The sequence below is a fragment of the Capricornis sumatraensis genome, chromosome 23 (genome assembly GCF_032405125.1).
Source record: "Capricornis sumatraensis isolate serow.1 chromosome 23, serow.2, whole genome shotgun sequence".
In the NCBI taxonomy this organism is placed as follows: Eukaryota; Metazoa; Chordata; class Mammalia; order Artiodactyla; family Bovidae; genus Capricornis; species Capricornis sumatraensis.
In genome coordinates this window covers 18323691-18612048 of record NC_091091.1, presented here as the reverse complement: position 1 = coordinate 18612048, position 288358 = coordinate 18323691, and the positions used below count along the sequence as shown (strand labels likewise).

At 41.5% G+C, this 288358-nt stretch overlaps 2 protein-coding genes across 2 annotated transcripts; both read left to right on the top strand.

Annotated features, from left to right (window-relative positions):
- Positions 1-95506: 95506 nt before the first annotated feature.
- Positions 95507-216135, top strand: PIK3AP1 (phosphoinositide-3-kinase adaptor protein 1). Its single transcript, XM_068961454.1, has 17 exons — positions 95507-95529; positions 105699-106115; positions 153476-153615; positions 158848-158992; positions 160754-160896; positions 161419-161551; positions 164153-164349; positions 167221-167410; positions 180920-181015; positions 186844-187035; positions 190205-190270; positions 192608-192813; positions 195832-195904; positions 200634-200789; positions 205375-205445; positions 206648-206766; positions 214565-216135. The coding sequence occupies exons 1-17, from the start codon at positions 95517-95519 to the stop codon at positions 214620-214622; spliced, it is 2415 nt and encodes an 804-aa protein (XP_068817555.1). The 5' UTR covers positions 95507-95516; the 3' UTR covers positions 214623-216135.
- A 6330-nt stretch (positions 216136-222465) lies between these two features.
- On the top strand, positions 222466-285087 carry TM9SF3 (transmembrane 9 superfamily member 3). Its single transcript, XM_068961305.1, has 15 exons — positions 222466-222561; positions 231461-231656; positions 243788-243910; positions 246709-246869; positions 247863-247940; positions 250988-251119; positions 253322-253488; positions 259030-259124; positions 260639-260769; positions 270430-270569; positions 273388-273456; positions 276314-276460; positions 276910-276993; positions 277121-277197; positions 280865-285087. Exons 1-15 carry the CDS (start codon positions 222466-222468, stop codon positions 280930-280932), a joined length of 1764 nt encoding a protein of 587 aa, XP_068817406.1. The 3' UTR covers positions 280933-285087.
- The last annotated feature ends 3271 nt before the right edge of the window (positions 285088-288358 follow it).

Sequence of the window (288358 nt, the reverse complement as noted above, 5' to 3'; positions counted from 1 at the left end):
GGTCCATCTAGTCAAGGCTGTGGTTTTTCCAGTGGTCATGTATGGATGTGAGAGTTGGATTGTGAAGAAAGCTGAGTGCTGAAGAATTGATGCTTTTGAACTGTGGTGTTGGAGAAGACTCTTGAGAGTCCCTTGGACTGCAAGGAGATCCAACCAGTCCATTCTGAAGGAGATCAGCCCTGGGATTTCTTTGGAAGGAATGATGCTGAAGCTGAAACTCCAGTACTTTGGCCACCTCATGCGAAGAGTTGACTCATTGGAAAAGACTCTAATGCTGGGAGGGACTGGGGGCAGGAGGAGAAGGGGACGACAGAGGATGAGATGGCTGGATGGCATCACTGACTCGATGGACGTGAGTCTTAGTGAACTCCAGGAGTTGGTGATGGACAGGGAGGCCTGGCATGCTGCAATTCATGAGGTCACAAAGAGTCGGACACGACTGAGCGACTGAACTGAAGATGCAGATGCCAGAGTCTTTAGAAGTTTATTTAAATCAACTTCAAGGATGGAAGCAGAACAGATAGATAGAGCTGGGCATAGAATTTATATCTGCTCACTCCTTAAACAATGGTCTTTCAATGCTGGCCTGTAGGAGTGTGATATGATATGATGTATGATATAATATGTTATGATTGATGCATGTACACATGTCAGTCATGTCCCACTCTTTGCAACCCCACGGACTGTAATCCACCAGGCTCCTCTATCCATGGGTTTTTCCAGGCAAGAATACTGGAGTGGGTTGATGTTTCCTTCTCCAGGGATCTTCCCAACCCACGGACCAAACCCACACCTCCTGTGTTCCTCCATTGCAGGTGGATTCTTTACCACTAAGCCACCAGGGAAGCCCCATAATGTGACTGAAACTAGATTATCAAAAAGAGTAGTTTCAAGAGTTCCCTGGCAGTCTCATGGTTAAGACTTTGTGCTTCCACTGCAGGGGACTTCCCTGGCAGTCCAATGGTTAAGACTCTTTGCCTCCACTGCAGGGGACATGGGTTCTATCTCTGGTCGGGAAACTAAGATCCCAAATGCTGCATGGTGGGGCCAAAAAAAGAGTACTTTCATTGTGAATGACTCTTACTTATGTTCCTTGTAGGAATACAGTAATTATTACTGCAAAAAAGACAATACAGAGATCTTAAGTACCTATCAACTTAAGAGAAAAAAGTCAGAGTAACTTACATGAATCTGTGGAATAATGAAAGGAGCTACATTATTATAATAATGATAGAAGACTAATAGTCCTCAATATTTATTGAGTGAGGACTCTAAGCTAAGTCCTGAGCTAAGCACTTAACCTGCCTTATTTCATTCAATACTTAAAATAATTCTACAAGTTAAGTATTTTTAAAATATATATATTTTACTGAAGTATAGTTGACTTGCAATGATTCAGGTGTACAGCAAGGTGATTCAGTTATACATATACACTTGTATTATTTTAAAAATTATTTTCCATTGTAGGTTTTTACAAGATATTGACTATAGTTCCCTGTATTTTTTTTATCTTATTTAGAAACGGGAAACAAAACACTTATGAGAGAGCTGAACCATAAAGAAAGCTAAACACCGAAGAATTGATGCTTTCAAAATATGGTGCTGGAGAAGACTCTGGAGAGTCCTTGGACAGCAAGATCAAACCACTCAATCCTAAAGGAAATCAGCCCTGAATATTTATTGGAAGGACTGATGCTAAGCTGAAACTCCAATACTTTGGCCACTGATATGAAGAGCCGACTCATTGGAAAAGATTCTGATGCTGGGAAAGATTAAGGGCAAGAGGAGAAGGGGGTGACAGGATGAGATAGTTGGATGGCATCACAAACTCAACGGACATGAATTTGAGCAAACTCAGGGAGATAGTGAAGGACAGGGAAGCCTGGCATTCATGGGTCACAAAGAGTTGGACAAGAGTTAGTGACTTAACAACAACAACCTTACTCAAGATTCACACAAAACAGGTAGATGAAGCAATGTAAACTTGAGATTCAATAATTTCATTGTTATTTTTTCCACTGTGGCACATCACAGATCAAGAGAAATGCTAGCCTGGCTTTTTTATGTATTAAAAGAGAATTGTCAAACTTCCCTTTTACCTAGTTGCTATAAATTAAACATTGTGCTATTGACATTTATCAAATACTTATCCACTAACTATGGAATTTCTGTGTCATCAGAATGTTAAAGTTCTTGGGCTGACTAATAGCAGTTATTTTTTTAAAATGACAAAAGCATTAGAATATATCTAATAATTCGCTAACCAATTTCCACTCTTTTTCTTTTTTTAATTTTAATGACATTTTATTTTATTTTATTTATTTTTATTTTACTTTATTTTACTTCACAATACTGTACTGGTTTTGCCATACATCAACATGCATCCACCATGGGTGTACACGTGTTCCCAATCCTGAACCCCCCTCCCACCTCCCTCCCAGTACCATCTCTCTGGGTCATCCCAGTGCACCAGCCCCAAGCATCCTGTATCCTGCAATGAACCTAAACTGGCGATTCATTTTTTATATGATAGTATACATGTTTCAGTGCCATTCTCCCAAATCATCCCACCCTCGCCCTCTCCCACAGAGTCCAAAAGACTGTTCTATACATCTGCGTCTCTTGTGCTGTCTCACATACAGGGTCATCATTACCATCTTTCTAAATTCCATATATATGTGTTAGTATACTGTATTGGTGTTTTTCTTTCTGGCTTACTTCACTCTGTATAATAGGCTCCAGTTTCATCCACCTCATTAGAACTGATTCAAATGTATTCTTTTTAATGGCTGAGTAATACTCCATTGTGTATATGTACCACAGCTTTCTTCTTATCCATTCATCTGCTGATGGACATCTAGGTTGCTTCCATGTCCTGGCTATTATAAACAGTGCTGCAATGCACATTGGGGTACATGTCTCTCTTTCTATTCTGGTTTCCTCAGTGTGTATGCCCAGCAGTGGGATTACTGGGTCATAAGGCAGTTCTATTTGCAATTTTTGAAGGAATCTTCACACTGTTCTCCATAGTGGCTTGTACTAGTTTGCATTCCCACCAACAGTGTAAGATGGTTCCCTTTTCTTCACACCCTCTCCAGCATTTATTGCTTGTAGACTTTTGGATCGCAGCCATTCTGACTGGCATGAAATGGTACCTCACTGTGGTTTTGATTTGCATTTCTTTGATAATGAGTGATGTTGAGCATCTTTTCACTCTTTTTCAAAAATAAATTTCGGTCACTATGCTTTTATTTAGGATTCCTCCCTGAAATGCCTTTTCAAAAGTTCGAGCACTTACATTTATTATCACTAAAGCCTGCGTTATGCTGAATGACTTCTATGGTTGCATATGCTATGACTCTTATTATTTTGCCTGAAACACAGATCTATAATTTCTTCTCAAGCATTGTCTTATTGATCCAATAAGAGTTCTTCCTCAGATCAACTGAAAGAAGTAACAAATTCCAAGGCACACATTATGGAAGACTTGAAGTGGTGTAGGCACAGTGAAACATAAAACAAAGAACAGTTCATCTATTCTTGGGATGGATGATATTTCATATTCAGAAGAAAGAGAATAAGTACACTAAATTGATGAATGACATCTCAACCTTTTCTCACATTTATTTTTTAAAAAAGAAAACAATTTCCACAAGTTGCTTGCAGTTGATGTCACCTTAGCACAAAAAATTTCCCCCTTACAACTCTTCTCAGAAATTACTCTGTACATCTCTCTGAAGCTCTTATTCTCTCAGTCAGATTCTTCTTGACAGATATTCTCCTGGAAGCAGCATTAATGATGCCAATACATTCTAGGTGTTCCAAACAGAAAAAGATGTTGCTGCACAAATGCTCTTTCATATTGTCTGACACTATTAATTCTGGGAAACTCTACTGGTCAGTTCTTTGATCTATAATCCTTTCAGAAATTTGAGGATCAAAGACATGATTATATCTTTAAAATTTGTTGAATATCTTTTTTGGCAATTGATTTGCTTTATGACCTTCAACAGTCACTGAATTCTCTGGCCCTTGTTTTCTGCATTTACAAAAGAAAGTTGGTTAGGTATTCTAAAGTTTTTTTTAGAGCTTAAATTGTCTAACTTATTAGGATTCATCACTGTCAAATACCTGAAAGTTTCAAACAAATAATTTTGTATTTGTTGATTTTAACAAAATACCAAGGCATATAAAACAGAATTGCAAAATTGCAGTAATATGTACTATGATATATTAAGTAAAATAAACTCAGCTTTGTTTGAACCTATTCATTTCAATTTGATGTAATATTATAGTAATTAATATTTGGTTTTCATTTGACAGTATAACATATTCAAAGTTTAAGGCACTAGAAGTTTTCTAGGTATATATATAAGAAATGTATGACTACCTCTTGGCTAAAAACCATCTAAATCAGTAACACCAATAGGGAAACCCCAAATAATTAACAGCAACAAAACTTAACAAAATAAATTTCAAAACAAAAGAATTGTGAAACAAATCTATATCCAGTTAGCAGGTGTTGTACCACCAAATCCATGGGGTCGCAAAGAGTCAGACACAACTGAGCGACTGAACTGAACTGTATCACCAAAACACCGTATCCTCACAAGGTGCTCAAAAGCGCAGAAATGTGAGCCCATCTGAAGACTCGTAAGCAAGACAGTGGACAAAAAGAGCAAAATTGATATATTCAATATTAGCAGAAAAAAATAGAACCAAGTTAATATTCAACAAAAGGAACTGGTCGTGTATGTAATGAGACTGCCTGTAGCTAGTACCATATAGCTACTAGAAGTTATGTTCCAGAAGAATATTGGCTGACAACATGGCACAGTATGTGTACCACACTTTTCAGGTTCTCCTCTCTTCTGGACATGGTAGCACTGCATGTCTTGTCCCCTTGTGGTTGAGTGGGACCGTGTGACTCCTTCTAGTCAATGAACTAATTGTGAGCAGAAGTGTTACATATGATTGTAGGCTGGGTCATTTGAGTATTGATGCAACACTCTCCCGGCACTTTTCTTCTCTGTGGGATGACAACCGGAAACATTCTAGGTAGTAGCTCTTTGTCAGCTTGGGTCCCTGAGTAATTCTAATGAGCTGAACCACTCTCCTAACTTTCAATGAATACATACTGTGAACAAATGTTGTTCTCAAAATACTGAAATTCTGGGATTGTTTCTTCCATCAGTAGAAGTGCATAGCATGTTGATTTTCATTCTCATTGGTAAGTACTGTTCATTGTGTGAATGTATTAAATTTTATATGTTTACTATTTGGGGCATTTGGATAGTTTCCAGTATTTTGCTATTACAAATCACATTCCAGTGAATATTCTGGTACATATCTTTTGGTGTACATCTGTCTGCAATTCTATTGGGTATATACCTATATGAATGGAATTGCTGGTTTATAGAGTATGTTTAGTTTTAGTAGGTATTGCCAACTAGTGTCTCCTAGATAATTGCATTAATTCACATTCTCACCATTAGTATAGAAGTGTTTTGGATGCTCCAACATCTGGCATTTTTCCCTTTTTCACTGTAACCATTCTGGAGATAACTAACAACATTGAGCAGTTTTTCACATAGTATTTAGTGGCCATTTCTGCCCCCTTTGGGGTAATATACCTATTCATCTTTTGCTATTTTTCTGTTAGGTTGTCTGTATTTCTTTATATATCCTTTACTTATAAAGTTGTTTTTTACATATAGCTCTTTATATATTCTGACTATGAGTCTTTTGTAAAATATATGTATTTTGAATATTTTACCCCATTCTGTGCATTGTTTTTTCATTCTCATGCTGCTGCTGCTGCTGCTGCTAAGTCGCTTCAGTCATGTCCAACTCTGTGCAACCGCATAGACGGCAGCCCATCAGGCTCCCCTGTCCCTGGGATTCTCCAGGCAAGAACACTGGAGTGGGTTGCCATTTCCTTCTCCAATGCATGAAAGTGAAAAGTGAAAGTGAAGTCGCTCAGTCATGCCCGACTCTTTGCGACCCCATGGACTGCAGCCTACCAGGCTCCTCTGTCCATGGGATTTTCCAGGCAAAGTACTGGAGTGGGGTGCCATTGCCTTCTCCGTTTCATTCTCATAATGGTATTTTATTTTGAGCTCTTAATTTTAATATAGTCCAATATATCAATTTTTAAATTTTTGATTAGTGCTTTCATGTAGTGTTTTTTAAAGTTTTGCCTACTTCAAGGTAAAGAAGATGTCCTCTTCTAAGAATTTTATTGTTTCATCTTTCACATGCAGATCCGAAATCTGCTTGGAATTGATTTTTGTGTGTAGAATGAAGTAGTGATCAAGATATGTTTTTTTTTTCTGTGTTGTTACCCAATTGCCTAAACACTATTTACTGAAATATTACCTTTTCCCCATGGTAGTGTTATCTTTCAGAGAAGGCAATGGCATCCCTCTCCAGTACTCTTGCCTGGAAAATCCCATGGATGGAGGAGCCTGGTAGGCTGCAGTCCATGGGGTTACTAAGAGTCGGACACGACTGAGCAACCTCACTTTCACTTTTCACTTTCATGCATTGGAGAAGGAAATGGCAAACCACTCCAGTGTTCTTGCCTGGAGAATCCCAGGGATGGCGGAGCCTGGTGGGCTGTCATCTATGGGGTTGCACAGAGTTGGACACGACTGAAGCGATTTAGCAGCAGCAGCAGTGTTATCTTTGTCGTAAATCAGGTGACCATACACGTATGGATTGGTTTCTGGTCTTTCAGTTACATTCCACTGATCAATTTGTCTTTCTTTGTGCAATGTGTTAATTGCTGTACCTTTGTAATAGTCTTGGTGTCAGATAGTATAAGTTGCCTGGTACCATTTTTTGTTCTTCAGGATCACCTTGGGTATTCTTGGCCCTTTTGTGGTCTATCTGAATTTTAGAATCTGTTGCTGATTTACACACACACACACACACACACACACACAAGCTCTGCTGGGATTCTGATTAGGTTGCATTGAATCAGCAGATTAATTTCAGGATATTAATATTTTAACAATATTGAATCTTACAATCCATGAACATGATATATCCTATTTGTCTGAGTCTTTAAAAATTGCTATCTATAATATTGTGTAGTTTTCAGTGAAAGTTTCACATATCTTCCATTAGATTTATTCCTAAGTATTTGATTTTCAGTAATAACAATGAAATCTTATCTGTTAAATGTAGTTACATACATCTAAACTTTTTGTTTTAAAATAATTTTAGCTTCTTGCCGAACGCCGCCAACATGGTGTTCAGGCGCTTCGTAGAGGTTAAACTCAAAATGGATTAAAGATCTAAACCTAAGACTAGAAAATATAGAACTCCTAGAGGAGAACATAGGCAAAACACTCTCCGACATAAATCACAGCAGGATCCTCTATGATCCACCTCCCAGAATTCTGGAAATAAAAGCAAAAATAAACAAATGGGATCTAATTAAAATTAAAAGCTTCTGCACAACAAAGGAAAATATAAGCAAGGTGAAAAGACAGCCTTCTGAATGGAGAAAATAATAGCAAATGAAGCAACTGACAAACAACTAATCTCAAAAATATACAAGCAACTTATGCAGCTCAATTCCAGAAAAATAAACGACCCAATCAAAAAATGGGCCAAAGAACTAAATAGACATTTCTCCAAAGAAGACATACGGATGGCTAACAAACAATGAAAAGATGCTCAACATCACTCATTATCAGAGAAATGCAAATCAAGACCACAATGAGGTACCACTTCACACCAGTCAGAATGGCTACGATCCAAAAGTCTGCAAGCAATAAATGCTGGAGAGGGTGTGGAGAAAAGGGAGCCATCTTACACTGTTGGTGGGAATGCAAACTAGTACAGCCACTATGGAGAACAGTGTGGAGCTTCCTTCAAAAAATGCAAATAGAACTGCCTTATGACCCAGCAATCCCACTGCTGGGCATACACACTGAGGAAACCAGAATAGAAAGAGAGACATGTACCCCAATGTGCATTGCAGCACTGTTTATAATAGCCAGGACATGGAAGCAACCTAGATGTCCATCAGCAGATGAATGGATAAGAAGAAAGCTGTGGTACATATACACAATGGAGTATTACTCAGCCATTAAAAAGAATACATTTGAATCAGTTCTAATGAGGTGGATGAAACTGGAACCGATTATACAGAGTGAAGTAAGCCAGAAAGAAAAACACCAATACAGTACACTAACACATATATATGGAATTTAGAAAGATGGTAATGATGACCCTGTATGTGAGACAGCAAAAGAGACACAGATGTGTAGAGCAGACTTTTGGACTCTGAGGGAGAGGGAGAGGGTGGGATGATTTGGGAGAATGGCATTGAAACATGTATACTATCATGTAAGAAACGAATTGCCAGTCTATGTTTGATGCAGGATACAGGATGCTTGGGGCTGGTGCACTGGGATGATCCAGAGAGATGTTATGGGAAGGGAAGTGGGAGGGGGGTTCATGTTTGGGAACTCATGTACACCTGTGGTGGATTCATGTCAATGTATAGCAAAACCAATACAGTATTGTAAAGTAAAATAAAGTAAAAATAAAAATTAAAAAAAATAATAATTTTAGATTTACATAAAAGTTGCAAATATCCTTCACCCAGTTTACAAAGTTTAATATTAGCATGACCATGGTACATTTGTCAAAGCTAAGAAATGAACATTAAAGTAATAGTATTAACTAAACTACAGACTTTAGTTAGATTTCAGCAGTATTTCCACTAATGTCCTTTTTCTGTTCAGGGCCCAATCAAAGATGTCACAGTGCAATTAATCATTATGTCTCTAGTTTGTGACAGTTACTGAGTCTTTACTTGCTCTTCGTGACCTTGAAATTGAAGAGTTCTGGTCAGATATTTTGTAGAACACCCCTTGGTTTGGGTTCACCTGATGGGTTCTCATGAGGGACTATGGGACTGGGGACTATGGGACTTAGAGAGGACATCCACAGAGATGGAGTGTTCTTTTCAAGGCATCATGTCAGGCGCACATGAGACTGACATGATTTATCATGGGGTGATGCTAACCCTAATCACTTTATTAAGATGAAATTTGCCAAATTTGTTTAGTCATTTATCTGTTGATGAACCTTCAGGTTGGGGCTTCCCAAGTGGTGTAGTGGTAAAGAATCTGCCTTGCCAAGGCAGAAGATGCAAGACATATGGGTTTGATCCCTGGGTCAGAAGATCCCCTGGAGCAGGAATTGGCAACCCACTCCAGTATTCTTGCCTGGAAAATTCTGTGGACAGAGGAGCTTGGCAGGCTACAGTCCATGGGGTCATGCTGCCAAGCTGCTGCTAAGTCGATTCAGTCATGTCCAACTCTGTGTGACCCCATAGACGGCAGCCCACCAGGCTCCCCTGTCCCTGGGATTCTCCAGGCAAGAACACTGGAGTGGTTTGCCATTTCCTTCTCCAATGCATGAAAGTGAAAAGTCAAAGGGAAGTTGCTCAGTCGTGTCCGACTCTTCGCGACCCCATGGACTGCAGCCTACCAGGCTCCTCCGCCCATGGGATTTTCCAGGCAAGAGTACTGGAGTGGGTTGCCATTGCCTTCTCCAATGGGTTATTTACAAACGTGTTATTTGGTTTCCAAAAATTAGTTTGTCTGTAGACCTTTCTATTGTTGATTTCCAACTTAATTCTATAGTAGCCCGAGAACATGTTGTGTGATTTCATCCCTTTAAATTTATTGAGACTTGTTTTATGGCCCAGAATATGTTTAGTCTCAGTAAATGTTCAGTGTGCTCCTGAGAAGAAGGTATATTCTGAAGCTGGGATGGATGCAGTCAAATAGTTTCATAGTGTTGCTGAAGTCTGCTCTATTTTTGCTTATTTTCTGTTTACTTAATTATTGAATCTACTTAATGAAATTAGATAGTAGCAAGCTTCCCTGGTGGCTAAGACAGTAAAGAATCTGCCTGCAATGCAAGAGACCTGGGTTTGATCCCTGGGCTGGAAAGATCCCAAGAGGGGAATGGCAAGCCACTTCAGTAGTCTTGCCAGGAAAAGTCTATGGACAAAGGAGCCTGGCGGGCTACAGTCCATGGGGTCACAAAGAGTCAGACATGACTGAGTGACTTTCACTTTCCTTTCATATAGTAGCAAAGTGACACCATGGGGTCTTAAAGAGTTGAACAAGACTTAGCCACTGAACAGCAGCAGTTATTGAATTAAGAAGGAGATACCTTGAAAGAGTACTGAAGTCTTTAGTTATAATTATGATTTGTCCACTTGTCTTATGGTTTTGGTTTGCACATGACCAGAAATCGTTGCTAGATATTGTTTATAAAGGACCATGACCTTATTGTGCTCTAATGATCTTATCTTGCATCATAGAGAATTCATCCTTTCATTTGTTGGTCTCATAGAGGAGGTGGCTGATCATCTCATTTCAGTCTGGGACTGAGTGTTGAAAGTAGGGAGGGTACAGTGAAAATAGATTACAGTTTTACTTAGACTCAGCCTATCTCTGATTTATTCTTTCCTAGGGAAGACCTTCCAGAGCTTTAATGAGAAACAAGAGTTTGTTTTCTCTGAGGTTTTCTACAGATTAAGTTCTGACCTAAAAGATTTTGAGGAAGGCTTGGCAGCCCACTCCAGTACTCTTGCCTGGAAAATCCCCATGGACAGAGGAGCCTGGCAGACTACAGTCCATGGGGTTGCAAAGAGTCAGACATGATTGAGCTACTAAGCACTAGAAGATTTTCAGCTTCTGGTATTCAGTGTCCTACACCAAGCAACTTTAAAATTTGGCACATATCTTAAGGGGATGTGGAGACTAGATATCTCCATTTGACTCCTGAAATATCCAGTTTGTCTCCTTTGTTCTTGTTCACTCGCCCGGTCATGTCCGACTCTTTATGATCCTATGAACTGCAGCACACCAGTCCTCCCTGTCCCTCACCATCTCCTGGAGTTTGCCCAAGTTCATGTTCATTGCATCAGTAATGCCATCCAGCCATCTCATCCTCTGATGTCCTCTTCTCCTTCTGCCGTCAATCCTTCTCAACATCAGGGACTTCTCCAATCAGCTGTCTGTTGGCATCAAATGACGAAAATAGTGGAGTTTCAGCTTTAGCATTAGTCCTTCCCTCAAATATTCAGGGTAGATATCCCTTAAGATTGACTGGTTTGATTGATCTCCTTGCTGTCCAAGGGACTTTCAGGAGTCTTCTCCAGCACCACAGTTGAGGGCATCAATTCTTTGGTGTTCTGCCTTCTTTATGGTCCAACTCTCACAACCATCTGTGGCCACTGGGAAGACCTTCAGACCTGGAAGCCTCATCTTTTGGTGTCATATCTGTTTGGGCTTTCATACAGTTCATGAGGTTCTCACAGCAAGTGTACCGGGGTGGTTTGCCATTCCTTCCTCCAGTGGATCATGTTTTGTCAGAACTCTCTGCTATGACCCATCTGTCTTGAGTGACCCTGCACGGCATTGCTCATAGCTTCATTGACTTATGCAGGCCCTTTGCCATGAGAAGGCAGTGATCTGTGAAGGGTTGTCTCCTTAGGCCCCACATATATACCTACGTCTCTGCTGGTTTACTTGTTCCCTGCCCTAGGACCTTCTGCCCCAGGGCCAACCCTAGATGCTTCTGTTCAGTTCAGTCATTCAGTCCTGTCCAGCTCTTTACAACCCCGTGGACTGCAGCACCTCAGATTTCCATGTCCATCACCAACTCCCAGAGCTTGCTCAAACTCATGTCCATTGAATCGGTGATGCCATCCAATTATCTCATCGTCTGTCATCCCCTTCTCCTCCTGCCTTCAGTCTTTCCCAGAATCAGGGTCTTTTCCAATGAGTCAGGTCTTCGCATCAGGGGGCCAAAGTATTGGAGCTTCAGCTACAGCATCAGTCCATCCAATGAATATTCAGGACTGATTTTCTTTAGGATTGACTGGTTTGATCTTGCAGTCCAAGGGACTCTCAAGAGTCTTCTCCAACACCACAGTTCAAAAGCATCAATTCCTGGATGCTTAGCCTACAGCTATAATCAGTAAATATCTCCAGGGTTAAAATATCTATAGATCCTCAGGGTCATTCAGCACTCCCTCCAAGGCCCTCAACTCCTACCCATTGTAGTTTCACTCCCCTGTTACTGGTGGATACTGTGTTGTGCTTTCTTTTCAAATTTTTATATTAAAAAAAATTACTCAGATGCATACTTTACCTTGTTTATTGTGATTTTACTGTTGATTATATACCATCAATGTTCAGATGCATATTTTACATTATTTACTGTTACTATCCCCAAAGGCACATAATTTTTCCAAAAAAAATGAAGCAGTTTTCAGGACTTTGACTTCTGTCATTATGGAAAAGTGTTTGTCACTCAATTGTATCTGACTCTCTGCAACCTCATGAATTGTAGCCCACCGGGCTCCTCTGTCCATAGAGTTTTCCAGGCAAGAATACTGGAGTGGGCTGCCAATTCCATCTCCAGGGGATCTTCCCAATCCAGGGATCAAACCCAGTCTCCTGCATTGCAGGCGGATTTGTTATTCACCAAGCCACCAGGGAAGCCCTGTGAATATGGGAGGTAGATACAATAAAAAACCTGTTACTTCAAAGCAAGGAGGTTCTGGAAGAGGTTAATTTTTTTTAATGTATTACAGGACTTTCAATAAATAAAGAAAGTCTTCAAGCAACCCCTAGTAAAATGTAACCTGAAACAGTAACAGGAGGGAAGGGGGCAGAGCACAACTTTCAAAAGAATGATAAACCCCGAGGACATGACATAAATTGATTAGAACCAAACAGGTCTAAAATGGCAGACTAGTTGACTTCCAGTAGACCTCTTAATTTTTTTTTTAATCACTTGATTTTTTTTTTAAATCAAAAGTCTTTCCCAACCTCATAACTTTATCTGGAAAATAAATCAAGCAATTGTCAACATGGCTATAAACACTAACTTCAAATTTTCTATAACAAAGTTCTAGTGGATATAAACATTAGAATAAAACTTTTTTTTAATAATGTGCTTCTAAAAATTAAGCTTTTCATGGACTTCCTCTAGACCTTGAGTCTCAGTATATGCTCATGGTAACACATCAGCAAGCTAAATGGCACACCCACTGCACCATGACAGTTTCAAGGCTGACAATAAAGGTGATTATCACTTTGTCTCTCACTAAATTCTTTTGCAATGAGACATCAAGAACCTGAACTTCATTCAGTCCTGAGACCAGGTGTGTGATCTCAGTTAAAAGACCATGGGTTCAAGTCCCAATCTGTTCCAGGGTTTCAAAACCAGAACGGGAATGTGAGTAGCAAGTTGCCAGGAGATTGGTGTTGATATATATGTACATTTATCCTTGGTAAAGTGTATATATATGTGTGTGTGTGTTCTGTTCTGTGTTAAGTTGCTTCAGTCATGTCCAACTTTTTGCAACTGTATGGACTGTAGCCTGCCAGGCTCCTCTGCTCATGGGATTCCCCAAGCAAGAATACTGGAGTGGGTTGCCATACACAAATATATGACTTCCCTGAGCCTCAGATGATAAAGAATCTGCCTGTAATGCAGGAGACCCGGGCATGATCCCTGAGTCTGAAAGATCCCCTGGAGAAGGGAATGGCAACCCAATCCAGTATTCTTGCCTGGAGAATGCCATGGACATAGGAGCCTGGCAGAGTTGGACACGACTGAAGTGACTTAGCAGCAGCAGCAGTCTATACTCTATGTGGTTGCAAGGAGTCAAACACGGCTGAGCGAACAACGCTTTCACACACACACATATATATGATGTATCACTATGTCAACTGATCAGAGACCAAACCTGGACTAGTTCCAAATACGCTTCTTGAAACTGAGATTCTTAAATAAGAAAAAAAAGCTTAAGTACTATCCTAGGATGGTAGTGTAACAGGAGGGAAAGGGGAAGGGCACGGCTTTTGAAAGAATGACCTAGCCCAAGGACACAACATGAGCCAGTTAGAATCAGCTGGGTCCAAGGTGGCAGACGAGTCAGCTTCAACTGGACCTTGATCGTCAGCCAGCAAGCTGAGTGGCACACCAGAGGCACCATGCCAATTCCAAGGCACTGTCGAAAGACCAAGGGGTGGGTGGCCCAGTTCCTGGAAATCTCCATCCCTTTCTCAAAAGAGTTGAAATAATCCTCTCGCTCATTAGTTTATAACCATGCCACATTTCAGGGTCACCAGATTCACCCTCTGCAATGGCCGACACTCTGAATTTGAATAAACCCATTTCTTACCTATCACTTTGTCTCTCATTGAATTATTTATACAATGAGACATTAAGAACCCAAATTTCATTAGGTCCTGAAACCAGGTAGCAAGGGTTTTGGCTGGGTTCAATTCAGTGTATGGGTTCAAGTCTCAGTCTGAGGTAAATTGTTTCAGTAGGTCCTGTTTGCTTGTAGTAGAAGCATTAGAAAATTCCTAGTTTAGGCCTGTAGGATCCCCAAAGATAAATACATATGATCAGACAATCAGAGATTAATAAACATAAGAGAAAAAAAGCTACTATGATCATGACCCAGAAAAAAAAACACACAAAAGATTTGGACCTCCATGGTCTTCAAATATTGGAATTATAAAAGCAAAGTATAAAATAACTTTGTATTTTGGAAGAAAGTTTAAAATGAAATCACAAAACTGATCAAGAAACAAAAGACTGGGAATTTATGAAATAAAAATAAATAATATATTTGAAAATAAAAAATATGATTGTTGACATTTTAAAACTTCAGAAAGCCATGGATTAAATAGCAGCTTAGACATGGATGAAAAAAATATAGTGAAAGTTGGATCTAAATAAATTACCCAGAAGGTAATACAGGAAAACAAGGAGATGGAAATTATTAAAGTGTGATTGGGAGACAAAGAAAATAAAATAATAATTTACGGATTTTTAAGAGATAAATTAATGAGAATAGAAATAAATATTTGATGAGTTAATGGATAATTTTTCAATTCTGATGAAGGCTGTAAATCCATAAATATCCAAAACATGATTTATAGCAGGCTTGATATAAAGAAATCTGGACCTAGACACTTTATGTAAAACTCTGGAACACAAAGGTTAAAATATTTAAAAATAGCTTAAGAGAAAAAAATTATCTATAAATGATAATTTGACTGACTGCAGATTTCACAACTCCAGTTAGAAAACATTTTTTGATAATATCTTCAGTGTGCTGAAAGAACATAATTGTCAACCTAGAATTAACTCTCCATTCAAAATTATGCTCAACAAAAGAAACTACAAGCCCAAAATAGAGTCACTTGTGCTAAACCTCAAGACTTAATGTTGTTCAGTTTCCCAGTCATATCTGACTCTTTGTGACCCTGTGAACTGCAGCATGCCAGGCCTCTCTGTCTCTCACCATCTCTTGAAGTTTGCCCAAGGTCATGTCCATTGCCTCAATGATGCCATCCAGCCATCTCATCCTCTGACACCCTCTTCTCCTTCTGCCTTCAATCCTTCCCAGCATCAGGGGCTTTTCCAATAAGTCAGCTGTTCGCATTAGATAATCAAAATACTGGAGTTTCAGCTTCAGCATCAGTCCTTCTAATGAGTGTTCAGGATTGATTTCCCTTAAGATTGACTAGTTGATCTCCTTGCTGTCCAAGGGCCTCTCAGGAGTCGTGTCCAGCACCACAGTTCAAAGGCATCAATTCTTCTGCACTCCGCCTTCTTTACAGTCCAGCTCTCACAACCCTATGTGACCACTAGGAAGACCATTGCCTTGACTTACGGACTTTTGTTGGTAGAGTAATGTCTCTGCTTTTAAAAACACTGTCTAGGTTTATCATAGCTTTCCTGCCAAGAAGCCAACGTCTTCTGATTTCATGGCTGCAGTCACCATCTGCAGTGATTTTAGAGCCCAAGAAGAGGAAACCTATCACTACTTCCACCTTTTTCCCTCTATTTGCCATGAAGTAATGGGGCTGGAGGCCATGATCTTAGTTTTTGGGTTTTTTTTTTTAATATTTAGTTTTAAGCTGGCTCTTTTCACTCTCCTTCACCCTCATCAAGAGGCTCTTTAGTTCCTCTTTGCTTTCTGCCACGAGGGTGGTATCATTAGAATATCTAAGGTTGTTGATGTTTCTCCTGCCTATCTTGATTCCAGCTTGTAACTCAATTCAGCCTCGAATTTCTCATGATGTGCTCAGTGTATAGATTAAGACTTATGACCTATTCTAATTGTAGTTTCACCCTCTCCCAGAGCAGCCTTTTAAACCAAAGCAGTATGGAATTTCCTGGTCAGCACTAAGGAGGCAATCTGCCTAAGACCTCCTGCCTCCCCCTAACCTTGTCTGAAATAATCCACTCTTTTAAATCCTTGTCCCACCTCTTTCTGTCTCTGAAAACCTTCCATTTTGTATATCTCCTAACAATGCTTTTCTACATGCTGAATGGGATGCTGCTTAATTCATGAATCATCTAATGAAACTGATTATGCCTTCAAACTGACTCAGTCAAATTTCTTTAACAGTATGAGGGCAGAGTACACTATCTTGAGACTGGTATCTGAGGGAATCTGCCCCAGTGGGCCTTCACCAAAAGAACTTCTAAAAAATGACTTCAGGAAGAAGAAAGATTGTCTCAGTACAAAGACCTGAGATCGAAAGGGTAACAGTGAGCAAGTGAAAAGTGAAAGTGTTAGTTGCTCAGCCGTGTCTGACTCCTTGCGACCCCATGGACTGTAGCCCACCAGGTTGTGGGATTTCCGGGCAAGGATACCTGAGTGGGCTGCCATTCCCTTTTCCAGGGGATGTTCCCGACTCAAGGATCAAACCCAGGTCTCCGGCATTGCAGGCAGATTCCTTACCGTCTGAGCCACCAGGGAAACCTAAATAAACATTATTTATATGAAGTTAAGCTGTTACACAATCTATGTGGTTTTTAAAGGACTCGGTGAAAATAGTGGAAAACAATTATGAAATAAGAGTGGAGCATTTAGAGGTCTTCTAAAGACTTTGTACTGTTCAGCAGAGGAGCAGATATGAATTATAGAATTATTATGTAAGAAGGTAGAAATGTTAGACTTTTCGAGAATAACTAGTAAAAGAATGGAAATAAAATGTGGACCTTAAAAACTTGAAAATTTAAAAATACAAACAAAACTACTTTCATGATTTTTAAAGGAAAAAACTGAGGAAAGAAAATAATTGAAAAAATAAAACATATTCAACCAAAAGGTAGACAATAGAAAAAAAAATATCTATCAATAAGTGAAATAAATGTAATCAGACTAAAATTCCAGTTAAAATTCAGAGATAGTCAGATTGAAAAAAAAAAAGAAATGTTCAAGTTTTCCAGGTCGGATTATAATGGAGCAACAGATATCAGACTTACTCTCCCACCATATACAACTATAAAATTGTCAAAATACCTGAAACAACTGTTTTTAGGTACTGAACAACAAGCAGTGCTTATGTGTGACTTTCAAGAAAATAGAAATACATGAGGTGAGAGCCATATTCAACCCAACTTTCAGTCTGGGCACACTTTCCAAACTGTGGTGCAGGGAAGCAGAGCCAAAGCAGAGCACAGAGATTTTGCAGAGCTGAGGAGGCAGGGATCAGAATTCCAGACCATTGTAGCGACTATAATTTGTGAGGCAAGTGGAAGGCAGGAGAGATCTGCATTTAAAAGGTAGTTCAAAAATATGCAAAAGGATTCCCTTATTGGAAATCGAGTCTTCATTTGAATGCTAAACTGCATGTACACAGGAAAGCATCCACAAGGCCTGCAAAAAAACAGCTACCAGTGGGTGGTAAGGACAAAGATCCCTGGAGTCGCAGCATGCTGGGAGAGTAATTAGAGTTCTGATCAGAGAAAGTAGAGAGACTTTAATGTAAACTCTGGCCTTAAGATTGGATTTCTAAACACATGCCTTATGCACAGGGCTTTTTCACCTGTAGGATAAAGGAATTCTAGACTGTCTCTAAAAGGGTAAAAAACAAAGTTGTGATCAAATCAAGCTAATCCCAAGTAAATTAACTTACTTTCAGGAAAAAAAAAATAGTGTACATTTTTTTAAAGGGAGACAACAATATTCAGCTGCTCTACAATGTAACATCCCTAATGTACAACATTCAATAAACTCTGCATGTTATGAGAAAGAGGAAAATATGATAAACCTTTAAGAGAGACAGACAAAAAATAGAAACATTTCCAGAGATGGCAGGGATTTTTAAAAGACTTCAAAATAGCTATCATAAATATGTGAACTCCTTGAGAGTAAAAACCATCCCTTCTCCCAAGGCATGAGAGGGTAAGGGCTAAGAGTATATGCTCTGCTGTTAAGTATATGCCTGGGTTCAAATCTCATATCTGACATGTGTTAACTACAGAAAATTTGGAAAGGTATTTAAGTTGTCTAAGCCCTAGTTTATTTAACCTTAAAATGGGAAAAAGAATATCTTCCTTACAGAATTATCCTAGGATTAAGTGGAATAATGTACTTGCATGCTAAGTTGCTTCAGTTATGTCTCACTCTTTGGACTGTAGCCCACCAGGCTCCTCTGACCATGGGATTCTCCAGTCCAGAATACTGGAATGGGTTGCCATATCCTTTTCCAGGGGATCTTCCCAACCCAGGGATTAAACCCACATCACTTATGTTTCCTACACTGGCAAGGGTTCTTCACTACTAGCACCAGCTGGGAAAGTGGGATAATGTACCAGGAGTAGCTAACACAGAAACAAGAGCTCTGTAAGGGTGAGGGCTAAGAGCAACACTTACCTATTATTATTCATTATGCAGCACAGACTGGATTAGTTTAGGTGCCTAATATTATGAATGAGAAAAGGCTATCAAGTCCAATGGCACTCATGTCTGGTCTGAATGTTGGAAACCAGCTGGGGTAGGATTAGTGAGCATTAATTGTTAGATCCACTCATAGCATTGAGCAACTAGCCAAGTGGAAAAGGAGAGAGGAGCACCTGTGGTCTAGCCCCTTGGGATGAGAAGACAGCCGAGAACACGGACTTGAACTCACATTTCAGGGGCCAGTTTAGGAAGAACTGAGGACCTAACAGTGCCTGGCCCAGCCGAAAGCACCTTGTTTATCTGCCACTCTCTGTTACTGATTAACAGTAGCTTCCCCTCTTGCCACACCCTTTTGCTCAAACACAATTAAATTTTAAAATAACATGACTTTAGGAAGAACTGTTCAAAGTGCAGGTACCTGGTCTATGAATGAGAGTTGGTTGGGTGTAGTCGGGAATCAGAAAACACTTTGTACCTGCTTACTTTGACAAAGAACCAGATCCAAGTTCTCTCCCTGTAGGAAATTTGGAGGAAAACAGGGAGCCTTTAGACCTGGGTTTGGGAATCTGCTTAAAACCCCAAATGTGTGATCACAACCTGATCACATAGAACCAGAATTTCTTGTGTTACATTGACCCCCAAGGAACCTCTTTTGGCCATGCCCAGGAAATACCTGAAACTCAGAAGTTGAGTAGGGTTGTGAGTGGACCACTCGAGGGATGTAGGGGCCTTCGGTTTTAATTTGGGCTTTACCACTAGCTTCCTGTGCGTGTTTTCTGATCTTCTGGGTCTTGGAGATAGAACAACTAGATCATAATTTCCCAAAGTATCTCCCTAGGATGTTAACAGGGGATAGGGGAAAAGCAGTTCTGTTAACCAGTACTTTCCAAACTGTCCTGTGAACCACTGGAGTTAGATGAGTTGACTTCAGGAGGCTTCCCTGGTGGCTCAGATGGTAAAGAACCTGCCTGCAATGCAATAGACCTTGGTTCCATCCCTGGGTCAGAAAGATTCCCTGGAGAAGGGAATGGCAACCTACTCCAGTATTCTTGCCTGGAGAACTCCAAGGACAGAAGGGCTCCTCTGGAACTCTATGAGGTCACAAAGAGTTGGACACAACGGAGCTACTTTCACTTTCACTTGGTTGGAATTAACATTCTTTTTTCTAATTAATTTTGGCAAATGATCCTAATTTTCCACTTGTAATAATGATATAGAAGTGCTTTAGAATGTTCCTTTTAAAATGTGAGTGGATTTAAAGAAAAAGATTAAATTAATAATAGTATAAATTGTAGGTATGGCAAAGACTGTGAAGGTGGTACACAAATGACTGAAATTTGAGAAAAGTTCTGTCAAATCAGATAAAATTGGTTTACTTGTGGCAGGACTTTGCAGAGATTTTAGCATGTTGATAGAAATTTTGCCTCTTCAAGAAGGGAACTGGCATTTAGCATTTCTTTAACTCATTTGACTATAGAAACCTTCTTTTCTTTAAAATAACCTCTTGTTACACTTATGTTCTGGAAATTTCACTTCAAGAAATGTTTATGAGAAATTCTGAGACAGTTCTATTAAACTTGACCATTTTAGCATTTTGGGTCCTCTATGTTTGATACAAAGTCTTGGGAGAATGTACAGGAATGGAGCTAGAAATGGTCATTTAAGAACGTTTATACAGTAGTCAAAAATACGTTAGCCCTAAATGCAATGTGCTATCCTGGATTGGATGCTGAACATAAAAAGGACATTAGTTGGAAAAGACTAGTGAAGTCTAATTGGGATTTTTGTTAATACTAGTGACATAGTTTTACCAGCAAGTCTGGTAACATTCCCTACTCACTCCGTTGCCTGGTCTCACAGTGCTCAGCATCAGAGTACAAAGGCTAAGCTAAGAAAGAGGACTCATGTTCCTCACTAAACCCTCAATGAGATCCATGAAACTTTCCTGGTACCAAACTCAGCCCAGGAAGAAGACCCAGGTGGCAGGGAAGAAATGGGCATTTTTCACCCTCTTCTACATTCTGTTATAGCTACTCAGCCCTCAAGTCACAGCCTAGCCCCTTCAACATTCTTCAACTTTGAACTAAAATCAGGGCCAAAGTCCCCTTGGGGCCAGAGAGGGTAAACTTCTTCAGACCAAGTACTTGAGCGTGCTCACCCATCTAACTGCAGAGTGCTGCAGGCAGTCAGATTGTGGCCATAAAATTCTCAGCAGGTGTTGGTGGACAAGGCAGATAGATTGGGAGAGGAATGTTCTGGCTGAGGGAAGCTGTGAGTATATAACTCTGCTAACCCTCCCCACAGCCTTTGTCTAGATGATAAATGGGTGGAGACAAGAGAGGAATAACCACTCTCTTCCATGTTCAGACAGACACTGGCGTTTATTGCCAGCTTATCACAAAAGTCTACAAGTTATTATATTTCACAGCAAACAGTTATTGGAGGGACGAAAGGAAAGCAAGACCTAAGAGAAACTGAAAGGGAGATAAACCTTAATAAAAACAACAAAAGCATTACATGAAGGGCCTCTCTTAAACACTTGTCTTATTAGAGAATCCTGACCCACCCACATCGTTAACACAAAATCTTCAGGATAAATTTTTAATTTCATTGATCCTAATTAACGTGAATATATGTAATGCATGAGATTGTCCTCAGGATAGTGGCGATGGGGTGGGAAGAAAGGACAGGACAATGAAAAGAACTGGCTTGGAAAATAATTTCACTAATCTTTTCCAGCTGGTTAGAGAAGTGCTACTACCTTCTTTTTTTTGGCCCCAGGATACAGGATCTTAGTTCCTGGATTAGGCACTGAAACTGTGCCCTACCGGCACCCTTGGAAGTGAAAGTACAGAGTGGACTGCGCTGCCAGGGGATTCCCTATTGCTTCTTTACATATTAATTTCTTTCTAGTTATTTTAGCTAATACATTTATTGATTTCAAAACTCTTGATCAATTCTTTTTAGTTTTCTAGCACTGAAACTTCCTCATTTACAAATAATGATTTTTTTTTAAAAATACTACATTCTTTTCTAATATATATTTATTTTAACTTACTTATTTGGCTGTACCAGTTCTTTGTTTTGGCATGAGAACTCTTAGCTGTGACTCATGGGATCTAGTTCCCTGACCAGGGATTGAACCTGGCCCCCCCTTGCATTGGGAGCATGGAGTCTTAGCCACTGGACGACTAGGGAAGTTCCTACAAATAATAATTTTTGTTTCCTCCTTTTGTTGTTCATCCCTCTCATTTCTATTTCATATCTTACTGCATTAGGAAGGATTTTTGAAGCAGTAGGTAACGATAATATTAATATTAGGTATCCTTATTTTGGAAAGAGTGCCTCTCATATTACTCTTTTAATTGTATTTCCTTTGGGTTAATTGCTCTTTATCATAGCATTACCATTTTCCCCCACATACTGACTCATCTTTTCTCTGGCAATTTAACTCCTACCCATTCTACAAAGATCATCTGAAATCCCATTACTCTCATGAAATATGTACATACAAAAGCACATACAAATAAACACCCAGCTAATCTTAAAGTAGTTTTTTGCACTTTACGAAGAACTTTCATATACAGATTCTTATTTGACGCTCTTGACAGACCATTGAGTAGGTGTTGTTAAGACTTTCATTTTAGATATAAAAAAGTTCAATCTGTGAGTGGCTGAGCAACTGGCTCTAGGACATTAGCTGACTACAATTTTGTGTTTTCTCTCTTCAGGACCACCTTGCCCTGCTGCTGAAGAACTTTCTCCAGCATCCACCTCGGTCTCTGTACTTACTACTGTGCTCCTTTTCCACCCCTCCCAGCTGCCATATAGGTTCTGTAACTGGATTTATTCTCTCTCTGAGAGGGACGCTCTAGGGTTCATGACGTGCAGAAGGGACACTCCCCTTCCATCTGAAGCACTGGTGATACCAAGGTGAAAGAGTCAATAAAGACTGAGTTGGAAAAGATATATATTTATATATTTTACATCCCAAGGAATTGCAAGAGCTGATGCAGTCCAAACAATCACAACTTGTTAAACAAGTTATTGAAAAGCGTCTTTCAGACTCAGTAAAAGTCAACAGGCTTGGCTCAAAGTTCTGTTGTTGTTGTTCAGCCACTCAGTCATGTCCCACTCTTTGCAACCACGTGGACTGCAGCATGCCAGGCTTCCCTGTCCTTCAGCATCTCCCAGACCTTGCGCAATTGAGTCAGTGATGCCATCCAGCCATCTCATCCTCTGTTGTCCCCTTCTCCTCCTGCCTTCAATCTTTCCCAGCATCAGGGTCTTTTCAATAAGGAAATTTGGGGTAGCAGTAGGAAATCTCAGGTTATTGCTGCTCATCCATTCACTTTTGCTCAGAAATGTAAATATCTGAAAAAAAATTTTCACCAGTCATTTATAAAGTTGAATTTAGTTGGCTATCCTATCAGTTATTGATCTTGGACTAGAAGAAGGGTAAAATGTGGTGAGGGAGGGCTGGTGATAGTCCTGCCCTTGCCAATCTCAGAGACCTGAAATAAGCAAGTGTCAGGGACAGTTCTTCCAATCTGTAGTGAGCAGCAAAGCATTATTTCAATCTTCTGATATATGGATTATCTTCCAGTTAGACTATGAGCTCTTTGAGCTTGCATGTCTTATCTTGTTCCCCTATTTGCCTCTTTAATCAAACACCTATCACACTAACAGAGGACTGTTTTAGTAAATGTGCACCATTTTTATTTATTATGGTAAAATATACATAACATAAAATTTACCATTTGAACCACTTTTAAGTATACTGTTCAATGGCATTAAGTACATTCACATTATTGAGTATTCATCGGTTCAGTTCAGTTCAGTTGCTCAGTCGTGTCCGACTCTTTGTGACCCCATGAATTGCAACACGCCAGGCCTCCCTGTCCATCACCAACTCCCAGAGTTCACTCAGACTCACGTCCATCGAGTCAGTGATGCCATCCAGCCATCTCATCCTCTGTTGTCCCCTTCTCCTCCTGCCCCTAATCCCTCCCAGCATCAAAGTCTTTTCCAATGAGTCAACTCTTCACATGAGGTGGCCAAAGTACTGGAGTTTCAGCTTTAAAGTCATTCCTTCCAAAGAAATCCCAGGGTTGATCTCCTTCAGAATAGACTGGTTGAATCTCCTTGCAGTCCAAGGGACTCTCAAGAGTCTTCTCCAACACCACAGTTCAAAAGCATCAATTCTTTGGCACTCAGCCTTCTTCACAGTCCAACTCTCACATCCATACATGACCACAGGAAAAACCATAGCCTTGAGTAGATGGACCTTAGTTGGCAAAGTAATGTCTCTGCTTTTGAATATGCTATCTAGGTTGGTCATAACTTTTCTTCATGGCTGCAGTCACCATCTGCAGTGATTTTGGAGCCCCCCAAAATAAAGTCTGACCCTGTTTCCACTGTTTCCCCATCTATTTCCCATGAAGTGATGGAACCGGATGCCATGATCTTCGTTTTCTGAATGTTGAACTTTAAGCCAACTTTTTCACTCTCCACTTTCACTTTCATCAAGGGGCTTTTTAGTTCCTCTTCACTTTCTGCCATAAGGGTGGTGTCATCTGCATATCTGAGGTTATTGCTATTTCTCCCGGCAATCTTGATTCCAGCTTGTGTTTCTTCCAGTCCAGCATTTCTCATGATGTACTCTGCATAGAAGTTAAATAAGCAGGGTGACAATATACAGCCTTGACATACTCCTTTTCCTATTTGGAACCAGTCTGTTGTTCCATGTCCAGTTCTAACTGTTGCTTCCTGACCTGCATCCAGGTTTCTCAAGAGGCAGGTCAGGTGGTCTGGTATTCCCATCTCTTGAAGAGTTTTCCACAATTTATTGTAATCCACACAGTCAAAGGCTTTGGCATAGTCAATAAAGTAGAAATAGATGTTTTTCTGGAACTCTCTTGCTTTTTCCATGATCCAGCCAATGTTGGCAATTTGATCTCTGGTTCCTCTGCCTTTTCTAAAACCAGCTTGAACATCATCATCTCTATTCATCTCCACAAATTTCGCATCATCCCAAGATGAAACTCTAAACACATTTTAATATAACTTCCTATTCTTCCCTTCCCCAGTCCTGAATAACTACCATTCTATTTTCTGCCGCTATGAATTAGACTATTCTAGGTACCCCATACAAGTGAAACCATACAACATTTGTCCTTTTGCTTCTGGCTTATTTCACTTGATGTCTTCAAGGTTCATCCATGTTGTATATTTTTTAAATAAATGAACTCTTTTTATTCCATACCTCCCAATCTTGGCCATAAGTGCAGACTAGAATGGAAGTCTAAAGGAGAAAGACAGAAAGCTTCAGAGGTTTTAGGGGAGGGGAATAGAAAGGTAAATGAGGCCCGGTGCTCTCTAGACCGGGAAACAATGGACCAAGGGTGAGGAGAGAGTACGTAGTGGGACTGGGTAATGGGAAGGAAGGGGATAATCCAGAAGCTGGGTCACTCCTGCTTCTCACCGGGAAATCCCTTTGGATCAACTTCCAAAGCTGTCATTAGATCAGGAGTTCTTAGCCCTGGGGTCTATGAACCCCTAGGAGATTCATGAATGGACTTTAGGGGTATGCTTGCCCAAGAGTATATGTAATTATTCTGAGCATATATATATTTGGGGGGACAAGGTTTATAAATGCAGTAGATCCTGAAAGTCATAGACGTTGAGAACCATATTGTGCCAGAGGAACACATTGTCCTTCTTTACATTCAAAAATGTTGAAGGATGGGCCAGTCAGAGAAACCTGTTTCCTTTGATTGTCCCTGAGACAAAGTGAGAGTGTTTTGAAGAAGAATCTTCACTATGTAAATAATGCAAACAACAGCATAATCTCACAAATCCAAGAAAAGGAACTACTTTACAGTGCTGTTGTCTGATGGTAGATCAATTAAAGTCTGCTGCTGCTGCTGCTAAGTCGCTTCAGTCGTGTCCGACTCTGTGCGACCCCATAGACGGCAGCCCACCAGCCTCCCCTGTCCCTGGGATTCTCCAGGCAAGAACCCTGGAGTGGGTTGCCATTTCCTTCTCTAATGCATGAAAGTGAAAAGTGAAAGGGAAGTCACTCAGTCGTGTCCGACTCTTAGCATGGACTGCAGCCTACCAGGCTCCTCCATCCACAGGATTTTCCTAGTCATAGATGAAAATGACCACCAACCAAGATTTAAGAACTTTATGTCTGCCAATGATTCTCTAACTCTCATCTTTTATCGCTACTTTGTTTTTCTTTCCTGGTTAATTTGCCCAAGACATATCTTTGGGTTCTGATAGGAATTGCTGTCTCTTGAAGTCTTGGCTACCTGATAGGAACCCTGAGGCCAATAAATGAGAAAGCAATTCTCTCAGACGGGACCACCTATATCTCCACGTGTTTTCTGAACACTGTTTTTGTTCAGTTGCTAAGTTGTGTCCAACTCTTTGCAACGTCCATGGACTGCAGCACGCCAGGCTTCCCTGTCCATCACCGACTCCCAGAGCTTTCTCAAACTCATGTTCATTGAGTCGATGATTCCATCCAACCATCTCATCCTCTGTTGCCCCACTTCTCCTCCTGCCCTCAACCTTTCCCAGCATCAGGGTCTTTTCCAGTGAGTCCACTCTTCACATCAGGTGGCCAAAGTATTGGAGCTTCTGCTTCAGCATCAATCCTTCCAGTGAATATCGAGGGTTGATTTCCTCCAGGATTTATTAGTTTGATCTCCTTGCTGTCCAAGAGACTCCCAAGAGTCTTTTCCAGCACCACAGTTCAAAAACATCAGTTCTTCAGTGCTCAGCCTTCTTTATAGTCCAACTCTCACATCCACACATGACTGCTGGAAAAAACCACAGCTTTGACTATTCAGACCTTTGTGAGCAAAGTGATGTCTGTTTTTTAACACACTGTCTAGGTTGGTCATATCTTTTCTTCCAAAGAGCAAGCATCTTTTAATTTCATGGCTGCAGTCACCATCTGCACGGATTTTGAAGCCAAGATAATGAAATCTTCCACTGTTTTCATTTTCCCTCATCTATTTACTATTAAGTCATGGGACCAGATGCCATGATCTTAGTTTTTTGAATGTTGAGTTTGAAGCCAGCTTTTCATTCTCCTCTTTCACTTTCATCAAGAGGCTCTTTAGTTCTTTTTCCTTTTCTGCCATCAAGGTAGTATCATCTGCATATCTGAGGTTGTTGATATTTCTCCTGGCAGTCTTGATTCCAGCTTTTGATTCCTTCAGCCTGACATTTCACATGAGGTATTCTGCATATAAGTTAAATAAGCAGGGTGACAATACACAGCCTTGACATATTCCTTTCCCAATTTTGAACCAGTCCATTGTTCCGTGTCCAGTTCTAACTATTGTTTCTTGACTTACATACAGGTTTCTCAGGAGGCAGGTAAGGTGGTCTGGTATTCCAATCTCTTTAAGAATTTTCCACAGTTTGTTGTGATCCACACAGTCAAAGGCTTTAGTGTAGTCAATGAAACAGAAGTAAATGTTTTTCTGGAACTCTCTTGCTTTTTCTATGATCGAACGGATGTTGGCAATTTGATTTCTGATTCCTCTGCCTTTTCTAAATCCAGCTTGTACATTTAGAAGTTCTAAGTTCACGTACTGTTGAAGCCTAGCCTGAAGGATTTTGAGTATTACCTTGCTATCATGTGAAATTAGCACAATTGAGCACTGACTTTTCAGAATCTCACTGTTATAGGTGCTGCCAAGGATATTGAACTTCTTTGTAAAGACACTGCAAGTTCAGGATGAATTTCTAAGGTGGACTCTACCAACCAACATACCTGGGGTCCATCGTTGCTTTTTATAATAGGAGATTACATGTGTATAAGTCTTATCATTCTAGTGGATATGATTACATGAGATCAAATCGTAGAGGTAAAGATAGATTAAGAACTGTCAAAAACCCAGAAATAGTAAAATTAAAACCACCAGATCAGTAAGATAGTATTTGATAAACTTACTGTGCATATAACAACAGTTTGGAAACCAGGAGCTTTCAAATACAAAACTGATATGAAGCTCAGAAGCTGTAAAATAATTAGCCTCCAATTAAAATAAATGAATTAAAATAAAATAATAAAATAAATGAAAGCTGATACAAAAAAAGAAAGAAGCTCAGAAGCATGACCTTACAGGATGCTTTATAAAGTGAAAATGAGGAAGTACCTTAAGCTTTGCCCTGATTGGTTACTGCAATCAGGGAGTTTCCAGATGGTAGGGGATTGGTTAAAAGTAATTATTTTATACCACTTTGAGGAAGATGACTTAAGTTTCTATTATGATTATCAAAGTCATTTACAAGAAATAACCTACATTTCACTTATGTTCATGATTTAGTTTTTCTTACATGGCTCAGGAAATTTTCAAGTTTGGCTTCCATGTTGTATTGTACTTTAACAGAAGAAAAGGAATGTTCTTTTGTAAGTATTTCTAGTATTTAGAAGTATTTCTAGTATGTTGTTTTAGAAGTATTTCTCTTAAACTTAACAATAAATTGTCCTTCTTGACTAAAAAAAGATTTTTAATTGAAATATTTGGGACTAGCCATTTCAAGTCAGTATATTCTTTCCTCTGAGGACTACTGAGGAAACAATGGCAAATCATTTATGTCTAGATCTTTTCTTCATTATTTGTGCAGACCAAAATCTAACTTTACTAAATCTTATCCTTAGTATTAATTCATGTTACAATTAACAAAAAATACTCACCTTGATTATTTTAATTTTAGATCTAGACTGTGATTTCCCTAGGGAATTTGAAAACATTTTGATTCCTCAAAAAGATTCACAAGAGGAGGATTGCTTTTGGGACTATTTCCATAGATAGCTAATCCCAGACGTTTTATATTGGCTCTCTTAACTTTAGATTTCTAGATATAAATTTTCCTGCTTATAATTGAATTTTAGGGGTACACTTATTTGTGTTTTTTTGCCTCCTGTAAACTGTCTTTACCTAAGATTACAGTTTTAAAATATTATTAATTTTTAATTATATTGAAATCATTAAATTAATTATAATAAAATAATTAAATGCTAATAATTAATTAAAATATTGTTTTTTAAAAAATTAGTTTTTATTCTAAAAGGACTATGTTCTGAGTGTAGACAGTTTAGAAAAAGATAGAAAAGTTGAAGAAAGAAAAGTGAAAAAAAGTGAAAGTTGCTCAGTCTTTTCTGACTTTCTGAGACCCAATGGACTATACAGTCCATGGAATTCTCCAGGCCAGAATACTGGAGTGGGTAGCTGTTCCCTTCTCCAGGGGATCTTCCCAAACCAGGGATTAAATCCAGGTCTACTGCATTATGGAGAAGGCAATGGCACCCCACTCCAGCACTCTTGCCTGGAAAATCCCATGGACGGAGAAGCCTGCAGTAGAGCATGCATGGAGCCTGCATGGAGGAAAACCTCCATGGACGGCAAGGCTGCAGTCCACGGGGTCGCTAAGAGTCAGGCACGACTGAGCGACTTCACTTTCACTTTTGACTTTCATGCATTGGAGGAGGAAATGGCAACCCACTCCAGTATTCTTGCCTGGAGAGTCCCAGGGACAGGGAGCCTGGTGGGCTGTAGACTATGGGGTCGCACAGAGTTGGACACGACTGAAGTGACTTAGCAGCAGCAGCAGCAGCTCCTGCATTACAGGTGGATTCTTTACCAGCTGAGCCACCAGGGGAGCCAAGTAAACCACTAAATCTACCATTAAGAACAAAGGAACATTTAATATATATTTGGGGGTATATTTTCTCTTTTTTTTTTCTCCTTGAGACAATGCTAAATATTTAATTTTATATTCTGATTGGTTCAACTGTCAGGAAAAGTCGTAAGACTTTGAAATGGGGGGAGAAAGAGAAAAGAAAAAAATGATGACTTAATGTCCTGTTTGTCCCAAGTCTCTGCTAACCAGTAACAAGACAAAGGACTCTGGTCCATAGATATGCAAATGATTTCTGTTGGGTGGAGGGACAAAGGACTCCAAAATTCCCCAAGTAGATACAGTCAGCTTTGTTATTTATTTGTAAATTCTTTACAGTATTCCTGATTGACCTATTCCTGTGGGATTCTTTGAATTCTCTTTGGAACTGATTATAACTTACTGTTTTCTCATTAATTAATAAGTTGAGTTAAACTCTTGATGGGTGTTAAAGTCTCTTGAAAGATGCTGCCAAACTGCTTTCTGGTGAGACATGCTTCTATCAGCAATGGTGGTAAGATTACTCTTCATTAAACTCTCACCAACATTTAACATTAGTGAAACTGTATAATTCAGACTGGGATTTAAACTCATGTGCCATGACTCGAACCCAGCCAAAACCAAGACTGAGACTTGAATACTTGGTGTTTTAACTGAGAAGGACACACTTGGCTTCAGGACTTAATGAAGTTCAGGTTCTTAATATCTCATCACAGAAAAAATTCACTGAGAGACAAAGAGATAGGTAAGGAGTGGATTTTTTTGTTGTTGTTGTTAATCTAGTTGATTCTATCCCTGTTTTTCTAGACTCTATTTTAGGTTTGCTTGAATCTTCTTCTTCTTTTTTTTTTTTTTTTAATTTTAAAATCTTTAATTCTTACATGTGTTCCCAAACATGAACCCCCCTCCCACCTCCCTCCCCATAACATCTCTGTGGGTCATCCCCATGCACCAGCCCCAAGCATGCTGTATCCTGCGTCAGACATAGACTGGCAATTCAATTCTTACATGATAGTATACATGATAGAATGCCATTCTCCCAAATCATCCCACCCTCTCCCTCTCCCTCTGAGTCCAAAAGTCTGTTATACACAGCTGTGTCTTCTTTCCTATCTTGCATACAGGGTCGTCATTGCCATCTTTCTAAATTCCATATATATGTGTTAGTATACTGTATTGGTGTTTTTCTTTCTGGCTTACTTCACTCTGTATAATCGGCTCCAGTTTCATCCATCTCATCAGAACTGATTCAAATGAGTTCTTTTGAACGGCTGAGTAATACTCCATTGTGTATATGTACCACAGCTTTCTTATCCATTCATCTGCTGATGGACATCTAGGTTGTTTCCATGTCCTGGCTATTATAAACAGTGCTGCGATGAACATTGGGGTACATGTGTCTCTTTCAATTCTGGTTTCCTCGGTGTGTATGCCCAGCAGTGGGATTGCTGGGTCATAAGGTAGTTCTATTTGCAATTTTTTAAGGAATCTCCACACTGTTCTCCATAGTGGCTGTACTAGTTTGCATTCCCACCAACAGTGTAGGAGGGTTCCCTTTTCTCCACACCCTCTCCACCATTTATTACTTGCAGATTTTTGGATCGCAGCCATTCTGACTGGTGTGAAGTGGTACCTCATTGTGGTTTTGATTTGCATTTCTCTGATAATGAGTGATGTTGAGCATCTTTTCATGTGTTTGTTAGCCATCCGTATGTCTTCTTTGGAGAAATGTCTATTTAGTTCTTTGGCCCATTTTTTGATTGGGTCGTTTACAGGAGTAGATTTATTTAGAGAGAAACACACTCCACAGACAAGGACTGTTCAGTTCAGTTCAGTTCAGTCGCTCAGTCGTGTCCGACTCTTTGCAACCCCATGAATCGCAGCACGCCAGGCCTCCCTGTCCATCACCAACTCCCGGAGTTCACTCAGACTCACGTCCATCGAGTCCGTGATGTCATCCAGCCATCTCATCCTCAGTCGTCCCCTTCTCCTCCTGCCCCTAATCCCTCCCAGCATCAGAGTCTTCTCCAATGAGTCAACTCTTTGCATGAGGTGGCCAAAGTACTTCAGCTACGGCATAATTCCTTCCAAAGAACAGCCTGGGCTGATCTCCTTCAGAATGGACTGGTTGGATCTCCTTGCAATTCAAGGGACTCTCAAGAGTCTTCTCCAACACCACAGTTCAAAAGCATCAATTCTTCGGCACTCAGCCTTCTTCACAGTCCAACTCTCACATCCATACATGACCACAGGAAAAACCATAGCCTTGACTAGACAGACGTTTGTTGGCAAAGTAATGTCTCTGCTTTTCAATATGCGATCTAGGTTGGTCATAACTTTTCTTCTAAGAAGTAGGCGTCTTTTAATTTCATGGCTGCAGTCACCATCTGCAGTGATTTTGGAGCCCGAAAAAATAAAGTCTGACCCTGTTTCCACTGTTTCCCCATCTATTTCCCAGGAAGTGATGGGACCAGATGCCATGATCTTCGTTTTCTGAATGTTGAGCTTTAAGCCAACTTTTTCACTCTCCACTTTCACTTTCATCAAGAGGCTTTTTAGTTCTTCTTCACTTTCTGCCCTAAGGGTGGTGTCATCTGCATATCTGAGGTTATTGATATTTCTCCCGGTAATCTTGATTCCAGCTTGTGTTTCTTCCAGCCCAGCGTTTCTCATGATGTACTCTGCATTTAAGTTAAATAAGCAGGGTGACAATATTCAGCCTTGGCATGGGCCATCTCAAAAAGTGAGAGTGGCCCCAAGACAGGGATTGTGAGTTTTTGGATGTGGGAGAAGACTCTTGGGAGTCCCTTGGACAGCAAAGGGATCAAATCAGTCAATCCTAAAGGAAATCAACCCTGACTATTCATTGGAAGGATTGATGCTGAAGCTGAAACTCCAATATTTTGGCCAACTGATGTGAAGAGCCTATTCACTGGAAAAGACCCTGAGAGATAGTGAAGACCAGGGAGGCCTGGCGTTCTGCAGTCCTTGGGGTCGCAAAGAGTTGGACGTGACAGTGACTGAACAACAACAAAAAATCTTATAGGCTAATGAGTGGGCTTGAATCAGATGTTCAAGCTGATTTTAGAAAAGGCAGAGGAACCAGAGATCAAATTGCCAACATCTGCTGGATCATGGAAAAAGCAAGAGAGTTCCAGAAAAATATCTATTTCTACTTTACTGACTATGCCAAAGCCTTTGACTGTGTGGATCATAATAAACTGTGGAAAATTCTGAAAGAGATGGGAATACCAGACCACCTAACCTGCCTCTTGAGAAATCTGTATGCAGGCCAGGAAGCAACAGTTAGAACTGGACATGGAACAACAGACTGGTTCCAAATAGGAAAAGGAGTATGTCAAGGCTGTATATTGTCACCCTGCTTATTTAACTCATATGCAGAGTACATCATGAGAAACACTGGACTGGAAGAAACACAAGCTGGAATCAAGATTGCCTGGAGAAATATCAATCACCTCAGATATGCAGATGACACCACCCTTGTGTCAGAAAGTGAAGAGGAACTAAAAAGCCTCTTGATGAAAGTGAAAGTGGAGAGTGAAAAAGTTGGCTTAAAGCTCAACATTCAGAAAACGAAGATCATGGCATCCGGTTCCATCATTTCATAGGAAATAGATGGGCAAACAGTAGAAACAGTGTCAGACTTTATTTTGGGGGGCTCCAAAATCACTGCAGATGGTGACTGCAGCCAAGAAATTAAAAGATGCTTACTTCTTGGAAGAAAAGTTATGACCAACCTAGATCGCATATTCAAAAGCAGAGACATTACTTTGCCAACAAAGGTCTGACTAGTCAAGGCTATGGTTTTTCCTGTGGTCATGTATGGATGTGAGAGTTGGACTGTGAAGAAAGCTGAGTGCCGAATTGATGCTTTTCAACTGTGGTGTTGGAGAAGACTCTTGAGAGTCCCTTGGACTGCAAGGAGATCCAACCAGTCCATTCTGAAGGAGATCAGCCCTGAGATTTCTTTGGAAGGAATGATGCTAAAGCTGAAACTCCAGTACTTTGGCCACCTCATGCAAAGAGTTGACTCATTGGAGAAGACTCTGATGCTGGGAGGGATTAGGGGCAGGAGGAGAAGGGGACGACAGAGGATGAGATGGCTGGATGGCATCACTGACTCGATGGACGTGAGTCTGAGTGAACTCCGGGAGTTGGTGATGGACAGGGAGGCCTGGCGTGTTGCAATTCATGGGGTCGAAAGAGTTGGACATGATTGAGCGACTGAACTGAACTGAACTGAATGAGTGGGAAGAGTTTCCCACTATTTCAGGGAAGGGGTGGGGATTTCTAGTAATTGTGGTACTGCCCACTTTTTGAATTTATGGTCAGCCTTGAAACTGCCATGGTGCCTGTGGGTATGTCATTTAGCTTGCTGATGTGTTACAATGAGCACTTTACTAAGGCTCAAGGTCTAGTGGAAGTTGATTTGTCTGCCATCTTGGACCTACTCTGTTCTAATCAGTTTATATCATGTCCTTAGGCTATGTCATTCTTTTAAAGGTTGTGCCTTGCCCACTTTCCTCTTGTTTCATTATCATTTAATAGTTTTGAGAAGTTAATAACACAAGTTACACAAAGTACAACAGTTTCTTCACATCCCTGCCAATGCTTGTTAATTTGTTTTTTTTTTTTGGTGGCGGGAATGATTTTGAGTTGCATTTCTCTAATGATTAATGATGTTGAGTGTTTTTTATATGCTTGTTGACAATTTGTATATCATCTTTGGAGAAATGTCTATTCAAGTCCTTTTCCCATTTTTAATATTGAGTTTTTAGTTTTTGGTGTTGCTGAGGTTGAGTTATAGGAGTTCTGTTTATATTCTGGATACTAAGAGTTTATCAGAAGTATGATTTACAAATATTTTCTCCCCATCTGTAGGTAACTCTGCTGAATGTATCCTTTTGTCACCCGAGTGTATGTTCCTCGGTTCTTTGTCTCATCACAACAAAGATTTGGAGCGACGGACATTAAAGCCCTTGGAGAGTCACAGCTCTCGGGTCTTGGACAAACCGTGTTATAGCTCTTAGGTAAATCAGTGTTACAGCTGTATTTTATTTAGAAGATAGCAGGAGAATCCATCCTTGAAGGGTGAGGGCATGACAACCCAAAGACTTGAAGAGCAGAGAGTGGAGAAGTGCATGGGGGAGGGAGAGAGAAAGAGAGATAAGTGCTTTGGCTCCTCCTTTTATATGTTTTTTCCTCCCCCTGGGCCTGCCCTGTGCAAATTGGGCTTAGCCAGGAGTGCTCTTTGTTCTACCTGAAGTCTTCACTCTGGTCCTTGGACCTTCTTTTGCTCTATTTTCGTGGGCTTTTCCCTTCCTTGTCTTTTAGCCACCGCCATTTGGGACTCCTTTTCCCTATTCTACCTACCTAACATTCCCCCCTCAAGAGATGGGAGGGCCAATTCTTTGGGAATAGGGACGTCGAGGTCTTTCTGGCTACTTCCTGCTGAACTGTGGTGGCGAGGGGTATTTTTGGGCCTCCCCCTCTTGTTAGTCTCAAGCCTCAGAGTCCTTATAGTGGTGTCCATCTAAGGGTGTGTGATATTTTTCGTGGTCGGCTGGAGTTTTATATCTTTGTTGAACTGGCACTGCATGTTGTAGCTTGTTGACCTGGGCAGAGACAAAACGGGTTAGACAATTGACGGTACATGGAATAATCATAAGCATCATCAATGTAGCATAACAAGGACTAATAGGGGTATTAGTCAATTTTAAATTCACATCGCCAGGATGGCTCAAGTCCCTCCTTGTTCAGGGATCAGAAGATCTATCTCTTGTCTATTTTGGAGTACAATCTCTGTCAAGCTGTGTTGGCTCTTTAGAGCTATCCTGAGAAATCTTATCCCCAGAAACCAGATTTTGGGGGTGTTCATTAGAATGGCACTCATTGGTAGTCCTGAATAGGTATCTGAGATCTCCCAGGGGCTCACAGGTGTATTGACTGTCCTCTTCTGTCTTCTTCCATGGCTTGACTCGTGAGTAGTGAATCCAGGAGTCATGTCCTGGTATCTTGACTGCTGTGGGGGTAGAAAGTATTACAGTGTAGGGGCCCTTCCATGTGGGCTGGAGTTGAGCTTTTGGGGACCCATCTTTCCAGACTTTAATTAGGACTTGAGTCCCTGGAGCATATAGTGGTGACTTCTTAGAATCTTTTGGGTGCTGGTTTATACCCCACAAGCGTATATCCTGTTGGACTTGCCCAATGGTCATGGTATAAGACTGGAGGGTCTGAACCTCTGGATCTAGGAAGAGGTCATTGACAGAAATGAAAGGTCTCCCATATAGCATCTCATAAGGACCAAGACCAGCCTGTTCCTTAGGGGCAATGCGGGTGCAGAGGAGAGCTATCGGTAAAGCCTCTTTCCACCCCAGGGATGTCTCCTGGGTTATCTTTTTTTATAGCTGATTTTAAGAATTGATTGTCTGTTTCTACTTTTCCCGAAGATTGAGGCCTCCAGGCACAATGGAGATAATAAGTAATGCCCAATGCTTTTGAGACCCCTTGGGTGACCTTGGAAGTAAATGAGGTCCCATTGTCACTTTGTAATGACCTGGGCAGACCAAATCTTGGAATGATTTCATGGACCAGTTTTTATATCACCTCCTCAGCCTTCTCAGTCTGGGTGGGAAAGCTTCAATCCATCCTGTGAATGTATCTATCATGACTAATAGGTATTTATACCCTTGAGAAACTGGCATCTGGGTGAAGTCCATCTGCCAATCCTCTCCTGGGTAGGCCCCATGTTGTTGGATGGGCTGGGCCAGCTGGGGTCTTCGAGCTCCTTGGGGGTTGTTTAATTGGCAAGTGGGACAACAGACCACCTGTCTTATAGTTGTTTGGAAGCCTGTTCCTCTGAAGGACCTTTCTAGTAATCTTTGGAGGGCCTTTTCTCCTAAATGAGTAGTGGCATATAAGGAGTTAACCAACTTCCATTGGAGGTTCCCAGGCAGAAAAAGGAGTCTCTCCTTTTGGAGCCACCTCATATGATCTTCTTGAAAGCCCTCGCTCTTAGCTTTAAGAGTTTCACCTTCAGTATAGGAAGGAGTTTCTGGCAAATTAGTCTGTGGAACTAGGGTGGCAACCCCTGTTAGGTCATGGTTCTGTAACGCTGCTCTCCTAGCTGCCTGATCAGCTGCTTGGTTCCCTTGTGCCACTTCTGTGCTCCCTTTTTGGTGTCCTTTACAGTGGGAGACTGAAACCTCGGTGGGCAGATGGACTGCCTCCAGGAGTCGAAGAATCTGATCACCGTATTTGATTGGGGACCCTCGGGTGGTCAAGTGGCCCCTTTCTTTCCAAATAGCATATTGTGCATGTAGCACCAGGAAGGCATATTTGGAATCAGTGTAAATGGCTATTCTTTTTCCTTTTCCCAGCTCTAAAGCTCGAGTCAGGGCTATGAGCTCAGCTAATTGGGCTGAAGTACCTGGTGGCAGAGGCTTAGCCTCTATGGTCTCAAAATTGGAGACTACTGCATACCCGACTCTTCTTTTTCCATCCGAGACAAAGCTGCTTCCATCAATGTACCAGATTTCCTCAAGATTGGTCAGAGGATCTTCTGACAATCCCTCTCAGGGTTTTGTCCAGTGGTCCAAGGTTTCTAGACAAGAGTGAAAGGGGAGAGAGCCCTCGGGGGTAGGCAGGAGGGTGGCTGGGTTAAGAACCTCACAAGGGGATATAGTGAGGCCTGGATTTTCCATCAGCATTACTTGATATCTGAGGATTCTTTGATCTGCTGCTGCTGCTGCTAAGTTGCTTCAGTCATGTCCGACTCTGTGCGACCCCATAGACGGCAGCCCACTAGGCTCCTCTGTCCCTGGGATTCTCCAGGCAAGAATACTGGAGTGGGTTGCCATTTCCTTCTCCAATGCATGAAAGTGAAAAGTGAAAAGTGAAAGTAAAGTCGCTCAGTCATGCCCAACTCTTGGCGACCCAGACATCCATAAATGGCCTCTCCCATTTAGGAGTTGTTTTACTTGGTGGCTGGTAAAAATAGTTAGTTTGCCCCCAAGGAGAGTTTTAAAGCATCTTCTATCATGATTGCAATAGCTGCAAGATTTCGAAGGCAGAGGGGCCAGCCTCGGGTAGTTGGATCAAGCTTTTTGGATAAGTAAGCTATAGGCTGGGGCTCAGATCCCAACCTTTGAGTTAACACTCCCAAAGCTATTCCCTCTCTTTCATGGACATAAGGTTGGAATGCTTTTTCTGGGTCTGGCAACCTCAAGGCAGGTGCTAAAGTTAAGGCCTGTTTTAGTGTAGCCTCTGCCTTCTTTTGAGGAGTTCCCCACATCAGTGGGATTGAATCGTCTCATCCCTTTAAGCTTTCATATAAGGGCTGGGCAATTAGACCATAGTTGGGTATCCAGATTCTATAATATCCAGTTAGTTCCAGGAAAGCTCACAATTGTTTTCGAGTCGTGGGGGAGAGCAACTGGAGGATTCCTTGTATCCGATCAGAGGACAGCCTCCTGGACCCGTGTGTAATCTGAACTCCCAGGTAAGTGACCTTTGTCACGACCATCTGTGCCTTAGCACGGGAGACTTTATATCCCCTTTCTGCCAAGAAGTTTAGAACCTGAATTGCATGTTGTTGGGCACTTTTCTCATCTGGAGAGCAGATTAGTAGGTCATCTACATATTGTAATATTTTCCCATTAGGTCCCAGGTCCAGATCTAGGAGATCCTGGCTAAGGGCCTGTCCAAACAGGTGGGCGCTATCTCTGAACCCCTGAGGTAATACTGTCCAAGTCATCTGTTGGCGTTTTTCTCCTGGGGCCTCCCACTCAAAGGCAAAAAGATATTGGGATTCTTTAGCCAGTGGTATGCAAAAAAATGCATCTTTGAGATCCAAGACTGTAAACCACTTGGCACTGGGTGGGATTTCTCCCAAGAATACATAGGGATTCGGTGCTGTGGGATGGAGGGGGACCACAGCTTCATTTATGATCCAGAGATCTTGAACCATTCGCCAGGTTCCGTCTTTTTTCTTTACTGAGAGGATTGGAGTGTTACATGGCGAGCTGGTGGGGACCAATAGCCCACAAGCAAGGAATTTATTTATTAAAGGCTGTTGTCCCTTCCGAGCCTCTCTTTTGAGAGGGTATTGTTTCCGGTTAGGAAACCAAGTGGGATCTCGGAGGACAATGATGACCGGTTCGGCTTGGTAAGCTCGTCCGGGAATCCCCTGGTCCCACACCTGGGGGTTAATTTTGTCTTCCCATGGTTTTTGATCCCTCTCTATTGAAAGTGTAATGGGTTCCTCAGTAGTAACCAGGAGCTGTAGAGGCCTAGGGGCTGAAAAGCTTCCCATCACAAGGGTGGTCCCCAGTTTAGTGAGTATATCTCTTCCCAATAAGGGAATAGGACACTCAGGGACCACCAGAAACTGGTGGGAAAATATTTGTCCATCCCAGCAACAAAGAAGTGCTCTGGTGAATCTTTAAGTAGTTGCTTTTCCTGTAGCACCCAAAATGGTACGGGTTTGGGAGGAGAAGGCTCCGGAGTAGGAGATCAAGACAGAGTAGGTAGCCCCTGTGTCAACCAAGAAATTCTCGGACCTACCTTCCACATCCAGTTGCACTCTTTGCTCCAGCCCCGTGATGGTTATCTGTGACAGGCGGGCTGGCTGGAGCAGGCCGCTTCAGTCCTGTTGAACCATCATGAGGGTAGGCTTGGCACTTGACCTTGAGGCTCTTGGGTCCCGAGGGCAGAGTGCCGCCCAATGTCCCAGTTGATGCCATTTGTGGCAAGCCGTTCTAGGAGACTTGTCATGGTTTGGACACTCTTTGGCCCAATGCCCCGCCTGTCTACAGATCAGGCATTTGTCTCGTGCCTTGTCCTTCAAGGACTCGGGGTTTGCCATAGGGCTTCTCTGGAGGGCAGCCAGCATCTGGGCATGCCTTGTCTCTTTCTTTCCCTCCTTCTCCTGGGCCTTGGCCTCCTTATCCTGTTCTCTGTTATAAAAGGTATTGGTGGCTGTTTGGACCATCTCATCTAAAGAGGCAGCGGGGTCCTGCTGTTGTAGCTGTTGTAACTTAATTCTGATATCTGATGCACATTGGAACGGGAATTTGTCCTTTAAAATCACCTGTCCCTCGTAAGAGTCTAAGTCCAGATTGGCAAACTTTCGGAGTGCCTCTTTTAGCCTTTCCAGAAAGGCAATGGGGTTCTCATTGGGCTCCTGAGTTATTGCTGAGACTGGGCACAGTCCCACAAGTAATACGCTTCCTTCTGTTTCCATGGGTGGACTTCCTTAGGGGTGAGTTTTTCTGAAGCTTATCCTACCCAGAACTGTTGCAACCTGAGAGCCAGGAGTCCCCAGGTCAGGGTGCAGATCCCCAGGCAGGCTGAGGCGTGACAGCCTCCTAGAGATAGAATCCCTGGGCAGGTCAAGGTGTGACGGCCTCCTGAGAACTGGGTCCCTGGGCAGGTTGAGGCGTGACGACCTCCTGGGACCCCTGGGACTAGCGGATCCCCGAGCAGGTTGAGGCGTGAAAACATTTCGAGGACCAGATCCTAGGCAGGTCAAGGCGTGATGACCTCCTGGGACCCCTGGACTGGAGTTGGGCGTCCCCAAGATCTCCAGTGTGACCAGTACTGGGTAGGATTAGGAGGTTGGATATTATACAGTATTTTGCTCCCAAGGCCAGCTATTTTCTGGTTGTCTCTCCAGAAGATTGTAGAGGCAACCTTGTGGGTCTGGATGGGGCTCAGGCAAAGAGCATGAAACAGGAGGGAAGGGGGCAGAGCACAACCTTTGAAAGAATGACATAGCACAAGGGGATAATGTAAACAATCAAAACCAACTGGGTCCAAGATGAAAAGTAAAATTAAGCCAACAGACACACCCAGAGGTGGCAGGACAGCTCCAAGGCAAAAGAGGGAGGAGTGGGTGGTTCCCCAATGGTAGGGATGATCCTCCCACTCATTAGCATATGAATTCCACCCATTCACAAAACCTAGCCAGGCCTAATTCCATGGCCCCAGCCCTTGCCCTTGGCAATGGTTCACACCCTGAAGAGTGGCTTCTCTCTGGATCCTAAAATCCACCTCTTATCTCATTGTCTCTCAATGAATTTTTGCAATGAGACATCAGGGCCTGAATTTCATTAGTTTTGGCCGAGCTTGAGTCCCAGGAGAGAGCTGAAGGACAGGAGGAAAGAACAGTGGGAAAAACGTGCCAAGGAATCCCCTTCATAGCCCACTGGAAAATTTGCTAAATATCTGACCGGTGCTCACAATTTCATTGGTCTGATCCTTGGCACAGAGAAGAGAAAGGACAGAAGAACACCCACTGGCTTGTGTAACAGCTACTGGGGCTCAGCAGATAGCGCCTTTGGGACATGCTGAGGAGTAGCCTCTCCAGAGTCCCTCAATTGTGCCCCCTGCCGCCCGCCTGTTGGCAGGAGGTTTGAGGGAACAAGAAAGGAGAGACTGTAAAGAAATTAAGATTTCGTTAGGCATGTCCCTCCAGCGAGGACCTCTTACCTTAACCAGAGGTCTTCTGGGATCTGAGACTGGGCCACGTGAGCTTTCTGCTGAGTTTGTTTTCCGCTGTTCCGGTTTCCAGCACGATGGGCCTTCTTCCCCTGCGCTGGATTTTCTTCACGTTCTGCCTCTACTGCGGGAGCTTTGCTGAGTTGGGCTCCTGCTGTGCCTGGCCTCTCCCGCGTGGAGGTTGTTTCAGCCAGGTTATATCCGAGTCACAGCACCATAGATGTCATGCAAGTGTATGTTCCTCGGTTCTTTGTCTCATCACAACAAAGATTTGGAGCGACAGACATTAAAGCCCTCAGTGCATCACAGCTCTTGGGTCTTGGACAAACCGTGTTATAGCTCTCAGGTAAATCAGTGTTACAGCTCTATTTTATTTAGAAGATAGCAGGAGAATCCATCCTCGAAGGGTGAGGGCATGCCAACCCAAAGACTTGAAGAGAAGAGAGTGGAGAAGTGCCTGGGGGAGGGAGAGAGGGAGAGACAGAGAGGGAGAGAGAGCACACGCATGCAGGAGAGAAAGCGCTTTGGCTCCTCCTTTTATATGTTTTCTCCCCCCTAGGCCTGCCCTGTGCAAATTGGGCTTAGCCAGGAGTGCTCTTTGTTCTACCTGAAGTCTTCACTCTGGTCCTCGGACCTTCTTTTGCTCTATTTTCGCGGGCTTTTCCCTTCCTTGTCTTTTAGCCACCGCCATTTTGGACTCCTTTTCCCTATTCTACCTACCTAGCACTTTGATGCACAGAAGTTTTCAATTTGATGTCGTAGCATTTAGACAAACAGTATCTTGAATTATCTCTATTTACTTCTACTGTGAGGTTGGATTATTTTAATGCTTACACTGAAGTCACATTTTACCCAAAATTTGGGTTCTAAAGTAAACTGCTAATGCAAAAAAAACCATTTCTTTCTCTACCATTAATTTCTTTTTAAAAATGCTGATTACCCTGTAAATTGATCTTACAACCTACTAATGGATCATAACCCATAGTTTGAAAACACCATCTTAACTCATCCATAAACTATTAATAGTATCTTCTGTAGCTGATGCTATCAGTTTCTCTAACTCTTTATCAGTGTTTCTCTGTGGGTCATAATTTATTCTGCTCTTTGTTTCTCGAAGACAAAGTCATCCTAACCCACTTTATAAGACCATCTGAATAAAGGTCTGCATTCCCTATGACATACACTCATAATAGGGAAGAATAGAATTGAATCATCTTCCTCCTTTTTCTTGAGCATTGACAATCAATCAGAGTTCAAACTTAACCATGATTTGAACCTACGGAATTTGTTAATTCTAATTCCGAATTTAGATTAAATTGTGTTTTTGTGTATTTTGACCGTTTAATCTTTGAGGACTTCTAAATTTTTCTTGTTCCTGTTTTATAAGCTTCTCCCATTACACACCATAACTCCTGAGAGACTGAGTACACAGACTATGAAACAAACAAACAAAAAGAGACAGTGGCCAGACCAGGGATGACAACAGAATTCTGTTCCACATCCTCTGTGGTGGCCAGTCCAGGCCACCAAACCAGAACCTCTGTAGAAATTGACCCAGGACCATCAAGAGTTGAACAAGGACTATTAGTTTTCCTTTGTGTTTCTTCTCCCCAGTTTCCAACTCAGGACCAACCAGAGAAAGCCAAACATACTCCCCACACTAATCTCGTAAGGTACCCTGCTTCTACTTAGTCCGCCTCCAGCTTCTCTGTCCGAAAGGCTCATCAAAGCACACCTTAAGCTTTTTATTTTTTCACCATAAGGCTTTCCCCACTCCCGAGACAGAATCTGTGCCAAAAGCATGTGGTGGTGATGACTTCTTTGCTCAGTAAAGCTCGGAGCCCTCATCTGAATAGGTTTTTATTTCCACATTGCATTTATTTCTACATGGCAAATGCTTTTCACATTTGGTTATCTTTATTTTTAAAATAATGTTATGGTTTTAAGATCCTTCTAACATATATGATTTAAATTTTTTTATATAATCAGATCTATTCACTGCTTCAGTGGTGAGACTTTCCATTGCTCTTTTGCTTGGCAAATCCATCCCAAGGAAGGTAGGATATATAAGGGTGACCTTAGGGTGATTTTCAGAGTTTAAATGTGTTCGTGTGTTTTTGATAATTTTTACGAGTTATGATTGTTTTATAGGAAGTTCCTCAGAGGTCTTCATGTCACCATGATAAAAGTGTTTCTCAGGAAATGTTCCTTTGCATTTTGCTTATTTCATTTAGTGAAATATCCTGGAAATCATTTTATATCAGTTCTTCCTCATTCTTTTTACAGTAGCAAAGTACTTCACTGTGTGAATATGCCATAATTTATTCAAACACTCGCTTATGTAGGGGAATTTAGGTTGTTTCCAATCTCTTGCAATTGCAAACAATACTGCAGTGAACAACCTTTTCATATTGACGGAGGCATAAATTCAGGGTAGATTCCTAGAGTGGCATTGCTAGGACAAAAGGTAAGTACATATGTATTTTGTCAGATATTGGCAAATTCCCCTATAAAAGGATTGTACCAATTTTGATTTCTATCAGTGATGTATGAGAGTACCAGTTTCCCCACAGCCTTATCGACAGAATGTGGTGTCATTTTCCATTTTTCCCCCAAATTTTCCCAATCTAATAGGTGACAAATGATATATCATTGTAGCTTCAATTTGCACTTCCCTAATTATAAGTGAGTTTGAACAACTTTGCATACTTTAAAGACCATTTGTAGATCTTTTTGTGAACTATCAGTTCATATCATTTTCCCTCTTTTTTTTTAATTGAGTTTTTGGTCCTTTATTCCTCAATTTAAGAGTTTAGTCCTTTATCTGTAACGCATGTTGCAAATATTTTCTCCCAGTTAATCAGTTATCTTTTTATTTTGTTTATGGTATTCTTTTATTTTTTCCATTCAAAAGTTTATGTAGTTGAATTTATTAATCTTTTCTTTTATTGTTCTTGGATCGTGAATCAGTTTGATAGCTTTCTTCCATACTCAGGTTAAAAAGAAATTTAACCATTTTTTTTTTAGTAGGTAAAGTGTTTCTTTTTCTCATTTAGATATTTGATCGGGTTGAAGTTTTTTCTTATCCATCAGTGAGGTACGGAATTTTATTTTTCCAAAAGGTTCCTGGATTTCCTCATATCATTTATTTATCCCAGTGATTTCAGATACCACTTTTGTTGTATACAAAAAAGTTTTCATGTCTACTAGAATTTCTTTCTGGAATTTCTGTTCAATTCTGCTGTCAATCTATTTGTACCAATTGCTTTAATTATAGTGGCTTTATTGCATGCTTTAAGGTCTGGTAGGTTTAGGTCCCCATTGTATTTCTTTTTCAGATTTTTTTAAATCTTTATTTATTTTTGGCTGTGCTGGGTCTTCACTACTGTGCATGGACTTTCTCTAGTTGCAAAGATGGGGGCTCCTCTCGCTGCAGTGTGTGGGCTTTTCCGCTGCAGTGGCCTCTCTTGCTGCAGAGTACAGGCTCTAGGGTGCACAGGCCTCAGTAGTCATGGCACGTGGGCTCAGTAGTTGAGGCTCTTGGGATCCAGAGTGCAGGCTCATTAGTTACATTAACTAAATAGGGAAGAACTTACTCCAAAAAGTATTTAGAGTGGAAGTCCCTTTCATGCCACAAATCAAAATTCTTTCTTGTTTGATAAAAATGATATGGTTCTTAAAGTTAACTGAGTTTATGGGTTTTGAAGGAGAGTTGTAATTTGGTAGGCCTGAGAAGATCTTATCTGTAGAAATGGGAGCCCTGTCTCAGCTGGGAAGGGGATGGTTCACCCACCAGTGCACAGTGCCACCTAGTGGTCAGCCTCCACCAGACGGATCTTTCTTCTGCGAGATCTGTGACCTCGGAAAAGGGGCTGGACAAAAGGACAAAACCTCTTAGGAATGATCTGTAACAAAGTCCAGTGGCAACTGACACACATGTACATCCTTTCTGGTTTTTGAGGTCTTGCCTCCCTTAGCTGACACTGTACTGGTCTGCACCGTAGGACAACCCGGTGGATCTGTATTCCCTTTCTGGACTGTGTTGCCTTCTTTCTTTATGTGGATCAAAATCTCCTCCTAAATTTCCTGTGAGACTTCCTCTTCTCTTACTTGCAAATAAAGAAGGAAATAAAATGAAAGGCTTTATTTTGAAACTAGAGTTCAGGCTGTTGTGGAGTGCTTAGTTATAAGATTCATTTGGCAGGAGTGAACGGCAATACAGGTTGCATAATTAGGTTCCAGAACAAGCAGCAGAATCAGCAAAGAATATGAGAACATTAATTTTTTTCTTGCTAATTTTTTTTCCTTGAATTGTGAAAACCGCATTAAAATTTTGCAAAGTGGAAGAAGGAGCTTCACTTCTGTCACTTAGTACTATGAGCAAGCTTCAGTGCTCGGCGTCTGATTCATGTTGTTTCACACCTTCATTCAGCAGCTGGTGATATGATTAATACCATTTGCTTGGAAATACAGTCAATGAACAAAAAAAAAGTAAGGTGTGAAAGTACAATTGCCTAATTGATTACTTAAAATGAATTCTTTGTCAGAGTGACCAAGAGCGTCTATTACTCAACAGCATTAGACATTAGCAATATTTTCCATTTGGCCCATCTTACAGGCTATAGTGATGACTAGGTATATCAGTGAGTCTTTCTTTCTTTTTTTTTTTAGTTAAGAAGTGCGTTTATTCAGAGAGAAGCACACTCCACAGACAGTGTGCTCCATCTCAGAGGGCAAGTGTGGTGGCTGAGTGTGTCTTTTCTTGTTCTATCTCTGAGGACGAACATTTCATAAATTGACTATTATTAGTCCTCTTTTTAAAAATTTTTGTTCCTATTTTTGTCCATTTTTCAGTTAGCTTATTTACATATTTGGTTCTTATTAATTGGAAAGAATTATTCATAGTAATGTTTACACTTTTTTGTATGTTACCAATTTCTTTCCCAGTCTCTTCATTTATCTTTGGGCTTTGTTTATGGTGTTTTAAATGTTCATGTGGTTGAATCCATAAATTTTCTTTTCATGGTGTGTAAGTTTTCAGTCTTTCTTAAAAGGACCAACTCCATTCTAAGGTTAAACGAATGTTATCTTTTATTTTCTCCTATTTTAATTGTTCTTTTTAAATTTGCATATTTAATTTCTATGGAATTTATTGTTATAGTGCAAAGCAAGTTTCTAACTTAAATTTCTTCCAGATAGAGAACCATATCACCCCCCACCTTTTCCAGACAGAGTACAAATTGCCCCAATCCTCTTGGAAAACAAGCTCACCAAAACTACTTAAGTTTAAAATAAACATACCACTTTAGAAAAAAAAAAAATCAGTGAAACCAAGAGTTTTTTTTTTAAAAAAGGAAGTCAAAATTGTCAAACCCTTACCTAGGCTGACTAGGAGAGGCGGAAGATTCAAATGAATAAAATAAGAAATAAAAGGGGAGAAGTTACAGATGATGCCATAGAAATGAAAAGATCATAAGAGACTACTATGACCAGTTACAACAAAGTGCATAACCTAGAAGCAGTGGATACACTCCTAGAAACATACAAAACTGAATCATGAAGAACCAGGAAATCTGAGTAGGTCTGTAATAAGCATAGAGATTGCATTAGTAGCTAAAACCCTCCCAACAGAGAAAAGTCCAATATCAGATGATTTCACTGATGAATCCTACCAAGTGCTTAAAGAAGAATTAACACCAGTTGTTCTCAATCCCTTCCACATACTAGAAGAGGACAGAACACTTCTAAACTCATTTTATGAAGTCAGTTTTACTTTGATACCAAAGCCACACAAAGATACCACTAGAAAACTATAGGCCAATAGCTCTGATAAATATAGATGTAAAAGTCCTCAACAAAATATTAGCACACTGAATCTAACAGCTCATACACCATGACCAAGTGGGAAGCAAGGATAAGATGCAAGAATGGTTCAACATATGAAAATAAATTAATATATGATACACCATGTTAAATATAATAAAGGATAAAAATCACATGGTCATCACAATAGACACAGAAAAGGCATTTGATAAAATTCAATACCGTTTCATAGTTAAAAAAAAAATTTCAACAAACTAGGAGTGTGGGAATGGAAGGAAAGTACTTCAACATAATAAAGTCAAAATATGGAAAATTCACAGCTAACATCATACTCAGCCATGAAAGGACAGGAAATGTGAACAGTACAATGGTTGTTCTAAGCCATTACTTTTGGGGGTGTTCTGTGATAGGTACAGCAATAGATAAATGGCACAGTTAAACAGATAAATGGAGCTGCTTGGGCAACTTTCGGGACTACAGTTAAGTTTATTTGGCAGATAATGGATATTACCTGTGGAAGAGGATCATTCTTGATTAGACCACAGTTGTCTGGGCTGTGATCTGTGATATAGACAGGGAAACATCTTTGGTGGTACTGATAAGCCCATTGGGAGAGGTCTTCCAACTTGGGAAGGGTGAATTTCGACCAATCATGAGAGGGTTTGAGGGATTAAGTTAGTTTCTTGCACCCAAGTGTTACAGAGAAAATGCAAACAGGATTACATAAACCTGTTTATATATGCAATATTTATTATATTAGACAGTCTCTTTAATTTCTTCTTTTTGCTTCAAAACTTGGTATAGAGTATAATTGTAAGTAGCACTAACTCACAAGGCAAAGAAGCCTATTCAGTCTTCACTTTTGTGGCAGAAATGTCACAGTTTCTTCATCGCTTTCTTTGATAAATAAAAGGGTGTTTATTTATTTATTTTACATCCAATGAGGTTACTGAATTTTAAATTATATTGAATTTTAAACTTGTTAACAACAAAACAAGTCAGGGAAGAAGAAGAGACATTGGAGGGAATTGTGTTGTTTTCCTTTCTCTGCCCCTATTCGTTGTGCTTCTGAACTCCGAACACAGAGGCCTGGAGAGTGAGCTAGTTCCAGTTCCAGTTCAGTCGCTCAGTCTTGTCCGACTCTTTGCGACCCCATGAACCACAGCACACCAGGCCTCCCTGTCCATCATCAGCTCCCGGAGTCTACCCAAACCCATGTCCATTGAGTCCGTGATGCCATCCAACCATCTCATCTTCTGACGTCCCCTTCTCCTGCCCTCAATCTTTCCCAGCATCAGAGTCTTTTCCAATGAGTCAGCTCTCTGCATCAGGTGGCCAAAGTATTGGAGTTTCAGCTTCAACATCAGTCCTTCCAGTGAACACCCAGGACTGATCTCCTTTAGGATGGACTGGTTGGATCTCCTTGCAGTCCAAGGGACTCTCAAGAGTCTTCTCCAACACCATAGTTCAAAAGAATCAATTCTTCGGCGCTCAGCTTTCTTCACAGTCCAACTCTCACATCCATACCTGACTACTGGAGAAACCATAGCCTTGACTAGACGGATCTTTGTTGACAAAGTAATGTCTCCGCTTTTGAATATGCTATCTAGGTTGGTCATAACTTTCCTTCCAAGGAGTAAGCATCTTTTAATTTTGTGGCTGCAGTCACCATCTGCAGTGATTTTGGAGCCCCCCAAAATAAAGTCTGACACTGTTTCTACTGTTTCCCCATCTATTTGCCATGAAGTGATGGGACCAAATGCTATGATCTTCATTTTCTGAATGTTGAGCTTTAAGCCAACTTTTTCGCTCTCCTCTTTCACTTTCATCAAGAGGCTTTTTAGTTCCTCTGCACTTTCTGCCAAAAGGGTGGTGTCATCTGCATATCTGAGGTTATTGATATTTCTCCAGACAATCTTGATTCCAGCTTGTGATTCTTCCAGCCCAGCGTTTCTCATGATGTACTCTGCATAGAAGTTAAATGAGCAGGGTAACAATATACAGCCTTGACGTACTCCTTTTCCTATTGGGAACCAGTGTGTTGTTCCATGTCCAGTTCTAACTGTTGCTTCCTGACCTGCATACAGGTTTCTCAAGAGACAGGTCAGGTGGTCTGGTATTCCCATCTCTTTCAGAATTTTCCACAGTTTATTGTGATCCACACAGTCAAAGGCTTTGGCATAGTCAATAAAGCAGAAATAGATGTTTTTCTGGAACTCTCTTGCTTTTTCCATGATCCAGTGGATGTTGGCAATTTGATCTCTGGTTCCTCTGCCTTTTCTAAAACCAGCTTGAACATCTGGAAGTTCACAGTTCACATATTGCTGAAGCCTGGCTGGCAGAATTTTGAGCATCACTTTTCTAGCTTGTGAGATGAGTGCAATTATGTGGTACTTAGAGCATTCTTTGGCATTACCTTTCTTTGGGATTGGAATGAAAACTGACCTTTTCCAGTCCTGTGGTCACTGCTGAGCTTTCCAAATTTGCTGGCATATTGAGTGCAGCACTTTCACAGCATCATCTTTTAGGATTTGAAATAGCTCAACTGGAATTCCATCACCTCCACCAGCTTTGCTCGTAGTGATGCTTCCTAAGGCCCACTTGATTTCACTTTCCAAGATGTCTGGCTCTTGGTGAGTGTGAGTGATCACATCCTTGTGATTATCTGGTTTGTGAAGATCTTTTTTTGGGGGCCAATTAAGTGGCTTCATAATTTTTTACTTTCTTACTAAGCTTCTTGTTACTTTTAACATTGTACCCAGGTTTTTCTGTTCATCCTTAGTGGACATGTAGTCCAAATTACCTAGTATTCTAACCTAGCTTTTATGAACAGTCCCCACTTCTCTGAACATAGGGACTTGATTGCCATTCATCTATACCGATATCTCACTGGCAGGGTGATTCTAAAATATTTAACACTGATTTGATAGATCAGTACAACCATCAGAATAGATGCTGTTTCAGTGTTGGAGTGGGTTGCTGGCAGCCCCTGGCCCCGCCAGACATCAGTTCTGTAGGTGGAACATCACAGAAAGGTCCAGGGGTTCCTGAGGAAGGGATGGCAAAGGCCCTTGGAAGGACTGGGTGGTGATTATTGATGAACTTAAGTAAAGATGTTTTCACTTCCATGTACTGCCTTAGTTCCCCTAGAAAGAAAATTCTGAGACTAAGGACATGTGTGCAGGTGGTTACTGTGGAAGGTGATTCCAGAGAGCAGGAGTGAGGGACCAGGGAGACTGGCTGGGCGAGGAGGGAAAGCCAAGCCAGTTGCATTGGTCACTGCTGTGGGCAACTGTGTCCTGATTTCAGCAGGAACTTCTGAATGTGCCTGCAACTGACCAGCCAATGGAGAAGTGTTTTTAAGTCTTCATCCATTGACTCTCATTCAGCATTGGCAGAGGGTTGGTTGCCCCAAAGGGTCATAATGCCCTTTGTACCTCTGGGTTGTACACAGCAAGTATCAAGTATGCTCATGCAGGCATCCCATACCACCACCTCGGAGAAGCACATCAGGAGTCAGGGGAGATGGGCGGTGCATACTTGGGCCGAGGCACGGCCAAGGAGGCAGGCTGAAGCCAAGGTGGAATCGTGTCCGTGAACAATAGCTGGGGTTGAAGGCAAGACCAAGAGGATAAGAGGACACTCATGTACACAGGGGCCCAACGCTTATTCATTCCTCTGAAAAATCTTGTTTTCTGCAAAACTGAGCTGTACGAATAATAGGGCTTATAGGCAAAATGAGGTTAGAGGCAGATCACTTCAAATGTTTAAATGGAATGCTAGTAAAAATACTAGTTTGCATATAAGGAGATAACCTGGATACCCAGACATGCATCTTGGTGTGGCTGGAGGCTGTCACAATGGATAATTTCTAATGCACAATATGTTAGAGTGGAAAAATGCTGGCAATACTGTACTTAGAGCTGGCCCAGCAGCTGCTGAAACAGTGCAGATGGCAGTGGGCTCTGAGTGCTGTTCACCTGGATCCAGGAGGCAGCACAACCTGGCCCAGAGCTGGGGAAAGGGGCTCAGTTTTAATTTTCCTAAAGTACAGCTGAGAGGCTCATGGAGTTCATTGTAGCAATTGAGCCAGGGGCTTCCTGCTTGCCTGATGATGGTTGTAATTTTCCTCTGTTAGTGAGCTGGTGCCCTTCCAGAAGTATGCATTCTAGCAGAACGAACGTATATCAGCGTGTCACCGTACACCACTGTGATGCATACTGGCTAAATATTGGCCTATTTCACTGTGCCTGTGGGTGTCAGCTCGCTCTGTGTTGGTGCTACACTTCTTCATTTTGTCAGATGCTGAGCCGTTATCCATTTGGGTTTATAAGTACATTACCGTCTGTGGCTCCTTGCCTGCCATTCTGGCTCCTGTTCACTGGCAGGTGTCACTCTGGACAACCTATTTACTAACTAACCTCTTTGACTTTATGTGTAAGCCCCTCTTTCCCACGGGAATGCCCCCATTACCCTCGTGACTGCCCCGTTAGAATCCCTGATGGATGTGGCCAAGTGCTTGGATTATACTTCCTTCTCCTGCTTCTTATTCACCCATCATATACACATCAACATAGGCTATATATAAACTGTTGAGATTAACACGAAAACTAATAAAAAAGAGTTGGTCTTTTATCACAACTAGGGGAAAACAACCAGTTTTTGAACTATTGAAGGAATAAAAAGATGATGATAGTAACAGTGATGAACTACTTTAATTAATTGCTATGCAGTAAACTTTTTTTTTTTTTTTTTTTGCATTATCTTCTCTAATGTTCATAAGACTCTGTGAGCTCAGTGCCATTGCCAGTGGTATCTGGTCCTTGCAGACGGGAAGAGGTATTTGAGAGACTAAGTAATCTGTCCAGTCACTCAGAGTGGCAGAGCAAGAACAGGAATGGTGGAATTTGAATTCATACACTTTTAACTATCCTTTTCTACCTTCTAACATAGATAAATGGGCAAATAATAAGGAAAAAGTCGAACTATTAGGACATAGTAAAAGTGAAGAATATCTACGCACAAAATAGAAAAAATTGGAGGAAACAGTTCCAGCAGATATGAAGTATTAACAACTGTGTGTGAATGAGAGTATCAGGAAGTCAGTTACAACTGGACAAGGACATAGACAATATACAGAAGAGAAAGCAAAAGTTTTAAATAAGTGGTACACTTTTCAACAGTGCTGGTAATCATGAACATGAAAATAGAAATGATCACTAAGTGTAATTTGCATCAGTAAACTTGACTTTTTTTAAAAACACAATCTGACATAAATGAAGCTATGGAGGAATTTTCATAACTCATGGCATTGTAAATTGGTAGGCGTGTATGGTGTAAAATTTAACAGTATACACTGAGGGTAATAAACATGTCAACTTCCCATTCCACATTTCGCATATTCCCAGGGGTTTGCTTTGAGAAAATAATTTGATAGGAAGTGTTTTATGACAAATTTTACCAAGCAAAAGAGAGGAAATGTCTTCGATGTCAACACTGAGAAATGGGTGTCGATTATGTCATTTCTACATGATGGAATTATACAGATTTTAAAGATAAGACTCATGATGAGAAGACTACTTTTGAAAAATCAGATGAAAAAATAAACACCAATTTGTATGCATATACAAATGATGTTATTTCATCAAATGAAAGTAGAACACAAACTCTTATGCACAAAAATTGTGATTACAGCTCTGTGAGAACCATTCATATGGAGCAGGAAGAAAAGTTGTCCGTCTAAAGAGCTGGAGACTGGGGCTTCCTTGATGGTCCAGTGGTTAAGAATCTAGGGGACATGGGTTCCATCCTAGTCAGGGAACTAGGATCCCAGGAGATGAAGGGCAAGTAAGACAGAGTGCCACAACTAGAGAAAGCCGAAGCACTGAAATGAAGAACCTGCTTGCTACAGTGAAGACCCAGCACAGCCAAAAATTAAGAAAAATAAATCAGAATGACAAAATTTTTTAAGAAATCTTTAGAATGTGAGATATCTGGCTTTGCCAAATACTTTAGTAGAGCCTCATGGTTGTAGTCATCTAGAACTTCAAGGGGGCCTGGATTAGAGTGAGATAAGTAATATAGTGTTGTGTTTAACAATAAATAAATATGAATTTTTCATTTTCTGGGACGAGTGAAGGGGGAACGGGAGGAGTGGGTAGACGCTGGTAGAGATGAAGACTAAGATCAGAGAAAGAAAACAGACTAAAGGATGGGAGCGTGGAGACTTCAGGAGAAAAAGTGGCCCATGAAACTGTTCTAGGAACAATCATGACACAGGAGTGCAAGAGGCAGCTAGGGAGAGGCGAACAAACAGAACAAGAAAAGTGCCTGCAGAAAGCAGATAAATTTGAGCTAGTCAGGAGGTTGACCTTTGGGTTACACTGATGAAATGGGAAAGATAAGATAAAGTACTAGAATATAGCTACTCTTTTAACTGTTTTTATGCACTCTTTGGGGAATATAACATACTCTGATGAAAAGAACAGCATTACAGAAAATTTTAACTTTCAATATGTCAAGTCTACTAAAAATATTTTTTTCATGAATCTCTTAGCCATTCTCCACTTTGCAGACCTTGATTCTTTCTTACATGTTCTTATTTGCTTTTATTCCTTACTACCCCAGCACACCACTGACTCAAACCAGTAATGGAATGGTACAGGAAGCTCAGAAATGAATTTAAAGTATATATTCCAAGCTAATATAGCGAAGTTGTTATTTTATATCAGTGGAGAAAGTATAATTATGGCTAGCATAATTGATCCTTCATCTGGAGAAAACAAAGAGACTTTCTACATCATGCTCTATACTAAAGTAAATTCAAAGCAAGTAAAGATGCAAAAGTCAAAAAAAAAGAAAACTTTTGAAAATAGCGAAGACAATTTATCAAACCTTGTGGATGATGGTAGAGATTGTGTTAAGCAAAATAGAATCCAAACCTATAAAAATGGTTTCTATGAAAAAATAAACTATAGGCAAGAGTCAATAGATGGTGATGGATGGGGGAAATCATTTGCACACGTATTATAGACAAAGGATTAATATCCCTAGTGTTTGACAAGTTCCTGGGTGGCTCAATGGTAAAGAATCTGCCTGCCACTTTACCATTCTTGGTAAAGAACTGAGATGTGAGTTCGATCCCTGGGTTGGGAAGATCCTCTGAAAAAGGAAATGGCAACCCCCTCCAGTATTCTTGCCTGGGAAATCCCATGGACAGAGGAGCCTGGCAAGCTACAGTCCCTGGGGTCGCAAAGAGTCAAACACACCTTAGCAACTAAGCAACATCAATTGATAGAGAGTGAATACACACCCAGTAGAAGGGTTACAGGATGCTATGCTGGCCTTTCGGTCTGGTCCTCGGATCTGTTCTCCACCCTTAGAGGATGCTCTGTGGCTCTGCCTCACTGGGGGTCCTTGCTGGCTGTCTTGTTCATTAGGTTTGACCAATGGGCAAAACCAGTAAGAGATTTAAGGGCTGAAAGAGGAAAAAGTCAGGATGTTTCTCCTTTCTGGTGATATGTTTCTGGCACGAGTGAAATGCTTCCACCCCAGGAGCTCCTACAGGACAGCTTTTCCTTCGTGGTGACTACTCACCGGGCTTAGTGGGTAACACTAGTTCCTTGTCTTGTCCTTACAGCTTTGGGAGGAAGCCACAGATTCCCTCTGTTTCATTTCTGGGTGTCTCACCAGCTCTCCATCTTTCATTTACCCTCTTAGTTCTACCCTCAGCTCTGTTAGTAGGGCCTTCATTACAATTCCTGTATTTGAACCATCCTGGATGAATTCGATTTTCTGCTGGGATCCTGACAGATACATAGGTATATCAGGAATACACAGAATTGGAAATTAAAATCATCAATAAAGATATGACAATAGCCTCAACCTCACTTGTACTCAGAGAAATTCAAATTTAAGTGACATGGGCAAAAAATAAGATCATTAATGATAACATGACAGAATGAGGACTCTCATTTATTGCTGATGAATGTACAACTTAGCATTACATTATTTGGGGGGGGAGTAATTTGGCAATATACATTAAGATTAAAGGGCTTTGCTAGTGGCTCAAGACAGTAAAGAATCCGCCTGCAATGCAAGAGACCTGGGTTTGATCCCTGGGTCAGGAAAATCCCTGGAGAAGGGAATGGCTACCCATAAAATCTCACATATCCTTGGACTCATTTCAGGCAATTCGTCCTCAGAAACAAAAGCTGTAGGAAGCCAGGAATCTATCAACAAGCATGTTCACTGAAGAAACTTTCTGAGTATAAAAAGGTGGACTTGACTCACCAATATAGGAGTATTGAACATAGTACATTATAACTGTACAATCAGATGTTAAATTGGCTCCTATTAAAGCAAACTGGATATAAATTTATTGACTTGAAAGGACATCATGAAATAAACAAGTTGCAGTGCCTGCATGCTAAGTTGCTTCAGTCGAACACTGTCTATAGTCTGTGTGGGGAAGTGAAAGTGTTATTCTGTCAGTGATATCTGACTCTTTGTGACCTCATGGACTATAGCCCACCAGGCTCTTCTGTCCACAGATTTCTCTAGGAAAGAATATTGAGTAGATAGCCATTCCCTTCTCCAGGGGAATCTTCTTGACCCAGGGATAGAACTTGGGTCTCCTGAGTTGCAGGTGGATTCTTTACCATTTGAGCCACCAGTCTGTGTGGTAGAGATTATTAAATGTCTCCTCCCCACCAACGCCCAAGATCTGTTCTTCCCCATTCTTTTCCTTTGGTAACAGAATCTCTAAATTTTAACCAGGCATGCTTAATCAGCTAAATATTGTCTTTCTAAGCCTCCTTTGCAGTTAGTTGATTTTAAATTATGCCCAAGGGAGAATGATTAGAAGTGATCTTTCCTTCTTTGAGAACCTGCTCTTAAAAGGAAAGGAAGACCCTCCCTGCCACCACCCTTTCCCCTTCCTGTTGCCTGGAATACAGACATGGTATGAACCACCCTGGAAAATGTGGTTGAAACAACCCCCAAGGATGGTGGAGCTGCAAGATGGAAGAAGCTTGGATTCCAAGATGACTTCCCAGAACAGAACCGCCTCACCAGTTTTGGACCACCCACCTTGGGCCTGATACTCAAAAGAGAAGCAAATTCCCATCTTGTTTAAGCTGCAGATAAGTTGATCTATATTATAGGAGCAGAATTGGAATCCTAGCCCAAAATAGTTTAACTTCTGTAGAAAAAATAGTAAAACCCTTGCATATATGTAAATGTGGAACTTAGAGAAAGATATGAAAAGATGCATAGCAACCTTTTACCTTGTTAACAGAGAAAATGGTTTGGAATCGAGTTGGGGATAATGCACTTCGTCTCTATGGGAGGACACAAAATTCTTTCTACTGTGTTCTAGAGAAGGTTTCAGGTTGCAAGGAGACTCCAGTGAAATGAAAGGAACTTTAATATAAGGATTACAGAAAGGTCCAATAGAATCTAAAATCAGGAACTCAAGTACAGCCGGACTCATGGGAATTGGAAAGTAGTCAGGAACCACGTCTGGTCTCTGCTTCTCTCTGTGGTCTTCTCCATCCTCCTCCCTTCGCACACATACTTGTCCATTGTCCAAAAATAGTTGCACTTTGGCAATGTCTTCATCAGTGGTTCTCAAAAGTGTGGTCCTTGGTCCACCAGCATCAGAATTTCTTGAAGCTTGTTAGAAATACCAATTCTTGTGCCCCAATCCAGACCTAGCCAATGGTAAGCTCTGCAGTCTGAATTTTAACAAGCCCTTTGGGTGATTGTCAGGCACATTAAAATTAGAGAACCACTGGTCTAGGTGATGTTTCACCTCTAAGCCCTAAACTCAGTGGGCAATAGATGTTGCTTAATGTAAAAAAGAGAGACTCTTAATAGGCTCAGTTTATCTTTCTTTTTTTTTTAAACCATGTCACACAAATTATAGGTCACTGGCTGGTTGATGGATTGTGTCAGGCATCTGACCTTACTCCAATCAATCTTTGAGAGGGGTCAGGCTTACAATGTAATGCTTACTCTGTTACTGTACATTTGAAAAGTACAATTTTTTTTGCCATTATAGATGTTACTAATAATGAATATCTTCAGACATACACACATGTGTATCTTCACACAGACATGCAGGTTCAAAGGACAAAAAATAATGCATAATTTTATGGCTGTGTATCATTTTCTACTCCCATTAGAAATATGACATTATACCAGAGAGCTAGCATCAAATATTATAATTAAATTATTTTTGCTTCTTAGTTAACTGTGTCATTTAAAAAATGAAACAAGAATATGTTGTTTTATTAATAAAAGGGGGGGGATTCACAGTGAGTCAGATGAGAAGTTCATTTCAGAGAGGCACTGCCTGTGTTGTGAGAAGCAAATTTGTGAAAAGCACATAGTTGAAGGAAGGAGAAAGGGTTCATGGAGTGATGTTGAACAGGGGTCTTGGAAAGAATGCAAGACAGGAGATAAGATGGGTGGGTGGCATTACTGTCTCAATGGACATAAGTTTGAGCAATCTCTGGAAGATGGTGAAGGACAGGGAAGCCTGGTGTGCTACAGTACATGGGGTCACAAACAGTCCGACACAACTGAGCAACTGAACAACAAAAAAGCATATAAATAAATCTAGTGGCTTTTTAATCTTAATTTTGTTTATTGTCAAGATTTTAAAATGAAAAAATTATGTATTTGAATATCTGGCTTTCAGTTCAGTTCTGTCGCTCAGTTGTGTCTGACTCTTTGCAACCCCATGAATTGCAGCATGCCAGGCCTCCCTGTCCATCACCAACTCCCGGAGTTCACTCAGACTCACGTCCATTGAGTCAGTGATGCCATCCAGCCATCTCATCCTCTGTCGTCCCCTTCTCCTCCTGCCCCCAACCCCTCCCAGCATCAGTGTCTTTTCCAATGAGTCGAGTCTTTTCCAATGAGTCAACTCTTTGCATGAGGTGGCCAAAGTACTGGAGTTTCAGCTTTAGCATCATTCCTTCCAAAGAAATCCCAGGGTTGATCTCCTTTAGAATGGACTGGTTGGATCTCCTTGCAGTCCAAGGGACTCTCAAGAGTCTTCTCCAACACCACAGTTCAAAAGCATCAATTCTTCAGCACTCAGCTTTCTTCACAGTCCAACTCTCACATCCATACATGACCACTGGAAAAACCATAGCCTTGGCTAGATGGACCTTTGTTAGCAAAGTGATGTCTCTGCTTTTGAATATGCTATCTAGGTTGGTCATAACTTTTCTTCCAAGGAGTAAGCGTCTTTTAATTTCATGGCTGCAGTCACCATCAGCAGTGATTTTGAAACCATAATCACAGAAAACTAGTCAATCTAATCACACTAGGACCACAGTCTTGTCTAACTCAATGAAACTAAGCCATGCCCATGGGGCCACCCAAGATGGGTGGGTAATGCTGGAGAGGTCTGACAGAATGTGGTCCACTGGAGAAGGGAAAGGCAAACCACTTCAGTATTCTTGCCTTGAGAACCCCATGAACAGTATGAAAAGGTAAAATGATAGGATACTGAAAGAGGAACTCCCCAGGTCAGTAGGTGCCCAATATGCTACTGGAGATCCGTGAAGAAATAACTCCAGAAGGAATGAAGGAATGGAGCCAAAGCAAAACAATACCCAGTTGTGGATGGGACTGGTGATAGAAGCAAGGTCTGATGCTGTAAAGAGCAATATTTCATAGGAACCTGGAATGTCAGGTCCATGAATCAAGGCAAATTGGAAGTGGTCAAACAGATGGCAAGAGTGAACACTGACATTCTAGGAATCAGCAAACTAAAATGGACTGGAATGGGTGAATTTAACGCAGATGACCATTATATCTACTATTGCGGGCAGGAATCCCTCAGAAGAAATGGAGTAGCCATCACGGTCAACAAAAGAGTCTGAAATGCAGTACTTGGATGCAATCTCAAAAATGACAGAATGATCTCTGTTCGATTCCAAGGCAAACCATTCAATATTACAGTAATCCAAGCCTATGCCCCAACCAGTAATGCTGAAGAAGCTGAAGTTGAACGGTTCTATGAAGACCTACAAGACCTTTTAGAACTAACACCCAAAAAAGATGTCCTTTTTATTATAAGGGACTGGAATGCAAAAGTAGGAAGTCAAGAAACACCTGGAGTAACAGGCAAATTTGGCCTTGGAATACAGAATGAAGCAGGGCAAAGACTAATAGAGTTTTGCCAAGAAAATGCACTGGTCATATCAAACACCCTCTTCCAACAACACAAGAGAAGATTCTACACATGGACATCACCAGATGGTTGACACTGAAATCAGATTGATTATACTCTTTGCAGCCAAAGATGGAGAAGCTCTATACTGTCAACAAAAACAAGACCAGGAGCTGACTGTGGCTCAGATCATGAACTCCTTATTGCCAAATTCAGACTGAAATTGAAGAAAGTAGGGAAAACCACTAGACCATTCAGGTATGACCTAAATCAAATCCCTTATGATTATACAGTGGAAGTGAGAAATAGATTTGAAGGACTAGATCTGATAGATAGAGTGCCTGATGAACTATGGAATGAGGTTCGTGACATTGTACAGGAGACAGGGATCAAGACCATCCCTATGGAAAAGAAATGCAAAAAAGCAAAATGGCTGTCTGAGGAGGTCTTACAAATAGATGTGAAAAGAAGAGAAGCGAAAAGTAAAGGACAAAAGGAAAGATATAAGCATCTGAATGCAGAGTTCCAAAGAATAGCAAGAAGAGATAAGAAAGACTTCCTCAGTGATCAATGCAAAGAAATAGAGGAAAAGAAAAGAATGAGAAAGACTAGAGATCTCTTCAAGAAAATTAGAGATACCAAGGGAACATTTCATACAAAGACGGGCTCGATAAAGGACAGACATGGTATGGACCTAACAGAAGCAGAAGATATTAAGAAGAGGTGGCAAGAATACACAGAAGAACTGTACAAAAGAGATCTTCACGACCCAGATAATCACGATGGTGTGATCACTCACCTAGAGCCAGACATCCTGGAATGTGAAGTCAAGTGGGCCTTAGAAAGCATCACTACAAACAAAGCTAGTGGAGGTGATAGAATCCCAGTTGAGCTATTTCAAATCCTGGAAGATGATGGTGAAAGTGCTGCACTCAATATGCCAGCAAATTTGGAAAACTCAGCAGTGGCCACAGAACTGGAAAAGGTCAGTTTTCATTCCAATCCCAAAGAAAGGCAACGCCAAAGAATGCTCAAACTACCGCACAATTGCACTCATCTCACACGCTAGTAAAGTAATGCTCAAAATTCTCCAAGCCAGGCTTCAGCCATACGTGAACCATGAACTTCCAGATGTTTAAGCGGGTTTTAGAAAAGGCAGAGGAACCAGAGATCAAATTGCCAACATCTGCTGGATCATAGAAAAAGCAAGAGAGTTCCAGAAAAACATCTACTTCTGCTTTATTGACTATGCCAAAGCCTTTGACTGTGTGGATCACAAGAAATTGTGGAAAATTCTGAAAGAGATGGGAATACCAGACCACCTGACCTGCCTCTTGAGAAACCTGTATGCAGGTCAGGAAGCAACAGTTAGAACTGGACATGGAACAACAGACTGGTTCCAAATAGGAAAAGGAGTACATCAAGGCTGTATATTGTCACCCTGCTCATTTAACTTCTATGCAGAGTACATCATGAGAAACGCTGGGCTGGAAGAAGCACAATCTGGAATCAAGATTGCCGGGAGAAATATCAATAACTTCAGATATGCAGATGACACCACTCTTATGGCAGAAAGTGAAGAGGAACTAAAAAGCCTTTTGATGAAAGTGAAAGAGGAGAGTGAAAAAGTTGGCTTAAAGCTCAACATTCAGAAAACAAAGATCATGGCATCTGGTCCCATCACTTCATGGGAGATAGATGGGGAAACAGTGGAAACAGTGGCAGACTTTATATTTTGGGGGCTCCAAAATCACTGCAGATGGTGATTGCAGGCATGAAATTAAAAGACGCTTACTCCTTGGAAGAAAAGTTATGACCAACCTTGACAGCATATTAAAAAGCAGAGATGTTACTTTGCCAGAAAAGGTCTGTTTAGTCAAGGCTATGGTTTTTCCACTAGTCATGTATGGATGTGAGAGTTGGACTATAAAGAAAGCTGAGCACCAAAGAATTGATTCTTTTGAACTATGGTGTTGGAAAAGACTCTTGAGAGTCCCTTGGACTGCAAGAAGATCCAACCAGTCAGTCCTAAAGGAAATCAGTTCTGAATATTCACTGGAAGGACTGATGTTGAAGCTGAACCTCCAATACTTTGGCCACCTGATACAAAGAGCTGACTCATTTGGAAAAACCCTGATGCTGGGAAAGATTGAAGGTGGGAGGAGAAGGGGACGACAGAAGATGAGGTGGTTGGATGGCATCACTGACTCAATGGACATTTAGCTTGAGTAAACTCTGAGAGCTGGTGATGGACAGGGAGGCCTGGTGTGCTGCAGTCCATGGGGTCGTAAAGAGTCGAACATGACTGAGCGACTGTACTGAACTGAACTGATTCATTAAAGAAGAGTCCTCACCCTGGAGTTTTAAAAAGCTTACAGTATCATATAATGTCTTTATGTTTAGCTGAGTCGATTTCCAGACTCTCATTTTTGTTCACTGCTGTATGTTGATTTTCTTTTTCTTTTCTTTTTGCCAGTAATGTATTATATTCCTTCTTGCTTTTGTTAGATAACCTACCTACTTATAAAAGTAATTATCCAGGGGACTCAAGACTGAATCCTATTATAAAAGTTTGGATATTTGGGGGGTGAATATTTAATATATAACATATCTATATAATATTAATAATATGTACATTTAGCAGATAAAATCACTGATTTTTATTAGTATAAAATAGTACATATCCTTTGTAAAGTTTTTATTAAAATTTTATTGAGATATAATTCGGATGTCATACAGTCGACCTGTTTAATGACTTCTAGTATATTCACAGATATGTGCATCCACCTCCGCAATCAGTTCTAGAACATTTTTATTATCCCCCAAAGAAACCTCATATCCGTTAGCTGTTGCTTCCCATCCTGCCCTCCATTTCCCCCAACCTGGGCATTACCAATCTATTTTCTGTCATCTGAACTTTCCATATAAATGGAATCATATGATATGTGACTGGCTTTCAGAGATCATTTGTATTGAAACACATGTCAATATTTCATTTATTTTTATTGACTAATAGTAATCTACTATACGGGATATAATACATTTTATTTATTTACTCATCAGTTGGTGAACATTTGGTTTATTTCTACTTTTTGGCTATTATATTTTTAAAATTAATTATTATTGAAGTCCTGCTGATTTATAAAGTTGTGCTAAATTCTGCTGTGCAGCAAAGTGAATCGGTTGCATATATACGTATGTGTGTGCTGTGTTAAGTTGCTTCAGTCGTGTCTGACTCTGTGTGACACTATGGACTATAGCCCACCACGCTACTCAATCCATGGGATTCTCCAGGCAAGAATGCTGGAGTGGTGTGCCATGCGCTTCTCCAGGGGATCTTCCGCAGCCAGGAATCGAAGTTGAACCTCTTACATCCTTACATCCCGCGCATTGACAGGTGGGTTTTCACCACTATGCCGTCTGGGAAGCCCTCTATATATCCACTCTTTGTTAGATTCTATTCCCATGTAGGTCACCAGGGAGTATTGAGTAGCGCAGTTCACTGTGCTATACAGTAGGATCTCATTAGTTATTTATTTTATATTAGGAGTGTGTGTGTGTCAGTCCCAATCTCCCAATTTATCCCTTTCCTACTTCCCTCATTGGTAACTATAAACTTGTTTCCTATATCCGTGACAATTGTTTTCATTGTCATTGAAATGAAATAAGGTTCATTGTTTTGTAAATAGGTTAATTGCAATCTGTTTTGTAAATAGGTCCATTTGCACCTTTTTTTTTTTTTTTTAAGTTTCCACATATTAACACTATCACATGGTATTTGTGTTTCTCCATCTGACTTCCTTCTGGGGTATTATAAACAATGCTGCCTGAACATGTGTGGATTTTTTGTGTGTGGACATTTGCCTTCATTTGTCTTGAGAAGATACCTAAGAGTAGAGTTGCTGGTTCATATTGTAGTTTTTATAATGGAAAATTGTATGAAGTGAAAGTCATCTGATATCCTCCCAACCACCTCCACCCTCCGAATGAACCAAGTGCTTTAACATTTGGTGTCATATATCTTTTTCTAAGTGTATGTACCCCCTTTTCTTCCTTGTTTTAATATACTTCATTTACTTTCTTTTCTTTTTTAAAATTTTCTTTCTCCTTTCCTCTTCCTCCCCGCTCCCTCTCTTTAACAAGAATTGAGAAAGGACTTAATAGAGGAATAACCAGTGCAAAGCCCTCCATGCAGGCTGTCCATTATTGAGAACGTGAGCCTCACTCTCCCCCTACTCAACAGCCCCTCTCTGTACCTCCATAGGAAATAACCATTGCTCAGACTGAAATCATTGCATATAGCAGAAGACGTACTCATGGGCAGTTCTTAATCTTCATCACCATCCCCCCTGTCCCTGCTAGTGTCAGGTTAAGGTGGGGAGTGAGGCTTGCGAAGCACAGTTGATAATTATCAAGAAAAACAAAACCATTGCATATTTATTATATTGCAGTAATAAGACCCTTTACAGTTATCTGTAATCTCTCTCACCAATCCTAATAGATTTTAGTTGACTCTTGGATTTTCTAAGAATACAATTATATCTCTGACAAACAGCTTCTATTTTTCTTTTCCTACGTTTTCCCTCACTTTGCTGTTACACCAGAATGATGGTTCTCTATTCCATCATTCTTGTAACAAAAATTATACACCAACATCTTTACAAATCTGAAATTAGTAAACATCTGAATTCATGGGTTATAAACTACTTAATCTCATGATTTCTAAACATCAATATATGTCATAATGTAAAGGAGAAAGAAAGCATAATTAGTTTATAATAAGATAGTAGTATTTCAATATGTAAAAGTTTGGTACACAAATACACCAACAGTCCTAACAAAGTTGCAGATGCCTCTATGAGCATTGTTACGGGGAATGTGACAACCACACATTTATAGAAACACAGACGTGGCATATTCAGATGACTATAGTGGTGACAAGGTTTTTCTAAATAGTCAACAACTCAGAAAAACTTGAAAAAACACAAAGTATAATACTCCATCAAATGATGTTATAGCTTTATTCCTGGGAAATTTTCATTACATGTTGTTGTTGTTTAGTCACTAAGTCATGTCCTACTCTTTGCAACGCCGTGGACTGTAGCCTACCAGGCTCCTCTGTCTGTGGGATTTCCCAGGCAAGAATACTGCAGTAGGTTGCCATTTCCTTCTCCAAGGGATCTTCCCAACTCAAGGATAGAACCTGCATCTCCTGCATTGGCAGGCGGATTCTTTACCAATGAGCCACCAGAGAAGCTCCTCATTATATATTAAGTCCTTGAAAAAAAAATGCCTTGTGTTTATATATACATATGTATGAAACAAAGTAGTAGGACATGAGAAAGTTGTCTGGATGTGGGGCAGTTTTTTGATCTGTAGAACTGTTCTTGTATTGCAAATATCTAGTATCTTGGGTTCCTACCCAATGTTTACCGTTATCATACCCCCCCTCCACCCCCATCATTATGTTAACCAAATATGCTTCCTCATTCTTCCCTCACATTTCCTAGGATGTATATGGCTCTCCTAGGACGAGTCCCAGTGATGACTTTAGAAAGATCCTCCAATGCAATGGCACTTGTAATTGAAATACTTTCTTCGTCAGATGAATAATCTTTATCCCGTCAAGGAAGTTTTCTGTTACTAGTTTCTACTTGCTTTTTGTTTCTGGAATGTGAGTTTTAACTTGTATTAAATACTTATTTAGTGCTTATTGAGGTGGTCTTGTGGAGAAGGCAATGCCACCCCACTCCAGTACTCTTGCCTGGAAAATCCCATGGACGGAGGAGCCTGGTAGGCTGCAGTCCATGGGGTCACTAGGAGTCGTACACGACTGAACGACTACACTTTCACTTTTCACTTTCATGCATTGGCGTAGGCAATGGCACCCCACTCCAGTGTTCTTGCCTGGAGAATCCCAGGGATGGGGGAGCCTGGTAGGCTACCATCTGTAGGGTTGCACAGAGTCAGACACGACTGAAGCGACTTAGCAGCAGCAGCAGCAGAGGTGGTCTTGTGGTCATACTCCCTTATGAATAGAATGATTTATATTAACAGCTTTTCTATTATCTGTCTCATAGTTTTAACATAAATTACAATATGTTAAAATAGCTGGAAAGTTAAAACTCCTGGGTTTCATTTGCTTTTATATTGTTCTTTAAAATACTTGCCTACACACTTTGTTTTTCAATCAACTTTCGGAAAAATAATTTGCATACAATGAAATCCATTTATTTAAAGTATACAGTTGAATGGATTTTGACAAATTTATATACCTATGAAATCACCACCATAGTTTAGATATAAAATATTTTCATCATTTTTCTTATGTCCTTCTATAGTCAGTTCCCTTCTACCTTTAACCCCAGGCATCTACGGATTGCTTTCTGTCAATATAGATTAAATTGATTTCTTAGAGTTTCACATAAATGGAATCATACAACATGTACCGCTATGTCTGACTTCTTTCATTCATCAGGTTTCTGAGGTTCATTCATGATTTGTGTATATCCTTTTATAGTTTTGTGTATCTCCTTTTAAACAGGAATAGTTTATTCCTTTTTACTGATTAATATTCTATCATTTTATCTGATTAACATTTGGATTGTCTCCAGCTTTAGCTGTTATAAATAAAGCTGCTATAAACATTCATGTGAAGGTTTCCCCAGTGGCTCAGCAGTAAAAAATCTGCCTGCAATGCAGGAGACTTAGGTTTGATCCCTGGGTCAGGAAGATCCCCTGGACTAGGAAATGGCAATCCACTCTGATATTCTTGTCTGGGAAATCCCATGGACAGAGGAGCCTGGAGGGCTACAGTCCATGAGGTCACAAAGAGGCAGACACAACTGAGTACACACACAAACATTCGTGTACAAATCACCATGTGAATGTGGGTTTTCCTTTATCTATGGCTGGAATGACTGGCTCCTATGGTGTTTAACTCTATAAGAAACTGCCAAACTGCTTTTCAAAATGGTTTGTAATGCTATATTCGCATCAGTAATATTGATTAATGGAGAAGGAAATGGAAATCCGCTCCAGTATATTTGCCTGAAAATTTTCATGGACAGAGGAGCCTGGTGGGTTATAGTCCAAGGAGTAGCAAAGAGTTGGCTGCTACTAAGCACACAGCACACGCACGCACAGTATTGATTAGAGCCTAATTCTTGCTTTCAAGCAGGTCTACCCTCTCCCAATCTTTGTCATTCTGTGGATAAGTGGATGCCTAAATTTGAGGGAGGAAAGAAGAAGGAAGGGTGGGGAAGGTGTGGGGTCACAGCGTGGGTATGTTGAGTTGCACAGTAGCCCCCTTGGTGGGCATTGCCTGGGCATCTATCTTCTCAGACAATGTGGCAATGGCTCCAGATTCTCACCTTGGGGCTTGATTCATCAAGTGCTGGACAAAGATAAATACTACAAGGGAAGAGGAAGTCGATAGAAAGGGCCCACTGTCATGTAAGTGAATGACCCTTTGTGCTTGTTTTTTATAGAATGGGAATCCTCAGCCTTTTTCTTTTTTGCCTTCAGAGAAATGTGCTTGCTTAATTGCATCCCCTCCCCCAGCCCTTCACCATATTCCCAGCCAAAGAGGAACCAAAAGTTCTGCTGTCGAAAGGGGAAGACAAGATAAAGTGACTGTCCCCAGACAGTAAAAACTCACATAAAACTAATTTTAAGTTTACACAGCCCCAAGCAGCTTCAGTCGCTAGGTCTGCAGGACATAGGTCTTCCAGTCATTAGACAAATAGGCCATGGTGGTTGTGTACCATTATTTCATCCGAGTTTTCTGGTGGCATTGTGGGCAGCTGCAGGCTGTGTCTTGCTAAGTCATCCCAATGTTATTGAGATGTTAAGTGGGCACAGAATGCACTGGTGGATACCCAATCAGAAGGACTTGTCCAACTGCAGCAGCAGCTTAGCTGTCACTCTGGCACAGATGGCCTCACCTGCAGAGAGTTGCCTTGTCCCAGGGCATGCCTTCCCAGGCTGGCCCACTGATAGTGGGGGTGCGGAGGTTGCTGAAGCCCAGGTCTTTGGGACCAACAAGGCATGGGGCAATTCTGATGGTCTGGTTAACTCTGGATCTCCAGTGGGGTTGGCTGAGGCTATCCAAAATTTTTTTCTTTTCTTTAATACTTTATTTATTCATTGACTGGCCTGGGCCTTCGTTGCTACATGTGGGCTTTCTCTAGTTGTGGTGCATGGGCTTCTTATTGTGATGGCTTCTCTTGTTGCAGAGCAGGGACTTCAAGGTGCTTGGGCTTCAGTAGTTGCAGCACGTGGGCTCAGTAGCTGCAGATCTTGGGCTCAGTAGCTGTGGGACATTGGCTTAGATACCTTGCAGCAGGTGGAATCTTCTCAGAGAAGGGATCAAGTCTCTGTCCCCTGCACTGGGAGGTGGATTCTTAACCACTGGACCAAGAGGGAAGTCCAAGGCTGTCCAAGATCTTGACTTCTTCTGTCCACTCTTGCTCCTGCCTTCCTTCCTTTCCACAGATGTTACTTCCAAGAGCACTTCCTAGTAAGCATTTGGCACCCTAAAGTCTGTCTCAGAGTCTGCTTCCTGAGAACACACCTGGAGCAATGATTTAGTAAAAAGTAAGCTGTGAATTTGTATGAACCTATTTGTCCAATGAATGAATATATACTTCAGTTCAGTTCATTTCAGTTCAATCGCTCAGTCGTGTCTGACTCTTTGCTACCCCATGAACTGCAGCATGCCAGGCCTCCCTGTACATCACCAACTGCCAGAGTCTACCCAAACCCATGTCCATTGAGTCAGTGAATACATACTTACAAATGCGCAAAAAATTTGTGGAATCATATTGAAAATACTGTTAACAATACCTACCTCCACGGACAAGGGCTAAGATCTTTGGGGAGCGGAGAGGTTTTACTTTTACTCTTTACTATAAGCATGAATTTCTTTTTCTTATATAATTCAAAAAATCTTTAATTTTAAGGAGCCATTGGATTGCAATATACAGAGTTGTCACAGCTACCATTTGGGGAACACCTTCACTCCCTATACATTAGCATGCATTCTTTAATCCTCTCAGTGATGTGAGGAGGTGAGTTTCATTATCATGCCATTTTACAGAGGAGGAAGCTGGACTTCAAAGGTGCCAAATGAGTGGTCCATGAGCATCTGTCACCCAGCAGTGGAGACAGAATAGACTCAGGCTCACCTATCAAATTTCAGGTACTTTCTGAGCTCAGTCAGGGTGCGTGTCCTTCTGTCAGTTCAAATGGTAACCTCTCTTCTATGTGGACAGTGTGGTGTGATGGAAGGAACAACGAACTGGCAGTTGAGTCAAGCTTCGGTCCTGTCACTATCATTAGTGACATCTGAGTCATTTACTGTCTCTATGCTGCACTTATTTATAAAAACTCAAAAGGCAGTTTGGTGTAGAGAAGAAATCTAAGGGCCATGGGGTTTGACAGAGCTGAGTCCTGCTAGTTACTGTGTGATTTTTAACAAGTTATTTAACCTTTCTGAGCCTCAGTTTTCGATTCTCTAAAGCAGAGAAAATGGTCTGTAAGTCTCAGGGTTGTTATGAGAGTTAAACAAGGTAATGTAACAGCACTTAATACATTGCAGACACTCAAGAAAGAATTTCCTCCTCCTTGGAATGTAACCTTTAGTCCTTACAGTAAAGAAAAAAAATCATCCGTAGATTTAGCATAAGTACCAACACTTAGTTTGGTAAAGAAAATATATTTAATGTATGTGAGAGAACTGGTTTGGGATTCTTTTGTAGATTAGCTGAACAAAGGAATCATTTTTCTCATGACCATTGTTTAACCTCATAAGCTCCACGGGAGTGAAACATCTCTGAGGGGGATGGGCTACCTTGGATGGGAACCAGGAGGGCAAGAGATTCCACTTGGAAACTGTGAAGGGAGGAAAATCTATCCCTAGATTTGGGGAGAGTGGTGCTGTCGTGGATTCAATGGTGCCCCTGAAAGGTATGCCCATGTCATGACCCCTGAAGCCTGTGAATGTGACCTACTTTGGCAAAAAGGTGTATGCAGATGTGATGTCAAGGTGAGATCATCCTGAATTACCCAGTGGACCCTAAATCCAATCTCAACTGTCCTCATGAGAGATGTGGAAGGGAGACAAAGGGACAAAAAGTCCATGTGAAGATGGAGATGAGATTTGGGTTATGCAGCCTACATGCAACTCCTTGAACCACCAGGAGATGGAAGAGGCAGGACTGTTCCCCAGCCCTTCAAGGGGTCTTGCCTCTGAGAACACCTAGACTCCAGACCCTGCTCAAACCTTGATTTTGGACTTTTGGGCTCCTGAACTGAAAGGATGAATTTCTGTTGTTTTAAGCTCCTCCGATTGGGGTAATTTACCACAGCAGCCACAGGAAACAAATTCAAATGCAAAAGAAGCTTTTAGTGCCAAATCTGGGAAAAGAATCAAGGTTAAAAGACATCCCCAGAAGGACCTATTTGACTAAATATTTAGGGTTAAGGAGTAAGAATCAGATATCATCTAGATGACATGTTGACCCTCTGAAACTAAGTCAGATGAAGAAGGAAGTAGACTGGAGGAACCGCCAGGAGTTAAGGGCAGGAAACAGAAGAGGCTGTGTTTCATGAAGTGAGAGTCACATCATTTCAGATCCTGACCCAATAATAGCAGAATGGATTCTCCAAACACTGGGAAATCCGATAAGGGCGTATAGAGATGTGACCAAGTTCCTGTTAGGATAAACAATATATATGTATAATAGGAGATGTTCAAGAAGCAGGAAGGGTTTCCTTTCAAGGAGCCAATGAGTAGTGTCATGTGCTTTCCTCAGAGTCAAAGGTGTGAGAGGAGCAACCGACTGATCTCTAGAGAAAGATCTTGTGGAGAAATGCATCAGAGAGAAAGGGTGTGAAAACAATCTAAATGTCCAATGCCAGAGGGCTAGCTAAGTGACAGCATGGCCACACAATGGGACACAATGCAGTCACTAAAGATAAGGCTTCTGACTAATAGTCATTCAAACGAAAGATGTTCAAGACATATGAAGTGCAGAAAGCAAGCGATAAAACAATAGGTACAATATATCCTCTTCTCATGTGAAGATAACAGTCCCTGCCTTGTGGGGGTGCTATAAGAATTTAATTACTGTATGTAATGGGCTGAGTAGCACCTGGAACTTGTAGATGTCATACATCATGACAATTATTATTACTGCATCACTTCTTTCTAGTATTCAGGTCCATAATTCTGACCTCTGGGGGTGTTTTGGAATTTAGAGTTTTTCAGATTTTACAAAGGTGCCCAATTATGGAACACATTCAGTCTGTTTGAGGCAGCAACCAAGCCCATTAATCTTTCTGCAGTGAAGCATGGCTATTCATACTAATTGGGATAACTAAAGACTGTAAACAGCACTACTTCAGTTTGGATTAGGCTGCACAGCCAAACAGATTTGCTGCAAACTTAAAAAGCAAAAGCAAAAATGTTTTACTTTCTGAATCATAGCTGAGGGGTTGTAAGCCTGTGTTCCACATGGGCATCAAGAAACCAAATGCTGTTGCTGGTTGATGGAATTACAGACTGTTTTTATTTTCACTTTTCACTTAGTCATGTTTTAAATTTTTCTGCAATTAGAATTTATTATTATTACATTGCTATAGTTTCCTGATTTTCAATCTATTTTGATAAACATAACACAGGAGGAATCATGCATGGACCTCAAAAGGATCTTAGTCAATACCAGGCTCACTATTCTCATTTTTGCCCTTAAGAAAATATTTTTTCTGGTGAAAGTGGAACACTTAAGTAGATGGAATGGAGTTTTCAAATCCTTTTCTTGGGCCTTTAAGCCAATCCCAGCCAACAGTCAATATCCTGGAAGATCAAGCCCCCAGGAATCTTAATTTAACCAGGGCTTACCAAATGTCTGCTGTTAAGTATGTACTTGTTTTATATTAAAAGGTAAAAGCAACAACAGACTGGAAGAGAGTCGTGAGAATGTGGGAGGGAAGAGGGAAGTCTGTGTGGACAGTGTCAAAGGAATAAGGGAAAAAGGAGCAGGTGAGGCAGAGTTCTCTTCCCTGCCTTCTGAGGAAGGGATAGGAGGGGTTTCAGCGGAGCAAGGAAGCAGGGAGAGGGACAGTGAGTGAGAAGCAGAGGAGAGTGAACTGTGTCAAGAGCCAGGAAGGAGGTGTAGGTAGTTGAGCAAAGCTGTGGTCCAGCGAAGCGGGGTGAGGTTGCTGCTGGAGGCTGACTTTGCAGCTGAGGAGACGGCAGGGCCCCAAGGGGAAGTGTTCATGTTAGAAGGTCTGCAGAGGCCCTGCTGGGTCCTACAGGCAGTGGAACTGGGGCCCTTTCCTGCCCAGCTACTTGGGCGCTTGAACAATTTGAGGACGGAAATTACAAAATCAAGAGGAAATTTCAATGAGCGTATGTAGAATTTTCTAGTGGCTGAGAATTTCTTAGAGTGAAAAACTAGGAATGTGAAAAATATATGTATAAGATTTTAAATAATATGTTGTGTTTCTATATAATATATATAAGATTGGATTGCTGATTGTAGAGGGACTTTTGCCAGAAGGATGGGCAGCCTTGAAAAAGGAAATGACCCTATGCCAATGGAAATCACAGAAGAGGGATGCAAAACACCTGCAGAAAGTCTAAATAGAAATGGAGCTTTTGATTAGGCAAGTCGTGGCACAAACTTCAAAGACATTGAAAGTTATCAATCAAGAAAGTCAAATATGACTAAACTGTGAAGTGGCAGAGAGAGGGAGGGAGACAAACATGTTTAAATAACAATGGGAAAGAGCTGAAATTCCCTGGCAATTCAGTACACTTTTACTACCAAGGGTTAGGGTTCAATCCCTGGTCAGAACACTAAGATCCTGAAAGTCACGCAGCATGGTCAAAGAAAAAGAAGGACTGCGTGTCTGAGAGGAAGAATTTGAAGATGGAGGAGACACAAAGACCCACAACCATCTTGTTTGATGATGATGATGATGGCTTATCCCAATGTTCTATCCCTGACTATGTGTCAGAAAATTTGTTATGTTTTTAAAGTAATTTTAGAAATCTTTCCATGATGGAGATTTTCACAATCACAGGCCTAACAAATGTTAACATTTTGCCAATCTGGTTTCCTCTAATAAATAAATAAACAGGGCCAAAGGATTGGAAAGTTTATACAAAAATATATTTCTGGGCCATAAAATACATTTTAACAAATTAAAAAAAATAGAAATCATATAGAAGTATGCCCTCAGATCACAGTGGATTTAAGCTAGAAATCAATACAGAAAGATAGTTGGATAATTCCAATATATTTGGAGACTAAATAATGTACTTCTAAATGATGCCTGGGTTAAAAAAGAAATGTCAAGAGAAATTTAAAAAACATGCTGAACTAAATGAAAACAAAAATACGGCTTACCAAAATTTGTGTGTTGTAGCAAAAAGAGGACTTAAAGGCAAATTATAGCATTATGTGCATATATTAGAAAAGAAGCAAGATATTCCACCTTATAAAATTAGAGGAAGTAAAGAAATATTAGCCTAAAGCAACAAGAAAAAAAGAAAATATGTAAAAGCAAACATTAATGCTCTTGAAGACAGAAAAGCAATAGTGAAAAATTAATGAAAAAAAACCCTGTCTTTTGAAAAAAATCAATAAAAATGATAAACCGCTTGCCAGGTCAAGTTAAAAAAAAAATCTAGAGAGGACACAAAAAATGAATATCAGAAATGGAAAAGGAGTCATCTCTACTAGACATTGAAAGAATAAAAGGATATTATTAAAAAAGAACAAACTCAGTACCCACAAATTTGCTACCTTAGATGAAACAGACAAATTCACTGAAAGACAGAAACTACTAAAACTCATACAAGGAGAAATAGATAATATAAATAGACCTATAGCTATTAAAGAAATTGGATCGATAACTAGTAACCTTCTAAAACAGAAAGCTTCAGACCCATGTGGGTTCACTAGCAAACTCTACCAAACATTTAATAAATAAATGATACCCATTCTATATAATCTCCTCCAGAAAATAGAAGTAGAGGGGACACATCTTAACTCACTGTAAGATTCCAGCATAACCCTAATGCCAAAGCCAGATAAATATAAGAAAGGAAAACTATGAACCAGTATCTCTTATGAATGTAGATGTAAAAGTCCTCAACAAGATATTAGCAAATCAAACTCAACAATGTATACAAAAGTATACATCACAACACAGTGGGATTTATTCCAAGTGTACCAGGTTGGCTCAACATTAAATAAATCAATTAATGTAACACATCACATCAACAGGCTAAAAAGAAAAAAATGTATGAGTATGTCAGTAGGTAAAGGAACAGCATTTGACAAAATCTAATTCTCATTCATTGTAAAAACTCCTCAGAAGACTAAGAACAGAAGAGAACTTTCTCAAGCTAATAAAGAACATCTACAAAAATTTACAGCATTTTCTTTTCTTTTCTTTTTTTTTGGCCCCGCTATGTGGCTTGCAGGATCTTAGTACCCAGACCAGGGATTGAACCTGGGACCACAGCAGTTAGAGTGCAGAGTTCTAACCACTGAATTGCCAGGGAATTCTCAAGCTAGCCTCCCTCTAATGATGAGAAAATAGATGTTTTCCCCCTATGACTAGGAACAAAGCAAAGATGTTCCCTCTTACCACTTATTAAATATTTTACTGAAACTCCTAGATAATACAAACAAAATAACAAAGATAACAAGATAACAAAAGGAAGTAAAAGGTATACAGATTGGTAAGGAAGAAATAAAACTGTTTTTGCTCACAGATGACATGCTTGACTATGTAGAAAGTTCCAAAGAACTGACACAAAAACCCCTAGAACTAATAAGCTATAATAATAGCAAAATTCCAAGATAAAAGGTCCATTGCTTTACTATATATCAGCAATGAACAATTGGAATTTGAAATTAAAAACACAGTATCATTTACCTTAGCACTGAAAGAAAGAGAAATTTTTAGATGTAAACCTAACAAAAATATACATAATCTATATGAGGAAAACTACAAAACTTGATGAAAGAAATCAAGTGAACATGTCTCTCAGTCGTATCCGACTCTTTGTGACTCCATGGACTGTAGCCCACCAGATGCCTCTGTCCATAGAGTTCTTCAGGCAAGAATACTGGAGTGGGTTGCCATGCCCTCCTCCAGGAGATCTTCCCAACCCAGAGATTGAACCCAGGTCTCCCACATTGCAGGTGGATTCTTTACTGTCTGAGCCACCCGGGAAGCCCAAGAATACTGGAGTGGGTAGCCTATCCCTTCTCCAGGGGATCTTCCTGACCCAGGGATAGAACTGGAGTATCCTACATTGTAGGCAGATTCTTTACCAGTTGAGCTACCAGGAAAGAAATCAAAGAAGAGCTTAAAAAATGGAGAAATATTTCATGTTCATTAATAGGAAGACTCAATACTGTTAAGATATAAATTATTCCTAAACTGATTCAATTTAATCCCAGTAAAAATCCCAGCAAGTTGTGTGTGTGTGTGTGTGTGTATCAACAGATTTATTTTAAAGTTTATATAGAAAGGTAAAAGCCTGAGAATAGGCAGTTCAGTGCTGAAAAAAGACCAAAGTTGGAGAACTGACAAGACTTACTTTAATGTTACAAGAATCAAGATGAGGTGGTATTGACAAAAGAGCAGACAAATAGATCAATAGAATGGAATAGATAGTCCAAACATAGACTAGTACAAATACAGTCAATTGGTCTTTGACAAAGGGGAACAGGCAATTCAACAGAGAAAGGACAGTCTTTTCAACAAATTGTAATGGAAAATTGGACATTCATATGCAAGAATATGAATTTAGACACAGATCTTACACATTTCACAGAAATTAACTCAAAATGAATCACAGATATAACTGTAAACCAAAAAAACTAAAATTTCTAGACAATAATATAGGGGAGAATCTAGGTCCCCACAGGATTAGCTATTACTTTTTCGATACAACACTAAAAGCATAATATATAAAAGAAAAAATTGATTAAACAGTCTTTATTAAAATAAAAAAAATTTACAAAAGACATTTCAGAGAATAGAAAGACAAGGCACAGTTTGAGAGGAAATGTTTTAAAACATGTATCTGATAAGACTTGTATACAAAATATAAAATACAAAAACAACTCTTAAAACTCAACAATAAGAAAACAACCTGAGTGAAAAAATGGGCAAAAGATCTGAATAGACATTTCACATGGATGACAAACATATGAAGTGATACTGAACATCATACCTATATCATTAGGGAACTGTAAATTAAAACAACAATGAAATACATTACAAAACTGTGAGAATAGCTAGAATTCAAAACACTGACAACACTAAATGTTGGAGAGGATGCTGGGCAACAGGAACTCTCATTCACTGCTGATAGGAATGCAAACTGGTACAGCCCTTTAGGAGACAGTTGGGCAGTTTCTCACAAAGCTGAACATAATCTTGCCCTACAGTTGTGCTCCTAGGAATTAATATTGTCCCAAAATGAATTTAGCTTATGTCCAGATAAAAACCTACACACAAACATTTATAGTAGTTTAAATCATAATTGCTAAAGACTGGAAGCAAACAAGACATCCTTTAATATGTGAATGGATAAACTGTGATATATCCATATAATGCAATATAATATTACTTAGTGATAGAAAGACATGAGTTCTCAACCACAAAATGATATGATGGAAAGTTAAATGTATATTTCTGTTAAAGAAGCTGAAAGGGCCATATACTGCATGACATTTAGAAAAAGGCAACTATAGAGATTGTAAAAAGGCAAGTGATTAGCATGAGTTCAGAGGCATTGGGAGTGGGATGAATAAATGGAGCACGGTAAATTTTCAGTATGGTAAAATGATTCTATGTGATATTGTAATGGTGGACACAGGGCACTATGCATTTACCAAAATGCACAGATGTACAACACAGAGAACCTTAATGCAAACTATGTACTTCAGTTAATAGCAACACTATCAATAATGGTTCACCAACTGTTAACAAATGTACCATATTAATGCAAGATGTTAATAACAGAAATTCTGTGTGTGTGTGTGAGTGTGTGTGGTGGGAGGGTGGGAGAGTATATGGGAAAAGTCTCTGCACCATATCCCTAATTTTTCTGTAAATCTAAAACTGTTCTAAAAAATAAAGTATTAACTAAGAGACATAAATGTCTGAGAACAATTTTTTAAAAATTAAAAAGGATATGGGAGGGGAGAAGGCTGAGACTAGCTAGGTTCACAGTCAATATCCAGCTATTAAAAGACTAAAATTCTTCACTTTCAGAGAGGGATGTCAGACAGCCGCATGTACTTTTTCTTGCCCTTCCCTGCTCTGCTTGCTTCATAACTGGGATAAGGGATACATGGTTGGAGTTTCAATAGCCATCTTGGAGCATGAGGCAATCCTGAGAGTGAAAGCCACTGCTAAAGGATGGCTGAGCAGAGCAATAGAAGGAGACTGGATTCTTAATGAACAGGGTGCTACCACGCCAACTCTAGCCTACTGTACCAGACTTCTTTTACATGAAAGAAATAAACTTATTTCTTGGTTAAGCTTCTGTTATTTGTATCTATGCTACTAGCTAAACACAATTCCTACGTTACATCCAAGATAATAAAATTTATTGTAATACTATTATAATAAAACCATGCATAGCATAAGAATAAATAAGACAAGTGGAACATAATAAAGAGTCCAGAAACAAATTCAAGTGGGGACTTAATATAAACAAAGATGACATTTTGTTTAGAGGGGAAAGATGGTTTACTTAATATATGGTGCTGGCAGAACTGACGATCCATCTGGAAGAAAATGTGGTTACACTTCTACCCCACATCACATGCAAAAATAAACTCCAGATGGATTAAAAACCTAAATGTGAAATATAAAAATATTAGATACAAATGTGAGGAATTATTTATAAGATTGTAAAGTAAAAAAGAGCTTCTGAAGGAAAAGATAAAATGCAGAAACTAAGAGTTGCCACCTGAAAATAATGGGCTTCCCTGGTGGCTCGGTGGTAAAGAATCTGCTTGCCAGTGCAGGGGATGTGGGTTCAATCTCTGGCTCCAAATGATCCCTGGAGGAGGAAATGGCAACTCACTCCAGTATTCTTGCCTGGGAAATCCCGTGGACGAAGGAGCCTGGAGGACTTCAGCCCATGTGGTCACAAAGAGTCAGACACAACTGAGTGATTGAGTACCTGAAAATAATAGTCACACATTATCTCTTAAAAGTAAATGCATTTTTACATAACAAAAGAAACTATAAACAAAATCAAAAGATAAAAGATAAAAGTTGAAGAAAAATAACTTACTTTGAATTTCATCAGTAGAAAAGAACTGATATATTATGGTGACCATAATACAACTTTTAAAAGAATGACTTAGATATGTATTGACCTACAGTCATGTCTGAATCAATGAACTTTTAAAGTTCTCCAATGTCTATCTGAGAACTGTGTTTACTTAAGCACAGAAGAAACAATTTGTATTTCATCTATTATGGAAGGAGTAACCAGAAGAAAATTGAGCAAAATGTCACATTTCTTTTTTTTCCAGTTTTTTTTTACATTGAACTGACTCTTTGTGACCCCATGAACTGCAGCACGCCAGGCCTCCCTGTCCATCACCAACTCCCGGAGTTCACTCAGACTCACGTCCATTGAGTCAGTGATGCCATCCAGCCATCTCATCCTCGGTCGTCCCCTTCTCCTCCTGCCCCCAATCCCTCCTAGCATCAGGGTCTTTTCCAATGAGTCAACTCTTTGCATGAGGTGGCCAAAGTACTGGAGTTTCAGCTTTCCTTCCAAAGAAATCCCAGGGTTGATCTCCTTTAGAATGAACTGGTTGATCTCCTTGAGATCCAAAGGACTCTCAAGATCTTCACTAACACCACAGTTCAAAAGCATCAATTCTTCGGCGCTCAGCTTTCTTCACAGTCCAACTCTCACATCCATACATGACCACTGGAAAAACCATAGCCTTGACTAGATGGACCTTTGTTGGCAAAGTAATGTCTCTGCTTTTCAATATGCTATCTAGGTTGGTCATAACTTTCCTTCCAAGGAATAAGCGTCTTTTAATTTCATGGCTGCAATCACCATCTGCAGTGATTTTGGAGCCCCAAAAAATAAAGTCTGACACTGTTTCCACTGTTTCCCCATCTATTTGCCATGAAGTGATGGGACCACATGCCATGATCTTCGTTTTCTGAATGTTGAGCTTTAAGCCAACTTTTTCACTCTCCTCTTTCACTTTCATCAAGAGGCTTTTTAGTTCTTCTTCCCTTTCTGCCATAAGGGTGGTGTCATCTGCATATCTGAGGTTATTGATATTTCTCCTGGAGATCTTGATTCCAGCTTGTGCTTCTTCCAGTCCAGCGTTTCTCATGATGTACTCTGCATAGAAGTTAAATAAGCAGGGTGACAATCTACAGCCTTGATGTACTCCTTTTCCTATTTGGAACCAGTCTGTTGTTCCATGTCCAGTTCTAACTGTTGCTTCCTGACCTGCATACAGATTTCTCAAGAGGCAGGTCAGGTGGTCTGGTATTCCCATCTCTTTCAGAATTTTCCACAGTTTCTTGTGATCCACACAGTCAAAGGCTTTGGCATAGTCAATAAAACAGATGTTTTCCTGGAACTCTCTTGGTTTTTCAATGATCCAGTGGATGTTGGCAATTTGACCTCTGGTTCCTCTGCCTTTTCTAAAACCAGCTTAAACATCAGGAAGTTCATGGTTCACGTATGGCTGAAGCCTGGCTTGGAGAATTTTGAGCATTACTTTACTAGCGTGTGAGATGAGTGCAATTGTGCGGTAGTTTGAGCATTCTTTGGCGTTGCTTTTCATTGGGATAGGAATGAAAACTGACCTTTTCCAGTCCTGTGGCCACTGCTGAGTTTTCCAAATTTGCTGGCATATTGAGTGCAGCACTTTCACAGCATCATCTTTCAGGATTTGAAATAGCTCCACTGGAATTCCATCACCTCCACCAGCTTTGTTTGTAGTGATGCTTTCTAAGGCCCACTTGACTTCACATTCCAGGATGTCTGGCTCTAGGTGAGTGATCACACCATCGTGATTATCTGGGTCGTGAAGATCTCTTTTGTACAGTTCTTCTGTGTATTCTTGCCACCTCTTCTTAATATCTTCTGCTTGTGTTAGGTCCATACCATGTCTGTCCTTTATCGAGCCCATCTTTGCATGACATGTTCCCTTGATATCTCTAATTTTCTTGAAGAGATCTCTAGTCTTTCCCATTCTGTTGTTTTCCTCTATTTCTTTGCATTGATCACTGGGGAAGGCTTTCTTATCTCTTCTTGCTATTCTTTGGAACTCTGCATTCAGATGCTTTTATCTTTCCTTTTCTCCTTTGCTTTCACCTCTCTTCTTTTCACAGCTATTTGTAAGGCCTCCCCAGACAGCCATTGTGCTTTTTTGCATTTCTTTTCCATGGGGATGGTCTTGATCCCTGTCTCCTGTACAATGTCACAAACCTCATTCCATAGTTCATCAGGCACTCTATCTATCAGATCTAGGCCCTTAAATCTATTTCTCACTTCCAGTGTATAATCATAAGGGATTTGATTTAGGTCATACCTGAATGGTCTAGTGGTTTTCCCTACTTTCTTCAATTTCAGTCTGAATTTGGCAATAAGGAGTTCATGATCTGAGCCACAGTCAGCTCCCAGTCTTGTTTTTGTTGACTGTATAGAGCTTCTCCATCTTTGGCTGCAAAGAATACAATCAGTCTGATTTCGGTGAAGAGATACCCACGTCCAAATTGAAGTATAGTTAATTTATAACATTGCGCTAATTTCAAGTGTACAGAAAAATGATTTAGTTATACATATATATATATATATATATATATTAGATTCTTTTCCATTATTGGTTATTACAAAATATTAAGTATAGCTCCCTGTGCTATACAGTAGGTCCATGTTTACCTATTTTACATATTGTTGTTTAGTTGCTAAGTCTATCCAACTCTTTCATGACCCCATGGTCTACAGCCCACCAGGCTCCTTTGTCCGTGGGATTTCCTAGGCTAGAATACTGGAGTGGGTTCCAGTACTTTCTCTACGGGATCTTCCTGACCCAGGGATCAAATCACGTTTTCTGTATTGGCAGGCAGATTCTTTACCGCTGAACCACCTGGGAAGTCCTATTTTATATATAGTTGTATACGTATGTTAATCCCAAACTCCTAATTTATCTCTCCCCCTCCGACCCCCACTGTTCTCTTTGGTAACCGTAGTTGGTTTTCTATGTCTGTGAGCCTATTTCTGTTTTGTGAATAAGTTCATCTGTATCATTTTTTAAGATTCCACACATAAGTGATATGTGATATTGGTCTTTCTCTGCCTGGCTTACTTCACTTAATATGATAATCTCCAGGCCCATTCATATTGCTGCATATGGCGTTATTTCATTCTTCTACCATATTTCTGATTTATTCCTGTGATGCTTCAGCATTCCTTAGAGAGCAGCACCTCAGGAGACTGTCCAGCTGATCTGTCTCTTTATTGGGCCCCAAATGCTAGTGATTTTAGATCTGACAATAGGGGGGTAACTCGATTAGACCAATTATCCCATGATAAACTGGACAAAAAACCAGAAACAACCAGTACCTAAGTGCTATAGAGAGTAATAAGAAGCAGGCAGACACTGAGTCGAGTCAATATTTAGAAGGGAATAGCATGGGGTTTCGCAGTGTGACGGCTTTTTGCCACAGGTCTGGCTTCAATCTGCATCCTGTGAGGAAGTTAACTTCAGGTGGATCATATACCATCATAAACAAACAACTGCTGCATAACAGGTGCTTCCCTGACTGGGAAGTTCCCCTGAAGTGCTTCCCTGATAGCTCAGTTGGTAAAGAATCCGTCTGCAATGCAGGATCTGCCTCCAATGCAGGAGACCCCGGTTCGATTCCTGGGTCAGGAAGATCCCCTGGAGAAGGGAGAGGCTACCCACTCCAGTATTCTTGGGCTTCCCTTGTGGCTCAGCTGGTAAAGAATCCACCTGTAATGTGGGAGACCTGGGTTTGATCCCTGGGTTGGGAAGATCCCCTGGAGAGGGAAAAGTTACCCACTCCAGGTCACAAAGAGTTGGACACAACTGAGCGACTTTCACTTCTTTTTTCTTTCTATACACCGTCAAGCTGGTTTTCTTAAAAAGTGAAATAAAGTTGGAAAAATTATAATAAATAGGATTACAAGGAAGCTTAATTTAATAGACATAAATGACTTTAATTTTCTCCCAAATCAACAAGCTCAGCTACTAAATTTGCAGCTTTTCACTCTTGCTCTGTACCCACAGTTTTATTTCATCTATCAGCTTCTTTCTGGTGGATGCAAGCATACATTGATTTACCTGTTATGCAGCAGTTGTTTGTTTATGAGAAGCAACTGTTTATAAAGGAGTCATGAATAGTTCTGGACTTTGTTATTAGAAGAATCAAAGAGATAGCAAATATTTTGCTATCTGCCACTGATCAAGAATAAAAAATATCAGGAAACAGAAATGTCATGACATAATTTTATATAGAATATTAAATATTTAGAAAAGTGTATTAAAATAGAGCTTTCATATTTAAGGATAGAGTCACAAATTATGCATGTATGTGAAATGGATTAAACTGCAGGCAGATTGCTGTTAAATAAAAGCCCAAGTTTTTCTACAAGTAACTACAATATATACCAACAATTTCAATTGCTTATTAATAAACAACATCCATGTAGTAGGGCTCATTGATATTTGGTAGTAGAAGTACAATCGAACTGTTTTGAAGACTCAGAGGATACAGCAGCTGTAAAGGAGAGAAAACAAAGTGAAAGGGAAGTTGCTCATTCGTGTCCGACTCTTTGCGACCCCGTGGACTGTAGCCTATAAGGCTCTTCCATCCATGGGATTCTCCAGGCAAGAATACTGGAGTGGGTTGCCACTTCCTTCTCCAGGGGATCTTCCTGACCCAGGGGTTGAACCCGGGTCTCCTGCACTGCAGGCAGATGCTTTATCCTCTGAGCCACCAGGAAAGCCAAGAAGAGGGGTTATCTCAAAAGGAGAGAGCAGGAGAAGGGAGCTCCAAACTGCCCAAACCTCTGATGAATTTTTTTTTAAATTTAGCCAGTGCTTTTAATTACAGTGTGATAGTGCCTCTGATTCAATAGATTATCTACCAAGATACTATTATTTGTCATAAGAGATTCTTTTATTTTATTTTTCAATACTGGGGGAAGGAGTTTCTTGTACTATTGCAACTTCCTATATGTATTTTAAATTTTTTATGAAATAACTCTCATCTCATTATAATATCTCTTTCAAAGAAGGCTTTGATATGATATATAATTTTTAATATATTTTTATATATAATATATAATTATAATATATATAATGTGAAAGTGAAAAGTGAAAGTCACTCAGTCATGTCCGATTCTTTGTGACCCTATGGACTGTAGTCCATGGAATTCTCCAGGCCAGAATACTGGAATGGGTAGCCTTTCCCTTCTCCAGGGGATCTCCCCAACCCAGAGATTGAACCCAGGACTCCAGCATTGCAGGCAGATTCTTTACCAGCTGAGCCACAAGGAAAAGGCAAGAATACTGGAGTGGATGGCCTATCCCTTCTCCAGCAGATTCTTGACCCAGGAATCGAACCAGGGTCTCCTGGCATTGCAGGCGGATTCTTTACCAATTGAGCTATGAGGGAAGCCCAATATATGTAATACAATTATAATATTTAATATAATAAATAATTGAAGTTCCATTCCCCTTTATATACTTCCTTGTTTTTTAACTTTTTATTTTATATTGGAATATAGCCAATTAACAATGTTGTGATAGTTTCAGGTGGACAGCAAAGGGACTTAGCCATACATATACATGTATCCATTCTCTGGCAAACCCCTCTCCCATCCAGGCTGCCATATAACATTGAACAGGGTTTCCTGTGCTATATAGAAGAATCTTCTTGGTTATCCATTTTATTATTTTATTATTTTTTTAAATTTTTATTTTTACTTTACAACACTGTATTGGTTTTGCCATACATTGACATGAATCCGCCACGGGTGTACATGAGTTCCCAATCCTGAACCCCCCTCCCAACTCCCACCCCATATCATCTCTCTGGATCATCCCCGTGCACCAGCCCCAAGCATCCTGTATCCTGCATCAAACATAGACTGGTGATTCATTTCCTACATGATAGTATACATGTTTCAATGCCATTCTCCCAAATCATCCCACCCTCTCCCTCTCCCTCAGAGTCAAAAAGTCAGTTCTATACATCTATACGTCTCTTTTCCTGTCTCACATACAGGGTTATCATTATCATCTTTCTAAATTTCATATATATGTGTTAGTATACTGAAAGAGATGGGAATACTAGACCACCTGACCTGCCTCTTGAGAAACCTGTATGCAGGTCAGGAAGCAACAGTTAGAACTGGACATGGAACAACAGACTGGTTCCAAATAGGAAAAGGAGTACATCAAGGCTGTAGATTGTCACCCTGCTTATTTAACTTCTATGCAGAGTACATCATGAGAAACGCTGGACTGGAAGAAGCACAAGCTGGAATCAAGATTGCCGGGAGAAATATCAACAACCTCAGATATGCAGATGACACCACCCTTATGGCAGAAAGTGAAGAGGAGCTAAAAAACCTCTTGATGAAAGTGAAAGATGAGAGTGAAAAAGTTGATGAAAGTGAAAGAGGCTGCGAAAAAGTTGGCTTAAAGCTCAACATTCAGAAAACGAAGATCATGGAATCTGGTCCCATCACTTCATGGGAAATAGATGGGGAAACAGTGTAAACAGTGTCAGACTTTATTTTTGGGGGCTCCAAAATCACTGCAGATGGTGATTGCAGCCATGAAATTAAAAGACGCTTACTCCTTGGAAGGAAAGTTATGACCAACCTAGATAGCATATTCAAAAGCAGAGACATTACTTTGCCGACTAAGGTCCATCTAGTCAAGGCTATGGTCTTTTCTGTGGTCATGTATGGATGTGAGAGTTGGACTGTGAAGAAGGCTGAGTGCCAAAGAATTGATGCTTTTGAACTGTGGTGTTGGAGAAGACTCTTGAGAGTCCCTTGGACTGCAAGGAGATTCAACCAGTCTATTCTGAAGGAGATCAACCCTGGGATTTCTTTGGAAGGAATGATGCTGAAGCTGAAACTCCAGTACTTTGGCCACCTCATGCAAAGAGTTGACTCATTGGAAAAGATTCTGATGCTAGGAGGGATTGGGGTCAGGAGGAGAAGGGGACGACCGAGGATGAGATGGCTGGATGGCATCACTGACTCGATGGACATGAGTCTGAGTGAACTTTGGGAGATGGTGATGGACAGGGAGGCCTGGCGTGCTGTGATTCATAGGGTCGCAAAGAGTTGGACACGACTGAGCGACTGAACTGAACTGAACTGAACTGATACTGTATTGATGTGTTTCTTTCTGGCTTACTTCACTCTGTATAATCGGCTCCAGTTTCATCCATCTCATTAGTATTGATTCAAATGTATTCTTTTTAATGGCTGAGTAATACTCTATTGGGTATATGTACCACAGCTTTCTTATCCATTCATCTGCTGATGGACATCTAGGTTGTTTCCATGTCCTGGTTATTATAAACAGTGCTGCAATGCACATTGGGATACATGTGTCTCTATTCTGGTTTCCTCGGTGTGTATGCCCAGCAGTGGGATTGCTGGGTCATAAGGTAGTTCTATTTGCAATTTTTTAGGGAATCTCCACACTGTTCTCCATAGTGACTGTACTAGTTTGCATTCCCACCAACAGTGTAAGAGCATTCCCTTTTCTCCACACCCTCTCCAGCATTTATTGCTTGCAGACTTTTGGATCATGGCCATTCTGACTGGTGTGAAATGGTACCTCATTGTGGTTTTGATTTGCATTTCTCTGATAATGAGTGATGTTGAGCATCTTTTCATGTGTTTGTTAGCCATCTGTATGTCTTCTTTGGAGAACTGTCTGTTTAGTTCTTTGGCCCATTTTTTGATTTGGTCGTTTATTTTTCTGGAATTGAGCTGCATAAGTTGCTTGTATACTTTTGAGATTAGTTGTTTGTCAGTTGCTTCATTTGCTATTATTTTCTCCCATTCTGAAGGCTGTCTTTTCACCTTGCGTATATTTTCCTTTGTTGTGCAGAAGCTTTTAATTTTAATTAGATCCCATGTGTTTATTTTTGCTTTTATTTCCAGTATTCTGGGAGGTGGATCATAGAGGATCCTGCTGTGATTTATGTCGGAGAGTGTTTTGCCTATGTTCTGTTCTAGGAGATTTATAGTTTCTGGTCTTATGTTTAGATCTTTAATCCATTTTGAGTTTATTTTTGTGTGTGGTGTTAGAAAGTGATCTAGTTTCATTCTTTTACAAGTGGTTGACCAGTTTTCCCAGCACCACTTGTTAAAGAAATTGTCTTTACTCCATTGTATATTCTTGCCTCCTTTGTCAAAGATAAGGTGTCCATAGGTGTGTGGATTTATCTCTGGGCTTTCTATTTTGTTCCATTGATCTATATTTCTGTGTTTGTGCCAGTACCACACTGTCTTGATGACTGTCGCTTTGTAATAGAGCCTGAAGTCAGGCAAGTTGATTCCTCCAGTTCCATTCTTCTTTCTCAAGATTGCTTTGGCTATTTGAGGTTTTTTGTATTTCCATACAAATCTTGAAGTTATTTGTTCTAGTTCTGTAAAAAAATACCACTGGTAGCTTGATAGGGATTGCATTGAATTTGTAGATTGCTTTGGGTAGTATACTCATTTTCACTATATTGATTGGTTATCCATTTTAAATATAGCAGTGTGCACATGCTGATCCCAAACTCCCTAACTATCCCTTCCCCTATCCATAAGTTCACTAGGAGGTGATTTTAGATGGTACATGAACATGGCATTGAATGACATTTAATTACACAATGAGAAAATTGTTCTTTTCAATTCTTTTGTCCTTATATTTAAATCAAACAGAAAGTTGCATTCTGGTGCAGGTATGACTTGAACCCCTAATCTCTGCTAATCTTCCTTTTCAACAGAGGTGGCTGCAGGCTGAGGGCCTTCCAGCATTGTGTGTTTTCTTGATTTTATGGCAAGGGATATGGCTTTCCATTTATGGTATTCATGTAAGACTTTCATTTTAAAATAAACTTAAGTATGTAAAAATAAAATAAAATAAAATAAACTTAAGTAAACAAATGACTGAAATAAAACATTGAAAGTAAATAAAGCAGGTGAAATGCAGCCATGACAATATCTGTGATAGTATTTTCACATGATTGAAGTTTGGGAAACACTGTCCTGATTTTTCTGTTTTAAAACTTCCTTTAAAGCAATGGTTTTGGCAAACATTGAGATCTTTAGTACTTTCATCACAAAAATTCTCAGCTTCCCTTCCTAGGTTGGGAACCCAGCTGGGATAGAATTTTCATCAAGTCATCAAGGGAGAAAAGCAATGCAATGTGGTGAATTTTTACTAACACAGAATACATTCAGTTTAAAATATTTCCTTTTTTTCTGAAATCATACTGTTTCTACTTTTTTTGGTGTTAAAATCCCTTTCCTTTCTTGTGAAATGATAGTGATAATACGGATAGATTTTGTTTTTTAATGTCTTTGCTTAGCAAAATTAAAAAGTTAGAAATTAAGAAATTGTACTTATCCAGAAAACACAAAATTTGGATGCATTGCTCAGTCACTTTCTATTCATGGTATGAGTCTTCTCAGTCACCTAGTGGCCTTGAGTATTTCAGGAAGGATGATATGGTCTGCTAACCCTTGAACTATACTATGCTATATATGGCAGACTCTGTGCACCCCAGTTAAGGGTGAAAGAACTGGACAGATCTGCTGTTGCTCACACAGTGGAGAAGACAGACTTGGAAGTTTGAGTGCAGCCAGAATCACTACCTCCTCTAGAAGAACACTTTTCAAAGGCAAAGTAGAAATCAGTCTCACCAAATATCACTTACAATATCCAGGCCACCATCCAGTATTAGTAGGTACATGAAGAAATAAGAAAATGGAATTCACCTCAAGGGAAAAGGCAATCAGTGAAGATTGACCCTAAGATGTACTACATGTTGCAATGGGCAGATAAGAGTTTTCAAAGAACTATTATAACTATATTCAAGGATGAAAAGAAAGATGTATTCAGAGTGATTGAACAAAGAGAAACTATCAGCAGAGAAATAGAAATTTTAATAAAGAACCAAATAGAAATTGTAGAACTGAAAAATCCATTGGTAGGGCTTAAAAGCATTTTAGAGACAACAGCAGAAAGAATCAGTGAACTGACTACAGATGTATAGGAATTGTTCAATCTGAAGAACAGAGAAGAAAAAAAAGACTGAAAAAAAATGAACAGAAACATAATATAACCGGTCTAACACATGTGTTAATGAAATCTGAGAAGAGATGAATAAAAAGAATTATGCAGAAAAAATATTTAAAGAAAAAATGTCTGAAGCTTCCCCATATATGGTAAGAGACATAAAATTACAGACTCAGGAAACTTAGTTGACCTCATACAGAATAATACAGAGAAAAATCACATCTGAGCTTATTATACTCAAACTGCTGAAAATCAAAGACAAAAAAAAATCAGACTGGCCAAAAAGTTCATTCTATATTTTTCCATACCATCTTATGGAAGAACTTGAACAAACTTTTTGGCCAACCCAATATGTAATTTAATGTAATTATTTAATGTAATTATTATATGTAATATTAATATACATTTAAAATAATTAATATTAACATAGTGATTAATATGTCATTCTACCATTTTACTATTTATTTACTATTGGTCCCTTCTGAAATTTGCTCTTCTGATCCTCTTTTCCTGACTACTTACATTTATTGGCTATATGTAAGAATTCCATTTTAATTTATTGACTATTTAGCCATACATTTTAAAATTAACTTTCAGTGGCTGTCCTAGGGATGAAAATATACTGTGCATTCTTAATTTTTTACAGTCCACTTAGAATTAATATTTTAATGCTTCTCATAAAATTTAAGAAATTAGACACTCTAGTCAAGGCTATGGTATTTCCAGTGGTCATGTATGGATGTGAGAGTTGGACTATAAAGAAAGCTGAGCACCGAAGAATTGATGCTTTTGAACTGTGACATTGGAGAAGACTCTTGAGAGTCCCTTGGACTGCAAGGAGATCCAACCAGTCCATCCTAAAGGAGATCAGTCCTGGGTGTTCATTGGTAGGACTGATGTTAAAGCGGAAACTCCAATACTTTGGCCACCTGATGCAAAGAGCTGACTCATTTGAAAAGACCCTGATGCTGGGAAAGATTGAGGGCAGGAGGAGAAGGGGATGACAGAGGATGAGATGGTTGGATGGCATCACCGACTCAATGGACATGGGTTTGTGTGAACTTCAGGAGTTGGTGATGGACCGGGAGGCCTGGTGTGCTGTGGTTCATGGGGTCGCAAAGAGTTGGACACGACTGAGCAACTGAACTGAACTGAAAACAGTTTAGTCTCTCCTCAGCCCCTTACTTTATGCTGGTGTTGCTCAGTCACTAAGTCATGTCCGACTCTTCTGCAACCCCATGGACTGTAGCCTGCCAGGCTCCTCTGTCCATGGGATTTTCCAGGCAAGAGTACTGGAGTGGGTTCCCATTTCCTTCTCCAGGGGAGTCTCTCAGACCCAGGGGTTGAACCCATGTCTCCTGCATTGGCAGGTAGATTCTTTACCACAGAGCCACAAGGGAAGCCCTACTTTATGCTACTGTTGTCATATAGATAACATCTCCATGTTCATAATATGCATATCTGCAAGCAGAATCTGCATTCAGACCATAATGAATCTAAACAAGAAATCAACATTAAGCTATCTTAAAAAAAAAAAAGTATTTGGAGATCTCACTTTTAAATTACTCATCACTCAAAGAAATTACAGGGGACGTTAGAAAAAATTTTTTACTAAATCATAATAAAAATAGAACATATAAAATCCGGGGGATGCAGCCAAAGCATTGAATGGGGGTAGACGTATAGCTTTCAGTTCAGTTCAGTTCAGTCGCTCAGTCGTGTCCAACTCTGTGACCCCATGAACCGCAGCACGCCAGGCCTCCCTGTCTATCACCAACTCCCGGAGTTCACACAGACTCACATCCATTGAGTCAGTGATGCCATCTAGCCATCTCATCCTCCGCTGTCCCCTCTTCCTCCCGCCCCCAATCCCTCCCAGCATCAGACTCTTTTCCAATGAGTCAACTCTTTGCATGAGGTGGCCAAAGTATTGGAGTTTCAGCTTCAGCATCATTCCCTCCAAAGAAATCCCAGGGTTGATCTCCTTCAGAATAGACTGGTTGGATCTCCTTGCAGTCCAAGGGACTCTCAAGAGTCTTCTCCAACACCACGGTTCAAAAGCATCAATTCTTCGGCGCTCAGCTTTCTTCACAGTCCAACTCTCACATCCATACATGACCACAGGAAAAACCATAGCCTCAACTAGACGGACCTTTGTTGGCAAAGTAATGTCTCTGCTTTTCAACGTGCTATCTAGGTTGGTCATAACTTTCCTTCCAAGGAGTAAGCGTCTTTTAATTTCATGGCTGCAATCACCATCTGCAGTGATTTTGGAGCCCCCAAACATAAAGTCTCTTCCCACTGTTTCACATCTATTTCCCATGAAGTGATAGGACCAGATGCCATGATCTTCGTTTTCTGAATGTTGAGCTTTAAGCCAACTTTTTCACTCTCCACTTTCACTTTCATCAAGAGGCTTTTTAGTTCCTCTTCACTTTTGCCATAACGGTCATGTCATCTGCATATCTGAGGTGATTGATATTTCTCCCGGCAATCTTGATTCCAGATTGTGCTTCTTCCAGCCCAGCGTTTCCCATGATGTACTCTGCATAGAAGTTAAATAAGCAGGGTGACAAAACACAGCCTTGACGTACTCCTTTTCCTATTTGGAACCAGTCTGTTGTTCCATGTCCAGTTCTAACTGTTGCTTCCTGACCTGCATAAAAGTTTCTCAAGAGGCAGGTCAGGTGGTCTGGTATTCCCATCTCTTGAAGAATTTTCCACGGTTTCTTGTGATCCACACAGTCAAAGGCTTTGGCATAGTCAATAAAGCAGAAATAGATGTTTTTCTGGAACTCTCTTGGTTTTTCGATGATCCAGCGGATGTTGGCAATTTGATCTCTGGTTCCTCTGCCTTTTCTAAAACCAGCTTGAACATCTGGAATTTCACAGTTCACGCACTGCTGAAGCCTGGCTGAAGAAACTGAAGCTGAACGGTTCTATGAAGACCTACAAGACCTTTTAAACTAACACCCAAAAAAGATGTCCTTTTCATTATAGAGGACTGGAATGCAAAAATAGGAAGTCAAGAAACACCTGGAGTAACAGGCAAATTTGGCCTTGGAATATGGAATGAAGCAGGGCAAAGACTAATAGTTTTGCCAAGAAAATGCACTGGTCATAGCAAACACCCTCTTCCAACAACACAAGAGAAGACTCTACACATTGACATCACCAGATGGTCAAAACCAAAATCAGATTGATTACATTCTTTGCAGCCAAAGATGGAGAAGCTCTATACAGTCAACAAAAACAAGACCAGAAGCGGACTGTGGCTCAGATCATGAACTCCTTATTGCCAAATTCAGACTGAAATTGAAGAAAGTAGGGAAAACCACTAGACCATTCAGGTATGACTTATAGCTTTAAATGTTTATATTATAAAAAACTAATGGAATAAAAACAGTAGCCACATATTCAACCTTAGGAAGCTAGATAAGTGAAAAGTGAACTCAAAGTGAATAGGCAGAAGGAAATAACAAAGAGCCCAAATCAAAGAAGTAGGAAACAAAAATAGAAAAATTAGCAAAACCAAAAGTTGATTCTTTGGAAAGATTAATAAAATTGATAAACAGCTATTTAGAATGATAGAGATAGAGAGAGTAAGATTGAGAGAGAAAGACCGAAGCCACAAATGACCAATAACAGAAAAAATACAGGGGCTATCATTATGAATCCTGCAGACATTAAAAGGATAATGAAATGTTAAGATTGATTTCATAGCAACAAATTTTTGAAATGATTAAATAGACAAATTCCTTGAAGAATACAACTTATCAATATCGGCACACCCCAAGAATCCTGTCTTTTGAGGGGGCTATAGAACTGGCTAGCGAAACCTCACAAGAGAAATTTTAGACATGGCTAGTTTTAGCGGTTAAGTCTATTAAACATTTATAATGTCAAGTGTTCTCTGTTAGAAAATAGAGGAGAAAAGAATACTTCAAAAAATTTTTTATGAGGCCAGATTAACCTGGATACAAAAACTAACAAAAGGTGTTACCAAAAAGAAAATTATAGACCAACATCCCCTGTGAACATAGATAGAAAAATCCTTAACAAAATATTACTAAGTTGACAACATAAAAAGGATGATATATCATGACCAAGTGGGGTTTATTCCAAACATTCAAGATTGGTTTAACCCTCTAGGAACTTGCGGCAGACAAAGATGAAACATCAGATTAAGGAAAACATTTTTCTGTAATTTCTCTTTTTTACTAATAGGGCGGGAAAGTGGTCAGATATAGCTAAAAACACCAGACTAAGAATCAAGAGTAGGGTTTTAATCCTGGTTGTGCTTCCAACTCAGAGTATGTTAGAAAGGTCACTTTGCCTCTCTTGGTCTTAGTTTCCACACGTGTCCAATAATGACCTCTTAGGGCCTGTCCCACTTTAATATTCTAAGAGCATATGAGGCCAAGTCCTAAACATTTTCTCACAGCTGCTTAAACTTCCTGCTTCAGCACCTCAGAAGGAAGAAGTAGAAAACGTGCAAGACTTGCTTTCATGCACAAATGAAGACGCCATCTGTGTGAGACTTGAAGTGCCGAGGACTCAAGGGGGACCCCTCACTTGAGAGCACCCGTGTGTCCTCAGGAAGTAGTATTAATTTACTCTCTAAAGTCATCCAGTGTGTCTTTATGCCATGGAAAAGACCATGGACTTTGGGTTTAGAATCAGTTGGATTTGAATCACAGTTATGCTAACTACTGAGCGACCCTGGAAAAACCAGCATCTCTGAATCTTAGTTTCTTTATCTCTGAAGTGGAGATAATACTTGTGATTCAGAATTATTTTGAGGGATAATTATAAGATAGTATAAGAAAATTCATGAATTATAGTTGATGCTCAATAAATGTTAGCTTCCATTCCCATTTCAATAAAGAATTAAGTTTGGTTACGTATAGCAGAAAACAACATAATCATGGCTCTAGCAAGACAGAGATGTGTTTATTTCTCTTTCATGTAAAAGAACTCAAAGGTGGGAAGGCTGGAGTTTGTATGAGAGCTCCATGATCATTAAGGAACCAGATTCTGTCCACCTTTGTTCTCTGCTCTCCTTAGTGTGTGACTTCCATTCACATGGTCACCTTGAAATCTAACAGGGCTGTCAGCTCTCCAGCCATTCATTCACATTCCAAGTAGGCACTAAAAGAGAGAAAAAGGCAAAAGGAGTATCTGGCAGCAGGGTTAAGCACACAATAGAGAACTTTTTGGATCCCCCCAGCTAATGATTTCCACTTACTTCTTAGCCTCCTCCAAGTTGGGGAATGAAGTCTTTTAGTGGGGCACATTACTGTCTCCAAATAAAGGGGTGATTGTGTTACTAAGGACAATAAATATTGGGTATGCAGTCAGCAATCTCCACAGCACTCCTTTTTTCTGTTATTACAGTCACTTTGGGTTTGGAGATCGCGGAACTGGCATGGAATAGCTGGTGTGGCTTCTGAGTCACAATTCATGACGAGTCAGCTCTTGCATAGCACATGGATTTGAATTCAAAATCTAGTTTTGATCCTTCTAAATACTGACCATGGATCGGGCAGATTACCTTTTTGGAGCCTTAGTTTCTTCCCCTGTGAAATAGGATGATAATAACATGCCTACCTCACAGGTTTCAGGTAAAGATTCATACAAGCTGAATAAGTGATAGCACTCTGAGCAGAGCTGGCCACATAGCAGATGCCCAACAATTTGTTTCTCTGAACTGGAGGTCCAACCTGGAAATGGCCTCTGCCATTGCTCAAAATGCCCCAAGGAGACAAGTGGCAGAAACTTCATGGGGAGTGGCCATTTTGGTAGGTAAGGAAGGAAGCTCAAAAGAGGGCTAGGTTCTTAGGCTTTGTCTGAAAAGCTGCTTGTAATTGCAGGAAACGATCTATGTAAGTTCTCCAAATGAACTGTACAGAGTTGTGACAGTGCATTGATAGGGGGCTGGGGGTGGGTAGGAGGCTGACAGGCTGTGGAGGCCAGAGAAATCCTGAACATGAGGAATAGCTATCACGTATAGTAGGTAGTAAGCTTATCTCCTCTTTCAGAATTCCAGGTCTGTGGTAGGCAGAATAATGCCCCTGTTCCCCAAAGATGTCCACATCCTAACCTCTAGAACCTGTGAATATACTGTTACACGGCAAAGAAAAATTAAGGTAGATGATAGATGTAGATGATAATGAGGTTGCTAGTCAGAGGAAACACAGAAATATGTGATGAGGGAAGCAGGGTCAGAAAGGTGTTATGTTACTGGATTTGAAGATTGAGGGGGGCATGAATCAAGAAATGTGTGTAATTTCCTCTAGAAGCTGAAAAAGACAAAGAAATGCATTCTCTTCTAGAGACTCCAGAAAGGAACCAAAACCTGTCAACACCTTGATTTTAGCCTGGTGTGGCTCATGTTGGACTTCTGAAATATAGAAGAGCAAGATAATCAGTCAGCTCAGTCACTCAGTCATGTCTAACTCTGTGATCCCATGGACGGCAGGATGTCAGGCTTCTCTGTCCATCACCAACTCCTGAAGCTTGCTCAAACTCATGTCCATGAGTTGGATGGCATGAGTTGGTCATGCCATCCAACCATCTCATCCTCTGTTGTTCCTTTCTCCTGCCTTCAATCTTTCCCAGCATCAGGGTCTTCTCCAATGATTCAGTTCTTCAAATCAGGTGGCCAAAGTATTGGAGCTTCAGCTTCAGCATCAGTCCTTCCAATGAATATTCAGGATTGATTTCCTTTAGTTGGATCTCCTAGCAATCCAAGAGACTCTCAAGAGTCTTCTCCAACACCACAGTTCAAAAGCATCAATTCTTTGGCGCTCAGCTTTCCTTATAGCCCAACTCTCACATCTGTACATGGCTACTGGAAAAACCATAGCTTTGACTAGACCGACATTTGTTGGCAAAGTAATGTCTCTGCTTTTTAATACACTGTCTAGGTTTGTCATAGCTTTTCTTCCAAGGAGCAAGCATCTTCTGATTTCACGACTGCATCTTTTAATTTCATATCTTATTCGTGTGAGATAATAAATTTTATTTTAGGCCATTGAATTTGTAGTAATCTGTTATGGCAACAGTAGGAAACTAGTTCTTGGACTGAACCCTGATATTTCCATTTTAAAATGTCTTTCATATCTTTCCACTTGCACAGAAAACCTATCTCTCTGTCATCTCTGCTCTCTGGACATCGCTGAGGACTGCAAGGGCACAGCTCCGTTCAAATCCACTACAGGAGCGGCAAAGGGGAGGATAAGACGTGGCAGGCGAGTGAGAGGGTTAAGGGAGAGCTCTAGCTCTGGTCTCAAACAGGCGTGGTACAGAACCTCGGGGAGCATCTGCTCTCTGTGGGAGTCTGAGCAAGAGATTTGGCTTCTTTCTTCAGCGCTAACCTGAAGGCCACGGTAGGTGCTACCTCAAAGGCACAAAAGGCAATGACGACGATACCGAGCATCTGACGTATGAGGTTATCATAACGCTCTTGTGCCTTCTGGAGATCAGGAATTACAGGAAGGTCACTGGAGGGTAGTCAAGGGCAACACCAAGCACCAGGGCCAGGTGCCAGAGAAGATGCCTCTTCCCCTTCTTGCCCCCTCCCCTTCCTGCCCGGGCAGCGCTCAGGGAGAAAGCCCCAGGGAATGGGGAGATGGCTGGGCCACCTGTGCACATTGACAGCCCCCGCCCCAGATGGCCAGAGGCCGTGAAGCTAACACTTCTGCCTCTCTCCTCTCTCAACGCTCCCCCAACTCGGGCTGCCCTTTGGGTGGCCGACTTGACTGATTTCACGGGGAGCGGGGCGCGCGAAGCCCCTCTGCCTGCCCCCTACGCTGAGTGAGCGATGAGGGGAACGAGGGGAGCTGGCCGGCTGCGGGCCGGTGGGGGGCAGTTCTCACTTCCCCTCCCCAACCGCCTGGGGAGCAGGTGCCGGGGGCCGAGCCCCGCCGGCGAGGCGGGCCTTGTGGACACGCCCTCGCGGCGAGTCCTCGCTGCCCGCGAGGAGGAAGCGCCAGAGCCGCGGCTGGTGCTGCGCGGAGCCGGGCGCCGCTCCCGTCCTGCGCCAGGGCCGCCGCCGAGCCCGCTCCGGCCCCGGGCCCCGCGCGCAGCGAGCCGGGCACGGAGCACCGCGGCCGGCGGCATGGCAGCCTCAGGTGCGTAGGCCGGACGCCGGTCCCTCCCCGCCGCCTCCCTTCCGCGCACCCTCTCGCCGCCGCCGCCCGCCGCCCGCTGTCCCCTCTCGCTGTCCCCGGCTGCTCCCTCGGCTCGGCGCGGGATCTGTGTTCTTTCTCTTCTTTCCTCTCTTCTTGTCGCAGACTGCCCTCCCCAACTTTCTCACGTTCCCTTTCCCAGGCTGTTGCGCGATTCCCGGCCTTCCCCTGTCCCTCATCTTCTGAGTCTCCTTTTCTCCCCCCAGCACTGGCCCTTGAGCTTCTGAGGGTCGATCTCTCTGTGCAACTAACTCTGTGAGCCGAGAGTCAAGTTTAAAGAATGTAGAGAGCCCACTGGTCTCTCCGCCGAAGAAATGCTTCTCTTCGGATCCCATCGGGCCAATAGGGGGCGCTCAGACAGTCCGAGTTTGGAGATGGGCTTTGGGCCGCCTTCCTTAACCCGCTTCCTCTTCCCTCCTGGACTTTTTTTTTTTTTTGGTCTAGAATTTCAGTAGGACTCTAGGAACACCACTCCTTTAGCTTTACTTTTCTTATGTCCTTGTCAGAACTTTGGGGACTGGGGAGAGGTGAGGGTAACTGGGTAATCTACCCATCAAAAGGTGCCAGGAGTCTCTTCTAATTAGCCCTGGGCTCCCTTCTGGTCCGTGGCGTGTACACTTGGCAAGCCTCTCACTCACTGAGATCCAGAACAAGCGCAGTAATGATGAGAACAGAGACAACCAATGAGCACTAACTATGCAATGTAGTGGATATTGTGCGCCTAAATATGTCCTCACTGGTGACCAGGACACCCTAATCTCTGCTCTCAAGGAGTTTATAGTCTGAAGGCAAGCCATAAGTAAAACAGGGAATTATTAAATGAGAAGATTAGAGTTACCATGTTTGCAAGTGCGTTTACTAGTATTTTTCCATCCCATCTTATGATGTTTTAGTAGAGATAACATGTGAAAACAGAATGTAAAATCTTCTTGAAAAATAATATCTAGTTGGCTGGGAGGATGTGCTGTTTTTGGAGAAATTGTGGGCAGATGCTAGAATGAAGAACCAGCTCTCCCCAAGTCCCCTGAGATACAGTCTTCTAATTGTGACTTGAAAGAAAAGGCAAATCAATGGTGACAGTTCCCTTAGATTTGGTAATGCAGATTTCGTATTTAAGGGAATTGGGAAGGTAGCTAACCTTAGCCTCCTGGCTCTCCAGCTGGGCACTAGATAGAGGTTAGAAGAACTTGTACTATGAATAAGGTAATAATAGGTTCATAGTCCATACATTCCATTTGAAAGCCCATGCAGAGTTAACTAGAGGGAATCAATTTATTCAACGTATATTTATTGCAGGCACAGTTCTAGGTGTCAGGTGTATATTTAATAAAACAGACATAAGCCATGACTCCTTGAAGCTTATGGAACAGCAAGGGAAGGCAGGCAAAACCCTGAGTAAGGAAAGTATGATGTGCCTGCGAGCTTAGTCGTGTCCGACTCTTTGTGACCCCATGGACCATAGCCCTCCAGGCCCCTCCATCCACGGGATTTTCCAGGCAAGAATACTGGAGTGGGGTGCCATTTCCTCCTCCAGGGGATCCTCCCAACCCAGGGATCCCACCTGTACCTCCGGTGTCTCCTGCACTGGCAGGCAGCTTCTTTACCACTGAACCCCCTGGGAAGCCCAAGGAAAGTACATTATGTGATAAGTGTGGCGGCGAAACAGTAGAGGGATAAAGGTGGGTGGAGATACATTTTTAAACGAGGCTGCCAGGTTAGGTCTCATGGAGAAAGGGGCATCTGAGCAAAGACCTGAAGGAGCGCAGGAGAGGAGGCATGTGGGGGAAGAGGGCTTTAGGCAGGGGAACAATAAATGGGTGGATATGATATATTTCTGGAACAGGGAGCAGGCCAGAGTGGCCACAGTAGGTGGGTGATTGGGGAGAAGTAGGAGATAAGATCAGTGATGCCCCCACCTCTGTCTATTGCTAGAAACAGGTCCTGGGCTGCTTAGTCCAGGAAACAGCATACTTTGGGTGGAGAAAACCACCCCTGACCAGTGTCCAATAGGCATGGCCAAAGGGGCTAGAATTGTGTGCTTCTATTCATACGGGGACTCAAACCCAGTGGCCAAACCTGGACCCATTTATGGGCTCTGTAGTGTCTGTAATCTCTGTATGTCTGTAATGGTTAAAGCTGTCAAATCTTCTTGCCATAAGCATCCTCTGCGGTGAGTCACCACTCCAGTTTCTGCAATCGGAAGACTTTCTGAGGTCTGGAAGTACCAGGTCCCATGTGGATGGCACACTGGTGAGAGTGATGAGACTGTCTCTTTGCCAGAATGCTGTAGTCTCTGGAGTCATCCAGGCCACTCTTTTACGTGTCTTCCTCTTTTTCTCCTCTTCCTTTGCCTCTTCGTAGGGTTAAAGAATTGTGGGTTCGATCCCTGGGTTGGGAGGATACTCTGGAGTAGGAAATGGCAACCCACTCCAGGATTCTTGCCTGAAAAAAATCCATGGACAGAGGAGGCTGGTGGGCTACACTCCATGGGACTACAAAGAATCAGACACAATTGGACAAACATCATCACAGTCAATTTTAGAACATTTTCGTCACCTCAAAAAGAAATTCTATACACTTCGGCCATCACTCCATTGTTCCCTCTTCCTCTCTAGCCCTAAGTTTTACTATCTGTCTCTGTAGATTAGATTTCCCTACTCTGGACTTTCATATAAATGGGATCATATATTATGTGGCCTTTTGTGACTAACTTCTTTCACGTTGTATAGTGTTTTCAAGGTTCATCCAAGTTGTAGCATGCATCAGTACTTCGTTTCTTCTTATGATCCAATCATGTGGTCTTCTTCAATTCCCTTCCACTGAAGGGTGAGCATTAGTTTCTTTCTTTCTTTTTTTTTTTTTGGAAATGCATATTTGCTTATTGAAATTGAGGAGAATCTTGACTCTCTATCTGAAAAAAACTTGGAAAATGAGGTGAAATGAAATGGAGTCAGCCTACCCTGGAATATTCTGTAGGCTCCTGGTGATGTCTGTTGTATTTACTCCTGAGAGAGAGGAGACAGAAGCCATGATGTCTGTTGTATTTACTCCTGAGAGAGAGGAGACAGAAGCCATAAGTGATTTTCCCAAGTGGCCAAGCCTGGTTGAGTGAAAACTAGAATCCGTTCCTCTGTGTATCAGCCTCCAGGTATTTGAAGAAAGCTCTCATACCTTTTTCTACCCCCAGTAGGCTTCTCTTACCTCTAGATCCTTCTTCCATTCCTGGACTTATAGGACAAAAGAGCTTGAAGGGACCTAAACTTTTTTTTGTCACATTACCTTCTGTTTGATCCTTGAAGTCCCTCAGTACTCCTGCGAAGTCTCTAAACTTGACACTTTCAGAGTCTGGAAGCTCCTCATGTTGTTTCCAGATCTCCCCCTATTCCAGTCACCTTCCTGTGTCACACCCCACTTCAATATGGTGCCCAGAGTCAGACTTGGACTCCAGGTTGGATGAATGGAGTGGTCTGGGCTGGGTAGTTTGCGAAGCTGCCAAGCTCTTCTTGGGTCTTTTCTGGGGTGGATTCTGGGTCTTTCAAACTGTCACTCCCTGTCGCCACCAGCCAGCCCTGCCTCTGCTGTTATCCACTCCTTTCTTCTTTGATAGCCAGTCCTGGTCTCTAAGCTCCTCAAGGATAAAGACCTTTCCTTATTTCTGTCTGAAATTCATGGACTCCTTATTGGATCATGTATTTCATTTTTCTAAATAAACAAACAAACAAAAATGAAGGAAGGATTTGGCACGTGTGAAGAAGTGACTTATGATTAAAGGAAGGGACTCATTGAAGAAAAGGGTGTCCCTACATATGAGAGAGAGTCTCCGACAAAATGTTTAGTCCCAGCAGGTTGTGGAAGGACTTTGACTTCCACCTTGGACTTTTCTAGAATTTCCTCAAGTTTCAGTTTCAGCAGCAGAGTAAAGTTCAGGAAGGTGATAGATCTCGTTGTCTTCATTTACATTGAGGCAAAATTGCTTAGACAGAGTATATTGGTCTGAAGTCACACCAGGAGTTGGTGACCAAGTAGGTTGTGATATTAACTAGCCTGAGGTACTAACCACTTCCTTCTCAAGTACTGGCATACCTCATTTTATTGCACGTGGCTTTATTGCGCTTTGCAGATATTGAGTTTTATTTTTTACAAATTGAAGGTTTGTGGCAACCCTGCATCAACCAATAGTATTGGCGTTATTTTTTTTCCAACAGCATTTGCTCACTTCCTGTCTTTCTGTCACATTTTGGCAATTCTTACAATATTTCAAGCTTTTCCATTATTAATATATTTGTTATGATGATTTGTGATCAGTGACCTTTGATTTTACTATTGCAAAACATGGTTAAGGCTCAGATGGTAGCATTTTTTAGCAATAAAGCATTTTTTAATTAAGGTATGTACATTGTTTTTTTTTTTAGACTTAATGCTTTCACACAGTTAACAGAATACACATTATACTATAAGTTTTATATGCACTGGGAAACCCTCAAATTTGGGAGACTTGATTTTGCAGTATTCACCTTATTATGGTGGTCTAGAACCAAACCTTCCATGGGGTCACGAAGAGTCGGACACGACTGAGTGACTTCACTTTCACTTTTCACTTTCATGCACTGGAGAAGGAAATGGCAACCCACTCCAGTGTTCTTGCCTGGAGAATCCCAGGGATGGAGGAGCCTGGTGGCTGCCGTCTATGGGGTCGCACAGAGTCAGACATGACTGAGGCGAGTTAGGAGCAGCAGCCAAAGAACCAAACCTGCCATAACTCTGAAGGATGCCTATACTTTCACTCTAAGGGGGTGAGTGAAATTTAGCACCAAACCTCAGGAATGAGACATTTTAAGTAGATTTCCATTTAGAAGAGTCTAACTCTGGGCAAGACTAATTTTCTTCAAGAAAATTAGAGATACCAAGGGAACATTGCATGCAAAGATGGGCTTGATAAAGGACAGAAATGGTATGGACCTAACACAAGCAGAAGATATTAAGAAGGGGTGGCAAGAATACACAGAAGAACTGTACAAAAAAGATCTTCATGACCCAGATAATCACGGTGGTGTGATCACTCACATAGAGCCAGACATCCTGGAATGTGAAGTCAAGTGGGCCTTAGAAAGCATCACTACAAGCAAAGCTAGTGGAGGTGATGGAATTCCAGTGGAGCTGTTTCAAATCCTGAAAGACGATGCTGTGAACGTGCTGCACTCAATATGCCAGCACATTTGGAAAACTCAGCAGTGGCCACAGGACTGGAAAAGGTCAGTTTTCATTCCAATCCCAAAGAAAGGCAATGCCAAAGAATGCTCAGATTACCACACAATTGCACTCATCTCACACGCTAGAAAAGTGATGCTCAAAATTCTCCAAGCCAGGCTTCAGCCATACGTGAACCATGAACTTCCAGATGTTCAAGCTGGTTTTAGAAAAGGCAGAGGAGCCAGAGATCAAATTGCCAACATCTGCTGGATAATGAAAAAAGCAAGAGAGTTCCAGAAAAACATCTATTTCTGTTTTATTGACTATGCCAAAGCCTTTGACTGTGTGGATCACAAGAAACCGTGGAAAATTCTTCAAGAGATGGGAATACCAAACCACCTGACCTGCCTCTTAAGAAACCTATATGCAGGTCAGGAAGCAGCAGTTAGAGCTGGACATGGAACAACAGACTGATTCCAAATAGGCAAAGGAGTACGTCAAGGCTGTATTTTGTGGCCCTGCTTATTTAACTTCTATGCAGAGTACATCATGAGAAACGCTGGGCTGGAAGAAGCACAAGCTGGAATCAAGATTGCCAGAAGAGATATCAATAACCTCAGATATGCAGATGACACCACCCTTATGGCAGAAAGTGAAGAGGAACTAAAGAGCCTCTAGATGAAAGTGAAAGAGGAGGGTGAAAAAGTTGGCTTACAGCTCAGCATTCAGAAAATGAAGATCATGGCATCTGGTCCCATCACTTCATGGCAAATAGATGGGGAAACAGTGGAAACAGTGTTTTATTTTTTTGGGCTCCAAAATCACTGCAGATGGTGATTGCAGCCATGAAATTAAAAGACGCTTACTCCTTGGAAGGAAAGTTATGACCAACCTAGATAGCACATTGAAAAGCAGAGACATTACTTTGCCAACTAAGGTCCGTCTAGTCAAGGCTATGGTTTTTCCAGTGGTCATGTATGGATGTGAGAGTTGGACTGTGAAGAAGGCTGAGCACCGAAGAATTGATGCTTTTGAACTGTGGTGTTGGAGAAGACTCTTGAGAGAGTCCCTTGGACTGCAAGGAGATCCAACCAGTCCATTCTAAAGGAGATCAGTCCTGGGTGTTCTTTGGAAGGACTGATGCTAAAGCTGAAACTCCAATACTTTGGCCACATCATGTGAAGAGTTGACTCATTGGAAAGACTGATGCTGAGAGGGATTAGGGGCAGGAGAAGGGGACGACAGAGGATGAGATGGCTGAATGGCATCACCGACTTGATGGACATGAGTTTGGGTGAACTCTGAGAGTTGGTGATGGACAGGGAGGCCTGGCCATGCTGTGATTCATGGGGTCGCCAAGAGTCAGACATGACTGAGCAACTGAACTGAACTGAACTCCTTAAGTGCTTTTTATTTAAATTCTATTTTTAAACTTTTATTTTTGAAGTTTTAGATTTAAAGAAAAATTGGGATGATAGTACAGAGAATTCTCATATGTTGCACACCTGGTTTCCCCTATTATTAACATTTAAAGTTTTCTTGATGGCTAGAAGTCTTTAATAAGTAGGAGGTATTGTGATGTGCTGTTAACAGAGGAGCAGGAAGTGGTGAGGCAGGATCCAGGGTGAACCGAGTACTCCCTCCTCCATGGCCCCAGAACTTGTCTTGAAAATGTTGTTTTGCTTTTGAGTCACTGAATTGATGCTTCTGAACTGTGGTGCTGGAAAAGACTCTTGAGAGTCCCTTGGACAGCAAGGAAATCAAACCAGTCAATCTTAAAGGAAATCAACCCTGAATATTCGTTGGAAGGACTGATGCTGAAGCTGAAGCTCCAATGCTTTGGCCACCTGACGCAAAGAGCCGACTCATTGGAAAAGACCCAGATGCTGGGAAAGATTGAGGCCAGGAAGAGACGGGGACAACAGAGGATGAGATGGTTGGATGTCATCACCGACTCAATGGACATGAGTTTGAGCAAGCTCCAGGAGATAGTGAAGGCAGGGAAGCCTGGCATGCTGTAATCCACATGGTCACAAAGAGTCAGACATGACTTAGCAACTGAGCAGACTCCTTAGAAAAGTGGTATAAATCACTCATATCTACATAGTCAGGCAATGTACCGTTGCTGCTTTCCTGCTAAGACAATCAATGATCTGAGACCCAAGTTTCCTTCTTAAGGGTATTTCCTTCGTACCCTTTAAGGGTGCTCTCAGAAACCACTTTCTTCCTTCTTCCTCACTCTTTAGCCATCACTTGTCAACCCTGTTGAAAACATTACCCATGGTTTCTCCATCACTAATGTATGGGACCACAGCCAGCCTCTTCTGAGACCTTACCCTCCTTTTAGTTCTTTTGTATAAACTATTGACACGATATTTGCTAGTATATTTGTCTCTGTGTGTATGTGGAGGCAGGGTATGTGACTACAGCTTCTTACTTTTGTACTTTTAAATAAATCTTGAGCCCAGCATCACTGACTTTGCATCCTTAATATTGTAATGAAATGTAGTCTTGCATGCTGCCTACTGGATGGGCCATATTCATGCCCATTCATATGCAATTATCCTTTACATTTAGAAGAACATTTGCTTCTTAGTATAAAACAGCCACGTAGGGAGGAGGAGCATAAAGAAGACAGATATATTTGGGTGTTAACTCTGCTTTTTCTCGGTATGAGCTCCATAGTTATGTAGCTTTGCCAATTTTACTCCTTTTGTAGTGCAGAAATTATTTTTCCATCGAGGTTCCAAAGAAATATGCTACACAGAAGAAAAAAGATTCAATTGGCAAAGATTTCATTTTATGGAAGGCTGCACCATTGATACATTTAAATTTTGTCCTTGATCTGCTTAACTCTGGGACCAGAGTAAGCATTCCTAAAAGGGACTGTTTTATTCAAAACTGAGGACACAGACCATGTTCAGAATTGAGTTTGCTACAGAGCTACAGATGTCCATGGTGTCTTCAGAACTGCTGACTTTTATTCCAGTCTCAAATTGCCTTCTTTTAAAATTTGCGCACCTTCCCTTCAAAAGGACTCACAGGCTGATGCATTTGTTCCTACTGGAAGCCTACTGGGTTTTATATTAGTGCTGAATGAGGGGCTCCAAAAAGAAACATCCCATTTTTGTTTTACTTACTGTTTTAAGACATTTGGTACTATCATCCTGGGGGGATATCAGAACTGTGTTGGGTTTACATTTTATATGTCATTATTTTTATTTTGAATATGGGTATGGATGGGACCAGGAACGGGACTTCCTTCCATGATGTTTTCAGAACTGAGGAGCTTAGGTCTTGCCCCAGTCCTGCCTCTGACATTCAGATAAATGTGGCCCAAGGATGGCATTTAACTGTGCTAATCCACAACTTAGATGAATCCTGTTTTACAAAATTCCCAGCTTCCATCTCTGAGTGGAAGGAAGGCTCCCTATTGCCTTGTAGATTCATAGATACTTCTCTGCTCACCCCTTCCAAATCCCTTAGAATAGTTCATCAAATTAATGGGAGATGAGGACTCACAAGTGTTATGTTAAGAACCAAGCTTCTTTGAACTTCCATAATGGAGAACAAGATTTATTGCTCATAAGATTCTTGACAGAATTCCTGATGGGAGGTGGCAGGTGAAGTTGGCAAGAGGACGGGATAGGAAACCAGGGGGCAACCTGAGTTTCAGTCCAGACTCTGAATGAATTTGCTGAATGTAAATTTAAATAAATTCCTTTATCTTCTCAGATGAAGTATATCTTTTATCTGTAAATGAGGAGTTTGGGGTCACTTTGTGATCCCCCAAAGATTCAACACTTTTCTGAGGCTTTAGACTCTGTTTCTGGCATTTGCGCTTTATTACAAGAAGAAGAAAGCCTGTGTGACCGACCATGTATGGTGAAGGGCACCTTATAAAAGGCACTGTATAGGTCAATGTGTTAGTGCAACTATGGTCACCTTTACATTAATGCATTGTTTATATTACTGTGAGGATAATGACACTGGCTACCAATCACTGAGGGTTTACTCCATGCCAACCACTATGCTCAGCAATTTACATAACATATGTAATTTAATTCTCACAAAACACTGATAAATATTGCCTTTATATTTCCGTTTACAGATAAGTAAATGAGGTTTAGAAAATGTAAGCAACTTGCCCAGGGTTTCACGGCTACTACTTCAGAGAGCCAAGATGCTAAGTCTGGCTGCCTGATTCCTGATCTGTGCTTGTAACCACTGTGTTCTGGGGTCAAACTGAAAGTGAAAGTGTTAGGCGCTCAGTCGTATCTGACTCTTAGTGACCCCATGGACTGTAGCCCACCAGGCTCCTCTGTCTATGGAATTCTCCAGGCAAGAATACTGGAATGGATAGCCATTCCTTTCTCCAGGGGATCTTCCCAACCCAGGAATCAAACCTTTACCATCTGAGCCACCAGGGATCAAACTGCCTCGGTTCAAATTCTAACTCTGCCACTGGGGCTCTTGGGTAAATTACTCATTCTGCCATACCTCAATTTTCTTATCTTTAGAACCTGGCTAGTAGTGGTACCTTGGAAGGTTGCTGTGATGATCTAATGAATTTTCTAGGCAACAAGCTTGGACAAGCTGGAATGTAGTAAGCTCTAAGTAAGTGCTTGCAGTTTCTTTCATCATTGTCATCCTATACTACATCAGCCATTGGCAGGAGAGGATACCAGCAGAAGCAATAGCAAGATCTGAAACAGCATGGGGTGTTTGGACAATGGCAGGGAGTATGGAATGGTAGGAACACAGGCTGTGAGTGGGAAAGAAGTTGGGCAGGTATGCTAGGGGTGGAGCGTGAGAGATTATGGGTGCCAGGCCTCTCGTCTGGATGGTGACTCTCGCAGGTCATGGGAAGCCCTAGTGGGAGCAGGCATGTTAATGTGCTTCCGTGTCTCCTTCTTGCTCAGGGATGCTGGGAGGATGCGACATCCTCATCGTTTACAGCCGAGATGCTGAGGAGTGGTGCCAGTACCTCCAGGACCTTTTCCTTTCCAGTCGGCAGGTCCGCAGCCAGAAGACACTGACTTACAGGCTGAGCCCCAAGACGTCCTTCTCCGCCGAGGACCTGAGCGTCTTTCTCCACGTGCGCTGCATTGTGGTGCTGCTCTCTGCCGAGCTGGTGCAGTGCTTCTGCCAGCCGAGCTTGCTGCCCCTGCTGCAGAGAGCCTTTCATCCTCCACACCGCGTAGTGCGGCTGCTCTGCGGGGTACAGGACAGCGAGGAGTTCCTGGACTTCTTTCCAGACTGGGCCCACTGGCAGGAGCTCACCTGTGACGATGAGCCTGAGACTTACGTAGCAGCTGTGAAGAAGGCCATTTCTGAAGGTAAGGGTCTCTTCTGGAGTACAGATATGCACACCCTGGATAAAACGACCCATCCAGGCCGCAGGCATTTCAGGCGAGACATTGTGGTGTTAATGGTCATCATTCCTATTACAGACTGAATCTAGACCTCACTATGCAAAGAGCCCCAGTCATATTTACTGGTTTAGAGCAGCCTATATCTGGGATGGGATTGTCCCATCCCAGAATAGGGTAGATTAGGTCTCCTGGATAGGGTAGGATAGGGTAGGTATCTTGGACCGCAGGAAAGAAAGATGGCACTTTTCCTTGGGTTCTGTGCTATGATAAGCCCTCTTTTTAGAATTGTCTACACCTCAGAAGACATTGGACAGAGACTCCAGCCTAGAGGGAAATGGGGGTGGGAGTTTGTGAGTTAGTTTGGTGGGTATATGAGGACTATGACTTCCAACCTTCCTGTTGCAAGCCACTTCCATTTTTTATCATCAGGTGACCTTAAGATTTTGGTTGAAAAGGTGACACTTTTGGGTAACATGATTATAGAGAAACACCTCCCTTCTCTATTTTCCACCAGTCTAGTTTCTGTCCTTTGCCTGTTTCTGCTTTTAAAATGGGAGAATTCCGAGCCTCTCTGCCGGGACTAATGACTTCAGTGGCCCCAGGAAGGGTGACAAATGCTCCGATTAGCAGTACCGGAAGATGTGCTCTGGGATGGATGCATGTCACAGCTTTTCTTCCTCTTTTTGATTTCTATTTTTGCTTCACTGTGGGCTATGAGCAAGCTATGTGTTTATCTTCTATTCTCTTGCCATTTGAGCTCTTATACACCTGATGCCAGCAAAGAAACCTGGAAAATAATGGAGCGATGTAACTATGCTCAATTATCCCTGGTGTGCCTTGGGCATTAAAATTTTACTCATCCACCCCATGTCGTTTGATTTGTGAATCAAGAATTCACAAATTCTTAGTGACCTTAAAAAGCTAGGAGAGTTCCTAGATGCTTTTATCCCAGGAATGGCCTGCTCCAAACCAATAAATATGACCAGGTGACCTAACAGTAGGATCCCAGGCCATTCTGTAATATAAATGACAAATGTGAGTGTAGAAGATGTCTCACTTGAAACTCCTGGGACTGGGATTTTTCCAGAGTTTGCTTATCTTTACTTCAGAAGGACACAAGGATAGGAAAAAATGCACAATTCATACTTGCACGAGTGTACTTCATTGGTTTGAGGGGTCTGCTGAAACTTATAGAGAAGTGAGATGCAACTGGTTGTTGCAGAGGATGAGCTTCTGTCACTGCTTAGCGTGAGCTTATGATCTGGGGGGCAGGCTGCTGTGACCCACCTGTCCATCATTCTGCACACCATGGCTGTGATGTCACTGTACTGGCCTCATGGTGTGTGCACTAACAGACTCTTCTTTCAAATACTATTGTTTTTAAAAATAGATGGTAAAAGGGGTTCTCTGACTATTTTTTGGCTGTGTCTGATGTTCAGATGCCTAGATAAATTGATCGCTTATAATATTTTACTTTTCACTAATGACTCTCGCTCAGTGTGCTATCAGCCCTTAGCTTCAAGTGTTTCAGGAGGAATGACATGTTTCACAGTGGTACTTCTGTTCTGAAAGCAAATAACCTCTCATCAGAAAGAGATATTTTAAATGCGAGATTGAAACCAGCTGCTTAGTGGAAAATCTGGGTGGTTCAGAATCAATGGAAATGTAGGGACAAATGGACTCATAGAAAACGGTATGAAGGAGGATGGCTTGTGCCTCCAATGTCACTTTCTTATCTGATATTAGATTTGTGAATGTGGGGATTTGAGGTCTCTGTGTGGGGAGGCTAGAATGGCTTAGGTTTGCTTTGGGAATTGGCCCAGTAATGGGGGGGGGGCTATATCTCTGATTTTTGTGCTGAATAAGATTCCTTAACAAATCGAAGACTTAAAGTCTAACGTTGTAGCAGAAATGAGTGATGACACTCTATTGCCTGGCTCTGATGCTAACTAGATGCCCAATATTGGGCAATTTATGTAGCCTCTTTGGGTTTCAGTTTCCTTTTTTGTGGGACTTCCCTGGTGGCTGAGACAGTAAAGAATCTCTGCAATGCAGGAGACCTGAGTTTGATCCCTGGGTTAGGAAGATCCCCTGGAGAAGGGAATTAGCTATCCACTCCAGTATTCTTGCCTGGAGAATTTCATGGACAGAGGAGCCTGGCAGACTACAGTCCATGGGGTCACAAAGAGTCAGACACGACCGAGCGTCTAACACTAACACTTCCTTCTCTTTAAGAGGCGGGCTTACACTTGATCTAAGACACTTTCCAGGGCTGAAACCTATGAGTTCCTTAGGCCAGAGAGTCTCAAATACTTCTGAAGCAACACCGTCTTGTCCTATTTCGTACCTGCTTTGAGTCCCCAGAAGCTTAGAGCTAAAACAGTGTTTAAGGATCATATTATCCCTATACTATGTTTCTGGTATGAGTATGTCCTTAGTTATAATCTCTATAACTTGTGATAATTTATTTTAATATCCCTCTTGTACACAGGAGGTTTTCCTAAGGTACTTCAAAATAAAAGTCAAAAATAAAATTTTCATACACCCCACCAGTACAAGCTGCCCCAGTCCTATGAGAAGTAAATACATGAAACCTGTTTCTTTGACTTTCTCTGTTAAAACAATTCCAGTGGGAAACATGATGGAAAATTGATAATGGGGATACACTAACGGTAGAGACAATAATTGTGGGGTTACTGATTGTAGAGCTATTGAAAGCTACAGGGAAACACATTTCAGGCATCTTTCTAACAACTGAAGTGTGCAAAGATGGGATGGGTGGCTTTTGGAGGTGGTGAGTTCCACATCACCAGGAGTGTCCAAGCAGAGACTGCATGTATGGTGTAAAAGGAATTCATCTTTGGAACCATGGTTAGACCATGTGACCTTCACAATGTTTTGATCATAAAATTCTCTTACCTCAAGTTTCTGGGTTGTTTTTTTTTTTGCCAGGGAAACATGTCTATACTGAATCCAGTCTTCCTCCTTCACCAGATCTCCCTGGGGCTTCTAATTCCCAACTGAAGAAATATTGGTCATATATTCCTACTGTAACCCTAACAGAAAATAGCAGGGAAAAAGATTTCCATTCATAATCTATGTAACCTTGGGAAACAGTAAAACTCCAAGAATATTTATATACATTTTTTAAAAAGAATTTTAAGGTCTTTTGTGAGAAAAGGTGATGAAATAAAATTTTTATTTTAAGGCAGGGCAAGAAAAAATTAACCATCAAAATCTCTCTGGGTGTTTGGACCTCTCCTCCCCTCCCCCATGTGCAGTACGCATCCAGATTGCACATTGACCCACGGTAGCCTGAGCTTCTCAGGAATGGGAGTGCCTGCTCGACCGTAAAGATCAATTTTTTCTCTCTTCTGACACTAACAATGTAACTTAAAATAATAGTGTTGTTTCCCAGCTTTGTACAGGGTCATGATGACTAGTTGCTCGCTTTGTCTGTGCCTACCTGGACCATGTATCCTTGATGAACTTTATGTAAAACATCAGTATGTCATTTTGATGTACAGTCCTTTGTCTCAAAAATGTTTGTGACTGTGCCTTTGACTTCTAGCAGGCAGGAGAGTTCTTAGAGCTTTCTGAGAATCTACTTGCTAGGTTATAATCCTCAGTATGGCTCAAATAAAATTCTTTTTGTCTTCTTAACTTGATAATTAGTTGAATTTTTGTCAACAAATATTACTATTTAGTAAGATATTCATTGAGACCATTTAAAATTTAGGCTAAATTTTAGACCACTTAAAATTTAAAATAAGGCTTAAAGATCAAAAGCTTTAGAGAATAGAGCTGGTAATAGAGGTAATAATTCCAGAAACTTGGATCGATTGTGGTGGTTGTAGTTCGTGTCTAATTCTTTTGGCACCCCATTTACTGTAACCCACTAGATTCTGTCCATGGGATTTCCCAGGCAAGAACACCGGAATGGGTTTCCATGCCCTCCTCCAGGGGATCTTCCCAGCCCAGGGAATGAACCCTCATCTTCTGCATTAGTAGGCAGGTTCTTTACCACTGAGCCGCCAGGGAAGCCCTGAGTGAGGTTACAAGTAGTTAATTATACTTTCTCTTGCTGCTGTGTTATCTAAATAAGTACTTCTCAAATTTTAATGAGGGTGGGAGGACCTGGGATTCTTGTCAATATACAGATTCTTGAGTCTGGATGGGACCCAAGATTCTGCATTTTTAACAAGCAACCAGGTGATGCTGATGCTGCTGGTTAGGGGTCTGCTGAAAACTGAGCTAAGGTCTAAGTCACCCTTCCTCTGTCTAGTGAGTTGTCTTGTACTTCTGTTATGCCTGGATCATTTTCTCAGCTCTCTACTTTTCTGGAAATGAAGGTACTGTCTCATAAGGTTGACTCCTGGAGCAGTGTTTACGTATAAAATAAGCCCAGTGTTTGGTGCTTAGGCCTGTAGACTTCGGATAGAGCTCTTGAGTTCTCTTCCTGGTCCTTGACTCACAGATTCAATATGTTAGCTCTGACAGCTTTCAACCTCTCAGTTTTCCAGATATAAATGGTCCTGACATCGGAGTGGGGGTATACCTCCATCACAGTCCTTACTGCTTCTTCATTTAACAGGCGTGTTGATCATAATTACTATGCCACTAAAAATGTTTGGGAGGCTTTATTTCCTACCCCCTCTCTCCAGATTTGTCAGTCACCTTGAAACTGAGCAAATGTTTAAATTATAGAGTCTTCAGTGTGTTGTAACAGCCAGTTTATTTCCCAAGGCCTTCATCTGTAAAATGATGGGGTTGGACCAGGTGATTTGGAAGGTTTCTTCCAGTACCCCAGCACTGTAAGATATCTTCGTGAGTTTTCTAAACAGATGGCAAATTACCCAGAACCTTTTAACCAGTTCAGTCCAGTTCCAAAATGTTTGCAGGGTTATATACCCAGGGCATAAAAGACTGTACTATTGTTCTGAATTGTTTGGATTTGTTAGGTGATTATTTTAAAATAAGGAAGTGAGAAAAACCCAGGTACAGTGCAGAAATTATTTCCTCTTTTTATAGGCGCTCTTTTTTTTTTTTTTTCAGGCGCTCTATTCTTTACTGCAAATCTCATTGGAATGTAAAAATAGATTCTGTTAGTCTGTGTGGGAGAGGTCTTGATGGGTAACACTGAGTTTTATTTCAAAAGTTCTCATAATTTAGTGTGTCCATATTTGTGTGTGTGTGTGTTGAGGGGGATGGGAAGCGCCGAACCAATTCTTCCAGTATTTTTCAGTATTACATTGGAGATCTTGTCTGCTTTCTGATATGTATTTTCTTTTTACCTCCCCTATCTTTTCTCATGCCCTTTGTGCTTCTCATGCCCAGAATCATAATGAATTTTGCCTTTTTCACATAGGGAAAATTTAGAGGGATATGTCCACATCTGGCCTTCCTTTGTTGATATTAGTATTCTAATCTGATTGTTAAACTGGAGTTTAAAAGAAAAACAATTGAGATACAAATACTTTTAGCTAATCAGATGGATTCCAAAGTCTTCTCCCAGATTTAAAAAGGAACATTTTCTTTTCTGAAATAAGATACAATTGACCCTGGAACAACATGTGGGTTAGGGGCACTGACTCCCCTGTCCCCACCCATGTAGGCAAAAATCTTTGAGTCATCCTTTGGTATTGGTGGGGGATTGTTGCCAGGACCCATGTAGGACACCAAAATCCACGGATGCTCAAGTCCCACACAGGCCCTTGGTGTCTGTGGTTCTGCATTTATGGATTGAACCGACAGGGGATCATGTAGTTGATCATTGTTATTGAAAATGAAATCTGCGCATAACTTGTCAGTGCAGTTAAACCCATGTTGTTCAGAGGTCAACTGTAATGTATGTTTATCATAATGTTGAAAAAAAGAAAATGAAAAATACATCTGTAGGCTATTTCCAGTTAAAAAAATAATAATGTTGCAATAAATCTCCACACAGCTTTATGCCTAAATCTTTGTCAATCTCTGTGGATTTCCTCCTAGCCAGTCTCCATAGAGCTCCTAGAGATGGTGCTCACCTGCTCTGTGCATCTTCCCACTCTCCCATGTGACCTGAATTCATGGCCCCTTACTGTGGTTTTTTGTTGTTGCAATTTATCTACTTATTTTTCTTTCCCTTTATGCCTAAATCAGTGATTTATGTTTGCAGTTTCTCTTGCAAAGATACTCAGATGGAGAACTGCCCTGAACCACCCCTCCTCCTCATGGAAAGAGCTAACACTAAGGTGATGCTGTGACAGTTGCTGTGTGTAATACACTGGTCACTTCATGGGTGTTTATTTCCCGCCCCCCACAACCCTGAGTGGGTAGATGGTTTTACCACCAGTTCACTGAGAAAACTGAGGTTCAGCAAGGTTCAATAACTTGCATGAGGACTGGGAGCAGCTCATATGGAAACACAGGGCCTTCAGACTCATGCTCTGCTCTGTCTTGCTTACTTCTAAGCCTCTCCCCCCGACCCTCCTCTTCCTCATGGAGACAAGAAGCAGGAAGAAAGCCTGGGAAAGAGAAAGGATTAAGGACAGTGAGGCTTCCCTGAGTTCTCTAGACCACAGGATCCCAAGTCAGACTTGATATTGGCATTGCCCCCCACTTTGTTTAACATGCTGGTGTCCCCGCCTTACCCTAGACCGACTGAACAAGAATCTCAGAGGTTGGTTCAGACAAAATGAATTTCAAAAAGACTCTGCAGTGGGTTATGCTCTGCAGCCATGCTCTGGAGACTCTGCTCCATGCCTGCAGCCCTGTCCATTGGTTTTCTGGTTGGAGGAGCTGGCAGCAACTCAGGCCTTGTGGGCTGTCACAGGGCAGGTCACGGGGCAGTGTTCCCAGGGGCTTAGAGCCTGGCCAGGTCACAGCTCACTTCCACGTCACAGGCAGCAGCTTTTAGACTGGGGAAGAGAGACAGACCCTCCCAGCAAAGGGGAAGTGACTGCACCCTCCTTGCTCTCCTTGGTGTGGCAGCCTCGCTGATGGTAAGTCCATGCTGGCTTCTGGGGCTCCTGTGCTGCCTTGCAGAGACTGAGGGGAGAATCTGATCTGGGGCCTCTTGAAATAGTCAATTTTTGCTCTGCTGTCCTCCCGCCTTGTGGCCTTGGGTTGTTCAGTCTGCTCTCTCTCTGCTGTGGTTTAGTCCACACTTAAGGTTCCCCCTTAAATGACCCTTGCAGAAATATGTTTCCTTCACACAGTCTTCCCTTTTGAAATAATCTTTGATTTGGAGAGAAGATGCCCAGCTGGGATGGTAAAATCTGTCCCAATGTCACGAAAAAGCTGCAACATGTCCAAAGGTCCTTTGGATTTCCCTTGCCAGGTGCCCTGACCACCCCATAGAATGAGATGCTTCCTCCTAGCTACACCTAAAAACAATCAATGAGGACTAATGCCCAAGACAGATTTTTGTACCCATGGATCTGTACGAATTTCCCACAGAGCTGTGGGCCCAGGTGGCGTTGTGGGATTGGCCACCCTGTTGCTTCGAAAGCCACCCAGAGACAGCCTTCTGCTCCCAGTTAGACTTTCTGTGGTCCCTCAAGGAAAATATCTGCAAGTCACTTTGTCGACTGTGGTTGGTGAGGTGCAGTGAAAAGGGAGTGATGAATGCTGAAGTTTCCACTAGTGTGAGAATCTCAAGCTTGCACCTGTTTTTGCGTAAATTGTCTAATGCAGGCCAGAATGGAAATATCAGATGTAGGAATTTTTTCGGTTGGTTTCTTACCCTGTTCTTTCTGTAGTTTTTGCAACTCAATTCTCCTGCGATTATTGCTAAAGGAGAATACTAGAACGGAGGAGCGATCTGACATCTGTTTTACCCCTTCAAAGCCCTTTTGTAAACAGTATCTCATTTGGTCCATGCTATTTTCTTGTGGTGTTAGTAGCTCAGTCGTGTCCAACTCATTTCGACTGCATGGACTGTAGCCTGCCAGGCTCCCCTGTCCATGGGATTCTCCAGACAAGAATACTGGAAGGGGTTGTTATTTCCTTCTCCATTCCCAACCCAGGGATTGAACCTGGGTCTCCTGCATTGCATTTTTTTATAAGGCACACATTATTATCATCTCCATTTTAAAGATGAGGAAAACAAGGCCTGGCAGGTTCACACAGCTATTGTTCCATTAGAACAGGATCAGGTTAAGCCCTCCTGCCTTGTAGTCCCAGGCCTAAGTGTTTTCTTATCCAGACATTACAGGGAGCCTTCCATTCTCAAGGCCCTGTGCTAGGTGCTGAAATAGAGCAGGGAATCCAGATATAGTCATTGCTTTAATAGTCTCTGTGTTCTAGACCAGCATTATTCAAAAAATGTATAACACAAGCTACATGTGAAATTTCAAGTTTTCTAGTTGTCATAGTTAAAAAAAAGTAAATACTAGAATAAAAAGAAACAAGTGAGTAAATTTCAATAATGTGGTTTACTTAGCCCAATATATCTAAAATTTCAACCTATGACCAATGTAAAATTATTAATGAAATGTTTTCTATCTATTCTTTTCCTCATACTAAATCTTTGAAATCTGGTGTGTGTTTTACACATAGAGCACACATTTTAACTGTTCAATAGCCACATGTGGCCAGTAGCTATCATATTGGACAGTGTAGATCAAAAATGATGCTTCTTAGAGAACTGGGGGCCATATCTGCTAATATTTTAATAATGAAATGTCATATATGCTTTTAGAAATGTTTGTCCTGTTTTTTTTATTAATTTATTAAATCAGTCATTCAGCAAGTATTGAATGAGTATCTGTCATGTGCTAGTCTGTAAGGAACATCTATTCATTGCTTTCTTTCCTTTCTCATCTCCTCTTTCTGGCTTTTCTTCCTCATTCCTCCCCTTTCTTTGTCTCTTTCTATATTTTGTCAGCTATTTGGCTATGCTCCCAGGCTCTGCAAGTATACAATGGGTAAGACAAAATTAACTTTGATTAACAACAGCGTTTCTGTCCTTGGAATGACCAGTTTATCATATATGCTAGTGAGACTGGACTTCTGGCAACCCATGTGAAGGCAGAAACTAAACAGGGTGCTTCTATCTGTTTACCTACCTAGCTACCTACTCATCTATCTAAATTTTGCAAGTATGTATAGAGCAGCATTTATATATATTTATGCCAGTGTATATGTATCTATGTATTTTATACTGGTTTATTAACTTTTTCGTTGCAAGGATACACAAGGAATTGTTGATAATGGTTGCCTTTTGGTGGATGGAGGACATTTTGAACTTTTTATTCTAGACATTTCTCCAGTGTTTTAATTCTTCTATGATGCTAATTTTTACCCTTTGAGATTTTAAAAGAGAAAACTGATGGGGTCATGGGGATTTTATGAACCTAGAGGAACGAGTTGGACTAATACCCAACTACTCCAAGCAGGTTGAGTTTCAGGTTCAATTCCTTTGTGCAGACTCCTGGGCATGTTTCTTAGCTTCTTAGGTTGATCTTCTGGGTAAGGGGAAGTGACACTGGCTTGCTTATTGCTGTGATGACTGTCCCATCAGTCACTCCATGTGGGCTCTGCTTGAAAAGAGGGAACAGCCACTTACCACTGAGTCATAGTTTTACTCTTCTCAAATGGAATTTGACTCTTGTGGAATTCAGATTGATGTCTCCTTAGATTACTTCAGTCTTTGTGACAAGAAGTAAAAGAATGTGGGTGTATATTTCACAGACTTTGACACCAACTGGCTGTGCCACCTTGAGCAAATCACCTGGCCACCCTGGACCTGTTTTTGTCCTCGTCAAAATGCCAGGAGGTGCACAGATTGACATCTCAGACCTTTAAAGTCATGAAATCCCATGGTTCCAACCACATGTAATTTTAAATATCTTACATTTCATTGTTCTCAACCTAATATTTTTCAAAATCCCATCAAGGTATTATATATTATTTCAGCTAACAAGTTATCCTTTCCAACAGAATTTAAATAGAACTTTAAATGACATGAAAATAGCTTCCTGTTTATGGACATTAGCCTAAATTCAGCCTTAGAAGAACAGAGCAGTATGCCATTATCTGTGTGGGAATGGAAGAATGCGTGTATTTCACACTTTGTATATATTGTTTATTGTGGGTGTGTAGCTACATGGCTGTGGCTCACAGGAAGATAATGGGGGCACGGGAAATGGGGGCAGATGTGCATGACAGAATGGCTCTGTTAACTTCCCTATTTTTGCAGGATGTTTTCTCAGTTTTTCAATTTAATTTCCATTGCCATTCACATGACTGAGAGTGTGTCTGAGATGGCTGAGGAAATAGGATGATTCATGCTGTAAATGACTCTTTATCTGCCCATTGGAGAAATTATTGAAACCATGGCAGCCTTGTCATATAGACTTCTGGGCAGAAAACTTGCTAATTTAGCCAGTTTGGTAAAAATTTAGATGTGAACAGTGATCAGTTGATTTTCTAAGACACAGAAAAATGAACAAAATTAATAATCGATAAAGTTGCCTTTTCTGTAGGGGAAAAAGCCATTTGGAGACTGTTTTACTTTCAGTGTATTTATGTTTTTAAAGAAAATACTTGTCTCCACTGACAGATGTTGTGTGCTCAGTAAATGGTAGTGGATGGATGAGTGGCCCAGTGGGTGCATCCACGGATTGTTGCCATTTTTGTTACTCTTGAGCCCATATTGAAGGTCCTAGTTGGAGAAAAATATATCCTTCCTGTGAGCTTCCTTTTTAAGGAGGCTGTGCTGCTGGTGCCATGCGGATCATCAGCTGTTTCCATGGAGCAGATTTATCTTGTGGTCACATAGTCAGGGTGTGTCTGAACAGAAACTCATCAAACTGATTCAGAGCAAGACAGCATCTACTGAGTGCATCTTTTTTTTTGCTGTGTCCATACTTAAACATATATCAGATATGACAGCCTATCCCAGAAAAGAACCAGGTATGCTGTTATCGAGGCCAGCTAGTAAGTTGAATTGTTAACTCCATGGGGGTGTGCATGGGTCATTAGTAGCAGAAATTAAATTGAGTGCGTCCTTTTGAAGGAGAGCATTGAAGTGAAGAAATCTGAAGTGTTCAGCAGAAACCTCTAGAACTGGCTTAGTGGTTTTGGGAATTCCTTGATTTCTTTATTCCCCTGGGTTTGTACTTTCTACATTTGTGTATCTTCCTTATCACTCTTTCAAGATTAGACCCATACTAGCCTTTCATTTAAAAGAATGCTGGTTGAACGTGCATATTTTGTCTGCCATGTTGCCAGTATCATAAACAGATTGCTGGCTTGCTCTCTAACATCTGATAACACAGGAAATAGAGGGGAAGCTGATGATGAAATGAAAATGCTCTACTTTTAAACTGGACTAAAACAAGTTTCCTTTTATATATATCGGCTAATGTTTGAGGCTGTAGCTAAAGTTAAAGCTTGCAGTGGAATTGACATTCATCAAAACTAGCAGATAGAATATCAGTGTTTTTTTCTGAGTGTATAAAATGCGGGGAAACATTTTTTGCTGCAGGATATGGCATTCAGCATCACAAGTGGAGTTGTAACCGGAAAAGAAAACTGGATTCTTTTGTTGGTGCTGAGCCAAAAGACACAACCTAGGCAATGGCAACCCACTCCAGTACTCTTGCCTGGAAAATCCCACGGATGGAGGAGCCTGGCAGGATACAGTTCATGGGGTCGCTACGAGTCGGACATGACTGAGCGACTTCACTTTCACTTTCATGCATCGGAGAAGGAAATGGCAACCCACTCCAGGGTTCTTGCCTGGAGAATCCCAGGGACGGGGAAGCCTGGTGGGCTGCCGTCTATGGAGTCACACAGAGTTGGACACGACTGAAGCGATTTAGCAGCAGCAGCAGCCAAAGAGCAAGAGAACGATTTATTATTACTTGTAGCAAGTAAAGAGAACTCTGGGGAAAACTTTCCGGAAGCGGTGTCTCCCTGAACAGCAAAACTGGGGAAGCTTAGAATACATGCATATTCATGAAAGGGCTGGAGCAGAGGAGAATTCAGCATAGAATTGGGGCAAAGGTGGAGTCCAGGCTTTAGTTGATTGAATTCAGGAGGGTCAGCTTCATCATTCCATCCTCCACCTGGGTTGGGGCCTTAGTTCCTGTAGAACTCGGAGATATATTATCATGTATAGCCCTTGAGGAGGAACTAGGACTCTGCTTTATCACGCACTATTGTTTGAGTGCCTTCTCTTTGTTTCTCTAAGATCATAGATTACTGGAAATTGCCTGCCGTTCCAGTGGTCCTGCTTTCATTGCTGGGGCCTGGAGTTCAATCTCTGGTTGGGAAACGAAGATCCCATACGCCACATGGCACAGCCAAAAAAGAAAAAGGGAAACAAAAAGATCATAGATTACTGTTCAAGGGCAAGCACTGCGGCCAGGCTGAGATCGCAAAATGACTTCAGCCGAAAGGGCTTCTCTAAAGTCAAGAAAGTCATTCCTGGTTTTCTTTCCAGGAACCCTCTGACCCATTTGCTTACAGAGTCAGCCTGTTACTTTTTCTAAAACAGAGCTCCCCTTTTTCATTTTCTAAAACTGTCTGAATATCATCTCTTAAAGCCTTGGTTGCTTTAGAAGGTCTTGTTGCTAGAGAAGGTCTCCAGCTCTGATTATAAAGCATTTTTATAGGAGAAGTTTTCGGGCAAAATGTAATGTTGAAATAATCATACAGTAGTTGGGCAGCCTAAATGTTTATTTTCATTTTGAATTCAAAGCCCTATAGACTATAGAAATCCTTTGATATTGTTTCACTCCAATCTCTTCCATGGTTCAGGGTGTTCATTTGATTAAAACTTGCCCATGCTCTGGAAACAGTCTAGCTTTAGAGTCTCTACTGGCAAAAGAGGGACAGGGAGCCATGCAGTCAACAAGATGGAAAAACAGAATATTAACATGAGAAAAGGCAACTTTGGGATCATCTGGCTCAGTCTCTCTAGTTTGAAAGGAACAAAGTAGGACTCAGAGAGGTAGAAGAATTGCCCAGTGTTACACAGTTAATGGCAGAGATGAGCATGTTAATTTATGTTTCTAGTCAACAAACATTTATTGAGCTAATGGGGTGCCTGCCATAGCGGTGGCACTCTGCAAGGTACTGGGAAGACCTGATGGAAAAGTCATACTCAAGTCCTGCTCTTCAAGAGATTATGTGTCCTGGAGGTAGAGGGCGACTAAACAGCCAGTTGTTCTTTTAATTACTTAATGCCAAGAGGGTACAGCATTATGAAGCAGAAGTCAGGGAGCTCCCTATGAATAATAAAGGGGATCTGTGGTTTTCTAAGAGCCCTGTTGATAGTTCCTTACTCTCATCCATTAAGGAAAGAATGAGTTTCCTGAGCATCCATCTTGGAAAGAAGAAGAAAAGGCAAGGCTGTAGATACGGCAAATATTATACACCTGCTTATCTAATGGTAATGAATTGCCCAAGTTAACCATGGCTTTCAGGCAGGGCTTTCATGTTCTGCAAGAAGTGATTAGTGAGTTAGTTCAGTTGCTCAGTTGTGTCAGACTCTTTGCGACCCCATGAATCGCAGCACGCCAGGCCTCCCTGTCCATCACCAACTCCCGGAGTTCACTCAGACTCACGTCCATCAAGTCAGTGATGCCATCCAGCCATCTCATCCTCTGTCGTCCCCTTCTCCTCCTGCCCCCAATCCCTCCCAGCATCAGAGTCTTTTCCAATGAGTCAACTCTTCACATGAGGTGGCCAAAGTACTGGAGTTTCAGCTTTAGCATCATTCCTTCCAAAGAAATCCCAGGGCTGATCTCCTTTAGAATGGACTGGTTGGATTAGGACTGTCTAAAATTTTACATAGTTTTACTTAATTTTAAAATGAGCATTTTGATCATTTCTTTAAGTTTATAGACAGCAGCGACGTTGAGAGGTATTTATTACTATGCTCCCACAGTTTGGAACTTTTACATTCTTATTTACCTAAATGTGAGTTGGTTGGAAGGACAGGCTAAAGATAAGTTGAAAATGAATAAGAATCAAGATAAAATCCTATTCAGCCTTCAAGAAAATAATTAAACAGTTGTACAAGAGCAGGATGAAGGAATATATATGTAAGAGTTGTGCATGTAAGTCTGGTGGTTTTAGTTGAAGGCAAGCTAAGCATGTTCAACAGAGCACTGTTGCCTCCAACTGGGAGTGACCAGTTGGGAAGCTTTGCCACTGATGATGGAACCTTGAGTCAAAACAATCTTGACAGGCTGAACCTGGCTCCAATCCAAAATACAACATTTTACAAGGCTAGGTGTTTATTTACAATTAGATCTCAAACCTCGTCCCCCACCCCAAACAAAACTAAACTATAGAATTAAAGCATGGTGGAGGAAAAATCCTGGCTTCCATGGTTTACATGAAGGAGAGGTGGGGATTTGAGGTAACCACATGCTCGTTATGAATCAGCAAGGTGGCACACCTGCTCTAAGATGCAGTCTTGAGCTTCCCTTCTGAACAACAGCCAGACTGGAAGAAATGATGGCCTTTCTTGTATGACACCCAGACTGTAGCTACCAATCTGCAGTAGCTGTTGGCAGAAGGTGAGGGAGTGGAAAGTTAGGTTAGGGGGATGAGGAGACCTATAAGCCAAAGCTGTCTCTTTGGGGGGCCTACTTAGAAAGCTGAGTGTATTACTCTGGACTTTTTTGCTTGTAAAGAGAGAGCCCTGACCTGGGCCCAAGAGGAATTAGTTAAGCTGTGGGAAGGGTAGGAGTGTTAGTCCTCAGAGATAACGTGGAACTAAAGACTTGAACTCCAGAGTTATCTCTCCACCTCTCTTCCTGTGTCTCTCTGCAAACTAGAATTATTCTCTGATGAGGCATCTCCAAGAAGGAGAATTAAAGCTCCCAGGAGCTGCCACTCCTCAGTCCTCCCAATTCCAGCTCCAGAGAGGGATTGACACTTATTCTCTCAGGTCCACAATTTAAAAATTCCAGGGTAGGATCAAGCTAGTTGAACTTGGGTCAGGTGCCTAACTCTAGGCCAGGGAGATTGGAGGACTATGAATGGCCCATTTGATAGCCCAGGGAGTGGGATTTCTAAAAAACTTGGCAGCTTCCACTCAAACCACTTGGTGAGAGTGGAGGGATAGGGAATTTTCCCAGAAAGGATCTGATATTCTGTCCTTATCAATCGATGCAAAAGACAATTGCCACATAGCCTGGATGGAAGTGGAGTCTGGGGGAGAATGGATACATGTATATGTATGGCTGAGTCTTTTTGCTGTCTGCCTGACTATCACAACATTGTTAATTGGCTATTGTTGTTTAGTTGCTAAGTTGTGTCTGACTCTTTGTGACCCCATGGACTGTAACCCTCCAGGCTTCTCTGTCTATGGGATTTCCCAGGCGAAATACTGGAGTGGGTTGCCATGCCCTCCTCCAGGGGTTCTTCCCGACCCAGGGATCGAACCTGCATCTTCCGAACTGACAGGCAGATTCTTTACCACTGAGCTACCAGGGAAGCCACTAATTGGCTATACTCCAATACAAAATGAAAAGTTTGTTTTTTGTTTTTTCTTTAAAGACAGTTGTCTCAATGAGGGATCTGGAAACTTGCCTGTGCCTAAGGAAACAGAGGAACTAACTGAGGGTGTTATAGAATTATAGAATTTGGGGCTAGAGTAAAAGGGAGGCTCACTTTTGTCAAAGGACTTGCCCAAGGATGCTTAGCTGGGTGGAGACAAAAGCCCAGGCCTCTAACTCTGAACTTGGAGTTTCATCCAGTATACTTGATTGTCTTCCTAAGAAGAAATCAAGGGAAGACAAGAAAATTACCTTCAAACATTTGAAGGACTGATGTGTGGAAATAAGAACGGTGTTGTCTGATGATGCTTCAAAGGTCAGGTGAGAATTCATGGGCAGTGGTAACCAAAAAGCAGAATTCTGCTAGATTTAAGGAAGAATGTCAACACCTGAAGTGGCTAAGCAATGGAGCCCGCTTCCTCAGAAGGTGGTGGCCAGAAGTCCTGTTGTCAGAAGCCTTCAGGCTAAAGACTACATCTTAGAGCAGTCATGCTACCTTGCTGAGCCATAGTGAGCACATGGTCACCTCAAGCCCCCAGACAAAGATGTTTATCCAAACATCTGCCAGCGGTGCTAAAGAAGGAGTCCCTCAAATCCCTTCCAACCCAGAGACACTGTCAATTACAAACCTGGGTGGTGTTGCTTTTTACTTTTTTCCTACAGCTTCCTCCAGTTGCATCGTGTTTACAGTGTGAGATGCTGAGCTGACCATTTTATAATGATTATCTCACTGAATCTTCACCTTATCATCTCCATTTCACATCTGAGGCACAGAAACATAAAGTCGCTTTCCCAATGGCACGTGAAAACTTTGTTCTTGCTCCAGTGGCCCTAGACTTAACCACTGCATTCAATGACATCTCAAAACTACTTGCTTCCAGTTCCATTTTTACAGTGTCTCTATCAGGTGTCCTCAAAGTGTGATCCTGAAAACACCCGCCTGAGAACCGTATATTTTGGGGTCTGTTGGAGAACCAAATATTTTTGAAACTCATATTTTTATAAATATTCACATTCCCCATGTATTTGAACCCTACATTTTTGGTAAATGTTTATGTTCCTGAGCCCTACCTGTTACCCAAGGAACCAGAATATTTGTGTGGAATGGATTGGAAATATGTATTTCAATTTGGAAATACATATGTATTTCCAATACATCCAAGTACTCAGTATGATTCCGATGGACAGTAAAATTTGAGAACCACTGGTCTAGATCTTTCTAGGGAAAGCTGGAGGGTAGACCAGATCCTGAAAAGCCCCATAATTCTCTAAACAGCTTAGACTATCTTCTGAAGGCCATGGGGAGACCTTGAAGAGCTAAAAGTCGAATCTGACATGCTCTAGATTGATTTTCAGTAAGTTCAGTCTGGTGGCTGTGTGGGCACGGCTGGAGGCCAGAGACTTCAGAAGGCTCTTGTATCCTTCACGGGAGAGGTTGGGTGTAGAGCTAATTGTAAACAGATCCTGCTGAAATGAGAAATGGAACCCAGGTTATAGGCAGATTTTCCGATGAAATATTACAGTCAATTTCCAAAGGCTTGTGTGAGTATTTTCTTGAGATACCATCAAATGCTAAGTTCCTCTGAGGTCATATTCTTGCCCTTTGATTCTTATCACCAGCCCCCCTTTACTATCAGTGGTAATACCCTCGAGAGCGCAGGCGGTGTGTTTGTGCAAGGCCTCATCTCCGGTGGGTGGGGAGTGATGGTTGGCTCGAAGGAGCAGAGACCTAGTATAGCCTATTGAATAAACAAGGGAAACACCAAGGTGTGTTGGGGTGGGGTAGGGTTGTTTGTCCCTAAATCTGTACATAACCAAGGGTTAGTAGCGTTAGTCACTCAATCGTGTCCTACTCTTTGCAACCCCATAGACAGCACCCCGCCAGACTCCTCTGTCCATGGAATTCTCCAGGCAAGAATACTGGATTGGGTTGCCATTCTCTTCCCCAGGGATCTTCCTGACCCAGGGGTTCAACCCAGGGCTCCCACATGGCAGGCAGATTCTTTACCATCTGAGCTATCAGGGAAACCAAGGGTGGTGAGAGCATTAAATAGTTGTGACCAAGCAGCCATACCATACAGAGGGTGAATTACCTGAGAGCTGTGGGTGTTTTAATGGATACTGTGAAATGCCATTATGCTTCTAAGAGGCTAAGGAAAGCCCTGGTTTTTCTCTCTATCCTGTACTTCACTGGCTTCCCTGGTGGCTCAGACAGTAAAGAATCCACCTGCAAGGCAGGAGACTGGGTTCTATCCCCGAGTCGGGTAGATCCCCTGGAGGAGAACATGGCAACCCATTCCAGTATTCTTGCCTGGAAAGTCTCATGGACAGAGGAGCCTGGTGGGCTACAGTCCATGGGATCGTAGAGGCGGACACAACTGAGCAACTGAGCACCGCTGTCCATCTTCTTTAGGCTCTGATATCCATGGTTTCTCCTCTCTCTGGACTTTAGGACTCATTTGCAGGACATCCACAGGTAATACTCATTTATCTAGTCATTTCCCAAATTTCGAATGGGTTCTCCAGGTAAGAGTTTAAATTCTGTAGGAGTGGGGCCTGTGTATTATTCCATGGGATTCTCCACTGTGCCTAGCACAGTGTGGGAACACGGAGATCTTAGTAAATGCTACTGAGTTGGTTGGCTGCTTGGTTGAAGTCTTGGAGGACAGATATTCTAGTTACTTTGCAGCTGAAGCCGCTTGGACAGAGCGATTAAGTCACTCTCTTAGTAGGGTCACAGTCATTATCCACCACAAATGTGCGTTGACTGCCTACATCTGAATTGTTCAGGAAAAAAATGCTTTCAGAACACTCATGATCTAAATAAGGAATCAAATGCAGTTTCATATTTGCTTCAGGCGATCTTGCTGCCCTTCCATTAATATGTATTTATTAAACACCCACTCAGCGAATGCAGTGAGGACTTGGTGCTCTATTAGATGCTCCGGAGGCATTACAGATTCTGTAGGAAACACAGGCTGTGCTCCCAAGAATCCTCATGAACGAAGCTGGTATGTGGGCATTTCTCTGTCAAAGAACAGTTTCAGTGTCGACTACTCGCTCTCCAACGTGGGGGATGGGAACAGGTTTCGGCCTTGCCGTTCTCCGCTTGTCCCACCTGTGTTGTCAGAACTAGTTCAGAGCTTGAGCACAGAAGAGGACCCTGGAGAGGATGAAATCAATTGGCCAAGGTTAAGTCTAAGACCTGGAGGCAGGAGGGCCAGGGTTCTAGTCCTGGCTTTGGTATCCAGTTCTGGGGTTGGGGGCAAGATTCTCCGAGACTCCATTTCATTATCTGTAAAATGCGGTGAAAATGCCCACCTCACAAGAGCAGATGATGGAAACACACGGCCCCCCACTCCCCCACAGCCTCCTCCTTCCCCCAGGTTCATATCTGCTCTTTGATCAGCATTTGTCTGATGAGTTTGTTCCCCTCTTTCTGTCTTCATGACGACTGGTTTGGTTTTAAGCCCTGATCATTTCTTGTCACAGAAACTGTTTCTTTTATTTTATGGTAATTTTAAATTTTTTAAAAAAGTTTTAGAAACCTCAAAAATTATAAAGGTAATACATGCTTGTCATAAAAAAATATTTAACCATTAGAAATCTGTAGAGGAAAAAGTGAAAATATTTGTTTGCGTCCCCAAATCCTCATTCTCTCAGAGGTAACGACCATAAACAGTTTGGTGTGCCTTTCCATATCATCCTTATAAATTTATAAAATCCACACAGACTTTTTTCTCTATAAATAGAATCATTGTATACATATGATTCTTAATGTTCTTTCAATTAATTGATCCTTTCTTGTGAATTTATAACATATATACACATAAACTCTATTTTTAACAAAGTAGATTATTATATACATTGTTTTGCAGTTTGCTTTTTATCTGACCTCATGGAGAAGGCAATGGCACCCCACTCCAGTACTCTTGCCTGGAAAATCCCATGGGCAGAGGAACCTGGTAGGCTGCAATCCATGGGGTCGCTGAGGGTCGGACACGACTGAACGACTTCACTTTCACTTTTCACTTTCATGCACTGGAGAAGGAAATGGCACCCCACTCCAGTGTTCTTGCCTGGAGAATCCCAGGGACGGGGGAGCCTGGTGGGCTGCCGTCTCTGGGGTCACACAGAGTCGGACACGACTGAAGTGACTTAGCAGCAGCAGCATGGACAACTGTCTTTTAATTGGTCTTCGTGTTTCCATTTCATACCTCTCCAGCCCATCCTCCACTAAGCTGCCAGAAGACTTTGCTAAATTCAGATGGGGAACCACTGACTACAGGATAAAGTCTAGACGTCTTAATACGAAGAGTTCAAAGCTCCGTACCATCTGTCCCCCTGCTGACTTCTTTAATTTTATTGCAGTATTAGATTTGTTGTTGTTAGCCGCAGAAACTTTTAGTTCTCTGAACAAAACCTGTGTATACCCACAGTGCTTAAAACAGGTAAACACAGAGCTCTTGGGGTTAATGTGTCCATTGGTGGGGCCTACAGACCCCAGCTGCTCAGGGACCCTTCCCTGTACCCTAAGCACAGTTCTCTGTCTTGCTTTATATTCTCTTACAGCTTGTTGGTCCTTCTGAAATCAGCCTAAAAAGATCAGAGATGTATACAGACTTTCCCAATTTCTCTTTATTCATCACAGGACTGCAGCTCAATAAAGAAGAAAATTTGGGGGAGTTCCCTGGTGGTTTGGAGGTTAGGATTCATTGCTTTCACTGCTATGGCCCTGGGTTCAACCCCTGGTCAGGGAACTAAGATTCGGCAAGTCACGCAGTTCATGGCCAAAAAACCCGCAATAAATTTGGAAGCTTTTTGTTAACCTTGTTACTGGGAAAAAATGAATTGCATATGTGTTAACTTTTTGTGACATGTCCTGAATGATTCCTTGAAGATTCTAAGATGTCCAAACTTAGACATGGAGATTTAGAAAGCCATTTTTGGGGACTCATTCTTGTTGCATTAGGCATTCTCCTATTATTGACCTTTCTGTTTGTTCTGGAGTAGCTATTGCATTATGTTTCGATCTTTATGATCCAAAGACTGTGAGATCCTTTACGATTGAAACAAGAAGATCTATTAGAGAACAGCTGTCCATGAACTAAGAAAGAGAGCTGCAAAACAAAATGAATCCAGCTGAGTAGTCCCAGTATCTGACTCAGTGCCTGGCACATAAATGTTCAATAATCTTTTCAACCCCAGAAAGCACGTTGGGTATGACAGTTCCCTTGGCAACACGGAGGAAGAGATATAGTCGTTCCTATCGCCAGGTGTGTGAGGCCCATAGTTTGCTGTTGATATAGCTTTGGAAATGGCCCCCAGGACTGTAGCAGGTGAGGCTGGTCAGCATCTCTTCTTGCCAAACCACAGCCAGGCATCCTCTGTATCTCCCAGCTGCATGGACTGTAACAGAAAGGAGAAACTCGAGGTGCTCTCTCTTTGCTTAATTCACACCAGTGATAGGCTGGCTTGTGCACCTTGAGTTTGATGACCACTGAATGACCACCCAAAAACCATGCTGGGATTATTTTAGATTCAACACCAGTCATAAGAAAGTCTGAAAAAAAAATCAAGACATAACTAACTCAAGCTGAATTTTGTGGCTTTTGTGGATCTATTTATTTATATTTTTCAAAAGCAGTAAACCTACAGCCTTAAGATACTCAAAATGACATTCTTTGCTTCTTTTGACCTCAAAAGCCACACGTCTGTTTTATTACTAGGAGGCTATGTTGGGGGAGATTGAAATCTTCATGCTTATCTTTAAAAAAGCAAAAACAAATGAAAAGCCAAGAACCCCTCTGTTGGTTGCAATGCATGTATTGGATGGGCTCTTCAACTGTTAGAAAAGGATTGAACTTTATCCTCACCCTATCTTATTAATTGGCAACTGGCATACCCATCAGAGGGTGTCATCTCAAATGTTCTGACCTCTGAATTCTGTGATCATATTTATGTTTTACATTTCATACCCTTCTTGGTCCATTTTTTTTCTAATATGGAATGTGTTCAGTTGGTCCATCTTTTCTGGTCAGTTGGAAGGTACCCATTCTGTCTTAAATTCTGCTGATTCTGCCTCAGCCTTTTTTCTTAAGATCGTTGACACCAGTTCATGGTCTTTGAGTGCATTGGGGGGTCTTCTTTTTGAGTATTCCTCTATACTGCCCTAGGTAACTCAGAGGCATGTATCTCCTCACTCCTCCTCCAGCACTGCCCAGGCTCCCCCACCATGGTCTTGTAGAGCAGCGTATATTGTACAGTACTGCCTGCCTGCTCTCAGATCATACATCAAGCCATCTTTTCTCAGTGATCTGGGATGGGCTTCAGCATTGGTCTCACTCAGGGGTCTGGACATCCAACCCCATCCACTGGAGTTGGCACTTGATGTGAAACCAGCATCCCATTCCTGGTCTTGCACTCTCTGCATTTATTAAGTGAGATAACACTCTCTTAATATGTAAGATTTCTCACTTCTGGGCATCTAAGTTATTTTGGCCATTATCTGTAAATACCCCTACCGTTTGCTTCTGTTGCCTATCTAGCTATGTCAACACTTAAGTGGAAAACGATGACTGAATTCCTTCAAGAGCTGCCTTGATTCCCACAGCACCTGACTGTTAGAAGTGTTTGGGGAGGCTTCTTTATCATTTATCATTTAGGGTAGAATCCATCCATATTTCCTGAGTAGCAGAGTTACGCTGGGAACAAGTCAGGACATTTTCAGAAACTTCAAAATCAAAGTCCTCTGGTGAGCTCTGCTAGGTCTTAGTAGTAAAACTGAGCCATTGGTCTAGTCTCTGGTGTCCATACTGAGGTCATGGGTACAGCCAAGCGATGGGCATCACCTCCTGTGTACAGATCGAACCTTGAGAGAATTCACTGAGAGAAAAGGTGTTAAGATTTCACTGACATTTTGGTGTAAAACATCTGCCATCTGATAGAATTATAAAAGTAAAGCTCTCAAGGTCTTGGATGAAGTCTCACTCATCTTTGTGAGATGTAGTTCTCAGCATATGGTAGCATCTAGTGCTCAATAAATATTTGATGAATGAATAAATGAACAGTTGGAGTATCGCATTATAGTTTGGTTTTCAGGAAATAAGCAAGATCAAATTATTTGGCTTATGAAAAATGACAATTTTGTTGTCTAAATTTTCAGTACATCTGAATTGCCAATTTCTGGGACTTTAAGTAGCAAGGGAATGAGAGGAAGTGATGAGATGGGTGTGTATTAATTTGTTATTGAGGTTAGTGTCATAAGTAGATTTTTTTGGTCTCAGTAAAATTTAGAAAGATATCTTTTCTTACCTTTGTCTAAATCTGAAATATATTTCCAACAGCTGCAAATACTCAGGGCTCTTACGGCATTGTACTCTAAACTAAGAAAAAAGTAGATCTCTTGGGTGGGGATGTTTTATCCTTTTTTAATTTCTAGTTTACTCTCCATTACCTTTGCATATTTCCACATGGCTGTGAGCCACACCCTCAATTAAATATCTCCTCTTCAGTCAACAGGTGAATCCTGAAAATTTCAGATTTGCCGACTGCACATTGAATATTCAAACCAAAACCTTGTTTTATTAAAAAAAAATTTTTTTTTAACATGATGCAAATCCATTTTGAAATTAGCAGAATCTTCTGCCTTAGCTCAGGGTCATCATCTTTGGGCACTTTTTATGAGATGGTTGTCACAGTTATAAATGAAGCCTTGTGTTGATTTTAGCAGTTCTCAGTGCAGAGGCAAACCCTTGAGACTTCAGCAATGTACAGCCACCAGTTGAGGGAGAAAGTGTATGGTGCTAAGTGTTTAAAATCCACTTCAAATGCCTGTTTTTAGAACCTTGTTACAATCTTTTTAAATGTAGTTTTCAAAATAGATTTTTAATGGTTATCTTCTGAATAGCTTGGATTTGCTACTGAAAAGAAAAACAGCTCTTAAAAAAAGTAGTTGATATCAGAGCGGGAAAAGTTGTATTTAATCCTCTGTGGTGGTTGCTATGGTGATGGTTGAATGTAAATTTCAGTTTATATAAAACCCTGCTAAGGTTTTGATTAGAGACCAGAGGCAAGACTTGGTGTCAGTTGGTGAAGTGGCTAAAAAGCATTTATTAATGAGGCAAAAGGGAAAAAAGAAAAATGGGGTCACACAGCTCTCTCCCCACCCAGGTATCATGTCAGCACATACTAACCATGTATGGTGACTAAGGCAGTACAAGTTAGAGCAGGGAATGAAAAATGGTGCTTTTCTACCTTGACAATTTCTTCCTTGAGGAGACTGAAGACAAGAGTGCTTCCTCAGAGAAGAGGCAGCTCTTGCAGAGATGAGCTCCCATGTGCCAGGTTCATTAGTTTGAAATAGGCATTTGGTTGTAGGAAAGCAATTCAAGCATTGGATGTAGGAGCTGGGCTGAATGTCCTCTGCAGACCCTCTAGTCTCTACTCTCCATCTTTTGAGTGCTTGCTCAAATCAACAGGAAGGAAAAACAAGCAAACACCTGGCCAGAGGGGTTAATAACATTATGTTACCCTACAGCTTCAGGCACTAGAGCTGTAAATCTACCTGGAGAGTAGGCTTTTGCCTCTTAAATTAATGATTTAATCTAAGAAGGAATAGTTAAGGATGAGTAAGTAACAGCTAATTATTATACAAACAGGTAATTGTTTACTCTTACTCTGTATTGCTACCTACTTGATTCTTTTGTATTTACGTGTACTTGCTCTAATAGTACACACAATAATAAGTATACTTATTAAGTATAATAAACATACTTATTTATTATTCCTATTTGTGTGTATGTTTTTTTAAAGAAGGTTACAGTGAAAGCCTAGCAATTGCTTTCTATTCATCATGTGTACAGAGACTGGGGTCTTCAAGTCCCTGGGCAGAATACCCCCACCTGACCAATTACAGACCAGAGTAGTGAAGACAGGCATGGCCAATCTATGCTATGGACAAAAAGCTCAAAAAAAGCTCAAACTCAGTTGCTAAGTCGTGTCCAACTCTTTGTGACCCCACGGACTATAGCCCGGCAGGCTCCTCTCTCCACGGGATTGTCCCAGCAAGAATACTGGAGTGGGTTGTCATTTCCTTCTCCAAGGGAACTTCCTGGACCAGTTACTGAATCCTCACCTCCTGCCCAGGCAGATTCTTTACCACTGAGCCGTCAGGGAAGCCCATGCTATGCACACTCAGGGTAATTGTCAGTGTCTCAATTTCATTTGCCACCACTCATGTCCTAAGTAAAACTGGGAAGTAACTGAACTTGCCTTTTGATAACCTTGTAGCTTTTTTCCTCCAATCGCCATACAACTCACTGCTCAGCAGGCCCTTGATTCAGCACCTTCATGTCCAAAGTCATGCACTCCGACGATGGAAACACTCTAGTAGAAATGCCCCAGGTTCCAGAACAATCTTTCTCTCTAAAATTCTCCTCGATATAGTCCAGATGTCCTCTCCAAAGTGACTGATGTCAGCTGAACCAGAGAAGGTAATTAGATTAGGCTGTCCATTAATGGCCCTCTTTAAAGGATTATCTAGTGGAGAACCAGACTCTGGTCTTAGATTTCCTTTCCAGAAAGCAGACCTGCTGATATATTCATTTTGGACTTAGCCTCCAGAACTGTGAGGAAATAGATTTCTCTTGTTTAAGCCACCTAGTCTGTATTATTTTGTTATGGCAACGCTAGCAAACTAATACGGATTTCTATTAATAGATGGATAACATTTATAGGTGGCTGGATAGTTATTACATTGAGTGCATACATGCTAAGTTACTTCAGTTGTGCCCAACTCTTTGCAACCCTAGGGACTGTAGCCCTCCAGGCTCCCCTGTCCATGAGATTTTCTAGGCAACAATACTGGAGTGGGTTGCCATGTCCTCCTCCAGGGAGCTTCCTGACCCAGGGATCAAACCCACATATCTATGTCTACACTGGCAGGTGGGTTCTTTACCACTAGTGCCACTTGAGTGGCAGAAGCATCATTCAAAATTATCTTGATCTAGTTCAGTGGGGATGATCCTATGTTCTATTCTGATGTCGTAAAAGCAACTCAGTTTGTGCAACAAATTAGAAATCCCGTGTGGCATTCAACTTGTAAAGCTGAAGTGTAGGTTAAGGTTGACTACTTGATTGATAAGGAAACTAAGCTACATTAATAAAAAGATAGCTCCCAGTTGTGAAATATTGTAATTTCACTCTATTCTACCTAGAATGGTGTTTCATTCTGGATGACACCTGTTTAGGAGGAAACTGACCAACTAGATTATGTCCAGAGAAGGACAACCGGGAGTTTGGAAATGTGTATGAACCATGGTTTTGTGGAAAGGGCTGAGGCTGTGTTCTGAATTGTAGGGGAAAGGAAAACTCTATTTGAGGTGGAGGTTCCTAGGAGGTAGGGATGGTGGAGTTACAGTGGAAGTTCTAACATTCTTTCCATGCTGGATGGTGAGTGGAGCCAGTGAGTACATGGCATCCCTTAGTGACAGTTATTGTGCATATAATAGAAGCTAAAACAGAGTGACAAGAAGAGTTTATATTCCATGCTTGCTGCTGCTACTGCTGCTAAGTCGCTTCACTCATGTCCAACTCTGTGCGACCCCATAGATGGCAGCCCACCAGGCTCCCCGGCCCCTGGGATTCTCCAGGCAAGAACACTGGAGTGGGTTGCCATTTCCTCCTCCAATGCATGAAAGTGAAAAGTGAAAGTGAAGGCGCTCAGTCGTGTCCAACTTTTCGCGACCCCATGGACTGCAGCCTACCAGGCTCCTCCACTCATGGGGTTTTCCAGGCAAGAGGACTGGAGTGGGGCGCCATCTCCATATTCCATGCTTGGGGGAATACTTTTCTCTTTTTCTTCTGGTGCAAGTGAATCTGCAGCTGCCACAGCCCTCTTGCTACCAACCTGAGAATGAAGCTCAAGCTGAAGATGATAGACTAGAGAAATGGAAGGACCTGGGGCCTTGAGGATGTTGCTGTTGTTCAGTTGCTCAGTTGTGTCTGACTCTTTACAACCCTTGGACTGCAGCACACCAGGCTTCCCTGTCCATCACCATCTGCTGGAGCTTGCTCAAACTCATGTCCATTGAGTCGATGATGCCATCCAACCATCTCATTCTTTGTCGTCCCCTTCTCCTCCTGCCTTCAATCTTTCCCAGCATCAGGGTCTTTTCCAATGAGTCCGTTCTTTGCATCAGGTGGCCAAAGTATTAGAGCTTCAGCTTTAGCATCCGTCCTTCCAATGATTATTCAGGACTAATTTCCTTTAGGATTGACTGGGTTGATCTCCTTGCAATCCAAGGGACTCTCAAGAGTCTTCTCCAATACCACAGTTCAAAAGCATCACTTCTTCAGCACTCAGCCTTCTTTATGGTCCAATTTTCACACCCATACATGACTACACCTCTTCTTAAAATCTTTTGCTTCTATTAGGTCCATACTGTTTCTCTCCTTTATTGTTCCCATCTTTTGAAATTTTGAGGATGTGACTGAATCCCTATGTCTGTCACCCCCAAACTCCCCAACTGTTGGACTTGCTATTCTGAGAGCTAAATGTCCTTATTGTTTAAGGCATCTTGAGTTGGAACTCCCTTTACTTGCAGCAGAACCATCTTAATAGATTCTACAGAGTTGGGCTGAAGATAAGGATGAGTTTTCACACAAAATTCCAAATGCCCATCAGTGGAGTTAGACCCTTTCAAGAAGGGAACTTTTGTTACTGTTAACTATTCAAATAGAGATTGACTATGATTTTCTTTAAAAAGCCTTTATTGAGTGGAATTTTGCTCTAAATGATTCTCAAGTGTTGTTCAAACTCTGATGATCTAAGATTCAAAAATAATTCTTACTAAGGTGTGAGTGGCCACGAAGCTGAACTTTTCCCCAGGGCATTTGCATTATCTCCAGGGTAGCTCAGATGAAACTTTTATTAGTCGAATGTGGAGGTGGGGGAGGTTTTGTGCATGAGAGCCTTCCAGGTGCTTCTTGGCTGCGTCATGTGAGTGAGTCACGGTCCTCTTTGCCTATAGGAGTCTGTGTCTGGGCTCTCCACTTTTGGAAGGTTGCTGAACCCTAACCAAAAGGGAAATAAACCATATTGTGACTGCTGGGTTTGCAAAATACAGCATGCAAAGGGCTGCAGTATGGAGAGGAAAAGTGAGCAAGACAAGGTTCTGTGAACTGTGGGCTCTTAGTGGGAGGGGCCCAGAGGCTGGGGGAGGGGAAGAAGTAGACAAAACATTGCCAGGTTTACAGGGATGCAGTTTTCCTCCCATTTTATAATAACTCATGGTCTCTTTCGATAAACATCCCCCTTCCATAGTTCATATTATAAAATTATAGTTTAAAAATTTTGAACATGATAGAATATTGACTGTGCTTTACAAGCTACACAGCTTCTCCACCCTAATCCATCACGTTTGCAAACACTCCTCTCTCCCCTCTGAGAAGATGTGAATCACTGAAATAGATTTTTCTTAATACTGGTCCCAATGTTGATTAGGTTTCTAGTGGTTTCTGTAATTAAACATAAAATAGTAGTGAAAACTATATTTGCCCTCACGCTCATGACTCTGACAGAAAGTGTGATCGCACGCTGTGTATCTTGTATGACACATAACCAGGCTGGGCTTGTTGGGGAGAAGTTTTACAGAAGCTGAGAATGTAGTTGGTGAGGCTGGTGTGGCGTCACTCACAGAGGTCAGGGCTCGACAGAGAACCTGAAATACCACTGTGTTGTCCACTCTACCTTAGCACAGAGGAGGCACTCTGTGAACAGGGATGTGACTCCCTGGGGGCCTGGTGGTTAATGAATCGCTAATCTGAAGGTGGGAGTGTGAGAATGTCCAGGTTTTACTTCAGGGGATCATTTGTAAGAATTTGGATTTGCAGGGAAACCAAATCTGATTGATTTTCCAGTTAGTGAGAGGGATCAATGCAAACAAGAGGCCAAGGTGGTATGAATTACTAAGCTTGTGGATATTTTCATGTGTAATGGGGCCAGAAGACTGTCCAACCAGTGTTGCCTCCCTGGTGGTGGCAGTTCTCTGTCTTGGGCACTGGGCATGTCTGGTGTCAGGTGGCCAGTGCTTTCCTAGCTCTGATTGAATAACCAGAGGAGAAAAAGAAGCCAAGTTCAGGGATGGGCTTGGTGCTTTTGTTGGTTGTATGTACAAGTGGCCAGCATGGTTACTGCTCTGAGGCTTTACCTCCGCTTCTGAGAAACCTCATATTTTCCCAGATGGGAAAGCCTGCTCAGCCTGGTTGGGGGCACTCAACCAATTTCTTAACTTCCTGCCCTCAACTCTGACCTCAGGCTGACACATAGCAGCTCAAGCATTGGATTCCAGCTCCAACACGGAAGCTTAAAATTCCCTGAAAAAGTCCCTGTAAAATGGAGAATATCATTCTGGAAGAAACAGTTTGATCAGCTCTGTTAAGAGGTTAATTATTAAACAAAATCAATAATCTTTAGTTTGATTTTGACTCTTTTCAGTTTAAAAAAACAACTGAAGGTCATTCCTTCAAAGATTGAAAAAAGAAAAACAAGCGAAACCCAGAAAGCCCAGCATGTTTTTGGTGACCCTCTGGGAAGTGGAGGTTAGAGAAAAAGCCTGTGAGGTGGCAGTGGAAGGGATCAGAGTGTGGTTTCCAGTTTGGGGGCTCCTTTTTGTGGGTTCTTATTTGTTACTGCCACATGTCACAGAGTCTGCCAGGCCGGGGAGAGGTCCAAGCCCGCTGAACTGAGGCCATGAACACTGTGACTGCTTCGGGTCAGAGCCAGTCCAGCAAGGGGACACTGTGGACTCCAGTCAGATGGAGTGGCCAAAAGCCAGCAGCGGCCAGCAGTGACCACTGCCAGAGAGTCAGCCAAGGTTTTAAAGAAAGAATTAAGGTCACAAAGGCAAGCAAGGAGTCCCACACGGGTGCTCAGAACATACAGCATAGCAGGACCATGCCTCTCAGAGCCTGGTCTTGGGGGGAAGGTGTGTGAATGACAGTTTCCTTCAAAGGTGGACAGCTGGCAGGGGATGGGCCAAGGACACTGCAGGCGAAGTGCAGCCAGTGGAAGAAAGCGGAGGGATTTGTGGCTCTAGGTGGATTCCGGCACAAGACCTACCCTTCCCTTTCAGGAAATAGCCAGACTAGAAAGGTCCCTATGACCTTTCATCTGTAGACAAACTGGTTTGCTTGTTTGAATTGTGATCACGGCAAACCATAGTTTTGAGGCTTACGTAGACTCATGAAACTCAAATTCAAGCATGCTGTTCTCATATTCTAATTGCTAATAGAAGTACTTCATGATTAGTAACAATAATGGTCAAGGATAGGACAGCTGCCTTTTTATTGAGCACTTAATATGTGTAGGCACAGTGCTCAATAATAACAATCCTAAGAGGTTGAAATTGTAATTTTCATTTTACAAATAAGGAAAATGAGGCATGGAAGGGTTGAGTTACTCGTTTAAGGTAGCCGGCCAGTGAGAGCAAGGATTCACCTTAGATTGGTAAGATCACCAAATCCCCATGCTCTTAAGGACTACCACATCATGGCCATGAGAATCCACCTGGCAGACCTCCAGCTCTAGGAGTGCGGCTGACCAGGGGCCTCAGGCCTGTGCTCTGAATCCATCATGGCGTTTGACCAAGGCCCTGCTTCCCACTGGCTGTTCCCAGCCAATGACCACATGATGGGGATGCCGCAGCAGACTGGCTCCCAGACAGCACAGGATTCCTCCAATAGCCAGCCTCAGCTTGTGGAACGTTCTAGAATGCTTTCACCCATCCTTCCTTCCTACTGTTCTTCATTCGGGCTCAGGCCATCTGGTGTTTCTCCCAGCCTCCCTCCTCATTTTCTGCTGCAGGCACTTTCTCTAGTAAAATCCTTGCATATTTAATCCCATTTAAGTGTTTGTTTCTCAGAAGACCGGTACTGAGACAGCGTATCACACCCAACGTTGAGGACAGCTTGGTTCAGCCTGCCAACATAAACTGGGGATTAGACAGTTTCCTGTTTGAGTTAAATTCCACACTAAAAGGCTTGAGGCCTTGCAGTGGTCCTCCCTGTTTGTATTTTCCCCACTCTGGCCACTAAGGTGGTTGGTCTCATGTCTCTCATGAATTCATCCATTCACACAAGAAGCATTTATTGATCTCTCACTGTGATTTCTAGACCCTGGGCATCCAGAGATGAATGTCAAGGAATTTGCCCTCAAAGAAATCACAGTCTAGTGGAAGAACAATTTGGTTGGCAAACAAATGGCTCTGATTGCTGATCACTCTTCAGTACTTACCTTCCTCAGGTACTCCTGTAAGCGTTGCATATGAATCAGCTCACTGCACACTACTGAGTGAGGCTGGTGATATTATCGTCTCCATTTGCACATGGGGGAACCTGAGGCACAGGGAATTAAGTGACAGAGTTAGAGTTTGAATGCATAGAGTCCTCTCACTCACTGCTGTGCCACGCTACCCCTCGCCATGCCACCTCTTAGAGAGTGTGACTGTGCCCGGGGAAGGCAGACTTCTATTGTGACAGAACCCTAAGCCCACGACAGCTCAGTTTCCCCTTTAAAAATCCATGTCAGCTGCCACAGTGATCTGTTGAGCAGTCTGGTGGGGGCAGATGCCTGCTCATGGTGGATAATCAAGCCTTGCTGTTCCTGCCTGCCTGGAGGTAGGAGGATCTCTGCTGGTGTCTGTCTCCATGGTTACCCAGAGCATCCTTGGGTTGCCTGACAGTCACTTCCTGGGTCACATATGACTGGCTAGCCCTGCACTACTGTATGCTCACTTCCACACAGAGAATCATTTCATAGGAACCGCCACTTGTTAAATGACTAATAACAAAAATAACAAATACTTAACTTTGTCTAGTACTTTTCAGTTTTCAAAGGGCTTCATTTATCACTTCATCCCAGTAAGCCTGTACAGCAGACCAGGCAGGTGTGAATATTCCCAATTTAAAGGAAATGATATTTAAGCTTTGAAAAGTTATGGTACCCTGTGACTTGGGAGAGGGGACTTGAATCTAGGCCTCCCTCTTTGACTCTTTTCTCTTCCAGAGCTCCTTAGTAATTGCATTTATGTTGCTAGAAGATATTACACCATATCTTTAGAACTTTGCCCCTCATAGCCCAGATTTTAATTATTGGGAGCAGTCAGCAGCTCCTGTATTAAAGAAATTTTTATTTTGGCCCACAGTTATTTAAGCTGATTTGGATACCATCTTGTTCTGTATTTTTTAAGCCAATCACCAAAGAGAGAATGCTCCCATCCCAGCTTGACCATACTTGAAACCCAGATACAACATCTCAGGGTGAAGAGTGACAGAAAGTTACCCATTCCAGAAGTGGAAAGTGAAACTGACCAGTCCATTTTCATAGTTTCAGCTGGTCAGAATGCTAAAGATCTGCAAGAGTGGGGGAAGGTAAATGCCCACTTGGCCTTTCCTGGAAGTGTGATGACTGAGTGGCAGACAGACGAAAGAGGAATTTTCTTTACAATTTCTTAAGCTCGGTTCTGCTATCAAGAGCTGCCTTCAGCCTCAGTTCTTGGCTGGGGGAAAATGAATTGCATTGTCATAGTCTGCCCCAAACAAAGCCCATTTGTCTGTCCTCATACCAGCAAATCCAGATATCAGTGTCTGCTTAGATTAGAATTGATTCCTGAACCAGGAAACCAAGAAGAAGCTGTTTAAAAGCTGGTTATTAATGGCCTCATTACAAACCTGTGTCATGCCATTTGAACGAAATTTACATAGAGAAAGGAAGCACATTTATAAGTGTTGAAAAGAGATGAAGAAAGAGGAAGCTTTCGTGGGGGGCTGTGGTAGCCCCTGCTTTGTTAGCAACACGGGTTTCCTGAACGATGAAACAGGGGCCTGCTGGCCTCCAGCCCTGAGAGCCCTGGTGGAGAACTTTCTCCCCAGTGGTGGCCTTTGAAATGTAGTTACGGACAGTGCATCTTAAGGCTCTTGATAAACTTGGCCAGTGAGCAGCCCCACTCACTGAAGCAGCCCCAAAGATCATGGGTTCAGGATAGAATGGGTTTCTATGGAACCTGGTTCCGATGATGGGGCAGCAGATTTTTTTCCCCCAACCCTTTCCAGATTTATCCCAGAGACTGGTTGAGGGCACTTCAACCTGTGGCCAAGAAGCAGCTCATACAAGGAAGTGATTTCCCCACTGGCACTGTGTTTCCCAAGAGCAGCTGTTCTTTGATCTCGGAACTGGAGAGGAGATGGGAGCCTTGAGTTCTTAATGGGGTTCTGCCATTAATCCAGAAGCTAATGACCGAGGCCATTGACCAGTTCATGTCCTTGTGCCCCCAGTTATCCATCTGCAAAAGGGAGGTGGTCATATCTGTCATATGTGCCTGGGGATACTGAAAGAAACAAATGAAAACACATTAAAAAGTTCTGAGGCACTGGGTGGTGCAAGAGCTCCAAATATCCCTCGGCTTCTCAGTTGAGTATGAAGCGACTTGGCTCTGGTACTCACAGAAGTTTTTCCTGAAGGTTGAACTCGGGAGAGGGCTGGAGGGCCCCAACCCCAGCTGGGTGGGTGGGAAGGCTGCAGGCAGGTTTTTATCATCAGTGGACAAGGGTGAGCCCACACTTTCATCGGTTGTCATGGCAGCCTCAGCTGTGGGGCTATTTTTGTTCAAGCTGAAGAGCAAGTGGGGTGAGTTGGGGAGGGGACGGGAAGAACCATCATCCTTTGCTTTAAAGCTCAACTAAACTGACACTTTGAATAGCTCATTTAGAGCGGCTAGGTGGGGCTGCATAAAGGTCTTAGCCCTGTCCTCTTATCCTGAACTTCGAGGACCTTGAGGAGGGCCCGGGGAATTGCCTGGTGAATGAAAGAAAAACAGTTGCTTGTCTGTGTGAGCTGGAAAAGACTGGGGTTGATGTACAGTAGATTGCTGATCCAGAACCCTCTGCCAAGTGCTGGGAAGCCGTCGATGTGTGGTGAAACCTGGCAGCCTAGGGACTCTGCAGCTAGCACGGACCACTGGATGGCGGAGCAGGTCGGATGTGATAGGTGAGCCAGCCTGTGCGGGGAAGATCAGCAGCATCGACTGCCTCCGGAAGTCAGTGTGGACTTACAGGAGGAGCAGATCCATCCTTCCTTCTCCTTTCTACTTCTTTCTCCTTATCTCCAGGGAGGTAGAGAGGCCGCCATGAGTTCGTTTAAAGCCTGGGTCAGGGCTCTGTCCGTAGGGCTCTCTCTGCCTTACCTTTTTGGCATCATGAGGATGATGATGATGAAGGTGACAAGGACAACGACGGATGTCACTGTGATGAATTCACACTAGCACCACTAAATAATCATCACCTCCTCCCCACACCCCGACCAGAGCCAGTAAGACCTGTGGTGGGTGGGAGCCTGGCATTCCACTAAGTCCTCTTAACATCGTTCTGATTCATGAGCTGTATATGACTTCAGGGGGTAGCTGGTGACTTGCTGGCTGGGTATACTTACTATGTTTGGGGCTTTTTAAGTGAAAACGGTTAGTTGGACGGGAAATTCGATACCTATTAACCGAGGTGGGTGAAAAGCGGGGAAGAAAGACCCATGGGTGATGACTAAAATGAAAAAGCGGTCTTGATGTTTGTCAGGAAGCTGCGAAGAGGTGGGGTTGTTGAAACTCAAGATCTGAGTCCCTCTCACCTCCCCCCGAGAACCCACATGCTTTTGCAGTGGAACAGAAGCTCCTTCATTGGGATTCACACATTTGGAATCTGGGGACAAGGCCAGGATTGAGGTCCCCCTTTGTACTAAGGACATAGCACTAGCAAGGACACTGGTTTTTTAAGCTTATAGCTAGTGTAAACAAGATAAACAGTAGGAGAAGTGTTTTCTCTACTTAAGAACCATTTTTCTAAGCATTTTGTGAACTGTGCTTGTGGTATGCTTTCAGACACTGGGTTAATTATAGCATCTTATTTGCTCATGAAAGCAGGTAGAGCAGGATGTTGGCTTGGTAACACTTTGTTAGCCACTGGTTCATGTTAGTTCACAGATTTAAAGGCACTGCTTGCTCAAGGTGTGATGGGTGGTCAGCTGCTCCACTTCTCCATTCTGAATAAGATTTAGAAAAGAGCTGACATGCTCTTCTTGTGTGTCTGGAATTTTTTCAAAAACAAGCAAAGAAAATTCTTAAAACTTTGGGTTTGGGAATTCCCTAACAGTGCAATGGTTAGAGCTCTGCACTTCCGCTGCAGTGGGCCTGGGTTCATTCCTGGTTTGGGAACTAAAATCCTAAAACAAACAAACAAAAAACAAAAAAAAAACCTATGGTGTTAATCTATATTTTACAGAATTTCCTTCTCTCATGAATACTGTGTGCTGACAGGTCTTCACTGTGCAGACCAAACTCCTAGCACGGCATTTGGGATTCCTTTCCTGTCCCCCTCTCTCCCATCACCCTCCCTCCCCACGTCATGCAGAAGGTGCCTCTCCCCCTTGCTTCCTGTGGTCCACACACATCATTTGCTCTCATGCCTTTGTGTCCTTACGCTTGCCTTTGCCTCTGCCAGGATAGTCTTCCCAGCCCCATGTCCGCATTCCCTGTGCCTTTCAAGGCCCTACTTGTCACAAATTTGGGGAGACCCTTCTTTGATCCTCTAGTGGCCATAAACTGTGTTTCATGAATCCCTGCTTGTCCATTTGAAGTGATTCCTGTTCTCTTCTGTCTCTGGAAGGTGGAGAGAACCTGTTTCTCTCCTCTGTGGTCTCTCCACTTTCAGTGAAGCTGAAATGTTCTCACTGTGACATTTCCTGGGAGGCCTAGGCTAGGGTTTGCATATTTGTTATTCATTGAAAGGCACTGGATGTTTGTTGAAGGAATAAAGGAATGAATTACTAGTTATTTTTATTAATTTAAATGGAAAATATGCTTTTTTCATCAAGAGGGTAATCCCAGCACCCACACCCAAATGCTATTTGCTTTGGTTAAAGTAAATTAACTTCTTCATTCTTCAGGAGGTTTTTCGCAACTTCTCTAAACTTTCTGTTATGTTTTTTCATGTGCCAGCACTTTTATAAACAGCTGGAAACACAGCTCACTTTATTTAGTTGTATTTATAGTAATAATACGTAATGCTTCCTGGTGTCCTATAGTCATCTCACTTCTTCCGTGTGGAGCCTTATCTTCCCAGTTCAGCTGCCATCTCCTTAAGGCTGATGCTCTCCAGGTGTACTCTTGGGAACCCCTGTGGCATCCTTGTCATGCATATTCAGTGGATACTTGCTTGGTGATTAGGAAGTTCAGGCTTCAGAACATTGTATATTGGAGTTTGAGAAATAGTTGTTTTGTGATTTCATCATGGTGGTTTAGATAGGATGGATGCATGTCAGAACAGCTGAGAAATTTCATCCTGAGTGGAGAAGTCTCTGGAAGTTTGTCCAGACCTCAGATAACTCTCTAGACCTCTGCCCCATCTGTGTGGTGGTTAAATTTGGGCCCTGACCCGGGATACAAATGCAAAGGGAACATGGCTCCTTTTCTTCATGGGCCACGCTGCCTAGGTTGTTTGACTATTCATTTTTGCTTTCTTCCAAGAACCTTTGTCTTGTCTAGTAAAGGCTATGGTTTTTCCAGTGGTCATGTACGGATGTGAGAGTTGGCTATAAGGAAAGCTGAGCGCCGAAGATGTGATGCTTTTGAACTGTGGTGTTGGAGAAGACTCTTAAGAGTCCCTTGGACTGCAAGGAGATCCAACCAGTCCATCCTAAAGGAGGTCAGTCCTGGGTGTTCATTGGTAGGACTGATTTTGAAGCAGAAACTCCAATACTTTGGCCACCTGATGCAAAGAGCTGACTCATTTGAAAAGACCCTGATGCTGGGAAAGATTGAGGGCAGGAGGAGAAGGGGACGACAGAGGATAAGATGGTTGGATGGCATCACTGACTCAGTGGACATGGGTTTGGGTGGACTCCAGGAGTTGGTGATGGACAGGGCAGCCTGGTGTGCTGCCGTTCATGGGGTCACAAAGAATCGGACACGACTGAGCGACTGAACTGAACTGAACTGAAGAAACTTTGAATCTTCTTCACTCTTTCTTTCATCAGACACAGTGGAATCCTGAGCGCAAAGCTATGGTGTCCTACTTCAAATCAGCCTAGAGACACCCATGACCCTCTGATTGGCCCCGATGACTACTTCTATTTCATCCCATTTTCAGCTTGATTGGTAGAAAGCTCTTAATTCTCAGTTGAAATTTATCTCCTTAGTTTCCTTCTTTGTTCACTTTCTTTTTCCTTGTCATCTAAAACTTGGAGAAAATAATTTGGCATGTTAATACTACAGGCCTTTTTCCTGCTTTCCCAGTGTTGCTTTACCTTGTTCTAAAAAAATCACTAATAAATTTAATTTGACAAAATGAAAGCAGTATAGCATAATTCAGCTTTTCCCAAACTTTGGTCATTTGAGAATCCTCAGCTTGGTTTTGGGTTTTTTTTTTTTAACACTTTTTTGAGATATAATTTATATGCCATATAATTTATCCATATGCTGCTGCTGCTGCTAAGTCACTTTAGTTGTGTCCAACTCTGTGCGACCCCATAGACGGCAGCCCACCAGGCTCCACCATCCCTGGGATTCTCCAGGCAAGAATCCTGGAGTGGGTTGCCATTTCCTTCTCCAGTGCATAAAAGTGAAAAGTGAAAGTTGTGTCCGATTCTTCTCAACCCCATGGACTGTAGCCTACCAGGCTCCCCCATCCATGGGATTTTCCAGGCAAGAGTACTGGAGTGGGGTGCCATTGTCTTCTCCGAGTTTATCCATATAGAGTATGCAATTCAGTGATTTGGGGGTATATTGCATTATCAATTTTTTTTAATTGTGACAATATATGTAACATAATATTTGCCATTTTAACCAATTTTAAATTGCAATTTGGCAGCATTAACTACATTCTCAATGTGCAACCATTACTAGTATCCATTTCCAGATTTTTCCATGGTACTTTCAACAATACTCTAAGTCAATTCCTGTTTTTTCATGTAAATAAATTTATTTTAAAAGGAAAGTTTGCGGCTGTAAATTAAAAACCAGTATCTCTGGATAGAAACAAGGTAACTATAAAAATAAAGGCAATAAAAACAGAACAGTGATATTAAATTCTACTAGATACTAATGTCTGCAGAAGCCTGAGGGCTTGGTGCCTTGTTCTCTCTGTGTTTCAGAGGGAGGTAAGCATGTTAAGGAGAAGTTAAAGGCACCCTCTTACCAAACTGAGCCTTTCTTCCTGATATAAGTGAGACTGAAAGGGTTGAAAGGGGACTGCTTTCTTACACGTGGCTCACTGTCAGCGCATGTTTGCTGTACACTTTGAAATCATCTCCTGTGTACTGGTGACATGGTCCCCAGTGTGGGAAACACGATCAGAGTGTATGAGAGCATGGATCTGGGGGTTAACTTTCTATACAGCATGCACTGTGTGACTTGGACAGTTTATTTCAATTTTGGTGCCCTAGTTTTTTCATCTGTGAAATGGGCAGAATTATTCTAATCTATTAGTTGTGATCAAATAGAATCATCTATGTCAAGGGTTTTGCCTGGTTCCTGGCCTATAGCAAATGCCCAACAATGGCATTTGTGGTCGTTTTGAAGAATGATACTTGTTTATGGTGGGGTTTCTCTGGTGGCTCAGTGGTAAATGAAACTGCCTGCCAATGCAGGAGACATAGGTTTGATCCCTGGGTCGGGAAGACCCCCTGGAGAAGGAAATGGCAACCTACTCCAATATTCTTGCCTCGGAAATCCCATGGACAGAGGAATCTGGCAGCAACAGGCCATGGGGTCGCAAAGAGTCAGACACACTTATTGACCAAACAACAACCACCTGTCTATGGTACTTTCCCCAAAGCCTAGCTTTACCGTACAAGAGAAGTGAGTTTGTATATTCCGGGAGGGGGGTAGGGAGAAAATGTGTCAAGATCAGCAAACATCATTCTCTGGCCGTCCTTACCCTTCCTGTCCCTCAGACTATTAAAAAATTGTCCCTATGGGGTGCTAGACAATGTACAAGAAAGAGGCATTCAGCCCTGTGGTCTGAAAACTTGTTTGGAAACTGAGACCGTGCAGCTTCGGGCAGAGGCCCCTGGAGCACACGGAACTCTGACTGGTCCAGCTGGAATTCAGTGTCTTCTGACTTACACTCTATCCTTGGGATGTGCCTGTTGGCCCTAGGGGTGGGTCATGACACACCTAACCAAGGCAGCATCATTCAGAACAAGGCAGGACCACCAGCTGTTGGTGGACAAAAGCCCATATCATGTCTCTTGAGCTACAGTCAGAACCTCAGACCTGGAATAACGAGTAATGCTGCTTCCTGCCTTGTCCACATCCACAGAGAAGGCAGGGCGCAGCCCCCTCGGGGCAAATTCCCACGCTGCCCCTTGCTTGCCTGTGGCACAGCCTGCGCTGGGTTACTTCAGTCCTTCAGGCACAGTGTTTCCATCTATAAAATAGGAATAGGTTGTTGATTTCTATCTCACGGGGTGGATGTAAGAATTAAATGAGATTGTCTAGTAAGGCAGTCACCACAATATTCAATGAATGATAACTTTCATTGTTATCATTGTTAGTAATATTGAGTCTGTCACCCAGCCCTCTTATTAAAATATTGAATAAATGGTAACTTTTATTGTTATCAATATTAGTAATAGTCACCAGCCTTCTTACCTAGTATGAGCTTGTCCAGGTGGCTTGGTGTGACTCCAAGTACATAAAGTGAAAGTGAAAGCATTAGTCGCTCAGTCATGCCCAACTCTTCGCGATCCTTTGAACTGCAGCCTGCCAGGCTCCTCTGTCTATGGAATTCTCCAGGCAAGAATACTGGAGTGGGGAGCTATTCCCTTCTCTAGAGGATCTTCCCGACCCAGGGTTTGAAACCCAGTCTCCTGCATTGCAGGCAGATTCTTTACCATCTGAGCCACCAGGAAAGCCCCAGATCCAAATACATACACATACTCAATTCATTTCAAATTAATAGTTTTTTTAGACTCAAATAATGTTAAATAACTATTTAGACTCCCTTATAAAGGACAAAAACAATTATGAACCTTTAGTGTGATAAGTTATTTTGATGTTGTTCAAATATGTATAAACATACTCAACTCCTAATGCTTATTATTCTTTCCCAACTCCAAAAGCAAAACAAATGAACCAGATTTACACAGTACATGTGTGAAATAAATACAGGGCAAACTGATTACATTTTTTTTGTCATATATCATGATCATTTTCTGAAACAGCATCATGAACGTGACACGGGGCTCTGGTGCTTGCTGATTCTGCCAAAGGGCCTTGTACAGCTCCCCTGTGTTACTGGGGGACTTAGCTCCCACTGCATTACTCCATGTGAAGTGGTGTGTGGGGAAACCTTCTTGTGTTCACTTGGCACAAATGCCTCATGTACATGTCATTCTGCCCCCTGTCTTCTTTCCTCATTAGCCCCTGACAGTCACCTTAGCATGACCTAGCTGCAAAATGATTACACACACACGCATGCATGCACACATGGGCACCACAGTCCTGTGGCTGGGTCCAATTATTATTACTATTTTAATGTTTGTTTATTGCTTGTACCAGATCCTAGTTACAGCATGTGGGATCTTTGACCTTCATTGTGGCATGCAGGATCTTTAGCTGTGGCTTGAGGTACCTAGTTCCCTGATGAGGGAGCCCCCTGCATTAGGCATGCAGAATCTTAGCCACTGGACCACCAGGGAACCATTTATAATATGGTCACCAGGATAATCTGGAATGTCTGCATCACAGTTTAAAGGCACTGTCATCTAAATGAAAAGTCCAAGCGCTAATTCTCGTAAGGACTGTATCTGAGGACTTTTGGCAGGTACCAGTTTTGAGAAGCATTGATTCACACCCTACCTAGATCCCCAAAATGTTTGAAGCAACCTCCAAAATTAAACACAATATAAAAAAGAAAAATGGCAAGAGCAAGACCTGGATGAAAGTGTTAACAGTGGTTAAGAACCAGAATGGAAACTGAGCTACCTGGCAGCAAGGGCGGAAAATGAAACACACCATGTTAGCTTGTGCTGATGAGAGAAAGCAGGCAAGTTCTTTGGAGAGACAGACTTTCTGCCACTGAATTCGAGGAGTGTTTTGCCACATGGGTCCTGTATGGATGAGCTAGATACACAAAGTCTTTTTCTATACTTTTTCCATGGTTTCTCCAGGCCTCAAAAAAGCTGAGAGGAATATTGTTAAATTTTAAAGCAATAAGGACACTATTGTTGGTGTTAGTTCTGGAAGGTCTTGTGGTCTTCATAGAACTGTTCAGCTTCAGCTTCTTTGGCATTAATGGTTGGGGCATAGACTTGGATTACTTTGTGTTGAATGATTTGCCTTGGAAATGAACCAAGATCAATTCTGTCATTTTTGAGACTGCATCAAAGAGCTGCATTTCAGACTCTTTTGTTGACTATAAAGGGTAGTCCATTTTCTTCTAAGGGATTCTTGCCCACAGTAGTAGATACAAAGGTCATCTGAATTAAATTCGCCTAGTCTCACCCATTTTACTTCACTGATTCCCAAAATGTTGATGTTCATAAACTCCAGGAGACAGTGAAGGATAGGGAAGCCTGGCAGGCTGCAGTCCATGCGGTCGCAGAGAGTCAGATATGACTTAGCGATTGAACAAGGATACTACTGGTGTCTTGATAATATTTTAACTGGGGAGGATCCCTGGGGTTTTCAGTGTTTTGTTTTCACTCAAACATTTATTTGAGTCTCAGGGCAGTAAGGATAGTATTATCGTCAATGTAGGGAGAGAGTAAGAGGAATTTACATGTGTAAGCGGGAAATTTTGGTGCCATCTCACTCTTTCAGGTGGGTTTCGATGGTGCTTTTGTCTGGGTTGGTATTTCCTTCAAAGGAAACTGAATCTGCTGAAGTGGTTGGACCCTGACCCAGTCCACAGTGGGCTGGGAAGAGGCCAATGTGGCTGAAGAAATGAAAGTTGGTGCCACCAGAACTGCCCTGCAGAGTGAATGGCATCCTGCCTGACTTCTTGAAATGAATTAGCCTCCAGTAGTTTGTTCATTTCAGGTGACTAAATGAATAGACCTACTAGAAGGAGTTGTTTCTAGGGCCGACCTGAACACTGGAGAATGTCTGCCATGTGCTGTACTATTAGGACCAATCTCATCATAAATGACGCCAAGCTGATGAAGTGATTAGTCAAAAGACTTAGCTGCTATTTTTCTCTTTGCCCATCTTCACCTCTCCCCATTATCAAAGTGCTTTCTCACTGTGGAGAATATGAAAATGTATGAAGGGCTGGAAAGTAGAAAAGATGGAGGGAAGGGTCATGCACAGTTTATCCACACATTTTCTTTTTAAAAAAAATTAATTTATTTTAAGTGGAGGCTGATTACAATATTGTGGTGGTTTTTGCCATACATTGGCACGAATCAGCCACGGTATCCACACCTTTTTTTTTCTTTTTCAATTTTTGGTTGCGCCGGGTCTTTGTTGCTGTGCGAGAGCTTTCTCTAGTCGCGGAGAGCAGAGGCTACTCTCTGGTCGCAGCGTGCGGGCTTATCCTTGCGGTGGCTTCTCCTGCTGCAGCGCATCGGCTCTGCAGCATGCAGGCTCCAGTCGTTGCAGCCAGACTCAGTGGCTGGGGCACACCGTCCCAGTTGGAGGGCTTACCTGGTATCTCAGACGGTAAAAAGCGTCTGCCTACAATGCAGGAACCCCGGGTTCCTTCCCTGGGTCGGGAAGATCCCCTGGGGAAGGAAATGGCAACCTACACCAGAACTCTTGCCTGGAAAATCCCATGGACAGAGGATCAATCTTCCTGGACCAGGGATTGAATCTGTATCCCCTGCAATGGCAGGCAGATTCCCACTCACTGTACCACGGCGGAAGTCCTCTTCTGACCTTTTAAAATGCAGTTTCCTTTATATAACTGGTATCTTATACTCTGAGATGTATGATTTTACATTCTGCTTTTTTTGCTTAACATGTCATAAACTTTTACTTAAAATAATATTTAAAGTGAAATATACTTTTAATATTCTTTCATCAGACAGGTTGTTCTTTGTTTCTCAGAGATGCAAAGAATGATTTAGCAGACATCTTGGTTCATTATCTTTGTCTACATTTTGAACATTTATTTTCCTACCTTAAGAGAGATTTCTAGAAGTAGAATTGTGTGGCCAAAGACATGAACATTGTGAAGACTTGCTCTCTCTCTCTCTGTATATGGTCACATGGCTTTTCAGAAAGTGTGCCAGTTTATACTTTCTTTAGCAACCAGTAAGAGTACCTGTCCTACCCATCCTTTGAATATTTCCTAATTGGAAAAAGGTGAAATAACAGTATATTATTTTTATTTGCATTTCCGTGATTAGTGATAATGAATGATTTAATTTTTCTGAATGGGGAGGTAAGTTTTGTTTCTTCCTTTGTGAATTATCTACTTATTTGACTTTGGGTATTTTTAAAGAGATTTCTATGATCTCTTCATATATTAAGGAGATTGTCCCCTTGGCCTATTTATTTCAAATTTTCAACCAGCTTATGGTTTGCCATTGAATTTTTGGTAACAGCTTTATTGATATATAATTCACATAGCAAACAATATACCCATTTATAGTGTACAATTCTGTGATCTTCTTTGTATCTTCACAGACCAGTTCAGCTGTCACTATGATCAATTCTAAAATATTTTCATCACATCAAAAAGAAACTTCACACCCTTTAGCTGTTATCTCCCAACCTCCCCACCCCTTCCCAAGAATCCCTAGCCCTAGGCAATTACTAGTCTCTTTTCTGTTTTTATGGATGTGATGATTCTGGACATATCGTATGTTTGAAATCATGTAATATGTGATCTTTTGTGGCTGGGTTCTTTCACTCAGAATAATGTTTTCAACATTCATCTATGTTGTAACATGTATTAGTATTTTATTATTCCTTCTTGTGGTGAATAATTTGTCCACCCATTCATCAAAGAATGGGTAATTTGGGTTGTTTCCACCTTTGACTATTATGACTAATGCTGCTAAAGCATTACAATTTTATTTTTTATTAAATTTTTTTACCTAAGTTTTAACTTAATGTCATCAATGCTATTCCTTGTTTCCATTGTATTTTACAGTTGTTTTTAAGATAGACAAATCTTTTCTCAAAACAACGATAAAATTTTTGCCCGTGTTTTGATATACTTTTATCTTTTTAAAATTTGTTTTACTGTTCATTTCCATCTATAAAGGAGTATATAAGAATTAAGATTCAAAACAGTCTCTCTGTCCCTCTATGTCCATCCCATATAGCTAAATTTTTTCAGTACCACCTGCTGAGTCATCCTTTTCACCAACCATTTTCTTTATTCTGTACTGATTTTTAGTGCTTTCTTTATCACATATTTAGGTGTTTTTGTTTTTTATTTTCATTTTTTGGCGGTTCAATAACTTTTGGACAATTAGCAGTTAATTTTCATCCACATTAACTGTAGATTTTTGAAAGCTGTAACAGGCACATAGGTAACCAAAGTATGGTTTGTCTGGTGAATGTTTTCTGACAAGTGCGCACAAATAGGGTATGGGGCATTCCTTATTCCGTTGGCCCAGACAGGGTTGTTGAGCCTTGTGTCAATGTGCACACATAGGGTTCCCATCTCCTTCGTGGCAAATTTCTAGATTTCTTTGAGTGCCCGAGGGGCACACTTCTTGAAACCCACTCCAAGGATGAGCTTGTGAATGTTGATAGTGTATTCTTTTGTCACTCCGTTGATGGCAGGTTGGCCCTTTTTCTTCTCGCCGCCCTTCTTTGTGGGAGCCATCCTGCAGGGGTGGGGTTGGAAAGAAAGTGCAAGGGATTGTCACTTATTAAGTTTTTGTGAGAATGAAACTTGGTTTGGGTGTTGTCTATTGTATTTAATTGCTCTGTTAAATTTTTTTAGACATTTAATATAAAAGAAGACTATCCTTTATTGTTTTTGTAAACTGTAGTAGGAGACAGAAAACTTATATAAATGGAATTTTTCTAGATAGGAAATACTGTGGCAACTACAATTTAAAATTCAGTGCAGGGAGGGCTTGTGGCCTGTACTTTACATTTTATTTGAAAGTCAGAAAAATTTGTGATTATTGTTTTAGTCAAATTTTCTACTTATTTTGAAACATTTTTGATAGTTTATATATTTTCTGTAAAAATTGTATTAAAATTAAAAAAAAAACTATTAGCAACAAGTTTTCACATCAGTATGTTTCTAAAATTTTCTCCATATTTGTTATCATCTCTTTCTTGTTTGGCTTATTTCTATTTCTCTATTCTTTTCTTGATTGTATTTATTAGAGCCTTAATTCTTTGGCTAGCCAACTAACTGGGTCAGTAATTTGGGAGAAATGAAGAGATTTTTAGACCGTACTGTGAGTCTATCCTAAGGCAATTATACTGTACAATAAATTAGAATAGGTGGTTGGCAAAAGTCGGTACCCACTCAGGGTGGTATCTAAACAATTCTAGATCCATAAGTAGATCCAGGGAGTTTCTTGCAGTTTTAAGTGACTGATGAATGTTGTAAGTCAATGAGGTTATTTTCTCATCCAGGAAGAACCATAGAAATGAAAACCTGACGTTTAGTCATCAAATGATACAAAACTACAGCTTGGTGTGGTGTTATATAGTTCTTAGCAGGAAGAATATTAATTGTCCCTGACTTTTTGGCTGTTTCTTTCATAAGTTCCGTGGTGGGTGGGAGTGTGTCTGAGTAGCATGTGTAGCTCTCTGTTCATGGGGATGGGCCCTGGCCATTTTAATAGTGACCAGTCAAGAAGGGCTTCCCTCATAGTTCAGTTGGTAAAGAATCTGCCTGCAATGCAGGAGACCTGGGTTCGATCCCTGGGTTGGGAAGATCTCATGGAGAAGGAAAAGGCTACCCACTCCAGTACTCTGGCCTTGAGAATTCCATGGATCATATAGTTCATGGGGTTGCAAAGAGTCAGACACAACTGAGCGACTTTCACTTTTCACTTTCAAGGAGAAAATGTTGTGGAGAAGGGCAGATCCGGCAGAGAAAATGTCAGCCTTCCATTAATTTGGCTCGGATGGCACAGAGGTGGAAAGACTACCGCACTTCGCCTTTGTGAAGGGGTCGAGGGGCATTGGTCATTAGCACTGAGTGAAAGGGGAGTCAGTAGGCCTGAAAGGAAAGGAGAGATAGAGGAGATTATGGCTCTGGCACAGGGTGAGAAACAGTACCTGTCTCCTTAGGACTCAGCACTAACTTCTGCCTGGATTCCCATTGTGCTACCAAGGTCAGAGACCAGGCTGCACTCAGCCCCGCCTTCTGGACTGGTGCGTCTTGGGTGGAACCACAGAGAGGGACCAGGCGGCGGGAGGACCTGCCTCACTGTCCGTCACACTCTGGACCTGTATGTAGACATCTGTCAGAGCCCATGTCAGGCTCCAGGACCAGACCCCTGCCCAAGGCTACGGGGCTTTTAAGTTGCATATCTCGGAGGTCTTGGGCCCTCCTCTGGCCTGGGCGGGTTCCGGAGACCCTTCCCTCACAGTTATAGCCCTAGGACAAGGTGGTGATGGGTTCCCCACACCTGCTCTGGCACCTCAGCCTTCATGGTGGTGGCGGCACAGCCCTCCCCGGGCATGACCTGGGATCTAGAGAGCAAGCCTGTGTTACAGATTTCTTTGGGGATATATCAGTGGCCTGATCTGCCATCCCAGCTTTCTCCCAGGATGGATGTCACTCCTGCCATGGGAGGCCAGCTTGCCGGAATCAGCCAAATTAACCCCTCTCCAGCCCTTCTGGAAGATGGGCTCTCTGAAGGCAGGATGGGTGTTTGGTTCACACTTGTGTTCTCACAGCTCCTAGCACAGTTGTCTGGCTCTGTCGGTGGTTTAGAAATGGAGAAGAACAAGCCTGAGGAAGGGACTAGATGGACCTTCTGGTTCCTCGCAGCCGTTCTTAACCATTTTGTCCCTCTTTGAGGATCTGATGAAGCCCTGGACTATCTCCAGAGAAGTTTAGGCAAATACACACACATGCACACACAGACACGCAGACTCTTCCACCCAGGCACCCTATCAGTTGTTGAGCCCTGGTTAAGAGTCCCTGCTTTAGAGCTCTGGTGGGTTGCATCTACCCTCATCTCAGCATTACCTCATTCCATGCCATGCTCTATCTGCATACCCCTGCTCACCTGCTCCAAACCCGAGCACGCTCCAGTCTTCCCATGGCAGAGGTGTTGGCTGTGATACTGATTTGGGACCCAGTGACACTCTAAGGTTTGTTAGAGTGATTGCCTTTTACCACTGCCCTGGAGGGAGTAGGCTGGGTGGCCATGACCTTGAGGAACAATGACTTCCTGGAAAGCACAGGTTTTACCTGATGTTCAAAAGATGGCCTTTAAGTGGACAGCCTATTCTTGACACCCCTCCCCTTGAGGAGAAGGGGCCTCTTTCCTCACAGTCACCAGAGCCGGCCCTGCAAGAAGTCCAGAGGTAAAGCCTGCAGAGGTCTGTTGTTTGCGACCAGACCTGCCAGCCTCAGACAGCAGCCCGCCCCAGACGTCTTGGCCTTTCTCTCCACCATCATCTTCCTGCTGTCACCCGATCCTCGTGGCCTCCATGGGGGTTGACTTTTCCCCAGGAGGTCCTCTTTCGTGATTTCCTGAGTCACTCCCTTCAGCTTGTATTTGTTCGACATTCGGAACCATTTCCTATTTGGTAACGTTTGGGGTTTTAATGAGGCTGGGACATGCCCGGCTCTGCTTCCTTTCCTTTCCATTCAGCTGTGTTCTCTGTGCCGTAGATTCTGGCTGCGACTCCGTCACTGACCCCGAGACTGAGGACGAGAAGGTCCTTCCCTACTCAAAGCAGCAGAGCCTGCCGCCGCTGGAGACTCCGCCTGGGACCCTGATGGTGGTGCAGCCGGGGCGCATCCGCTGTGGGGTAAGCACCTCTGGGGCTGGTGGATGGATGGCGGAGCATGGGCTTCAGGGCTTCTTAGTGGATGTAGTAAAGGGGGCGGTGTTCTCCTGGCACACCTTTGTGTAATCCCAGCTTTCTTGTAGGGCTTCCATATACATTAGCCCCCCTGGGGCCCCCAGTGCCTGGGCCCTGGACATTCCTCACTCCTTTAAGTCAAGGGAGAAGAGCCCAGGAATGTATGTGTCATCAACCCAAGACATTAAGTTCATGAGACAAAAACTTAGAATGTGTTGAAGACCAGCAGATATGAACATTACAACACACTGTATGCCAACCTTGGAGTTAGAGGCCTGGGTCTGGTCCTTCCAGGCCAGTGCTGGGCATTTTGACAGCTTGCTTCTCTGTCACCTGGCTCCTTGTATGGCCCAAAAGTGCCTCAAAGCTTGATGGCTGAAACTTGCTGGCCAGTATCACTTGAAAAGGAAATGATAAGTGATAAGCTCAGCTTAATGCCTGAGCTGCTGCTGCTGCTAAGTCACTTCAGTCGTGTCTGACTCTGTGCGACCCCATAGACAGCAGCTCCCCAGGCTCCCCCGTCCCTGGGATTCTCCAGGCAAGAACACTGGAGTGGGTTGCCATTTCCTTCTCCAATGCATGAAAGTGAAAAGTGAAAGTGAAGTCGCTCAGTCGTGTCGGACTCTTTGCGACCCCATGGACTGCAGCCTACCAGGCTCCTCCGCCCATGGGATTTTCCAGGCAAGAGTACTGGAGTGGGGTGCCATTGCCTTCTCCGTAATGCCGGAGCATAACATGACTAACATTTTCAGGGGTAGGACCCACGTTAAGAGATGATTTGAATGTGATAACCAACTGATGAGCCACTGTTATTTGAATACTACCACAGTATTGATAGTTTTTCATTATCTTTCCTTTTCTGATTAAAAAAATGTGTAATATTGCTTCAGAGCAGTGAAACGCTTTCTTGTGGGTAGGAGCCTGTGCTAGGTTTGCCACTGTGGGCTCCTGGAGGCAAGAGGGCGGAAGGGCCATGGAAATGGGAAGTCTTAGCTTCTCTACACTTGTGAGTGGTTTTCTGTGCAGTCTGAGACCACAAGGCGTTGGGCAAGGACGCCCTCCATGGGGGTTGCAAGCTGCTTCTTCGGACTGGATTGAACTCACAGATGTGTTTGGTTTGAGCTGCTCAGTGTTTTAAAAATTAGGCATGAAAATCAGTTTCCAGCTTCCTTTGGACCAGAATCTGGTAATAACCAGGTCTGAGATGAGCAGCTGGGCCATTAGATGCATCCCTGGTTCTCATCAGTCCCTTTTCTTTGTACCCACTTCACTCCTTTTCCTGACCAGCCAGGCTTTGTGGTGGGCATGCAGTTTCTAGTCTTCCTATACTCTTTCCTGCCTTCCCCACGCCCCTCTCATCCTGACATCAGACGGGAGACTGTGAGGAGGGTTTGGAACTGAAGGATAATGCCCCACCCACACCTCCCTGATTTTCCGGGCTTTGGCTCCATCTCTTGTGCTGGCTCCCACTGACCCAGGATTCTCTCTGCTGCCTGCTCCAGGTCTCTGGATCCTGGGGCAGCTGTGCTGGCGTTGGTTGGGTCATGACTGTCAAGGGGGAGACACATTCATTTTCAGTGGCTCCCCCCACTCCTTGGGAGAAGGAGCAGGTTGGACAGGGCTGGACCCACAGTGGGAGACAGGTCCACCACAAACACACTCACATTCACCCTCAGCAGCCTCTGTGAGCCAGGGTCACAGGCCTGCACCTCCCCCCCCCAACCTGCTCTGGAATCAAGAGTGGCCCTCGTCACAAAGGCCTCCGCTAAAGGCTTGAGAGCAGAATTTTACAATGAACATCTGGGGAATAGCTATGGCCAGAAATTTCTCCTTTTCGCTTGTTTTTTGAACAGCCTGTCCTTTCTAGTTCAATGTCTTAAGAACTTAACCAGCATAACCATCACAGTAAAATGGATAATTCCATTTGGCAGGTTTGACAAGAGATCTCAAAACAATATAAAACTGTACTCAGGGTGCTCAATGCCTTGGGAAAATTAATCCTCCAATCAGTTATTTTTGTTCATCTGTTCATTTCAGTCGCTCAGTCATGTCCAACTCTTTGCAACACCATGAATCACAGCACGCCAGGCCTCCCTGACGATCACCAACTCCCAGAGTTTACCCAAACTCATGTCTATTGAGTCGACGATGCCATCCAGCCATCTCATCCTCTGTCGTCCCCTTCTCCTGCCCCCAATCTCTCCCAGCATCAGAGTCTTTTCCAATGAGTCAACTCTTCACATGAGATGGCCACAGTACTGGAGTTTCAGCTTTAGCATCAGTCCCTCCAGTGAACACCCAGGACTGATATCCTTTAGAATGGACTGGTTGGACCTCCTTGCAGTCCAAGGGACTCTCAAGAGTCTTCCCAACACCACAGTTCAAAAGCACCAATTCTTTGGCGCTCAGCTTTCTTCACAGTCCAACTCTCACATCGATACATGACCACAGGAAAACCATAGCCTTGACCAGATGGACCTTTGTTGGAAAAGTAATGTCTCTGCTTTTCAGTATGGATCTAGGTTGGCCATAACTTTCCTTCCAAGGAGTAAGTGTCTTTTAATTTCATGGCTGCAATCACCATCTGCAGTGATTTTGGAGCAAAAAAAACAAAAAAAAAGTCTGACACTGTTTCCCCATCTATTTCCCATGAAGTGATGGGACCAGATGCCATGTCTTCGTTTTCTGAATGTTGAGCTTTAAGCCAACCTTTTCACTCTCCTCTTTCACTTTCCCAGCAATCTTGATTCTAGCTTGTGCTTCTTTGAGCCCAGCATTTCTCATGATGTACTCTGCATAGAAGTTAAATAAACAGGGTGACAATATACAGCCTTGACGTACTCCTTTTCCTATTGGGAACCAGTCTGTTGTTCCATGTCCAGTTCTAACTGTTGCTTCCTGACCTGCATACAGGTTTCTCAAGAGTCAGGTCAGGTGGTCTGGTATTCCCATCTCTTTCAGAATTTTCCACAGTTTATTGTGATCCACACAGTCAAAGGCTTTGGCATGGTCAATAAAGCAGAAATAGATGTTTTTCTGGAACTCTCTTGCTCTTTCTACGATCCAGCGGATGTTGGCAATTTGATCTCTGGTTCCTCTGCCTTTTCTAAAACCAGCTTGAACATCTGGAAGTTCATGGTTCACGTATTGCTGAAGCCTGGCTTGGAGGATTTTGAGCATCACTTTACTAGCGTGTGAGATGAGTGCAATTGTGTGGTAGTTTAGGCATTCTTTGGCATTGCCTTTCTTTGAGATTGGAACTGACCTTTTCCAGTCCTGTGGCCACTGCTGAGTTTTCCAAATTTGCTGGCATATTGAGTGCAGCACTTTCACAGCATCATCTTTCAGGATTTGAAACAGCTCCACTGGAATTCCATCACCTCCACTAGCTTTGTTTGTAGTGATGCTTTCTAAGGCCCACTTGACTTCACATTCCAGGATGTCTGGCTCTATGTGAGTGATCACACCATCGTGATTATCTTGGTCATGAAGATCTTTTTTGTACAGTTCTTCTGTGTATTCTTGCCACCTCCTCTTAATATCTTCTGCTTCTGTTAGGTCCATACCATTTCTGTCCTTTATCGAGCCCATCTTTGCATGAAATGTTCCCTTGATATCTCTAATTTTCTCGAAGAGATCTCTAGTCTTTCCCGTTCTGTTGTTTTCCTCTATTTCTTTGCATTGATCGCTGAGGAAGGCTTTTTATCTCTCCTTGTTATTCTTTGGAACTCTGCATTCAGATGCTTATATCTTCCCTTTTCTCCTTTGCTTTTTGCTTTTCTTCTTTCACAGCTATTTGTAAGGCCTCCTCAGACAGCCATTTTGCTTTTTTGCATTTCTTTTCCATGGGGATGGTCTTGATCCCTGTCTCCTGTACAATGTCACAAACCTCCGTCCACAGTTCATCAGGCACTCTATCTATCAAATCTAGTCCCTTAAATCTATTTCTCACTTCCACTGTATAATCATAAGGGATTTGATTTAAGTCATACCTGAATGGTCTAGTGGTTTTCCCTACTTTCTTCAATTTCAGTCTGAATTTGGCAATAAGGAGTTCATGATTTGAGCCACAGTCAGCTCCCAGTCTTGTTTTTGGTGACTGTATAGAGCTTCTCCATCTTTGTCCATCTGAGAAGAGCATAAATTCCAAAATTCAAGAAGTCTTCTGTGAATCAGTGCCTCTTGCTCTGTAAGGCTGAGTCACCGAAGGGTCTTGGTAAAATGCATACTCTGGTGTGGTGTCTGGTGGGTCCAGGCAGGGCTTGAGATTCTGCATATCTAACAAGCTTCCATCGATACCAATGCTGCTGATCCCTTGGCCTCACTTTGGATACTGAGGTTGATCTAGAATCAGTTCAGTTCAGTTGCTCAGTCGTGTCTGAGTCTTTGCCATCCCATGGACTGGAGCACGCCAGGCTTCCCTGTCCATCACCAATTCCCAGAGCTTGTTCAAATGCATGTCTATCACGTCGGGGATGCCATCAAACCATCTCATCCTTTGTCGTCCCCTTCTCCTCCCACCTTCAGTCTTTCCCAGCATCAGGGTCTTTTCCAGTAGTTGTGTATGGATGTGAGAGTTGGACTATAAAGAAAGCTGAGTGCCAAAAATTGACGCTTTTGAGCTGTGGTGTTGGAGAAGACTCTTGAGAGTCCCTTGGACTGCAGGGAGATCCAACCAGTCCATCCTAAAGGAAATCAGTCCTGAATATTCTTTGGAAGGACTGATGCTGAAGCTGAAACTCCAACACTTTGGCCACCTGATGCGAAGAACCGACTCATGAAAAAGGCCCTGATCTAGAATACTGCTTCTCAAACTATCTGTGGTGAAGAACTTTTTAAAAATGTTCTTTCAAGTTTCCAATTCTGCCATGGACCAATACTTTCATAATGTACAACAAAAAAGAAATGCTATGAAAAAGTAAATAAACAGACATATAAAATACCAGCCCCAGGTTTTAAAATTATTATCAGGTTTGACAGACATAAGATGATCAAATTGCTACTAAGGGTTATAAATGTTCAATCTTGGGCTTTGTAACTGGTCTTTTGGGACCTGTGGCAAGCAGTCACTGCCTGGCACTGGACTGCAGACCCCACCCTGTCTGGAGCAATTTCACTCGGGAGAGCTGGGGCTCCAAAAACCAGGGAGAAGGAACAATGACTGGTCTCCCATTCCAGGCAGAAACCACTGTCTACGTCATCGTGAGATGTAAGTTGGATGAGAAGGTGACAACAGAAGCCGAATTTTCTCGTGAGGATTCTCCCTCGATAAGGGTGGAAGCCAAGCTGGAGAATGAGTACACTGTTTCCGTGAAAGCTCCCAGTAAGTAGCCCCATTGACCTCCAGAAATTAGGCCTCATGTGAAGAGGCCCCTTTTTTCTTTACCTTATTGACAGCTGTCTTTATCAGTCATTGAGAAAAGTGACAAGCAAGATTTGGATTGGTTGTCATATTCTCTTGAAAGGAAAAAGAAGTTGTAGAAGCATACATGTGTGATGGGGAGGAAATGGATATAGTACAATGTTTACAAAGTTAACGTATTAACATTTTTTAAAATTAGAGAAAAATAGGAAAAGTAGGGATAAAGTCATCTGACACCCTACCACTAAGTCTTCTTTGCCTTTGTTCCTAATTTTTAAAAACATAGTTGTTCCAATAGAATCTATTCTCTTATATTCTTGTTTTCTTTATGTAACCTTAATTTATCCTGTCTCCATCCTTTTACCACTGTACTATTACATGGACTTTGAAACTCTCAATTTTATATATATATTTTTCTATTACAAAAGTAATGTGTGCTCAATATAGAAAACCTGGAGAATACAGTAACCATAAAAGGAAGTAGGTGGAAAATTACCCATATGCCCCCAAAGGAAATCACTGGTTTCTGTATTTTCCCACATCTCTGTACAAAACTTTGTCTTGTAACCAACTTTCGTTACCTGGAAATACACTGTGAATATTTTCCCATGTTAATAAATATTATTTTGACAAAATGATGCTTAATGGTTGCAAGGTAATCCAATGTGTAGATGTACCATAATTTATAAAACTAGTTCCTTGAATTGGACCTATATCTTAAAACCATAATTTTTAAAGCTGTATAATACTCAGCTGAATAGAAATATCTTTTAATTTTTCATTTCCTCATTATTGCCTATTTATGTCATTTTTGATTTCTTACTATCTTCTTATTATTTTAAATGATGACGTATTGAGCATCTTTATGCAGGTTTTGTTTCTATTGTGTTTAGCATAGTGTCCTAGGGATGGAATTCCTCAAACACAGGGTGTTTTTAAGGGTCCTGAAAGATGATGCTTAGTTGCCTTACAGAATATTACTACAGTCAAGTTTATCTGCTATCTCATCACCAACACTAGGCCTTGTCACTTTGAATATTTTTGCTAATTTAATATCTTTCTAAAAAGTAGTCCATTATTTTAATTTGCCTTTTTTTGATTACTAGTGAGGTTAAATATTTTTCCATGTTCTCTACTTGTCACATTTCCTCTTTTGTGAATCGAATCTTTGTGGTTGGTGTATTTTTAATTTTTTCTTTCCCCCTCAAAACCCCTTCCTGTGGTGTAGAAGAGAGAACACTCAGGGAGCACACACAGTAATGACTGCAGCACAGCAGGGGAATCAGTTCTGCTGGTGCGATGGGCGGAAGCGCGGGGTCCCACCGCCAGCATCGCCCCTGCCTCTGGTGACCACTGGCCAGCATCTCCCCCGCCTCTGGTGACCACTGGCCTTTATATAAAGTGCTTTCAATTCAGCTCTTCTTCCTGTCTGTTGTGACTCGGGGCCTGCAGTAGTGAGTAAAGCAGATGAAAATCTTCCAAAAGTTAAATTGCAGACCCAGTGCGGATAATCCCTCTGACATGGAGCTCTCCTATGTGTCAGTCTGCTCCCTGCTTCTTCTGCTCTGTCCCTCACTTCCCAACCCTGCAGTTCACCTCCAAACCCTTTCTTCCAATCCCCAGTTCATTTCTTCACCGTTTAAGTAATCCAGGAACACTTTCCCCTGTACTCTTCAAAAAAAAAAACCAACACAGTTTTATAGTATCTTTTCTTCCATCCAGACCTTTCATCTGGAAATGTTTCTCTGAAGATATATTCCGGGGACTTAGTGGTGTGTGACACCTTTATCAGCTATTATACTGACATGGAGGAGATTGGGAATTTATTGTCCAATGCTGCAAATCCTGTGGAGTTCATGTGTCAGGTAAGGATGATGAAAGGACCCCAGAGTTTTCTGTACCTGTGGTTTCTGCTCATGGTTCACAATCTGAAATCTGTTGGGTGGGAGATCGTTGTTGTTGTTCAGTTGCTCAGTTGGACTGTGGCATGCCAGACTTCCCTGTCCTTCACCATCTCCCAGAAGTTGCTCAAACTCATGTCCATTGAGTCGGTGATGCCATCCAACCATCTCATCCTCTGTTATCCCCTTCTCCTCCTGACCTCAATCTTTCCCAGCATCAGGGTCTTTTCCAATGAGTTGGCTTTTTGCATCAGGTGCCCAAAGTGTTGGAGTTCCAGCTTCAGCATCAGTCCTTTCAATGAATATTCAGGGTTGATTCCCTTTAGGATTGCACTGATTTGATCTCCTTGTTGTCCAAGGGACCCTCAAGAGTCTTCTCCAACACCACAGTTCGAAAGCATCAATTAAGGCAAAAAGATGTAACAGTATGAAAAGGGTGGGAGATAGCTAGATTTAAAATCTGACCGTCTTCACTTTTGTATTTAGGCCTTTAAAATTGTGCCCTACAACACGGAGACCCTTGATAAACTGCTAACGGAGTCCCTGAAGAACAACATTCCTGCAAGTGGGCTGCACCTCTTTGGAATCAACCAGCTGGAGGAAGAAGACATGATGACGAGTAAGTTGACAGTCAGAACTCAAGGAAAAGGCCACAGGTCAATTTCAGTTGGTCGGTTTCAGCATGCAGTCAGCCCGTGCTCATGCTTTCTACTGGGTCCTGCTCCTCCGTTCATCCTCTGAGAAACAGTCATGCTTCTCTGCAGCCTGGGATTCTAAATTATAAGCCCAGATATCTCACTCCCTTACTAAATACCCTCTGTGGCTCCCACTTGTCTCATCCTCTGAGAAACAGTCATGCTTCTCTGGTCAGCCTGGGATTCTAAATTATAAGCCCAGATATCTCACTCCCTTACTAAATACCCTCTGTGGCTCCCACTTGTCTTCTAAGGTCCAAACTGCTTAACCTTTCACAAGCCCTTCCCCAGGGGCTCCTGTAGTCTTTCTGCTCTCACCCCTTTCTGTTCTCTCCCTTGGCTTCTATGCTCTGCTCTACAGAAGGTATAAACTTCTTTTACCCAATGAAAGTTCCACCCTGCCTCTTGCTACCTCAACCTATGAGAGTACAGCTTCTTCCTCCCCTCCTCCTGCAGCAGCTTAGGAAGCACTTCCTCAGGTAGGTCCCACCGACATGCTGTAGGCTCCCCTAGCATGTGGGGTTCTTGTACTCTTCAGCTTTGTCTTTTTTGCTGGTCTGTCAGTTGGATGAACACAGGGCTGTGCCTGGTGGCTCACAGTAGGCACAAAACAATCATTTGTTTGACGAGGGAGGAGCAGTCTTGTGGGCATGTGTGCCTTGCTGGGAGCTGGGAGAACCACTTGCATGGGGGTGGTGCCCTGCACGGTGGACTGGATGCTTGTTATGGCACTTTTGCGGATGCTGTTTTTCCTTCACGCCACAGCTGCACTGCCCAGGAGGAACCCAAGCCTCTGGTTACTCACTGCCTGCATTTTATCCTTCCACAGCCTCTGAGAGCCATAAGGATGAGGTTATATTACCTTCAAGTCCATCTCCTGGGGGCATTTTCTTGTTGCCTCTCCCCATTTTCCTACTGTGGAATGTTCTTGCATCACTTTGAGCAGGTGTTAATATTCCCTATTCAGGCTCGGGAGAGAATATTTCATAGCTTGACAATCATGGGTGATCCTGGGGACGTTTTCAGACCTTCATTCCAAAGATTATATCCTGGTGAATAGGATGCTGGGCTTGTCTCTTCATTTTTTTTTTTTTTTAGATTTTTTTTCAACATGGACCATTTTTAAAGTTTTTATTGAATTTATTGCAGTATTGTTTTTGTTGTTTATGTTCTTTTTGGTTGCAAGGCATGTGGGATGTTAGCTCCCTGACCAGAGATGGAGCCCAAACCCCCGGCATTGTAAGGCAAAGTCTTAACCCCTGGACCACCAGGATGTCCCTGGGTTTGTCTTATTAAAAAGATACTTATACATATTTATGTATACACACACACATATATATATATAAGACATATGTATATATACATATATTTATCTGTTTATTTATCTACCACTTTGGGGCTTCCCTCATAGCTCCGTTGGTAAAGAATCTGCCTGCAATGCAGGAGACCCCGATTTGATTCCTGGGTTGGGAAGATCCCCTGGAGAAGGGAACGGCTACCCACTCTAGTATTCTGGACTGGAGAATTCCATGGACTATATAATCCATGGGGTCACAAAGAGTTGGATACGACTGAGTGCCCCTCATTTTCACTTTCACTTTGGGCTTCGAAATCAACTTTTATAAAAATTTAAAAAAGAGATTTGTCCCCAACTTCCCAACACAAACATGTCTGTTTCCTTGGTTGAGTTTGACTTGCTGTATCACGTATTAGTAGGTGGAGGGGCTTACGGGGACCAGTGACTCTCCGGAGCACTTTGTTTCTCAAAAATCAGAAGGTTAATGAACATCCTGGGGTTCGTGTATGTTAATAACATCACTCAAAGCCTGTCCTCAACAAAGAGCTCACTGAAAACCACCTTGTTAATCCTCCCAGGTCCCTTTGCGATAGTATGGAAATATTTTCTAGTTCAAAACTAAAGGTCATGGAATGTCTAAGTAACAGCCTCAGGATTACTTGGCACATGTTATGAAACTGGGCATAAGAGCTAAGAAGATGGATTTCCTACCCCTTGCCCCCCTGCCCCCCCACGCCACACAGTTTGCAGGATCTTAGTTACCTAACTAGAAATTGAACATGTGCCCACAGTAGTGAAAGCACCGAGTCCTAACCCCTGGACCACCAGGGAAGTCCCAGGATTTCTTTCGTTTAATCAGCATACATAAAGCGGTTATTTTAAAGTGTTCTGAAATTTGAAGAGATGTTCAAAACACGATCCCTGTTGCTCTTCATGGCTGCTTTTTAAAAAAAAACACTTAGAATATCCACATATTTTGAACTGGTGTTATTTCTCAGGATCCTCCAATCCTTTTAGAGAAAGGAGGCAGGATATTAATGATAGATTTGCTAATTAATTGACATACCATTTCTTCTGTCGTCTTCAGCAGTGCCCCAGAGGAAGCCAGTAGGTGTTAGGTCCATCAGCCAAGGAGCATCTGCTGGGTGCGAGGTCTCCAGTGTCATCTCCATGAGCATGGTGCCCTGGGCTTTCTCTGATCATTTCATTTTGCTTGACAATGTTTCAGATCAAAGGGATGAAGAGCTGCCCACTTTGTTGCACTTTGCTGCCAAGTACGGACTAAAGAACCTCACTGCCTTGTTGCTCACCTGCCCGGGAGCCCTACAGGCCTACAGTGTTGCCAACAAGCACGGCCACTATCCTAACACCATCGCCGAGAAACACGGCTTCCGGGACCTGCGGCAGTTCATCGACGAGTATGTGGTAAGGTCAAGGCGGGAGAGGCCCTGGGAATTGGAGATGCACCATGTGGTCCCCAGGGCTGCCTTTGCACCAAACATCTGGGTGGACTTCATCTCTAGCATGTCCTCATGTGCCTCTGCTGGCAGGGCCAGTATACGCGGGCTGAAGAGATGAGCCCTGGAATCATATGTTGTGCATGTGTGCGTTCAGTCATGTCCAACTCTTTGCGACCCATGGACCGTAGCCCACCAGGTTCCTCTGTCCATGGGATTCTCCAGGCAACACTGGAGTGGGTTGCCATGCCCTCCTCCGGGGGATTTTCCTCATGCAGGATTGAACGCGAGATCAAACCCCCATCTCTTAACGTCTCCTGCATCGGCAGGCAGGTTCTTTACCACCAGTGTCACCTGGGAAGCCTGGAGTCACATGGACCCGGGTCCAGTTTCCCTATCAATGCTTGTTAGCCACATGACTTTGGGCAAATCATGTATCCATACTCCTTCTCTCTCAGTTTCTTAACATGCAGGAGAAAGATGATAATAGTTCTACTCTTGGGATTGTTTTGAGGATAAAAAGAGATAATGTAGGTAAAGCACTAAGATCCACCCTCGAAGACTTTACAGAGACATCTGCCGAGTGAATCTGCTGAGGGCAGATGCCAACGCCTCTTTCCAGCTGCCTCCCCACCCACCTTCGAGGCACTTGGCAGGATGTTCCCAGCTGCTTCGCCCACCGTCAAGCCCAGGTTAACTGTTAAACTTGGTTCCTTGCTTAGCACTGACCACAGTAAACTCTGCATCTGAGGCTACAGGGCGGCCAGCCGTGAGGCCCCACCTCCTGAGAACCTCTCTCACTTTCTGAGCCTCTGCCTGTCTTCAGGTTTAACCGCTTCTCTAGTTTAGGAGCCACAGATCCTCCTCGATCATCAACTTGGGGGTCCTTCTTTGAGTGTAATCTCATCCTGTATCTTGGCCTTGATACACGCCCCCAAATTCCTTCCATTGTTTTGGAGGCAGATGCCCTCTGTGACTCCACCCTTTTCTGGTTTTCTTCCATTTTCACGATTCACAGCAGCAATGCGGAAATAGCTCAGACTCTCATATGAGGCTATGACCTCAAAAGGAACAATGAACACAATTTAGTCTTGTTTTCTACCTCCAGAAAGGAGTGAGCCTGACACCTCCCCAGAAACTTACCTCTCTGCTCTGGACTTGACAATCTACAAGGCAATGACTCACTGAGATATATAGAGAGGCCTCCAAAATTTGGGGAGTGATTAAATATATTGAATGAGTAGAATAGCATGCATGCTTATTTGGTGTATCATTGGCACAAATGAAGCTAAAAGGTACTTACAGTCTAGAAGCATTTACTTGGCTTCACTTTGGAGTCAAAAATGTATAACAGGCAGTGTTAGGCTTCCCTGCCAATAGTTTTTGTTAACAGCATACTGTGTTCATATTAGTGACCACTATTTATTGCATTTATTTGATTGGCAAATGTGTTGTCTCCTTGAGTCTTCCCCACTATTCTTTGAAGTTGACAGTATTGTTATCTTTCTTCAACAAAGGAGGAAAAGGACCTCAAAAGGCAGAGTAGTTGTGCCAAGGGCCCCACACTTGTCCGGGTGGAGATAGGACGTGAACCTCGTTGATGCTAAAGCTGGGGCCTGTTATCCTACTTTGTGTCATAGGGTCGTGGAAAGATGCTTGTCCAGTTTGCACTGAAGTTAATCTGGCTCACATTTGTAGTATCATCTTTGTTCTCAGACTATAATCCCTTCAACCAATGCATCTCCAGCTTTGCCCCGCAAAGGTCACCCCTGCATGTTGTTCACGATTCCAAAGAACCGTCCCATTTCCTCTTTCCACCATACCAAAACCGAAAGTCAGACTCTGAGTCTCCAACACTTCGCAGCTGTCACCTGGTCCGCTCCTTGGGGTTCATCAGGGAACCAATGCAGGGTGTCAAGAGCAGATTAGTGCCCTTGGGGTAGTGATGATGAAAGTGAGGATTTTTGTGGGTTGATGCTGAAATAAGGATTGTGAAACACCAGAGTTTCTTACCAGGAAAAGTTGTGCAGGGGTTTCAGAGAAGTCACCTCTCTGGCTTCACCACCACCTGGAGGCGAAATTACAAAAGGGGGCGGGTCTCTCTGACTTCAGTGCGTTTCACCCAAGACCACCTCTCTTTCTGGACACAGGATTTAAAACTGAGGTGGGCACTTTGGAGAAGTGTGCTGTCAAGCACTTTGGAGCAGCCTCATATAAGGAACAAGGACAGGTGAACCAAGTTCCCAAGGGACTTCTGACTATGCAGCTTAGCTGCCGCTCTGTTTAGCCCATTTGAATTTCCATCTGGCTAATCAGCAAAGGTTCCCCCTTTGTGTGCCGTTTGTTCCCATTTGAGGAACCACTAAGGTATGGTAGAAAAGTCAGAAGCCAGGACTGTGGATCCTTGAGTAAGGCATCAGATTTTTCTGAGCTTTGGTTTTCTCATCTGTGAACCAGAAGCAGCAGTGGAAAGGATGTCAGGATACACTGCATAAGCACATCCCTAGCCCTTCCCTGACACATCAAAGGCACTCATGAGAAGGTGGTAGATTTGTATCCTTCAGGCATTGGACATTTAACAGATGTCCCCTCGGAATGCCTAACTGCTCCTTGGTGTTGGAGGAAGATACAAAGGTGAAAACAAAGGACACAGAACAAAGACTTGAGCCTGGCTCCTCAAGAAGCGTTCAGTCTGGTGGGAAATACAGTCCTGCACACCCAGTTGCAAGCCTGATTCTTGTGAGCCTTTACCCGACTGCCCCAAGGCCACTCGCGCACCTGATGCTGCCCAGAGAGCCCAGCTGTGTCAGTGTGCCTGTGGGGCCCCCCTCTCTTTCAGGAAACTGTGGACATGCTGAAGACTCACATTAAAGAGGAGCTGATGCAAGGGGAGGAGGCTGACTCTGTGTATGAGTCCATGGCCCACCTGTCCACAGACCTGCTCATGAAATGCTCCCTCAACCCCGGCTGTGACGAGGACCTGTACGAGTCCATGGCGGCCTTCGTCCCGGCTGCCACCGAGGACCTCTGTAAGTCGCCTGGCTCAGTTCTGCCTCTGTCGTTCTGCTGACAAAAGCATTTCTTCCTTCTGCTCTGTGTGGGGGAAGTCCCTTGCTTACCCTTACCCCAACTCTGGAGAGATGAAGATCCCATTTTACACAAAGTTAGACAGGTCATCATGTACTATGACAAGCAGAATTGTTCTCCAAACTTCCTGCTTTGTTACGGGAAAGTTTAAGCAGGGGCCTGGAAGGCAGACTTGATGAAAAGTGTTGCGTTCAGATCCCAGAAGTGAAATCAGTGGCTTTTGACTCTTATCAGTCCCACCAGCCCCTTTTTTATAGCACACATTCTGTAATGCTCCCCATCCACTACGCTGACGTGAGATTGGTATAATATGACCTATCTATTAATACACATGAAATTTTTAGAAATCAAATATTGCCCTGATTGAAATATAGAAGAGAACTAGGAGAGGAATGCTCAGGGTACCTGCACCTGAGGACATGGTGTATTAGGCAGATGCAGTCACCTACTCTCTGAATCACTGGCACTGTCACAGTCTCAAATGCTGGCTGATATGTTCATTGTTTTGGTGATTTGGCTCCTGCCAGCAGTGCTGGCATCAATGCCTGGATTTTCCTAAATGGTGAGTGATTTCTCGCATTCTCCTCCCTATTTTTATAGTAATGGAATTCCTGGGAAGTTTAATATATATGAAAACCATGCAACAATACAAGTTGTATTTTATAAATGAAGTAGTTTAGCTTCTAGGCTCAGAAAGTTATGAAAACCTTTTTTTTTCCATTAACCTAATTTTACTGGATTAATGTATAATAAACTTATTTCCAAAATATCATATCTCCAGGACATGATTTTTTTTTGTAAATTGCTTAGCAAATTTTGCCCTTTTTTGTTTATCTTATTTTATTCAATAGCAAAAACAGCACATTCTTCCAAAAATTGGAAACAGAAATGTAGAACCAAGTTATTAAAAGTCTATGACTCCACTCCACCAACCACTATAGCACTTAAGTTTGGTAGAATTTTTTGCCCATATTTTTCCTTATACCTGCTGATATTAATTTAAAAAATATATACACATGTGTATATGTATAAACAGATCTGTACACATGTGTATAAATACATATCATAAGCAGTTATTTTTTAAACTCATGTGTGGGTCTAGTGAAATATTTTAAAGTCATGAGGGGCCCAAAATAGCGCTGTCCCCCTGCACTGAAGGTGTCGTCGCCTCTTTCTGCCTTCTGCTCAATGCCAGTTGTGTCCCTGTATCATAGTGACAACCCAAAACACCCTCACAGGTTTTCCAAATACCCTGTAGAGGGCAGTGCCACTCCCCTGGAGAACCACGGGTCTAAATAACATTGGATTTCAATGCGCATATCAGCCCTGAAGCAGGAGGATACACCCGGCCCTCTAGGAGCCTTCTTTTCATGTTACCATTATTTGCTATGAGATGCTAAGAACTCTGAAACACTGCCTACATCTTTGCTGTCCTTCCCACTGGTCTAATTAGTGGATTCAAGAAAGAGAAGACAAATACTCATCAACACATCTATCAGCTCTTTTGATGGAGGACTTTCTAGAATGAGTTGGATTGAGTATTGCCAACTTTCAGCCTGAGAAGGGATCTGGCCCATAGGGAGTGGAGCCTGATTTTCCCACCTATGGGCAGAGAAGCAGACATAGAGAGGGTGTTTTGGAGCCACAAATGTGGGCAGGTTGGGTGGCCAGAAGTGAACCTGATACTGCAGGGCCTTTGACGCTTACCCCAACACCTGGAAGGTGTGGTACTGTGGTTGTTAAGTGCCTGCCCATCAGACTGGCTGCTCCTCTGGGGGAGGGGAAGAAAGAGGGAAAGAGTGGTAGAAACTCTCTCCCAGCACCTGACTGGGAGGACTGGGGTGCTGATGGAAGCTCTTCCCCAATGAGCTGTGACCCAGCAGGGAGGTGAGGAGAGAAGGCATCATCCCCACTGCCCGCATCCTCTCCCTCCCTGAAACCTCTAAGCAGCCAGACAGGGGTACTCTTAATTACCTGCACCTTACAAATGGGGAAGCTGAGGCACAGAGAAGTTAAGCAGCTCTCCCAAGGTCTCACAGCTAATAAGTGATACAGCTCAGGTTTGAACCCAGGTCTCTCTGTCTCTAGGACTACATTCCTTACTCCGTGCCAGAGATTTCCATCTAAAGTCACAAATTTGTAGTCCTGGTTTCTTTTCAGAAAAACCATCCAGCAGCTCCAGCCAGGCTTCCTGTTTCTGTGGCCCAGATGTTGGCTCATGAAACAGCCTCTGGTGCCCTCTGGCCCTTGCACACCCATCCCTCTCTCCATGGACCCAGCAAGCAATTCTGGAGCGTTGGTGTTTCAGCCACTTACCACTCCCCATTGTTTGTGAGAAAACGGGGTGCAGGGGAGACACAGTCCTTTGCAATCTGGAACACAGGCCCATTCACAAAAGAACATTTGGAGAACAAGAAGTACCCCTGTGGGAAGCCAGAGACCACACATCAACATTTTCTGCCCTGGGTGGAGCAGTTGGACAATGAGAGAAGCCCCCACTTGACTGGCAGTTGATTTAGTGTCGACAGAGAGCCTTAACCCCTGTTATGCCTTTAGATGCTCCAGCACACTAATCCGCCTACCACATCGGTGCAGAGCTGGCGGGGACACTAAGGGCAGCCATCCCACTCCTCCTGGTCTACCAGGCCTCTCACAGCGGGAGCCCTGAGCCTCTGCAGCACTTTCCAAGGCAGCAGAGTGCTAGGGAGCTTGTCTCGTCTGCGGCCAGTTGGCAACTTGTAAAGTTACATGGGGCCAGGATAGGGTGAGGGGAGATTCTGGTTGCCTTGGAGCTAGCAGGAGGCCACAGACGGGCAGGCTATAAAATTTGGCTGTTTGGGGAATGGGCAAAGGAAAGCCAGTGCATTTTTCACTTTCCAGATCATATAAACTCTGAATTTTCTGAATCTAGATATGATTTGAGTTTCTGTCTGTGGTTTAACCTTGAGAATGACTACTGGCCCAGAAGCAGCAGTCACTGGGACCTGGGGAGGAACCACTCATTTTACTACCGGTGGCCAGCAACTCTAGGAGAGAAGGCAGGTTAGGCCATAAACAAGCAGGGCAAGCCGATCAATCTAAGACGTATGTTTATAACAGCAACCAGCACAGTTACCACTGGGAACATCTGCCTTTCGTGTCAGTGCACTGCTTTTATCTCTGCGATAAAATCTGTGATCATCCTGGGGCTTGGCGGATAATCATCTTCATTTTAAAGAGAAATGGGCGCTAAGGTGCCAAAACTAAGTAACTTTAAGTCCCGTCGAGAGAGAACTGGGTCAGGAAGCTGGGTCTGCAGACTCCCAGGGATCCAGGCTCTCAGCTGCCCACTGGGTTGGAGGACCCTCCTGGCCTGCCCTTCCTCTCACATCTACACTTGCCCGCCCTGGGACAGATACTTACAGGAGAGTTATTTCTAAATGGAATAGCGGAGGTTATCAGCGTCTCGCCTTGTTACAGTTCAACCCTAGAAACTGAAAATAAATATATTAAGGAAACTAGGCTGTGTTTATTCACAAACTGACTCACTGGCTCATTCACTCATCCGCTCACAGGACAACATGATGGGTGCAGCTAGGCCAGCTCATACCATTGCTCCAGAGTTCATCTAACTGTGTTGGGACAAACCTGCCCCTTTCTCTCTTTTAATTTTTATTTTTTAACAGCAAAAACATTTTGTATTGGGGTATAGCCAATTAACAATGCTGTGATAATTTCAAGTGAACAGTGAAGGGACTCAGCCATACATATGTCTATTCTCCCCCAACCCCTTCTCCCATCCAGGCTGGCACATAACATTGAGCAGAGTTCCATGTGCTCTACAATAGGTTTTTGTTGGTTATCTATTTTAAATCTTCCCTTTTCTGACTTTAAGTTTTGGAAAGGGGACAGTAATAAGGTCCCCAAAGGGAATCCAAATAACTACTAAGTAGGAAGGTTGTCAGAGAGGCTCCCAGTGTTGAATGAAAGGAGCTGGGGTGTTGAGTTCTGATCCTGAGATTTTGGGGCCCTTCCCCTGAACTTGTGCATGTGCGTGCATGCACACACACACACACACACACACACACACACACACACACACACACCCCTCACCATCGCTGTCTTTAGTTTAGATACGCTGCCACCAAGTGGTAGCTACGTGTGTTTGTTATCACACTTTTCAACTTTGCTCCCAATTCTCTTGAAAAGTTTGTGTTCAAGAGCCCCACAGATTTACACCATCATGTTCCACACCATACTATATAATAAATTAGTGTTTTTAGGGTAAGCTTATGGAAACACTACACGAAAGTTATGGCACAGCTCTCTCTGGGTGACTTCACTATCTGTTGATCTTTTTCTCATTTACTTCTTTGGCTTCTGTCTTTGCCTTCAGAGAATGGTACAGTGGTCCTGTCGGTCCTTTGACTTAGGTAATACATTTAGGTCACTTTGTTGAGGCTCTGGGTGCTAAGGCCTCAGGAGCCTCTTCTGGGTCCAGCTGTTTCCCAGGTAATCCACTTGCGGAGTTAGCGCTGCTTGAGTATCTCAGAGGATTGTCCTCCTCCATCAGGAGAAAGGAAAGAAAGGAGAAAGATGCGGTATCTTGCTACTGGAAACTAAACTCACACGTGTCACTCTAATCCATCCTAGAAGGCTGCTCCACTTCTGGGACTCCTGCTTTGAACCTTCCTCTTGCGCCCCTGCTCGCTCCACCTGGTTCTGTGGATCAAGTTTGCCTTCAGTTGGGAGAGCCAACTCAGCCCAAGCTAACGGCCCAAGCTGACTAACGCGCTGACTTCTCGTAGCAGCCTCCTTGGTAACTGGCGTCTTTGTAACACATCATCTCCAGTAGTGTTTTCTCTACCTGAGCTCTCTGGTTGCAGTCTCTCTCTGCCAGCTGGGTCCCCTCTGAGGTGGGGCATAGCTGGACCCAGTGAAGGTCCTCACAGCCCTGCCGTGTAAGATCTGAGCCCCCCTGAAGGACCATTTGTAAGCAGATCATTAAGTTACTGAAACATGCTGCCTTGCCCACCTGCGCACTTTTCTCTCAAGATCTTCCTTCCTGCAGCGGCATGAGTTCTTACCCGCAGGGAACTCACTCTGAGGCAGGGCTGGCCCTTCTTGTCCTGTCTGGGGCTGAAACTGACCTAGTGAAGCCAAGGAAGCCTCAAGACACTTCTGACATCTGTAGCTTTTCCCTCCTTTAAATGTACAAGAACTGTGTTGCAAATATAGGCACTTAGTGAAAGAGCACTGGATTGAATGTTTTCAAGTTAAACTCCTCACCACCAGCAGCGACCTTGCCCGCCTCTGCAGCTGCACAGCTGTGGGCAGGCCTTCGTCAGGGCACTGCCTACAAGTCAGTTTGCAACTGGACATGTACTTGCTTCTCTGGCTACCTGCTTCTACTAACATTAGCAAGTATCATCCACAGGCCCTACACCACAGACATTTGATTATTTCTTGACTTTGAGGGTTGCCAGAAAATAAGAAGTCATCATAGATATTGTGGTGTGAAATTGTTTGTCAACATTACAACACAAGGACTTCACTTCTCCAACAGGTGGTAGTGAGATATCTGTGAGATGCCCCCAAAGGTGGGACATCTGTGGCCGCTCCTGGCTGCCCTTTTTTTTTTTTTGCTTTGTCTCCATCCATCTGCCCGTGCTGGTCCGGCTGCCCACGTTGCCCTTCTCTTGTCTCAGCTTGGAAAATGCCCAGATCCCTCCACAGCCATGTATTCATTTGCTTCTTCCTCGTTAGTCTGTTCACTTTCACATTCATTCAACAACAGTTATCAATCCACTCAAGTGTTTAAGTCACCGCACCAGGTGACAAGGAGTCAGCAAATAAGCCGGTATGGTCCCTGCCTTCTAACACTTCCCTTCTTGTGGGAGAGCTGGTTATTAAACAAAGAGACTGCCTGCTGCTGCTGCTGCTGCTGCTGCTGCTGCTGAGTCGCTTCAGTCATGTCTGACTCTGTGCGACCCCATAGACGGCAGCCTACCAGGCTCCCCCGTCCCTGGGATTCTCCAGGCAAGAACACTGCCTAACTGAACATATAACTACAAACTGTGACTGTGCCGCAGAGGAAAATGACATGATGCCCTCTAGAGGGTAGCTAGTAGAGAATGGATCTTAGCAAGTCATAGTACCCATGGCACCCCACCAGCAAACTGACCTGTGAACTCCTTCCTGCAAGGCAGAGGATATGTGTGCTCACCAGGAGCACCGCATTGAGGCCCTGCTTGTCTGCTAAGAAATTCACAGAACTTGACACACTGCTTCTCCTAAACCTTTCATGTTAGCCTCTTCGTTGTCATTGCAAATCACCTCTCAGTCTCTCTAATTTCAGACTACAGTTCGCCTCTCTCTGTCCGTGTGTCTCCATCTCTGTGTCTCCCCTCCACAACTCCCTCTTCCTCTCTCGTTGTCTCTCTCCTTCTCCTTCTCCCCTCCTCTGACTCCCACGTCTGCATGTGTGTGACTGTCTCTTTCTCTCTGTCCCTATTTCTGCCTCTCTGTCACTGTCTCTCTCTCACCTTCCCCTCCCTTCTCCGTGAGGGTATAGGAAGGTTGGACTTTCCTGTTGACGTGGTCAGTCATAGCCATCCTTCTACCTGTGTGCAAATAGAACCAATCAGGTTTCAAATTTGTTTGTTTGTTTTCAACTCTTTCACCATGCAGCTCCTTGCTCTAAGCCTCTTTTCTATTCACAATAGCACTTGCGGGGGTGGGGCTGGGGGAAGCCTTTGGCCAGCTTTCAGGGTTTGAGAGCCTTTCCAGAAGAACAGTCACTCAGTATCTGATATTTTACTGTATTATATACTCAGATTAGGTTTTCTATTAAATTAGTAACACATAATCTGGATGGAGTTTCCACCGCGGCTAAACAATCTAGATTTATGTCCCAGGAAGAGTATCACATGAGCGTCTTTGAAAATTCATTATTGCTCTTGACTCGTTCCTTAATTAAGTGCCTGCCTGCCTTCACTCATCTGTTCAGCTTCTTTCTTCCCAGGAATGGTTTCTCTGGGATCGATTCCTGTAAAAAACTATAGTGTAACTCTGCAGCTGGCTTTCCCAGAAGGAGACTGTGGCCCCAGAATCTCCTTGTTATTGTTTTGGGTTGGGTTTTTTTTTTCCCCCAATGAAATGAAAGAACTCTGCATTTTTTCCTTAGATCAGCAGGTTTCAGCACATTTCAGTTTATTTTTAACTGACCAGTGGTGAAGGTTAAATGCTTAGAATCTGAAGTACAAGCCCTGAGCATCCAGGGATGCAGGATCTGTTGCTGTCGCTGTCCTTTTCAAACTGTCCTTTGTCTGGAAACTGACTTCATTCACCTCTAGAATTTCCTATGTATTTCAGTTACTCATGTGTTACTGTATGCTTGGGTTGTGTGCACACATGGGTTGTCAAATTTAGAGTCTGAGGGTTTGAACTGTCATTAACTTGAAACAACCAGGAGCTTTTTCTTTTCTTTGTTCTTACGAAGGTAGTATCTGCTACTACTTGGACTTACTGCCTAATACAGCTATGGCAAATAGTGTTTTAAAAATAATTTCCACATCAGGTAGCTGGTGTTGAGGTCCTGGGAAGCTGTGTTGAGGAGGATCCTGAGGCCACAAAGAAGGTAGTGATTGAATAAAGATATTTACCTTGAATACAGAGTAGTGGTGTGGAGGCCAGTGTGTATCTGCTGTTCCTTATCTAATTTAAAGATTGTTTTGTTTTGTTGTTGTTTATTTGCTAAATCATGTCTGACTCTTTTGTGACCCCATGGACTATAGCCCACCAGGCTGTTCTGTCCATGGAATTTTCCAAGCAAGAATACTGGAGTGGGTTGCCATTTCCTTCTCCAGGGGATCTTCCCAACTCAGGGATCAAACCCGCATCTCTTGAATTGGCAGGCAGATTCTTTACCGTTGAGCCACCAGAATAGCCAATTCAAAGATACTGATGCAGTCCAGCAGTTAACACTTCATGTTTTCACTGCAAGTGGCATGGATATGATCCCAGGTCAGGGAAATGAGATCCTATGTGCCCCACCGTGTGGCAAAAAATAAAAGTACTCATGACAAACCTATGTGATATGTACTATTATTGTTGCAGAAAGCTTAGTTTCTCTGTACACCAGTACTAAATCAGATCTCAGAGACAGAGTTTTGGGTGAAGTAGAAAAGGATAGCTTTATTGCTTTGCCAGGCAAAAGAGGACATAGTGGGTCAATGCCCTCAAAACCAAGTTTCCCAACTTGGAGAAGATAGAGGTTTTATAGTAAAAGTGAGAGTGATCAGCTTGTGAACACTCTTCTGACAGGTTGGTGATGAGCTAAGTAGAAGTCAGCATTGTCAACCTTCAGAGTCAACTGGCCTGGGGTCTACATGCTTATGGGCAGCACTTCTCCCACCTGGAAGGAGTTTCAGTATCTGCAGAAGAGCTCAAAGATAATGTTGTATGTATCCATTGATGGGGAAACAGGATCTTGTCCCAGGGCTCTCTTGACTGTTTCTCCCTGATCTCACATCTCCACCCTTCCCTGATTAACAACTGCTTGAATCTGCCATTTGGAACTCCAGGAAGGTAATGGAGGCTGAATGAAGGCTGTTTCCTATAATCAATGAAACTGGGGCACAGAAAGGCTCTGTGCCCAGGAGCCCCACAGGGCCCTGCAAGGTATCATTATCACCATTTTAGAGACAGGAAAACGAACCTGAGAGGAAGTAAACAACTTGGCCCAAGATAACCGTGGGCAAAGAGTTAATGTAACAGCTTTCATTTCCCTTCTCCAGGAGAATTTGACCTTCATTGACTTCCGCTCTGTTACCCTGGTAACCTGATAAGAGCCATCTGTCAATTATGTCTCTAGGCAACATTGCCTATGATAAAAATGACCCCTAATTGGTTGGCAAATTGCCTCTGGAACTAGGAGGAATTGTATGTAAACTATAAATACTTGAAAAGGGCACCATACTGTGGGCTTCCCTGAAGGCAGTGTCTCTGGATGCCTCTTAAGGGGACCTTGGAAGCTGTGCCTCAGGAGGTGCTGATGTAACTCAGGAGTTGCGAGATGCTGCTCCTCTGAGACACCAGGACATCACCTCCACCTGCCTGATATGGCTCTGGTTTCCTTGCATGAGAGTTGCAAGACTGGCCAGACACTCCCTGAATGAGGAAGGCTACTTGGTACTGTCCTGCTGGTCTGTATCCTCCAACCTTCTGAGTAGGTTGGCGCCAGCATAGCTCATGGTCATTTCTAAGTCCCAGTGATCAGCTGGATCTCAAAGTTGGATCTAGAAGTGAATTGGCCCAGGGTGTTGCAGTCCTGCAGTCAGAAGTGGAACAACCAAAATTGGAACCTATGCATTCTGACCCAAATGCCCATATCTGTCACCATCCAACTAGGGTGCCTCAAGGAGGAGAAATAATTCTACAAATGTCTCAAGACTGATGTTTATCTGATCCTAGTTTGTCTACTTGCAAAACTATGCCCTTAACCACCAGTGAAGGCGTGATTATAGAATAAAAAGATGTGTTTGTCACAGGTAACCCTGCCTCGTTCATTGAACCCATGGAGGCATGGCTCACAAGACTTCCCAGAAGGTGACTTGATAGTGTAGGCGGACAAGAAGGGGTCAGTGTAGGTCATTCCCAGAGCGTGAGCTTGCATTTCTTCCTCTCCTTTTCTCATCTATTTTCCTCCTCTCTGTTCTTCTCCTTTCAAAAAATAAAACAAAAGGAACTTTTGAACTACTTTTAGATTTTGAGAAAAGTTGCAAAAATGTTACCCTTCCTGTATGCCTTTCATCCAGATTTCTCAGATAGTAACATCTTACATAACCACAGTTACTAAAGCTGTGCAATGAACATTGGTGCAATACTGCCAACTAAACTCTAGACCTTGTTCAAATTTCACCAGTTTTTCCCCAAGGCTCTTTTTCTGTTCGTAGGTGGGACTAGATGCTGATCCTAGAAAGGAAGCCACAGTGTCTGCTGTTGTTCTGACAGTTCCTCAGTCATTCCTCCTCTTGGATACTTTGGAAGAACACCAATCAGTTATTTTGTAGAATGCCCTTTATTTGGGTTTGTCAGATGCTTTCTATGAGTGGACTGGGTGAGGTTATAAGTTTTGAGCACGAATACCATAGCGTCCTCCTCCATGCATTGTATTAAGGGATCATGATGTTGATATGTCTTATTACTGGGCTCATTCTTTTCTTCTCTCTTTCCTTTCTTAACTTCTTTCTTTAACTCACAAAAAACTCAGCACATTAAGATGGGGTCATAGTGCCAGGACAGAAGCCCTCGTCCTTATTCTAGAAGTGTGAGAGATCCAGCCAGGGATGCTCTGGCTGCCTTCATTTTTCTTCTACATTTTGTTTTTCTAACTCTTTGTAGCTCCTTCAGTTTTTCAGCTGTGTCTTGAATATGGAAATCAGTTCTGTCATACTGAACTTTGTTAGTGAAATAGCCAGGCCATGCGTGACTCTTTTACTACTGTCAGTGGGGGCGACCGATTATACGTGTGAGGTTTGCACTCTGGTGTTGCCAGCCTGGGAGGTTTGATTATTGGTGATCGAAACTGTCCTGATGCTGCTCTACCCTCACCAGATTCTTAGAGATGCTGGAGCCTGAGGGGGCTGTGGTTCCTGGAGGATGCAGCACTGGGTGTAACAGAGCCCAGTGATAAGCCCATCCTCATCTCTAGGAGTGTCTGATGCAAGCAAGTCTTTCCTACAGGGTCTTTTCCTCTATATTTTATTGCTTTGTGAATTAGGAGTTTCAAAAGTTGGCTGGGTCAGGGTCAGGCAGCTGAGGGGTGAAGGGGTGTAGGGATAGGAGTGGGGAGGGTAGAGGAGGGCCCTGTGACCAGCAGGGCACATCTGTATGGCATGTCTTTCTAACTTCATGGGGAACTACTGCTGCTAAGTCACTTCAGTCGTGTCCGACTCTGTGCGACCGCATAGATGGCAGCCCACCAGGCTCCCCCGTCCCTGGGATTCTCCAGGCAAGAACACTGGAGTGGGTTGCCATTTCCTTCTCCAATGCATGAAAGTGAAAAGTGAAAGTGAAGTCGCTCAGTCGTGTCCGACCCTTCACGACCCCATGGACTGCAGCCGACCAGGCTCCTCCATCCATGGGATTTTCCAGGCGAGAGTACTGGAGTGGGGTGCCATTGCCTTCTCCACTTCATGGGGAAAGTGTTCCATAAAACCGCAGTTAAGCAATTTAAATAGAAATCTCAAATAACCGGAATTTCTCTCCTCTTCATTTTTAAGAAATGGATTGTGAGTTCTTATCTGAAATTTATTTTTAAAATACTTCTAGGTATGTTTCAGGATCAGTACAGTTATCCTAATCTCTACAGTTTACTTTATAGAATGCAGTGTTGACCAGATATGTTCACTGAGTTAACAGTTTTCACATTTGGAATCACAGGGCTTTGGACTAGAGGGTATCAAGGTAGATTATATTCAATGTAATGTATTTACTACATTTATTTCAAGAAATATTAAACTGAAAAAGTAAAAAAAAGGAAAGGAGTCGGAAAAAAGATTCATCAAGAGTATATATTTCTTTTTTTTCTTTTATCTCAGATCTTTTTTTTTTAAACTACATATTATATCCCCCTATGAGCCCCTTCTGGAACCTAATTGTACTCCCTCCCAGAGGTAACCACTACCATGAATTCAGCATTTATCCTTTCCAGCATGTTAGCAAGTTTTCATATGTTTATTAGATATTTATGAATTCATGAACCACATGTAGTATCATTTTACAGGTCTTAAAATTTATATAAACTACTATATATACTGCAAAGTGCCTTACATAAAATACTTTATATAAAATGCATTTATATACTACGAACACCAGTCTGCAACTTTTTCACTCGATATTGTGTCTTGTTTTATGGTCACAAAGTTTATATTTTGATTATCAAAAGATCGTCAAAGTTTGAAATAAGGTCGAGTAAAAAGCTATGCTATGTAATAATGCCATATCTGCTCACTGGAAAGTTTAAAAATCAGTATTTTTATAATTATACCAATAACCTGGTAATTGACAGGTGAGCCATAATTTATTTTTTAATAACCTAAAATTATTTTTGCTTTAGGAATCTAATTGTACAGTCTTGATCATAATTACCTAGACCTTAAAGTGTTGATAGGGTTTTTCTCATATATGAATGCAACACAAGCCACTGGGTAATCTGGAAGACAAAGAAAAGTGTAAGATAGAAAATCAAATGTTCACAGTCTGAATTGCCCATGATCTCCATATACTAATTCAGAAATAGTCACTATACGCATTTTGATGTATTTTTTTTCCAGGCTTTCTTCTGTGTACGTACAAATATTTTGTTTCAAAACTAGAATTATGTCATGTGAAGTTCATTATCCTTAACATGATTTTATGAACATGAGGCCTCTTTTCAGTGAACATTCTTGGGAAATGTGATATAAATATAAACTTTTCATACAGATTTACCAGATTGTATTTAACGGATCCCCAAAGATTAAAGTAGTAGGAAACAGTATATTTATGTATAGTGATTAAATTCAAATGATGTTTTTTCTCGAAGCATAGTATTCAAATTACACATTTTGCCTAAGGAAACAAATCCCCAGTAATTGTATGATATGACTTACTGAATGCAAACTCTTGATAATATCAAAGCTCTACTTTCAAACACAAGGCTGTAATTTTGCTCCCAAAATGCATACTTCAGAGTCATAAAGTAACAGCTACAGCTGGTTACTCAGGTTTAAGTAGAATCTGCTACAGTAATTGAATAGTTTTCACATAGTTTTGGTCTCCATGGGTTTATGCTTAATAGTGAAAAATCAAAGGTCTGTGAACTTCCCCTTATTAATGACCAATTACATGGATGACCTAAAAAGAGTTTGTTTATGAGATGGTACTAGAGTAGCTCCAATACATGCTTTTAACTGTAACAAAATGGTTCATAGTTTAAATAAATTACAATTTATCTATTCTTTGTTGTTTTTGCTTCTAATTTTTTTTTTCTGTCATGCAAAAGACTACAATTATATATTTAAAAATTAAGCCTATTCTTTCCAATGCAAATGAGCATATCTATACCTTTTGAGTCCTGTAGTCCAGGAAAGGGCCTGAAGATTGTAAATATTGTTTTCGTTTATACCCAATACTTACTAGGTAGCCTTACAGAGTAGGTAAATTAAATGGATGCATGATTGCATGGATCCATGGATGCATGGATGATTAGATGGATGGATGGATAGATGGATGGTTTAATCAATCCTTGAATCTCTTAATTTGTCAAAACTTGTATTGGACTGGCTAAAAAGTTTGTTCATTTTCCATAAGATGTTACACAAAAAACTGGAACAAACTTTTTTGGCCAAACAGTGTATCCATTTATAAAATGTCTTTGCATGTGTGGAAGAACAACATATAAATTCTTAGTCTCCTTTTCCTTCTAGATGTTGAGATGCTTCAGGCCAGTACATCTAATCCAATCCCCAGGGGTGGTTTCTCTCGGACTACTAAAGACTCTATGATTCGCAAGTTTTTAGAAGGTAAGTTGCACCAGTGAACAGGAAAGCAAAAAGAAGGAAAAAGAAACAAATGTAGACATTGCCTGGCTACCTATGAGGGTTGCTCCACTCAACAAATGTACATGGACCGTGGTGTGATAGGAGACCCATGAGCTCCCCCATCAGCCTGTTACAAGTAAGCCAGAAGTTCCCACCAGTGGAACCATTGCTTTGGGTAAACAAGTTGCCTTTAGCAAGACCTGTTTTGAAATACACAGGTTCATTTTTATTTGACCAAAATTTCATGAGTACCTACTATAAGCAGAGAACTATTTTAGATACTGGGCTAGGGTCACAAAGGAAAATAAGATATGATCAATACCCTCAAGAGACTTTGCTTTCTGGTGAAGGAGGAGAGCATGAGGGACATACATAGGTTAAAGGTTGCATTAAAGCAAGGCTGTATTGTATAGTGATTTTATATATATATATATATGCCAGTTTTCCCACTATTTATGAAGAAATTGTCTTTGCCTCCCTTTGTATTCTTGGCTCCTTTGTCATAAATAATTGATCATATAAGCATGAGTTTATTTTTGACTTTTGATTCTTTTCCATTGGTCTATAGTGGTCTGTTAAGCATCTGCCTACAATGCGGGAGACCCAGGTTCGATCCCTGGGTCGGGAAGATCCCCTGGAGAAGGAAATGGCAACCCACTCCAGGACTCTTGCCTGGAAAATCCCATGGACTGAGGAGCCTGGTAGGCTACAGTCCATGGGGTCGCTAAGAGTCGGACATGACTGAGCGACTTCACTTCACTTCACTTCATACTGTTTTAATTACTGTAGCTTTGTAGTATAGTTTGAAATCAGGGAGTATGCTACTTTCAGCTTTCTTCTTTTTCGAGATTACTTTGGTTATTTGGGGTCTTTTATGTTTCTGTACACATTTTAGAATTATTTGTCCAAATTCTGTGAAAAATGCCATTGGTATTTTGATAGAGGTTGCATTGAGTCTATAGATTGCCTTGGGGAATATGGTCATTTTAGCTATATTGATTCTTCTAATCCATGAATGTGGTATATGTTTCCATTTGTTTGTGTTGTCTTCAATTAGTTTCATAAACATCATAATGTTCAGAGTACAGATCTTTTACCTCCTTGGTTAGATTTATTCCTAGGTATTTTATTCTTTTTGATGCAGCTTTTAATGGGATTGTTTTAATTTCCCTTTCTCACAGTTCATTATTAGTGAATGCAACAGATTTCTGTATATTAATTTTGAATTTTGTAACCTTACTGAATTCATTTACTAGTTCTAATAGCTTTTTTATGGCATCTTTAGGATTTCCTATATACAGTCTCATGTTATCTGCAATCAGTGACAGTTTTTCTTTTTCTTTTCTGATTTGGATTCCTTTTATTTCTTTTTCTTATGTGATTACTATGACTGGGACTTCCAATACTATGTTGTATGAAATTGTCTTGTTCCTGATCTTAGCAGAAATGATTTCAGCTTTTCACCATTTGTATGATGTTAGCCATATGATATGGCCTTTATTATGCTGAATTATGTTTCTTCCATACCCATTCTGTTAAGAGTTTTTAAAAATTATAAATGGATGTCAGATTCTGTCAAAAGCTTTCTGTGCATCCATTGAAATGATTACACAGTTTTATTCTTTAATTTGTTAATATGACATATCACATTCACTGATTTGCAGATACTGAATCTTTTTGCCTCCCTTGGATTAAACCCCACTTCATCATGATGCATGATCCTTTTAGTGCATTGTTGAATTCCATTTGCTAATATTTTGCTGAGGACAATTTTGCATCTATGTTCATCAAGGACATTGACCATAATTTTCTTTTTCGTGGTGTCTTTGTCTACTTTAGGTGTCAGTGTGATGCTGGCCTCATAGATGAATTCAGAAGCATTCCTTCCTCTGCAAATTTTTGATGTGAACTCTTCTTTAAATGTTTTCTAGAATTTACTTATAATCTGTCTGGTCCTGGACTTTTGTTTGTTACAAATTTGTAAAGTTACTGCTTTGGTTTCATTCTTTTTAAAAAAAATAAATTTATTTATTTTAATTGGAGATTAATTAGTTTACAATATTGTATTGGTTTTGCCATACATCAACATGAATCTGCCACAGGTATACACGTGTTCCCCATCCTGAACCCCACACCCTCCTCCCTCCCCGCACCATCCCTCTGGTTCATCTCAGTGCACCAGACCCAAGCATCCAGTATCATGCATCGAACCTGGACTGGCAATTCGCTTCATATATGATATTATAGTCAGTTTCATTCTTGATAATTGGTCTGTTCATATTTTCTATTTCTTCCTGATTAAGTCTGGGAAGATTGTATGTTTCTAGGAATTTATCAATTTCTTCTAGATTGTCCATTTTATTGACGTATAATTGTTTGTAGTAATCTCTTGTGATCCTTTGTATTTCTGTGATATCAGTTGTAACTTCTCTGGTTTCATTTCTGATTTTATTTATTTGGGACTTCTTTCTTTGCTTCTTGATGAGTCTGGCTAAATACTTATCAGTCTCTATTTTATTTATTTTTGCTCTTATCTTTATTGTTTCTCTCCCTCTACTAACTTTAGGTTTTGTCATTCTTTTTCTAATTCCTTTAGGTGTAAGGTTAAGTTGTTTACTGGAGACTTTTGCTTCCTGAGGTAGGCCTGAAGCTTCCTCTTAGAACTGCTTTTGATATGTTGCCTAGATTTTGGATTACTGTGTTTCCATTTTCATTTGTCTCTAGGTATTTTTTATTTCCTCTTTGATTTCTTTGGTGATCCATTGGTTGTTTAGTAGAATATTGTTTAGCTTCCATGTTTGTTTTTTTTTTTTTTTTTTGCAGTGTTTCTTGTAGTTGATTTCTGGTTTCATCCTGTTGTACTTCGGAAGATACTTGATACAATTTAAATCTTTATAAATTTATTGAGGTGAGTTTTGTAGCCTATCATGTGATCTACCCTGGGGAATAGTCCGTGTGTACTTCAAAGTGTGTCTTCTGCTCCTTTTGGATTCAATGTTCAATCAGTCAGTCAGTCAGTTAGTTCAGTTGCTCAGTCACATCCGACTCTTTGTGACCCCACGGACTGCAGCATGCTATGCTTCCCTGTCCATCACCAACTTCCGGAACTTGCTCAAACTCATGTCCATTGAGTCAGTGCTGCTATCTAACCATCTCATTCTCTGCCGTCCCTTTCTCCTGCTTTTCGATCTTTTCTAGCATCAAGTTCTTTTCTAATAAGTCAGTTCTTTGCATCAGGTGGCCCAAGTATCGGAGCTTCAGCTTCAGCATCAGTCCTTCCAATGAATATTCAGGACTGATCTCCTTTAGGATGGACTGGTTGGATCTCCTTGCAGTCCAAGGGACTCTCAAGAGTCTTCTCCAACACCACAGTTCAAAAGCATCATTTCTTCAGCACTCAGCTTTCTTTTTTTGTTTTAATTTATTTATTTTAGTTGGAGGCTAATTACTTTACAATATTGTAGTGGTTTTTGCCATACATTGATATGAATCAGCCATGGGTTTACATGTGTTCCCCATCCTGAACCCCCCTCCCACCTCCCTCCCCACCCCATCCCTCTGGATCATCCCAGTGCACCAGCCCTGAGCACTCTGTCTCATGCATTGAACCTGAACTGGAGATCTGTTTCATATATGAAACAGATATACATGTTTACATGTATAATATACATGATATAATATACATATATACAGATATACATGATAAACAGGTATACATGATATAATATACATGTTTCAATGCTATTCTCTCAGATCTTCCCACCCTTGCCTTCTCCCACAGAGTCCAAAAGACTGTTCTATATATCTGTGTCTCTTTTGCTGTCTCGCATATAGGGCTATCATTGCCATCTTTCTAAATTTCATATATATGCGTTACTATATTGTATTGTTTTTCTTCCTGACTTACTTCACTTTGTATAATAGGCTCCAGTTTCATCTACCTCATCAGAACTGATTCAAATGTATTCTTTTTAATGGCTGAGTAATACTCCATTGTGTATATGTACCACAGCTTTCTTATCCATTCATCTGCTGATAGACATCTAGGTTGCTTTCATGTCCTGGCTATTATAAACAGTGCTGTGATGAACATTGGGGTACACATGTCTCTTTCAATTCTGGTTTCCTCGGTGTGTATGTCCAGCAGTGGGATTGCTGGGTTATATGGCAGTTCTATTTCCAGTTTTTTAAGGAATCTCCACACTGTTCTCCATAGTGGCTATACTAGTTTGCATTCCCACCAACAGTGTAAGAGGGTTCCCTTTTCTCCACACCCTCTCCAGCATTTATTGCTTGTAGACTTTTGGATAGCAGCCATTCTGACTGGTGTGAGACGGTACCTCATTGTGGTTTTGATTTGCATTTCTCTGATAATGAGTGATGTTGAGCATCTTTTCATGTGTTTGTTAGCTATCTGTATGTCTTCTTTGGAGAAATGTCTGTTTAGTTCTTTGGCCCATTTTTTGATTGTGTCATTTGTTTTTCTGGAATTGAGCTGCAGGAGTTGCTTATATATTTTTGAAATTAATTCTTTGTCAGTTGTTTCATTTGCTATTATTTTCTCCCATTCTGAAGGCTGTCTTTTCACCTTGCTTATAGTTTCCTTTGTTGTACAGAAGCTTTTAAGTTTAATTAGGTCTCATTTGTTTATGTTTGGTTTTATTTCCAATACACTAGAAGGTGGCTCATAGAGGATCCTGCTTTGATTTATGTCAGAGAGTATTTTGCCTATGTTTTCCACTAGGAGTTTTATAGTTTCTGGTCTTACTTTAATCCATTTTGAGTTTATTTTTGTGCATGGTGTTAGAAAGTGCTCTAGTTTCATTCTTTTACAGGTGACTGACCAGTTTTCCCAGCACCACTTATTAAAGAGATCGTCTTTTCTCCATTGTATATTCTTGCCTCCTTTGTCAAAGATAAGGTGTCCATAGGTACATGGATTTATCTCAGGGCTTTCTATTTTGTTCCATTGATCTATATTTCTGTTTTTGGCGCTCAGCTTTCTTTATAGTCCAACTCTCACGTCACTACGTGACTACTGGAAAAACCATAGGTTTAACAATATGGACCTTTATATATATATATCTATTAAGTCTATCTGGTCTAATATGTCATTTACGGCCAGTGTTTCCTTACTGAATTTTTGACTAGATGATGTATCTGTTAATGTAAGTGATATGTTAAAGCCTCCTATTATTGTATTATGTTATTGTATTACTGTCAATCTTTCCATTTATGCTGGTAATATTTTCTGTATGTATTTAGTGCTCCTATGTTAGATGCATATGTACTTTTAATTGTTATATCTTCTTATTGGATTGTTCTCTTTATCATTAGGTACTGTCTGTATTTGTCTATTGTTACAGTCTTTGTTTTAAACTCTACTTTGTCTAATCTTTTTCTGAGGGTTTTCTTGTTCCTTTGTTTGGCATGTATTTCTCTGCCCTTCATTTTAAATAATTCTCTCTTTTAATTTTTGTGCATTTGGCAGCTTGGAAATGTTTCCCAATCTTAGAGAAGTGGCCTTATATAGCAGATATTTATGGGGCCCAGTAGCATACGTCCTTCTGGTCACCAGAGCTATATATTCTAGTTGTGCCTTCTACTTGGGCTATATGGGCCTTTCCGTTGTGGCAGGGCCAACTGCTGTGGAGAGGCTGGTCCCTGGCCTGGTTGGCTGCCAGGCCCTACCTAATGCGGAGGCTATCAGTTTACTGATGGGCAGGGCTGGGATCCAGGGCAGCTGGTTGCAGGAGTTGGGCATCCCAGGGTTTGACAACTGTTTTAGTTACCTTTCTCTCTGCTTCTAGGCAACAGCACGGGAATGTCCAGTTTGGAGAGAGACCATCTTGGTCAGGAAGAAGATGTGTATCACACAGTGGATGATGATGAGGCCTTGTCAGTGGACTTGACCAACAGGCCCCCTGTCCCAGTGCCCAGACCAGAGGCCAGCACATCTGCCACTCACCAGCTATCTGACAATGAATCATACATTTCTAAAGGCAAGTGTGGCATGGAATGATGCCCAGTGGGGTCTTCAGGGCCTCTCAGCAGGAATTCCCTGGATCCTCTACCTCCTGAATTATTGCTTAGCGAGTATTCCCTCCTGAATGGTCTCCAACCAGTCCCCAGAGACAGGGTCAGTGTTTGGGGCAGATTCTGGAACTAGACTAGGGGCAGTGGTCAGATTCAGTTCTGGCCTTCCTGCAGGAATTGGTGCATAATAGGAAGATAGAGATAAATAAGATGTCTCTCTACTCCAAATAGCAAGATCCCTGGTAATTGTTATCTCCTGAAACTATTACTATTATTATTAATTTTAAATATTTAACATTTATTGAAACCTACTGAGTGCTTTATTTGAAATATGTCATAATAATCTATTAGGTATGGGCTGTTATCATTTCCATTTTACAGATGAGAAAAATGGAGGCTTACAGAGGTTGCTTGATAACCATGTAGCAGAGCTAGGATTTGAATTCAGGGAGTCTCTGTTTATACAACCTTGGTTTGCAACCACAATGCTAGGCTATCTACCTACCTGCTGCTGCTGCTGCTGCTAAGTCGCTTTAGTCGTGTCCAACTCTGTGCGACCCCATAGACGGCAGCCCACCAGGCTCCCCCGTCCCTGGGATTCTCCAGGCAAGAACACTGGAGTGGGTTGCCATTTCCTTCTCCAATGCATGAAAGTGAAAAGTGAAAAGTGAAAGTGAAGTCGCTGAGTTGTGTCAGACTCTTAGCGACCCCATGGACTGTGGCCCACCAGGCTCCTCCGTCCATGGGATTTTCCAGGCAAGAGTGCTGGAGTGGGGTGCCATTGCCTTCTCCATCTACCTACCTACCTACATTGATAAAAGTTGATGATAATTGAGTTTTGAGTTCTTCACAATGACCCCTGGGACATTAGATGCTCATAGCATTGTGTTTCACTGTCTTTCAGGACTTGATTTTATTAATATGATTACAAGTACTATATGAGTGTAAGAATTGCTAGATCTGTGCACTTGACCTCCATTTCATGTTTAATAGTATAACAGGTTGTGGAAGGTATGGCAAAAGATTATAAACTAGGAAGATAGCCCTCAACCAGAGCCCCAGGTAACCGGGCCGCGGTTGACAAAAATACAACTGTATCTCATTAAGTATGAATTCCAGAAAAACAACAAATAATTCCTTAGTGTAAGTGTATCCCAAATATGGCACTCTTTTTTTCAGTTTATATTTGGTTTGTTAAATCTAGCAATCCTAATTGGGTAGAAATGCAGTGGAAGGATATTTACATATTGTCTAGTGCCCTCAGTCCTCATGGTTTGCCATGATCTTCTGGCTCATTGTGGGGAGTTCAGTTAGAAGGGGCACAGGCAGTTCCTAAAGAGCCCTGAAGCACTTGCTATGAAATTGTGGAGAGCAAAGGAAAGGAGAGAGGCAGGAGATGACAAAAGGGCAATGGTTAGGAGGCCAGAACATCTGGGTTCAAGTCTCAGCTCTTGCATTTTCAACTCTACAAAATGAGACATTGGGTAAGTCATTTCACCCTCTTTAGTTTTCGTTTCTTCACCTATGAAATATGTATCATAATAATATATGTATAAATTGATGCCTAGTAATACTCTGTCAGAACCTTATTTGGAAGGTCAGATGAGATAATACATGGGAATTTAGGTCAGTTGCTCAGTCGTGTCCGACTCTTTGTGACTCCATGAACCACAGCATGCCAGGCCTCCCTATCCATCACCAACTGCCGGAGTTCACCCAAACCCATGTCCATTGAGTCGGTGATGCCATCCAACCATCTCATCCTCTGTCGTCCCCTTCTCCTCCTGCCCTCAATCTTTCCCAGCATCAGGGTCTTTTCAAATAAAGCACTATATAGACATCCTTTCTATTGGGATTTCTGTCCTATTGGCATCAATCTCAAGGTTTAGAAATGAATAATGATAATAAAGGGCTTCCCAGGTAGCTCAGAGGGTAAAGATTCTGCCTGCAGTGCAGGAGACACAGGAGATGCAGTCTTGATCCCTGGGTTGGAAAGATTTCCTAGAGAAGGAAATGCCAACCCACTCCAGTATTCTTGCCTAGAGAATTCCATGGACAGAGGAGCCCAGCGGGCTACAGTCCATGGGGCTGCAAAGAGTCAGATACAACTGATGTGATTGAGCACTCATGCAATGATAATAAAAGCTAACATGAAGTGCTTGCACATGCCAGGCACTGTTCTAAGCACTTTCCATATATTGACTCATATAATCCTCACAACAACCCATAGCCAAGGATACAATATCATCCTCATTCTACAGATCAGAAAACTGAGGCAAGAAGAGTTCAAGCCTCTTGTCTTAGATCACGTGGCTCATAAATGGTAGCGACAGGGTTTAAATGCAGGGAGTCATGTGCAGAGCCCAAGGAGCCTTAACCACTTGTTAGTCCTACCACTGAGTGAACGTCTGTCACTTCTCAGGGTTCCCTATGAGCCTTTATGGATTCCTTGTGCATGAGTGACATCATCAAAGTCACTTTGGAGCCTTGCACACATTTCACATGTCCCACTGCTCTGAGTTCTGTCTTACAGCACTTGTCGACATGTTAAGTGGCACTTCCTTTTATTCTCAAACTTCGGCGTGTTCCATGGCTTGCTTCAAATATTCAAGGATCCAGCACACGTCCTTGTTCACATTACGCTTTTCCTTAATGATCTCATAAATGCCGATTATGTCCTCTGCCCGGCTTTGTCTTTCTGGTTTGAGACCTTGTCTGTTTGATCTGTCTCCATGTTGTAATCCCTAGAGCTTCCATTCATTGGTTGCCTCCTTTAAAGGCGCTTGTCTGGTGGCTCAGTGGTAAAGAATGTGCCTGCAATGCAGGAGACCCAGGTTCAATCCCTGGGTCGGGAAGATCTCCTGGAGAAGGAAATAGCAACTCATTCCAGTATTTGAGGAGCCTGGCGGGCTACAGTCCATGGGGTTGCAAAGAGTCAGACCCAACTGAGCAACTAACACTTCACTTTCTAGAATCTTGATTTATAGAACTACATACAGTGGTCCAAGTTGTGATCCATTATTATTTATTTTGGACAAGATTTTGGTAATTTTTCTGCTAAATGTATAAAATATTATAAAGCTTCTTAGAAAGAGGTACTATTTGGCTTCACTTAGAGTGCTCTTTATCTCACAGTTTTTGCAGAAAAAAGTCAAGAGAAGCCTGGGAATTTCTATGTTACCTCAGAGAGCATGAGGAAAGGTAAGCAGATGTCCTCAGCTTTCTTTTGCAGGACCTGGACTTCTTGGTGGTGGCAGTGATCATGTTTCAGAGATTTCCAGGTGTAATCACTCCTTAGCCTTGAAAAACGGAGGTTCAAGAAATACTTGAAGTGGAACTGTACCAAAGGTGAAAGGAGAGGAGAAGAGATTGGGGTGCCTTAGAACATTGTACCAATCGATCATGCCACTGACTTTAATACCTGAGAAAGTGTCTGTAACAGCACACTAAAATACTATTTAGACATTGAAATGATACCAACAGGATGAAAGTGGGCAGCCCCACACCCAGTCTTTACCTAGTGATCCAGCCCTACCGTGCTATTTACCTAGGCTATCTGTATTAGCTAAAGTATAGTTTAATTCAACTTTTACTTGAGACATTTTGTTTGTCACTGGGTGACATTTTTTTGGAAAGCTTTTTAGAGGAAGTTTGAAGAGATAAGTGCTCTTTTGTTCTCGATACATTTCCTTGTGCTAAACAGAGGCCTTCAGTAGTATCCCAAAGATGATTCTTTTGAAAAGGAGCCATGACACCATCTAAACACTGGAAAGCATCCCTAAAGACTTTGGTAGTAGGAGACTGGAACTGACTGACTTGTGCATCTTTATTTTGTCCCCACACTCCATCTCCCAATATAATTAAAGATTATAGGGCAAACCTGGGAGAAAGGCATGTGAGTGTGTGTGGACAGAGAGAACGGTGGTAAGAATGATGGATAAGTTTTCTCTGAAGCTTTTTCAGTACCCACTGGGTGGGTATGCCACCTCCTTGAATCACAATGTCCAAATGAGGCCCTCCTGGAGAAATTTAGAATCAAAGATAGCCCTACGGGAAATGAGCAGTGAAATGTTACGCTGTTTCCATGTGCTCAGTGGCTCCATCACTTCTGCAAGTCTAGCTTGCTCCCCACAGAACTTAGAGGAGCCACACAGCCCGGAGAGAGAGGAGTTGGCATAATACTTCCTTCTGTAGAACATTTAAAGCATGAACAACCCAAGGAGAGTCACTTGGGACCCAGCACCTAATTTTTACCTGGTGACTTTGGACCTGGGTCATGATTCCATTAGCCTTCCAGTCTCCTCAAGCATTTCACGCCTGTAGGTTCACAATCACTGTGCCCTATGCTGCTTGGAGGCAGGCAGGATGGGGAGGGCTGGAAGTGCTGGAAGAAGCATGCCGGTTAGCCTTTCCTATATATTCTCTTCTGGGAGTGGATTTTAGTCTGAATCAGTGGTTCTCAACTGGGGGTGATTTCTCCTCCACTCGCCAGCACCGCCCCACCCTGCCATTTGGCAACATCTGGGACATTTAAAAAATATATTATTTAGTTTGGCTGCACTGGGTCTTCTTGCTGTGCCCAGGCTTTCTCCAGTTGTGGTGAGCAGGGGCTACTCTCTACTTGTGTGTGGGTTTCTCATTGGTGGTGGTTCCTCTTGTTGCAAATCATGGGCTCTCAGGCATGTCGGCTCAGTAGCTGCATCTCTTGGGTTCTAGAGCGCAGGCTCAGTAGTCATGATGCATAGACTTAATTGTCCCATGGCGTGTGGAATCTTCCCAGAGCAGGGATAGAACCTGTGTCCCCTGCATTGGCAGGCAGATTCTTAACCACTGGATCACCAGGGAAGCCCTGGGACATTTTTTTGTTGTGGCAGCTGAGGAAGGAGATGCTATTATCATCAAGTGGGTAGAGGCCAGGGATAAGGTTAAACATCCTACAGTGTACCAGACAGCTAGCCAACCCCAACCAAGAATTACCTCGTCCAAAATGTCAATAGCGCCAAGGCTGAGAAACGCTGGTCTAAAGGCTTCTTAGTAACTCATGTTGACTTAGCTACTGGGTGCTGTGTGGATGCATGTGTGCTAAGTCATTCATTGTGTCCAACTTTTTACGACCCCAGGGACGGTAGCCCACCAGGCTCCTCTGTCCACGGGATTCTCCAGGCAAGAATACTGGAGTGGATCTCCATGCCCTCCTCCAGAGAATCTTCCCCACCCAGGCATTGGACCTGCATCTCTTATGCCTCTGGATTGGCAGGCGGGTTCTTCGCCACCAGCGCCAGCTGGGAAGCACCCCCTGGTTGCTATACCTTTCTAAAATGTTGTGACCTTTTCTCCTTCAGTGTCATAGGCTTTGAAATTATTAGCTGCTTCCCTCTCTCTGATTTCACCTAGCATCTCCTTTGTCTTGATTCCACATGTGATTGTTCTTCTGAGGCATGTCCTCTTGAGCCCACGGCCAGCATCATGAACCCCACTCACCCGGTCAGCTCTCTCCAGTGGAGGAGCCTGGAAACTGAGTTTCTCTTTCCTTTCCAGAGCCACCTGTCAGACCGTGGAGGGACAGGCCTCAGTCGAGCATATATGATCCCTTTGCTGGGATGAAAACACCAGGCCAGCGCCAACTCATTACCCTCCAGGAGCAGGTGAAGCTGGGCATCGTCAATGTGGATGAGGCCGTGCTGCACTTCAAAGAGTGGCAGCTCAACCAGAAGAGGCGGTCAGAGTCCTTCCGCTTCCAGCAGGTAACTGGCTCTGCGTGGACTTTGCTTCGTGTCGGTCTCTCCCCTAGGCGGTAGAGAAGGGCCGAGTCCACGGCTGTGCTGTGCGCTGCTGTAACTGCACGCCGGGGGCTGGGCCTGAGAACGCTTGTTTGAGTGCCGTGGTGAGTCGCTGCATACTTTCATTCGTCACCTGTTGTCTGTAACCATATGGCTCCCTGGCCGAGAGCTGGTTGGCCTTTCTTGCTGTCATGAGGCTCCAGATCAGGAACCGAGACGCAGTTATAACCCCCAGTTCTGCACCTGCCACTTCCCTCTGCACGTGGCCCTACACTTTTACTTTCTAGCTTTCCGCTTTTCAGAGGCCTTCGCTCTACTCCTCGTGCCGACACTCCCGCAGAACTATCGCCTTAGAACTCAAAGAGAACTTGGATGGCTCCCAAGAATTATGCTTAAGTGAACAAAGCGAGTCACTGACATAAAACCACTCAAGTTAAAACACACTCTCGTATATACACACCCACCTCCCGCCCCCACCCCCCACCCCCCACACAGATGCACACACACACAAACTGTAGGCATGTTTGCAAATGCAAAGATCTGGAAAGGACGACCCCACACCACCCCAGTGGTTACCACTCAAGAGGAAATTGGGATCAGAGGGCTGGGCTTCCAGGAGACTCCTGCTGCTACGTGAGGACATGTAACTCCACACAGTGACGCATGGGGATGTGAGTCCTAAAGCTGGATTTGTCCAGCTCTGACAACAGTCTGTGGCACTGTGCTAAGTGCTAAGTGGACCCAATCTCTTCCACCCCTCACAGCAGGCATGGACATAAGTGTCATTGGGCTTCCCTGGTGGCTCAGACAATAATCTGCCTGCAATGGAGGAGACCTGGGTTCAGTTCCTGGGTATGGAAGATCCCCTGGAGAAGAGAATGGCTACCCATTCTTGCCTGGAGAATTCCGTGGACTGAGGAGCCTAGTCGGCTACTGTCTGTAAGGCTGCAAAGAGTCAGACACAGCTGAGCGACTAACACTTTGACTTCACTTCACAGAAAACTGAGGCTCCGAGAGGTAGGGAGGCAGAGTCGGGATTCAAAGGAAACCTTTCTCATTTCAGAGCCTGCGCTCCCTTCACAATGCTGTGTCTGCCCTCTGAGTGCTCCTAAAGCAGGGTCACCCTCTCTCCCAGCCTGTCTCCCTCACCCTAGGGGTCTGGATGTAGGAACCCAGGGGCCTCCTCATCCAGGAGACCCAGGGAGGCTGCAGTACTGCTGGGAACAGGCTGGTCTTGGCCAAACACTGATCTTCTGAGTCCTTGCCAAGTTGGTGCCACGCAGCATGGTCGTCAGGAGTAGCCAGGGCTCCAGTGCCAGGCAGCCTGAGTCCAGCCTTACTCTGCCTCTTTGGACTGGACGACCACAGCCTCTCTGTACCTCTGCTTTTCCATCCCTGAAGTGTGAAGGGAGAGGGCTAGTCGATGTCAACCTTGTATAAGCCCTTGGCATGCCTGGCACATAGTAAATGCTGAGAGTACTCCATGCTCTGACTGCCTCCTGGTTCTTGCAGAGCCAAGGAGTCCAAGGACCGGACAGTGTGAAGACCATACCAGGGGCTGCCCCATGGTGCCCCATTTTCCTCTGTCTCTCTCCCTACTTCCTCTCTCGTGAGGAGGCGCCTTCCCTTCAGCTCCTTCTCTCTTCGGGTGACTCTTGCATTTGAGGCTCTAATAACATCTTTTCAGCCACCAGCTGGGCATGTCCCCCGAGGTATCCTAGACCTGCGGCACATCCAACAACACGCAGGCCCGTGAGGCCTCTTCCCTGTCCTGACTCCCTGTGTCTCTTCACTCCCTGTTATCTTCCAGAGGCTGATGTCCGCACTTCAGTCGCTCTTGGGCTCTTTTCCACACTCGCCCACGTCCAGCCAGCTGTGTGTCTGGTTGGTCTTGCTCCGTGCGTTCTTCCTCTTGCCTCTGCTCCTGTCTTTGCGCTCCCTCTGCCACATCCTTGTGCTGACCCGTATCACCTGCATCTGCCCTATCACATCATCTTCAGGGGGGTCTGCTTGCCTCCAACTCCTTCCCCCTCCTCTCTGCCCGACCTTACAGCTATGGCCAGCCCCCAACTTCCAGTGTCTCCCCGCTGCTTCCTGGCCCAAGCTCAGTCTCTCAGCTGCAGTCACAACCCAGCCAGTCCTTCTGTCCTGCCTCTGTGGCTCCCTCACAGGAACGTTTTGCTCCAGCCAGATGGTCTGAGTGTTAGTCCCTCGGACATTTCCCTAGAATGCTCAGACACTTCACTTCAAGGTGATTGTTGTTTATGAACTAAAATAGCAACAAATATTGCTCCTCACGTGTCTGTTTAACATTTATTGAATGACTGTGATAGCCCAAACAGCAGGATTACAGGAAGGTGCAAGACCTGGTCTCTTGCCCTTTAAGAGCTCACAGTGCCTCTGAAGAGCCTACACGCACACACACACACACACACACGTGCACGCGCGCGCGCACACACAGAGAGCACACACACAAGGCAGCATAACCCAGTGCCACATGGCATGGGAATCACTAAAGACTGGGACAGTCTGGTGTGGGGGGAGGTGGTTTAGAAGGTGGGCCTTGACCCCGCCTTGGAACAGAGTCATGGAATCAGTGTCCCTCGAGGTCAGGGGAATGTGCGAGAACACAGTCTCAGAGGTGGGAATGAGGGTGGAGAGCTTGTATGCAGGTAGGACACTGGCCTGTCTAAGGGGCGTGCAAGGTCAGGGTGGGTTATAAGGCTGGGAAGGAACTGGGAACCAGAGAGGAGGGGAGACCCTTTGTTGCGGACAAGACATCTTCTCTTCAGGCATAGCTTTTAAGAGGACTTGAATTTCTCTGGGAGCTGATTGCAAATGCACTCAGCCTCATTTGCATGTTGGGAATGTTATTGCAATGTGATATATCTTGCAAATGTCATAAAATCAGGAAAAAAACCTCTAATGCCTTGAGGGTATAATTCTGGTGTATATTTAAAAAAACAAACTAAAATTTTCCAGGAAAATCTTAAACGACTAAGAGACAGCATCACCCGAAGACAGAGAGAGAAGCAAAAATCAGGAAAGCAGACAGGTATGTGGCTTCCCGGGGCTCCTGCACGCTGGGGGACTTTGCTCTGGTCTGTTTTCCTTGACTCTCTTTTCTGCTGGGGCCTGAATGGGCAGACCACTTGCCCAGCACCTGTCACCCTCTTTACAGATCTGGGTCCCCCAGTAGGCTGGAAGGTCCTTTGGAACAACGACTTTGTCTTGTTAATTCTGTAAATCTAGTACCTGGCTGGCACATAAGGCATGTCAGCAAATGAAAGAAAGGAAGGCTTGAACTCTGTACCCCTCTCTCCTCCCATGAGAGAGGACGATAATGCCTTCTCCTAGGCACCTGACTCTGCCCTTGGCATTTAGGAAGACAAGTCTCTCTGAGCAGAGAAAGGAGAAAGTCCCATTGCGTAGTGTCAATGTCTGGTCCCAGCAGGCCTACTGTGTCATCGGTGTCCACACCACAAGCTGCTTTGGAAGCCCGGATCTCATCTGCAGCAGAGCTCCCGCCGTGTGTAGCGGAGGTCCAATAGCAGGGCCATGGATTCCAGTTGTGCACACTGAGAACCCTCTGCTCCCCTTGACCCTCCCTCCTCCAGGTGCTACCCATGTGGCACCATCATCCCTGGGCAAGGAGTGGGCGGAAGGTCAGAGCGGTTATCCTCAGACTGCTGCTTGGGTGACGAGGTTTTAAACGTGTGCTGCCTCTAGCCACAAGCACACTTGTCCGCCTTCCGGTTGGGAAGAGGACAAAGGAGAGGAGGAAGAAAATCTAGCTCAAGAGCTGTGCTCATCCTGGGGTCAGACAGCAGGGGACCCGGTGATAGAGGGCGGCGCTGCTTTTTAAAACTACAGCACATGACCCATGGGACATCCCTGGTGGTCCAGGGGTTAGGACTCCATGCTTCCACTGAAGGTCATGGGTTTGAGCCCTAGTTGGGGAACTAAGATCCCACAATCTGCACAACATGGCTAAAGAAGAAGAAGACTTGATTGAATGAAACATTTCAAGCTTTTAAATATGCGTAGCATGAAGAAAGCTGTGATTTGGCGGGACATGGGGGGTGTCCTTGGCGGCTCAGTGAGTAAAGAGACCACCTGCAATGCGGGAGACCTGGATTCTGTCCCTCCATTGGGAAGATCCCCTGGAGGAGGGCATGGCAACCCACTCCAGTATTCTTGCCTGGAGAATCCCCAGGGACAGAGGAGCCTGGTGGGCCGCAGTCCATGGGGTTGCAAAGAGTGGGACACAACTGAGTGACTAAGTACACACACCCACAGCTGATTTGGGAGGTGATCCTGGGGAGCACGGTAGGGGGTGGGGCAGTGAGAGAGGAAGAAAAGGTGGCCAGCAGCCTGCAGTTAGCACCATGACTGCAGCTTCCTCTCCACAAAGACACTAGGAGTCAATGGAGAACACTCTGGAATGGTTATCCCTCCCATGGGGCATTTACACACCAGCTCCTGTGTCTTTGGCTGAGGCCTGCTGGGAGATGGGCGCTTGGAATCTGGCTCCCAGAGAAAGCTCATGCAGGTGGAAGCTGGACCCTTGCGCTACCTGTCCAGGCCCCCGGGCATCAGAGCATCTGCCAAAGCAAAGGCGTCATTTGTGGCTGAGTGAATGTGATGTATTAGTTAACTGCATAAAGCTCAATTGTATATTTAGTGACATACTAACTTAAAATTGCCAGGGTTTTCACATTCAGGTGCCCCAGCACTGGTGCATCCATGCTTGTAGGGATAGCAGGTAGGAGCAGGGTGGCAGTTAGGGATGGGGTAGGGGGTAGATTAAGAATGGGGCAGGACTTGGGGCCCCTTACTCTGCTTCAACCATTGCAACTCCTTTACACAAAAATCTGTTTCTATTTTGAGCTTCTGTTTTCCTCAGAGGAAAGAATTCTGCTTTACAAAAAACAAACAAAAAAAAATTTGAAAATCGTCCACACAGGATAACTTCTCCTACAGGAGAAGTAGGGCTGATGAATGACATTTCTGCTTGAACAATCTTTTCCAGGAATGGAGGCCATCCCACTCAAGGATTATCTCTATTCATTTGGAAACCTCATTTGCCTTAGAAAAGAAAAACAATGATGATTTTTCTTTAATTTGGGTTAAAAGACCAAGGACGATTAAGAAGTAACAGTCTGTTCATAATAACTTGCCAGTCTGTTCTCAGCCCTGGGAGCTGGCTTACTCTCACTGAGACAGTGCAGAGCACTGATAGTGTAGGAAGTCAGAAGAGGGCTGGCTGGCTCAGGACTTACTGGATGCCCTGGCCCCACAGAGAAGAATACCAATATTTGTGTTCTGGGTGTGTCTGTGGTCAGTGCAGGGCGGGACCTGGAGGAGCAAGCTGGGGTCCCAGGAAGCCTGGATTCTGATCCCAGCTTTGTCTCCAAATCATTTCTTGATCCAAGACTTTTCCATTAACCACTTCATGCCTCAGTTTCCCCATCTGTGGTCACAGCCGGTTTATCTGCTAAATAGAGTTGTTGTTTAGTCACTAAATTGTGTCCAACTTTTTGTGACCTCATGGACTATAGCTTGCCAGGCTCCTCTGTCCATGGGATTTCCCAGGCAAGAATATTGGGGTGGGTTTGCCGTTTCCTTCTCCAAGGGATCTTCCTGACCCAGGGGTCAAACCCGCATCTCCTACATTGGCAGGAGAGTTCTTTACCACTGAACCACCAGAAAAGCCCACTTACCAGAGTAGCAAAGTTCAGAGGAGGAATATTAGCAAATGTGAATGCACTTTGGGAAAAGTGCTTCCCAGTATAGTGATGATAATTATTTTTCCTGGCACTGTTCCTCTGTTCAAAGAATATCAGGCTTTTGCGGACATTTAGCCTAGTTCTACTTGATTTTTTTGAACTTTGACTCCCATTTTTTTTTCCTGTGTATTTTACTTACCTTTCCTTGAACTGTTTGTGAGCTGAAAACTGCTTCATTGAAGTGAATTAAGCAGTCATGAATTTACCTTGAAAAGATTGTCATTAAAAACCTCAGTCAAAGCTGAGGGGGAGAAATGTATTACCTGTTCACTGACTAGTCTCTGCCCACGCACTTCCAAGCTTGGGCAGCCAAGTGGGTGGGTGCTTCCACTGCTCAGTTATAGCCAAAGAGGCTAAGGATGTGGAAAAGATCTGTGTTACACAGAGTCTGGAAAGCTAGGACCACGCACTGCCCTTGGGATCAGGGTCTCTGGAATGAGGCAAGCTCGAGCCCGTGCGAGCCAGCAACCCGCTGTTTTAATATTCTCCACGCAGAACGTTGAGCACACGCTCCATCCACCCCATCCTCACCCCTGCTCTTCCCTGCTGTGCTAGTTTACACATTCACCCTTCTTGGCAGACCTCTGGCTTTGGCAGGTGCCACACTCCCTAGACTTCCTGCCACACCTGCTCCCTAGCAGAGGGGAGGCAGAGGAGGAAGTGGTTTCTTGAGATTATGGGCACACATCCCCGAAAGCCCACCCACGCTTACACCTCTTCCTAGAGTCTCTGTCCCGAGACTTTGGGAAGGTCTGGGGCCTCAAGGGGAGCCCTGTGACAGGAGCTCACCTGGCTTTCACACTTCCCTGGGGAGGAAGCTGGGCTGGGCTCCCGCAGATACTCTCTTCCACTTGACAGCTGGAGCTGTTTTCTGGTCATAGCAACCAGGGGTGGAAATCCCCGGGGCACAGGGAGGAAAGAGCAGTCACTGATCCGGCTAAGCCAGTGAAGAGGCCAGGTTAATGCTTTGCAGGACAAAGGAATTATCTTGCTGAATCTGTGGGGTCTCAAATCACTGATCAGCCTCGCAAGTCACAAAATCTCTCATGGACCTTATGAACCTCTTTCCATGAATTCTCTGGATCATTACTGTCATTTTGGACCACCCACCCTCCCTATAGGAGGCAACTGAGTCCTTAAGGGCCTGGACTTTGGAGCCTGGGTTCACATCCCAGCTATCCCACTTACTGGCTGCTTAACAGGGACTTGGGGCACGCTACTTCACGTCTCTATACCTTAGTTTCTATTGAGCATGCTGACAATAGTGTTTATTTCATGGGTGTTGGAGGATTGAAGAAGCTAAGAATATGGAGGCTTTTGGAACTATTCATGACGTACAGGGTAACCTAGTGTTACAATCAATGGCGTTCATAACCCCTCCTTAGAAAAGGAAGAAATCAGAGGGGTTGGCTGACTAACTCAAGTTCCACAGTTGGTGAGTGGCAGAGCTGGGGCACCCATGAACATGTTAGTCGCTCAGTCGTGTCCAGCTCCTTGCAACCCCATGGACTATAGCCCGCCAGGCTCCTCTGTCCATTAAATTCTCCAGGCAAGAATACTGGAGTGGGTAGCCTTCCCTTCTCCAGGGCACCTTCCTGACCCAGGGGTTGAACCCCAGTCTGGTGCATTGCAGGTGAATTCTTTACAATCTGAGCCACCAACCTTTCCCTAATTGAACATTCTTTCTGTCACCTCATGCAAAAGCACTTCTCTGCCCTTCCCAACATCCCTCCACCCAACCTTCTGTCACTGATTCCCATGCATGGTTCTGTGGAGCTTCAGTGCTGATTGGGCAGGGTCCCCACCCTCCTCCCCTTCCTTCCCCTCTACTCCTCCCCTTCTCCTTCCCCCGCCCCTCCCCTCCCCTCCTCCCCTGCGCTCCTTCCCCTCCCCTCCAGGTTCAGGGGAAGGAGGCGGGTAGAGAGGAAGCAGCTTTGCAGTTTGGTAACTGGCATCCTGGTTCCTTAAAGCTGATCCCTTTCTCTCTAATTCCAGACTTGGAGATCACGGTCCCAATTCGGCACTCACAGCACCTGCCTGGGAAAGTGGAGTATGGAGTCTATGAGAGTGGCCCCAGGAAAAGCGTCTTCCCCCCAAGGACAGAGCTAAGACGAGGAGACTGGAAAACAGACAGTACCTCCAGCACAGCAAGTAAGCAGGTGGCCCCAGGTGCCTTCACAGCTGGACTCCAGCAGGCGAAACACGCTCTATGATGAGCCCAGAAGATCTTAACTGGAGCCTGGTTTGGGCCTAGAAGGTGTAAGAAATGAGGGACATTTAGCCTGTGAGGTTTGCCTTTTTTTCAGGGCACAGAAGACTCTTTACACAAATATCCCCGGAAGGCAGATTGTGTGATAATTATTACTCTATCACTTTTATAAATGAAAAATGCTAGTAATAGTACTGGTTAATATTTATGGAGCATTTACTATCTGCTAAGCCTCTCCCACAAATTCTCTGATTTAATTCCCGTAATCACTCTGCAGGATAGGCACTATCACCTCTATTTACTGAGAAGGAAACAGGCAGCTTAGGGCCTTCCTCTAGGTTAAATAGCCAACAAGGGGTAGCGCTTGGATTTGAGCTCAGGCAGACTAGATCAGGGTCAAGACTCTTGCTTACTGTTCTTTTTGCTTCCACCGTGGTCAGGGAAAGGAAAAGGCACAAAGTCAAAAACATTAGGTAACAGTGGATTCAGATTTGAGAATTCCAACTGTATAGGCAATTGAGGATCTGATTTGGAAATGTCTTCCTTTTGGCTTGAAAGCTTGAATAGGAGTCTGATTGCAATAGACAATACCCGCTGATGTGCAGGCAGGAGCTGGGGCTTTGTTTCCGGATCCAGGGCAATGTTAACTGACTTCAGACACACCAGCTTCACAAGCCAAATAGATTGAGTTTCCCTGCTTTCATACATTTCAGTGTTAACAAAAGTGGCTAGGGGAAAAAATAAAAGAGCAAGAGTCAAGCTGAATTTCAGGACTCAAAGTCTCCTTTAATGTCAGGTGGAAGACTGCCATGTGGAGGTAGGAACTGGAAGCTCATCTAACCCAGGGCTTCTTTATCTTTTCTGAATCACAAACCCCTTTGAGAATCTGACGTATGCTCTGAATGTCCTTCTTATAAAAATACACTTGCACGTGCGTTAACACACACACAATTATGCCCATTCATGGACTGAGGTCAAGAGCCTCTGAACTTTCCTCCTCCTTACTTTATTAGCAGAGTATTTGTAACCCAGAAAGGGAAGGAATTTTGCCCAAGGTCCAACAACCAGTCAATGGCAATAGGGGTAGAACCCAGCCCTTCCCTCCGCCACTGTTACCTGTTGAAACATACCCAAAGGGTATCACACAGCCATGTTAAGTCTAGACTCGATAGAGATGAAAATCTCCCCTTACATAATGAGGGTAATAATATATACTACCCCCCTTGAGGCAAATTAGAGAATTCTGACAAGTTCAGAAATGGGAGAGATTTTCCCAGTGATCACAGATGGCCGAAGAATCAAGGCAGGCAACCCATCTCAGATGTATTGTGGAGGAGGGAAGTGGTGTAGATACTCTAGGGGTGAAGGCAGGGCTTTCTGGGGTAAGGGCAGGGGAAATTTAACAAGATAAACGTAGAATACTCATTTCAGGTTTGGATTCATTTAAACTATTTTATCTGTATGTTTTACTTTGAGTTACCTTGGAATGAGAATAGAATGGAAAGCATAAACTCTGCTTTTTACCTTGTGTGGTGGTTTACTGTCCAGGGATCGCTAGCTTATTGGGTAAGAAAATGTTATTAAATGACAGACCAGAGGGTTTTATTTTACTCTGTGGCTGTAGATTGCATCCAGTCCCTGTTACTCAGTTATCTATTGCTGTGTAGCAAACTATCCAAAAATGCAAAGGCTTTAAACATAATCATTTATTTATGCCTGATTCTAAACTTGGCCAGGAGTCAGTGGGGATGGTCCACCTCTGCCCATGCAGTCAGCTGGGGTCACTTGTGCAACCGTACTCAGCTGTAAGCTTGGCATGGACTGGAGCATCCATGATGGCCTCTCATTCTTCAGGGCCTCTCGTATATGGCCTCTAATTCAATAGCCTGAACTTCTTGTGTGATAACAAGATCCATAAAGGGAGCATTCCAGAAAAACAAGCCCCGGTGTGCAAGTGCTTATCAAGCTTTGCCTTACATCACACTTGATAATGTCATATTGGCCAAAGTGAGTCCCGAGGCTAAGCCAAGAGGGGTGTGAGGAGGAGGCCATACACAGGTGTGGATACTGGAGGTGGCGTCCTTGAGTCACTAATGGGTAATCTGCCATCTTGAAATTGATGATGATGATGATAGCTGCTGTAATTAATTAAATGCTTGCTCTTACAGGCTCTGTGCCAAGCATGTTACCATACGATCTCATTCTATACAGTAGTGCTCTGAGATCAGGAAACAGAGACATACGCTAAGCATCTAATCTTGGGTCACTTGACAATTAAGCAGAGGATCTGGGACGCACATACAGATCTTTCTGTGTACTCAACCCTGGGGACATATTTCCTTCCAAAGAGAGAGAGTTCACAGGGCAAGGAGAGAGCATGAGGATAGTCCAGCTCTGAGCCACCAACCGCCCTTCAACCCCCAGCATCATGCCCTAAAAACAGCACCATTTTATTGTGCTGCAGCTGTCGTCTCTTGGAAACTGTAGGAAAACAGTTTCAGGTTAAATCTAATTATATCTAAAATTTTAAGCACCAGATATTAGTGTCATGTTTAAGAGAACAAAAGTTTCACTAAAGAAAGACCATCGAGCTGCTTCTAGTTTGCCTGATTCAAGTTCCTTACCAGTCATATACATGATCATTTTTTTCTCTCATTCATTCTCTATCAATATTGAGGACTGCTCGGTGCATGTGGAGCTAGACTGTACACTGGAGACATAAAGCTGAAAAAGAAACAGGGTCTGTCCTCTGGGAGCTTATAAAGGAGGAGAAAAGGTGTGAAAAGAGTGTAAGTTATAGGCTTGTTTGATCCTTCTTCCCTGGCGACAGAAGCCTGGCAAGGCGTGGGTGCTGCCCCTTTCCCCCAACAAGAGTGAATGTGATGGGGGGCCAGGGCCAGAACCTCCTACCAACGGTGCCATCCAGGTGGGTGGGGACCAACCAGGTCATCAGCTTTGGAGAAGGGAGAGGGCCAGGGCAGATAAACCAGGAGTAAGGGTTCAAAGTCAAGCACTGGGGGTTAAAAATTCAACAACACCAAGGGAAAGAATAGTGAGAGCTGGTGGGTATGAATTTCCAGGATCCTCGAATCAGCTCCTGGACACCTTTTTGCTCCCTCCCAGCAGATAATCTCTGGAAGGAGTCTGGTTGGTTGTAAAGGAATAAGATAAACAATGATGAATGACACGGGAGGCTTGGCCCCACAGGGATGGAAGCCCGTGCACAGGAGGGGTTACTTCCATTTGGGGGAATCAGGAAAGGTTTTGATAGCATTTGTCCTGAGCATTAGAGCCTGAGGAGGTTTCAAATTTGTGGATGGAATGGGCTGGGGGAGTGGGAAGGAAAGGACGTTCTAGCTGAGTGAACAGTGTTATATGTGGGCAACTGGATAAAAAGACAGGGTCGTGTGGTCCTTAACTCTGAAACAAACTCTGAATCCCCTGGTTTCTAGAAATATTTTGACACATTATCTTAAATTTAAAAATCTGCCTCCAAGAAATAATCCAAAATTGTAATCTCAACCTGCTTTTGTCCAGCTGGTATCTAAATTAATTAGGTCAAAGTCGATGACATAATGAAGTCAAAACTAAGACGATTTACCTATGAACTAATATAAGTAGCTACTTTGAGTGAAAATTCAGCTAAACCTAAGTGCTGGCAATACTGTTAACAGCATATATTGGAAAAATTAAAGTCAAGTTTTAGTTGATTAACTGTTAATCTTCCTTCTTCACTGCCAAACCAGCACGTCCTTGAGCTTGTTCTAATGCTGTCTTGTCCAGTACAGTAGCCCATAACTGCATGTGATTATGTAAATCTGTTCATTAAAACTAAATAAAATTAATTCAGTTCCTCAGTTGCGCTGTGTCACATTAGCTACCAAACCGAACAGCACACAACAGAACATTTCCAGAAAACTCAATTAGATAATGCTGTTTCAGTGATTTAGGTGATAAATCCTCTACTTACATCTCTAAGCAGCTGACCTCACACAGTCATAGTTCCTATCTGGAGTGTAAATTATACTTTTGAATTTGTGCTCTGTGTTTTGTGTCACACTGGCCCCCTTTTAGAAGGTATGTATACATGTGTGATACTTGCACGTGCTTGCTGTAATTCCTAAATAGGTAAAAAACATTAGTAACAAAGTTTGTTTGCAGATTTAAGAAACACCACTGAACAGGTGAGAAACAGAGCATCTCTGCTTCCTAGTCTGTCAAATCGAAGCACTAGTATCAGATAAGGTTTTCCTAGGGATTAAATGCGGTCATGCTTTTAAAGCATAGAACGTGGGGTGAGCTCTCGGTAACTGGTAGCTATAAAGCAAAAAGTGGTCATAAAAAGATGACCCGTTTTTATGCTGAAAGGAAAACTGAACTCTAATAACATGTTATTAGACAGCAGCATTTTGAAGAATCCCGTAGTCGCAGCTTATGTACTGTTTCTATCAGTAAGTGCTAGATTTTTGCCTTTTACTTCATTTCGAGAGCCTGCACAGTCCAGCTGACTCTGTTTGCACCCTTTAGGCAGCGCAAGTAACCGGTCCAGCACCCGGAGCCTCCTCAGTGTGAGCAGCGGGATGGAGGGGGACAACGAGGTGAGAACTGGGGCACCCCCACCTTCATAGGTCTTTGTCTCAGGGGTCATTTCACTCCAGGAAAGAGAAATCCAAGAGAAAGAAGCCAGACACAAAAGGTCATCCACTGTGGGACTCCATTTATATGAGACGTCCAGAATAGGTCAATCCATTGAGATAGAAGGTTGGTTGTTACCAGGGCTGGGGATAGGGGAAACGGGGAGAAACTGCCTGAGGGATGCAGTGTTTCCTTCAGGGGGTGTCAGGAAAATGTCCGGGGACTAGACAGAAATGGTGGTTGCACGATATTGTGAACGTGCTGAATGGCATTGATTGTTCACTTTAAAATGATCGCTTTATGTTATATTAATTTCCCATTGATAAAAAGAGGAGAAGAAAGGGAGGGAAGGAGGGAGGGAGAGGGTTAAACCAAAAGGGGTGTCTGAGAGGGAACTGGGTGAGTGTCCGGGAATCCAGGGGTGGCGGTCACCTTTCTGGGCCTGGCTCAGGAGCGGCAGGCATGCAGAGCCGGGGCTAGCGGTTTGTGTCCCTCCACCACCACCCCCAGGCCACACACTCTTTGGTCTCCTTTTTCCTGTGGGTGTCTGCTTTTTCTCTTACCGCGCTTTTCTGCTTCTCCACGGGTGGGGGTCACATGAGTCACTGCCAACTCAGGAGACTCCCTGAAGTAGGGTGCTAGGGTGGGCCACCCACCAGCGCACAGCTTATATTATCCTGCGACAGAGGACCAATCACAGTCCCTGAAAGGAATTTCTGCTTAAAAAGAAAATTTCTCCAGCCCTACCTGGTTACCCTAGAGCAATGCTCCTCAAACTTTACTATGCATAAGGATTACTTAGGATCTTGTAAAGATGCAGGTGTGAGGTGGAGCCTGAAACCCTGTGGTTCTCATAAGCTGCCAGGTGATGCTTGCTGTTGGTGGCCCACAAATGACGCTGAGCAGCAAGGAATGAGAGCTCAGGTCACTAATAATATCAATAACTCAGGTCCCAGCATCTCTTCAGTGACTCCGGTTGTCAGAGTCAGTGGGAAACTGCCCCCGGGGTTGCTGGGTTGTTGATTCTCAGTCAGTGAGTAACCTTCCACCAAAGCCTGGGGAGAGCTGAGGAGCTTGTGGGATGGCACTGTCCCGCTGTGTTGCTGCTTAATGTCATTTTCAGCCTTCTCTCTCATCTTCTTTTTTTTTTTTTTCTTTGCTGTAGGATAATGAAGCTCCCGAGGTTACCAGGAGTCGTAGTCCGGGCCCTCCACAAGTGGACAGCATGCCCACCGTGCCCCTTGAGAGGCCCCCCAGGGTGCCACCCCGAGCTGCCTCACAGAGGTAACAAGGAAGCTGACAGAACGTTTTTTTCCTTGCTCGTTGAGTCTCAGGGCAGAGTAGGGTCTGGGGACACCTGAGGCGACCTAGGAGTGAGTACAGAGCTAAACTCGCTGAATGCGCACTTTGGACACATTTCAACGTGGTCTCTTCATTCACTTAAGTGATGCTTTATTCAGTTGCAGACTCTAAGTAACAAATTCAATATTTTGTCAGTGAAATACACTGGGAAAGGTCAACATTTTGCATATTTTTAAAATCTGTTTGACTAGAATTCAACTCCTGAATAATTAATCCCCTTGGTTGTATTGTGGGGACAGTGCTTCTGGAGGACCAGGAGATAAGAAGGAATTGGGGATGAAAATGCAGGTGAGAGGCAGTATGGTGTGGTAGTGGGAAAACACCTCCTGGGAAGACCCCGGCAGCCTCTTGTGTACATGGATGAATTGTTTAACTTTCATGAGACTTTATTTTGGTGTCCAATAAATGGAGATAATAAATGGATTTCCTCACAGAGTTGTAAGGATTGAGTTTCTGGTCCCAAATAAGAGCACAACTGTCTGTGTGGTTCTTTATACAGAAGGATGAACCTGTGGAGATTGGAGGCTGGGCATTAGACAAAAGAGTGTAACTGACTTACGGGGCTCTGATGTATGTTTGTGTTCTGGCTTCTGGCAGGAACCTTTTTGAGGTCTTATGGACCAACCTTTTTGAGGTCTTATGGACCCACTGAAAAGGTGGTCAAAGCTAGCTTGTGTAACTGTCTGCTAAGGCAGAAAGGAACCTTTGGGAATAAAAGCCCAGGCTTGTCTTAGGAGTTTAATTCTTTGATGTCTAAAATATAGTGTGTGGGTAAGGGGTGATTAACTAGGTTTTTTTTTGTTTTTTTGTTTTTTTTTCACATTTTGAGTCTTTTAACTCAAATGAACCTCATCGTGAAATTTGTTGAGAAAGTGCCACAGGGAGGTTTTTCTTCTGTTTCTCTGGAAAGAGCAGCTGACTCTGCACTGAGGATCTCTCCACTTCTGTCTTTGCTGTTACCACTTTTCTGTGTGTTCCTGGCAACATTCACGTACTGACACTTGCTACCAAAACCTCCCACAGTCCCAAAATGCTTCACACTCACCAAACATGTTTCCCTGTTGTAGACTAGAGGTCACGTACTAGAGCATTAGCCCTAGAAGGAACTTCAGTGATAATCTAGTCCTGTCTGCTGAATTTGCACTATGTTCTGTAACTTGAAAATTATATATAGTTGGTGATTGGGGAGGGATGTTTATGGAGAGCAGTTATGGTAATAAATGCTTGTATTTATTGGCACTTACTATGTGCTGGGTATTCTGGTAAACTCGCTAAATGCATTAACTCATTTAATTCTCTCCACAACTTCAGGTGGTAGATGTTTAGGGTTGTCCCATTTTGCAGAGATAGAAACTGGGATTGAGACTGGATGGAGACTTTATCTGTGTGATAAACCTAGGTGTGCCTGACTCCAGGGTCCAGTCGTTTAGTCATTATGTTATACCTGTCCAAGGAGGTCCAGGTGTCATGGGAGAAGACTTTTTATTCTTCAAGGTAAAGGAGGGAGTTATCTAATTGTTCCAAGATTAAAAAGAATGTCAGTCTTGAATGTAGAGCTTCAAAGACTCTGTGGAACCTTGTCTGCAGGAGAGAGAACAATTAGGGAAGTGGATTCCAGAAATTAAAGACTGGAAATGGGGATGCATTTAATGTGTAAAGAGAGATGGCAATTGAATTGTTTGGGAGATTCTAGAAGCATGTTGTGATAAAGATGGGGAGAGAAAAAGGAGGAAAACACATTTGATTAAAGAAATGGTGTTTACAAAGAAATCTGTAATTGATAGAAAAAGGGTTTGGGCGCATTTTTGGTGTGAAGATTGGAAAAGATGCAGTTGTTCTGAAACTGTATATAATGTTCATAATGAAATGAGGAAATGTTTGAGCGACGAATAACACGGGCCTTTGTCCTGAATGCTTGACCCACTGATGGATAAGAGGGGAGGCTGACTGGATATTCTCCACTTCACTTCCAGATCTGGGAACTGGCAACTCTTCCCCCTTTTTGTCCTCCTGAACTTCCCTCCCCAAACAGCACATCCCACTCATCACTCTCTCCAGTCCTGGTCCCTTCCTCTCCTCACTCTGCATGCTGTCCCCAGAGCTTGAACTGTCAGCTCCAAGTCCAAATCCATCTCTACCTTGGCTTTCTATTTCCTGCTCTTCACTGGGGACCTCACTAGGGGTCCCAGAGATCTCAAGTTCAGTTCAGTTCAGTCACTCACTCATGTCTGACTCTTTGCGATCCCATGAACTGCAGCACACCAGGCCTCCCTGTCCATCACCAACTCCTGGACTCCACCCAAACCCATGTCCATTGTGTTGGTGATGCCATCCAATGATCTCATCCTCTGTTGTCCCCTTCTCCTTCTGCCCTCAATCTTTCCCAGCATCAGGATCTTTTCAAATGAGTCAGCTCTCGGCATCAGGTGGCCAAAGTATTGGAGTTTCAGCTTCAACATCAGTCCCTCCAATAAACACCCAGGACTGATCTCCTTTAGGATGGACTGGTTGGATCTCCTTGCAGTCCAAGGGACTCTCAAGAGTCTTCTCCAACACCACAGTTCAAAAGCATCAATTCTTCGGTGCTCAGCTTTCTTCAAAGTCCAAGTCTCACATCCATACATGACCACTGGAAAAACCATAGCCTCACCTAGACGGACCTTTGTTGGCAAAGTAATGTCTCTGCTTTATAATATGCTGTCTAGGTTGGTCATAACTTTCCTTCCAAGGAGCAAGCGTCTTTTAATTTCATGGCTGCAGTCACCATCCACAGTGATTTTGGAGCCCAGAAAAATAAAGTCAGCCACTGTTTCCACTGTTTCCCCATCTATTTGCCATGAAGTGATGGGACCGGATGCCATATCTTAGTTTTCTGAATGTTGAGCTTTTCTGGCTGGGAAGTCATGAGAAGAAGGCAGTTCGGGGCAGAGGAAGGCTGGTGGGATGATGAGTTCAGGTTTTGCACTCATGTTTTGATATCTCGTGAGTGCAAAAACGAAACTCATCATCCCACCTGCCTTCCTCTGCCCCGAACTGCCTTCTTCTCATGACTTCCCAGCCAGGGACATGACACTATTTTCTTTCTTCCCCAAGTCCCTAACCCCGAAGACAGCCTCCATTCTTGCTCCTTTGCAGCTCCCCAGGCTCTGTTCACTCTGCTGCCCTTGCAACTCTCAGATCCACCCCCTCCTCTCCCTCTGCCCATGCCTAGGTTCATCCCTGTATTTACTTCCCTGCCTCCAGTCAGTCCCTCCTCCACATTGCACAAGAGTGCACATTCTAGAACAGAAATAGCTGATGATGTCCCTTCCTGGCATAAAAGCCTTGCATTTACTTCTGTATTTTTTTGCATACTGTAGCCCTAAGTCCCATCTCTCTCCTGTATTCACTGATGTTTCACTCCTTAAGCATTGCTAGTGAGCTGTGCCATTTTGTATGGTCTTTGCCCAATCTGTTCCTTTTGCCTAGAATGCTGTCTTCCTACTCCTTTCCAATCTCTGCTTAGAAGATTCCTACACATCCTTTAGGACTCTGTTGAAACTTCACCTCTTCTTTGAAGCCTCCCCTGATGTTCCTCTGCAGCATGAACCTTCTGTGTTCCCCAAATACCACAGGGAGGCCTGGCGTGCTGCGATTCATGGGGTCGCAAAGAGTCGGACACGACTGCGCGACTGAACTGAACTGAACTGAACTCACTCCACATGGTGGCCCTTGTTTGCATATCTATCTCCCCAAGTAGATGGTAAACCTCAAAATGATAAAGACTGTTTTGATTTTAAAAGTTTTTTCTACTCTCCCCAGTGCAATATGGAGTTAACTCAGTAGTTGGCACATGCTAGGAACTTAGCAAATATTTATCATGCAAGTAAGTGAATGGGCAGATGATAGATTGGTACTGATTGGGTTGACAGCTAGCGATCAAGTCATGTACCGCAGTGCAGGTGGGTTACACATTAGAAGAAAGAAGTTTCACATTCCCACAGGCCATAAGTTCCCAAAGACTTCAAAGTTAGGGAAGGCAGATGGTGACATGAACAGGAGCAGATGCATTATATCCTTGTGTGGTGTTTCCCTTGCAGTCCCCACAGAGCGGGCAGCTGACAGTGTCACATTCTTCATAGGTATAAAGTCCTGCCAGTAGAGAAAAAAAGCCAATGTCTTGCTGAGACATTGCCCCTTTGTTTTTGAATATGTTTTGCTGTTTACTAGTGATTTTGCCAATCACGATGGGCTTCCCAGGTGGTGCAGTGGTAAAAAAAAATCCTCCTGCCAATGCAGGAGAAGCAAGAGACGCAGGTTCGATCCCTGGGTGAGGAAGATCCCCTGGAGAAGGAAATGGCAACCCACTCCAGTATTCTTGCCTAGAAAAGTCCATGGACAGAGGAGCCTGGTAGGCTATAGTCCATGGAGTTGCAAAGAGTCAGACATGACTGAGCACAATGAGCTCAGCACAACAATCTGTGCACTCCCTTTTAAGGCACAGCCTAGGTACTGACAAATCAGAGCATATTTCTGAAGGCCTCCTGGAGTACCAAGAGTTAACCTTTTAGCTGCATGGACTTCCCTGGTGGCTCAGCTGGTAAAGAATCAGCCTGCAATGTGGGAGACCTGGGTTCGATCCCTGGGTTGGGAAGATCCCCTGGAGAAGGGAAAGGCTACCCACTCCAGTATTCTGGCCTGGAGAATTCCATGGACTGTATAGTCCATGGGGTCGCAAAGAGTCAAGCACGACTGAGCGACTTTCACTTGTAAAGAATATCTGTGGAATCCCTAGGCAGGAGCAGGGGGAGTGGTCAGAAAGTAAGGGGACTTGGACCTGAGGCTATTTACTAACAGGGAAGCTTAAAAATATTTTTTAACAATGTTGTGATCATACAAAAGGATACTATCTAAATAACAGACCTGCTTTAAAAGAATGTTGACCAACATTAGAACTGCTGGGTTCTTGAACCAAAGTTATCTCCTCAACACGGAGGAGAAAGCAGCCAGTGCCCAGGTCTCTGGACTGGACAGTCCTGTGTTCAGCTCCAGCTTCCCAGTGTCCTTGGAGGCCGTTTCCCCACGGACCACCCCTCAATTCTGATTTGATACATTTTACTTCTGTGGTTCTGATATGTCTATAATCACAAATCCATTCCCAAAGACAGGGCTTCCAACCTTTAGCTGGGCTGTTCACCAGAAAGAAATATGGAGATGGTTTGTTTGCTACTGCTGCTGCTAAGTCGCTTCAGTCGTGTCTGACTCTGTGAGACCCCATAGATGGCAGCCCACCAGACTCCTCTGTCCCAGGGATTCTCCAGGCAAGAATACTGGAGTAGGTTGCCATTTCCTTCTCCAATGTATGCAAGCATGCCAAGTCGCTTCAGTCGTGTCTGACTCTGTGCGACCCCATGGACCGCAGCCCACCAGGCTCCTCTGTCCACAGAACTCTCCAGGCAAGAGCGCTGGAGTGGGGTCCCATCTCCTTCTCCAGGTTTGCCTGCAGACCTGCTCAGTTGCAGAGTGGGTCAACAGGGGAAGAGTGACCAGGAGGGAATCGTGCCTCTCTTTGTGATGGAAGGCGAAATGTAAGGCTCGTGGGGCATACTTGGGGAGAAGGTCTAAGAACAGGTCTTTCACCACAAATAAGAAAATTATTAGCTTTACCTCTTGAGTGCCTGCTCTAAGCCAGAAAGTGCTCTCCATCTTCCACCTGTCATCTCCAGGCGGCACACATTACTCCAGTGTGGGCATCTTTACCTCTGTCTGGCAGATGAGAAACAGAGAGGTTTGAACTTGTTGAACTTGTCCTTCAGATGTGTGCATGAATGCCTCTGCCATGCGTTCATAGGTTACGAACGTCCCCTAACAAAACATTCGGTACAGTGCACTGACTTTCCCTAATGTCTGCCTCATCCATGATAGTCTCAGCACTTTGAGGGTGGGATCAATGCCCACTTTACTTACTGTTATATGCCACACCAGAGGTTAATGCATAGAAGATATATGTTTGTTGAGAGGAAGGAAGGAAACCATCAAGCCAGCCTCAGCTCGTTAACTGTTAGCTGCTAACACCTGAGGGTTCTTCAGCTTTCTCCTCTAAGCTCACGGTTCATAGGGCTGGTTGGGACAATGGAAGGAGACTGTTTTCTCTGGATCAAAGAGACAACCACACAAAACCTTCTACTTCCAGGTGCCACTGTAGGACCTCTTGAGGATATCTGTTGTTATTCTTTTCTATTTCTGCCTCCCTCTCTGCCTTCTGAGATGGCCGGTCTTTTCCCAACTCCTTTATCGTTTCCTTGACCTACGCAAAACTTGCATTCAAGAGACATTTAATAAATATTTACTCATCGATTCATTCAATCAAGTATGCAGTTCCAGGGTAGCACAGTTCAATTACAGCGCTTGACAAAGCACTCTTTCTTGACTTATTGACTTGCCTCCAAGAGAATTAAATATTGGTTTTACAGCACACATATGGAAATACCGTCTCGATTGTTGAACCTCTTGTAAATACATTCCCCCAGGTCTATCTGGAGTGTCGTTTAGCACTGTTCAAAAACCATCTAGGCTAATGTGGAGGGAAGCTTCTAGGAAAGCGGATGTGGAGTTGAGACAACACTGAGTGATTCCAAGTAGAAGTAGTTGTGAGAAGCTGACTTCAGAAATTCTTAAGTCCTCTCTCAAGGGATCTCCCTACTGCAGTGTGTCTGCTGCCTGGCTGCATATTTGAATCATTGGAGTTTTAAAATATAGATTTTATTATTATTTAGGTGTGGCAAGGTGAGCATATCAGGAGACAACTGCCATTGAATAGGTGGTCTGTTATACTTCTAGATCTCAACAGGAGGCGGGCACATTATGCTGGGGCGGGACACACAGGAAAGCCCCAGGTTGAGGCAGGAGAGAGGGTAGGTAGGGGAGAAAGATGGGCAGGAACTTTTCTTGTGGGTTCTGCTGGAAGGAACCAATGAGGCAGGCTAGGCAGATTTAGGATTGGCTAGTTTGAGAAATTTCTGCAGGCTTTGGGGCTCAGGGGCTGTCTCCAGTTGTCTGACACCTGGCCCTGGGGTGATTAGGGCAGTTGGATAGAGGCCTGGACTTTGAGAGTCCCAGTACTGGAGGTGATTGGGATATGGACTCTAGATTGTTTAGCTTGCATGTGAAATGTGTGCTAACTGCAGGCTGTTAAGAGGAATTAGCTTACCCTCAGAGGGGCAGGCCTTCCAGAATCAGCCAGGACTCGGATGTCAAAGCCTCACAAAATAAGTGAAAGTGAAAGTGAAAATGAAGTTGCTCAGTCGTGTCCGACTCTTTGCAACCCCGTGGACTGTAGCCCACCAAGCTCCTCCGTCCATGGGATTCTCCAGGCAAGAATACTGGAGTGGGTTGCCATTTCCAAACCACATGGTTAATACAACTGGTTGAAGGAGGAACACGATTTGCATGTTGTCATGCCTGAGCCTTATCCTCCAGAGATTATGATGGAATAGGTCTGGGATTGAGCCTGGGAATTGGTATTTTTCAAAGCCCCCCACCCTGAGTGATTCTAATGTTGGCTAGGATTGCAATCCACAGATCAGCATTTATGCCACTGAAAGGTCCGTATGTGTCTCCAGTTTTATTAATTGAAGGATGTGTCCTTTGCATAGTATACCAAGTTTGCAACAAATCATGGATTCCTAAGAAGTAGTTCATCAAATCTGTTTGATCATAATTGCTTTGTCTTTCATTTCAGGCCTCTGACCAGGGAGACCTTCCATCCTCCTCCACCTGTTCCACCCAGAGGTCGCTGATTCCACCTCCTTAAGGCTACCTCCTTCTGGACTTTGAGACTTGCAGTTTTCAGCCTGTTAATGATGTCTTCATGTTGAGTTTTATGGCCTGACCACTGACCTTAAGACCCACTCTCATCACTGATATTGCTGCAGCCCTGCTGGTTTGGGCTTACCCTGAAGAAGATATTATTAAGGCACAAAGAATCGAAAAACTAAGAACTTCATTCACCATCATCTATTGATCCATATCCTCATTTGCCAAAAGGATGATGACTTAATTGGAACTGGACTAATTTGGCATGTCAGGAGCCTGAAAGATTGATCAGAAATGTACAAGTGATTTTACAGAAATGCACTTACATTAGGTCTTACTTATTTGCTAGTCCAATTTAACTTCTGTGGTTATGATTTAAAACTTACAGTATTCAAGCAAGAAGGTATATCCTAATCTTTAAATGATTCTTCCTTCAGCTTTTCTATAGCTTCAGGAGTGTGTTTAAATGCCAGGGCTGGTCACATAGAGCAAACTCAAAAGGACTTTAGAGAAGGATTAGTCCTAACTCCTTTTAGATAGAAGGAAAATCTAATTTCACTGAAGCCTGGAGCCAAGAGTACTCAGTTGGTTAGAGGAAGAGGTGGGTCTAGAATCTGGACCTGCTGATTCCAGGTCATCACACTTCCCATATCCAAATGGCCAAGCTCTCTCCCTCAAAAGATGCCCAGATGCAGAAATGTGTTCAGTGACTATTGACCTTCTAGAAGTTTCCTTTTTCCATATCTCCCAGGTATGGAACTATCAAGCATTTGGGGCATTTATAATTCAGTATGCTTGCCAAGGAACATCTAAAAATGGTTGGGAACTGGAAGCTTGGCATGCCAGGGGCCCCACTCATTGCTCTGCATCCTTTACAGACCTTAGTTCTGGCCATCGGAGATAGGGGGGTCCTTGAATTTCACTCTGCTGAGGGGTCAGAAGAAGAAGGAAGACCTTAAAATAGAAATAGTCTTCTGTTTTACTATACACTTGTTATTAACACCAGGTTTGGGAAATCTGTGCAGAGAATGTAGAGCCTTAGGTATATCATTAATTTTGAGCTCCTAGCACATAAATCTACCTTGAAAACACAGGTCTTTAATTTGATGCTTAAATATACAGTAAAATTAGTATCAGACCCATTTCTTTAAAAATTATCAGAAATCTGATGGTTCTCCATGAAATTATTCTCCACCCCACACAAAGATATAAAAACTATACTATTAAAGATCCATTTAAGTACAGTTTTATTGAGTCCTTTTCTAATGATGAATGGTTCTTTTTCAGTCGAATTCCTCAGTTCAGCAAACAATGATTGAGTGAAGTTAATAGCTTCTGGGATCTTGGGTTTTTGTTTTTCTGCTTTTTTTTTTTTTAATGACATAAAATACACTATTGGCACTGGCCTTGAAGAGAGCATTTGTGCAAATTACCTATCACAATTCCTGGCACACAGTAGCTGTTTTGGAATGGTTCCTTTACTCTCCTTGTCACTTATCTGGGAGAAATAAGGAAATATGAGATAAAAGGAGAACAAGAAGCATAAGACTGGTATTCCTCTTATTTATAGACAGTCTCTATTTTAAGCATGCTTGATCTTGATAAAGCTATACTTTAAAAAATATTTAATGCCTCTAAGCCTCCTTTGGGATGCCAAATTTATTTTTTTTTAGATTCTTTGATAAATAAACATTTAGATCAGTAACATGGCAAAACCTACTGCTAGCCAATGGTGTTACCATCTTTGCATGCACATCACTGTGTAATATTGGAATATTTTATGGCATTTTATTCTTGTAGGAAAATAAGTGGAAAACATAAAATTGAAAGTACTTATGAGAAATCTAGGTTTCATAAATATGGTACACTTGAGATGTGGGCTGAAATGATCAGGAGTGCCAAGTCAAAAATGGCAAGTCTTAAATCCTCATTGAATGCTCATTGAACATCCAAAATGATTGTGTGTATAAGAAGAAAATGAAAAGTTTGTATGAAGCATGGGGACCATGTTATCAAAGAATATTTCTAAATGATGGGGTGAAATCTTTAATTCTCCAGAAACAGAATCACTCATTTAAATTTACTCAATTTAAATTTACTTGATTTAAATTTACTCAATTTCCACACACTCAACCTTAGTATACATTTTTAGGAATACAGTATGTAGCAAAACCATGAATTTAAGTACAATGAGAATCAGAAACTAAATTGTAACTAAGTATCCAAAGAGACGATTAAAAAGTTCCCTACCTGATGTCTCTCCTTCCCCAAGATTTTACAAACTGGCTCAATAGACAGTGAAGCTGTTAGTCATATTCACTGCCATTGCTTTTGCCTCTAACTGTGCAGGGTACACTGTCCTCCAGTTCCCAGTCCAGCACTGTTCCTTCATCTTAAGTTAAAACCTGTGAGCAGATAACCCAACTATATGAGCAACAAAGTATGATTACTGAGAGACTCTAAACAGGAGGTTTGTATTACAGTCAAATAATTTAACTTGACATATTTAATAATGTGAATAATCCCTAAGGCTTTGCCATAATTAGGTAAAGTAATAGTATGCAAATGACTTAAATGAATATTTTTCACATCAAGCTAAGTTACCTGCTCTTTCTCCCTCCTTTTGTCTTTCTTTGTTATTCAAAAACAGGGATCCTAGTCTACTCTACTGGGATTTCTAGATCCCTCTCCCATTTGCTCTAGGAAGTAAGTTGGTTTGCTATGCTATGGTTGGTGGATTTGCAACTGGTTGGCTGAGGAAGCATTAGTAACGGATTTATTTCTAAGAAAGACAAGTAGCTAATTTGGATATCTCTAGAAGATTCATCCTAAAAATCGATCCTCAATTTTGAGGACTCTGACTGTATAAATATTTGCTTTGGATTGATAAACAAATAGTGTTCTATTAATTTCCAAGTATAATAAGTTATTAAGAATAAAAAACGGTGTTCTCCATTCATTCCCGTGGCCAGATACTATGTTCACCAGAGTGGTGAGAGGATGAGTAGGAGGTTGAAAGATGTATTCTGAATTCTGAGCACAACTCAGAATTAGTTTTCTCATAGAAACTGTAATAAATTGTGGGTTCCCTGGCTAGCCTGCCAAAGCCCATTTAAAGTGTCTTAGCTAGCCATGCAGTAAGAGTTAGCATGATGCAGGGAAAGAACATTGGCTTGGAAGTCAGGAAAATGATTTTATTTTGGACTGCTGCTGACTTGATGAATTCACCTACCTTGACTACCCATCATCTGTAAAATAAAATGTTTTGTGTTTAGTAATAACCTAAGTCCCTTCAACTCTGTAAGTTTAGGACTAAGGCTAGGGGTGAGGAATCACTCATTCTGAAGAAGAAAGGAGACAACCATACTGGAGTGACCACCTAGTTAGCAAGGGGTCTTATTATGAGGCAGCTCCTGTTCCATGCCCTCTATCATTGGGTATGACAGATCAGCTAAAAGAAATGTGTGAGAAACAGTAAAATGGGAGCTTCGTTGTATCATAATACAACTTATAATATAACTTATAATAGCCTTAGTTGTTCTTTGGTCTAAGAACCAAATGTTTTAAGTGATTGCTTCCTAAAGAAAGAATTCAAAACAATTTTGAAGTTCCTCAGTATCGAGAACATTTCAGCTAGAACAGAAAAGGTAGAGGCAGAAGGTGATAAATAGCAATAGAAAAGTAGGTTACTAGCAAGGCAAACATAACAAAGTAGAAAGAAGAAATAGAATTTCAAAGAAAAGGTAGCTGAGGATGGAAATCAGAAGATATTTTGTCATCTATAGACCAAACTTTGGATGGTTGTGTTTACCAAAAATAAAAGATTGAGACTGTGGTTTTCTGGATCATTCGGTAGTCATAAACTCCTTAACTGATTGAGTCTTATTAGAACTACCACAAAAACAGAGGTTTTACAACCATTTTGGAGCAGTTGCCTTTCACTGGCATTTTCCCCCTCAATCTTTTTGGTGTCAGGGAAGGAGGTCATTAATCTAGATGAAGAAATTGATGAAATAAGACATCAATGTTTTTCAGTTCCCAGTTTGGCAGAACAACCCTGATTTTGATGGTGCCCTTGAGTACTAATGATTTTTTTAAAAATATATTTACTTATATATTTTTTGCTGTGCTTTGTTTGGGTCTCTGTTGCTCTGCATGGGCCTCTTCTAGCTGTGGAGAGTGGGGCATACTCTCTAGTTATTGTGTGTGGACTCACTCATTGTGGCGGCTTCTCTTGGAGAGCACAGGCTCCAGGCACATGGCTTCAGTAGCTGCAGGCTCCAGAGCGCAGGCTTGATAACTATGTGGTGCGTGGGCTTAGTTGCCCCGTGGCGTGTGGGATCTTCCCAGACCAGGGATCGAACTGGTGTCCACTGCATTGCACTCTTAACCATTGGACCACCAGGGAAGCCCAGTTCTAATGATTTTTGAGCCTTGAGGTCATCAGGCTCCAAGAATCTTTGAAGCCATATTCCTTTTCCTCTAGTTACTTTATCTCCTATTCTTTCTTCCCAAGCCGACTCATTATCAGACTTTTATCACCTAAAGCTATTTATAATTTCCTTGCACGTACCAGAGTTCCTGGCACATAACAGGTGTTCAATAAATATTCCTTGCATTAATGGCCCTACATGCTCTTTCCCTCATTAAATTTTCCCCAATATGCCACCAAAACAGGGTCTGCTTTTCTCTTCTTGCTCATTGTCCATATTGCCTTTTGCACATTTGCACTGTTGGTCACATTTTGTGCGACTCCTTTTTTGTACACTGCTATGCCTGTTGTCTGTTATGTGTGTGAAGCTTCCTAGTTCTAAGTCTACACTCCCCAAATGAGTACTTCTTCTTCTTCTTTTTTTTTTTTGAGTACTTCTTCTTGTGTCCTCCCTTACTCAGTTATGTCCGACTCTTTGTGACCCCCATGGACTGTAGCCCGCCAGGGTCCTCTGTCCATGGAATTCTCCAGGCAAGAATATTGGAGTGGGCTGCCATTTCCTTCTCCAGGGGATCTTCCTGACCCTGAGATTGAACCTGAGTCTCCCGCATTATTGGGCAGATTTTTTACAGTCTGAGCAACCAGGGAAGCCCTGTGTTCTCCCCACCCGCAAGCAATTGCCAGCCTAGTGCTCCTGACAATATGGAGCAAATGCTTAATGCCTCAAATCTGTGGAGGCTGGTGATGGATGTTAAGCAAGAAACTACTCATCCATCTTAATTCAGCACTTACACTGCTTATTCTTCAATTGCCCATCATCACTTGATTCAAGAGCTGTGATTATTCATTCACGGAGCATTCACTGAGCTTACACTATGAGCGAGTCGCAGTGCTAGGTGCTCTGAAGGATATGCAAAGATGGATACGACACCTCCTCTGACTTCTATTGCAATTACTGGTGTATGATTCATTGAGCAATTAATCACGTACTGCCTTTGTGATGCCTCTTAGACTATTTGGAAAGTGTTCTTTAAATCCTTCTATGCTATTTGACTTTTCACTTATGAATGTCTTCAGTAAATAGTTATTGAATGTCTATGATGTGACAAACACTGTCCCAATAGCTGCCATCAAAAAGGGTCAAAAAGGTAGTGGCTGCCGTCAAAAAGGGTCAGAATGCAGTACAGAAGAGGAAATGAGACTATGGTAATTATGACATAAATGCAGCTGGAATCCTGAAGAAGGGATACTTAACTTCCTGAGGGCATCATGCAAGGTTTCACTGAAGAGGTCATTCACTTAGGCCAGGAAAATGAGTAAACAAAGGTTGTCCATTCATTTCCATTCTAGGCAAAGGGAACACTGAAGAATCTAAAAAAGAGTGGATGAATGTGTATATACAACCGATTCACTTTGCTGTGCAGCAAAAACTAATATAACATGTAAATCAATTATACTCCAATAAAAATTAAAAAAACAAGAGCAAAGGTACAGAGGTGTAAAAGAATCTGGTGTATTTGGGAAATATAGGGATGTAGCCTGAGCAGAGATCAGTGGGAGGTAAAGTTGAGATAAATTGGGAACTGATTCTGCAGTTGCATGCTAATACGATTATCCTTTAGGAAGGAATTTTTTTCTAATTACACATATAGCACATACCCATTGTATAAAACACTCAAATATTGGCAGTCACGTACACTGTTAATGGTTTGAGTCATAATCTTTCAGATTATTTTCTGTGGTTAGACTAATATCATTCAAAATGGAATTACAGTCTATACTTGTAAATTTTTTCACTTAAAATTGTCTCTTGGCTATCATTCCATGACAGCATATACAAGTCTACTTCATTTCTTAAAATGATTGTGTGGATGGCGGTCCATTAGTAGTAAGAAATACTGATTCTGGGGCTTTCTTTGTGGTTCAGTGGCTAAGACTCCACACTCCCAATGCAGGGGGCCCAGGTTCGATCCCTGGTGGGGGAACTAAATCCCACGTGCCACAACTAAGTGTTCATATGCCGCAAATAAAAAACCCAAGTGCCGCAATGAAGACCGAATACAGCCAAATAATAAATAAATAAAGATAAATATTAAAAACAAAAGACTGATTCTGAAGCCAGATGCTTGGATCAAGTCCTTCAGTAACCACTTAACCTTTCTGTGCTTCTGTTACCATTTCTGTAGAATGAACATACAGTGCCTGTTGCCTAAGGATTGAGTCAATTCACGTGAAATGCTCTGAATAGTGCCTGGCAGATGAAAACATCAGCTGTGATTTCTTGATTTATGTAGGCAATATACCAGGAGTATTTTAAGCAAGGCAGTGATATAGTCAGCTTTCTTCACAGAAGAATCACTCTGGTACCTGTTGGGGAGGATAAATAGGTAAGGAAACCGCTAATAAGAATTCTGTTAGGAGGTTGTTGCAATACATGGTGAGTGAGGTGTAGACGACTGGCTGTTACCAGGAGGGGAGAGAAAAATAAATTCTTTAGATAAGTACTTGTTGACTGCTGATGGCTGAGACAACTCGACTCCAGGGTCCAGATGTTTATATATTTGACAAATAACTTTTGAGTTTCCACCATGGGCCTGACACTGTTCTAGTACATGTCAGTGAACAGGATCTCTGCTTAGGAAAGAAGCTTAGATTCTAAGAGGTGTTTCTATCTGTGGACAGGAGATTCAACAAATAAACCAACAAGAATTTTAAAAAGATTTAAAAGTAGAGGTTCAATAAATATTCAGGGATTTTTATGACACTCATCCAACCCGGCACCAGTTTAGCAACCTCCCTTAATGACGATTATGGAGCTGGTGATTCATTCTCGGCGGGAGCCGAACTCCGGTGAGGGTTATTTGATCTGATCCTCGCAACCGAGATGGGGCAGCTCATACTATTACCCCCTTCACCGCCGAGGAAAATGAGGCCAGGTACAGTTAAGCGTTTTGACCCAGGTCGCACAGCTCGAACGGAGGCGGCTTCGGCCCTGCGCTGAGGGCCAGGCAGCCGCGAGGGGCGCGAGGCCGGGGCCAGTACGCGTGCCGCCGACCTTGGGAGCCGGCGGGCGGCCCGGCCGGACCCTCAGCGGCCACGGCCTCGCGCCTCCCGGGCGGGGCGGCCGGCGGCGGTTGCGGCCCCGCGTCGCGAGGCACTTCCGGCGTGTGCCGGGGTGGCCGGATGACGTGGCTGAGTCAGAGGAAGAGGCAGGGAGGCGCGGGGGGCGGGGGAGGCTCCGGAGCGGGCGGTGACGGCGGCGGCGCGGAGGAGCCAGCGGCTGGGCCCGGGCCCCGTGCGTCTGTCCGCGCCCCGTGGATGCGAATCGGCCGCGGCGGAGGCGGCGGCGGAGGAGGAGTCGGTGGGCCGGCGCCGGTCCGGTGGGAGCGCGGAGGATGAGGCCGCTGCCGGGCGCTCCCGGCGTGGCGGCGGCCGCCGCGCTGTTGCTGCTGCTGCTGCCCCGGGCCCGGGCGGACGAGCACGAGCACACGGTGAGAAGAAGCGCTCCCTGCCGGCGCGGCCGCCTCCGCCCGTTCCCCGCGGCCCGCCGCCTCCGCAGGCCCGGCGCGGCCTGGACGGCCCGGCTGCCGGGCCGAGCCCCGCGGCCGCCTTCCGGTTGGGCCTGGCGGAGCAGGAACCCCGGGAGCGGGGAGGAGGCATTTCCGTGTGTTCCCGGGACAGGACTCCACTCTCGAGTGCCTGGGCCTCCTTTCCCAACCCGGACCTAAATGGCGCCGAACCTCTGGGTCCAGGGGCCCCGGGAGCCGAGAAAGAAGCGGAGTCTGAGGGTCGGGGCTCACTTGCCCGCGGCATTGGGGGCCACAGGCAGCCAGTCTCAGGGCTGGTGTCCCCCAGGCAAGGGAGCTGCGGCCGTGCTGCTGGGGGGCTACGACACGGCGGAAGATGGATGCACCACCTATTACTCGTCATACACTAACCAGGAAATATCCACCACTTAATGGTGCTCACCGGCCTTTATTTCCCCCTCCTGCCCAAACCGGAATCTAACCCTGGCGTGGGGACAACCTTGATAAACTTGAGGTGAAGAGCGCTTTACACGTGTACAGGCCCTCAGCCACCCGCATCCGCCTTAGAGGCCTTGTAACTTTCTCTTCACCTCTTCTGGCCCCCAGATGAGGCTCGCGTCCCAGTGGTCTCTAGGGCAGCTTCTGATTGTGCGGGGTCTTAAGTTGCCCAGCCTCTTGTCTTGCTGGGAACAGTCCTTTTTGCATTTAGCCTAAAATTGATCGACTGTTTGTTTAATTGGTATTTTCCACATCAAAGCTTGGATGTTAACGACTCCTCTTGTGACTTTCACTTAGGAGTGTAATTCAGTGACTTTCTGAATGGTAGGTGTGAGCAGAGCTGTAAAGTCATGTAAATTAGAGGGTGAGTGTGAGTAGTCTGTGTTTTTAGACCTTAACCCATTAATGATACGACTTTCCATGAGAGGTTGTGTAGTACTAAATCTGAAAGTCTTCTGTCATTTCTGACAAGTGAGGAAATGAAGCGGCCAGAGAAGTCTGTAGGTTATCTGTGCTCTTCGTTTAGTTAACACAAGTTCTAAACTTTGAGGTGCAGCAGCTTCAGTCACAGCAACTTCTTATCTGTGTATTTTTAAAGTCCTGGGCCGGTGACGTTTTTGTACTGTATTTGTACTTTTCGCCTTAAGATAGTTTTATTCGCAGGTTAAATAGTTTAAAAACTTGTCTCAAAGAGTAAGAAGTGTTCATTTCCAATGGGCATTTTTTTGGCCAATAAGTACTAATATTTTTCCAGTTTTTTTTTGAGCACTTTGGAAAAGTTACCATGTAAAACTCGGAATTGTCTCTTTAGTTCCACCGTACAGGCATATAAGCTTAAGAGTAGTTTACTTTTTTATAGTGAAAGTGAAAGTCGCTCAATCTTGTCCCACTCTCTGCGACCCCGTGGAAATTATACGGTCCATGGAGTTCTCCAGGACAGAATACTGGAGTGTGTAGCCTTTCCCTTCTTCAGGGGATCTTCCCAACCCAGGGATCGAACCCAGGTCTCCTGCGTTGCAGGTGGATTCTTTACCAGCTGAGCCATAAAGGAAGCCCAAGAATACTGAAGTGGGTAGCCTATCCCTTCTCCAGGGAATCTTCCCAGCACAGAAATGGAGCTGGGGTCTCCTGCATTGCAGGCAGATTCTTTACCAACTGAGCCATCAAGGAAACTCCTTTTTATATTGTGTTTTATATAAACTGCTGTAATCGGGAAAAGAACATATTAATTAAAATGTTACAAGTTGGATGCAAATAAAAATATTAATTTACAGATTTAAAATGTAAATGCCAATTTAACTGAAATTTTATGGCAGGAACGTTTAATGTTTTAAAGCCAGAAATTGAATATAAAATACTTGATAAAAAGGTTTTTGAGAGAATATGTCATGTTTGAGAAAATTATCAGACAAAAAAATTTTGACTTTTATTTCAGTCATGTTTACATTGAACTGCTCTCACTTGTTAATACCTATTTTAAAAATTTAGGTATTTAAAAATTATAGGAAAAATAGCATGAAGATATATGTAAAAAAATTTAAGTGTCATTATATATTTTTTGGCTATTAGCCAAGATATTTTACTTCTTAAAAGTTTCTTGAAAATATTTTTGAAAACTAGGCATTCACCTCAAACCGATAATAATACTGAAAAGGCTATGGTCAAGTGATTTTTTTTCCTACCAAGAAGGCAGAAGTAGCTAATGAAGACAGAATGATACTGAAGGGAGAGAAAAATTGTCAAGGGAAGGTTACTGAGTAAGTGTTTAATAAATACTTGTGAAATTGGATTGTTAACCAAAAAAGCACCTAAAAGTTAAAGTTTGCCCTTTAGATTAACTTTCTGTGAAGACAGTTTCCAGATAGAAATAATAGCTAAGCTTTTGTAGTAATATGTGGTAGGTACTGTCCTAAGTACTTAATATGTATTAACTTGTATTTTAAACACGGATTGATAATCTTGTGAAATAAATGGGATTATGTCCTCTGCATAGATGAGAAAATGGGATGGCAAAATAGTTACTTGCTTGAGGCTGCACAGCTAGTACAGGTAGAGGTAGGATTTGAACTTAGGCAAACTGAATTAATAGTCTGCTACACGCTCATAGGATATGCTCTACAGCCTTTTATCCTTAAAAAATAGGACAGTAAAATACTTGATATCAAATTGAGTAATTTTCTGTATTGATAATACGTTTAAGTGCTTAAAAGAAATGTTTGGGTAAGCCTGGTTTCATAGGGAATTGCTACTGAGGTTGTTTTAGTGAGGTTGGTTTAGTGTTAAAGAGGGACAGAGATGAGCATGTGACCCATGCAGCCACTTGGTGTGTGCAAGACATAAAGACTGCTTAGCTGAATGCTGCGCTGTCACCATTCTAAATTCTTAATGCTTGTTTAGAAAGGAGCCTTGCATGTTTATTTTGTGCTTGGCGCCACAGATTATGTAACTGATGCTAAGAAGGAGCAACTAACTACTTAATGCAGTTCCTCAAAGCCCTTGATTTCTCTTACTTTACCTACTGGATTAGGATTCAGCTGACCACTTGAGTCGTGCGGTATTTTTTTATGTGCTTATTTGTCCAATGCTCTTAATATTCTCAGAAGAATAATGGGAAGGAAACATACTGCTGGCTTCTAGAACATATACACATGCAGAATATATAAAATGAGTTCCTTTCAGTTTTTAAATTACAGAACATACTCTTAAGTAAAAATTAAAGAACACTTTCATGAAAGACAGGTTCTTGATACATGATTGAAGAGTCATAAAAAGAACACTTAAGAGTGAAAGCTGTATAGGGTATGGCTCATGCTTATTTGGATTTCTGAAAGTTGGAGCACTTGGAAACAACTAGAGTTAGATTATCATGTCTCCTAAGATTCCAGAGGACTCGTTAGAAAGATTGCAAATAGAGAATAGAATTTTAGAACTGGAAAGAGTTAGGACCGTTGAGTTGAAGACTCATTTTCCTAATGACCTGAAGAGGCCCAGTGGCTGGCCCAGGCCACAGGAAGAGTCTGAGCTACATGATTTCTAGTCCTTGTATTTTTCCACCTGTCTTGTACATATAATTTCCATAGTCAGTTCAGTCGCTCAGTTGTGTCCGACTCTTTGCGACCCCATGAATCGTAGCACACCAGGCCTCCCTGTCCATGACCAACTCCCGGAGTTCACTCAGACTCACGTCCATCGAGTCAGTGATGCCATCCAGCCATTTCCATAGTAATACTATGTAAAAATATCAGCATCAAAAAATCAACAATCGATGGCACAGGAATCTTAAAAGTATTTTATCATTTACACTGAAGCCTTGACTTATTTTGGGCTCTGTTTCCTCAAGGTCACAAAATCAAAAAATTTTTTTCTGGGTCTGTTATATACCAGGCTCTGTGCTTGGCACAACAAGTGGTATTTAATCAGTGCTTGTTGAGTGACTTGAGTAATTGGGGAGCCGCCAAGGGTAAGAATATGCAAGGTTGCAGTTTGATAACCCTGTTGCTTAACGCAGACCATTGTTCATTTAAGATGCGTGGTCTTGGGGATGCCTGTTGTGTTTTAGGGGCCCTACTAGGTTACAATTCCATTGGTAATGTTGGAAGGACCCACTCTGTGCTTAGGATAGCCTATTCTCAACATCTGCCATAAGCACTATTACACCACTAGGTTAAAAAAAAGATGTTTTGTTTGCTTAGACAAATGGAAGCCTTTAGTCTTTATCTCTGTTGGGAGTATGGAACTCTTAAAACATATGTGAAGATTTATAAAGAGGATAAACTGTTTACTACAAGTGAATTTGTGAGTGTTTTACTATAGATCTAGTTTTAGGAAGTGCCAGAATTCATTGTCCTATTTTCAGCTGTACTCTATGGTAGACGAAAAGTTTATTTAGGAATAGAGTTATTTTGAGAGAGAGCAGTTATCTCAAGAGGTTATCCAAAAATACACTAATAATTTGTTTGTATTCGCATTCTGATGTATGTGTTTTAAATAACTAAAAGGCATTGAAACTGATTTTTGAAACATTTCAGAACTGGGTTTTGCTTTCTCAGATATGTGTTTTAAAGTAAGCATGTATCTTTTCCCTCATCTCATAAAAGTAATGGCATTTGGGAACTTAGTCTGAGTCTTCAGTTCTTCGCCTGTCTACATAAATTCTGATTTATTTGGATTTTACATGAGATCGTCAGTAACATTATATCCTGAAGTGTTCCTCTGAGAAAAGGTAATTCACCATGTCTATCAAGGAGGGGAACTTCTGTACCTGCACTTTCCCAGCACATAAACCGTATTTAAATGAGAGACCCAACATTGGTGACTTCTTGAGAACAAAGCACAAGGAACTTCTTAGGAAGGTTTTTTTTTCCTGTTGGGCAAAATAAAGGCTCAAATGGAAAAGTTGTTCAGTGTTTAGCACTTCCTTAGGTGCTTTGTACAACTGTACTTTTCCCAAATTCCTTTATTTAGTTTTTGCTCTTCAGTTAATGAAGCTGATTAGGGATTAGCAAAAGTGTAGTCCTAAATTTATAAATGTGATGCAAATTAGAATGATCCTGGACAAATTATGTGACATCTCTTTTTAGTTTTTTCGAATCTGTAAAATGGGGAAAATCATAGGAGCTGTCTTATAAAGCTTTGAGAGATTAAATGTTTATATATATAAAGACCTTAGAACCGTGCCCAGCTCATGGTATGTCCTTAATGAGAAGCCTCATGGAAGGAACCACCCCATGTCCAGGGATCCTCTGATGCACTGCTCTGCTTTACTTTTTCTCTCCCCTTCTGATTACACCCTGCAGGTAAGTTATTAAATTCCATCTTGCTCTTTGGCAACTCAGTTTTTCCGAGGAAAGTATTTATAAAGAGCTTGCTAAGGCATGGGATGTTTTGAAAGCGAATTAGACTAGCCTTTTAGCCGCACCACTGGTGTCTCAGACGGTAAAGAATCTGCCTGCGATGCCGGAGACCCAGCTTTGATCCGTGGGTCGGGAATATCCCCTGCAGGAGGGAATGGCAACTCACTCCAGTATTCTTGGCCTGAAGAATTAAATGGACAGAGGAGCCTGGCAGGCTACCATCCACGGGGTTGCAAAGAGTTGGACATGACGGAGCGACTCACACTTCTGACCTCCACAGGTGGAGGGGAGAGCCGTACCAGTCCTGTCTACCCACCGAGTTGGGGAGCCCAGGTTTTCCAGCAGCTTAGCAGAAGGAAAGGTTTTTCCTTTTGGTATTTTCTTATTTCATTCAAGACCTTTTAAGACACATTTTTCTCTCTTGAAAAAGAACTCTCCCCTTGACCTTGTCTTGGAAATAGTTATTCTCAGTGATAGTCAAAAACTATAATGAAAAGTAAACATTTTAAGTTCTTGAAATCTGTGGTCTGTATAAGGAGCAATGTAAAAGATTTTTAACCTTAATATGCATCCTAATCTGTGTATGTGTGTCCATGTCTATATATCATATATATATATATATGTATTTTTCCCTCTAATCACTGCTTCAGTCCTCTTCCCAGAAGGAATGCTAGGCTACAGAATTGTACACGTTTTGTTATAGTACAATTTGCATCGTGTCATCAGAACTCTACTACCTCATTAAGGTTTCATGAATATTTAAAATGAGTGACTTCAGAATGTGTAGTTAACACACACTATGACACTATGACCTTTAAATTATTTTAGTCTTATATTTCAATGTGTATGAAATAAATGAATGCTCTATTTTAACAAGTGTTAGTGTTCAAGTTTTTGTCTATTTTTAGAGGAATATGAGTATTAGGATTTATGGAGAAGGTGTTCTGTTTATTTTTACAAGTTGTTAAGGTTTATAAAATTTCTGCAGACTCTCAGCAGGATTAATGACAAGAATAGTGCCTCTCTTTCAGGGTTATAATCCTGAATGGACACATGTGATTACCTCTCCTTACTTCTTTCAAAGGATACTGTTGCATTCAGTGCACATACTTGAAGCTTCTAAGTTGCTAATGACCTTTCATTTCAGCCTTTCTTCGGTGCTTTTTCATATTTATTAAATATTTTTTGTGTACTTGATACTGTGCCAAAAGGTTTCTACTCTGTGAACAGGTTTCAATTCTGTTATAATACCATCTCTGTTCAGTGGATAGTGATTGGTTTAGAGAACTGTTCTGAGACTTGTTATGCTATATCTATATCTGTGCAGAAAGGAATACCTTGATTAACTAGTGCAGTGAGACCTTGAACATTGGACAGAAGGGTGATATCATATGGATATTTTTCAAGCCCCTAAAGTAACAAGAGTAGTTATGAATGGGGATCTATGGGTACATTAAGACCTTTGATTGGTTTCTTCATACATAAAGATTATGTACAGTTTTTCTGGATTCACTTGAAACAGCTTGTGATTTTCCATATTGTTATTCATCCCAATCCTTCTGTGCCAAAGCAAAAATAATCATTCTTTTACTGTTGTTACAATAACTCTTTTTACCTTAATTGTAGCACTTCTTTCTTCACTGTTAATCATTTACTTTTCTGGCTCCACTTTGGACTGTGAACCAATCATAGGACAAGATTTACCTTTATAGCCTTAATACCTAGTACTGTGCTTGGTGCATGTATCATGCATTCAGAAAGTCAGGCAGCTTTTTATTTCCTTGATGAGGTGCCCCAATGATGTCTTAGGACAATGAGACATTATGTTTGAAGGTGATTAGATCTAAGTCCTACTTTGATGGTGGTATGAATCAAAAGAGGCAGATGCTTCATATAAGAATAGACAAGTCAATGGTTTTTGGAATGCAGAGGGACTTGGGGATTGAGTCTCCATGTCTGAGAGGATAATACCATTAGAAAAAGTTTTGAGGGGTTGCGTTTGGGTGGGATGAGTTTGTTTGGGAGATGTTGGATTTTGGTGGGAAATGTTTATTCATTTTTGATGGAGGAAAAGTGAAGTGAAAGTTGCTGAGTTGTGTCCAACTCTGTGACCCCATGGACTGTAAGGTCCATGGAATTCTCCAGGCCAGAATACTGGAGTGGGTAGCCTTTCCCTTCTCCAGGGAATCTTCCCAACCCAGGGATCGAACCCAGGTCTTCTGCATTGCGGGCAGATTCTTTATTAGCTGAGCCACAAGGGAAGCCCAAGAATATTGGAGCAGGTAGCCTATCCCTTCTCCAGGGGATCTTCCTGACCCAGGAATCAAACCGGCGTCTCCGGCATTGCAGGCGGATTCTTTACCAGCTGAGCTATGAGGGAAGCCATCAGATGGAGGACTGGGAGTAATGTTTGGTATTTGGCCTGGTTGGACAGGTTTCTCTTTTATATGCTCCATAGCACCCTGCCTGATTATAATTGCTCATTCAGTGTCGATCTTTTTGTTTAGGCTCTAAGCTCTAGTAGGGCAGGAAATGTGTCTTATTCAAAGCTGTCTCAGTTATGAACACAATTATTGGCACATAGTAGGTACTCAGTAAATAATTGTTTGGTGATATAAGTTCTGCACTGTTAGTTAACAAGCTGCATCTTATGTTGTCTTTCATTTATATTGCTAATTAAGATTATTAGTTTTAAAATCACTCGGGTAACTACTCTTCATAGAATCATTGGAATTTTAAACTTGAGAAGATCTTAGAAATCTTTAGCAGTTTCCCCAGTCAGACCCTGGAAAGGTGAAGTCACTTACCCAAAGTCACTGGACCACAGCCCAAGTTTAGCTACATAAAGTATTCACTGATGGGTAAAGCCATAATTGTTTATTCAGAAACATTTGCACACAGTAGCTGTGTTTCAGGCTGATAAAGGGAAAGATAGAATGATGACTTGGGTGAGTTGTGGAGGTTTCATAGTATGGCTTTCTCTTCCTTTTTGGTCATTTCCTCCCTTTGACCAGTGATTGCGGGGGGAGAAAAAGGTGAAATTTTATTTGTGCTTGCTGACAACATTAGATTTTTGGAGTTTCCAGTGATTAACATAGGTCCTGGATAAACTACTGATTTTGTTTCCTCCTCCTTTGTCCACATTAGCATGGTGAATCATGTCGGTTCTAGGTTTATCATTATTTGATAGTGTAAATATTAAGTATAAACATATTCTTATAGGTTATTGGCATTTATTTAAACAGTATCTTCTATAAAACAAAGTCTGGAAAACATGAATCTGCCTGAGACCATAATCAGAATATATCATTTTAAAATTCACCAAATTTCATTTTTAATGTGTAGAAACTGATCATCATTTTGAAACAAGCTTCCAGCATTTTATTTTAAAGCTTCCAAAACTGAGATAGTACATTTTTGTTTAGAATAAATAGCAAAATATTCCCTTAATTTGAATTCGATTTTTTTAAAAAACACATTCTTAACTTGCTTTTTTGGTTTGTTTGTTTCAGTATCAGGATAAAGAGGAAGTTGTCTTATGGATGAATACTGTTGGGCCCTACCATAATCGCCAAGAGACATATAAGTACTTTTCACTTCCATTCTGTGTGGGGTCAAAAAAAAGTATTAGTCATTACCATGAAACTCTGGGAGAAGCACTTCAAGGAGTTGAATTGGAATTTAGTGGTCTGGATATTAAATTCAAAGGTACGTAAACCTTAATAGTCCTCGTGATAAAAGTTAGATTGTAGACGAGGGTTTCTCAACTTTGGCACTATTGGCGTTGTGTCCAGATGATTCGTTGTGGGGGTGTGGGGGTGGGTTGTCTTGTACATGGTGGGACGCTGAGCAGAGTTCCTGGCCTCTACCCACTAGATGCCAGTAGCACTTCCCAGTTGTGACAGTCAAAAACATTTTTAAACTTCAGTAATCACCCTTGTTTGATATCTACTGCTCCAGACTCTAAAAGATGTTTTTATCTTTAAGTTATGTGTATTATATTTAGAAAAGTATACTAGTAACTAACAAAGATTTGTTTTGAATATTTATAAAATATTCATGGATCTTGTTAATAAAATTACATTTCCTTGGCATATTTATTTCTGAAAGGTGTTTTCTAGTAAATTCTTTAGTGATTGGACATAATGTGTTTGGAGAAAGCCTTCATAGATTCCTAATGGAGTCATTTCCAGAGGTACAGAGATGTAGTGGGCTGTATGGATACTTAAAAATTATGTGTAAAGTCTCAAATTCAAATTTGTACCCTTGGCTCAATGTATTTATCAGTGTTGTATTGGTTTATCCTCTCAATACCTGTTTAGTGTGGTTTAAAATTTTAAGTCAAGGACTTGTTAAAATTAGGGGGGAAAAATCCCCTGTAGCTATTTATTATTTGTTTGATCAGTGCCCAAGAGTGTGTTTATACTTCTTATTTTTCTCTGTGAAGTTTGTCCCAACAGCTATTTTTTGCATGGACATTTTTACCTGGTGGACATTTTTACCTGGGACATTTTTATCTTTGATTAGGTGTCTTGATGTCTGAATAGAGCATGGATCTTGTAATCAGAAGCTTTGAATTTTAATCCTGTTTCTTTTACTCTATTGATTTTAGTAAAGTTGTTTACTCCAGTTTTAACTTTATTATCTACATGTATGAAGTGAATAGTAATTGCCCTCTGATATTTTTAGACTTTTGGGAAGAGAGTGTGAAATGAGATATTTTAAAGATAATATTTTGAATGTAATGTTTAATTTTGATTTGTTAAATTCTGTTGTTTTTAGGATGTTTTTCCTTATTGTTGAAAATAGGTATACACATTTACATTTTTTTTCTATACTATTCCTTGGGGTTTAATTATAAAATTAAGTTATAAATTTAAACCACAATGGTATGGCCTCTAACTTTATGAATTATTATAAACATGCCCTGAGGCTTGTTTTAATTTAATGAGGTAATTTATTTAATCAGAAATAAGGAGGAAACTTAGAATATGTGGTCTTTGAGAGCCTCAATACTGCATTTATTCACATACTCTCTCCTCTCCCATATTTGATACTCATGTCTAATTTATTAAAAAGGAACCAGAGAAAGAATAGGCAAAAACCCTGAGTCCTTTGTTGCTACTATGAACAGAGTTCATCTCTTTTTGAAATCTTCACTTTTACTTACTAAAGAAGAGTTCCTCTTTCAGCTGTCTTCATCTTACTTTGCTAGTTTCTTGAGGCTGAGATGGGAAGATTACTTAGATAGAAGGGGACGGTTTTCATGGGCTGTAGAAGCGGAATTCATTTTCCTTTCAGATGAAACACTTTTCGATGAAAAGAATCAGAACTGGCTGATGTTACTCCCTAAGAGTCGGCAGTTCCTTGGAGTTCTGTCAACCCTGTACTGCAGCATGGATATGCCACTAAAGGAGCTGCCACGTTACATGGTCCAGACGCAATAGAAAATGCTAATTAGACTTCTCTTTCAGTTGTAGATCCTTGTTCTGCCTGTTCAGAGGTAAAGTTGATCATGCTTTGAAAAGTGTTTTGTGGGGTTTCTTGGTTGTTCTTGTATCGTAGAATTTTAAAGGTGGAATGGACCTCACAGATTGTGACATCTGATTTCCTCTTAGGGAGGCCCAGAGATGAAACGATTTACCTAAGGCAGCATGCTAATGCTTGTTGAAACTTGAGCCCTCTGTCCCTGTGTGAACTGTAGAAGTATTTATATTGTTAATCTTTCATCCCTTAAGTATTTGATTTTTAAAGGTTCTTCTGAAGGCATACTCAAGTAAGACAACACAATTTTGGAAATACTGTGACACTAGGAAAAACTATCTAGCCACAGATACAGATACACACTTAGGTGTGCATTCACACAAATGTAAGTTGTTTTTTTTAACCTAGTAGATTCTGTCAGGCTAAATGGATTGGTGGTGTTTCGTAAAATGAAGGTCACTAAATAGATGATTTTAGGAAACTGATGGTGGTGCAGTGGTAAAGAGCCTGCCTGCTAGTGTAGGGAGACAGAAGAGACTCGGGTTTGATCCCTGGGTCGGAAGATGCCCTGGAGTAGGAAATGGCAACTCTCTCCCCTCTTCTTGCCTGGACGGAGGAGCCTGGAAGGGTTGGAGGAGCCTGGAGTCCATGGGGTTGCCAAGAGTCAGACATGACTAAGCATTCTTAGAGGAGAAGATGGTAGTTTTGAGTCTAATGTAGGATACCCCTCTTTCAAGATTTTATGTAAAACTTAGTTTTTTCTTTCCTTAGTTTTTATACTACCACTTAACAAAATGCTGCATTGAGAACATTTAGAGAAAGTTAGAAAGAAAAGGGCATACTCAAATTGGGTATCTTTGAGTGAGACTTGAAATCATCACCCTATAATTTTCAAGGGTACCTCTCTCTTAGAGTCTTGCTTTTATGGAGTGGAAAGAACATGTGCTTTAGAGTCAGAGAGACTTGATGCATCTCAGCTCTGCCTCTGCCTATCTGTATGGTTCTGGACAAATTACTCAGCCTCTTTAATCTTACTTTGCTCATCTTTGAAATATTCACTTGATAGAATCATCAGATTTAAATGAGATAATGCATATACATCATTTATCAAAGTTCCTAAAAGTTTACATTCAGGAAAAGGTCATTGTTTTGAATACTAATAGCACATAGTGTGTGTCTGTACTTCAAACTTGATTTTGTATTAGCAGTTACAAAATGTTAATTGACTAAATTATAAAATTCAGTTATAAAACAATAATTGAATTTATTGACTATAGCATAGGATTTGACTTATCCTCAAGCTGCAGGGTGGTTTAGTTACTTCCCCAGGGGCAAGGACAATTGAATTCTTGTTCACTGTTGCATCCTTAGCTGTTAAGTTATTGGAGAAGGAAATGGCAACCCACTCCAGGACTCTTGCCTAGAAAATGCTATGGACGGAGGAGCCTGGTGCAGGCTACTGTCCATGGGTTCGCAGAGTCGGACACGACTGAGCGAGTGAGCTCTAATAAATTGTCTGGCACCTGGTTTGTGCCTACTTGTTCTTTATGATAACTGGTTCATTATGATCGTTAGATATGGAATAGTTATTTTTGTTTGTTTGTTTAACTTTAAAGTTTTTATTTTGTATTGGAGTATAACCAATTAGCAATGTTGTGGTAGTTTCAGGTGAACAGCAAAGGGACTCAGCCATACATATACATGTATCTCTTCTCTCCCAAACACCCCTCCCATCGAGGCTGGCACGTAACATTGAGCAAGAGTTCCATGTGCTATATAATGGGTCTTTATTAGTCATCCATTTTAAATATAGCCGTGTGTACATGACCTTCCCAAAGTCCTTAACTGTCTCTCCCCGCTGGCAACTATAAGTTTGTTTTTTGAGCCTGTGAGTCTCTGTCTGTTTAGTAGGTAAGTTCATTTGTGGCGTTTCTGTTTAGATTCCACATATGAGGGATGTCATTTGATATTTCTTTGTCTGTCTGGCTTACTTCACTCAATAAGATACAAGATGGACTCTCTAGGTCCATCCATGTTGCTGCAAATGGCATTATTCCATTCTTTTTAAAGGCTGAGTGATATCCCATTGTAGATGTGTCCCACGTCTTCTTGGTCCATTCCCCGGTCAGTGGACATTCAGGTCGCTTCCGTGGCTTGGCTGTTGTAAGCAGTGCTGTGATGAACACTGGGGTGCATGTATCCTTTCGGACCATATTTTTCTATGGTTATATGCCCAGGAGTGGGATTGCGGGGTCATGTGGTAGCTCTATTGTTAGATTTTTAAGGAACCTTCATACTACTCTCCATAGTAGCTCTACTAACTTACATCCCCACCAACAGTGCAGGAGAATTCCCTTCTCTCCGCATCCTCTCCAGCATTTGTTGTTTGTGGATTTTTTGGTGATAGCCATTCTGAGTGGTGTGAGCTGATACCTCATTGTAGTTTTGATTTGCATTTCTCTAATAACTAGCAGTGCTGAACTAGAATAATAATTCTTAAGCAGGGGAGGTAACCAACCACTCCATTCCCTCTCTTACAAGAATTCTTGTGGTATAATGAACAATTAATATAAATCTAATTGTTGAAAAGTTGATGGTTCCTTCCTCCTGTTTATTTTATTGATCTTCCCTTGAATTTTCTCTTCTTTAATATTCCAAGTTAACAGAGGGGTTAACTTATCTTACTGGTATTTCTTCTACTTCTTTAGAGTGAAATGGTGAGTACTGCAGATATGGAGATATACCAGGGACTCTTTAAGACTCTTGTGTATTTCTAATTTAGTGATTCTCAATCTTGTCTGTTTTCATCCTTGAAATAAGCTTATGGAGGTGTATTATACCTATTTTTCAGACGAGGAAGTTGGGTCCCAGAGATGAGGTAAACTTGTTTAAGGATTCACAGGTGAAGAGTGGGAAAGTGAGAATGAGAACTAAGCAGCCCAGCATTAGAGAGTTTGAGCTCTGTTCAGCCCTGTCTGTCTGTCCTGTGCCTTTCCACGTCTGTGGTGCCTCCAAGTCCTGAGAGTGCCTCCTGTGTCCTATGGCAGCAGTCCTATCGTCCCTTCTGTTACAGTTTCCTCGGCCTTATTAGTCATTGCCATCTTCCATTTGTTTTCCATTTCCTCAACATTTATTGAAATCTTTTCTCACTGTCTTCCTTTCTGTCCTTGTGCACCTACATTCTTTTTATTCCTTTATTGACATTTTAATGGAGTTTCGGAAGGTAAAAGACACTTGTGGTTAATCTGCCTTGTTTAATTGGAAGTCTGGGAACTCGATGCAATATTTTGTCCTATTGGTTTCAACTGAAGTGTTTTAGCTCAACCAGGCAATTCGAATCTCATATTGAATCTTGACTAGATATTTTGAGTTCATGGTATTAGCAATTTTTTAAACTTTACACTAACTGAAAATTTGATAAGCGCGGTCTTTCTATGAGTTCTTACTCAAACCATTACTAACATTGTTTTCTTCAGATTGAAATCTGTCTTTTTTGTTTTCAAAACAATGTGTGTGTGTGTGTATATATATATATATTAATTTTAACAGTGATATAGGATCAATGTACAAAATTTAGCAACTACAGAGAAGTGTCAAGAGTATAAAAATCACCTGGCTATGAATACTAGTAATAGTTTCTTTTTTTCTCAGCATCTTTACAATCATTTGCATTATTTAAGATTTTGAATATTGGGTTCATGTTATAGTACGATTTTAAAAATGTATTTAATGAGCACTTACATAATGTTTATTATGTGCCAGATACTGTTCTGAGCACTTGATCATTTAATGTTATGTGTTAATTAGTTTTTAATCTTCTTCTTTTCTTAACATCTTCTGAGCTTGTCCTCAGATTGTTAATAACTGTTTAAAATGTGTTTATTTAGTTTTCTGTAAGTGGATATTATAATTTCCCCCCATTTCCCAGTGGCAGTTTGCTCATTATTTTCTTTCCTTCCTTCCCCCCACATTTTTTTTCCTGTTAGAAATAATGATACATTTGTCTGTACTAGCAGATAGGTACTTTATTTCATCTCTGTCTCTTTCATTAGGTTAAATTCTTAGAAGTAGAATTACTGAATCCAAAGGTATACATGGCAGTTGTTTTTACATGTTGCCAGATAGCCACCTAGAAAAAAATTATACAGTTTATCCTGCCAGTCAGTTGGGTCAGTTAATATTGTTTACGTATATGGTTATTAATTAACAGTGAAAATGCCAGTTTTTCAGTCGTTTTTTTAAAAGGTTCATTCATCAGTTTCGGAGTGCTTACTGTATTCCAGAGCCCTATGGTAGGCTCTGGGTATACAAAGTTGAGTAACAAGCTCTGGCTTCAGGGGTCCGTAGACCTTCTGGAATTGTACTCTTAATTTTGAGTGAATATGCATTTTCCGGGGATAAGGTAGATCACTTTCATTGGATTTTCAGAGAGGTACTTATAGTCACTATCTGTGACTATATGGGCACTTGTTGTCCTTAAAACAGCTCTGGGACAGAGAGAGCCTAGATGTTATCTCTATTACAGTTGAGAGACCTGAGGGTCACAGAGGTTAAGTGAATTGCTTTTATTCACAAAGGTAGTAAGTAATGATACCCAGACTAAAATCCAGGTTTCTGCCCATTTCTCTATCGTTTGTCTGGAGTGACTTCATGAGAAATTTTGCTGAGTGCTACTGAATTTGAGATAGAATATTTTTGATTTTCCAATTCAGTAATGCTGTCAAAAGGAAAAGTAAACAAAGGAAGGCGTGGTGTGTTCTTAGAGAGCTCATGAATGATTATCACACTCTTTTCCCAGTGCTTCCACTGTCTATTCGGTTATTAGTCTGGAGTGTTGTTGAGAATTGATTTGCTGAGAAGTGATTGAGAATGACAGATTTCCTGGCATGTAGTTTGCAGAATCTACCCTTGCTTTCTGTTTGGAAGATCAGTGTTACATTTGCTACTTTATAACTTTGGTTTTCTTCTTTTTCCCCCATAAAAAAAAATTTGCGTTGGTAAGATCCTGAATCCTCTTCAGGATTCATAGGTGTGTATCTCATGTGAAAAGAGTATGGTGCTGTTGTTGTTTAGTTGCTAAGTTGTGTGCAACTCTTCTGCGACCCCATGGACTGTAGGCCACCAGGCTCTCTGTCCATGGAATTTCTCAGGCAAGCATACTGGAGTAGGTGAGAAAGGTATATCCTATTGTAATTTTAAAGTTGTGATTTGTGGTGATGGATTTCTCAGATTGTGTTCAGTCATGTAGAGTGCTGAGTGGTGATCTGGTATATTCAGAGACGTTACATTCCTTGTCTTCAAAGTGGCTTCCTCCAGAGGGAAGTGCTTGTTTCCATTGAGCGACCAAGCTCTTCAGTTATTGGTGATGTTTGTATTTGCTTACATGCCTGCAAGAGGAATTTCACTGGAATATGACGAACCTAGGTCCTTATTATAGCCTGCCATAATGATGTTTTCTCTTTTCTCAGTATTTGTTTTCTAGACTTTACATCACTGAAAGATACTCTTCAAGACTTCTTTATCAATCCTTCTGAGATACTCAGCTGAAAAATTTCATTTGTTTGTATTGGTATTCTTTCCTTACACCCACACACATCCACACCCCCTCCCCCGCCCCCATTCGGCAGATGCAGGTATATGTGCATACTTAGTAATTTCCTTTGTCAAATAAATGGAAAATCATGCTCTTAAAATTTGTTAAAATGTTTTATTTGTTCAGTGCTTGCTCTGTGCAGGATACTGAAACAGGCAGAGCTGGAGCTGAAAAAGGTTATGATCAGTTATAGACATTGATCTCAAGACCTGATGGTCTTTTTGAGGAGCTGAGGTACTGGTGTGAGATTCTAGGTGGTGCAGGCCTAGGTGCTGTAGGAGGTATGGAAAGAAAGCCATGGGGCTTCAGTGAAGGGGCAGGCTATGTGGTTTGAGCAGTGAAAGGGTTGGGGAATCAGAGATTATTCTGCGGGGGACAGGGTTAAGGAATGGGAAAGATTTTAGGATAGACACGTGAGGTGGGGTTTACTGTACAAACCAAAGTCCAGAGACCCTGGGAGCACAAGGTGTGTGGGAACTGCAGGTGGTTGACTTTGGCTAGAGTATAGGGAGAGAGGAGGGTAGATGGTTGGGAAAGAGTGGGTTAAGCTAAAGTTCAGACTGTGAGGAATCTTTTCAAAGCTTTGTATGGGTAAATGTCATATTGTATACCTCATAACTTCATTGGAGAAACTACTGCATTGTTAATGACAGTTATCAGTGAATGTCTGATTTAACACACGGAATTTGATGGCCTTGCAGAGGTAGCTGTGAGTTCCCCCATGGCCACTGGGGCCATTTGTTGCTGCTCAACCTGGACCTTCCTGTGGTTCTTGCTCTCCCCTCTGTAGCTCCAGTTGCCTGCTGCCCTCGGTGCATCAACACAATCTGTGGAAATCCCATTTGGAGCCCTCTTGCTGGTAGTTCTCTTAGCTCCTTTTGTAGTAATCTCTCTCTTAATCCTCCCTTCCTTCTCCTCTGTTCAGTCTCAGTTTCTGCCATTATGAAAACCCTAAACTTTTTGCTGCCTTGAAAGGGCCTGGGTGGAAAGAAAACATGTATAGGGGCCATAGTTGTTGGATTGTTGTTCTTGTTCAGTCACCCAGTCATGTCTGACTCTTTACGATCCCATGAACTGGAGCACGCCAGGCCTCCCTGTCCCCCACCATCCCCCAAGGTTTGCCCAAGGTCATGTCTATTGCTTCAGTGATGCCGTCCAGTCATCTCATCTTCTGACGGCCTCTTCTCCTTTTGCCCTCAATCTTTCCCAGCATCAGGGCCTTTTCCAGTGAGTCAGCTGTTCATGTCAGGTAACCAAAATACTGGAGCTTCAGTTTCAGCATCAGTCCTTCCAATGAGTATTCAGGGTTGATTTCCCTTAAGATTGACTGGTTGGATCTCCTTGCTGTCCAAGGGACTCTCAGGAGTCTTCTTCAGCACTACAGGTCAGAAGCATCAATTCTTCGGTGCTCCACCTTCTTTATGGTCCAGCTCTCACAACCCTACATGACCACTGGGAAGACCATAGCCTTGACTATACAGACCTTTGCTGGCAGAGTAATGTCTTAGCTTTTTAACACACTGTCTAGGTTTATCATAGCTTTCCTGCCAAGAAGCAAGTGTCCTCTGATTTCATGGCTGCTGTCACCATCCGCAGTGACTTTAGAGCCTAAGAAGAGGAAATCTCACTGCTTCCACCTTTTCCCCTTCTATTTGCCATGAAATAATGGGGCTGGATGCCATGATCTTAGTTTTTTCAGTATTCAGTCTTAAGCCAGTTCTTTCACTCTCCTCCTCCACCCTCATCAAGAGGCTTTTTAGTTCCTCTTCGCTGTCTGCCATTAGAGTGGGATCATCCGCATATCTGAAGCTATTGAGGGTTGTTCTCCCACCTCTCTTGATTCCAGCCTGTAACTCATCCAGCCTGGCATTTCTCATGATGTGCTCAGCATATAGATTAAACAAACAGGGAGATAGCAGACAGCCCTGTCTACTGCTTTCTCAATCCTGAACCAGTCAGTTGTTCCATACTGTTGGAACTGTTGCTTCTTGACCCACATACAGGTTTCTCAGGAAACAGGTAAGAAGATCTAGTATTCCCATCTCTTTAAGAGCTTTCCACAGTTTATTGTGATCCACACAGTCAAAGGCTTTGGCATAGTCGATAAAACAGAGGTAGATGCTTTTCTGGAATTACCCAGCTTTCTCTATAATCCAGCAAATGTTGGCAGTTTGATCTCCGGTTCCTCTTCCTTTTCTAAACCCAGCTTGGACATCTGGAAGTTCTTGGTTTGCATAATGCTTTAGCGTAGCATGCAAGATTTTAAGCATGACCTTACTAGCATGAGGGGCTTCCCTGGTGGCTCAGACAGTAAAGAATCTGCCTGTGATGTGGAAGACCCAGGTTCAGTCTCTGGGTTGGGAAGATCCCCTGGAGAAGGGAATGGCAACCCACTCCGGTGTTCTTACCTGGAAAATTCCATTGACAGGAGCCTGGTGGGCCAGAGTCCATGGGGTCCCAAAGACTTGGACACAACTGAGCAACTCCCTTTCCTGGCGTGGGAGATGAGTGCAACTGTCTGATGGTTAGCACATTCTTTGGTACTACTCTTGGGAATTAGGATGAGGAATGACCCTTTCCAGTCCCATGGCCACTGCTGGGTCTTCCAGATTTGCTGACATATTGAATGCAACACCTTGATGGCATCATCCTTTAGGGTTTTGAATAGTTCTACTGAAATTTGTCACGTCCACTAGCTTTATTACCTAGTTATTATTAATATTTATTATTCTTACCTAAGGTTTATTCCTAAGGCCCACTTGACTTTGCTCTCCAGGATTTCTGGCTCTGGATGGCTGACTGTAGTAAAATCCAGTTCATTTGGATCCTTGTACAGCTCTGTGCATTATTTGCATCTTTCTTGATCTCTTCAGCGTCTACTAGGTCCCTACCGTTCCTGCCGTTTATTGCACCCTTCTTTGGACAAATGTTTCCTTGCTATCTCCAGTTTTCTGACGAGATCTCTAGTCTTTCCCCTTCTGTTGTTTTCTTCTAGTTTGATACACTGTTCATTGAAGAAGGCCTTTTTGTGCTCCATGCAGTTCTTTGGAAATCTGCGGTTAGTTCTTTATACTTTCCTCTTTCTTCTTGCTTTTCATTTCTCTTCTGTTTTTTAGCTGTTTGTAAGGCCTCCTCAGATAACCACTTTGCCTTCTTGCTTTCTTTTTCTTTGGGATGGTTTTGTTCATTGCTTCCTGTACAGTATTATGGACCTTCTTCCATAGTTCTTCAGGCACACTATTTACAAGTTCTAATCCCTTAAATCTATTTGTTACCTTTATTGCACGTTCACAGGGAATTTAATTTAAGTCGTACCTGGCTGGCCTGGTGATTTTCCCTGCTTTCTTTAGTTTAAGCTTGAATTTTGCTATGAGAAGCTGATGATCTGAGCCACAGTCAGCTCCACGTCTTGTTTTTGCTGTCTGTATACAGCTTCTTTATCTTTGGCTACAAAGAATGTAATCAGTTTGATTTTGGTATTAACATTTGTTGATGTCCATATGTAAAGTTGTCTCTTGTGTTGTTGAAAAAAGGGTATTTGCTATGACCAGTGCATTCTCTTGGCAGAATTGAGTTAGCCTTTGCACTGCTTCATTTTGTTCTCCAAGCCAAACTTGCCTGTTTTTGGATACAAAGCAATTTTCTTCTCCCACTTTGAGAGTGAGAGTATTACCCTGTCCTTGTTTCATGGGACTTCAGTGTTTCTTGCTCTCCTTGGTTTTATAGTTTTGGGGGATCCACTCTGGGCTGAGCAGTAATGAGGGGAAGCTGTTCTCTCTGTTGAGGACTGGGGAGACACGGTGGTGATAATCTGGAGTTACACCTCAGATTGTTACTTCTGGTCTAAATAACATTATGGATGGCTGTTAATAAAATGGTTTGGCTGCATTTTATGTTTAAGTTGTTTTAATCAGCATTGAAAATTTTGAGAAATTTAACATTGTTTCTTGGAGGAAGTTGTTTTTTGTTGTTAAGGTTGATTTCTCTTTTTTTCCCCCTCATTGTTTAAATAACATAAAAAAAACAGTTCAATCCTTTGGTTGGTCATATAGAGTGTTTTTCAGATTTTGTTTTGCTTTGTGTAGAAACTAATGATCCTAAGCACATTTTTGAAAGGTTTATAAGTTAGAGAGCATCTGAACAGTATTTTCAGATAGGAGTATTTTTAAAAGCAGTCAAGAATGGAGATGACTCATCTCGAGGGAACTTTCCAGTAATTTATATACAGTGACACCTGCTGGATAGAGGCTTGCCTTTTAATCTTCCGAATTACGAAAAGTCACTGGCATTTCTCATAGAATCTGTGGCCTCCAGTGACTTGCACTTCCAAGAATGTTCAGATGAATACTAATCTCAGAGATTGTATAGGTAGAAATTGTTGGCTTTACTTAGGATTATATTCTTGAGTTTTTTTTAATAAAATGAAGCTTTCCTATGTGTTTTAAGCTTTTCATTTCTGTTTTAAATCAGTTTATTCATTTGAAAGTTTTTCTGTAGATGTTCTATATAATTTTCTTTCTATAAGAGACGCATTCTTCACTAATAAGATATCTTTGAAAATAAAGGTGATTAAAATTCTTTTGTGAAAATCTTACACAGAAGAGGAAAGAATTGTATATTGAATTCCTATATATATATCACCCAGGTTCAACTGTTACGAGTAGAAATTTCAACTTCTATAAATGTTGTTTTTGCGTGTGCTAATTTTCCTGTAACTCTTCTGCAAACGAGAGTGCTGATTTGCAGTTTTTATTTTATGTAGATGATGTGATGCCAGGCACTTACTGTGAAATTGACTTAGATAAAGAAAAGAGAGATGCATTTGTGTATGCTATCAAAAACCACTACTGGTACCAGATGTACATAGACGACTTACCAATATGGGGTAAGTACTGTGTGTCACATTCAAAGTTTGGGGAATACTTGCATAATAAGCAAGATTTCTGTAATTCAGGCGATTGTACACCGAATCAATAAATGTGTTTTCACTCTTTTCCACAGAATTATTTTAATACAAATTTTATATGGTCTCCTGTTACTTGAAAGATTTTTGACATTGTGTCAAACTTTACATGAAAATTCCTGAAAATATAACTTTTATACAGTATAATTTTTCAGATTCAAGTAATTAAAAGGTGCTTTGAACAGTCTGAAATATTCCTCTTGCCCCCATTTTTCTCATATCTTAACTTTGATTTATCAAATACAATCAAGGGGACTGAATAGGATTTTAAAATTATATTCTGGTTTTATCTTATGCAGAACTGTGGTGGTCTGATTTTTAGGTACGAGAGTCTCCTGAATGACTTGTTTTGCTAGTTTTATGTTATTTTCCAAAAGTCTATTATGTTTAAAAAAATTTAAAACTTTTTTATGTTTTATTTTTTTATATTGTATGTCCTGGTTCATCTCTGTTGATAGAGAAGAGCAATGGAATAGTAATATCAGTTTGTGCATAATCCAAACATTGTTTGTGCTGGACTTGAGTAAATTACTTAATATGCAAAAGTATAGCCATCTATCATAGCCAGCATGTTTGATCACATTTTTCTCTTAGTGGCGTTTGTTGTTGTTTGTTTTTTGATCTTTGGACATTTGTTCTTATATATAATTAGTACATATAGTTAATATTCTAATTCTTAAAATTATTAGCAGCCTGCTGTATTCATGAGAAGCAGATTGCAAGACTGAACTATCAACTCAGAGTTTAATATGGTACTAAGATGGAATTAAGGATCTTCCTCGTAGCTCAGATGGTAAAGAATCTGCCTGCAATGCAGGAGACCCGGGTCCTATCCTTGGGTTGGGAAGATTCTCTAGAGAAGGGAATGGCAATCCACTCCAGTATTCTTGCCTGGAGAATCCCATGGAGAGAGGAGCCTGGCGGGCCACAGTCCATGGGGTCGCAAAGAGTTGGACATGACTGAGCGACTAACACTATGACTAAGATGGAATTTATAAGAAAGTTATTGTTAAGATATAATTGCATGCAGCATCATTGCTGTGTTGCATGTTAATTAGGTATAAATAGGAAGCATTCCATGTAAATGACTATAATTAGTATAACAGACATTTCTCTGATCAGCTCTGAGGGTAGCAGGAAGATCTGCTGAATACTTGCTGAAGATTTCTGAGCCTGTAGTTTAGGAGAATCCTTTAATCTGGGTTTCCTCTTTTTGGTGAGAGAGCAAGTCCCTCTTCTGCTCTTTTCATTGTTTATGGGTTTCCTGCCTGGAGCCTTAAGCTTTTCCAGTCATTTCTTGGGCCTCCATAGCAACATGGCAGCTGTGTTTTCCTGTCTTAACATAAATCTTTTTTAGCTCTGGGTTTCTGCCATATTTATGGCAGATACTTTTGAATGTCCTAGAATGTCTGAACCGTGGAAAACCTTGTCAGAAACAAATCTTTACCTGACTTTTCTTGGGATAAAGGTTTTAGATCTTTTAAAAGTCCCTCAGAGAATGCTTTCCTATTTAGTGTAATTATGTCTCCACCCTCAGAGTTTTCAGAGTAGATGGGTAAAGAAACTTCCATGAAATTAATTATTAGGAGGATTTTATTATCCCTCTACAACCTGAAACAAAATGCATCTGTATTCCTGGAACTTGTACCAATTAGAACAGCTTTGGTTAATAAGCAAATGATTCTTAATAAAAAAATGATCCCCCCCCACAAAGCTTTCATGAGTTGCATTGACCATAGAGGGAAGACCCAAGGAGTAACTTCTAGGACCTAAGATTCTCTAATGAATTTATAGGCTTGGGTGTAGGGAACATTGGAGAACTAACTGACAGTATGAGGGTGCAGGAGATGGTCCTCAGCTACTACCTGCTTCCTTGTTTGGGTCTTCTCCTTCAGTATCCCAAATTGTGATCAAAATGGTCATTTTAACTATTGCCTCATTATCATTTATCTTCAACACTTCTGTCATTTTGTTGACAAAATCCTAAGGATAATTCTAAGACTTGAAGTGTAAAGAGGAGGCATTTTAAGTTAGGCTTCCCTGGTGGGACAGATGGTAAAGAATCAGCCCTGCAGTGCAGGAGACCCGGGTTTGATCTTTGGATTGGGAAGATCCCCTGGAAAGAAAATGGCAGCCTACTCCAGTGTTCTTGCGTGGAGAATTCCATGCACAGAGGAGCCTCATGGGCTCTAGCCCATGGAGTCACAAAGAGCTGGACATGACTGAGCAACTAATACTTATATACGTATGTACAACTATCAGGAATGGATTGATCATAGGTTATTAGAGAAAATACGAGACTGGAACTCTGGAAACCTTGGTTTTAATTTTAGTTTGGCCACTAAACTGAGAACCTTGCCAAGTGGTAATATAGTGCTTGCTTGAAATTTTGAGGTATCAGGGAATATAAAGTATATGGTCATAATTATTACAGTGAAGGTGTACTTTGAGGATCAAAGTATGAACTTTGAAGATCAAATTAATGATAGACTATGCTGAGCTGTTCATCACTTTTTTACCATGAAGTGAAAATGGTTTGGGTTTGCCAAGTAGTTAACAAAGAGAAGTCCAGCCTGCAGCTGTTCCTTGTTCTAACCATAAGGAATAATGGTAATGTTGTTTTTTATAAAAATGCCTTTTACTGAGCTTTAGTTTCTAATGTGTTTTAAATATTATAAGTGATGTTACATACCTTGTATGAAGTGTTATTTCTTTTGTAGGTATAGTTGGTGAAGCAGATGAAAATGGAGAAGATTATTATCTTTGGACCTATAAAAAACTTGAAATAGGTTTTAATGGAAATCGAATTGTTGATGTTAATCTTACTAGTGAAGGAAAGGTGAAACTGGTTCCCAATACTAAAATCCAGATGTCATATTCAGTAAGTAAGAAAATAATTGTATACAGGAAGAAGTGTTTGTGACTTAACATAAAAAATTAAGTTTTACAACTTCATGTAGCTTAAAATGGGATGCAACAGAAATACTGCTCAGTATTTAATTTATACAGTAAAAATCTTATTAGACTGTATTTCCCCAGTGTCTGTAAGTAAGCCTGAAAACAAGGAGATTTACTTTAAGTCGGTAGTAATAGATACCTGTTATGCAATGGCAGGACCTACCAGTTGCTTCAGCAAAGTTTACCATTATAACTGAGCAGTTAGCTAACCCAGCCATGTATTCTCATGGTTACTTTTTAGCAGTACTCTTTATCTTTCCTTTTTACTGTTGCAGATTAAGAGATGATGCTGTGTTGAAAATTTCTGGATGAGTAGTTTACCATATTTTGCTTTATCAGATGGAATAAGATGCTCTTGCAGAGTAAGAGCCCTTTGTAGCTGTCAAGTTAATTCTGTTCTATTAGGATTAAAAGTAATGGAAAGAAGAGAAATCTGATGTAGGTAGCCTCTCTCTTTGTGAGTTTCTTTTCCTGGTAACTAGAATGAGTCCATTGCTATTAGATAGTTTTGAAAGTTTTTCAACCTTTGTGCATATGTACCTAGTACAAATAATGTTTACATAGCTGTATTTATGAAGAAACAGAATCTTTGTAATAAAACTAATGCAATCTAAAGACAAAGATGTTCAGATTCTTAATTTATTTTGTCTATTTAGTTATTACCACAGTTATGAGGTCAGAGAATTTAACAGTTAATAATCCTTGAAAACTGAAATGATCACTCTAAGTAAAGTCATAAGTTTTGTTAATACACAGAAAGGGGAGTTAGGTAGTTTTTTTTATCATATATTTCAACTTCTCAGATTGGTAGTAACTTTCTACCATTTCTTAAATTTCTTATTCTTAGCGTGTAAGTCTTCAAATTTTGCTCAGAGTATTGTTTACTGTCCTTGATATTCATTTTTTTTTTTTTCAGGTAAAATGGAAAAAATCAGATGTAAAATTTGAAGATCGATTTGACAAATATCTTGATCCATCCTTTTTTCAACACAGGGTGGGTAAATTGTGTACTTGAGGACATTCAGTATGTGCTTCAGTCAGTCACACAGTAAGCAATTGCCATCTATAGGGCACAGTGTGAGGGGTGTGAGTCTCAAAGGTTTAACTATAATGCTGAGTTCAGATGTGAGCTCAGAGGGGCCTGAGCACCTGTTAAAGTGGAGCTGCTGTCTATGGGGCAAAGAAACTGTGTTTGGAGAGTTGCAGCGGAAGATCAGAGTACAGTTTGGGACATGGTGGTTTTGAAGTGTCTTCAAGACATCCAGATGGAGATAATGAGCAGCTAGTTGGATCTGTCAAATGGAGTTCAGAAGAGAGGCCGGGGCTAGAGATAGAAGTCTTGTGGTTGTTGGCATATAAGTAGTATTTAAAGCTGTGAGACCGAATGCAGTTGCCAAGAAAGAGTGTACAGGAATAGAAGAGCACTAAGGACTGAGCCCGGGGGCAGTAGTGTAAATTTAGAGAGAAAAGCGGAAAACCAGCTCAGCGCTCTGAAGAGATTCTTGTATGGTGTGAAAAAGACTTGTGTGGCATCCTGAAAGCCAGGAGAAGGAAGTCTGTCATTTTCTGATAGAAAGGTTAGTTCTGGATTGTTGCTGGTGGGCCAGTAAGATGAGTACTGACAGTAACTGTGGATTCATCTGGAGTCATCAGTAAACTTGACAAAGAACAAGTTTGGTATAGTAGTGGGGCACAGTCTCAACAGAGCTGGTGTAAGAGAATGAGGGGAGAGTAATTGGAGGCAACAAGTCTGGCTATTAATGGGAGTGAAGAAATGGTGCAGTAGTCAGCAGGAAAGATGGGACCAGGAGGGAGTTGGGGTGTTTTTTTTGTTTTGTTTTTTGAAATGTAAGGAAAACATGTTTGTATGTTGATGGGGTTCCATAAAGAATACAAAACTGACGATGCAGAAGATGGGGGAGAATTAATGAACCTTTTTCCTTGAGTAGGCAGGAGTGGATGGGATCTACTGGGAAGCATTGGGATTGTTTGTTGTACAGTGACTTACAAGCACAGATTTAGGAGCTCCAACTGCATGTAAACCCAGTCTCTGTCATTTACTGTAACTTTGGTGAGAGGACTCAGTTCTTTAGCTTTGTTTCAACAGTGAAACGAGGGTTATACTACCCTGCAGAGTTGTTGTGAAACTCCATTTGACTGTGTTTATAAAACCTCTGGTATAAAACCTTTGATAGCAGGTGCTCAAGAAGAAGCAGCACTGGTGGTTATATTAATCTCCACTGTTCTAATGTTTGTGGTAAACCTGGAGTGCTACTTTTAGGGCTGGCAACACTAGAGGGTGCTGGAGGCAGCAGTTCAGAGGGTCAGTCACTGCTGTGTGACATCTCGTTTCTTTATTGTTTTAAAGAAATATTTCCCTTGGTTAATAACTTCAGAATCATACAACATTTTATAATTTGGGGGATAAAGGAATATTATAAAATGTCAGGTTATTAGTAGTACATTATAATAGGTATTAAAGTTTGCATCTTTGATTAGAAAATAGAGAGCTTTGCTAGAAATTTTAACATTTGGGGGCATATCTTTCTTACTACCAAATAGTAACTATATAAAACTTCTTTTCAAAAATTTGATAAATTGAAAAAAGCTATGAGTTGTGTGTGTGTGTGTATGTATATATATACACATATATATGTATGCATAATTTTTTTCTCTCTTGTCCTTTTCTGGGTCATTAATTTCTAGAGTAGCAGAAACAAATCTTTGTAAAAACCTATTATTATACAGTGCATTTATAAATCTTAAGAGATACTTTTGTGATAAACTTTATTTGTGACTAGGTTAGGTTTGTTATGCAAGCTACCTTGGTGGCTCAGAAGGTAAAGAGTCTGCCTGCAGTGCAGGAGACTTGGGTTCGATCCCTGAAGTCAGGAAGATACCCTGGAGAAGGAAATGGTAATCCACTCCAGTATTCTTGGATGGAAAATCCCATGGATGGAGGAGCCTAGTGGGCTACCATCCATGGAGTCGCAGAGTTGGACACAACTGAGCGACTAACACTTTCTCTTTGATATGTGAAAAAATAGGGAATGTCACTGTAAGTTTTAGAGAAGTGATATATGAACATGACGTTTCAGAAAGATATACTGGATTAGCTGTTACAGGATAGACTGAGAGGAAGGGGAAAGGCCAAACATAAAGGTCATCACCTAGGAGGCCACTAGAGCTGTCAGGTGAGAGGTGATGGCTTGGGAATGGAGAGGAAGGGGGGAAAAATGAAATGAGAGAGAAGAGAAGTTTTGAAACTATCCATAAGGAAGAATTTTTGGAAATTAAAATGTAAAGAAATTCTTGGACAGTGCCACAGACATAGTTGAAGTCATATGTGCTGCATCTGAACATAATTTTTTTACAAATGTATGGGTGGAATCAAAGTCAAGAGCCTTGGGGACGTTGAGAAACTATGGAATACCTAAGAGTTCTCTGTTCTGTGGATAGGAAGGTGGCTTCAGTCCATGGCACCCAAGTATGATGGTTTAGTTTTATCATTTTGATAAGGTTTTCAGGTTGTTGCTCAGTTAGAGGGAAGGGAACTAATATTTATTGAGTATTCACTGACCTGTGCCAGACAATGGTGACATGTGGCTTACATATATATTAAAATGTACAAATCACTTATGATATAGTATCATTTCCTTCATTTTTGATGAAGGAAAACTGGGGTCAGGGCCTGTGTTTGAACTGTGTTTTGATTCCAAAACCCATGTTCTTTCTCTGTAATACTGAATAGCATACTCAGTGTGGCCAAATTGTACTTCATTTGTACACTTCGATTGTGATAATCTATATATACAGTATCATACTTTTAATGCATCTGAAGCTTACTGGAAAGAAAGCCAATCTCTTTGATTACTCTTCTCTAGTATATTTTAATTTTGGATTTTCATGTAAAAGTTTTAGAAGATTTTTCTGGTTTTTTTTTTTCTTTCTTTTGCATAAGCATTCTATTGTCATCATGAAACCTATGAATTTTGTAACTGGTATTTCATGTAAGTAATACTTTATTTTCTGTTATTCTAGATTCACTGGTTTTCAATTTTCAACTCCTTCATGATGGTTATCTTCTTGGTGGGCTTAGTTTCAATGATTTTAATGAGAACTTTAAGAAAAGATTATGCCCGGTATAGTAAAGAAGAAGAAATGGATGACATGGTAAGCAAACATTTTATTAATACATTGTATTTACAAAACAATTTAACTCAAGTGTTTCTGAATGTTGGAACTGGGTTTATAATCCTGAGATCAGCTGATCTTTAGAATTCAGAATTTTCAGGCTTTAGAAAGATATAAACTCCAATCAGATGTTTTAATGTTTTTAAGTGCCCTGATTAAATGTCCTATAATCAAATACATTAATGTGTTTTCAGTAAAACATATGAATGTTCACCCTAAGTGGGATGAATAAAATAAACAGTGTAAGTAATCTCTTGTTAGATCAGTCTTGAGATTTGCCAACAGAGAAGGATATGTCAAGCTTGTGAAACAGACTCACTTTTCAGAGCTTTTGATTTCAGAATTGCAGCTAGGAGGTTGTCGACTTATATTGGTATCATTCTAATGCTGCTAAATGTTGCATAAAATTAAGAGTGAGTGGAAAGATTGATTTACATTTAGTTCAGATGGTTCAGAGGTTTGCTTTTGAAATTATTTTTACTAAATTATAGAACAGTGTTATAAATGAGCAAAAGTATGGTTTTTTTGGTTTGTTTGTTAATTCTTTTGACCACACTGCACAACTTGTGGGATCTTAGTTCCTCGACAAGGGGTTGAACCCATGCCCTTGACAGTGAAAGCACAGAGTCCTGATCATCAGGGAATGTTAATGGCTAATCTTTTTTTTTTCCCCTTTTTTAAAACTGAAGTATAGTTAATTTACAGTGTTGTGTTAGTATCATATGTACAGCAGAGTGATTCAGTTGTTAATGAATATTCTGTGTAGATATGCTCCATCATTAAATAAGCTTGGAAAACAGTTAAATAAAAACTTTAATATGCATATGTGTCTTGTGAAATATCAGAGGATAGATGAACTATTTCAGTTCGGTTCAGTTGTTGACAAAACACGGTCCACTGAAGAAGGGAATGGTAAACCACTGCAGTATTCTTGCCTGAGAACCCCATGAACAGTATGAAAACGTGAAATATTTGCTGCCTCTCAAATATAGCTGACCCAGACCACTCCCCCTCCCCTGCTGCCACCGAAAGAAATCCAGAGATTATCTTGAGGGTCTGATTGATATTTCTTAAGAAACTCTGTTTTAGATATTTGCTTACTCAGGTTGAAAAGGCATAATTGAATATTTTGTTTAAAAAAGCACTATAGACAGCATATTAAAAAGCAGAGACATTACTCTGCCAACAAAAGTCCGTCTAGTCAAAGCCCTGGTTTTTCCAGTAGTCATGTATGGATATGAGAGTTGGCCCATAAAGGAAGCTGAATGCCAAAGAATTGATGCTTTTAACTGTGGTATTGGAGAAGACTCTTGAGAGTCCCTTGGACTGCAAGGAAATCCAACCAGTCCATCCTAGAGGAAATCAGTCCTGAATATTCACTGGAAGGACTGATGCTGAAGCTGAAACTTCAGTAATTTGGCCACCTGATGTGAAAAACTGACTCATTGGAAAAGACCCTGATGCTGGGAAAGATTGAAGGCAGAAGGAGAAGGGGACGACAGGATGAAATGGTTGAATGGCATCACTGACTCAATGGAGATGAGTTTGAGCAAACTCTGGGAGTTGGTGATGGACAGGGAAGCCTGGCATGCTGCCATCCATGGGGTCGCAAGGAGTAGGACATGACTGAGCGACTGAACTGACTGACAGTTATTTAACTATTCGATATATTCCCCGTGTATTTTCTTAGGCTCCAGGCTATAAGGGGGATTTCTGCATTGCTAGGGCATCAAGTACTGGTTTTAATCTTCTCTTTTGCGCTCCACCTGGGCCCTGGTCATACATGAGCCATAGTCATGATGTAATATCAAGAATAGCATCTGAAGGTAATGTTCAGAGAGCCGCTGGGCTTTTCTCCCTGTGTTACCATTTCTTTTTGTTCCTAGACCTTTTCTTTTTCTATTCTTTGAGATTTTCTGAGTACAGCCAGGAGCCACCTTTCTGAATTTCAGTAATATCACACTTTATAACATAATAAGTTATTAAGGCAGAAATTATTTTAAATTTGAAATGTCTTTTGATATTTTGAAACTTTTAATAGCTCTAAATTTGTAGGGAGGGAACTTACAACTGTAGTTGTAATTTTTTAAGCTATTCTATGTATTTTAATTTCATTCTGGATTATTTTCTTTTCTCTCAACACTTATATATATATATATATATATATATATATATATATAGGATAGAGACCTTGGAGATGAATATGGATGGAAGCAGGTGCACGGAGATGTGTTTAGACCATCAAGTCACCCACTGATATTTTCCTCTCTCATTGGTTCTGGATGTCAGATATTTGCTGTATCTCTCATTGTTATTATTGTTGCAATGATAGAAGATTTGTATACAGAGTAAGTTCATATGTTTATAACTTTATTACTTTTTCATTGTTCTTGAATAGTTTTAATAATTGAACCTTTAAGTCAATCATATTAAATATCTGCTGATTCTAATTATCTTAGAATTTTAAAAGCATAAGTGCCATTATTGCAAACAAATAATGAACAGTATTCTGCAGCTATAATAAGTATACTTTCCTGTTATCTTCTAAAATTACTAACCTTACTGAACGCTTTGTTTGGTTATAAAGATTATTTTCCATTAGAGGTATGAGCAGAATTACAAATCAAGAGTTCTATGAAAGCTGAAGGTCCAATTAGGTCTTCCTAAGAAGCACTCAAGAATTACATTTACTGAGTTAGTACTTCATATTTGCGTCCGAAACTTGGAGCTCTACAGAATAGAAGAAAGCATTATAAATAACACTAACACTAAAAAGAGTGGTGGAAAGGCACATGAGGTTAGAAAAATAATTGCATGGTTTTTCCTTTATTCTGTCTTTACATGGTTTTTGGTACACTGTTCCTTTGAAGACAAAACCAGTTGGAAGATATTTTTAATGTGAGGCCTTTGGATCCTAAGAAAAAGTTGTACATTCATGGAGATCTTAAGTCTTTATTGAGTAGTCCTATAACCTTGTGCTCAGAGAGCCATGACCTCAACAAAGCAAAAACACTCTGAGCCTGGGGTGTAGATGCCGCCCTATGAAGTCCTCAGTCAGAATGACACTTGTCTCCTGTTACATTTCATACCTCTATTTCAGTTCCTGATGGTGCTTGCTTATATATGCCTGGCATTTGGTGGACAAGTGACAAATTGTTGCTGAAAGCATGGCTCGTTAGTTACATATTAAATGTTTAACTATAAATTATTGTTCCTTGCACTGGTCAGTAAGTTCTTTGAGAGTAGAGACTGGGTCTTATCTTTGCATTCTTTGAGTACCTAAAGAACTTTGTGTATTCAAGTTTCTCAGTCAGTGCTTATTGAACTGAAATGAATGATGTATTAATTGACAAAGGTATTTCTCTGTAGTTTGTTATATTTCTTTAATGTAACCTTTGTACTTTAGTTACCACATAAACCTTAAAATAACTGGCCAAAACCTAAACTTCAGTGTTTTGTAGGTAGTTCTAATTTTAAGATATAATATATTTCAAGTAAACTAAATCTCAAATTCAAGAAAAGCTGCACTGGTAGGCAGATTCTTTATCACTAGTGCCATCTGTGAAGCCCCTTCCTACATGAGACTACATCATCCTTCACATTAAATACTGGATTAAATTCATCACTATGGAATTGATGCTGACTATATAGTCACAGTGTTAGAATTTAGTAGTGGGTAACCTCTGCTAGGGGTTTCCCAGATGGTGCTAGTGGTAAAGAACCTGCCTGCCAGTGTAGGTAGACGTAGAGACACAGGTTTGATCCCTGGGTTGGGAAGATCTCCTGGAGGAGGAAGTGACAACCCACTCCAGTACCCTTGCTTAGAGAATCCCATGGACAGAGGAGCCTGCAGGCTGCAGTCCATAGGGTCGCGCAGAGTCAGACGTGACTGAAGCGACTTAGCACACACACATGCAACCTGTTCTAGAATCAAAATTTTTGCTTTGTTCTTTCTCAGATGTTAATATTTCAATGTTGGCAGTTCATTTTTTAATGCTGAAGCTGTTCTGCTTATGGACCTTCAGCTTATAGGAATAAGAAACCACACCTAATAGATGCTTATTAGCAGGCAAGTAGGCTGCAGTCCATGAGGTTACTAAGAATCGGACACGACTGAGCAACTTCATTTTCACTTTTCACTTTCATGCATTGGAGAAAGAAATGGCAACCCACTCCAGTGTTCTTGCCTGGAGAATCCCAGGGATGGGGGAGCCTGACGGGCTGCTGTCTATGGGGTTGCACAGAGTCAGACACGACTGAAGTGACTTAGCGGCAGCAACATGCATTGTTATTTAAGCCTGTCATTGTTACCAGTGGTTTTTCTACCATTTGGAGTGAACATACTTAATCACTTACATGATAAGTACTATACCTATGAATATTATTATGAGATCAAAGTGACTAACCTTACTGAGGTTCCATGTTAGTAGCTTTATGCTCATTAGCTCATTTAATCCTCACATCAGCCCTGTGAAGGGACTAGTATTATCTTCAGCTCGCAGGTGAGAAAGGTGAAGCTCAGGGAGGTTGAGTAATTTGAGTAAGATAACACAACTATTAGTAAGATGTGTTGGTAAGATGAGATTTGAACCTCGACACTCTTCCCTGATAGCTTAGATGGTAAAAAGTCTGCCTGCAATGTGGGAGACCCAGGTTCAATCCTTGGTCAGGAAGATCCCCTGAAGAAGGAAATGGCAACCCACTCCTGTATTAATGTCTGGAAAATCCTATGGACAGAGGAGCCTGGCGGACTACAGTCCATGAGGTTGCTAATAGTCAGACACGACTGAGCAACTGACACTCACCACTTTCACTCTGACTCCAGAACTTGTCTCTTAACTTTCGGTGCCCTAGATAAGAAGATAGAGGTAATTAAAATGCATAGTGACGAGAAAATGAAAAAAACTTGCATGTAAAATTTGTAAGACTCACTCCAGGAGTAGATATCTCAAGGATTCTAGAGGATAAAAAGCAGATAAATGTGTAACCTGTGAAAATTACTTTGTTCAGTGATGATTGTGGCAATCAGGGAAGAAGAAAATACTTAGATAGATAGAAGATCAGCATCAAGGTGGATGTGCCAATTAGTGTGATATTGACCCTGGAGAAAGCACGGTGTTTGAGAAGGTATGAGTAAGTCTGGTAAAATGCCCTGCAGTGGTGGGATGGCAAGTTAGGTAAAGCAGCTACTTAGATATCACCCTCTCTCACCCCACCCCCAGTTTTAGAGAGATGAGCAAGGATGGTTCTCTACTTCAGCAGATTTCTTCATTGTAGATGAAAGTGGTCTATTTTGGGTGAAAAATGCCCATAAGATATTTACGAATAAATGGTGCAAGGGTATATCTGATTTTTAAAACTGTAGCTTATTCTCACACTTCCGCTTAGTGGAAATCTCTCTGGGGATTGCAAATTTTTTTTTTTTTTTTTTTTTTTTACCAAGATTTAATGTACATTTATTCTTAACACGTGGAACATATAGTATAAAGATTTCATACTGAATAAATGATATTCATTAAGCCAAAAAAGGAAAAAAGGAGGAATTTACATCAAGTTTTAGCTACATTGTTTGAAATACAAATATGCAGATTTTATCACTGAAAAAATCTCAATTGTGTTTCTTCATCAGGAACTTCAACTGAACCTAGAACTTTTTCACACCTCGATTAAAAAGAAAACAAAAACAAAAACAAAAACCCAGAAAAAAATAAACTATAAGTTGATTGGCTGCTGAGACAGCAAGGACTTTTTACAGAGACCTGTGTAGCATCGCACCAAGAGGGGCGATGTCTGGCAAGAGATTAAATAGCTGTGTCTCGCTTTGTGCAGGTCACCAACTCGTTAACTCGTCATACTATAAAGGGGTACCTGGGAGGGGGACCAAACTGTGGGGATCCAAGGGTATGTGCAGTGTACAATGTCATACATATACACACGTGGCAGCGCTGCCGCTGCAGCTAAAGGTTAAAACCAGTTCTAAGAGGTGATCTCAGGGTTATTCATACAATCAAGGAGGAGAGAAAGAGGTCAGGGTGTTGTAGGTTCACACATGATACTTTGGGGGAAAAGCCTTTTTTTTTTTTCTCCTCAACGTTTAACTAAAAACATTTTTAAAAACTACAGCTTGCTGCTGACCCAGCGTTTTCTCTTGTTTCCATGTGAGACATTATTATTACAGTATGCTTACAGTATCAGGTGTACAGTACAGTACATGAAAGGGTCTACACTCTACTGCACAGGCCTCTCCAGTGAACAGGGTCTGTCCACAACTGCGAACTTCTCGGTTCCTGCAAGATGGTGAATGTACAACAATAAACCACACACAGTTCAGCAGTCACCTTTTTTGTCCTTCAGGGTTTTTTTTTGTACTTTTTTTTTCCTTTTTTTTTTTTTTAACCATTAAAAACAGTTATGAAATGTGGCATCCCCTTGATGCAAGGACCGGGAAAGCCATTTTTTATTTTATTTTTTTTCCCCAAACTCACTGTAAACAACAGTAACTTTGGTTAAAATAAAAAAAGTGGGGATTGCAAATTTAATTCTCTAGTCATTTTGGACTCTTAGTCACATGACAGCAGCCTGAGCTCTGTCAGTGTCTGTGTCAGAATCCACACACCCGGGAATAAGCAAAATGATCAGTTTTTTAATGATAGTCTGGAAAAAAAAGTTAGTACTTGCAGTGTTTAATTGTATTCTTGAAAAAACAAATTTGGCTTTTCAAACTGATTAACTCTGAGAGACCCACAATCTTTTAAACATGAGAAACAAACATATTGCTGCCATGTTTACTTTTTAGCTATATATTTATGTCATTGAGTATTATAAGTGTTCTAACAAACACATTACTTTAAGAAATTGAGCTTACCTGTTTGAGCAAAAAAGTGGTACATGTTTCAAGACTGTATGATGCCTTTGTAAGTCTACGTAGACAGACAATGGAATGTAATAATTATTATCCAGAAGATGGTTAATTTTTGAAAGTTGTATATCCTTCCAGAGCACACATTAGTGTGATATTCTTGTAAGCTGTGTTTAAAAGAGTATTCTTTAACTCAAATTAACAAGGCTATATGTTCTGTCTACAGATTTTTACCTTCCTAGTTGTGGTGAGTTTCAGAAATGGTCTTTATATTTAGTTAAGTACATTTCTGTATTATGGCAGATGATGCTGTCTTTTTATCATTTTAATATTTCTCTTTGCAGTTAGGCATTTAACATATTTTTGTCCAGTTTTGTTCAGTAGGAGAGTTGATCTGAATTGCCTAGATAGCATTACTGGAAGAAGAGGTTAGAAATTATTGGTCTGAGTTAATGTTGATTTGTAGACCTATGGATTTTTAAAAACAATTTTAACAGTATAAGGGAAACTAAATAGAAGTCTCAGTACTATACCATTTAAAGTAATAGTAGTAATATAGGTTACAGTACTTCCATTTTATTTCTGTCAGCAGGCAAGACTCTTAAGCAGTTAATCTATAAAGAGAAATATTCTAATTAGTTTTCTTGACAGATGAATATTCTTTGCCATGTGATGTGATTGGTTCACAAGGTTGTGAAACAGTTTTAGTGCCAGCTTCTAGTATGTTTGCCAAAGAAATGTGAAATGTTTGTTAGGAATATTATGAAATTTAACTTCAAATTTAAAAAAAGTAGGATCAGTCTGTTACCGTTTACATGCAATTTTAACTAGAAATTCATTCACTGGGCAACCTTTTGAGGTCCGCTGCAGTCCAGGAATACATTTTTTCTGTTACTGCTAAATTTGATATTAGCGTAATATCAGTGATATTAGTCTTTGATATTAAACTGATGTTAATGTGATAGACTGTATGATAGTGTCTTTAAATCATTGGTCTTAGTTTATCGTATATGCTGTTTTGCCTTTTTAGGAGGGGGTCGATGCTCAGTACAGCCATATTTGTCTACGCTGCTACGTCTCCAGTGAATGGTTATTTTGGAGGAAGTCTCTATGCTAGACAAGGAGGTAATTTCTGAGTTACTGTTTGTGTTTTTAATTACAGATGCTAATATTTCACTGTGAGGTATATGGAGTTTAAAATGCACAGTATAGCCGTTATAAAGTCGTTTGTTATCCAGTTTCACATAATCTCCACTAAACCTGTTACATGTTCTCATCTGCTTTTTATGGAATCCTTACATTTTATTTCCTAAAATTATGAATAATTAGTAGGTTATCTCCATTGTCCACTGTGAAGTTAGGCCTAAGGAAGCTGTGGGAGAGAGTGTACTTAAGTGATTATTTCGCTTTGAGGTGTCTGGTTCCCTAGCAGTGCTCCACAGGAGGCTTCCTCATAGACTCTGCAGCTTTACAGCTGAGCATAAAGGCATGTGTCATGGTTTATGGATATATGTCTGGGCAGTGGGAAGATAATAGGAAGGAAAGCTGTTTATTTCTGTTGACCCTTAAATACTTATCAAAGGATCCTGTGGAAAGATTTTCTGTCACAATCTTTTGCTAAAGGAGCTTCATCTGAAATACCCGCTTGCTTCTTTACTGTTGTGACCTGAAAAGGATGGGTGTTCATGTATGATGTGAGGTTTCTGCCTTGTGGTGTTTCTTTCTGTGATGGCATTTAAGGTCTTTAAGGTCCTTGGTTTTCCCTATAATTGGCTGGGGTCAGAAAAGTGATAAAAGTAGCAGACTTGCATGTTTCAGTTTGTGAAGGAAAGGTTGTTGAAAGATGTTAGAATTATATTCCTCAGGATGGAGACTTCCTACTGTGATTTTCCCAGCCCTTCCTAAGCAGTGTCAGCATTAGAGGATCCTGCCCTTCTTTTAGTAGGCTAGAGGAGCTCAGAGCACAGGATTATTTAAAATTCCCCCAGGATATCCTGATTTACTATGACTTTTAAAAAAAATTGGTCCTGTCAGACTTAATGTGGTCTAACTGTAAACAGAGATAATTCTTTGGATTGCCTGGAGTATCATTGCAGATTCCTGACTATTTTTTTTAGCTGTTCAGTTTCTCTGTTCTCCCTCTGGATATGGGAAATGAGTCATAGCACGCAGGTCTACCATCCTGAGGAAGTAAGGATGCCTGAGGTAATGCCTGCTTTGAATTTGATCTGAAAACTAGTTAGGCTAAGAGCTGTACAGTTTATGGTCTCTAGAAAAGTCTCCACAGCAGGAACAGGTTACTCAAAACAGGAAATTGAACATAAATTCGCTTTTAGTCTGATTGCAAGTGAAGAACACCCAACCAAACTTAACTTTACTACACTTGTTCTTGAAAGTTGGCAGAGTTCAGACTTGAGCCTAGGAGTATCAGATCTTACCAAGAGTAACCTAACGGTTCTTTTCTGATTGACAGTGTCCTGAGGAGATCTGATTATGTCCAGTTCCTGCATTGAAAGTGTAGGAAAAGAGAATGCTAGAAAAAAGCTGGAACTTCATAAGAGAAATAGCCACCTTTCAAACAATGATGCATGTCTGTCTGCCTAGCTTCTCCAATTGTTACAGTTTCCCTTTTCTTTCAGGAAGGAGATGGATAAAGCAGATGTTCATTGGTGCATTCCTTATCCCCGCTATGGTGTGTGGCACTGCCTTCTTCATCAATTTCATAGCCATTTATTACCATGCTTCAAGAGCCATTCCTTTTGGAACAATGGTGAGTTGCTCGAATCTTACTTTTAAACTGAGAGTATATTGGTGATGGACAGGGAGGCCTGGCGTGCTGCAGTCCATGGGGTCACAAAGAGTCGAACACGACTGAACTGACTGACTGACTGATAAGCATTGTAATATGAGGTCTACTGTCTCTCCAGGGTACCTCTAAACTAGGAGGTACCTTAAGTATAACGGCTGCCTTTTACTATTTGCAGCCAGTCCCTACTCAGTCCTGGAAAGGTAGGTAAAGAAAATTTTTCTTGATTTTGTCAACCAATGAAGTGAAAGGTCAACTTTAAAGTACGACAAAAGAGAACACTGTTTATTAGAAATGAGGGAAACTGGTGAGTATATTGCAGAGGAAGGATGATGACACAGAAGAAAAATGGGTGTTTTAAGGTGATCGTTGAGAGCAGTGGTGAAGTGAAGACTGTCTGTAACATTTTTTTTTTTGGTAACTACTAATTTTAGAACCTCACGAAAGCATTTATATTAATATTGATAACTTACATGCTATAAATATTAAAATCTTATTTTATATCTTACATGTTATCACAGAGTTTGAAATGTTGTAAATTTTTAAAATATATTAAAACGAAAGCACAGGAATACTGGTGCTTTATAGAGGTAACTCACAGTCTCTCGATTCTTCCAGTTGTTATCATTTTATAAGAAACAGAATTTTAGGCCTAGAGTAGACTTCAGTCTCAGTGTACACTTGTGCAGACATGCACACACACACACAAGTTGCAAGGTGGTTACTGTTTTTCAGAGAGGTAAGATAACGTTTAATGTCATACAGATTCAGTGGCAGAACTGCAGCTGGAACCCGTATCTCTGTCTGAATTTTAACCTTGTTTTGGGGTTCTTTCTATCATGTGGGAATTATTGAATGGTCTCAGAAAAGTCCAGATGATTGGTTGTGTTACAGTCCAAGTTTTTCAGAGATACCTTGCATATATGTTTTTATTAAATCTTTAATAATTTTTATTTAGAAATATTTTGCAGATTGCTTCAAAATTGGAAGCTTTTTTTGGTTTGTATTTTGATTTTGCAAGCCACAGATGCTGATAATGGTTACGAAAGGGTAAAAAAATTAGTGACATTGAGAACTGGAAAATAATTTGCTTTATAGTAGTTCTAGGCCATCAGAAATTATAGAGAGAGTCAAGTTACTTAGAGGTGCTGGGGTCCTGCCCCGGCTTGGATCCAGGGTATCCGAAGTGTGACGGCATCGGCGAAGAGAATGATTTAGAGGGAGATAAGGAAAGAATGTTGTAGATAAGAAAATAGAGGAGAGAAAGAGGCTGATATTCCTTGTTTTACATAGAAAGCCAATAAAACTCCGAGACAAGGAGTTTGCCCTGTTCACGGAGGCCACAGGTGCCCTCCTGGTCTCCTGAGGGAATGTAGACGCAGAACGTCTTCCTGTTCAGGTCTTAGAAACCCAGGCAGATAAGTGAACTCAGGGAGCCTCCTTGCTCCAAGGGATCAGCCTGAAAAAGAAAGTAAGAGAAAGAAAAAAAGAAAAACACGGGGTGACCAAGCTTCTTCGAGCGAGGCCCCTTTTTTTTATTTTCAAAAGGGTCTTTTATACCTTTACTTGTACACAGAGGGAAATGAAAGATGCAAAGTCATGCAGAGTCACCCCAAACATTACATCTGTTTTGTCTTTATCAAAACCAGGATTTTTTCTGCAAACCTTTCCCATAGACAATGTTGTGTACATTATCTTCTGGCCTTGGAGGCCTGTGGACATTTTATGACCCTCTTTTGATAAAGGCTGCTCAACCAGAAAACTTATTTTCCCTTGAAATGTTTTTTCTTTATATTTCTAATCTATGTCAGCCTCAGAAAATGCCAAACAGAATTACGTTTCTCACAGAGTAAAGGTGCAGTGAGTTACAAGAAAGAACCAATTAGCTCAAAGATCTGATGTGGGTAAATTCAAGGCTACACTTGTTTTTCTTACATTCCAACTATGTTAACTAATGCACTCCCAGTTGCACAGAGGATAAGAGATATGGGAACTTAGCAACAAGCTTTGGCCCTATAATGAAATCCTACACCAGCACTACTCTAATAACTTTTAACTGTTTGAAAGGCTCTATGTGTTAGGCTTCCTGTTGGGAGGCTGTGAACAATCATATGTGTAGCTGCAAGAGTCTGGATAGACCTGCCAAGCAAGCTAGAATGCTAACAGAGGGGGTTTGATTTGAAATATTCCTCTCATGTCCAGGAGACTTATTAGCTGGAGCCCTAAGTTGATTTTCTCCAAAGAAAGGTGGTCAAGGATAGCCCCTGTTAATGTCAGAAGAGTTGGTGAAAGGCACAAAATAGTAGGACAGACAGATTCTGTTTTGGGGATAGATGCTCGAGCTGGTCTAGGGAGCCCCTTGAGTCCTGCAGCCTTGCTTAACAGCTCTGTTCCACATGACCTTGTCATGGGTGGGATGGCCCGTGCTGACTCCCAGCATGGAGGTGATCTGCCCAATGAATTACTATCATAGTGCTTTAAAAATTGAAATTCAGATTCCATTATAATTTTTATCATAAAGCTTTTAATTTGTTATGGTAAAAATGTTATTTCAAAGTTGCTTTGTTTCACAAACATTATAAATTTTGCCCCTCTGTAAATGGGGTTTTAAATATTAAGTTCAATGTAATTTACCTTTAGATACTTTAATAATTACTGATTACGCAAATATAGTATCAGACTCTGTGCTGAGCAAGAGATGGTCTATAAAATTGATCTTTACTGTATAAAAGACTGACTGTTGGTGCTTAGCATCCTCCTGCAATGCCCAGGTCTTACTGTCCTGGTCTTTGTAATGAGGGAATACTGCTTTCAGGTTGTAATCAGATGTTCGGTCTAAAATTTTTTCTTCCTTTCAAGAGTATCAGAATTTGTTTAGAACACGAAATGTAAGAATTGAGATATTTGACCGAGTGTTTAAGTGTTTTAACTACTTAAATTTGTATTTTAAGTTATCTGACTTGTTGATAATATGAAGGAAATGGTTGTATTATTCTCATAAACTCCATGGTCCCCAACCTTCGGTACCCATAGAATCACTTGGAAGTTTAAAAAATTTCGGTGCCCAGGGCTTCATCCTATGCCAGTTTATCTGTCCTATGTTAAACCCAGTCTCTAGTGTTTAGCTAATTCTAGTTCTCAGCATCTGAGGGTGGATCTGTTAGCTGTAAAGTTCCCAAGTCCCAAATGTCTGATAAACTGGATCCCCTACTTGAACACCCTCGTTTAAAATCAGAGTCTTCAAATACTCCTGTATACTCTTCCCCAGGCTCATTCTATCCCTGTTCCTTTGGTCTCGTGGCTGAGCCCTTTCTCTGGGTAATCTTCCCTCTAGTTCTGTTTCCTCAGGAAGTCCACAACTGACGGCTTAATTCATTCTTAGTAAGAGTGACTTCAGCTTCTGTTTTGCCCTGTAGAGGCACCAGAACAATAGGGATTTTGTCCACTTGGAGTCTGGAGTTTTGTCAGAATATTTCTGTTGTCCCCAGGACTAGCCCAAGATAACTTTGAAAGTGGGGAAAGTTTGTCTCTGGACCCCAGATTCTCTGGCCATATGTACCTATACATAAAAGCCATTAAATCCATGCCAGATTAAACTTGTTGAGTACTTGTCAGTCTTAGCAGCTTATTAAAGGTAAAAGAAACATAAATAGAGAGAGGGTGGTCGCGGTAATCTAAGCTAATGTCTAGCATCTCGTCTTAAGGCATGATTCCTAGAGAATATTACAAAACTCTAAGAGAGCATTTGAATGAAATTTGGGGTCAAAGATGGTTCAGAGATGACCATACCTGTTCCCAAAGTTGGCTTATTCTGGCCGAGATACTACAGAGTTGGCGAGAGTGTACTTCAAATTAAATTGAATCTGGTAAAGTAAAACCTTTTTTCTTTGGAATTTGTTCACAAATGATTTAAGTGTCATACCCAGAGTTTTTGGTCCTGCGAGGGTTTCTTGGGAATGAGGAAAGGTTTGCCAGGGTATTCTGAAAAAATGTTTTAGGCATCAAGTCTTTTCTGGGTTGTAAATCTTAGATTCTTAATGATATTGGAGGTTTTCAAAGGACCATATTGCAGTTTTAAATTCATGGAGACAGAGTAGCACAGAAACTGATAACCTTTCAATCTAAGTATCATTCGCCTCAGAATGCACTGACAGATCCCTGACTTATCATACTTGATTTTGTCTCTCAGTGGGTAGAATAGTCGCTGGAGAAGTAACAGGTCATCAGCCATGCTTGTCATTTTAAGGTTTGTTTTACTTTGGGAGGGGAAACACCAGGAACGTGCCCTAGGTTTTAGGAAAAAAGATTTCACAAATATTCAGGGAAATGCTCTCTCATGATCCAAATATTTTACCATAACTGGGAAAATGTTATGAGAGTTCAAGGGTCTCAGAAATGAAATCCATGAGGCATAATCAGAAATAAACACAGTGAGGAAAGAATGGCGACAAAGATTAGTGGATGAGTGCTATTTTGTGATCTCTCAAAGGTTATGAGAAGAGTGCAATCAATTGAGCATGTATCTGTGTGAATCTATTTCTGGACTTTCTTTTCTACTTTGCTGTTGCATTGATTGATTTGGGTTTGTTTGTTTGTTTTTCCAATATCACACTGTGTTGATTATTGTAGCTTTACAATAAATCTTGAAATCAATTCTTTTTCACAGTTGTTTTGGAGTTTTTAGGTTCTTTGCATTTCCGTGTGAAGTTTAGAATTGGCTTGTCAAATTCTACAGAAAAACCTGATTAGAATTCCATTAAATCTCTGGATAAACTTGGGAAGAATTCACATCTTAACAATATTGAGTCTTGACTAATGAATATGGTATATCTCTTGACTTATTTAGACATCTTTACTTTTTCTTTGTAATGTTTTGTAGATTTTAATGCTCTGGTTTTGTACAGCTTTTATTGAAATTACTCCTAAGTATTTCATATTTTTTATTAGTAAATGATATTTCTTAAATTAAAAATTTTGGTTGTTTGTTGCTAGTGTATAGAAAAACAGTTGATTTATGCATATTGGCTTTGCATCCTGCAACTTGGTTAAAGTCACTTATTAGTTCTCATTTCTTTTTTGTTAGATTCCCAGAGATTTTTTGCATATATTGTTGTGTTGTCTAAGAATAAACAGTTTTACTTCTGCCTTTCTAATCTGTACACCTTTTATTGCCTCACTGCACTGGTTAGAACCTCTAGTTTTTTTCTTTTTCTTGACTTATTGCACTGGTTAGAACCTCCAGTACAGTGTTGAACAGAAGTGAGAGCAGAGTCTTTATCATATTCCCAGTCTTAGGGGCAAGGTATTCAGCCTTAGGCCATCAAGAAATGTTACCTGTAGTTTTTTCATACATGTCCTTCATCAGGTTGATGAAGTTTCCCTCTATTCCTCATTTGCTGAGTTTGTTTTATTGTGAAGGGAGGTGGTTTCTTGCAACAATTTTTTTCTGCACCTTTTGAGATGATCTGTGATTTTTCTTTTTTTAGTCTGATAATATGGTAGATTGCATTGATTGATTTTTGAATCTTAAACCAATCTGGAATTCCGTTGATAAACCTCAATTTGTTATGATGTGTTATCCATTTTATATATAGCTTGATTTAATTTGCTGAAATTTGTTCTTTTTGTTGTTTTGCATCAATGTTTATGAGAAATATTGATCTGCAGTTTTCTTATAATGTCTTTTTTTAATGGTTTGGTATCAGGATAATACTAGCTTTATATTGGATTGGCCAAAAAATTCATTCAGCTTTTTCCATACCAGCTTACAGAAAAGCTCAAACTTTTTGGCCAGCCCCGTAGAATAAGTTCTTAACTTCGAATCCAGTGTTTTCTTCTCTTATAGTATTGAAGATGCCAAGAATCAGAATGAGAAGTGTTGAAAATATCTGTAAGATGGGCTTCTTATAAGTATTTGTGTTTGAGTTGGCAGTGTCCTGTTTACTAGGTTGATTATTGTCAGCATGCTTAAATTCAAGCTTATTTTTATATAGGTATAAAGGTATAAAATGTATAAGTAGAAAAGGAGTGATAAACATTGTCTGCTCTGAGCACATGTCAAGGAAATACCTAAACATAATGACTGAGAAGATGATATATTTTCTGAGAATCACCTTGTGCTAAGTTGATTCAGTTGTGTCCAACTCTCTGCAACCCCATGAACTGTAGCCCACTAGGCTCCTCTGTCCATGGGATTTTCCAGGCAATACTGGAGTGGGTTGCTGGGCCCTCCTCCGAGGGATCTTCCCAACCCGGGGATTGAACCTGAGTCTCTCATGTCTCTTGCATTGGCAGGAGGGTTTTTTAATCACTGGCTCAACCTGGGAAGCCTGAGAATCACCCCACCTGTAAGCAATTACTGTCTGTCATCCTCAGACAGACAGTGAAATTTATATCCTTTAGCATTCCAAAATAGCACATTTTTAGGCTGCCTTTTCCCTTTCCATTTCACTCACGCCACAGATTTCCTTAAAAGGCCAGTTTGGAGACAAAGATAAAATAATATTCACAATCTTGTCTTATGACTGAGGTTGAGAATACTTGACCAGTTGGTACATCTTTGGGACATTTAGGAGTGATACGCAGTTTTTGTTTCTAACTTGTTCTTCTTGTCACTAGGGGACGCCCTCAACCTGGAGTGAGTCCTTCCTTCCCTCCTCCCTGTTTTCACTTTACATTGATCCGTGAACAAGGGCTAGAAGCTCTAAGGGAAGGCCCTATATTATTAGTTTGAGTTCCAGGGTTTTCACCAGTATATTAGGCTAATAATTTTTTTAACTCTTAGTTGCTAAATTTCAACTTAAATGAAAGCTTAATGCAGAAGCCCAAGAAAGAAAGCAGATAATAAGCATGATTCTATTAGTATAAATAAATTTTGCTAATTCAGTACTTTAACATTTTAAGTTTAATGAAGAAAGTTGTGATGAATACAGACCTAATATCAAGGGGTAAGATAACATTCTTCTTTAGTAACCAGTTTATTTGGTTGAGTATCAGTACAGAGAAAAATTCTCACTTCACAGATGATTTAGTTTCCTGTGACTGTTTTTTTCTTAAACAGCTCGCCTTGCAGTCTCAGAGTATTTCTTCAAGTAAACTCATCCAGAACTTGGACATAAAGGAGCAGGAAATTTGTTTTACAGTTTAGTCACTAATAGTTTCCAACATACTGCTCGCATTTTTACCATGTATTAAAGTCAGGAAAAAGGGGCAGGGGAATTAAACAAATATAAACAGTTGATAATGTCTTGATGAGACTGTTCATAGGTTCCTTTATTGACTGTTGTTAATGCTTTGACTGAGCACACAGGCAAGGTATGCCTTCACTCCACCTGCCACTTAATTGCTTATGACATGCATGTCCTGTAGTGCGTTTGCTTATAAAGCTTTTAATGAGCAAATATGTGCAGGCCAGAATTGGGTGGGAGTGGGGTATGGGAAGGAAGAACAAAGACCAGTGTAGGCCTTCCTAATCAGTGATACATTTACTAGGAGTCCAAATATATATACATACAATGATAGCAAAAGAAACTTTATTCTGAAGTTTGTGTGAAATGAGTTAACTTGATTGTGGTATCCAGATATTAATATTTGGTATAAAACTAATTTGAGTCTGTTTATTTTGTTGTTGTTGTTCTTTATTTTTAAAATTTGTTTTTAATTGATGGATAATTGCTTTACAATACTGTATTGATTTCTGCCATACATCAACTATTACTCAGCCACAGGTATACATATGTCCCCTCCCAATTGATACTCCTCCCGCCTTATTTTTTTTTTTACAGTTAAAAATAATTTTTTTAAAAAAGCTATTTTCAAAAGGATATTCAAATCAAGTGCTTGTGGAATTCCTAACTAAAACTTTTTTCAGCAGGACTTGAGGGTTCGATGGAACAGATGAGAACTACTTTGCTAGACCATGTCATTCCACATATGAATGTTTCCTCAACAACTTCTCTTCAGTCCTTGTTTGAAATTAGAGTTCTGGTAAATTAAGCGAAAATATGTAGGTCTCTATTACAGTGTTTTAATATTTATGAATTTTATATACTTAATGATAGCAAAATAGTAATTTAAAAAACAACCAAAATTGAGACAGAATTCAACCCCCAAATATGGGATATGTATAATTCACAATATATCCTAGTATTTAAAATATCTTTAAAACATCTGCCTTTTTTGTTTCACCTTTTCTTATTATTCATGTAAGCAAAAATTCATATTATTAACACGTCTAAACTGAGATACCCCTGATTTAAGTTTCTAAGTCTGAGCTTTAAAATGGAATGTCAGAACTCTTAACTCTCCTACTTCTATACAAGCTTTACTGGGCTTCCCTGGTAGCTCAGATGGCAGAGTCTGCCTGCCATGCAGGAGACCTGGGGTTGATCCCTGGGTTGCGAAGATTATCTGAAGGAGGACATGGCAACCCGCTCCGGTATTCTTGCCTGGAGAATCCCCATGGACAGAGGGGTTTGGTGGGCTGCAGTCCCTGGGGTTGCAAAGAATCGGACACGGCTGAGCGACTACACACTGTCTGAAAGGAAGATGATGATACTCTTTGGTTTGTTTAAATGCGTGCAAGCACACATCAGGGTGTAATGAAGATGTAGAGTTTTCAGTAATGTTGCTTCAAGACAGATTCTTTCCTCCTCATGTCATCACTGTGGATTTTCTACCCCACGCCTCTTCATTTCTCTCAGTTAATTTCTTCGCAATTTTCATTCAGCTTTTCTCTCACTTTTACTTTTTATTTATTAGAACCCCAAAATATATATTGGAGAGATACTAGAGGTGATTCACTTTTGTTTCAGTTTTAGAAGTTGAGTGAACTAATCTTAATTTACATGCTGGCTGGAAGGAGCTTGAGTGTGTCTTTGTAAGAATACAAGTTTATATAAAAAAGAAAAAAAAATCACAAAAATAAATGCTTCCTTAACTTTGGTTCTAGAATCTCTGTATGGTCTCCCCTGTAATGTTAGGTTTTGGATTACTAATAGGCAGAGAAATACTCATATTATCTTAGTAATATATATATATATGCATAAATAGTGATGTTCTCCTATTTGTAAGATCCTAGGGCACTGTAGAATAGAAACGAGCAGACAGAATGGGACAGGCAGATCTGAACTGAAATCTTGGTTTGGCTACCTACTAAACCGTGTGATCAAGGGAAGTCACGTAGCCTCTCTGTCTCGTTTTCTTCACCTGGGAAGTGGGAAAATAACACTTGTAAAGGTCTTTGAGCTTATTAGGAGCTCAGTGAAGTGCAGGCAAGTAAATAAGTTGGTTATAATGATAAAAGAGAAAGGATATGTTAAAATCATGACAGCTGAAACTGAGAAAAAAGGACTGTGGCAGGGGCAGTGTGAAAGAATAGGAAATATCAGGAACGGCAGTTGATAGGAAATATGGTTCAACTTGTATTCAGTTTAATTCTAATATTTTAAAGCACATTATTTTCCTATTGCTATTAGTATGTATTCTGCACAATTTTAACCCATTTTGAATTTAAACATTTTCTTTTATAATCAAATTGCATTTAAATTTTTGTATCCTTTTTATTTGTTTTTGTTAATATTATTGTTCTCTGAGTAATCACACACATTTTAATTTAATTTACAGGTGGCTGTTTGTTGCATCTGTTTTTTTGTTATCCTTCCTCTAAATCTTGTTGGTACAATACTTGGCCGAAATCTATCAGGTCAACCCAACTTTCCTTGTCGTGTCAATGCTGTGCCTCGTCCCATACCGGAGAAAAAATGGTAAAGAGAATGCTAAATTGTTTTGATTGCTTCTCACAATATATAAATTCCTAAGGCTATTGTGTATACATAACTTTTAGAATTGGCATGTATTTATAAGTTTAAACTTAATATTTGTCTTTTTCTTTCTCCTTCAACTTATATTGTTAGGAGTAGTAATAAATGATATCTTTATTTTACTCTTTGAATATTAGTGCCATTCACAGAGAAATCAAATGCTTTGGTCATACACTAGTTCATAGAGGCCGATAGGACCTAATGCAGCAGCTGTTGTATTACTGCAGCCTATAAACCAAATCTGTTTTTATAAATAAAGTTTTGTTGGCATATAGCCACGCCTGTTTGTTCCCATATTGTCTGTGACTGCTTTTCCACTATAGCATCAGAGTTAAAGTTAGGACAGACACCGACCATCTCACCTGCAGAACATGAAATACTATCTGAGCCTTTACAGAAACATTTGCCAACTCCTGGCTTACAATCTCAGTGTCCTCGCCACATTTTTTACTGAGAATTGACCCACATTTAGCCGTATATATTTTGAATCAGTTGAGAGATGAACTGGGGCTTCCCAGGTGGCACTAGTGATAAAGAACCTGCCTGCCAACGCCAGAGGTGCAAGAGAGGCCAGTTCAGTCCCTGGGTCAGAAAGATCCCCTGGAGTAGGAAATGGCACCCCACTTCAGTATTCTTGCCTGGAAAATTCCATGGGCAGAGGAGCCTGGCGGCCTCCAATCCACAGGGCCACACAGAGTTGAATGTGACTAAGCACAGAATTTACTGACCTACATTCTTTATCTTCACTTCTGGGAGAGTATAGAAATCTCTTAGATACGTTTCGTCATTTTATGCACAAAATGTGTTTTTGAGGATCTCCCATAATTCAAGATTTAATCCTGACATAAGATGACAGGTATTTCTGTTTAACAGCTAAAGCTATTCTTCTACTGCAGTAGTTTAAACATAGTTTATAGTTCATTTAGTCGGCTTTGAGATAGTGATTCTTGATAGATTTTTGACTTGAGGTGGTTTATATTTTTTCAACCTTGGACATAAAGTGAGATACCACTAATATGTTTATATTTCTAATTTTTGTAATTCAAATTTGAATAAAATCTGAACTCACTGTGTATATGTTTTGCCCTTTAAAATTAGTATATTGAATGTTTTAGTGCTGATTTATGCTATTCTATATTCTTTATTTTACTAATTCTTACGGACATAAATAGAACAGTCTTACTGCATATATTTTTATTCCCCATCTCATTAAAACAGCTGTATGGTAGACTCTACATAATCATAATAGGGGATATATATTGAAATGCTTCTGTTCATAGGTATTTTGCTATATTATAAATATTACTTATTTTCAAATACTTACACAGTCTTTTTATGTAGACATTTGTAGAAGTGGAAGCTGGATAAAATAGCCCCATAGTTTAAAGGAGAGGGATCTTTTCTAGTCTTAGGAATTATACATGTTCTTTTTTTTTTTTCCTTTTTTTTAGATTATTGCTCATGAGAACGTCTGTAGTCTGTGTTTTAAAGTCAGTTTTATCTTCTTCAAATTCAAGATTAGCCTGTTAAGGCCCATTGATATCCTGATACTGAGGAGAATAAGATTAAAGGAAAAGCCTAGTTAGAAATCACAAAAGTTCCTCTGGGTCACTAGGCTGGTGAAAGAGAGGAGGGACTAACCTGTACCCATGCTAACCATAGGTCACATTTAGGTGTAGGAAAAGCTTGTGTGTCTCTTCATCTTCTGTATGTCATTATATGGGAACCAAAATCCATATCCTAGATCTGGCAGGCAAGTCGTTTTTAACCTCTGTGGATCTTGACTTTTTACAAAAGGAGGAAAGGAGACGAGATTAAATGATCTTTAATTTTTTTTTTTCAGCTCTCAAACTCATTTTCTTCTTAATTTTGTAGTTTGTTCATGTCAGAAATGGCGGTTTGCTGTCTTTTATGTGCAGTCTGCTATGCCAGGCACTGGGAATACCTAGATGAATAGCTTCTGCCTGCCAGGGTTTACAATCTAGTGAGTAATTATATAAGTAATTAGTATAGTATAGTGTGGTAAGTGCAGCCTTGGAGTTACGCTCAGGAGGCAGTGGAGGAACCCACCTCTGCCTGGGAGACTTGGGAAGGGCTTTATAAGGAGAACACTTGAGCCACTACTTGCAGGAAAAGAAATATGAGACAAGGGAAGGCATTCAGGGTTGCAGAATTACTGACTGCAATCAGTAAACATTTGTTGAGTGAATGAATGAGGTTTGAATTTTATTTTTGAGTCATTCTTTGACTCCTTTTATAACTCACAACTCATAATACTTGAATTGTGTAATTCAAAGGAAAAGGAAATTCTGAACCAAGGAAAGCAAGAGCAAAGAGACTGGCAAGGCCACAATTTGGGAAACATTATTTCAGATGGGGGAGGCGGTTTCAAAACTTATATTTTCTTTTCCTATGGCCTTCTGTAAGTAAAGGACTAAAATTTTTAGAAGTTACTGGAAAGTATAGATCAGGAGGAGACAGAGGTTTTCTTGAGTTCTGCCAGTAGCAAGAATTTGTGTTTCTGAAATTCTCATCTTGGGCTTTAATGCCCAAAAGAATTTTAACTATAAAATTTTAACTATGGCTAATTTGAAATCCCATTTCAATATCGTGCCTCTTTGGATTTTTGTTTTTCTCTTTACTGGCTTATTTCTGTCCTTTAAATTATTTTTAAGTACCAGGTATTCTGATTCCTGTTATCAGAGTTAATATAATCTGGAAATCATACTAGAAGTTTACTGTTAATTTTAATATTTTCCAGGTTCATGGAGCCTGCAGTTATTGTTTGCCTAGGAGGAATTTTACCTTTTGGCTCAATCTTTATTGAAATGTAAGTTTTGACAATGTATTTATGTTTTGAGAGATTTCATCGTAAGGAGATAAGGAGAGATAGGAATTAGGGTGGCTCCCCCTTCCCTCGCCCAGAGCCCTGCTTAGATGCTCCTCTTAGGTGCATTGATGAAGCACCTGTCATGGTGTGTCATGATTGTCCCTCTACTGATGTTTCTCACTGAACTCATCTCCTTGAGGGTAGAGACTGTCTAATTCTGTTCTCGCTGCTTCTCTGATATGTGTAGGGCTTCTGTAAATATCTGTTGCAAGAATGAGTAATAGATAAGGTAACTAACAAGCAGAGGGAACAGGAAAAAGAAAAGAGGTTAAAAAAAACACTTTTTATTTTAATGATGGCTTCGTGACATTGTGCAGGAGACAGGGATCAAGACCATCCCCATGGAAAAGAAATGCAAAAAAGCAAAATGGCTGTCTGGGGAAGCCTTGAAAATAGCTGTGAAAAGAAGAGAAGTGAAAAGCAAAGGAGAAAAGGAAAGATATAAGCATCTGAATGCAGAGTTCCAAGGATAGCAAGGAGAGATAAGAAAGCCTTCCTCAGAGATCAATGCAAAGAAATAGAGGAAAAGAACAGAATGGGAAAGACTAGCAATCTCTTCAAGAAAATTAGAGATACCAGGGGAACATTTCATGCAAAGATGGTCTCTATAAAGGACAGAAATGGTATGGACCTAACAGATGCAGAAGGTATTAAGAAGTGGCAAGAATACACAGAAGAACTGTACAAAAAGATCTTCATGACCCAGATAACCATGATGGTCTGATCACTCACCCAGAGCCAGACATCCTGGAATGTGAAGTCAAGTGGGCCTTAGAAAGCATCACTATGAACAAAGCTAGTGGAGATGATGGAATTCCAGTTGAGCTATTTCAAATCCTGAAAGATGATGCTGTGAAAATGCTGCACTCAATATGCCAGCACATCTGGAAAACTCAGCAGTGGCCACAGAACTGGAAAAGGTCGGTTTTCATTCCAATCCCAAAGAAAAGCAATGCCAAAGAATGCTCAAACTACCACACAATTGCACTCATCTCACATGCTAGTAAAGTAATGCTCAAAATTCTCCAAGCCAGGCTTCAGCAATACGTGAACCATGAACTTCCAGATGTTCACGCTGGTTTTAGAAAAGGCAGAGGAACCAGAGATCAAATTGCCAACATCTGCTGGATCATCGAAAAAGCAAGAGAGTTCCAGAGAAACATCTATTTCTTCTTTATTGACTATGCCAAAGCCTTTGACTGTGTGGATCACAATAAACTGGAAAATTCTGAAAGAGATGGGAATACCAGACCACCTGACCTGCCTCTTGAGAAACCTCTATGCAGGTCAGGAAGCAACAGTTAGAAGTGGACATGGAACAACAGACTAGTTCCAAGTAGGAAAAGGAGTACATCAGGCTGTATATTGTCACTTGGCTTATTTAACTTCTATGCAGAGTACATCATGAGAAACGCTGGGCTGGAAGAAGTGCAGGCTGGAATCAAGATTGCGGGGAGAGATATCAGTAACCTCAGATATGCAGATAACATCACCCTTATGGCAGAAAGTGAAGAACTAAAGAGCCTTTTGCTGAAAGTGAAAGAGGAGAGTGAAAATGTTGGCTTAAAGCTCAACATTCAGAAAACGAAGATCATGGCATCTGGTCCCATCACTTCATGGGAAATAGATGGGGAATGTGTCAGACTTGATTTTTTTGGGCTCCAAAATCACTGCAGATGGTGATTGCAGCCATGAAATTAAAAGACGCTTAACTCCTTGGAAGGAAATTTATGACCAACCTAGATAGCATATTGAAAAGCAGAGACATTACTTTGCCAACTAAGGTCTGTCTAGTCAAGGCTATGGTTTTTCCAGTGGTCATGTATGGATGTGAAAGTTGGATTGTGAAGAAAGCTGAGCACCGAAGAACTGATGCTTTTGAACTATGGTGTTGGAGAAGACTCTTGAGAGTCCCTTGGACTGCAAGGAGATCCAACCAGTCCATTCTAAAGGAGATCAGTCCTGGGTGTTCTTTGGAAGGACTGATGCAAAAGCTGAAACTCCAATACTTTGGCCAACTCATGCGAAGAGTTGACTCATTGGAAAAGACCCTGAGGCTGGGAGGGATTGGGGGCAGGAGGAGAAGGGGACGACAGAGGGATGAGATGGCTGGATGGCATCACTGACTCGATGGACGTGAGTTTGGGTGAACTCCGGGAGTTGGTGATGGACAGGGAGGCCTGGCCATGCTGCAATTCATGGGGTTGCAGAGCCGGACAAGACTGAACAACTGAACTGAACTGTGTAATGGAATTAGAGGAAAGGATCTTTTTTGGTATAAAATCATAGTGCCCTTTCTCCTGTAGTCCTGTGAAAATGGCATAGAGCTTTCTTAGGCTTTCTTTTCCTAATTTATTTTTCTTTTCCTAATTTTGTACATTATTACCATATCAAACCTTTTTTAAAAATTTAATTGGGTGTTTTATATACTGCATTGCTTGTACAGTATTGTATGCAGAAAAAAATAAATGAGAATTTATTTTGAAAATATGAATTTTTAGCTATTTTCATTTTTCTTTTCCACAATACACTCCTAAAGCTTATAATTTATTCAGTTTACTTAGAGATGAATACCCTACCCTACTAGTGAATCTGTTCTTGAAAGATTATCTAAGAAAATATTTTTGAGAGAACTGTAAATGATTTAATGAAAGAGGATGAAGGGAAACTGTTGAAAGTTGCTTGAAAGAAAAATACTGAGATTCAAGTGATAACTAAGGTCCAAATGAGATTTAGCAAGAACAGGGTGAGTTTTATGAATAAAGACTGGAAAACTGTCTTTGTTGGGTGTGTTTAGGTATTTCATCTTCACCTCCTTCTGGGCGTATAAGATCTATTATGTCTACGGCTTCATGATGCTGGTGCTGGTCATCCTGTGCATTGTGACTGTCTGTGTGACCATCGTGTGCACATACTTTCTACTAAATGCAGAGGATTACAGGTGGTGAGTACTGGCTTCTGGGAGGAACTTCTGGGGACCATGTAAGTTAAAATAAGATTACATTTGAAATGTATCAAGTGGAGTAAAAATCTATATACAAATTTTCTTAAGATAGTGTAGGAGTTTTTTCAATTATAAAAATATTGACGATTTTAGAGAAAAAAATAGTATCAGTCAAAAACATTGGGAGTATTAATGAGGGTCACTATTTTAAACATGAGGAAACATTTGAAAAAGGAAATGGTTTATTTAGGGTCATTTGTAATTGGAAATCTGGCAAAATTTAGGATCTCCTTCTAGTTCTTAGGCTTTCTCCTTGTTGATATATTTAAATGCCATTTTACATGCATTTGTTTTTTAACATATAGAATCGTAAAGGATGTTTTTATAAAGTGCTTTGCTTTAAAATCTTTCAGTGCCATCCATTCAAAAGAGTTACTTTTTTTCTTCAGGCAATGGACAAGTTTTCTCTCTGCTGCATCCACTGCAATTTATGTTTACATGTATTCCTTTTACTACTATTTTTTCAAAACAAAGTAAGTGGAGACATTTTCTCATTTTGTATTTTAGTAACTAAGTTTATCATTTTAAATGCTAGGATTTAGGCCTTATGTTGAAAGTAAAAATGGATATACTATATATAAGTTTTTGGTTTTATTTCAGGATGTATGGCTTATTTCAAACATCATTTTACTTTGGATATATGGCGGTATTTAGCACAGCCTTGGGGATAATGTGTGGTAAGTTCTGAAATTCTTAGAATATGTAAATCTGAGTGTTTCTGAGTCAGAAAAATACAGTAATTGGAAACTGAGAAATAACCTTCTGTTGGTTGATCAGGAACACCAAAAGAAACTCAAACATCTGATTTCAGTCCTTTTAACTATTCCTCAAAATCCAATTTATTACCTCTGATTTCTTTAATTTCCTGTTTCTAATAATTATGTATAGCACTATTTTCCATACCACAATTAGTTTGTCATTCATGTTGAGGATTGCCTTTTTTTTTTAATAAGCTTAGATTTTTTTGGAAAAGATTATTGTGTAAACAAGTTAAGGTTTTGGCCAAATGATTTTTGTTTGGAAGTTTCTGTTCCCCTGTTCACTGAGGTAAAAGTCCCCAGGAGGCAGCACGATTGACTGGTTATGGGTACACACTTGGGTGCTTACGTTCTGGCTGTGCAGTCTGTGGTTCTATACCTTGATCCTATTCCCCAAGGTCTCCAAGCGTCTATAAAAAGAGGATAATATCACTATTTCATGGATCTATCACAGTCTTCCATTAAATGGAAGAGGTAATAGTTATCACCATAAATAGCATGTATAGTATGTGTGGAATAGCTAGAAAATGAAAACTTTTTAGAAGGACCATGAAAAGTGGAAAAGACATGGACTGGAGAGCCTAAGAGACCTGGATTAAGTCTTCGTGCTGCCGCTTAACCTTCTTTGTGGCGTGGAAGGGCATATTAACCTAAGTCTCATTTTCTAATCTGTGAAATGGGCATATCTTTCAGAGTAATTATCTGTAATAGTGTCATGTGTATAAAGCAACAGGTATAATGCAGGTCTGTTATTAGGTGGTGAGACATATGAGACGTGGTGGGGAGTTTTGGGGAGGAGCAAGACTTTGGGGGCCAGTCTTGATCGTGAATCCTAGTGCCCCTACTTAATAGCTAAATTTTTTGAATGCTTTTCCTGTTGAAATTTCATCCTGCTACCTGACAGTCCTGGCACATTTCCAGTTCCCTGCCGTTCTGGCAGTGTCCCAACATTTATTCTTGAATGGGTTTATATGCCTTTAGTGCTAATCTGTTTTTGTCAGGGGGGGGAATGAGTTCACACTGGAAATGATTAAAATGTCATCATAATACAAAAATTATACATACTCATCAGGTTATGTTGCTAATATGCTTTTTCAGTCAGTAATTGAAAGAAAAAATATTTTAATGTAGGAAAAAATAATTATGTGAAGGGGGAAATAATTAGATTGCTGCAGATTTTATGTTTTGAGCATAGCATTTTAGTTTTAAAAAAGATTAAGTTTGGTATTATTCCCAAGACATTTATTTTTCTAGAGGGCATATTCAGTCTCTTCCTTTTATAAAGTAATATTTTATAAGATTATTCTTGATACTCATAAGATTAAGAAAAATGATTCTCTAGATTGACACTATTTTGCTTTTAAGCATATCTCTGGTCAAAAGGGAACAATATTTTAAAAGTCTCGAAAATTGAATTTGCTTATTGGACTAGTACTGTATTTGTACCAGTTAAATTTTTGATTCTACCTAGAATTTTACAGATACTTTAAATTAAAAAGAATTCAGGTTTTTAAAATTAAATGGTTATTTCCACTTATCTTGTAAGGACTTGTATATAGCTATTTTAAAATGAATTATCACTATTTTCATATTAAAAAATAAGTATTTATTACAAAAATAGGTTTCCTTTATGGTCTGGGTGGGTTTTTAAAATATTTTCAATATTTAATTATGGGGAATTTTCAAATGTATACGAAAAGAGAAACAGTGGTATATATGTAGTGAGTCCCCACGTACCTAACACACCTAACATCAGTAATTGTCAGCTTGTAGCCAGTCTTGTCTTATTTTTATTCCCACTTTAACTCCTTTTTTCCTGATGTGAATCTCGAACTTCATGTCGTTTTAGCTGTAAATATTTGTGTGTGTGTGTATATGCATGTGGGTATATAGATATATCAAATGTGTAGTGTTTATATAAAATATTATATAGGTATAATATATAAGAATGCAGTTATATAATATTTTAATATATATATATAAAATTAACTAATGTGCTCAAATATTCACTTAGTATTCACTTTTATCCCACACGTCCTCATTTCTTTTTTAATACAGTTTGCATCAAGATCCAGTTAAAGTCCATGCATTGCTTGGTAAAACTGTCTTTTAAGCAGCTTTAAATCTATTGATGTTTACTCTCTTTTCCCTTGCAGTTACTTAAGAAACTTAGGTTTTGGTTGGCTTGTTTGTTTGAAATCCTGTTGAGTTTTTCACACTCTGGATTAGGCTGATTGTATCCCCAAGGTGTTATTTAATGTTTTTCTGTGTGCTTCCCCTCGTATTTCCCGTAAAGTGGTAGTTACATCTATAGACCTGATCATACTCAAGAATACTTGTCCAAGAACACTTAACAGGTGTTTTGTAAACTTTGATAAGGAGGCACTTAAATGTCTGCTTGTCTCTGTGAGGTTAGCAGCCGTTGATAATTATTGCCTAGTTCTTCCACTAAGTCATCAGTGGTTACAATATTCTCATTCCATTGTTCCTTTTATATTTATTAGCTGGGACACTTCTCTAAGGAGAAACTTCCTTTCATCAGCCATTTGGTTCCCTTGAGGTACAGTTTTCATATGTATAGGAAAGGCAGAAAGACTTACTTTTTCCTTCCATACACCAGTTGGGTGAATACAAGTTAGTTCAAAGGTCAGTTCAAAGTTAGGTGTATGTGTGTGTATCATTAACTCATGGAAGACGGACTTTTACACTTGATGGTAAATTGCTAAATCTAGTGGAGAATCTTCTCTATCATACGAATGACCACCTGTCTTGTCCTAAAGATCTCTTAGTATTTACAGTAAAGAACTATACAGTTAATTTATTCATTCAACAAATATTTATTGAGTATCTTATCATGTGCTGAGCACTTTTTAAGGGCCAAGAGGCAGAAACTTAATTTAACAAAACAGATTAATTTAACACCCCTTCTTTCTGGTATTTTGGGCCCTGTTTGAGGCTAATTATTCAAAAACAGCATTTCAGAATTCCTGATCTACTTATCTGTCTCTCTCATCCATGCCCTCAGATGCCTACCTTTCTACCAATCACAGCTTCTACAATTTAAACGTAAAAAAGAAGCCATCAGAAATGTGTCCTCTCTAGAGCTTCAGATGCTACTGGTCCATGGGTCTCAGTCCTTCCCTGAGAGAACCCCTAGTCACTTACTAAATTATCCATAAGTGTATCATATTGTTTGGAGAACATGTTAGTATTGTTTTAATAACCTAGAATAATCTATACTTAAATTTTTAAAAGACTTTATTTTTTTCATTTAATGAATTTTTGTCATTCTGAAATTATTCTGTCTTTTTAAGAGATCATTTTAATTCATATAGTTAATAATTCATGTAATAATTGATATTTAACTATAAAAATGTTACATCAGGCCACACTGGTATATGACAGCAACAGGTGATTTGCAAAACAAGTGACACTATTTTATTAAGTGTAGGGAGAATGCTAACATTAGATGTTATCTTGAAAAAAGAATAACTTTCTAGAGCAGAGAGCATTTAGTGTTTGTTTGTAAATGATGGGTACTGCTCTGTATGTATTTGTTTCCAAACATCTTATTTTATCTTTACAGGAGCAATTGGTTACATGGGAACAAGTGCCTTTGTCCGAAAAATCTATACTAATGTGAAAATTGACTAAAGACCCAAGAAAGCCTGGAACTTCGGATCAATTTCTCTTTCACAGGGGTGGAACTTGGACAGCAAAAAAAAAAAAAAGAAGCGCAAGATGATTTGGGCTTTAACACTGGGTACTTTGTGGGTCTCTTTCGTGGATGGCTTAAAGTAACATCTATTTCCATTGATCCTAGGTTCTTACTGACTGCTTTCTCCAACTGTTCACAGCAAATGCTTGGATTTTATGCAGTAGGCATTACTACAGTACATGGCTAAACTTCCCAAAAACTAGCTCATTAAAGATGAAATAGACCAGCTCTCTTCAGTGAAGAGGACAAATAGTTTATTTAAAGCATTTGTTCCAATAAAATAAATAGAGGGAAACTTGGATGCTAAAATTACATGAATAGAAATCTTCCTGGCACTAGTGTTTCTACAATACTGAAAAATGATGTTCCAGAAAGATCACTTTTTTCTCTTATTTTTACTGCCATCATCAACCTATTGTGGGACATTTTTATATATTGAACCTGGGTTCTTTTTTGACCTGCTTTCCACACCGCCCCCCCCCCCCAATTCAACTGCATCCTTTTTTTTTTTTTAAGAGAAAATTTAAAAATATTAAATCCTGCATGTAATATATCTGCTGTCATCTTAGTTGGACCAACTTCCCATTTATTTATCTTAAAACTATCCAGTTACATCTTAATTCCATCCAAAGAAGATACAGTTTGAAGATAGAGGTGTACTCTCTATGATGCAATTTACTGTACAGTTAGAAAGCAAATTGTTAAATGGAGAAGATATTTGTTTTTATTAAACATTTTGAGATTTAGATAAACTACATTTTAATTGAATGTCTAAAGTGATTATCTGCCCCCTCCCCCCAAGTTAGTCTTACATCTTTTTTGGGTTTGAATGAAGGTTTTACATAAGAAATTATTAAAAACAAGGGGGGGTGGGTATTAAATGTATATAACATTAAATAATGTAATGTAGGTGTAGATTCCCAAATGCATTTGGATGTACAGATTGACTACGGAGTACTTTTTTCTGATGATGATTGGTGTAGAAATGTGTGAATTGGGGTAGCTTTTTACATCTTGCCTACCACTGCATGAAACATTGGGGTTTCTTCAAAATGTGTGTGTCATACTTCTTTTGGGAGGGGGGATTATTTTCTTTTGGTTTTCTTCTGAGACTCCCCAAAGGAGCCAAATTTGTAATTTAGAAACATTTAATTTTGTTAATCCTGTCTGGGGCACTTAAGTAACATCTAAAGCATTACTGCTTTAGAATGTTAAAATAAAATTTCCTGACCAAATTGTTTTGTGAAAATACATGTGTTTGCAATTTGAAGATATCTTTTCAAAAGACAGTATTACTGAATGCAGGGTTTTTTTTTTTATCATTCTTTTCTGATACAAGGGACCCATACTTTAAAATCCCCAATATTGCTTTCATCTAGATTATCCAGTGCAGTCACAAAATGAATGAGAAGCCCTTTGAATGAAATTATGGCACAAAATCTGTTCAGGTCAGTGTACTATGTAAAGTGGGGGTGGGTAAAAGTGGTTAGTGTACTAGAGGATGAGCAAATAAAGCTTACAGTTTTCTAAGAGAAGTAATTTTAATTTTGAATACATCTTTCTGGAACGGTCCATAATGTGAAGTTTTCCTAGAACCATTGAGTTTCTAGTTTAATAGTTTGCTATGCAAATGACCACCTGAAAACTATACTGTATATTGGTATTTTTAGAAAGACTCAAAAAACATTTTAACCTTAATGTGTTTAAACCTTAACATGAAGTTCATGCCATTCAGAGTTACATAAGGTGTTTTCATTACAAAATATGTTTCTGTAAATTAATAGACTGCATCCTATAATGTAGCATTAAAGACTATAAAGGGTGGCAAGTTTGATTTCTTACCACTTAAGTATGACTGACATGAACAAACAAATTTGATCAAAAGCTGTCGGTAAATCCTCTTCTTCAAGCCAAAATATTATATGAAGTGTAACCTGCTAGTTCCTTCATTTTCTGTTTTTTCTCACACCTGCCTTTAAGATCTAATAAGAAAAAGAACTAAAAGTTAGTACTTAATGGCTCATATTATATAACTTTTAAACTACATGTAAAATTCTTATAAGAACATAGAGTCTCTTTGATAGATTGTAAATTGGGTGGCAAGCTTCTGTCTTCATAAAATGGAATTTGTTTTTCATGAGTCTTTCAGGTACGATACAGGGTTTTTAAAGAATGAGTGGTTTAGCTGCATTCAGGTACACCAGTTCTCTTACTAAACTAATCTGTATTTGAAATCCTTTGGAATCTTCACTGAAAGATAATTTTGTGATATCCAAATACATTAAGAACTTTATTAAAATGAGTATAAGTCACCTTGAAAAGTCCTTTGGAAAATAGGTATTGGTTTATGGCTTTTTAGAGGGGCTGGGTTGTGTGTGTGTGTGTGTGTGTGTGTCTTGAAGATGTAATCCACAAATAGTTTAGTTCCATAGCTTTCAGTTGTAGAATAGCAAAATATATTATTTAAGTTAATCAGAGGGTAGGATTTTTCCACTTTGTAAATGCTATTTGTCTTTCATTTATTAACATATGCTTAACTTAGCAACTGAAGTTTTGAATACTCTCAAAAACTGGGAATTTGTATCTGTAAGCACGCTTCACCTGAAATTTAACTACATTAGCGACATTGTTAATAGGTATACCCGAGTACAAGAGTGGGCTTCCCTGGTGGCTCCGACAATAAAGAATCTGCCTGCCATGCAGGAGACCTGGGTTTGATCCCTGGGTCGGGAAGATCCCCTGGAGGAGGGCAGGACAGCCCACTCCAGTATTCTTGCCTGGAGAATCCCATGGACAGAGGAACCTGGCAGTGCAAGAGTAGGATAAGGTGGAAATGTAGTGACTGGAAAGTTGGGAAAACATTCTTTAGTACATCATGTTGGGCTTCCGGATTGTATGGAGTTTGCCCATAAATTAAGCCCCATGCCCTTGGAATCAATTACATTGTGGTGATCTCTGAACCTAGTGAATGGTATGCTTGAGTGTTTTCCATTGAGAGTGGATGGATCCCTTTATAAAGGTGGTTGCTGCAAACTCCAGTTCTTCCAAAGCCACTTTATTCAGGGTTTATCCACAAATTGTATTAATTTTGATAAAGCTTTTGTTTCCTAAATGTTTACTGATCACCATATGCCAAATGTTTTGCAAATAATTAGTTTAAGATTTCCTGATTTTTTTTTTAACAGATGTAAAAAAAGAAATAATGTATTAGTGTAATTTGTTCAGGAAAAGCTACATATCGAAGGGCTTCTGTACAGGAATTTTGAGAGAGAAAAGCCTATTTGTAATCTATACACTGAAGTTTCATCTGAGTTTTAAGCTTAGGTTTCAGTGTGTCTTAGTGCTTCATTCTGTTGATTTATTGGCACACATAATTAATAGGAGTAGTGACATGAAAATACAAATATTCATTAATGTTTTATATCTTCATAAACATTGCATAGTTATGAAGCTATATTTTAACAATATGTTAAGGAGATCAGAGATGTAAAAATTTATCAAGACTGGAAGCATGTATAGAAATAGACTAGATTTAGAGGAAAGGTAGATCAGAAAGTTGACATATCACTGCAGAAAGTGTATAAGATTTAAATTCAATTTGAGGAATAACTTTTGTTCTGTGAGCGTTTTCTAAAAGCCATCTGATTTGACCTCTTTAGAGCTGTAGGCAGACTTGTGCAGACAAAGGAAAAATTACGTTCTTGTTTCACTGTTATTAGGATATGGAAATAAACTGTTGTGAAAAGTGTTCATCTTGAAGTATTTGTGAACGGGGCTAATAATTGATAAAGCAGCATTTTGTGTGCTTGCCCCAGTTGATCAGTTTAGGTCATTTGAAGGTTATAAACATTATAAGTAAGAGCTTAAAGGAAAGGACGAAATAACATGTCGTTGTGTTTGAAGGACAACAGAGTATCTTTGGAAAAGCAGTCCCACGCGGGCTTTTCAGCTGTGTCAGACTTGAACCTGTAAGTCCCTGGAGTACGGACAATTGGTGACAGAGTTGGAAGGAAACAGTTCCTACTCAGTGATGACTTCCATTTTTGTACTCACCCGTGATTTGTGTAGGCCATGTTCCAACTGGCTTTTTAGTAATAGAAATCCAGTGCAGTATATAATGTGTCACATTTGAAGTTCTAATCTAGTCTGTTAATCTAACTGAAGTTGAATTTTTAAAAGTAATAAAAAGTCAAATGTTCTTCCCTCGGATGCTTGCTTTCTTTCCTTTTTGAAACAGATGATCCAAGCATAAAGGATAACCCATTATTATTGGCACGCATATGAAGAGATTACTAATAGCTTTCCACAATTAAATAAAGCAGGGGTCAGCAAGCTTTCTGTAAAAAGCCCAATAGGAAATATTTGAGGCTTTGAGAGCCATACAGTCTGTGTCACAACCGCTCTACCATTGTAGCACAACAGCCCTGGGAGACAGTACATCAGCTAATGAGCATGGCTGTGTTCCAGTAAAACAGCAGAAACAGCCAGCAGGTCATAGTGTGCTGACCCCTGAAACAACGGATTTAAAAGTTGAGATTTGGGTATTTTCCCCAACTTCATACTTTGAGGGAAAAAATACACAGAAAATGGGAAGAATGGTATAATGACTAAGATTTGTCTTTTTAAGAAATGATTTTTTTCTCTCATTACCATTCTTTTGACTTTCTTTGTATACAAACTCTGACTCCAGCATTCAGACTCCCCTGTCCCTGTCATCCTCCTGATTGCAGAGCCTTTGTATTTGTCTAGTACTGCTGTTGCACAACAGTTTCACTTGTGTCCTCTCAGAACTATCCTGTGAAGCTGATAGCAGAGGCAGCTACATTTTAAGAAACCAGAGCAGCTAAAGAGTTCCTTGTCTTTAGCCCAGAAGTAATCAAAATTAGGTCCTAATGTTTTGACGGCTGTAACTGTAAAATGGGGATGTCACTTCTCCGGCTTATGGAAGAGATAGTCATAGAGGTCACGTTGGAAATGAGTGTTCTATAGCAATGGATGGGATTATTTTTATTGTACTACTAATACATCAAAAGTAGTGGCGAACTTCTCCATGTCTATTTGTACTTTTTTTTGTCTTCAGTTGTAACTGGTTATTTAAATTCTTGTCAGCCTCCTTGATTCTTTTCACCCCCTGATTTTATTACTAGCCCCAGTTGACACCTTACTTGTCCTGTTAGCTGAATAGTTTAAATCGGTGCAAATTTGAGTACTTTAGATCTCTTTAGTGGGCACTTCTGTCTGGTTGGAAAACTAGGAGTTTAATAGAGGAAACTGTTGTACAACCAACTTCTGAATTTCACAGTGAGAGCTTCTATTAAATAGCTAATCAATAGTTTAACATTAGAAGGGGAGGGAATAAATTTGTGTTGGGACACATGGAGTCAATGGTAATGCAGTCTAGAAATGTTTTTAAAGTTATCTTCAAGGTTTTGCATACTTAAGGTGGCAGGAGTTTCAAATTTTTTAAATGAAGGACATAGTTGTAGGGGGAATTTTGACATAAGTCATTTAAACTGGCCCATGTCACAGTTCTTATGGCTCTGTGTAAGCCACTGAGATTATGGGACCTAACCTTGGAGGTCACTGAAGGGAAGAGAGGGTCCAAAGAGGGTCCAGAGAGTAAGAGGTCTGATACAGGTTAGAGACCCAGAAGGGTAGGACAGACAAACAGGTTAAATGTATAGGTATGGTAGCTGCTGTAATGTTGGCATGAAGATGCAGCCTGTATAGTTATGAAGTTGTGCCCAGCAAAGACGTGGAGCAGCAAGGCCCTATTAGGATGAATGCAAGATGTTTAATGCAGTGTGAGTAGACATAATGGAGGTGGCAAGAGGTCAAGGCTGAAATACACATGTAAGGACAGCCTGATGGTGGATGGAGGGCCTGATGTTCCCCCCTTAAACGGGCTTAGGTAGGGATCTCAGCCACAGAAGGTTTTAAACAGCTGCTGAAAATCCTAACAGTATGAAATAGTTTAAAAACTTAGTACTGTCTCAGTGGTCAGTTCATGGAAACCAAGAAATAAACCAGCAAAAGAGAGTGCCCTCTTTACCCTGAAAGGTCTGCTCCCCACCTTGGAGAAGGTTGTGTGTGGTAACCTGGAAAGGCATCCAGAGGAAAAAGGGACCTCTGCCGAGTAGTTATGGAAAACTTGGTAGGGGTGGAGGCGTTTTGAGAGCTGCTGCAAGAGAGCTGTGGAACTTGGCATAGGGCGTAGCAGCAAAGAGTTGGGTGGATGACAGACATCTGACTGAAAAGGGACAGTTGTATGGACTTGCGATCATGAGCTGTGGAGGAGGAAACCCACAAATAACTAATGAAACTGGGTTGAGTGGCTTTAGATCCCAGAGCCTTTTATTCCAAATCTATCTCATTTTTTTAATGGAAATTAAAAAATACATTTATAAAATTATTTGAGCACCGATTGGAGTTTAAAATATAAAAGTGGTAAGTGAAATCAGAAAACATGAAGCTGAGAAAAAATATTAACCATTGCTTTCGATTGTTTCTAACTTTTCTCTACTATGACTCAAGTAGTTCGTTCATACTTGTTTGATAGCCTTTAAGATAGTATTCAGACATGGCATCTGACATAAAGATGCAGTCTGCTCATCCTAGAGCACGACTGTCATCAAAATATTTGGGCAAAGAATGTTGGTGAGAAGCCTGGCAGCTACTCACGAGGTGGGGATTAGAGGCAATAAAAGCTCACAACCTCAGTGCTTGCACAAGAGGTCGCCTGTAATGTCTATTTTCCGGAGGAATTCCCTGCTAATGAGGCCAGTTGGCTGTTTGCCTAGTGCCATCTGGAGACCTGGAAGTGTCACAGAAGTTTGTTAGGCCTTTGAGATGTTGACGTCGTGGACTTGTCTACTGACAGGTGGTGACCTTCACTGGGTTAAATGCAGAGACCTATGGCGTTGGGTTTGACTCCTTCCAGCGTTCAGGCAGAAATGACGTTCAACTCCTTCCCATACCTATTTAATGGCCACTTGGTCCTCCCTGCCATTTGGTGGCATCCATTCCCCTCCTGCTGCCAGCTTGCCCCAGATTACTCCCTCCCCTCTGTCAGTTCTTGCCCAGTCTGGCTCCATCCTATATATATATATATATATATGCCCATTTGATGAAGGCTCAGCATGAAGCAGGGTCAACTTACATTTCTAAGGGCCAAGACAAAACATCCAGTAGTTAAACCTTTACTGGGTTGTAGGGCTTGTCAGCCTGCTTACTAGATGATCATAATGCAAGAAATTCAGAGTCCTGTGCAAAGCCCAGCTCTGGGCTCCCTGTCTGCTGTTTTATCGTTGGTGACTATGAAACCAGGTGGAAATCCCAAAGGAAATCTTGTTCCTTTTTTCT

Bases quoted from the DNA above. Each gene is read 5' to 3' on its own strand.
- TM9SF3 (XM_068961305.1), top strand. From the start codon at position 222,466: ATGAGGCCGCTGCCGGGCGCTCCCGGCGTGGCGGCGGCCGCCGCGCTG. The intron at 259,125-260,638 runs GTAATTTCTGAG...CTTTTCTTTCAG, and splicing joins TCTCTATGCTAGACAAGGAG to GAAGGAGATGGATAAAGCAG. The intron at 270,570-273,387 runs GTAAAGAGAATG...AATATTTTCCAG, and splicing joins CCCATACCGGAGAAAAAATG to GTTCATGGAGCCTGCAGTTA.
- PIK3AP1 (XM_068961454.1), top strand. The intron at 187,036-190,204 runs GCAAGTGTGGCA...TTTATCTCACAG, and splicing joins TGAATCATACATTTCTAAAG to TTTTTGCAGAAAAAAGTCAA. The intron at 206,767-214,564 runs GTAACAAGGAAG...CTTTCATTTCAG, and splicing joins CCCCGAGCTGCCTCACAGAG to GCCTCTGACCAGGGAGACCT.